A 250,787-nucleotide genomic window follows, 5' to 3' on the forward strand; every position below is an offset into this window, starting at 1 on the left:
TTGATTTATTTGAGATTTCTGCCTCCATTCGAGTACATTGTACATTGATGAATAAAACAAACAAACAAATGTTGCATCTAAAATCAACATCAATATGTCTTTCAAGAATTATTGGCGCTTTAGTTATTCCACAGAACAAGTTGACATTAGTGGCTATTTATTTTGTTTAAAGACATGGATAGAGTTCCTCAAGACCCAGAGTCAATGGAAAACAATATGTGGCTACTTTCTTCCTGTAAAAACCTGATTCATTAATGCTATTCACAATAGCTGATTGTGAACATTTTTAGAAAATAAAATTGTGTATACATACCATCAGTGCCTTTTATCAAAGCATCTTCACTTTTTATCCCATTTACATTGTGAAAACATTACAAGTTAGTATAAACATGTTGTATTTTGTGTCTTAATCATCAGGAAGACCTAGTATTTTTACCTAAATTGTACAAAAATGTAGGTAAGGTCACGGAATACACATAAGTATGTCAATATAAATATATATAAATAAGAAAAAAATGACTGGATAATCATACAGGGCATTTGTTCCATTTGAATGTTATTGCTTCAAAAATATCCTATCATAGCACAATAAGTTATAATTGTGTTTGCGCATAAAGACAATTTTATGAGTGGTGTGTCTGATAAACAAAATTTAAATTGTCACTCATTTTCAAGCCAATATTTACAGTGATAAGTATTGTGTTACAATGGGCCAGAATTTGCCTTCAAACAGAGAAATTAGGAAAAGTTCTAGGAAAGATCTTTCAGGATAAATTCATGCAATTGCAAACAACCTTAGATATTAATGTATCAGGTCAATAACTGGAAGTTCTTTCCAAGCTTCTTGTCCTGTTGAATTTTTAATGGTAACATTGTCCTTTATCATATCAGTAGTAGAAGTCTTTTTCTAATGATGTTTTACATGGGCATAACCCCTGCACTAGTGCTGGCGTGACAGTAGCCATGAGAGCAGCACCAGGAAGGATGCAGTGATGAGACTGATCTTGTGGCTGACTCCACTTGAAACTTCTGTAAATGTTGAGAAAACAAAACAAGACATTGCTTTAAAACAAAACTGCATTATTTAAAATTTTTGATATAATAATATATATAATATAACTTACGTGTGCCTCCCACAGAAATGGAGGTGGTGTCAATGTTGAAGGCTGTTATGTTTGAAGCTGCATTGATCAAAACTCCTCCAATCTGAGTGGCATTTGGAACAGCTGAGGATTCAAATCCAATGTTACAGTTGTTGATGATTGATCCATTTCTGTAAAAGAAACAATGTTGTTACATTTATGTTAATTGACGACCAATACTCCTTTCTTAGATCCAATCAATTTTGTGTTAAGAAATTACCTGAATGAAATCACAGTGAAGGAGCGGAATGAAGAAAATGCTGCTCTGTAGAATGGTTCACACTGCAGAAGTACAAACAAACACAAGCAAAAGTACATTTATTTTTTAATTATGGTATTTAATCTGGTAAGTAATTATAATGTTCCCATTTTTAGTATATGAAAATAGTTTATTCTTTGAGAAATCAGCTGGAAAAAAATACATTTGAAAGGAAGCGTTGGAGAGATATAGTCTAGCTCGACCACACTTTGATGGAAAATTTACTATGTGACGATGTGTTTATGGCGAAGTTAATTTAAAAAAGTGTTTTAAAAACAGAGGATGAACATACCAATGGAAAGAAAGCATTGCATATTGGAGAAATACTGTGACCTTATAAGTGTTGTATCTTGGTGTTGCTTGGATTTTGTTAGGCTTCACAGTGAGTGACTTACTTCCGACTGTATTAATGAGGCTCGGGCTCTAAAAGCTGCGGATGAGGAATCTGCCAAGTCAGCTGTAAATGTCTCTGCAGATGTGAAAGTCAGTGTTGTGGTAGTGACTGCCTCAACAGTAGTTGTTGTCGTTGTGGTGGTTTTAAGAGTGGTAGTTGTAGGTGCAGCAGTTGTAATTGAGGAAGCTGTAGTTGCAGCCCTTGTAGTTGTAGTTGCAGCCCTTGTAGTTGTAGTTGGAGCAGCAGTAGTGGCAGCCCTTGTAGTTGTAGTTGGAGCAGCTGTAGTTGCAGCCCTTGTAGTTGTAGTTGGAGCAGCTGTAGTGGCAGCCCTTGTAGTTGTAGTTGGAGCAGCTGTAGTTGCAGCCCTTGTAGTTGTAGTTGGAGCAGCGGTAGTGGGAGCCCTTGTAGTTGTAGTTGGAGCAGCTGTAGTTGCAGCCCTTGTAGTTGTAGTTGCAGCCCTTGTAGTTGTAGTTGGAGCAGGGGTAGTTGCAGCCTTTGTAGTTGTAGTTGGAGCAGCTGTAGTTGCAGCCCTCGTAGTTGTAGTTGGAGCATTGGTCGTCATATTTGCAGCAGTAGTTGGAGCATTGGTCGTCATATTTGCAGCAGTAGTTGCAGCATTGGTAGTCATATTTGCAGCAGTAGTTGCAGCAACTGTGGGAGCTGCAGTTGTTGTTATTACTGGAAATAGAAAATATGGAATAATATGAAGAAATATGGAAATATATATTGGTAGCCAGAGGGCCTTCCTTTGAGCAATTGTACACATCACAACATAATGTAAGTTTAAGTAGTATGGCTGGTGTTTGTTACATTAGACTTCATGATAATAATGACTTTGTATGCTTTTTGTTGACCCAGCAAATTATCAAAAATGGATCATGAAAGAAATCCATAATATTGATTGTAAGGTCTGTAATGATATTGGAAGTTAAAAGGGATAATATAAAAACCCCATTCTTAATTTGAGTAGAACATGAAACTAGATCTAGGTTATTACCAGATGAAATTATGGACAATATCAAAATCATCCTTGGGTAATTCATTCATTCCTTACTCTTACAGCCACTTGAGTGAAATGTTGGGCTAGTGTTTACTTACCAACTACTTCGATGGAGGTGACATCAACATTAAGGGTGAAGTTATTGCTAGTGTCGTTGAGACCCTGTACTAGGGTTTGTGCAGCAACTTCAGGCTGTGGGATTGCTTCAGCTGGAGCAGTTTCATTGAACTCAATCCCCATCACTGCTTCAGTATTTGAAGCTCGGTTTCGGGTCGATTCTGGTCTGCATCATAAAAGAACATATCTCGATCAAATGATATATTAACATTTATAGCTTGTCAATATATTTAATTTGATATGTTTTGTCATTAATACATTTAAAAACTATAATGCTGATGCCACAACCTAGAAAGTTAAACAAAGTAAGTTGGACTTGGATGTTACCTAAACTGTATGACAAAACTGCGGATGAAAAGGACGCCATATTGCTTCCTGAAGATGATATCATACTGTGGGAAAGATGCAAAAATAAACATTTCAATTAAATAAAAATACAGTATTCTCTGAATTATATTAAAAACTGCAAATGAGCTATATGCAAAGAAAAATAATGAGAATGAGTACTCACCACGGCTACAACTTCTGTTTCAAGTTCCTTGAATTCCGTACTGTCTTTATCTTCCAGTGCTGGTACAAATACTACAACTACAACTGCTTGGAGAATCACAACAGGTGGGGGAGCTTTAGTAGTAGTCGTAGTGGTAGCAATAGTTGTTATCGTGGTTGCTGTTGTTCCACCAGTTGTTTTTGTTGTTGAACTTCCAGTTGTTGATGTTGTTGCACCTATTGTGGTTGAACCACTAGTTGTTGCAGATCCATCTGATGTTGCAGTTGAACCTAAACTTGTTGTTACTGCACCAGTTGTTGTCGACCCACCATTTGTTGTGGTTCCACCAGTTATCGTCGAACCTCCAGTTGCTGCTGTAGTTGATCCACTGGTTGTTGTTGGTTCACCAGTTGTGGTTAAACCTGTTGTTGTTGAACCTCCAGCTGTAGTTGATCCACCAGTTGTTGTTGAACCTTCTCTTGTAGTCGATGCCCCAGTTGTTGTTGAGCTTCCTGTTGTTGACCCACCAGTTGTAGTGGTTCCACCAGTTATTGTCGAACCTCCAGTTGCTGCTGCAGTTGAACTACTGGTTGTTCTTGGTTCACCAGTTGTGGTTGAATCTGTTGTTGTTGAACCTCCAGCTGTAGTTGATCCACCAGTTGTGGATTCACCACTTGTTGTGGATTCACCACTTGTTGTCGAACCTCCAGTTGTTGACCCACCAGTTGTAGTTGATGCCCCAGTTGTTGTTGACTCACCAGTTGTAGTTAAAACACCAGATGTCGTTGAGCCTCCTGTTGTTGACCCACCAGTTGTAGTTGAAACTCCAGTTGTTGTTGATTCCCCAGTTGTTGTTATTACACCAGTTGTTGTCGACTCACCAGTTGTAGTTAACACACCAGTTGTTGTTGAACCTCCTGTTGCTGCTGCAGTTGTTGCAGTTGGTTCAATTGTTGTTGTTGAATCTCCAGTTGTAGTTGATGCACCATTTGTTGTAGATTCACCAGTTGTTGTCAAATCTCCAGTTGTTGACCCACCAGTTGTAGTTGAATCTCCAGTTGTAGTTGATGCCCCAGTTGTTGTTACTGATGCAGTTGCTGCTGTTGTAGGTGCAGCAGTTGTAGGTGCAACCGTTGTAATTGCATCTGTTGTTGGTGCAACCGTTGTTGGTGTAACAGTTGTAGGTGCTGCTGTTGTTGGTGCTGCTGTTGTAGGCACAACAGTCGTTGGTGCTGCTGTTGTTGGAGCAGCAGTTGTCGGTGCAACTGTTGTGGGTGCAGCTGTTGTAGCTTCTGCTGTTGTGGGTGCAGCTGTTGTAGCTTCTGCTGTTGTCGGTGCTGCTGTTGTAAGTGCTGCAGTTGTAGGTGCTGCTGTTGTAGGTGAAGCAGTCGTTGGTGGATCTGATGTTGGTGCAGCTGATGTTGGTGCAGCTGTTGGAGCTTCTGCTGTTGTCGGTGCTGCTGTTGTAGGTGCTACTGTTGTAGGTACAACAGTCGCTAGTGTTGCTGTCATTGGAGCACCAGTTGTGGGTGCAGCTGTTGTTGGTACAGCAGTTGTAGGTGCAACAGTGGTTGGTGCTGCTGTCGTTGGAGAAGCAGTTGTCGGTGCAACTGTTGAAAGCGCTGCAGTTGTAGGTGCTGCTGTTGTTGGCGCTGCTGTTGTAGGTGCTACTGTTGTAGGTGCAGCAGTCATTGGTGCTACTGTAGTTGGAGCAGCAGTTGTCGGTGCAACTGTTGAAAGCGCTGCAGTTGTAGGTGCTGCTGTTGTTGGCGCTGCTGTTGTAGGTGCTACTGTTGTAGGTGCAGCAGTTGTTGGTGCTACTGTAGTTGGAGCAGCAGTCGTTGGTGGAACTGATGTTGGTGTAGCTGTTGGAGCTTCTGCTGTTGTCAGTGCAACTGTTGTGGGTGCAGCTGATGTTGGTACAGCAGTTGTAGGTACAGCAGTCGTTGGTGCTACTGTAGTTGGAGCAGCAGTCGTTGGTGGAACTGTTGTTGGTGCAGCTGTTGTTGGTGCAGCTGTTGAAGCTTCTGCTGTTGTAGGTGCTGCTGTTGTAGGTGCTACTGTTGTAGGTACAACAGTTGCTGGTGCTGCTGTCGTTGGAGCACCAGTTGTCGGTGCAACTGTTGTGGGTGCAGTTGTTGTTGGTACAGCAGTTGTAGGTGCAACAGTCGTTGGTGCTGCTGTAGTTGGAGCAGCAGTTGTCGGTGCAACTGTTGAAAGCGCTGCAGTTGTAGGTGCTGCTGTTGTTGGCACTGCTGTTGTAGGTGCTACTGTTGTAGGTGCAGCAGTCGTTTCTGCTACTGTAATTGGAGCAGCAGTTGTCGGTGCAACTGTTGAAAGCCCTACAGTTGTAGGTGCTGCTGTTGTTGGTGCTGCTGTTGTAGGTGCTACTGTTGTAGGTGCAGCAGTCGTTGGTGCTACTGTAGTTGGAGCAGCAGTTGTCGGTGCAACTGTTGTAAGTGCTGCTGTTGTTGGCGCTGCTGTTGTAGGTGCTACTGTTGTAGGTACAACAGTCGTTGGAGCAGCAGTTGTAGGTGCTGCTGTTGTAGGTGCTACGGTTGTAGGTGCATCAGTCGTTGGTGCTGCTGTCGTTGGAGCTGCTGTTGTCTGTGCAACTGTTGTAAGTGCTGCAGTTGTTGGTGCTGCTGTTGTAGGTACAATAGTCATTGGTGCTGCTGTCGTTGGAACAGCAGTTGTCGGTGCAACTGCTGTGGTTGCAGCTGTTGTTGGTACAGCAGTTGTAGGTGTATCAGTCGTTGCTGGTGCTGCTGTCGTTGGAGCAGCAGTTGTCGGTGCAACTGTTGAAAGCGCTGCAGTTGTAGGTGCTGCTGTTGTTGGCGCTGCTGTTGTAGGTGCTACTGTTGAAGGTGCAGCAGTCGTTTCTGCTACTGTAATTGGAGCAGCAGTTGTCGGTGCAACTGTTGAAAGCCCTGCAGTTGTAGGTGCTGCTGTTGTAGGTGCTACTGTTGTAGGTGCAGCAGTCGTTGGTGCTACTGTAGTTGGAGCAGCAGTTGTCGGTGCAACTGTTGTAAGTGCTGCTGTTGTTGGCGCTGCTGTTGTCGGTGCAACTGCTATGGTTGCAGCTGGTGTTGGTACAGCAGTTGTAGGTGTATCAGTCGTTGCTGGTGCTGCTGTCATTGGAGCAGCAGTTGTCGGTGCAACTGTTGAAAACGCTGCAGTTGTAGGTGCTGCTGTTGTTGGCGCTGCTGTTGTAGGTGCTACTGTTGTAGGTGCAGCAGTCGTTTCTGCTACTGTAATTGGAGCAGCAGTTGTCGGTGCAACTGTTGAAAGCCCTGCAGTTGTAGGTGCTGCTGTTGTTGGTGCTGCTGTTGTAGGTGCTACTGTTGTAGGTACTACTGTTGTAGGTACAACAGTCATTGGAGCAGCAGTTGTAGGTGCTGCTGTTGTAGGTGCTACGGTTGTAGGTGCATCAGTCGTTGGTGCTGCTGTCGTTGGAACAGCAGTTGTCGGTGCAACTGTTGTGGTTGCAGCTGTTGTTGGTACAGCAGTTGTAGGTGTATCAGTCGTTGCTGGTGCTGCTGTCGTTGGAGCAGCAGTTGTCGGTGCAACTGTTGAAAGCGCTGCAGTTGTAGGTGCTGCTGTTGTTGGCGCTGCTGTTGTAGGTGCTACTGTTGTAGGTGCAGCAGTCGTTTCTGCTACTGTAGTTGGAGCAGCAGTTGTCGGTGCAACTGTTGAAAGCCCTGCAGTTGTAGGTGCTGCTGTTGTTGGTGCTGCTGTTGTAGGTGCTACTGTTGTAGGTGCTACTGTTGTAGGTACAACAGTCGTTGGAGCAGCAGTTGTAGGTGCTGCTGTTGTAGGTGCTACGGTTGTAGGTGCATTAGTCGTTGGTGCTGCTGTCGTTGGAACAGCAGTTGTCGGTGCAACTGTTGTGGTTGCAGCTGTTGTTGGTACAGCAGTTGTAGGTGTATCAGTCGTTGCTGGTGCTGCTGTCGTTGGAGCAGCAGTTGTCGGTGCAACTGTTGTAAGTGCTGCAGTTGTAGCTGCTGCTGTTGTTGGTGCTGCTGTTGTAGGTACAATAGTCGTTGGTGCTGCTGTCGTTGGAGCAGCAGTTGTCGGTGCAACTGTTGTAGTTGGTGCAACTGTTGTAATTGTAACTGTTGTTGAACAGAAAGATAATTTGTTTGAATTGGCATTTATTTTTGTCTTTTTCCAGAGTACTTCGACTTTATATTGCATCATTCACTTACCCATAACTGTCAGCAACATTAACATTGGTCCAATACCCATTGTGTCTGTTTTTGAACCTGCAAAATGACAGATCAGTTAGCTACTCACAGAAGAAGTAGATAAAAAGCTCTATAGTTAGGGCCACGGGGCAATCGCACCGCAATGCTTGGGCACACACAGTCCTCCAGATACACGTTTCACACACACACACACACACACACACACACACACACGCATACACACACACACATCTTGAGGTTAAAGGGCGTAGTTTGAAATCTCTGAAGAATCTCATCGTAGTGTACACACACCGGCAGTAGCCCCCATGGCCCTTTCAGAATTTCCCAAGAGTACATTTTCTAGTTATTGTAACTATCTTAATATGCTTATTGTCATTTATCTGTTCAACTCGGAAAATTTAGAAGGTAAAAGGGCTTAGAACATTCTGATGGAAATATCTGATGGCCATATCCATGCTAAATTACATCTCATAAATTGTTGCAGGTTTTTAAGTGTTGAACCTTTTTTACATCGATACGTGCAAAATATAACAATTTAAGAATAGATCAAAATAAAAACATGACTGTCAATATATCTAGGAAAGCCGTACGTCCTCTGAATGCCCTAGGTCTCTCGTTTGTGGTAAACTAGGTCACAAATGGCTACTAACATCCTTACACATGAAAACAATTAGGCACATTAAATCCACAAAATGCAATTCCATGACTTTTTAGGGACCTGATTGTAAACAATTAATTAAATTGAATATTTAAACATTTTGTTTAAAAGCTGAGTAAAATATTTAAACAAATAATACAGTTGGGTAATATTATGAATATGTTACAAGCTCCAAAAGCTTGAAAATTGTAAGTTAAAGCAGGTAAACTTCATGTCTTTGGCTGAAACAGACCAACATCCATCTGTCAAGTGTTAAGAAAAGCACATTTATCTTAAGGGCAAAGCTATAAAAAATGTATTTTTATGTGAACTGAATAAGGAGACCATCTTTTAACAACCAGTCCATCAGTTCAGTGGTTAAAGCCCTACAGGCCTGCCACTAGCAGATGCTTGCCTCTGACCTCCCTATGAAGAGGGATAAGCTAAATCAAGACACTATTATTACATTTGTTTTTTTCTTTTAATCATAATTGAATGGATTTAAAATAAGAGGAGTCCTGCAATAATCCAATAAAGCAAATCTTCACACAAAAATGCAGAATATGCAAACATAAATACAGTACATTGTGGTGAAGCATATTTAACAATTGCACACTAAAAAACCTCTACACAGAATATAGACATGAAAGTGTACTCACCGTAAGCAATGGTCACAATTTATAAATCCTGTTTTTATTTTTGCATAATTTCAAAGCGTATTGAAATGCTCCTTATGTGCTCTGCCTGGTGTGCATCTCTTGTAATGCTCATGTTTGATCAGGTCTTATATATATCGTTCAACGTTAAAGGAGGTGTTGTGACGTGGGGCGTAAAACAATAGAAACAAAGGAACTGTGTTCACTGTCATGGTTCAGTCAGTCAACAGTACTGAGCATTTTTGTTTATGCATTCCACTGGAGTTAACAGACCGGATATCGTTATCTTTGTCTGTCACAGGTAGGGCTGGAAAACTACCAAATCATGTTCTTTTTATTCATGAGCCATGTATTGATACACATGTTAAAAACAATTTTAACTTGAATTTTGTAAATGTTTTGTTCAGCCACAATCAAAGTGGCTATTGTAAACTAAATGTCTAAATGTATTTGCTTCTTTGACAATACAAAGTGAGTGGGGATTACTCCAACACACATACATTTCTGTGACTTCAACAAAGCGTCATAAAGAATCCCTGAAAGCCAACATCGGACCCGGACCAGGACAATAAAATCATATTGACATATTTAGCAGTGGGATTCATAAGTCATATATAAGGCATTAACCTTAATAAAATAACCATATAAGCTATGTAGGGCTTCTTGGGAATATAAGCCAGAATGAAAGTGAAAAATCATGACACAGCTATAAGCATAAATAATTAGTTTATTCAAATTTCAAATAGCTGTAATGTGCAAAACAAGATTGCTAGAGTAAATCAACAAAACTCAACATAAAGAAACTCAAGTTGTATAAAATTGATTTGTTAAAGAATATAGACAAAGGTCTACCTCTACTATGGCTAGGTACTCTACTATGGCTAGATATAACATATATAATATGGATATAAATTTCAGATGCAGATAGAACATGGGGAAGTTACAGCAATGGAACAAAAAACAGGGACTGGCATAATAAAACTAAATAACTATACATACATATATTGACTTTTACTCTCAATGATGTGTTAGAATTGTTATCAACATGTATAAACATTGCAAATTATTATATATAAAATGCTCAACTTAAGCATTATTTCTGAAAAAGACACACAAAGATATATGGGGATGTAACTGGCCTAACAACTACACCCATGTAGGAAGAAACTCTATAGACATCATTCAGTACCTGGGTTACTTTACAGTCCTTGTTATAACCACCCATGGCACTGGTAGCTGAGTGACATATCTATTTGTGGCTACACATTGTCTACTTCACAGCTACACAGACACTTGACAGCCAGCAGCACTTGATCAAAAGACAGTTGAGCTCAGGACATTAAACCTTTATCAGGCAAAGAACTATATTTGGTAACTTCAGGTAATATTTAGAGAAAAAAGTTGGAAATTTACTAGATTAAAGTGGCAAATCTACAAGAAAAAAAGTCACAGATTTAAGAGAAAAAAGTGGGAAAAAAGCAACTTTTTTCTCCCAGATTCACCACTGTAACCCTTAATAGGGCACTCATTGAAATACTTGCAAATTCCAAATTTCAACCCTAGAGAATATTGGAGGATATTACATGAAGCCAGAATGTGTAAAAAAAAAAAAAAAACATACAAAAATAATATTTTGAGAAAAAAGTTTATTAAAGGGGCAAGTCCACAAGAAAAAAATGCACAGATTTATGAGATTTTAAAAGGTGAATCTGTGAGAAAAAAGTTGCTTTTTCCCACTTTTTTCTCATAAATCTGCAACTTTTTTCGCACAGATTTGCCACTTTAAATCTCTTAAATCTGCAACTTTTTTTCTTGTAGATTTGCCACTCTAATCTAGTAAATTTGCAACTTTTTTCTCGAAATTTTACCTGAAGTTACCAGATATAGTTCTTTGCCTGATAAAGGGTTAAGTGACATAACATACATTACGTCTGATGGAAACTAGCAAAGGTTGGAACATGTGATTTTTAAGTTTCATTAACATGTTTATTGAAAATTGTCTTTTGGATGTGAAATGTGAAAGCATTTCAGGCCAATCCATCATTGCTGACACACTTTCCTCCTAGGCATACATGAACACGGTGTCACTGATGGAAGATCTAGGTGATCATCAAAAAATGAGTTCAAGCCTTCAAGTGTCCAATTTATCCTTCTGCAGGCTATGTGGTAATCTGTGAAAATAAAAAGAAAGATCAGTTACTACAGAGAAGATCTGAATACATTTAGAAACATCAACCTCTCAGCCCAGGCTTTGTGTATATGGCATTAATTCTATATTTTGCTGGAACACATATATTCCAACAGATATACAGTTAAATATATGAATAACATGTCAGCACTTATTATATAAGAACAATTTTACAGCTTTGGAAACATGATTTTAATTTCTTGCCAAGAGTTAAATGAGAAGATTGGGACCACTTTTATGTCAGTTCCATAGACTGTATATAAATATGCACAGTGTGACAGCTTTACAAAATGGATATAACATAACAGACAAGAACATCTCGATTCCCCCTGTTGGCGGGCTGCTGTATAGATCATAAATTCTGATCCATCCATATTAGCAGAAGGGTAATAAACCAAACTAAAAAAATAAATGTAGATGTGAAATAAATTTATCCCCAGGCTGGTTTTGGTCATTTTAGGTCGTTATTTTAGTTCTCATCAAGTGTTTATTTTTCTGACAAATTATGTTTTAATTAGTCATTGACAGCTGTGATTGACTTGTGATTGGTCCAAAGGGTGTAAGGGCGTGACCTTGATATTTTGCAGCTCCATCAGCAGGTCTCTATTGTGCAACCTTGGGCTCAAAATGTCGTCACACGTGTGAAATGGCAGGGCCTGCTTTAAGGAAATTTTGACATAATTTTTGTATAGTGGGCGGAAGTGGACAACCGTGATCCATTTTATGTGCAGTCTATAACCACTACATTAAATATGAAGCTACAGCAAACAAGCAGTTAGCTTGGCAAAGAAGAAAGTCTGGAATTAGGGGGAAAAAACGTTTTCTGCCCAATGGTAACAATTGACTACCAGCACCTCCAAAGCAATGGTCACATCTTGTCACACATCTTGACGCATTTTGTCATGGCCGTCAGCTTGCAATACCTATGTACAAGGCACTTTTTTATGGGCTTAAATTAGTCTCAATAATATCTTCAAACGCACAGAGGGAGATCTACAAATAGTCCTTGATTTACACACGTGTTTTGCTATCCACAAATACAAATTTCTAATTTGTAACTTGTATTTTGGTTTTTACAAATACGTGTGTATTTGTAAATATATTGTGTATTTGTAAATACCCAATTTTCCATTTGAAAAAACAAAAAAGACATTTGTAAAACTGAAAATTCTGTTTGTGAAGTGTGACTCTGCATTTGTGAATCATCAATCACACACACGCATCTCTTTCCTCAAAGATGCATTTTTGAGACGTTCTTGACAAGATCCACACAGATTCAGCTCGTGATTCACAAATGGCCCGCCTTAGGATTTGTAACTTGTGTGTTGGTTTTTACAAATACATGTGTATTTGTTAAAAAAAAAAAAAAGTAATTTGTAAAACTGAAAATTCTGCGTGTGATTCAGCATTTGTGGATCGCCAATCACACACATGCGTCTCTTTCCTCAATATTTTTGAGACATTCTTATCGAGAGAATCCACAAACACACAATGATTCACAAATGGCCCGGCCTCCTCAACAGTAGGGGGCAGTGTAGTTATATGCACAGATGGAGCTATAGTTTGGACTCTGCTTAAGGTGGACTTACACTTAAGTTTAGATTTTGTGATAAAGCCATGGTACATAAGTAAATCTATTTTTCCTTGCCCTACATCACATTAGCACCTATACCGTGAAAATAGAAAATCCACCATACAAGTTACAAATCCTAAGGCGGGCCATTTGTGAATCACGAGCTGTTTGTTTGTGAATCTGTGTGGATCTTGTCTAGCCTGGCTAACAGCAGACTAATCAGAAATGAGATTAGTCTGGAAACCAGCCATTCATTTCTTCGTAGAGGAGGCGTGGTTTACGATCCTCCGCAGCCGTTTATTGGGCGATATAAATGTCTATCAAAAGCGTCTGTAGGTAGCTCTTAGCCAATCGTATCAGTTATACCAAATGACGTATGTAGGGCGACAGAAATTGACGTTGACCTAGCCAGACTAGCCCATCTCTACTTTGAGACTAAAATGCTCAATTCTGCTTCTGCAACGTTTTTCTGCAACATGTTCTGACTCTGGCTGCTCACAGTCTACCGCCAGTGTTGGTGTGTGTGTGTGTGTGTGTGTGTCTGTGAGAGAGTGTTGCTTGCTGCTTTGCTTCTCCAGTTCTCGCTTTCTGCAAGATTCTTTATTTTTACGCCTTATTCCCACCTCATGTCATTCAGCCACACACATCCACTGATTTTATGGGCAATAGACGAGCTGCTGGGGGTCTCTGGGGGCTCCGCTGTCCCTAGTTGGTAGATTAGGCTTTGGCCAAATCCTGTCGGAAGCAAGGCTAAAACATCCTTTTTCGTGGTGAAACAGGAGTGTAAAGTCAAACGTTGTTCTTCTTTTAAAATCAACTTTTGCTCTAAACTATTTAAAACGCCGTCTACAGCTAAAGAGAGCTTCGCGTCTGCTGCAGCCATGTTGGATCCGTAAGAAAACTACAAAACTACAAAACTACAAGCTTCCGTCTGCCGAGTAGTACGCGTCATCGTCTTGCCGTCCCTCACCGCTCTGTGATTGGATCCTAAAACAGGGTTTTAGGGATCCAAAAGGAGGTTCTTAATGAAATTCGAGCGTGCAAGGCAGTATGGGTATACCCAGGCTAGATCTTGTCAAGAACGTCTCAAAAGTGCGTCTTTGAGGAAAGAGATGCGTGTGTGATTGATGATTCACAAATGCAGAGTCACACTTCAACTGAATTTTCAGTTTTACAAATGTCTTTTTTGTTTTTACAAATGGAAAATTGTGTATTTACAAATACACAATATATTTACAAATACACACGTATTTGTAAAAAACAAAATACAAGTTACAAATTAGAAATTTGTATTTGTGGATAGCAAAACACGTGTGTAAATCAAGGACTATTTTTAGATCACCCTCTGTGCGTTTGCAGATATTATTGAGACAAATTTAAGCCCATACTTTTTAGCACGTGTATGAGATGCAACCAGCTTTCCAATGACTGTGTAAAACCATCCATGGCAGAAATATAAGTTACCAACTTGGAACTCTGCTCCAGGATGGGTGTTGTGTCCCTTGTGAAGCAAAGAGTCAACATTGCTATTTGGAATCAACTTGTGTTCAACCTGTAGTTAAATGCAGAAGTAGCTGTTTTTATGCCAAGTCACGTTCTTTTACCCCTACCTTAGCCAAGTGGTGTTATTGCATAAAGTGAACCATTTCCTGTGAACACATAAAATTTATTTTGAAACGCCACAATTCATGTAGCTAGAGGAAAGTGAGACACTGTCCTTGACAACCCAAAACCAAAGCAAAGGGGTTGCATGTTCATCGGTATCACTAGCTGAGAGTGTGTCAGTATCAGACACAGAGAACCGTGACAAAACATCGGTATGTAACTAGTTGGGATGAGAATGCGTTGAACATGTTAGGTTGGATGATTTTGTCACCTTTGGACACAGCCAGCCTAATCTTTGCCTTCAGGCTGTAGCATCGTGTTTACCATACAGACATGAGAGTGCCATCAATCTTCTCATCTAACTCTTGTGTGTTTCCCAAAATGTCAAACTAATCCTTTAAACCATTCGTACCTCACTTGTGTCATTCTGATGTGGCTCTTGTTGCTCCTCAGAATCTGCATCGACGAGGAATGAGGTCCAGATCACAGTTGGGTAATCAAAGACAAGTGGCCTCACAACAGCAGTTTGGGGGCTATGTGTGAAAAACACTGTAGTTCCCAGAGATAAGGAAACAGTATTAGGATCAACCTGCTGCTGTGTTGTGTTGACTTTAGCAGAATGTAGGGTTGTTGCATCAGAGGGAAATGACAGAGGCTGAAGAGAACTCGAGTCTATGGCACCATCTGTCATTGCTGTCGTAGGTTTTTGGGATGTTAGTTGGGGTTTTGGGTTTGAAGATGGAGTGCTGGATGGTGCCTTGCTGGAGACAAATGAGACACTTTGCTGTGAAGTAGAGAGGATGCTTGCTGATTGCGAAGTTTGGGAAGTTGAGATATCAGTTGGCAGTCCGGTGAATGTGTTGGGAGGACCTGATGAATCTCCAGATGTAGTCTGAGTTCCTGGTGGGTCACTTATTGATGGACTGGGTATTAATGGGGAAGTTGAACTCTGCGGAGGGATGGTTATTGCAGATGATTTTGGAGATGTTGTTCTTGGTTGCTTGGTAGTCTTGGTAAAAGGTGTCATGGAAGCTTTAAATTGTGTTGGAGCCACTGTTGTTGATGTTGATGTTGTTTGTGTTGTTGCTGGAGAATATAAACTGTTGGCTGTGTATTCAGTTGTGAGTGTGGTACTTTGTATTGCTTTTGTAACAGAGTCCGTGTTGTGTGTTGGTAAAGTTGTTTCTTCTCTTATAAAAGGTGTGCTGTGCATGGGAGTCGTGTGAATTGATCTTGATGCACTTGTCGATTCAGATGCTGAAGCTTCTACTTGTGTTGTGGCTGGTGTGGTTACAACTGTATTGTCTGTTGGCCTTTGTTGTGTTGAAACCCTAGGTGCTGTCCCTTGTGTTGAAGTTGTTGGTGATTCTGTTGTGCGTGAAAAAGATTGTGTCGGTATGACTGTGGAAACAGTTTGTGTTGTGAAAACTCTTGCCATAGGTGGTGTAGTTTGTGTTGTTGTAGTCATTGATCCACTTTGTGTTGATATGGTGTGGATTGCTGTTGATTCAACAGTTTGTCTTTCAGCTGCGGGTTGCACTGTTGTTAAGGATGCTGCTGCTTCTGAAGTTGCTGACTTCGTGGTTTCAATTGTAATTTGTGTTGGTGTTGATGATTCTGATGTGGGAATAATAGATTGTGTAGGTTCTGTTGTGGCCTCCATTTCCACAGTTTGTATAGTTGCCGTTGTTGTAGTCACCGATCCAGTGTTTTTTGCTGTTGTGCTGTGAAAAACTGTTAATTCAGCAGTTTGTTTTGTAGCTGTGGGTTGTTCTGTTATTACTGATGATGATTTTAATGTTTGTGAAGTCACCGATACGGTTGTTACGGATGGTTCAGCTTCTGCTAAAGTTGATGCTTGAGAAGATAGAGATGGTGCTGCTTCTGATGAAGTTGCTGACTGTGTGGTCACAACTATAATTTGTGTTGGTGTTGTTGATGATTCTGATCTGGGTATAATAGATTGTGTAGGTTCTGTTGTGGCCTCTGTTCCCACAGATTGTGTATTTTGTGTTGTTGAAGCTGTTTCCATAGTTGGTGTGGTTTTTCTTGTTGTAGTGTCAGATCCCGTTTGTGTTGGCATTGTCAATGATTCTATTGTGGCCGATTGTGTTGGTACGGTTGTGGAAACAGTTTGTGTTGATAATGATGTTGCCATAGATGGTGCAGTTTGTGTTGTTGTAGTCACTGATCCACTGTGTGTTGGTATTGTGCTGCGAATTACTGTTGATTCAGCAGTTTGTTTTGCAGCTGTAGTTTGCTCTGTTGTCATTGAAGTTGTTGTGATTGTTACAGATGGTGCTGCTTCTGATGGAGTTGCTGACTGCGTGGTTACAACAGTAATTTGTGTTGGTGTTGTTGATGATTCTGATGTGGGTAAAATAGATTGTGTAGGTTCTGTTGTGGACTCTGTTTCCACAGATTGTGGAGCTTGTGTTGTTGAAGCTGCTTCCATAGTTGTTTTTGTTGTTGTAGTCACAGATTTACTAAGTGTTGGCATTGTGGATGATTCTCTTGTGGGCCAAATAGATTGTGTTGGTACGGTTGTGGAAACAGCTTGTGTTGTTAATGCTGTTACCATAGGTTGTGTAGTTTGTGTTGTTGTAGTCACTGATCCACTGTGTGTTGGCATTGTGCTGAGAATAACTGTTGATTCAACAGATTGTTTAGTAGCTGTTGGTCGTTCTGTTGTGGATGCTGATTTTGATGTTTGTGAACCCACCGGTTCGGTTGTTTCTGATGGTGCAGCTTCTGCTGAAGTTCTTGACTGTGTTGTTACAACTGTAATTTGTGTTGGTATTGTAGATGATTCTAATGTGGGTGAAATGGACTGTGATGGTACTTTTGTGGTCACTGTTTCCACAGATCTTGTAGTTTGTGTTGTTGATGATTCAATTGTGGGTGGAATAGATTGTGATGGTACGATTGTGAACACCGTTTCTACAGATGTGGTAGTTGTAGTTGAGGTTATGGACTCTTTATCCACAGTTCCTGTAGTATGTGTTGTTAGGGCTGTTGGCATAGATGGTGTAGTTTGTGTTGTTGTAGTCAGTGATCTTTGTGTTGATATGCTGTGAATTGCTGTTGATTCAGCAGTTTGTTTTGCAGCTGTGGTTTGCGCTGTTGTCAATGAAGTTGATGTGGTTGTTGCAGATGGTGCAGCTTCTGCTGAAGTTGCTGATTGTGTGGTTACAGTAGTAATTTCTGTTGGCATTGTTGATGATTCTGTTGTGGGTGGAATAGATTGTGTTGGTACAGTTGTGGAAACAGGTTGTGTTGTTAATGGTGTTGCCATGGATGGTGTAGTTTGTGTTGTTGTAGTCACTGATCCACTGTGTGTTGGTGTTGTGCTGTAAATTACTGTTGATTCAGCAGTTTGTTTTGTGGCTGTAGATTGCTCTGTTGTTATTGACGATGATTTTAATGTTTGTGAAGTCACCGATTTCGTTGTTACAGATGGTTCAGCTTCTGATAAAGTTGATGATGGTGAAGATACAGATGGTGCTGCTTCTGATGAAGTTGCTGACTGTGTGGTTACAACAGTAATTTGTGTTGGTGTTGTTGATGATTCTGATCTGGGAATAATAGATTGTGTAGGTTCTGTTGTGGCCTCCATTTCCACAGATTGTGTAGTTTGTGTTGTTGAAGCTGTTTCCATAGTTGGTGTGTTTTTTCTTGTTGTAGTGTCAGATCCCCTTTGTGTTGGCATTGTCAATGATTCTATTGTGACCGATTGTGTTGGTATGGTTGTGGAAACAGTTTGTGGTGATAATGATGTTGCCATAGATGGTGCAGTTTGTGTTGTTGTAGTCACTGATCCACTGTGTGTTGGTATTGTGCTGCGAATTACTGTTGATTCAGCCGTTTGTTTTGTAGCTGTGGGTTGTGCTGTTATTACTGATGATGATTTTAATGTTTGTGAAGTCACTGATACGGTTGTTACAGATGGTGCTGCTTCTGATGAAGTTGCTGACTGTGTGGTTACAACTGTAATTTGTGTTGGTGTTGTTGTTGATTCTGATCTGGGAATAATAGATTGTGTAGGTTCTGTTGTGGCCTCTGTTCCCACAGATTGTGTATTTTGTGTTGTTGAAGCTGTTTCCATAGTTGGTGTGGTTTTTCTTGTTGTAGTGTCAGATCCCCTTTGTGTTGGCATTGTCAATGATTCTATTGTGACCGATTGTGTTGGTACGGTTGTGGAAACAGTTTGTGTTGATAATGATGTTGCCATAGATGGTGCAGTTTGTGTTGTTGTAGTCACTGATCCACTGTGTGTTGGTATTGTGCTGCGAATTACTGTTGATTCAGCAGTTTGTTTTGCAGCTGTAGTTTGCTCTGTTGTCATTGAAGTTGTTGTGATTGTTACAGATGGTGCTGCTTCTGATGGAGTTGCTGACTGTGTGGTTTGTGTTGGTGTTGTTGATGATTCTGATGTGGGTAAAATAGATTGTGTAGGTTCTGTTGTGGACTCTGTTTCCACAGATTGTGGAGCTTGTGTTGTTGAAGCTGCTTCCATAGTTGTTTTTGTTGTTGTAGTCACAGATTTGCTAAGTGTTGGCATTGTGGATGATTCTCTTGTGGGCCAAATAGATTGTGTTGGTACGGTTGTGGAAACAGCTTGTGTTGTTAATGCTGTTACCATAGGTTGTGTAGTTTGTGTTGTTGTAGTCACTGATCCACTGTGTGTTGGCATTGTGCTGAGAATAACTGTTGATTCAACAGATTGTTTAGTAGCTGTTGGTCGTTCTGTTGTGGATGCTGATTTTGATGTTTGTGAACCCACCGGTTCGGTTGTTTCTGATGGTGCAGCTTCTGCTGAAGTTCTTGACTGTGTTGTTACAACTGTAATTTGTGTTGGTATTGTAGATGATTCTAATGTGGGTGAAATGGACTGTGATGGTACTTTTGTGGTCACTGTTTCCACAGATCTTGTAGTTTGTGTTGTTGATGATTCAATTGTGGGTGGAATAGATTGTGATGGTACGATTGTGAACACCGTTTCTACAGATGTGGTAGTTGTAGTTGAGGTTATGGACTCTTTATCCACAGTTCCTGTAGTATGTGTTGTTAGGGCTGTTGGCATAGATGGTGTAGTTTGTGTTGTTGTAGTCAGTGATCTTTGTGTTGATATGCTGTGAATTGCTGTTGATTCAGCAGTTTGTTTTGCAGCTGTGGTTTGCGCTGTTGTCAATGAAGTTGATGTGGTTGTTGCAGATGGTGCAGCTTCTGCTGAAGTTGCTGATTGTGTGGTTACAGTAGTAATTTCTGTTGGCATTGTTGATGATTCTGTTGTGGGTGGAATAGATTGTGTTGGTACAGTTGTGGAAACAGGTTGTGTTGTTAATGGTGTTGCCATGGATGGTGTAGTTTGTGTTGTTGTAGTCACTGATCCACTGTGTGTTGGTGTTGTGCTGTAAATTACTGTTGATTCAGCAGTTTGTTTTGTGGCTGTAGATTGCTCTGTTGTTATTGACGATGATTTTAATGTTTGTGAAGTCACCGATTTCGTTGTTACAGATGGTTCAGCTTCTGATAAAGTTGATGATGGTGAAGATACAGATGGTGCTGCTTCTGATGAAGTTGCTGACTGTGTGGTTACAACAGTAATTTGTGTTGGTGTTGTTGATGATTCTGATCTGGGGATAATAGATTGTGTAGGTTCTGTTGTGGCCTCCATTTCCACAGATTGTGTAGTTTGTGTTGTTGAAGCTGTTTCCATAGTTGGTGTGTTTTTTCTTGTTGTAGTGTCAGATCCCCTTTGTGTTGGCATTGTCAATGATTCTATTGTGACCGATTGTGTTGTTATGGTTGTGGAAACAGTTTGTGGTGATAATGATGTTGCCATAGATGGTGCAGTTTGTGTTGTTGTAGTCACTGATCCACTGTGTGTTGGTATTGTGCTGCGAATTACTGTTGATTCAGCCGTTTGTTCTGTAGCTGTGGGTTGTGCTGTTATTACTGATGATGATTTTAATGTTTGTGAAGTCACTGATACGGTTGTTACAGATGGTGCTGCTTCTGATGAAGTTGCTGACTGTGTGGTTACAACTGTAATTTGTGTTGGTGTTGTTGTTGATTCTGATCTGGGAATAATAGATTGTGTAGGTTCTGTTGTGGCCTCTGTTCCCACAGATTGTGTATTTTGTGTTGTTGAAGCTGTTTCCATAGTTGGTGTGGTTTTTCTTGTTGTAGTGTCAGATCCCGTTTGTGTTGGCATTGTCAATGATTCTATTGTGACCGATTGTGTTGGTACGGTTGTGGAAACAGTTTGTGTTGATAATGATGTTGCCATAGATGGTGCAGTTTGTGTTGTTGTAGTCACTGATCCACTGTGTGTTGGTATTGTGCTGCGAATTACTGTTGATTCAGCAGTTTGTTTTGCAGCTGTGGTTTGCTCTGTTGTCAATGAAGTTGTTGTGATTGTTACAGATGGTGCTGCTTCTGATGGAGTTGCTGACTGTGTGGTTACAACAGTAATTTGTGTCGGTGTTGTTGATGATCCTGATGTGGGTATAATAGATTGTGTAGGTTCTGTTGTGGCCTCCATTTCCACAGTTTGTGTAGTTTGTGTTGTTGAGGCTGTTGCCATAGTTGGTGTGGTTTTTCTTGTTGTAGTTTGGGTTGTGAATGTTGTTACCATGGGTGGTGTAGTTTGTGCTCTTATAGAAACTGATCCACTTTGTGTTGATGTGCTTTGAATTGCTGATGATTCAGCAGTTTGTCTTGATGCTATGGTTGGTTCTGTTGTTAATGAAGTTGCCATCGGTGGTGTAGTTTGTGTTGTTGTGGTCACCGATTTACTTTGTGTCGATGTCCTGTGAATTACTGTTGATTCAGCTGTTTCTTCTCTAGTTATGGGGTTTTCTGTTGTTAATGTTAATGTTTGTGAAGTCAATGATTTTGTTGTAACAGATGGTGCAGCTTCTGCTGTAGTTGTTAAACGTGCTTCTATATCTGTAGTTTGTGTTGGTGTTGTTGAGGATTCTATTGTTGGCGGAAAATGTTCTGATGATACGGGCGTGGACTCTGTATCGACAGATGCTGCCGTTTGTGTTGTAGTCATTGATTCACTGCGTGTTTGTTGTGGAGCTGTGTGTTGTCCAGTTGTTAATGATTCTGATGTTGATGTTCGTGAAGTCATTGACGTAGTTTTTACAGAGGGTGTGGCTTCTGGTGAAGTTGCTGATAGTGTGGTTACAACTGCAACTTGTGTTGGTGTTGTTGACGATTCTCTTGTGTGTGGAATAGATTGTGTTGGTACTTTTGTGGTCACTGTTTCCACAGATCCTGTAGTTTGTGTTGATGATTCAATTGTGAGCAGAATAGATTGCTGTGGTACAATTGTAGACACTGATTCCACAGATGTGGTAGTTTTTGTTTGCCTAGTCACTAATTCACTGTGTGCTGGTGTTGTTGAGGATTCTATTGTGGGCAGAATAGATCGTGTTGGTATGGTTGTGGAAATAGTTTCCACAGATCCTGTATTTTGTGTTGTGGATGCTGTTGCCATAGATGGTTGAGTTTGTGGTAAAGTTGTTTCTTCTCTTATAAAAGGTGTGCTGTGCATGGGAGTCGTGTGAATTGATCTTGATGCACTTGTCGATTCAGATGCTGAAGCTTCTACTTGTGTTGTGGCTGGTGTGGTTATAACTGTATTTTGTGTTGGCCTTTGTTGCGGTGAAACCATAGATGCTGTCCGTTGTGTTGAAGTTGTTGGTGATTCTGTTGTGGAAACAGTTTGTGATGTGAAAACTCTTGCCATAGGTGGTGTAGTTTGTGTTGTTGTAGTCACTGGTCCACTTTGTGTTGATATACTGTGGATTGCTGTTGATTCAGCAGTTTGTTTTGCAGCTGTGGGTTGTTCTGTTGTCATTAACGCTGATGTTGATGTTTGTGAACTTACAGATGGTGCAACTCCTGCTGAAGTTGCTGATTGTACAACTGTAATTTGCGTTGGTTGTTGTGGTGGTGAGACCGTGGATACTGTAACTTGTGCTGGTGTTGGTGATGATTCTATTGTGGGCAGAATAGATTGTGTTGGTATGGTTGTGGACACTGTTTCCACAGATCCTGTATTTTGTGTTGCCGTAGTCACTGATTTACTGTGAGTTGGTGTGAAGCTGTGCATTTCTGTTTCAGGAGTTTGATTTGCAGCTGTGGGTTGTTCTGTTGTTACAGATGTTGTTGATGAGGCTGATGTTGATGGTTGTGATGCCAATGATTGGGCTGTTACAGATGGTTCAACTTCTCCTAAAATTTGTGATTGTGTGGTTTCAACTGTAATTTGTGTTGGTCGTTGTGTTAGTGGACCTACAGACAATACACTTTGTGTTGGTTGTGTTGTTACAGCTGTTTCTTGTGTTGATATTCTCTCAGCTGTTTGAACAGTGATCCCTTGTGGAAGTGTTGTTACAGATTGTCCAGTTTGTGTTACACTATCTGTTAGTGTTGTAAATCCTGTTCCTATAGGCGCTGGTGGTTGCGTTGTTGTTATGGTTGTTTGTGTTTCAGATGCTATAATTTGAATTGGCGTAGTTGTGGATACTGTTGTAACTGATGTTGCTGTGGCTTGTGTTGGGAGAGTTGTTGACTCTCTTGTATATGACACACTTTCTGTTGATGTCGTGTTTTGAGTTGTTGTGACATCTGTGATTTGATTGTTTGATTCTTGAAATGTGGTTTGCATTGTTGTAATTTGTTCTGGTGTTACCACAGTTGCTGACGTTTCGGTGGTTGTCTGTTCTATTGTGGGTGATATGGATTGTGTTGGTATTGTTTGTGTTGATTCTGATGTTGTAGTAACAGATGTTGGAGTGTCTGCTGATGTGTTTTGCAATTGTGTTAATGTTGGCTCTGTGGTGGATGATGTAGTTTGTGTTAAAGTTGAGATTAGTTCAGTTGTTGGAGATTTTGTGAAATTTGCTGACGGTGAATTGAGGTCATTTGTTACAAATACAGTGGTTTGAGTCAGCTTTAAGGTCGATTCAGATGCCACCGATTCACTGATATATTGTGAAGAAGTTGGAGTGGGTGTTGATGATATGTGACTTTGTGGTGATACAGATGTTCCAGTAGTTAATTGTGCCGTGGGTACTCTTACATGAGGTATTGTTTCAGTTGGTGTTGTGTTGGGATTCGTTGACGATGCAATATTGATTTCTGTTGGTGTTGATTGTCTTGTAGACAGTGTATTATGTGTAGGAGAAGTTTGTGGTGCAGTGGTGGTGGTGACTGCAGTAGTATGGGTCGCCGATTCAGGTGTAAAAGATGTACTGTTGTTTGTTGACTGCGTTATTGAAATTACTGTTTGTGTTGATATTTCTTCTGCTGTTGTGGCAAATGTAGTTTCTGTTGTTGGTGTGGATGCTTGTTCCACAGTTGGTGTTGTTGATCCTGCACTCTGTATTTCAGCCGTTGGTGGTTCTACTGTTGAAATTGATTCTGTTACAAATTCGGTAGCAGCTGGAGTTGGTGTTGTAGCTGCAGTATCTATCATTACATTATTTGAATCGTCTGTCAACCATGCTCTGTGTGTTATTGTCATGGGCTGCATTGTGGTTTGTGGTAATGTTGTGGTAGGTAATATTGGTGCAGATTCAGTTATTTGGTTTGGTGATGATGATGATGATGTCAGAACAGATGTTGTTGGCATGGAAACAGTGTTTTGTTTTTGAGATGTGGAGTTTGTAGCTTCCACTGTTGTACTTTGTGTTGCTTCAGTGGTTTCCTGTTGTGTTGAGAGTTCTGTCGTCACAGATGTTTTCGTTGGCTTGGTGGTGTCATATGATGTAGTTTCTGTTGCTACGATTGTTACAGAGGAAGTGTCTTGTTGCGGAGCTGATGTTGCATTCATTGTAGATACATTATTTTCATTTATTGCAGAGGTTGATCCTGGACCTGCCAATGGTGAACTCTGAGTAGTGGATGCAGAAGTTACTACTCTTGTAGATGGGTCCAAAGTTGAGTTTCTGGCTTCAAAGTAATTTAAAGGTGAGGAATTCAGTGACGTAGCTGTCTCAGATATGATGATAGAACTGCCTGAAGTTAAGTTTGGCTCCTCTGTCTCGGGTTCATCTTGGAATCTGCGTGTGGATGTTAACATGGAATCAGTTTGTGATAACTGTGGAATGCTGGTTGCTGTGCTGTTATCAGAGACGTCTGAGGTTTGAGGTATGACTGCCAAGGGAGTCACAAATATGTCTGTGGGTATGTTAACAATGTCTGTATTTTCAGGGGTTGCAGATGTGGGAGTTTCATTCACTGATGGTAAAGGGATTTCACCGGATACGACTGTATCCATCATTGTTGAATTGGGTGATAGTGTGCTCAACTCTTCATCTCCATCCATCGAAGAAATGCTTGGGTGCACCACTGATGATTCTGAAGCTGGTTGGCTAGTGGTTTGGGCAGGTTCATGGGGAGCAGTCACGGGTATAATGTGAGAAACATTAATTCTTTCGTCGCTTACATTTGGAGTTCTTGAGGTCCATGTTTTTGGTGAAGGCGAATTTGAGCTGTTAAACGGTTGAGGTGTTGAAAGTTTACTGACCTCTGGTGCTGTAGTGGTCAACGAATTTGTTGAGTTAATTACAGGACCCTCAGCAGAGGCTGTGACCCAGAACTGAGGTGGGCAGAGAGCTGCGTGAGAGGTCAAGGCAGAAAGTTTCATATCAGTTAATGTTGCACAACAGACTTTACATCATAACAAATTGCAGCAATTCTCATTGAAGCCATACAACTTATAATTTCTTTTTGCAGAGAACTCAGCAGATCTCCTTAGTGTGTGTTTTGACTTGTATACTGATTTGATACATTTAAATTCTGCTTTGCATTTTAATTTTTTGTTCTGACATGAGTCCATCATTACATCTGGACCCATGACATTGATCAGTGGTTGTAGTTATACCTACAAAAAGTAATGAAGTCTTGCTAATCCACATAATTGTGAGCCAGGAGGTGCAGCTTATTACAACCTCTAATGGCCATTTAATTATCTTTGTAACCCAAACTGATCTTTTTTCTAACGTTAACCAAGTATTTTTGGCGCTTTACACCTTAACACCTAGTTCCATTTCACAGTGGAAAATGTTTGAAACATCGACGTCCCATTTAAGAGTGATTCTGCAACTGTTTCATGTTAAATATAATAGCCATATTTAATAGGATCATATGAACCGCTGTACATAAAGGGCCATCCACACCAGGAGCAATACCATAATAATAGTCTTAACTATAGTCATTTGAGCATTTATACTGATGAGCTATAACATTCTGTAAACAGCAGAACCAAGTTTTCTGCTCCAGTTGTGTTGGAGCCCCACATCTCCGGCCCTTTTCTTCATTATCATATTTCCCACATTCCATAAATTAGAATAAGAAAACAGTTGTCAGGTAGCTGCTGTTGAGCCTGGGTGCAGTGTGTTGTTCTGCACTATGGAGGCAAGGAGAGCAAGAGAGATGCTCTTGATTTCAGTAAGTATACTTATAACCATATAGAGTTTGAACATGACTTGATATAAACACGGATGGATTTAGAAAAAAAAGTTTAAAAAAAGTTTACGAGATTAAAGTGGCAAATCTACAAGAAAAAAATGCGTAGATTTATGAGATTTAAAGTGGTGAATTTGGGAGAAAAAAGTTGCTTTTTTCCTACTTTTTTCTCGTAAATCTGCGACTTTTTTCTCACAGATTTGCCACTTTAAATCTCTTAAATCTGCAACATTTTTTCTTGTAGATTTGCCACTTTAATCTAGTAAATTTTTCTTTTTTTTTTTTTTTCTTTTTTCTCGAAATATTACCTGAAGTTGCCAAATATAGTTCTTTGCCTGATAAAGGGTTAATGTGGTCCCAATTATATTATTGGCCATTGTTGTTGTGTTTGGGGTCTGTACTTCACCAACCACCTAGACGACCATATGCAACTACATATATAGGTATCTTTATAGTTATTGCTCTCAGTGCGGACAGCCCTTAAGTCTTGGTTAGATCATACATACCTGTTCATGAGAATAAATAACCCTTCTATAATGTGAACATGAATGAAAACTGCTATTGGAAGCAGTGCTGATTCTAGAAACCTAAGCTAACCAATTACAGATTGGTAGCTAGTTAACCTATCCATCAGCTGCTCCCATGAAAAAAGCCCACCACTCTAAATGTAGATGCTGTTTTCACAAATACACTGTCGCTCATAAAGTTGGAATAAAATATTTTTTTTTTTACCTCTTTCCATGAAATGATTGTGACAATCACTCAAAACTGTATATCTTCTCAAAACTGTATTCATCAATCTCTTCCAAACATATCGCAATGAAAATAAAACCACAATTAACAGGAGGATTGTATCTGAAAACAAAGTTATTCAAACTTTATGAGCGAGCTTGTATATATAAAAACAATTGTTTCTTTTTGGAGAAATAAGAAGTAATGAAAATTTTAATTTCAGTTTGACTTTATGTTGGGGCTGAATTCAAAGCTTGACATTTTAATGTGACAATGTAATCCATGCAAGTTTTTCTTTTTGTCTGCCTTTACTTTTCCTTTAACCCTTGACATTTTAAGCGTGTCTGACATACAGTAAGTTTCACTTTACATATAGAGTTCGTCATGTCATGGAACATTTTATGCAACGTAACTGACTCACCTGCCAGGAGGCTTAGAAAGAATCCACAGTTCATGGTGGCAATTGATGGCTATCCATGTGCAGCAAGCATATCTGATAACAAAGCAGTGACAAAAAGAAACATGTTGAAGGCATCTATCTCCTGCTGTAGTCTGTGAGTAACCAACTTATGCAATGCAAAAAACTAATGAGTTAATGTGTTTTAGAATGCATTCCTCCACCCACTGGTGCATTCTTATTTATTTACAGTATGACTTGAGTAACATTTTTTTGTTTGTGCCTTTTGTGCTTTTTGAAAATTTAATTTGATTTCTGTGTCTAGATAGTTTCTCCCTTTAACAAATAAAATACTACCTACGGTACACTTTAGTTCATTTATCACATGGGGAAGAGGTACATAAATTGCAAGATTCAAAAGCAAAAAGTGTGTATTTTTTTTAAATATTATTTTTTATTACATTTTCCAACATAGACACAAACAACAACACACCGTGGCCACAAAAAACAAATATCCAACTACTTGTTATGTAATTTAGACAGGACAATGGAAATGCTCTGTCTCATTATAATTGACAGCGATGTAGCAAATACATATCCAGAAAGAAAGGAGAGTAATAAAAAAGAAAATTACAATAATCTCAATTTTGAGAGAAAATCCTATATTTTTTAAAGAAAATTATAGTAGATCCAGTCCAGTCTATTACCCAAAATTGTCGGTTAGCCAGTTTTCGTCATTGCATCTGTCTTTTACCAGCGTATTTAAAGAAGGTGCCCAGATCTTTAAAAAATCCTCCATCCTACATTTAAATCTGTGTTGTTAGATATTCCATTGGTAGTAAGTCAAATAATAATAATATCACTTTGTGCCAACCCCCAATTGTTGGTGGTGCATTATCAATCCATCTGAGCAATATATTCTTTATTCAAATGTGAGAATACTGAGCACCCTTTAATATGAGGACTGGGCAAACCGAGAAGCAGAACCTGTGGATCAGCACCAATCTGAACATTAAATTAAATATTTTAATAAATAAAGTTTGTATTTTAAAACAATATGGCATGTGTGGCTACATTCAAAATGGATAGATTATTCAATAACAGTGCAGGCACAGCTACTGGGACTGTCATTCAGATAGCAAGCCAGAAAAACTGGTTACCAGATCTAATTTATGCTTCTGAACACTTATGTTATATTGTTTTGATTCTTTCTGCTTTTAAATCCAACTGCAATGTAGAAATTATATATATATATATATATATATATATATATATATATATATATATACACACACATATATACATACATATACATACATATATAGTAATATTAAGTAATTATAATAATACTGTAAAGAAATCTAAAGTTTATTTTCTTCTGAAAGGGAGATGACATCCCTATGGAAGAGAATTAGGGCCAGGTAGGAAAAAAAAATAAAGAGAGGAGGAGGAAAAAAAGTAATCATACATATGTTGAGACTAAAGTCACATTTTAAGTTCGGTATAGTAGACGGCAAGCTATAACATGATTTTCCTCAATACATCTAATATATGCCTAAAAGATTCACATAAATTACATCAAAGCAGATTTTCCCAAAACAATAGTTGTACAGCCCACTATCAAGAATATCTCATTTATGTGTTGGGGGATTTTAGTACTACTACACCCTTAAATATTGTAGTTATTGCTCATTTTATGACATTGATGTAAATCAGCTTTTAGCTTGCAGTCTTTTTGAGTTCGGTAAAGTAGACTGCAAGCTACAACCTGATTTTCCTCAATATGTCTAATATATGTCTAAAATATTCACATAAATTACATAAAAGCAGAACATACAAGCAAAAACAATAGTTGTAGTGGCCTGCTACCAAGAATATCTCATTTATGTGAAAGGGGTCTATTACACCATTAAATATTGTGCTTATTGCTCATTTTATGACATTGATGAAAATCAGGTTGTAGCTTGCAGTCTACCTGACTGTTGGACAGAAACAATGTTTCCTCTGAAGACTTATTGACACGGGAACAACCAATCTGTGAATATCTTTCCAACTTTAAAGAACTCAAAGAGTTGACTGTCATATACTCAATAAATATGAAATTTTAAACTTTGAAAATCTGATAAAGCACTCAAATGTCTGCTTACTTTTTTAAATTCACAATGCTGCAGCTCCCCCCTTGAAAAAATATATTACACTCTGTTCTGAGAAGTCAACAAGAACAACAAGATCTGTTACAAGGGCTGAGTGTAGTGTAGCCCAACGCTAAACTGGATTTGGGAAATCATCATTTTCTATTTTCTTGCATTGCCATGACTCAATGTGTGTGTGTGTGTGTGTGTGTGTGTGTGTGTGCGTGTGCGTGCGTGCGTGTGTTGGGGGGCAGCCTGTCCTGTCCTGTTGAATCTTGCTTCAATGTTTCTATTTATGTATTTTATATATTGTCTCTTTGCCTTGTTCTGTAATTTTACTGAATCATTTTCTTTTTTTATAATCATTTTCTATGTATTGTTCCAGGGACTACAGGTGGAAAATAGCAATCTGCTAGAACCTGCTAGCACAATGCATATCCTCTAGTTGTACAAGATTAATGTTTTATTGTGCGCTGTCCCTGTTTTGAAATAAATAAATTACAAATAAATAAAATTACTGTATTCTCGTCACTTCGACTTTTTTCTCAAACAGTATAATGAGAAAAAAAAATCCTCCTCTCATTATTTTTTTCTCCTACCTGGCCCCAATCCTCTTCCGTACATCCACATCTGATTTTTTATTTTTAATTTGTTTGATATAAAACATTTTTTTAAAAGTTTAATCCTATCCACTTTTTTATATAGCACAATTTTAGCAAACACAAGGTTTCCAAAATGCAACAAGGCCCCCTTATTCAGTTGAATCCACAACAAGGCTGATATGCATCTTCATGAAACCACAAAACAGGTATTTGCATATGCAAAGCCTGACGCATTACTGTGAGTAGGCTGTGATATTAAAAAAAAAGTTTAGACTTTCAGGAAGTGCAGTGAAATGCTTAGTCATTCAGGATGAAAACAATTCCGGCAACCAATTGATACTGTGTAAATGTACTTAAAAAACAGGAGAATGTAAATACATTTAATGTCATTCCTGTTTGAAAACAGCCACACAGGATTGTACTGTGTATTTCAATGATTCAATGATTAGAGACCATTGTTACAGCCCCCTGCCACACCTGTCTGTTTATCGTTCACAGCACCAACAAAGTAGTGTTCTTCTACTTTGACAGCAACACATCCACATTGTAATATAAAATTGAAATAGTGAACAAATCACTTTCATGCCAGATTGAACTTGTATAACTTGTAAAGTGCATCATTAACCATCTTGCCCAAGCAGACGGAGAACGGAAGAAGCCCTAGAAGTTCAAATGAGGCGAAAGAATCTAAAGTTTGTGAGTCTCAAAATCTTAAAATCACACCCACCTTTCAACACCATTGACCTGACATCATGCGTCAATCCTCAGCACACCGATAACCTGAAACAAAACTAAAAATGGAGAGATCCAAAGTTGTCTGACAAAACCAGTTCCACCTGCTTTAATCACACCTGTCACTGCACCTCGTAGCTGTGACGTACAACAGGTAGCAGCTGGCATCTGCACTTTGTTCAGAGGCAAGCAGGTGACGTTAAATTAAACATTTTAGTAGATTTTAGTTTGTGTAAATAAGTGCTTTCTTGTAATAGCCATCTATAAATCTGAGACCTGGATGAACATGACTTTCCATCAGTAAAAATGATTAAACAGCAACAAGGTGTTGTTCTGGGGAAAGTTTTAACATTCCTCACTAGCAAAAAATAGTTCAGCTGGCATGGTTTGATGGGGGCTGATAGTGAACAGAACGAGATGCATCCTGTTCAGTTACAATCCGTTCTGCATCGGTTTATTTTTACAACACTCGTGAGTGAGCATTAAAGTTCCCTTGAGTTCCAGAATGCCAGACACACTCATCAGACTTTATCTTGATCCAGTGACGGATTGCTGTAGATATACATTTCCTGGTTGTTGTTTGTTTAGTTGGTGAGAATAGAAATAATAAAAATCCCCTTTCACAATGTTATCCACAAGACTTTCAGTGCAACTGAATTCGGGTTGATATAATGTGAAAACATAAAATGACACATCAAATCAAATCCACTTTATTTATAGAGCCCTTTAAGACAGCGTTAGCTGATACAAAGTGCTGTACATGGCAGGACAGACCAACAATAAAAACAGAACAAGCAAAAACAACTAAAACAAAACCAATAAATAAAAGTGGGTTTCAAAATGAATTTCAATTTTAAAATTAGACTTAATTTTAAAATTAAACTTAATTTTAAAAAACCACAAAGAACAAATAAAAACAAATAAAACAGAACAAAGGCTCATGTTGAGTTAAAAGCCAGTGAATAAAAATGGGTTTTAAGATTTCTTTTAAAAGCGTAATAAAAGTAGCATGAATAAATATATTCTTGGGAGACAATTTTCACATCAGTCTTGATCAACTACAAACATTTTTTAAATGTAATTCTCTCAATGCCAGTTTAACCCATAAGAACCTATGGTGACACCCGTGTAACAAACACTTTAAATCATCTATAATCTCCCATATTCAGCTTTATGCTTCACCTTAACTCATTAAATCCCTCAGCGACATATACTCAACACCCTGGTGTGGTGGTCATGTGACAGGAAGTGACTTCTCCGAAATGTGGCTGTGACTGGAAACAGAAATGTGAAAAAGTAGCTCATTTCAAAAAGCTTATTTTTGTTACTAGGCTAAGTTTAAACCCATTTAACAATTCTAATCCATTAATAGTTTGTCCTGTATTGCATTTAACTTGTTCTGATCATATTTCCTGAACAAATTAAAGCCACAATTTTGATATATGTTGTGGAGATGCAAAGAAAAAGGCAAATTTTTGTTTCTGTGAGCAGAAAATGTGTCTAGTTTTTTTTATTTTAAAATAAGAAATATCATAAACATAAATACCATAAACACCCAATGTATCGTATATGACGTATATTTTTTTTTTTAAACATAAATGTGTTCTATGTGATCCACTTGGTCTGTGGTATATCCCCCATAATTTCCCTTTAAGGAATACTGGGTCTGGGTTAAAATTACATAATGCCACTATTGTTTTTATGAATTAAAAAACACATTTAATTGAATTATTTTATGCATACTAATTATGTCATACTTTTTCATACTATTTTTTTTATGTTTTGATAGACTAGGACAGGGGTCACCAACCTTTTTGAAACTGAGAGCTACTTCAAGGTTTCTGAGTAATACGAATGACTTGTTTGGTACAAACTTACAGTGTTTGAAATTATCATCAGTGCTTCTTTCAAGATCCACTGTCCCAAAAAGGCTTTCTTGCTCTATATCAGAAAGTTTGCAGCTCTAAAAGAAGCTTCAGTTGCATTTTGTGACTTTTTCACCAGCCTTGTGAAAACAGACTGCCCAAAGCTGCTTTTAACTCACATGCTTTTTCTGACGTAGTGCCCTTTCATGACACACACTTAAGTGTCTCTCCACATTGTGCAACTTTATCGTTGCCACAGCTACCCTGCAAATGAGACTTACACACTTTTCTTTAACTGTTGTAAAAAAAAACAACAACTCTTCCTTCCAATCATTGTGAAAATGTTAAGTTTTCTTTTGCTTTTCTGCCTTGTTTTTTCATTATTTTGGTGGGTAAAAACTGCATCTAGCACCCCAACATAGCTGCGCCCGCTAACTTGCCTCAGCAGAGTAAGAATGAGGTTGGTCTTGTGCAGGATATTGAACTATGACCCCAGGCAAAGTCAACCAGGGCAACCAGGTACCCGCGCTTGTTGGCTACCCCTGGTCTAGGACATGTCAGTGATGGTTTGGATTTTTTTTGTGGGCTTGTTTGTACACCGTCATATCAACGTCATTCCTGATCATCATTACCAAATATTCATTCATTTTTGGGGAATTTTAACCCTTTAAATATAAGTGGGGAAAACACCATTGAGATTGAAAGTCATAATTGAAAGTAATAATTCAATGGGGACATTGTTGTCCTGAAGTTACCTTGTTATGGCAGCTACATATGAGTAATTGATTAAGAGTTTACTTCTGTGCCAGGTTTACCTGACAATAGGCTGTAAAACCTGTTTCTGTGGTTTTTGAAGATATGTGTGGGCCACACAGAAACAGCCACAGAAGAAAGCACTGAAGAGACGCATGTCTCTGCATGAGGGAATCTTCAAACCTGGCACAGCACAAAGAACTGTCAGCCTGTCATCAGTCTTTAAATCTGAGTCTCTGTTCCACGCCCTACCATTCGACATTGTTGTCCTTCGTGTGTTGACAGTTCTTTATCATTTCATCCACCATTCAGGACACATGTCCCTTACCCCCAATTCCTTACATACTCATGACTGACTCATGACACAGCCACACCTGGGATTAAACTGTTTGTCAGGGACCATTGCCAATTGCACAATGGTAAAGTTATGTCTGTTTGTTGAAAGAACATTTTAGAATTATTTAGGCTAAGTAATGGTAGCAGGCCTATCTGATTATTTTAAATGCGTGCCTTATAATAATACGGGCTAAAATTCTAAAATACATAATATTTTTTAAACATAATAGTAGTATTTTATTATTCAAAGGACCAAAATAAATGAAAAAGATTCATATTTTAACGGGTTTAGCACTGCTGCATGAACCAAATGCATAAATCCAAGTGTTTTACTTAAAACACCATTTCCCATAAACACCATTTCCAGTTAGTATGGAAGCCCGTAAGTCCAAACCACATTTTTTTTTCGCATATCCGCGCTTCTGCTGCTGCTCTTAAAGGAGACGCATCCCAAACAGGCCTATTCTAGGTTAAAGAAATATGTGGTTTGCTATAGCTTTAAGAAGTAAATCATGCTGAATGTTTGTAAAATATGCATTCATCATACAATGTCGTTTTTATTTAATAAAAAGGGGGTTAATGACCTGCTTGCGTAGTGACTAAACATTTACTCTTGACCGAGCTAACAAAACTCCCAGGGCCTTCAACGTTACGTTGCTGTTGCATTTTCTATCTTCATACCTGACTAATTGCAAAGGTCTATACGGGTCATAACAGTTTAATTAGAGCAGCATGGACTCGGAGGAGGACGAGGTTTCACGTACTCGTCCCGGGATAAAGAGAAGCGGAGACTCAACGAAGGCCGCCACACCATCCCCGGACTCAACTGAACCGTCAAGCGGGAGAAGAGGAAGTAAAAGACTGGTGAAACCCCGAGTGACCTCCCCGGACTCCGGTGACTCTCGGGCAAGTGTTCGTGTTTTGCGAGCCAGGCGGGCTGCAGCTGGACATGATGCATCTAAAAATGCTGCCTGCAAGCAAAAACCTTTGAGTGTGCACCGTGGACGAGGGAGAGATACGGGACCACGCTGCAAAAACACACCGGTCATGCAGTAAGTGCTTGCACAAACTCATACTTAGCCGTACACTACTTTTGCAACAAGCTTGTTAACTACATCACACTCACAGTGGCTTGTTAGAAGTACTAGTGAGATTGCACTGCAAGGAGGCTGTAATTCTAGGAAGTGTGCTATATCACTGGGGTTTCTTAAAGCTATAGGTTTACCAGATATTGAAACCAAAACTAAGTTAAATGCATGAGTTGCCCTGTTTGTGCACAATAGTGATCGTGTTCATTGTCAAAGGGCAGCAGAGTTAAAGTATACTGTGTTTTCCAAGGTATACTCAGGATTTATTTTGATTTGCACCTGGCTGTCATTTACTGTAGATTCTCTCGCTCTCACACAGGCCTGCAATAAAGAAATCCACAGCCAAAAAAGGTATAAAGATACATAGTTAACATAATTTGACCAATAAGAAGGAATGAGGAGCATGTCATTTCTTACATCTGTCACTAATACACTGGCACCATAACTCCCTCAGTGTCCACTCTTGGCCCCAAGCTGTCCAAACCTAGAAAGGGCAAAGGGAGACATCAAATCCAAGCATCTCGAACCAAACCAGCACCAGCATGCAAGCCTGAAGCAGAGACGGAGGCTTCATCATGTGGTGAGACACACACATTGCATTCTGTATACTTTGCAATTGAAAGTTTTTCGTGTGAGACCTGTCAGTCAAAACTGAACGATGTGGCTCAGTTCCAATAAGTGTTTCAGTAAGCAGTCCACTTAAAAAAAATCCTAAATTGGAATTCAACCAACCTTTGATACACTTTCTTTCGTATAAACATGTGGGGAGTGATCTCTTTACATTCTCGTCATGGGCGGTGTTAGAAAAATTGCATGAGGAAACCTTGAAAATTGATAATCTGTCACCGACAGAAAAAATCTGTCACCAACAGAAAAAACCTCACCATTTTTCTGCGCATTCTTTGATGGGGAAATGAAGAGCTGGAGACGTCCAAGTTTCTCAGTTTAACAAAAGTTTTATTACAATACGTCAAAAAATGTGCACTTTACAGAGAATCTCCGGGTTCAAAATTAACTCATGTCCCTGAATACAAACAGACGTGTTTCAGTTCGTGAAGTCTGAACCACGACTCCCTCCCTGGAACCCATTAAAATACTAACATTTGTTTACAAAACATGCTGGTTGATTTCTTCCAGGAAGTCCCGCCTTCTTGATCCGCTCATTCGCCAGTTTTAATGCATACAACGGCACGTCATGCCACCTGGTTGCTTGCTGCCGAAACCAGGCCTTGCCTTGGCCTACTAACAAACTTGTTAGCACAAACATTTTCCCTTGTTATGACTTACAGAGATTCTCTCACGGGATTTTCATTTGGCCTTCTGTGGTCTCCCCTCTCCAGACACACATACACACACACACACACACACACTCACAAATGCACATACACACACAGCAAAAACTGTGCACCAATATATCTGGATGTCATTCTTTGTGATTTATAGAATCTTAATCAGTTAAAGCAAATGGAATATATGTAATTAAAGTAATCATAGTTTTCTACATCAATATTAACACACAAACACAATCAATGTATCAAATCATATTGTCTGACTTAAAATGCATAGAGATATTTATTACAGTCAAGGTTTGACCTTTGATAGTGACCTGCGTCACTCACAGAGAACAGAGACAGAAGCAGAAATAAAGCATAAAATAATTTACCAATATAGAAATAATCAATTATTTTAACAGCGGGTAAAAATGAAGACTGGCCTGTTACATAGTTAACCCATCTTTCCCAGTGTGACATGAATGATTCCAGTTTATAATTAAATTTTTTTAAAAGGGCCTTTTTACCTGCTACAAGCAATATATTTAATAAATATTTGTCTCCTTTGGTCTGTCCTTAGATGGACTCTCCACAGGCAGTTGTGTTTGAAATGCAGCCAACCCTAATAATTACACCTGTGCTTTTTCTACTTTGACAAGTCCAAATGTGTGCTATGACAAAGCCTTTTAAACAGTCGTCACAAAAACAAGACTACAAACCAAAGTGGTCATTTGAAACTGAATTCACAGTGGTTATCTCTGTTTTTCAGGTTCTTTGAACAGAAGCATCGACAAGTGAGTGGTTTACAACTTAATGAATGAGCAGCAGAGAAAATGTAAATGTTCCTGTTTGGTTTGCAGATGTGAGTTTAACTGTGGCCAGTGTGGTGTTGATGTCTATATTAGTGTTCCAGATCCAGCTGGAGCTCTCAGCCAAGACCCTCCATTCAAAGATGACCTCAACTATAAACCTGAGACACATATGTATGCTCTGCTTTTGCTCTGCTCCGAGTTTTTATTAATTAATGGCGCTTTATTTAAAGACTTCCAGCATGCTGCATGTTAAAATGTTTCAATAGTAAATTAAACTTTACCTCTTAACTGCTTAGGGAAAAATCAAGGCGGCATACAACGTTTAAAGAAAAGGAGGTCAAAGAAGAGGAGTTAGAAAAGGAGGAGGAAGAAGAAGAAGATGACATTAAAAAGGAAGAAACAACCAAGATTGTTGTGCAGAGAGAAGATATAGTGGGCGATAACACAGAGCCACCACGGAAGTGAGTCAAATATGGGTTGATGATTAGTTAAAGGAATGCACAGACCAACCAGCAGGGAGCTCCTGCTGGTGGCAACTTGGAGGGAAGTTAAACTTTTAAACATTTGCTTTTACTGAACAAAGCTGCTTGAAAACTGAAAAGGTTTCCCTTTAACATTGTTCATATTTGAGTTATTGTTTAGTCAGGCTAAACTTATCCAGGGCCAACTTAAAGCCCAGAACACAGTTTTTTGGGATTTTGGATTTTCTCTTCATCAAATTAAGCCCATGGTTGTCAAACTGATGCTTGAAAGGGCCATATGGCTGCAGTGACAACACTTTTAAACTGACCAGCTCCTTTGTTCTATTTACCAGTAAGTACAGGTGAGGCTTCAGGTTTTTATTTCAGCCAAGCAGGAACACACCTGATGGCAAGTTAATTAATGAGTCACTTGTGCTTTATTGTGGTTGGTTAGACCCAATTACAAAACAACAAAGACAATTATATTTTGTAATCATAAAGAAGTTAATGCAAGAACAGATGAGTCAGTCGGACTGAGGTTTGTGTTAGCATGCTGTTATTAGTGCCGTGTGGTGATGTTTGGTTGTCATCTCGGCTTGGCATCAACTCCAAGAAAGTTGTTTTCAATTTGTTTCCAGGCAGTACCATTTTTATTTTATGGCGTCAATGTTACCGATTGAATGTTTTTCGCATGACAAAACTTTTAAACTGAGCAGCTCCTTTGTTCTCTTGACAAGAAAGTAGGCAAGGCTTCAGGCTTTTCATTCCAACCAAGCAGGAACACAGGTGACCCAATTAATTAAACCGTGTGAACTTGGTTGATGATATGGCATCAGGTGTGCCAAACCGAGATGACAACCAAACATCACCACGCAGTGCTAATAATAACCTGCTGACACAAACCTCATGCTGACTCATTTGATCTTGCATAACTGCTGCATGACTCTAAAATATAATTGTCTTATGTTTTTTTTGGTAATTGGATCAAATCAACCGCAATAAATTAATTAAATCAAATTGCGCAGTACTTAGGGCAGATGATTCCTGACTGTACTTTTTTCAACTTTGGCGAAGAAGGATTAAGGTTTTGGTTGAAATTCTGTTTTCCGATCTGTTTTAATTTTTTAGGAGAGGTAGACAACAAAAAGATGTCCGAGTCCCTCGGCTGCCAAAACAAAGGTAACAGTCTTAGTGGCACTGTTCACTGTAGATGACTCGTACTGTTTGATCAAGTGAGATTTTTATACAATTTCCCTTTTTTTTCTGTCTTATTAGGAAAAAGCCCCCAGTGCAGTACGTCCGCTGTGAAATTGAAGGCTGTGGTACTGTCCTGGCCCACCCACGCTACCTACAGGTCAGGAGTCCTGTCAGTCAACCAGATATTTTTAGAGGCAGCGTCTTAAATTTGGCCCTGTACAGCAGCAATATTTCAGGGTTTGTACAAAGTCTGTAAGGTTTGGAAAGTGTTTAACTTTGACTTAGGTTGGAAGCTGCTTGAATTCAAATATAGTCTTTGAAAAACACTTGATTTTAAATATGATCTGGTGTTTTTTTTATTTTTTTTATTGATTCCACATATCAACATTCCATCGACATTTTACATGTTCTGTACAATTTTCCAACAGTAGTAGAATATTCCCATACTTCTCCACCTCGGAGCAGAGACATAGTTTGACACAAATTATCAAGTAAAGTTACAGTAGAATAAATGTGAAGTAAAATGAAACCTTTTTCCACTACTCTCCTTATTTTCATACCTCTCTTGCATTGTCCCTTTTTCTCCCGTTGGAGGGTAAACATATCAAATAAACATATGAACAATGAACAAGTTTGTAGCCTGAACCAAGTGGGTCAATAATCTACAATACACAGTGTTCTTACTGCACAAAGTCTGCTCTCAATGGAGACACAAAATCAACCCAGTTTTTCCACTAGATTATAAAAGTATCTGTTTTTAGTCTAGTTGAAAGTCAGCTTCTCCATTATATATTTATATATATATATATATATATATATATCAAGCATTACCTCTACCCAATCCACTATTTTTGGTGCATCTGTTTTTAGCCATTATCTGGTGATGGCCTTGATCTGATGTTTTTATCGACGCAATCACTCCAGAGTTTCCCATTAATTACCTAGACTCTGGGGGCCCGCCAGACTCTAATCTGTATCGCCTCATGTCGTCTCCTGTGCTGGGCTAACGTCACATTTTAAGCTACTGAAAGTATTTTTTACAGTATTCATAATATAAAGTTATTTGCCGTTGTGTTGCTGTTGCTCAGCAGAGTGTCTGTCACCCGTCTGTCAGTCAAACCAGCCCACCTCTCCGTCCTCCTCTGAGACAAACTAAATACTATCAACCTGTCCGGGCCGCTCAGAGGTCCAAACGCTCTGCTGCATTATTCCATTCTGTAGCCGCAAGCTAACATTAGCTAACAATTAAAGTTGTTTTAATCACACTAAACTGTGACTGACTAAATGCATGCAGCCTTCAAAATTAGAGCACAGTGTGTTGACAGAATCGACCACAGAATTTACAAGAAGACCGTCAAAGTAAGATGCATTAAGCCATTAAAGCCTGGAAAGCGGATATGTCGTTTTGTAGTATTTGTAGTTTTTTTTCCACCTATTTTCAGTCTCTTGGCCAATGAAATGCATCAGAATACATGTGGGAGTGTTGCAATGCAACATGAGACTTTTCCAGAACTTTGAAATCATAACCAAAAAGAGACACAAAATGACCAAAAAGGACACACAGTTTCCAAAAAAAGACACAAATGATTTAAAAAACACACAGAACTACCCAAAAAACACACAGAATTTCCCAAAAAAGACACAAAATTACCAAAAAAGACACAAAATTACCAAAAAAAAGACACAAAATTATCAAAAAAGACACAGAATTACCAAAAAAGACACAAAATTATCAAAAAAGACACAGAATTACCAAAAAAAGACACAAAATTATCAAAAAAGACACAACATTTCCAAAAAAGACACAGAATTACCAACAAAAGACAGATACAGATACAATTACTAACAAAACTTCAGGTTTAAGGGGCTTATTTATATTGCCAAAGGTTTTGCATGCATTTTTTCCAGGCTTTTTAGGCCTAAATGGGTTAAATAAAATATACAAGAACCTTTATTCTCCTTTTGAAATAATCCTTAAAATATGCAATCATTAAGATCAGTGTATATGATGGAATGGTGGCATTGGAATGTGAGTGGCCACCATATTTGGGCTTTTATAGAAAAAAAGATTCTCCGGGGGAGCCCCTAGCCACACTGGCTGGCTAATCCATGTCATGGTGGAAAGCATGTTGACAGCAATTAAAAATGACCAAGTAGGATAACAGATTTTATGATACGGTATCTCCTGACAGTGAAAAATGTTATATGAGGTGTTTGCTCTCATTTAGCTCTCGAAGTGCACAAGATTGATGCGTTATACTTATAAATGTACAAAAAGTATACATTAAATAGTCATGATCAAAACATACTATCAAAGTTGGTATGAAGAGCTGGTGAAGTGTCATTATAAACCTTCATTGATTTCCGTGGTTATATATGAATAATTTAAAGTAACAATTTAGATGTGATATAAAGGCTTCAAGACTTGTTTTATTTACCTTATAGGTGTTTGAATTTGACCCGTAAATGTTGTGTGAACCCTGGTGTTGGCTTTGCTGCAGAAACCAAACTGACACACTGGATTTTTACATTCTGTTTTTTATCTGTGAGCTTACCTTGAGGTGCAAAGCATCAGACACTGGGTGTGTTTAATTAAATATTTAATCTCTTCTCCCATCTCTTTTTACGGTAGCACCACATCAAATACCAGCATTTGCTCAAAAAGAAGTATGTGTGTGATCACCCATCGTGTGGCCGATTGTTTCGCCTGCAGAAGCAGCTGTTGCGTCATGCTAAACATCATACAGGTGCAGTTAAGACTTAAGTTAAAATAAGAAAGTAATACAGTTCTTACTGCTTGTAATGCCGAGGTTGTGCATCATATCTTTAGCTATCAGGTGACGAGCTGATCATCATGTTTGTTGTCTGTCCTTTAGATCAAAGGGACTACATCTGTGAGTACTGTGCTCGGGCCTTCAAGAGTTCCCATAACCTGGCTGTCCACCGGATGATTCACACAGGAGAGAAGCCCATACAGTGAGTCATGGCACAGTGTTTACTGGGGACAGGGAAGAACTATAATAATATAGAAAGATATGCAGTTCTGGCTTTCCTCCAATAATACAAGGAAACAGCACATCATTCCAGATCTGTGTCTTTAACTGTAGATAGATAGATTACTTTATTCATCCACGAAGGGAAATTCCGTTGTCACAGCAGTCCGGTATTTAAGTACAATAAAATACAATAGAATAAAATACTGAGGTAGCATAAATAAAAACAACAATAGAAAAAAAAAACACAGAATAGAACAAGGACACTTAAGAAGTTAAAAAAAAGCAGATCAGTTGGTAGGTCGGCAAGATGATGGTAATTATAATTATACTGATGATATGATGGCAGCAATGCTATAGTGACTAGACAGTATATAATAATAATAGTACAGTATATAATATTATATATAATATAATATGTAATAATAAATAGTAACAATATAAAATTAAAATAAATAAAATAATTATAAATAAAATAATATGATATATAATAATAATAATAGTAATAATAATAATAAATAAGGCCGGTATAATAATAATAATAGTAGTAGTATATTACAGTATATAGTAATAATAATAGTAATGTCAGCAACAGTATATAATAATAATAATAATAGTAATAATATTAATAACATAGCAAAGTGTCATGCATAGATTTAGTGCATTTCAGTAATGTTGATTCTGGCAGAGGTAGATGAATTATAGAGTCTTATTGCAGAAGGAAGGAACGACTTCCTGTATCGTTCCTGTATGTAGAAATGATCTATTTAAAATAGCCCCATAATACATATTCTCTTTAATTCCTCCTTTAATGTTGAATAAAAGCATTCTTAGTGTTGCTTGCAGAAAATATTCAGTGTTTATGCCCTGTGCTGGCAATAGTGATGGAAAGATTAGATAGATAGTTAACTGAATAACAAATAGCAGCATTAGTAAAAAAACAACAACAACAAAAACGGTGTATATTACATATACACTGTTTGTTTTTTTACAGCCTATATTAAATAGTAGCACTTAATTATTGCACTTAAAGTCAGAGTAAAGTACCAGAGATTTGTAAGAAAACATAATTTACAAGGAACAAAATAACTGAAAACATGTAAAAAGACTTAAAATTATATAACTGAATTTTTGAGTTAGACCATTAAACTGTTTCCATCTCTGAGTGCATCTAAAATCATGGCATCGAATGTCCCCCCAACAGGGACTCACGTTGATAGATTTACTCATAAGGTTTGATGAAGCTAATGTTAACTTGTGTCATCGGTCAAATCAACAGAAGATACCAATGTTTTAAGTAATATCCCACAAAAGAAAACACCGAAACGGAAAAGATTTATTTTCTGATTGTTTGCCATGAGCATTGTTTGGCAGGACAGTAGCAGGAAGTCCCGAAAGTTTCAGAGATCTGGTTTCAGCGTCTTCAGCGGACACGCCCGCCTTTTAAAGCAGAGAATGCTGCTCATTTTTTCATTATTTTAACCAATTTGTTTTACACTTTCTGATTCAAATTTGGCTGGGTGTTCAATAACACTTTTTTCTGTGGTGTGGAAAACTCAGATCACATGTATTTATTTGGCTTCAACTGGACTTTAAGGTGTATTGCACCTGTCCATCAGGTATGTGTATGCATGTTGCAATTTTTTGGTCCACAGTTCTCAGGAAGAAGCTGTCGGCTCACATGGTTCTCAGTCTGCCAGGTGAACAGGGTGTGTCAAAGATGTGAGCTATCTTTAATCCTTTATCAGGCCAAGACCCATATCTGGTAACTTCAGCAGGTATATAAAAGATAAAAACATTTAGAGAAAAAAATTGCAAATTTACTAGATTAAAGTGGCAGATCTACATGAAAAAAAGTCACAGATTTAAGAGAAAGAAGTGGGGAAAAAAGCTTTTTTCTCACAGATTCACCACTTTAAATCTCGTAAATCTGCAACTTTTTTTCGCGCAGATTTGCCACTTTAATCTAGTAAATGTGCAACTTTTTTCTCGACCCCATTTTGATATCCACTGAAGTTACCAAATATAGTTCTTCGCCTGATAAAGGGTTAGATTATGAAGATGTTTGAGGCCCGCTTGTGTAGTTGGCTCAGGTGGATGTTGTTCAGGCGTGGGAGTGACGATCCACTCAGCCGTGGATGCTGCAGCAGTGCTGGAGCAGCAGACTGAGCAGCCAGAAGTTTTATCTAAGGAATGTCTTCAAATGTCGCACAAACGCCCATGTGGACTCATAGATGAACTGATTAGATTTTGGACAGAAAGATCACTGTGACCTCACAAAATGTGGCAATAACTCAATCATTTTACACAGTCATGAAATACAATGAGGAAGTTTAATATCCAAAAGGTCAAAGGTCAAACTCAGAAGATAAAAGATGAACACAACTCACTTTGACCTCGTTGTGAGCCACTGAAGCACTTCCTGTCAGTGTCATTTATTAGTTACTAGGATCCTTTTCAGTTGACAAAGCAATATAATATATACAGTTCATACTCTTTAATGATATATCCAGATTTTAATTTTTTTGATAATTATGTATCAAATCTCTTATGAGCATATAAAATACAATCGATCGATATAGAGTAATCACCTAATGGTGTATATAAGAGCTAGAATTTGCTTCACTTGAGCAACATTACATTATTTATTAATCATAATATGTGATCTAAATGCTTTATTATAATGTATCAACAATAATAATCTTAGAGTATACAGTATATTGATTTAACTCTCTGTGAGCATTAGTGAGTACTTTTACTTTTCTTTTTTATGACTTGCAATTTTTTTTTAAGGATGAACGCATCAGTTTTACGCATATGACACAGAGTATGATGATTTATATCAAAAACTAGCTTAGAAATGTGTGTATAAAGGGTATAGAGTGTATAAGGAGCCAATACAATTCTGTAAGTAAACGAATTAAATGAATAGTGGGCTTCCCAGTTATCATTTCAATTACATTTTTAATTTACTTTTAAACCTAAATGTAGCTTTTTCTTTAGTTGATTGTAAGAAAGTATAGAGATAGTAATGGAGTACATTTTACACTGTGTTATTACTTGCTTTATTTAAGTAAAATATATTTGTAATTCTTCTTCTACCACTGTTTCTGAGTAAAGGCAAGGCAAGTTTATTTGTATAGCACAATTCAACACAAGGTAATTCAAAGTGCTTTACATACACATTAAAACAGCAAGACACAATTGAAAACAGTAAAAACAGTCAATTAAAACAGGGAAATAAAAATAGAAATAAGATACAGCAGGATAAGAAAAGAGATAAAATAATAAAAAGCACAAGTCAAACATTGTGTAGTTAAAAAGTAAGGACAGTAGAGCAGATAAGTGTTAAAGTCAGAGTAAAGTGCTGTAAGTCCGTTCAGAGAGTGACGCGCTCTGTGTCTCCCCCTTGTGGCAGGTGTGAGATCTGCGGCTTCACCTGCCGGCAGAAGGCCTCCTTAAACTGGCACATGAAGAAGCACGATGCAGAAGCCTCCTACACGTTCTCTTGCTCCATTTGTAGCAAAAAGTTTGAGAAAAAGGACTCTGTTGTTGCCCACAAGGCCAAAAGTCACCCTGAGGTGCTCATAGCTGAAGCCCTGGCAGCTAACGGGGGCTCAGTCATAAACACTCCTCTTCCAGCTGCAGAGAGCGTCCCCTCTGCTCCAGCACCGGTCCCCGTGCTCAGCCAGCCCCACCAGCCCTCCGTCAACCACAACCATGCCGTGGTGAACAGCAGGCTCACTCCGCTGCAGCAGGTGGTGCTGCCGCTGGCTCCACAGACTCCGGTAGATGTGTCTCAGGGCCAGCTCCTGCAGCTGCCCACGCATCACGTGGTGCAGGTGGCGCACCAGCAGCACGCCCCGGCTCTGCTCCACCTCACCGCCGCTCCCCCCGCCACCGCTCACCTCTCCAGCATCAGCCACCCCCAGCTCATCCAGTTCTCAACCATTCCCACCAGCACCGTCACATCCATGAGCATGGCGGACCCCCAGAGCACCCTCCTCACCCTCAACTCTGCCCCCACGCTGGCCTCCGCAGCCTCCCTGGCCTCCCAGCAGGCTCTGCAGTGGGGCAGGGAGATCCATGAGGACACACAGCTGCCGGGGGAGGGGGAGCTGTGGGACCGGGTGGTGGTGGGTGGGGGTCCTCAGGATGTTGGGGGAATGATGTGGGAGGGTAACGATGATAGGAGGAAGGAAGATGGGATGGTATGGGAGAGGGACGGAGGGAGACAGATTCTCTTACAGTGTCCAGAGGTTCATGGAGAGAGTTTAATCTAGTGCAGGGGTCCCCAAACTTTTTTCGGTGGGGGCCACATCAGCTTTTCTTTCTGTGATGGGGGGCCGGGGTCAGTCTATAACAGGAAATGATATGGGCCAAAGTGACCACCAGAGTTATTGTGTAAATATAATGATCATTTGTTGGCCTTAGCACCACCTGTTGGTTTGCAAAAAAGTAATAAAAAGTAATCACATGTTTATTTGAAATACCACAGATATTCCTTTTATTTTGTAGAAAATAAAAACACAAGCTGATGCCAGTTAACAATGATTTTGTAACAAGTACAGGTGAAAATAGATTCTGCATTCAGAATCTATTTTCCGTTTCCACATTTTGTTGACCGACTCTATACCATTGTGTGAGGGGGTGAAAATTAGCTACTACTGTAAATAATTCACAACTAAGGTCAATTTTAATTAGAAAGCCTTCCTTAATCATTACATGTGGATATTTTATAAATAAATATATAATAAATGCAATTTTTAAAAAAACAGGCCATGTTTAGGGGGATTGTTTGGGATAGTTAAGTTGGCCACTCCAATTGCTTTGGCGGGCCGGAAGTTGGCCGCGGGCCCTAGTTTGGGGACCCCTGATCTAGACAGTTCTGATGTAAGAACGGAACAAGTGAAGTGAAGGACGTGTTGATAAGCTGACATTATAAATATTTAAAATAATAGACTTCATCCCTATGGAGTGTAAAACAGTAGTAATATAAAGTACATAGCTACAGAGAGACTCAGGGAGTATGATTTTTAATATTTTAGATTCACATACACTTCTTTTACTGAATATTTTGTAACTTTCTGGTTTTGTCACCTTTGTGTTTGTATATACGTGTGTTATATATGTTAAGATATCAGAGATTTTAGAGATCAAAAAGACTGAAAGATGATTTTACATATTGTTTAAGAAAGTCAAATGGCATTTATATATTCCTCATGTTCATATGTGAATGGATGAGTTTCATTGACAAAATTGTCAACACTAGTAGTTTCAGCTACGGTACAAATTAACTATCAACAACACAAGAATCTTTGTTAAAGGATTACAATAAATTACATCTATAGAAAGTAGTTTTTGATATCCTTTCAGGAAGGATCTTTCACAGCAGACAAGTTCATAGAAACTGTAGTTTATGCACACCTGATGGTATAAAGGCAAAGATGCAGTGATCAAAGCTCTGACTGTTAAAATCTAACAGACTTTGTTATTGATAACACAACTAAACTCTGATTCTTCACTTTTTTTTGTAAAATGCATCAAAAAACTTCAATAACATGATTTTGCTTTTATTGGGTATTTTTGACAAATAACTACAATTAAATACTTTGACATAAAATGTTCGATTTGACACATTGAATACTAATTATGTGTTTAGTGTCTGAATACACACCAGTTTATAAATGCATACCGCCACCTACTGTCCCGGAGTGTTTAGATGCAGTAAAAATAATCTGGCTTCATGTTATTGGTGGATAATTTATATGATTCTGATGAATACATAGCAATATACATTTCCCATTATTGTCTAAAAATGTATTTCACCCAAGACGATTACCTCAAAGCTCTAAAAGAACTTCTTGTTTGATTGTATTCACGTCCCTCGACCTGAGTTGTGTCCCTTTCCTTCCTGATTGTATCTAATTGTAAATAATCTAATCCATGTGATTTCATTCCTTACAGATTCTTCCATCAATATTTTGTCACATTTAATACTTTGCAGGCAAGTATTATGACAGAAATACGTTTTGTCTGCAGTTTCCTTTTGAATCTTGGATAATAAACACTGACGCTATTACTGAGCATTTTCTTAATTTATCATAAATGTGTTCAGATAACTATAATAAAAAAATGTTCTGAATTGTTTTTTTATTTGTTTTGTTGACACTTAATTTAAAGAAGGTGAAACAATTCAAGTTGATTAATGTGTTAAGGATACAACAGTCATAACTTTATAATACCAGACAACGGACTACAAAACTATAGTATTAATATTCTAAACCTCACACAAACCTTTAACAATTTTTATTCATAACTGAAACTTACCTAATTAATACACCCAATGGAAAATCATTACAATATACCTAGTTATTCAAACGAGGACTGTACACTGACCACAGTCAGTCTATAAAATAATTAAATCTTTCTTGTCCTTACAAACCATCAAAAACAATCTTTCTTCATTTTTACAGTAAAGATTTATCTAATTATATTACATTCATTAACTACATGTTATGCTCATTTTATCAACATGCTGATCAAATCAAGCAATGCATTAGAGCTACAACAAATAGACGATTGACAGAAAAATAATTGACAATTTTGATAATTGTTAAAGTAATTTTTATGTTTGAAAAAAGCTGTTTTCAGCCTTTCAAGTATTGGACCAACAAATCGAGACATTTAAAGACGTCACCTTGGACCAAAAATTATCGTTTGTTTTCTAGTGTTCTATTTTAACGTAAGTGTTTGTAAGATAAGCTTTTTTTTATTATTTTTTTTTGTTTGTTGTTTCCCCCCAATCCAAACTTATTTTATTCAATAATGAGGAATACAATTGGTAACAACCAAAAATAGAAGAAGAAAAAAAGGAGAGGAAAGGGGTAAATAGTAAATATTCCAAAGTATATTTTAATTTCATCTTATACTGGTGAATATTAGGTATTTTTGCACACTATCCGACTGGATATAATATTTACCAAATAAGTTAGAAGATTTAAAATAAAGATACAACTTCTGTCAAGGTCTCTTTTCTCTTAATTATAAATATTTTTCTCATCTGAAAATTAATTCCATATAACATGCCAAATATACTGTATGTTAACATACATACAGTCATGGAAAAAAATGATTAGACCACCCTTGTTTTCTTCAATTTCTTGTTCATTTTAATGCCTGGTACAACTAAAGGCACATTTGTTTGGACAAATATAATGATAACAAAAAAAATAGCTCATAAGATTTTAATATAAGAGCTGATATCTAGACACTTTCCATGTTTTTCTTGCTAATGATTTTAGTTATTATCAAGAAAACAATGGAAACAAAACAATCCCAAACAAATGTGCCTTTAGTTGTACCAGGCATTAAAATGAACAAGAAATTGAAGAAAACAAGGGTAGTCGAATCATTTTTTCCATGACTGTACATACATATGTTAATAAAATAAATCATTATTTTGCTATATAATATATTTCTTTAGAAAATGGATTGTTGGGTTCATAGTTTTTATTATAATAATTTTTTCAGATCTTTATTAACAATGAAGGAAATACAGGCATTCAGTATATAAACAACACATGTCAGTTAAAGTATATATATATATATATATATATAACATAATAAGGCACATAGGGTATAAGGTGCTTCCCTTTATATTATTCTGGGGTTTCTGAAAATTAGTTTTTATTATTATTATTATTATTATTATTATTATTATTATTAATAACAATGAAGTAAATACAGGCATTCAGTATATAAACAAGACATACTAAGAAAATGTCAGTTAAAGTATCTGTAGAATTTATATATATATATATATATATATATATATATATATATATATAATAACATAATAAGGCACATAGGGTATAAGGTGCTTCCCTTTATATTATTCTGGGGTTTCTGAAAATTAGTTTTTATTATTATTATTATTATTATTATTATTAATAATAACAATGAAGTAAATACAGGCATTCAGTATATAAACAAGACATACAAAGAAAATGTCAGTTAAAGTATCTGTAGAATTTATATATATATATATATAATAACATAATAAGGCACATAGGGTATAAGGTGCTTCCCTTTATATTATTCTGGGGTTTCTGAAAATAAGTTTTTAAAGTGTATGAGAGTGCGTTCACATTTCTTATTTGACATCGACTCTAAACTTTTGATATACAATTTCAATTCTATTGTGAAAACACTAAAGTTAGGGAGGGATTTGGAAAAATTTCCCATCAGAAGCATAAGATCTGTTATAAAGCATACTGTTTTTTTTTATTAGATTCAAATGTTGAGATAATATCTTTAGGTTAAAAAATGATGATGGTCTGTCCAGTCTCATCGAGTATGAAGTTTTCCTTATCCCTCCTTTTTTTTAATTATTTGTGAAGGGAAGGGTGGGCCACATGACGTTTTTGGGGAGAAACAAGGCTCTCCTGTGCGTCCCCCTAAAAACGCCCCTGTGGCTTGCGGAACCAATTAAATCCCCTCTGGTTGCGGGCACGCCAACATGAACACCGACACAAACACGCTCCGCTGACGCTCCGTGGACGCTCTCCGGTCGCCGTTTCAACCCGCTAAACTATCCCAAAACTATTCCGCGTGTAATAAAAATAAAAGAATAAAAGGTTGCTTCGGCGCCAGCTCTGACGTGGTTGGAGAGGGGGCCGCTCGGTCTTCATCCAGCTCGCTGCTGAGCCTCCTTTATAAACAGGGCTGGAGAGCAAATGGCAGAGCAGGAGCAGCAGATAGCCGCGGTGGACGCGCCGGTGCTCGGCTCCACGCAGACGGCCAGAGCGGTGGACCTAGCCCGGCTGCTGCATTACGAGTGTAGCCGTCTGCTCCAGATATACGTGAGTTATCAGCTTACCGCTCCCCGTTACTTGTGGCGTTTGTTTATCTACAGCGAGTGTGTTTTTTTGCAGCTAGCTACCTGTCGTCTATGTTTTACTGTTTATATATTAACAGCCACCAGCATGCACTTATGTATTCCTGAAAGCCATGCTGTGGTGCAGTGTAATTATACTAAAAGACACCCCCGCCCCTCCTCTTCCTCCCTGGGGGGCCTAATGGATAGAGTGTATTGGATTTTTCCTGCTGTCGTGCATCTGTGCCCCATCTTCCTCTTAGGACACCTTTTAATTGATCAATATGGCTGTCACTTACTGGTAAATTAATTATTGAGCTAAAATAAAAATAAAAGGGCACAAGTGCAAGGCCAGGAATCACCTTGTAACTGTCTGCTTGACACTTAAACTCATCCTTTCTTTCAGAAGGAGAAGGAGTCCTCCCTGACGGACCACGCCCCTGATGGAGGACGCATCGTGTCCCTGTCCCACGAGTCGGAGGAGCCGAGCACGGAGCAGCAGGTGCAGTTGTTGCACTCAGCTCTGCGGCAGTGCCTGGGGCTGATCCACTGTGTGATCCAGAAGGAAGAGGAGGAATGGGGCGAGCTGGAAGGCGACTATGAGACCCTGAAGAAGAACGTCAAACTGCGGCTGGAGCACTTGCTTCATAGCACCAAAAGTCTGGTAGAGACGGAGAACAGGACCCTGGAAGTCACCCCGGACCACCAGTGTAATGAGGTACAGTATTTGTTATAGGTAGTTTTTACGACGTCTGCCAAGGAGCTTGTGTTTTCCGCTTGGTTTGTTTGTTTCTCAGCATGATTACAGAAATAATACTGGTCTGATTTTCATGAAAGGGTGGACCGTTGGCCAAGGAAGAAGCCATTACTTTTGGAGCGTAGCTGAGTCACGATGGGGTGGATACACAAACAATCTTTCACTTTTGTTAACATTACGAGATGGGACATGGCTTTGAAGACGTGCCCTTCTTTTTGTGACACACACGCACATAAATACACTAAACAATGATGCATTTTGATATATTTTTAAGTAACATGTTTTTGTGGAAAACACTGCTATGTTTCTTCATCGGAAATGTAGGAGCATTATACATGTTTAAAACATTTTTTTCTTATTAAACAAAGTATTAAACGGCTCCAAGTGTTTTTACTGGGAGAAGAAAAATAATGTTCCTATTTCGCCATCATACAGGTTGCCATGGAACCCTTTTCTTTATCCATTAAATTCAATTTTGTTGCTCATATGAGTTGCATATATGGATTTATTGTGATTTCATGAAAATAATTAGCTCATCCAAACTTAAATCTGTTCAAAACATTCAGCACAATAGAGCCTCTCCAAGGTTGATTCCAAGCTGCCAGCTGTCTTAGTAACACAGCAATTATATGACAAACTTTAATCTTTGGCATGGGTGTGACTAAACCCTGTATTATAAGGATAATTCCTTTTTTAGATATGACTAATGCATTGAGCAAAGATTCAATCCATTAACTTAAGTGCTTAGATATCCACTACGATCTTTTGATTCTGAATATTTAAGCAACTGGGATTCAATTTGGCACTGGAAGCGTTCGGTTTTTCTGCTTGTAGTTTGTGTAGCCCTGACAAATCTTTTGTCTGGAGAACAAAAGAGGCAGAATGCAAACACTGTAAAAGTGTCTCTGGTTGGTAGATTGTAAACACACACTGGAGATGAAGTAAGGTCTCAATACTGGCCTTTATTTTGGTCACAGGTAAAATTATGTAGTTCTGGTTTCTCGCAGGAATTCAGTTAGAGTGAACCACGAACACAATAAAAGTTTCCATGTAATTCTTCTTGGGCTGGCCTGCCCCCGTACAACATATAGACGTACCCACACCCAGTTCTATTGGCCAGTTACTAATAACAACATCTATTCACCATGTTTGTTAAACACAAACTGGGCCCTCGTAAATCTGTGAGAAAAAGATAATGAAATCATTAGCAAAGTGGAAAGTTGCATTTACTCTGCACAGCATTATAATTATCCAAATATAACAGCACCAGCCAAAATGCAACTTGGAAACCCATCCACTGTTGTCTAATTTATCTTTTTATTAGCCTAGCTAGTTTAGCTAAACTGGAAGTCTTGGCCCAGATATCCGTTATCTGGAACCCCAGAAATATCAGCCATTGCTCCAAGTTTCTGCAACTGGTGAAGACCAAAACTGAGCCAAAATAAATAAGTAATGGACTCACGTTTTACGTAAACATAATAAATAATGTTGCCAAGAAATCTGTTAATGCAGGTTTAGAGTTATTTCATTTTGTGAAACTTTGACTTTTGACTGAGTTTGTGGGTTTCTGTATATTTTCTTGCTCCATCTCTTAGACTTTTATTGAAGCACAATGAAACCACACATGTACTCTGAAAGCGTGGCCACAACATCAACAGTGTTTTACTTCAGCCTACCCATCCACTAAACACCTCCTCCTAGTCTTCTAAACTATATCTGGTATCATGAAAGTCAGCGGATGTTAACTTGCCCTCTTCTGCATAGGAAACCGATGGCGCTGGGGGAGTTTTCGGGCTCAAAATGTGGACCTATCGAGTGCTGCAGGAGCTCGTCCACTGGGCTGACCACGCCGCGCAGACCCTCACTGTTCTCCACACGGAGAGGGAAGCAACAGAAGAGATGTGATTTCCTGTGTTTCAATCCAACATCTATGGATGAACTCACTCAACACTAACAGCCAGCTTTCCCTTCAATGTATTCCAGATTGAATATAAAATGGCGTGGAATATACTAGAGAGTGAACACTAGAGGTTGAAATAATCTACTGCTTAACTAAAATCACAACTAAGCTCCTTTAACAAAGCCCTGTAGACAGCGTTTCCCAGACGTTGGTATTTCCACAGTAAGTGCTAAAATGAGTTTGCAGCAGTTGCTATTTCCTTTGACAAAGAAGTGAGTGCAGGCTTAGAACTGTATATCGGTTTGTTTGCTTTGACAGAGTTAGACTAGTTGACAATGTCCTTTTTTGTATACACTTTGTAATTTATTTTATTTAAGTGGATTAACCTAATTATTTACTGTTCGTTACACTCCGAAATGTACTCACTGCTAGAATGTAGCCAAAAATACATGACTGATAAACTGTGACTGATGTGCAGCTCAATCTCTAGCTATTTGCTATTTTAATAGGTCCCTTAGCTTTTAATGTATCACTTTATTAACAAACTAATCCAATAATTCCATATGAAATGTCATGTCGTGATGTAAAGACTGAATGCCTGTATTGTTTATGGTTTGGCACAAGCTGTGATGATCAAGTCATGTTTGCTGCTCTGCTCACCAAGTTCTCTCCTGATGTTATACTTGAATATGCTGCTCAACCGTTCATGTTTGAACTATACGACCAGGGGTTCTCCAATGTTTCCTGTCAAAAAAATGTTTGAGAACTGCTGTGTTAGTAGTAATAGTTTACGGTAGGATTGTACTGTCTGTAGCCAAAAAGTATCAAACACTCTGCACCACAACAACTTCACTGAAGTGTTCGAAGCCGGACACAGCGAGGACTCGCTGAGTTCACCAGCTGTGACTTGCAGACTTGTTGGTATGGTGGGTTTGTTAATGCCATGCTTTTCTTCTATCTGTGATGATTAACTGGATGTGCATTGAAGATTAAAACCCAGTCCTAAGCCTTGTGTTTTGTTCACATTACACTGCAAAAAAGCCAACTTGTGTTTTTTGGCCTAAAACAGTGATTTAAGTTGGTAAAACTTGGAAATATAAATTATTGATATTTAGGTATATGTAGGTTAGCACAGCAAAGGAAGCCAGTTGTCTGCTCAAAAACAAGTTGGTGAGTTGTTACTTATATCTTTAAGTTGGGGTTCACAACAAGGGACAATAGTTCTACTAACACTTTTTTGTTGTGAAATGCGGGAAAGCGGTGAAATTCGGTCATTAGCGAAAGCTAGCGGCTAACTGACACTAGCGGCGCTGCTTGTTACAGCTACAAGAGTAGCCATTAGCGTATCAATGCTAACTCAACATTGTGGTCGCAACATTAGCTGACATTTCATAGCGACGTTACAATCGTGCCAATTCAGCACATTGCAGAAGTTAGCAGAAGTAAGGATTAAAAGTTATTACAATGTAAAATTATAAGTTAGTAGCCTACAACTTACAGTTGAGTTAACAAAAATCTGAATTCAGAGTTGAGCAAACTCAAAAACAAAACTTAAAATATTTTGTTTAATTGTCCAACTTAAAATTTTATCGAAGTTTGTTGCCTTGAAATTTTGAGTTCACCCAACTTTTCTTTTTTTGCAATGTAGCTGTACTGTCTCAAGGTCTTTTTACACCCCACTGCAGTGTGTGTAATGAAAACAAATGCAAAATCCAACATTTTTAGTCTTTGATTGTTAACATTTAACTTTTGATGTCCCTAATTTCCTGATAATCTCCAAGAAGTTCCTGAATATAATTAAATATTATCGAGGAAATGGAGTCAGGGTTGAACTGATAAACTCCTGATTGGGTAGTTCTATTTAATGGTGTGCAAATAGTCAAATGTAGTTGAAGAATAGTTTCCTATAATAAATAACTAAAAAGTGAATCATTTATTTGGTTTAAAATTTAAAAATGTGTCATGGAAATGTCTAGGTTCCCTATTATTAGAAACAAATGAAATAGGTATTTCCAGTAAACTTTCTCGGACATAATTAGAAAATTACAGACATACTTATTTATTTTCTTCTGACATTATCAAAACCCTATGTGTAGAAAAGTATTGAAGCAACAACTATTCCCTTTGTCACAAACCAGCTTGTACATTATCATAAATTATTGACTAGTAGTATTGATGTTGCACATCTTAGAGGTCAAGCTAGACTGAATTAAACTCTTTGTTAAACTTATGGGCACGTACATGTCTATGATAATCACAGATAAGATATAGAGTGTATACATTACATTTACATTACATTTAGTCATTTAGCAGACGCTTTTATCCAAAGCGACTTACAGGAAGAGTAAAAAGCAAACAATCAAGGTATAGTGCAATAAGAGCTACATATCTACTGTATGTAACCATGTTTTACACAGCGGTGTAAAGTAATGCATTTTTTTCAAGAATTATACTCAAGTACATTGTAGATGAGTATTTCCATGTTTGGTTGTATTCGTTCTTAACCCTTTATCAGGCGAAGAACTATATTTGGTAACTTCAGTGGATATCAAAATGGGGTCGAGAAGAAATTAGCAAGTTTACTAGATTAAAGTGGCAAATCTACAAGACAAAAAGTCGCAGATTTAAGAGATTTAAAAAGGCAAATTTGTGCGAAAAAAGTCGCAGATTTATGAGATTTAAAGTGGCAAATCTACAAGAAAAAAAGTTGCATATTTAAAGTGGCAAAAAAAAAGTTGCTTTTTTCCCACTTCTTTCTCTTAAATCTGTGACTTTTTTCCATGCAAATTTGCCACTTTAAATCTCGTAAATCTGCAACTTTTTTTCTTGTAGATCTGCCACTTTAATCTAGTAAATTTGCAACTTTTTTCTGGAAAAATATTTTTATTTTGGATATCCGCTGAAGTTACCAAATACGGTTCTAAGGGATAAAGGGTGAACTACATGTCAGAGGTAGTTTTGTAATTTTTTAAAGCTTTAAGCTTTATATATATATATATATATATATATATATATATATATATATATATATATATATATATATATATATATATATATATATATATATATATATATATATATATATATCTACACAGACTAAAAAAATAGTAATTAATAGTAGATAAAACTAGCTCCACCACAACCAGATTCAACATTAAAATGCTACCTACATTAGTATTAACCATCTTATACACTTATGTGTTAGTCACATAGGATTTATTTCTGCAGAATATGTCCTTTTACATTTGTTACTTTTGTTTCAGTAGGATTTAGAACAGGACTTTTATTTGTGATGAAGAAATGTTATTTGAGGGTGCACTTTTCAAACAAGCCATAGGTTTAAAATCAGAGTCTGCTTTATTGGCCAACTAAAGGTACATTTGTTTGGACAAATATAATGATAACAACAAAAATAGCTTAAGAGTTTAATTTAAGAGCTGATAACTACCCATTTTGCATGCTTTTCTTGTTAATGATTTTGGTTATCATCAAGAAAACCATGGAAAATGTCTAGATATCAGCTCTTAAATTAAACTTTTATGAACTATTTTTTGTTGTTATTATATTTGTCCAAACAAATGTACAGGTGCATCTCAATAATTTAGAATATCATAGAAAGTTTATTCATGTCAGTAATTCAATTCAAAAGGTGGAAATAACACATTATATGTATCCATTACACACAGAATGAAACATGTTGTGTTTTAATTTATTTAATTTTTTCTCATTATAATGATTATGGCTTACATTTAATGAAGAACTAAAATTCAGTGTCTCTAAAAATTTTAATATTACAAAAGACCAATTTTAAAAAGTATGTTCAATATGGAAATGTTGTTGTTGAAAACTACTTGAAATTGACTTTTTCATCATATTCTAATTTATTGAGATGCACCTGTACATGAAAATGAACAGAAGAAAACAAGGGTGGTCTTATATTTCTTTCCATGACTGTATATACAAACAGTGACAAAATAAAATGAAACTAAAAAAAAAAACTAAACTAAGAAGAGTTATTTACTGTCAAAGTGGTAAAACAGTGTTCAGTGTGTTCAGCTGCATGCAGACCACTAATATATGTGCATACAGTCATGGAAAAAGATATTAGACCACCCTTGTTTTCTTCAATTTCTTGTTAATTTTAATGCCTGGTACAAAGGTACATTTATTTGGACAAAGTAAAGTTTCTTGATAACTATTTTGGTTATTATCAAAAAAAACATGGAAAACGGCTAGATACCACCTCTGAAATTAAACTCTTATGAGCTATTTGTGTTGTTATCATTATATTTGTCCAAACAAATGTAGAAGAAATTGAAGAAAACAAGGGTGGCCTAATATTTTTTTTCCATGACTGTATATACAAACAGTGATTCCATAGAACTTTGCAACAAATTCCCTGAAACATCCATACATATATACATATATCCATACATATATACAAGCACTTATAAATACAGAGTACACGCACACTTACACACACACACACATACGCATATATAGCACCTACATAAAATTCCCCCCATTGGTCAGGCTACCTCCTTGATTGTCTGTCTGTCTGTCTGTCTGTCTGTCTGTCTGTCTGTCTGTCTGTTGATTTGCTTATCAGCATATATGTATGGCCACACAATACCCTCCTCCTACTTGTTAACCATCAGAAATCAATTTTAACAACACCTGGTGTTGTAAATATGTACTTTTTTTTATTTTTAAATATATATATATATATATATATATATATATATATATATATATATAATTATTATTATTCATTTTTATTATTGGTGAAATGACGTAACAAACAAGGTGACATGAGGGACAAATACACTACAGCATGTGGACCACAAGTAGAGACAGCAGACATACAGCACAGACAACAACAAAGAAAAACATAAATTATAAACGATTTGCACGGTGGCATCACAGGTGTATGTGTGCGTGTGTGTATGTGGATGAGAGGAAGATGCTACAACATATATATAAATATATATAACATGGCTCACTTATATGTATAACACAATGAAAATAACTAGGCAAACAAAGCAAGAAGCATTAACGCGAGAAGAGAGGGAAGAGGAAAGAAAGAGAGAAAACAAATAAATAAGAATAAATAAAATAACTAAGTAAATACATTTTAAAAAGATAATAATATTTAAAAAATGATAATAATTATATATACATACATATACATACATATACAGACATACATACAAAATAAAAATAAACAATATATAATATAATAACACAGGGGGACGGGAGACATCACCACACAATATAGTTTGATGTGATACAGAACAACATCTTACACAATAACAAGATGTGCAAGATCATACACATAATCAACCCAACATAAACCAACACATCATGACAATGACAACCACAACAACAACTTATGCCGCAGTGAGGGGGCGAGGCCAGACCAGAGCATCAGGAAATTCTGTTCTGTAAATGAAGTTGTCATCCAAAAGTGTGTGTGTGTGTGTGTGGGTCGGGGTGGGGGTAGGCGGTGGGTGGTGGTGGTGGTGGTGGTGATGAAATAAACAATAACAGTGACGAAATAAACAATAAATACAAGTAGTGGGCGATTGTAAAATGATGTTTATAACTAATTGTCATGAAACTAAGAAGAGTTATTTACCGTCAAAGTGGTAAAACAGTGTTCTGTGTGTGGTTCAGCTACAAACGGAACACTAATATCTATCTATATAGATTTGAATCAGGCCTACTTCCTTTCAAAGCACTGATTTGACTGCACATCCACGTGACTGCATGGAAGATGCTCTCCAAAAGTGTATTTCGTCACACTGTTAAAATAATTGCCTAAGTCATTTTTTGTCAAAATTGGGGTTTTTTGTCTAAATCATCTCCTCATGACGCCGACCACCTTTGGTAAAATCACCTCCATCCTCAGTTGATCAGATCATGTGATTTTACCCCTTTAAGATCATCACTTCAACATTAATGCTCATTATACTTATCATGTCATGTTTCTGACAGGCTTGTGTGACTCTTATGTAGACACCTTCAAAATAAGTTACATAATTTACACACAGTGTTATTACTATGCCAGTAGCCATCCTTTGTTACATCCTTTTTGAGTGAAATGATCAATAATGATGAAGTTTTTTGTGTTTCCTGCAAAACTTGAAAGAATGAGTTAGGCAATTATTTCAGGGTGATGACTTGTTTACCATCATAAATCAATGTTAACAAAACCTGGTGTTGTAAATATTTTATTTTGATTATTTACCTTATAAATAAAGTTGTCCTCCAAAAGTGTGTGTGTGTGTGTGTGTGTGAGTGTGAGTGTGTGTTTGGGGGGGGGGGGGGGGGGGTATATATATACAGTGACGAAATAAACAAAAGATACAAGTAGTGGGCGATTTTGAAATGATTTTAATAACGAATTGTCATGAAACTAAGAAGAGTTAATTCCTGTCAAAGTGGTAAAACAGTGTTCTGTGTGTGGTTCAGCTACAAACGGAACACTAATATGTATCTATATAGATTTGAATCAGGCCTACTTCCTTTCAAAACACTGATTTGACTGCACATCCACGTGACTGCATGGAAGATGCTCTCCAAAAGTGCATTTTGAGATGTGGATGTTGAGGCTGGAGGTGTTTATTCTCCTCAGAGGTCGGTGCACCCCATTTTACCATTAGAACCCCAAAGGATGTTGTGCACATGCGCGTTGTGCAATCTACCGGAGCGCGAGAGGAGAGGTAGGGAAGGGAGTCCTAATGGCGGAGAATGTTCGGTCGCCTTTTGACTACCGGGAGCCTCCGACCCTCGACAGCGACGGAGATGGGAGCAAACCGCCGCCGCCACGGGGGTGAGTGAGCCAAGCCGGCCTCCGGTTTGTCGTCGTTCAGCGGGATTTTGTGAGCGAAAAATGCAAGAGCACCGAGACGCACGCGCTTCCGAGCGTGCACGTTTGTTTAGAAGCCTTTATTCGCGTGCAGGATTTCGGCGTTATAAAGGAGAAAACGGAGCAGAGGAGGTGGTTTCTCTTTGGTTTTTGACTGCAGCTGCTGTGTCCTGCTCGGCCGCGTCTTCCCCGCCGTCCCCAGCTCGCCGCTAACCGGCAGCCTTTTTATTTTTGATGTTTTGATGGGGCATAAGTCTCAACATTAGCTGCTGGAAGCTAACAGGCTAGCTGTGGTGTAGCATTCATGTTAGCATGGACACAGCAGGATTCATCAGCCTGCTGTGTGTCTAGCTGGCCACTTATCTGCCCTCCTGGCCATAACCCGGGTCATATCAGCCTTTAAAAGCATGCATATCCCGGGATATAGTATCCAACAATCCCCTCTCGTCACATCGGTGTTATTACGCTGCTTGACTGCTCAGCTGCTGGAGATCATGACTCGTGGCTTCTTTGGCTTTGAGTAAACAAAGTTGCTGACCACGACTAAAATGCATCCGAAAACAGTTGCCTGTCACCAGGTTCAGTGGACTAGGGGCGCTTGGTTGTGCTTATCAATGTTCTGTTAATGCATTTATACAGTCTGACGTGATTGGATAAAGGGGTGGGGCCATTTTCAATATTTAGATTAAAAATCATAATCAAGCGTGCTCTCCAAAAGCGCCAAAGCATGACTTCTTCATCACATCCAGATTAGAAAACAAAGCAGCGTGGAGCCCTTCTGTATATTTATTTACCTCTAAAGTTCTGGCTGTAAACTCCATGAGGCCAGTTTCAGTTTGATGATGATATACCAAGTAAAACTGGAGACAAGCTCAAATATATTTAGTATAAAATGATAGAACCGGATGTAACCCTCTTATGTTATATTTGCAACCTTTGTTCACATTGGCAACATTTAAAATTCTTTATTGAGCATGATAGTGTTTTCAAAGTTAAAAAAAGATGCATAATCACATTTTATGTTGGACTAAAGGACTAAGAAAGACACAAAATGACCAAAAAGAGACACAAAAACACCAAAAAAGACACATAAAAGACGCTAAATGACCATAAAAAGACACAAAATGACCAACAAAAGTCACAAAATTACCAAAAGAGACACAAAATGACAAAAAAAATAAACTAAATGACCAAAATTGTTACGCTAAACAAGACAAATAAAATAGAGTCACTAGAATAAAAACCAGAGTTGGGTGACAGGATTACACACAATCACAGATCAAAGACACATAAAAGACGCTAAATGACCATAAAAAGACACAAAATGACCAACAAAAGTCACAAAATTACCAAAAGAGACACAAAATGACAAAAAAGACACAAAATGACAAAAAAAATAAACTAAATGACCAAAATTGTTACGCTAAACAAGACAAATAAAATAGAGTCACTAGAATAAAAACCAGAGTTGGGTGACAGGATTACACACAATCACAGATCACATTTATGTTGGTTTTTCTTTGTTTCTTTTTGGTTCAAAATGTTGATCCAGTATGTCAGAAAATGTAAACATTTTTTAAGTGGTGTATACAGGCAGGATGAAAAGGATTAAAAATGGACTAAATAGCCCCAGACTCCATAGAGTTAAACACGAGTAGATCTGTGTTTATTAATCATGGTCATTGATGTGTTATTATATATATTATATTATGGGGATATATTATAAAGAAAGATATATTATATGATGGGGGCTGTAGTTATTATAGTGGGGCTGCCTCTCTACCTATTTGGTCATTTTCATCTTACTTTTGTAGATTCATAATTTTTCCAAAATGTATTTATAATGTATTATTTTCAAAAAAAGAAACTGAGAAGCACCTCACTGATAAACAAAAGATCTGAAGTGGTGCTGTTGCATTGTGTTTTGTAAGATTTGTATTTGTTTTGTCATTTTTTGACAGCTGTAATAACTTTGCATTTAAAACAAATTAGAATACACCAGGTTTGGAGGCATTGGGTTTATATTGTCTAGCTGTATATACAGTAGACAAAAAAACAACAAGCTAGCTCCTCTACGACCAGCTTTAACAGTAAAATGCTACTTACAAATTGATGCATTAGTATTAACAATCTAATACACAGTGCTAAAGTCTAAGTCACTTAGTCACATCATACTTACTAGGATTTACTTGCTGCAGTTATTATAGTAGTGCTGCCATAACCTTGTTGGTTGCTCTTGTTGATTTAGTAATTTAAAAAATAATACAAAATTCATGTGAAATGACGATTTATTAAATACTTGTTTGTTTTAGGCAACTCAGAGTTTTTTTAGTCAAGGATGGCCATATATTATTGTGTCAATAAATGCATTTTGTTGATGAAGAATGGCCTGCATGCGGTTTCAGTTAAACAAAAACATATCTAGTAATAAGTGCCGAAGTAGTGAATCATTAGGTTGGTTGACAGATATTGTCAACAATTATCAAGAAAAAATATATGAAGAATTATTTAATTATCAAAAAATAAATTAAAAAGGTTAATATCAAATGGCATGTCTTTGGGTTGGGGCCTCTTTTTTTTTTCTTAGCAAAACATGCTTTTTTAAACACTCAGGAAAAACAAATGGCCCATATGTAGTCAATATTTCTCCTTCTTCCTTTATATTTTTTTCGGTGTTTGCTTTTTTTCCACTTAACTCTCTATACACAATGGGAAATGTGCTGAAATCTAAATTTCCAAACGTGTTTGTTTTGATTCCATGTTGAATCAAAGACATTTACATTTTCTTAAGTGGAAGAACAGCGAGCACAATGTCAACACTGCTGCTGCTAGCATCACTAGTTAGGTAGTTCATGGCCCAGTTGTTGTGGATGAGTCACCCACCTCACAGAAATCTTCCATGAACAGATTCAAGTAGTGCTTTGCTACAGGTATCACATGCTCTGCTCATTTACGGCTGACCTCCATTCGAATATTTACAGCAGGAGCGCCTTGAGAGCTGCTTTGTCTGAACGTATCATTATGCTAAACGAAGCCCTGGTTGTGTTTTTACAGGCGAGTGTGTGGGAGGAAAAGGAAGGGGACACCTGTGAAGGTGTGTGACCGAGCGTATGTAACAGAAGATGAGGAGGAGGAGAGCATGTCGGAACACAGCTACAGCCCTGGTATATATAGAAACACACACACACACCTGCTGTTTGTGTTTTAATCCACTCTTGTGCTTGTGGAAAACAAATGTAGCAAGTTGTAATTAGCAGTGTATTGCCACCTTCCACCTTTCAAGCAGAAGGCCTGTGGTTTAAGATAGAGCGGTTAAGTTGTGCTAAAGTTAATCAGTCCACTGTGTCGCAGGTGAAGGCCAGTACCCAGAGGGAGCAGAGGACCGCCTCCCTCCACCCGGCAGCCCCTACTACCTGCCTGATCCCACTCAGCTCTGGTAAGGAGGAGCTCCGCTCTAATAGTGATGCTGGTTTTAGCTTGGGGATCCATACTGAAAACGTCACTTTATGTCTCCCAGTGTGCCAGAGCTGGGGGAGGAGGGAGCGAGCGGTGTCCGGGGACCGGTCCTCTTCCATCCGCCGCCCAACTGCCGGATCCGAGAAGTCCACTGTGGGACGCAGGTGCGGTTGGTTGTCATAGCGATCCGAGACATCGCCAAAGGAGAGGAGATCACGGTGGACTACAGCCTGACGGACTGGGGCGAGAATGCAATGGTGAGCTACTAATGGTGCAACAAAGGCCTGCACTATTGGGGATGTTTTGTATTTTTCTAATTGTCGACAGATCCCATAAAAAGACCAAAACCAACAAAGTGTGTTCATGTGGCCAAAGCTTGATGTGGCTTATACCTGCCATAGAGCACAGTTGTTGGAGAAACTACTAAAAACAAACCAATGCCACACAGAAACACTTGGTGACATTTTCCTTCATTGCCATGAACAGAGACAATTTAGTTTATTTAGAGTCAGTCCCATAAACGCTGCCCAGCCGCCATAAATCATCACACACAGTCACAGGTGAAAATTGGTGATAAAAAATGCACAGTTCCATGCAACTATACATTTGTTTTTTTTTAATACATATACATTATAAAAAAGTCACATTTTTAATGCTTTTGCACAGACATGTGGGCATCTTGATTTTCTACCAACCCACAAACTGTGAAATAGAACAGCCCAGTCATTTTTTTTGTGGGCTGCCCAGATCAGAAAACACGGATTTAAAAAGCCATTCAGATTTGGCTCCTCTTCTCAACATACTGCCCCCATCTGATGATTGAGAACTACTTTTGCAAAAGTTGCCATATTTTTCTTGCAAGCCAATCAGAGTAGACTAGGCTTTTTGGCTGAAATGGATCATTTAAGACAGAAAGTAAATACAGGTTTGTTCAGACAGACGGTATGAAAAAAAAGAATGTGTCTTTTGAACATTTAAACATGTTCTAGTATCCAAAATACTTGTATGAACCAGAAAATGTAATATTTCCCCTTCAAGTTAGAGACATTTTATGCCTTTATTAGATAACAATGGTTGAGCGTAAAGAAATAAAGAATTGCATCAAAGAATCCCAGTCTAGACTAGAACCGGGGACGTTGTGATCCATAATCAGAGTCTTAATCCCTAAACCAGGGGGATGCCCCTCATTTGTGCCGTTTCTTTTGAGACCTTTGTCCCCTGAAGATATGAATGGGAAGTCAGAACGTATTGTGAAACGCAAAACATTTAAAAAAAAAAAAAAATGTATTTGTTGATAATCCCAGAAAGATTTTAATTTGGACTTAAAGATGTGATAATAATGTAGATCCTGTTGATGGAGCTACATGTTGAACTAAAGTGATGTTATGTGTGTAACCAGGAAGAAGAGGCCGGGCCCCACCCTCTCTCCCTCTCTGTTTCTGATTACCTCACCCCCTCATGGTCACTCTCACCCTCGTCCTCTCCACTCACCCACTCTGAGCCCAGCGACTCGGACCGCGAGGAGGACGAAGAAGAGGAGGACGATGACGATGATGACGACGACGAAGAAGAGGAGATTGAGGAGATAAGGGGCCGAATGCTTCGCCGGCGCAAGAAGCGCAAGCTGCCCGCGGCAGTTAATTCTAAGAAGAAGAGCTCGCCCACCGCCGCCAGAGGCCCCGGGCGCCCCTGCTCCTCCTTCACCCACCCGGCACCTGTCGCCCCCCCGGCCAGGTCCCAGTCCCAGCCTCCAGCCGGCTCCCTGGCCCCCCCCACCACCAACATCAATAACAATATTAACATAAACATTGGCAGCTCCAGCGGGGCCACGGTGAGCCGGAGGCAGCATTGCCCGTACTGCGGGCGCAACTACCGCTCTTTGGCACGCCACCTGGAGAAGCACCACGCCAACCAGCCCGAGGTCAGGACCGCCATGGAGCTGGCTCACATGCACAACACTTCAAACGGCAGCGCGGCACACCCTCACCCCTCCTCGTCCTCCACCCCCGCCACACACACTCATTCCTTCGCCGTCCCTCAGCCCTCGGCCTCCAACCCCGCCCCCCCCTCGCTCTTCTCCAGGGAGAGGGAGTCGCCAGCGACACGATCGAGCACCGGCAACGTCTCCTTCTCCCTCTCGCTTTCGCAGCCTTCTTCCTCTCAGCCTGCCGCTACGAAGAAGGGGCCTGGCTTACCGCCGCCCAGCACAAAACGACCCGCACCTCCGATGGTGGCGCGAGTAAAGAGCCCGTCGCCGCCTCCCCCGTCTGCTCCCAGGAGGGGTCGGAGGATGAAAAGAGAAAAGCTCGAGGAGCAGCAAAAGGTGGAGGTGGAGAGCTCGAGAAGTCAAGAGGAGCTGGTTCCACCTCCGACTCCAGAGCCAGACATCGATCCAGAGGAAGATCTGGGTCTGAGCGGAGAAGGAGAAGAAGATGCACCGGAGGAGAAGAATGGAGAGATTGTCAGGTGTGGTGGGATTATTGTCTTTCTTTATTGCACTGTTGTCTCTGGAACACCTTTTGTTGTCTTATTACCAATTAGATACTTATTGTTTGGGGTTTTGGGTCCTGCTTTGTGGTTTCAGCTGCTATTTTAAAGGCATTTCTCCTCTCTTCATCATTTCCAGCACACAGAGACATCACATGCCTCCTCTGCTCTCCTCCCTCTCCTGTTTGGTCCTCTACCTCCGCCGCCAGCAGCACTCCTCCTTCCTGTCTCTGACCCGTTCTCCTCACTCCGCTGAGGCCTGGCGGCTGCTCTGCCACTCCAGCCTCTCCCTGCTCATCCTCTACAACCGTCACCGGGAATGTGAGGTGGCCAAGCTCACCATCCAGGACTACCGTAGCCGTAGCAACCCCCCAGCCAACAACAACAACAGCTCCCCCTCTGGCATGGAAACCCTGCTGTCCCCGTTTGAGCGCCACGTCCTCTGCAACCTTGCACGGGCTAGCGTTTTGGGCAAGCGTGGTCGCGTCCAGCCGCTTATCCTCCCGCCACACTGCGAGTCCTGCGTGGACCTGCTGCTCCAAACCAGCCCCAACGTGGGCGTGGATCCAGAGAGTCCGTACGTCTTCTCTCGGCCCTACCACTCTCCTGCAACACCGCTCCGGGGCACGGACCTTCTGAGGAACCTGGCGCGCTCCAGCGGAGCTAAGAACCCCAGTGCACTGACGGGGACGCGTGTGCGGCGGCAGGTAGCGATACTTACTCAGCTGCTACTGTTAGAGGAGGGGGAGGGCCAGGGCGGAGCTACCAAACGACTGGAGGACTTCCTGGAACGAGAGTACCACGTGACCCAGAACTGCTCCACCATCGTACGGGACCCAGCGCTGATGGGTCGTGTGGGTCGTGTGGTTCTTTACGGAGAGAGGGAGGGCGTGCTCTTCAGAGGGATGAGCCTGCAGCACATCTGCCTCGAGTTGGATGGTAAGAAGTTACATCATGTATTTTCTGTCTAAATGGGAAAATGCTGAAGCAACTCAGTGCAGGTTCTGCTCCTCAGGACCTTTTTTTTTTTTTTTTTTTTAAACATATATTTATTGTTTTTTTGTGTTAATATAACAACATCCAACAACCAAAACTTCACAAACATATGGCAGCAATGAAAATTATAATTAAAATATCAATAACCAAAACAAATGAATTATTAAATAAATGTAGATAACAAAAAATAAATAACAAAAACAAATAAATAAAATGAAAAAAAAATTAAACTGTGGTGAGTATTCTTACTGTAGGTTACATTCCCAACAACAAATTATATATTTTTCATTATCTTATTGCCCCACTGCCTCCTCCATATCTCCATTCCTCAACCAGAAATATTTTCCAAATGTTATAAAATTCAGAAGCCCTCTTTCTAACAATAAAGTTCAGTTTTTCAAGAGCCAAACTCGACGTTAAGTTATTTAAACAGTGTTTAAAAGAGGGACAACCAACATTCTTCCAACATAATGCAATACTCTCAGGACCTTTTTAAGGTTGAACCCCCACTGTTGTTTTAAACAATGGAAAGTGTAAACATACTTAGTTGTTCATTTTAATGGATGAAATGGTCAAATTGAGAAAATGCACAACATGAAGTTTAATAGAAATTGATTCAATAATCCACAGATCTCCTTTAACACAAATTATATTTATGGTAGGAAATGATTAGGTCCTTACTGCATGATTGGACAACAGGAGATTCAGCACTTTATCCTTAACTGCACCGAAATTGGGTCACAGGGAGCTGGAGCCACTCCCAGCTGACATTAGACGATATTAAACAATTTTTCCTTTTTATGTTTGTATTTATCATCTCGTCTAACTCTTGGCAATAATGCCAAGTGCTACACTTGTGGCTGGAGTATTACAAATACAAGACACCATATAATGACTGCACAATTACATTAAGGAAAATGTCTAGTTTTTGAGTTGAAGAAATTTAATCTCAACAAATTAGTCATAAAGAATCTGCCAAGGAGGCTGAAAGGACAGTGATATTCATCTTAGGCCTTGGCCTGCAATAGGATGCTCAGTGCCCTGCCAACCCCTTTTTTTTTTTTATTTAAAATAAATTAAATCACACTGGGAACTTTTTTTTTGTATGTTCAATGTACTCAAGGCATTGGAGTTCATCAAAAAGCATCAAAAAGTAATGCTAGGGGAGGTCAATCCAATGCTAATTTGGAAAAAATAAATCATTTTTAAAGGAAGGATTCATGCCACGATTTAAGTCTTAATTGATTTTATCTGATATATATTGTCAATGTTTGATTATACCTGACCCCATGGCCTCCTGTTATGTTGCAACAGCAACCCCTGAACGAAGCAAGTATAGCATCCCTGGTTTAGGAGGAAAGGCACAACATTTTACAGCCAGATTTAACTAGTATGAACCAATTTTATTGAGAACCATTTTAAATAAATAACAGCACTGTGGTTGATTCCTTTTTTCTTAAAATGTAAAAATGCATTTTTCTTGATTTGATTTAAATGACCTTCACCTGATCTCTGTCCTACAGTTATGTCTGGCAACTCAGCAGACTCCTTCTCAGAGGACTCAGAAGCAGAGGAAGAAAAGGAAGAAGTAAAGGAGAAAACTGAGGTGATAGTGAAGAAGAAAGGACCAGGGCGACCACCACGGAAGAAGAGAGCACCCAATCCCTCTCCAGTCAGCAGCCCGTCAATAGCCAATGTTAACAAGAGAAGGTGCATTCCACACAAATCAGGTAACCGTCTGTCACTACCAGTCTACTGCCACCCAAGCTCCCATCACTCTCTCAAGAATGTGATCTAGGGGTGGGCAATATGGCCCTAAAAGATTATCACGATATTTCAGAGTATTTTTGCGATAACGATATACTTGATGATATTAAAAAATACTGAAAAATATATAGAAAAGATTTTTTAGTCTGTATAAGTAAATAAAAATCGTACAACAAAATAAAAATCAATCATAAATCTAAATGTAGTGTAAATTGCTAATCTCAACAGTTGTCAAATACAAAAAATTTACTCTTGAGTATTAGCAAATAATAAAAAAAATAACCATCTAGGGGGTCCGGGGAGAAAATCTTGTACATTTTATAGTACAATCAATCTCGTCCATTTTGAGAGCTAAATGTAAGCAAACACATCACGTAACATTTTTCACAGTCAACAGGGCTTTCCACTAGGACATGGAGCAGCCAGACTGTGTGAACTAGAGACATTTTTTTCATAAAAGCCCAAATTTGGTGCCTCTCACACATTCTAATGCCACTCTTCCATCATATACACTGATCTTAATCATTGCCTATTTCAATTAATTATTGTAAAGGAGAATAAGGGTTCTTCTATGATTTATTTAAGGCATCTCATTTTGACAGTCTTCTTGTAAATTCTGAGGTGGATTCTGTGCTTTTATTTTGAAAGCGGCATTGTTTAGCGACAGGAAGTAATAGTAGCTTTTTGTGATTAAAACCAAAACAACTTTAATTGTTAGCTAATGTTAGCCCGTGGCTAACGAACGGCATAATGCAACAGTGTGTTTGGGCCGTTTGGACCTCTGACAAGACCGGACAGGTTGATAGGATTTAGATTGGCGCACACGGACAGTAGGTAGACATGGCCATAGGTATCTATGGGCATGGCAGCTTGCTGTATTCGGCGCATGTTTAAATGTGTGACTGAGCGCGCATGTCTCGGAGGAGGATGGAGAGGTGCGGGTCGGGTGACAGACACTGTTGAGAAGAGACAAAACGCAAAATAACTTGATATTATGAATAGTGTAGATATACTTTCAGTAGCTTGAAATGTGACGTTAGTGCAGCAAATGATACTATAGCGGCCGCCACAGTCTAGGTCATTAATGGGAAATCCTTACACCACTACGTCAAGAAGCAGGAATGTTGCCAATATCACGATATGCATTTTTTTACCCATAAAAAAAATATACGGGTATAATTGTGAACGATACGATATGGCACACCCCTAATGTGATCCTATGCTCTGTCTCACAGGGAAGCGTGGCGTGCTGAAGCGGCCCTGGTCAGAGGCTGAGCGTGTAGCAGTGGAGACTCACCTAAAGAGAAACCTCATGGAGCTGCGAGTCCCAGCCAAGGCGGACTGTGAGCGCTGCCTCGAACTCTGCCCCCTGCTGGTGAGCAACCAGCGAGACTGGAGGGCCATCAAGTTTTACGTCCACAACCGCATCCAGCTGCTGAAGAAGCAGGGGAGGAGGGAAAGCGCCGCCGCGGTCTGCTAGGGCCGAACAGACACGGCAGAGGACACTTACCATAATGTACAAACCACCAGCAATCATAACCAGGAGGAAAAGGTGGAGTGCAGCTTCTCTTTTTCTTTTCTTTTTTGGGTGCAGTACCTGAAGTTAGGTGCATGCCCAGTCTCATCGCCCCGGTCATCAGTGAGTCGTGTAATAAAAGTGACTAAGCTCAGAAAACGGAGGGGTTGCTCCAGTGAAGAATCATTCATACTCGTGTCGGGGATCCCCACTGTCTATTCCAGATGTACTTTTATACAGATGTACGTAAAAAGTGTGTTCAAAGAGTTCAAACACAGTGAATTTTTTTTTAAAGATTCTTTTTTTTCTCTGTCATCCTTTCTTTATTAAATAGTTGACAGTAGAGAGCAGCAGGTGATATAGGAGAGAGAAGGTGATAACAACTGTCCCTGGAGTGACTCCAACCCACCAGGTTGCAGTATGTGCTTTAGACCACAAGGACACTTTACAGCACACGGTTCTCGGTCTAGCATTTGCTTCCACTGAAGGCTGATGACCAAACATGAATGTGTAAAGCTTTGGAGGAAGAAACCAATGGTTCCCATTTTTAAACCCCCCCACAGGTAGACTGTGTGTGTATGTATGAACTTGTGTAGTTTGTGTTTGATATTGACTGACATTGTGTCCCCAACCCATGGCGCCCAACTGATGAGCGCATTAAAAGTATTGTTGGAAATCTTGGACCAAGATGCACCTGTGAATTGGTTCTTGCATACCTCCTCTACCATCGTCATAGTCAGACTATTCTGTATCAAGGCACGCCTACTGAATTTATTGCGTATCAGAACTTTAAAAAAAAATATTTCAGAATAAACTTATGGTCTTATTCACAATGTAAATACTTCCTAATCTATGAAAAATATACAGTAGTGATGGTTAGCATTGTGTTATGGTGTATATACTGTAAATAGTACCTGTACTTATTAAAGTGTATGCCATTTTGCTGTGTTTTCTTAAACTGGATTGTAGAGTGAGTTTTCCATTGTGGATGCAGAGTGAAAACAAAGAAAACAGAAACAAACAAATAAATACAGGATTCCATATTGATTGAGTTTATTCAGAAAGATGACCGACACAAAGACTACACACGTTAACATTTCAACATCACTCATCAGAGATATTTACAGACAGGATGAAAAAGTATTAATGCCATCCTGTAGAACGATATACCAAATGAGAACTGAAACTTGAATACAATAATATATATTGAATACATCAACTCGTAGCTATAAAGTAAAGCTGCCTCAGTTCAGATGTCGAGTATATTGAACATAAAATACATGTATAACTATAATAATAATAATCAGAGCCAGAGTTGTTTTCTAAGTCAGTTTGTCACAGATCCTTCTCAGTTCTTTCTGTCCACCTCCCCTCCTACCTTTCCTACAATATACCTACAGGGAGGAAGAGGAGCAGCAAAGACACAACGCCACTTTTCACAATCATCCAGATTGAGGTTTTGAGTTCTAGCTGAGCCCTTCCTCCTGGTTCAAACCCAAACCATCGGCCTCCACAGGTGATTTGTTCCCTCAGATCAGTACCTCTGCAGACAAGGTAATGTTTTCCTTGCTGTTTGTTTGCTTGTTTTTCTTCAGGTATGTTACCTGTCAAAAAGTTGGATTGTTGTGATACCCCCTTTGGAACCTTAACCCTTTATCAGGCGAAGAACTATATTTGGTAACTTCAGTGGATATCAAAATGGGGTCGAGAAAAAAGTCGCAGATTTACTAGATTAAAGTGGCAAATCTGCAAGAAAAAAATTCGCAGATTTAAAGTGGTGAATCTGAGAAAAAAGTTGCTTTTTTTCCCACTTCTTTCTCGTAAATCGGTGACTTTTTTCCACGCAGATTTGCCACTTTAAATCTCTTAAATCTGTGACTTTTATTCTTGTAGATCTGCCACTTTAATCTAGTGAATTTGCAACTTTTTTCTCGAAATATTTTTATTTTGGATATCCGCTGAAGTTACCAAATACGGTTCTTCGCCTGATAAAGGGTTAATCAGCATATATCATACAAAAGTCACCAAAAGGCAAAAAAAAAAGAAGTGAATCACCTTAATTACTCAATTCTAAAGCAGTGCAATATACATTAGTACAAAAGTATAACAATATAAAGTATTTCAAGGCAGTTTAGCACAACTGAACTTAATGGATTATTGTATTTTGTGTATAAATGACATGTAATGTATATTTAATTATAGAGTATTAATGCACAGTTACATATAAATAAAAAACAATCAAAATCAATTAACTTCACAGTTGGTGGACACACAACTTGTTTAAAAATGTTTACTGTTCAGTTGCAAAACAACAGTATGTTTACCAGATGAAATGTCTGGAAAACTTGAATTGCATTATCACCATTATAACCAGAAACATTACGATCATGATATATGTAATGTTCTCAACCACTAAGCTAGCAGGACAACCAATGAAAGACACTGGACACAATACTTGTTGCTTAGAATTAAATGAGAACAATAGCCCAACTGTCATATAGGCTGAATAAGAAGCTATAAATATAAAGCTACATATAATTATAAGATTAGCTTGGCACAAAGACTGAAAAGTAGTGTGATGGCAGTTAGCCATTTTATGTGCTGGATTACTTCTTGGATTCACTTTGCACTTCAGTTTGTGTACAGGTTAAACAGACAGAGCCATCCTTGCCTTTTCCTTGTTTCCAGTCTTTGTGCCAACCTAAACTAAAACTACATTGATCACACAGATGTAAAAGTATCAATCAGTTTACTAGAGAACACAGACTTGAGGCAACAAACCTATTGGAGGACTAAAGTTTCTAAGGAAGATGCACCTGGTGTTGTATCATTAGTCCTCTAATAAAAATGGTTGCCAAATCTCTAACGTCCCTACTTTGAATCATCTCATGTTATATTTACCTAACAACACACTCACACACAATTGACATTTCCGATTAAAAGGCACAATGAATAGGATTTTCCTAACAACAATGCCTTATTACTTGTTAATTAATGGTTATTAAGGACCTTATTATAAAGCGTTACCAAACTTTTTTACAAATGTCGGGTGGTCACCCAATGTAGTCATGCACCATATTTGGAAAAAAGTACAAGGAACCAGTTGTGGGGAAGCTACATGGAATAATTTTGTTTTCAGACACAATCCTCCCCCACAATGTTTGGAAGAGATTGATTAATAGAGTTTTGAGATGAAATACACTTTTTTTGTTTTGTTTTCTTAAACAGGCAGGTAACAGGCAAGGTTTGGGCTCGTTGGGGATTCGAACCCGGGACCTCTCGCACCCTAAGTGCAACTTGGCAACTTTTGAGATTTGCACTTTGATCTATGCATTTTTTTTGCATTTTTGATTTAGATTTATGGTTGATTTTTATTTTGTTACACGGTTTTTACTTATACAGACTCAAAAAATAATTAGCTTTTTTCTACATATTTGTTAGTGTTTTGTAATATCGTCAAGAATATTGTTCCTGCAGAAATCCCCTGACATTGTGATATTCTTTTAGGGCCATATTGCCCACCCCTAGCTGCTGTCGTAGCAGTAGTTTGTTTCACTACACAAAAAATGCCAAAAAGAAACTTAACTACTTGAATCACTACATAAATATAAATGCAGTTGATTTACATGCAATTTACTGAAAAAGGTAGTTAAAGTACTACTTTAATTAGCTGTAGTTCACGACTCCCAAACACTGCAAACAGCATTTGACTTCCATTTAAATTATTTTTGGATTCCCCTTTTTCCTTTAACACAGAATACAAGTTAAGTGCTTAAACTGATCCCATGGCCCTCATTTATCAAACGAACGTACCACAGAAAGTGGGCATACAGTCATTTCTACGCAAGGCTCGACATTTATCAATGTGAACGTGAGCGGAGGGTACGATCAGATATACATATACCATACATATAGGCTTTTAGGCTTTATATACCACGATGTATAAATGTGTGTTTGATTGTCCACTGCTACTCTGCTGACAGCAGCCCTGATTTCCTTCCTTTTCACTTTTTATGCTGCCAAACAAAACCAGTTTGTTGTGTTGCAGATGTTGGACGTCAGCATTTCACTACCTCTGAGAAATTCATCTTCTTTTGGAATTAAAACTTACTTTAAAACATAGTTTACCTCCTGCAACCAAAAAGCTGTGAAAACTTTCAGTGAATATTTTAAATATGGAGCACAGACTTAACTTGTTTGAAAATATAACTATAAATACTTTTATTTCATAAACCCCCATGTATATATCTGCACCTGCTTTCAATTTGTATTTTGCTCCTCTGTGTTTTTTATTTGTAACGTGCACTTGGCTAATAAAGGTGACTTAAAAAAAAGAAAAGGAAGAAAAATCCTCTTTATGGCCGTATTATTGCAACCTTGGATGTGGTAAACTCTCGGGGCGAGGCCTCTGAACCCAGTCTATAACAGGGCGTGACATTTAAATTGTGCTTGTTTCAAGCCGCCACATTTATCAACAGCCAATCGTTCTTACGCTGTGATTGGCGAGATACGAACGTTTCATGAATCACACGTGAAGCCTGACGTGAGACGATATATACGCTCAGATCTGTGCTGGTTTCTATGTTCGTTTGATGAATGAGGGCCAATGTGTTTTAAACTCTCTGATCAATATTAAGATTAAGCCTCTTCTGCTGGTGAATGCACAGAGTTCCCCGTGTCACTTCCCTGTTCTGGTCTCTGTAATATCTCCATGATTGCTTTGTCGCCTTTACCAGGGTTGAAAAATGGAAAAACCTCACCAGTGAACTTAGCTGTTAAACTGCCAATGAGACGCCCTTTTTCCACATTATAAAAGGAGAGCTCTCCACTGTCATAATTCAAATACACACCAACCGTCTCTGGTCTTGAGTCGAAGGGCAAAGAAACTCTTGGGTGTGTGCTAAACTGAAAGCTATCTGCTCTCTCAGGGGAAGAGGACAGGAACCAGAAACCGTTAGATGAAGTTGGATCAAAACCTTCTTGAGAGATGTCAGTTGCACTTGTAACTCCTACCCACCAGGACTGTTTGAGACCTACATTAGGAGCTGTTAAACGAACCTCCCAGTAGTGTTGCCCAGAACTGAAGCCAGGTGTTCCTTTGATAGCTGTGAGACATGTGACCTTCTCTCCATCAGGAAATTCACACTGGCGGTCTCTGAGTTTATGACCATTCTTGACCGTGAGATACTCATTTTCTTTCTCGTCCAGTGTAACGTTTACTGTTGGAAAGAGAAAACAACATAAGGATGAAATCAGAATGTCTACTTAAAAAAAAAAAGCACAGAATTATTGTTTAAAATAAATTATTAGGGGTGATTACCATAGTGCTTGCTTGCTGTTGACAGATCTGTTGGCTGGATCACTTCTGTAACAGAACAATAAGTACAGTTATCATTACAGCAAGCTATTTTTGTGACTGTTTTTTGCATTGACGTTATTAATCGAGACCAAGCTACTTCTTACCTTTTGGTACAAGCTTTTCATTCTCTGTGGAAGAAAATACAAAAAACTTTTAACCCTTAGATTATGGATTTTTTTTTTTTTAGATTATGCATATGAAGTTAAATTTCCTTGTCTTGATTTAGTACTCTGGAGCCTGCAAAAGAAAAGCTATATGATGTCTACTGAGACACCAAGCTGTTTTATTTTTCATAAATGTAAGATCATGCTGATATCTAGCCATTTTCCATGGTTTTATCAAGAAAACCATGGAAAATGTGTAGATATCAGCTCTCAAATAAACTCTCATGAGCTATTTTTGTTGTTATCATTATATTTGTTATATTTGTCCAAACAAGTGTACCTTTAGTTGTACCAGGCATTAAAATGAACAAGAAATTGAAGAAAAGGGTGGTCTAATATTTTTTTCCATGACTGTATCCTGAACTTTCACTGAAATGTTGAGTTATATATAATGTGTTTAAATCTGTCCTTCTTACCCTGGTCACTTCCTGATTCGGCTTTCTTTCCTGAAACATAGAACATTTTAAGAATTTAAGAGATCATATGTACATACATAAATACATATAAATAAATGTCTCCAAAATCAGCAACCCTCTTGCTGTGAGGCAAGAGTGCTAACCACTACACCACTACATGTGAAGTTACATTTCCTTGTCATGATTTAGTACTCTGCAGCCCATAATAAAAGCTTTATGATGTCTACTGAGACACCAAGCTGTTTTAGTTTTAGTAAATGTGAGATCCACTGTTTCATACACATATCATGAACTTTCACTGAAATGTTGAGTTATATATTATGTGTTTAAATCTGTCCTTCTTACCCTGGTCACTTCCTGATTCGGCTTTCTTCCCTGTAAAAAAGAACATTTTAAGAATTTAAGAGATCGTACATACATAAATACATATAAATAAATGTCTCTAAAATCAAACATTTACCTCTCATTTTGTAGTACAGCGCTCCAAGTATCGCTGCTATGACGACTATAGCGAATGCCACCCATCCAGCTGCCCCTGCTGCTGAGGATCCAGACTCTGAAGGGAAGAGCAACAAATATTGTATTTCTGTTTATTGTTCGAAGTGAAGAAAGAAAACTGCTGCACACTAGGGGTGTGCCATATCATATCGTTCACGATAATATCGGGGGGTTTTTTTATGGTTAAAAAAAATGCATATCAAGATTTTGGCAACGTTCCTACTTCTTGATGTAGTGGTTAAAGTTGTTTTAATCACAAAAAGCTAGTTACTCTCTGTCGCTAAACACATGCAGCTTTCAAAATAACAGCACGGTGTGTTAAGAGAATCCACCACAGAATTTACAAGAAGACTGTCAAAATAAGATGCCTTAAATAAAACATACAAGAACCTTTATTCTCCTTTACAAAATTTCATTAAAATATGCCCCCGGAACCCCTAAATGGTTATTTTTATTATTTTCTCATACTCAAGAGTCAACAGTAAAAAAAAATTGTATTTGGCAACTGTTGAGATTTGCACTTCAAACTACATTTAGATTTTTAATTATTTATACAGACAAAAAAAAATCATATTTTCTATATCTTTTTAAATATTTCCTAATATCATCAAGAATATCGCAAAAATAGCCTGAAATATTGTGATATTCTTTTAGGGCCATATCGCCCAGCCCTACTGCACACATGCAAATAACTCCCTTTACTGTGTTTACCAGGTTGAGGAGGGGTTTCCACGTGCACCCTTGCCTCCTTTGCCTCTTCAGCAGAGAAGCCAACTGAGCAGGACACCTCGGTGGAGCTGGGGACAAGAATCCAGCTGTGGACCGACTGCAGACCAGACGAGTCTTTGCTGAACTTCAGGCTCTTTGGGGTAAGAACCTGCTTCTGATCTGACCAGCGCAGATTAGGCTGTGGATACCAGCCTTCAGACTCACAGCTCATATTCACCATGTTATCTTGTTTCCACACGGCTGACAGAAGAGGAGCATTTCCAATTTCTACGAAGCAGGAGGAGGATGAAAGACATTTTATATACAGGTAAAGGGACTTTTTTTGTCGTGCTTTGTGTGTTTTCTCTACTCACCTGTAACCACGAGTGTGACACTTCCACGGTCATAACCCTGATCACTGCTGACGTAACAGGTGTAATCTCCTGCATCCTCAATTGTGACATTTTCTAGCTTCAGGCTCACATCACCTGCCTTCAGCCCCTCAGACGCTGCATCCTTTAAGCCAAAGGAGACTCGGCCCACGTACGAAGCATCCTGGGATGCAGACTCAAACTTTCTTTCCCGGTAAAACATAACTGGGGTGTCGTAGCGATCGGAACGGTACCAACGTACCTCCAAACCCTCTGCACTTTGTGGTGGATTAAGCCAGCATGGTAATATGGTTGTGTGGCCGCGGTGCACAGAGACAGGGGACCTCACAACCTCCAGGCTGCCTGAAACTGTAAAAACAGGTGATATAAATGGTATATAGTTAGTAAGTATGTTTCTGTAAGTAAATAAGTGCTCTTAAGTACTTAGGAACTCCCTAATGCCCCATCTATGTCTTATCTTTAAAGTATATATATTACTGCATGTTTATGATTGATGATATTCATGTAAATATTAAACAGTCTATAGGTTTACCACACTGAATAACAATAAACTGACTAAACAGTGAGCAGATACTCAAAAAGATAAGAATGAAGAGTATATAGTAAAATACAAGAATAAGGAAAAATTCACTGGTATAAAACAGATGTGGAGATGTAGGCAGGGACTTACTAGGTGCAGCGTCACACAATGAAGCGCCAAGAAGAGCCACGATACACATATGAATCATCAGTGCACCTGTAAAATGTGAGAAATAGAAATTATGACCTACGGCTATGAGCGTTTAATCAACCCTAACATTAGGAAACACAAAGAGCGGGTCTCCACATTTACCCAAGCCTTAAAGGAACACTACCGATTTAAATCGATACAGATTTAATAACAACGACGGAATCAAAGAGTCGAGTTATATTTCGCGATTGATAAAAAGCTCGGCCTACCCATTCTGATGCAACTCGGGGGCGGAATATCCTTCACGCAACTCGAAGCGCAGTCCCCTTAAAATAGAAGTTAGGACCTAATATAAAATGACATATATAGATTTGAAGTCAGCTACGGCTTAAAGTAATTTCTTTGGGATCCTCGAGTAATGGAAAAAAAACCGCGCCCCGACAGCTTTGTCCTTAAACAGATACTTTACTTTTACTTTCGCTTTTGACTGAAAGCATGACGTCTCTCTCTCTCTCTCTCTCTCTCTCTCTCTCTCTCTCTCTCTCTCTCTCTCTCTCTCTCACGCGCGCGCGCACACACACACACACACACACACACACAATTTGTATGCACTATTAGGCGGCTATGAGTTTTGTGTTCAGTAAATGCTTCTCCATAGCCTATATGCAATCAAAAGGAAAATACATACGTGGCCTGTGTAATATGAAATACACGTATTTTACATGCAAATGTATTTAACTCTACGTGTATATACTTATACTTGCAGCTTAACTTAGATTTACCGAAGCAGAGCTTTTCACTTGTAACCTGTTGTCAGTTTGTTTGTTTTTGGGTGTCGTGAAAGGCACTATATAAGTCCAAGATATTATTATTATTATTATTATTATTATTATTATTATTAATAACAACAACAATAATAATAATAATAATAATAATAATAATAAATCACAAATCACATTCATGAAAAAACAGAATATACAATATAAATAAAACAAATTAATAGAAAAAAGAAAATACATTTGTATAATGATAATAATAATAATAATAATAATAATAATAATAATAATAAAATTATTAGAGTGGATGATAGTAATATTCGTTCTAAAAAAAGTTCTGAAATGTCATGTTTCCCTCAGGATGAATAGTAATTTTGATGCTCCTCTGATTGTACCTCTAACGCCATCGTCAGGTCAGAGGTATTTTTATTCTAACAGGTTTATGACTAAATACTATCCTGTTTGGTGCTATTAAGCAAATATAAGCATGCTAGAAAGTAGAAGTTTCGAGTAGCTTCAGTGTCAACATGTCACAAAATGTCCCCAATAACCATTAAAATGACTAAAGGATAAGTACTAATATAGGAAAGTTTTACAGTTTTAATCTGGTTTACCCAGGCTGTATTATAATAATACAATCATGAAATGTCCTTCAAGCAACACAGTTCCCTTAAGACAAAAAATATAGCACATTTGCTATATTCAAGTTTTTATGCATTCAACTGGGGAAACTAGAAACGTAAAACAGGCAAACAAAACAAACAAAAAAGCCCACTAACGGCTTTGCCGATCAAAGTCCGCAAATTTAGTGTGCGGGGGTGGATCAGTGACAACTGCATGTTTTATTTATTGTCCCAACAGGATAAGGTTCAAGAATACAGAAGGCAAATTCATAAATACATGCACACACATCTTTGAAATCAGGGAGACTACTAGGGCATTTTGTCCTTCTTATTCTGTAAAATGTTGTGCTGAATGCAGTTGATTTTCCACCTGTCCAAACTGTTTACTCGGATAATGTTAAACACAGATATTCCAAATGTGGTCAATGTTTATGTGTTTTTTTATTTCTCACGTGACAGCGCTGCGTCAACATAAGGGACCGGATGTTATGAGATATTGACTTCAAAATAAGTGCATACAACCGGCCGCAGTTGAAAATAAATAGTTTGAAGGTCTCAAAACTGCTCAATTTGCATATGAGCAAATATTTTGAATTGTTTGAATAATCTACAAATAGCCATATGTGAATTAAACCTAAATGTCACTTTACTTCAATTCTGATTCACCTTGTTTTGAAATGTTTAACCGGAAGTTGTCATTTTAATTCGGTTTTGAGTAGTGCAGTTGTCAAGTTAGCTGTTTCTATCAGAGTTAGTTAGCGTTTGTGTGTCGTACTCTGGTTTAATCGCTTCACCGTTTGTTGAAAAGTACTCCACTCTACATTATGGCTGGTATTAGTTAGGCTAAGAATGTACATTTTCCGTTCGGGTTGCTAACATCAGCTGACAGAGCAGGCTTTCCAGAGCTTTTCGTAAGAGTTGTATGTAAGTGTTAGCTGTGCAGTTCACTGACCCTCGGCTACATGGCGACTTAGCAACACTGTTTCACATCTCCAAAGGCCGGAGAAGCGTCATCATTTTGCGGGTTTGTGTTTTTTTAAGCAAACATGTCTCAGCTTGCTGACTCTGACGAAAACACCCCGTTGCTCAGGGATGATGCAAGCAGGTGAGTGCAGAGTTCAATGGCTGTGACCTGAAGGTAGCCAGTGTTACCTGAGGTGAGGTGAACGTTCAGCAGGGAGCTCTGCAAGTGCACTAATGTTACTAACCTTATCGTCTCCCTGTTAAAATAATCGCCTAACTCATTTTTTTCAAGTTTTGCAGGAAACACAAAAACCTTCACCAAAAGTGTAACATATGACATTGATTTATTGATCATTTCACTCATAAGGATGCAACAAAGGATGGCTATTGGCATAGTAATAACACTGTGTGAAAATTATGTAACTTAAGAGAAATAAATGACTTAGGCAATTTTTGAACATGCCTTTGTGACTTAAGCAATATTAGTGTCAACAATAAAACACTGATAAACTAAACTGATAATTAAACAATCTCCCTCTAGCTCTTTTTTTTGCTGGGTTCTTATCTGATGCCTATGAATGTGGCAAATTGTCAAAAAGTGATGATCTTAAAGGGGTAAAATCACATGATCTGATCAACTGAGGATGGAGGAGATTTTACCATAGGTGGCTGGCTTCATGAGGAGATGATTTAGGCAACAAAACAAAAAAATCACAAAAAATAACTTAGGCGATTACTTTAACACTGTGACGTTATATTATACGTCAGCCATGCATAACGTAAACCACTTGGGCAAAAATGTTTTATTGTTGTTTTGGGAGGGCTGTCATGTTGAATCTTTCTGGCTAACCTCAAGTCACCTGTGCTGTCTTGTCGTCTTGTGTGCAGTGATGACTCCCAAGATGAAGATTACAAGACTCGGTGGAGGTCTATCCGAGTCATGTACTTCACCATGTTTCTCAGCAGTGTAGGTGAGGATGCCCTCGAGTAACAGGGATTTTGGACTCTTAAACATGTAAAATGTAGAGAGCCAGTTGTAGAGACACTATCTCACCATGCAAAGGTGATTAATAATGAATGAGAACGTCTGACTTGGCTGTTGATCACGGATTGGGTCTGTGCCGATAAGATAAGATAAGATAAACCTTTATTACTCCCATGAGGAAATTGCACATGATAGCAGAAAGAAGGATCTGTATAAACAATATCAGTGTGTAGAATAACCAACAATAAAGATTAAGACACATCCATCCAGGCAGGGATGCAGTCATAAGCACATTTTAATCCTAACCATCTATACAAAGTACCCCAAACAGTGGCATCTTATACGAGTCATTTTAGTAATAAGTACTGTCACTATGAATATGATCCGTGTTTTGTTTCGTATGATATGAATCACATCACAGTGTTTAGGATGTTTAACAGCAGGTGAATCATCTGTGTTTTATGTGCTCTTTAAGGTTTCACTATTGTCATCACATCCCTGTGGCCCTATTTGCAAAAGGTATGTTACTGTATGGCTTCTTCATTTCTTTGTAAAAGATTGTTGACTGATTCTGCAGATGAAGAGAAATTGTTTCAATTTAAAAATGAAAGAGGAAGTGAAAGGAAGCTCCAAAGAACACTTTGGGGACTTCATTTGAGATTTAACAGAAGTAAAAATGAGAAAGAATGCTAATTTGAATGCTAGGTCACATTCTAGTTATGCACTAAATGTTACTGCTTGCATCAATAATGGGACAATTTATCTGTCATCATACCGACATACTTAGTGCAGGGTTTTCTGGAGAACATGCTCATGTTTTCACATATTTTGTTTTTGGTTATGTTCCTTAAAGGTTGATTGTGGTGCCAACGCCAGCTTTTTGGGATGGGTGGTGGCAGCCTACAGTCTGGGCCAGATGTTGGCTTCACCCATTTTTGGCCTTTGGTCCAACCACCGGCCGCGCAGGGAGCCATTGGTGTGTTCCATCCTCATCAACCTGTCGGCCAACATCTACTACGCCTACGCATACCTGCCCGCAAGCAGTAACAAGTTCCACATCCTGGTGTCCAGAGCCTTCGTGGGCTTTGGAGCAGGTGATTTGTGAAGGATATGTTTAATAAATGTCCACATACCTGTCTTTTAATAACTGTCCTGCTCATTTAATGCCATCACATTTGATTTGCTCATAAACTGTACATATGGCTCAGCACTACCACCAGCTAACCCCTAACACTAGTTTTGGTCTGTTTACGGCAGGAAATGTTGCAGTGGTGAGGTCCTATGTGGCTGGAGCTACATCACTGAAGGAGAGGACCAATGCTATGGCAAACATGAGTGCCTGTCAGGCCCTGGGCTTCATCCTGGGACCAGGTAAAGATTGCTATATTTTGTTCATATTATGTAAAACAACAACAAAAGTATTGTTTGTTTGTTTGTTTGTTTGTTTTAACACTTGCATGTCTTTGTTAGCTCTGCAGGCTGGCCTTTCATTCATCGGAGAGAATGGAGTCACAGTAAAGGTGATAGACCTACAGCTCAACATGTACACAGCTCCGGCTTTACTGGCTGCACTGTTTGGCGTCATCAACATCCTGCTGGTTATTTTAGTGCTGAGGTGAGGCTTTCCCTGCATATATATATATATATATATATATATGTATGTATGTATGTATATATATGTATGTATGTATGTATATATATGTATGTATGTATGTATATGTATATATATATATATATATATATGTATGTATGTATATACATATATGTACATATATATACATACATACATACATACATACATATATACATGTATATATATGTGTGTATATATGTATATATGTATATGTGTGTGTGTGTGTATATATGTATATATATATGTATATATATAAGTGTGTGTGTGTGTGTGTGTGTATGGGTGTTTATAAATTTGAACTCACCAAATTAAGAACCCATTACGCTTCTTTCAGTACAATACTGTGTTTCTTCTCATTTAAATTGGCTAAAATGTTTGTTGGGCTTCTTTTCTACAGAGAACACCGTGTTGATGACCATGGAAGATGCATTCGAGCCATCAACTATTCATCAGAAGGTATTTATTGACATATTCCCTTTTATTTTATTACCAAATTTTAATTAATGTTGTGATAGAGTACAAATAAAGGAAAAGGGCTCAACCAAATGTCGTTATTTGGTTTTATGTTTTTGAATGAAGCTTTAAATATCTATTGTCATATTGTATCACATCATCACGCTAAAAAGTAATATTATCTTTGAACAAAATACTACATTTTGAATAAAGTGATTAATCGGATTAAGTAAGTTTGTCTTTTTTTTAATATAAAATCAACTTTCTTTATTAAATATACAGTAGGTGCTGGTATGTGTGTTTCTCTTTGTTTGCAACACATGCAGTGAAAATGTTTTTGAAAGGCTAAATGCCAAAAATATCTATTGAAGTATAGGATTTGTTAGATAAAGAATGGTGTGAATTTTGGAAATGATAACTTCAATCTTTTTCCAATAAATTTAGCTTTTCAGACTTTAAAAGTCTCTGGGGGAGTTGAAACATCTTATGTAGCAACTAAAAATATGAGTGTAGCCTAATCTTTACCTAAAACTGTGGAGAAATTCCAGGTTTAAACAGAATGAATAGTCATGCAAAAAACTATGAAAAAACTTTGGATTCTTCAGTCCAGCTCTAGAAAGAGGAAGCTGTCAGCAGATCCCTGGTGAAGTGATTTACAGAAGTGATAATAAATAAACACTGCGTGATATTACAAGGAAAGAGATCATGTTACAAGGCGTTTGCTACTAGGACCTTGAGAATTACAGAGTCGTGATGAGAAAGTCAATTTTCAATACTTTAAGTTGTCATTGCAGGATAAGAAGAATAAGAAGGATAATAAGAAGAAGATTACTTTATTAATCCCACAATGGGGAAATTCAACCTCTGCATTTAACCCATCCTTTTTTTACACACAAGTGAACACACCATGCAAGGAGCAGTGGGCAGCACATTACTGCGCCAGGATGTTGATTTTTTAAATCATATTCCTCTGTGTCCTGTAGATCAAGATGACATTAGTGAAGAAAGTGAAGAGAGCATTGACCAAGTAGCCGTGCTGACTTCCAACATCCTCTTCTTCATCGTCATGTTCATCTTTGCCGTCTTTGAGACGTATGTATATTATTACAGGTTCCTGAGGCTGAGATAAATGCTTTTTACCCCTTCCTCTCTATACTTGGTTGTGTACAGTTTATATATTTACTTTCCAGAATTGCCACCCCTTTGTCCATGGACATGTTCGCTTGGACAAGGAAAGAAGCTGTGTTATACAACGGCATCATCATCTGCGGTATTGGATTTGAATCCATATTGGTGTTTCTAGTTGTAAAAGTGGCATCACAAAGGTACCCTCCCTCATGCATAATGGATTAGACCAAATATGTTTCAGCGTCAGACATTCTTCTTGATTAACCACATTCATTTTTTCCTTTCAGGTTCGGGGATCGCCCTGTGTTGCTAGCAGGCTTGGCCATTATATTCTGTGGTTTCTTTATTCTGCTTCCATGGGGGAATCATTACCCTAAAATCCAGTGGGCAGGTATGCACTGCTTTAATTTCACATATTAACTTTATTTCCAATTTTGACTAAGTAAAGAGATAGTTTACACACAGTCTAAAACATAAAAAAGTACTTTATTTTTGAAAATGTTCCCTTTTTCCAATGTCAAAAACGAACATACAACAGTACAAAGAGAAAATTAATAATAATAATAAGGATAAAAAAACAAAACAAAAACACCTGCGAGTTAATTAAAAGAGTACATGTACAAATCAGTCTACACAGCAACTATAATGTCAGTGAGTAAGGTAATAAGTCAGAAATAGGATCCCTGGAGCCTCTATGAAGACCCAATACACAAGGTAGAAAACTTTAAAATTGTTATGAATAGAACAAAACTTGTTTTTGAATCAAATACAATAACTTTGGGTGGGCAGCGGACAGGGTATAATGAATTTCTTTCATGTATAGGCAGGAAACCATGTCATTTAACCATTAACTCTTTTTGCTATGACCATGCTAAACATGAGAGCTTGTTGTAAAGTTTAACCCTTTATCAGGCAAAGCGCTATATTTGGTAACTTCAGGTAATATTTCGAGAAAAAAGTTGCAAATTTACTAGATTAAAGTGGCAGATTTTTTGAGATTTAAAGTGGCAAATCTGTGCGAAAAAAGTCGCAGATTTATGAGAAAAAAGTGGGAAAAAAGCAACTTTTTTCTCCCAGATTCACCACTTTAACCCTTAATAGGGCACTCATTGAAATACTTGCAAATTCCAAATTTCAACCCTAGAGAATATTGGAGGATATTACATACAGCCAGAATGTGTAAAAAAAAGTGGCAAATCTACGAGAAAAAAATGTGAAGACTTATGAGATTTAAAGTGGTGAATCTTTTTCTCGTAAATCTGCAACTTTTTTTGCGCAGATTTGCCACTTTAATCTAGTAAATTTGCAACTTTTTTCTTGAAATATTACCTGAAGTTACCAAATATAGTTCTTTGCCTGATAAAGGGTTAAGGGCGAGTCATCCAGTAGGTGGAGCAGCCCAATGTTGCCAAGATGCCATCTGGGATTAGCTTCCTTATATTGAGCTGTACAGATAGATTGCAAAAATGTTTTTAACATTTTTGAAAATTGGAGTTGTAGTATGCACTAGAGATGGGGGGAAAATGGATACAGCATAGTAACACGATATTTTGTGTGGCAGTATTATATCCATTTATGGCCTCCAAGTATCGATATTTAGCGTTCCAGCGGCCGTCACTATTTTCGCCGTGTTTTTTTTTTTTTCCCGGAGGCCGTAGCGGGCTCACTTCTACTGGAGATACTGCTCTCATATGAAACTAGAAGATCTAAGGAATCTATAGGCACCATCCTGCCACCGTGGATCAGGATATCGTGTCGGGAAGTTTGTCGAAATAAGCTACACAGCAGTGAAGCTTAAAGTTGAGAAAAGTTTTATAAAATGCTGCAGTTGTTGTTGTCCATACATGTTTGATATCAGTTCAGTTTGACTGACTTTTGACTTTGTTGGTCAGTCTGTGGGTTTGAAAATTTCTCTTATTTGACAAAACTATTCTTGATTGGATTTCATTTTGAGGACACAAAATGCAATTAAACACTTAAATCGCAATATATTGTATCGCACTACACATCATATCGCAAAATGCTTAAAATCGCAATAATATTGTATCAGGATAAAATCCTACCGTGGGGCCTTTGGTGATTCCCACGTCCCTGATTTCGAGAAGCAGGCAGTAATAATGCTAAAAGCTAAAGCTCTGAAGCAGAATGTATTGTAGCTACATCAAAAAAAATCACAATCAGTTTAAGAGCAGGCCATATTTTGCGTACACTACTTTACGGTCTGCTTTTTTAACAGAATAATACTGTACTTGGCTCTGATTATTTGAGACTTTAAGCAAATTTTGAATGTCCTGGTGTGGGAACATTAGTGTATTTGTGTGGTGTGTAGTGGCTGAGAGTTTATTATACTAAATAAATGCTGAAAAGAAGCATTCTGGCTAAGAATTCAAGCATTCAGATCCTGCTTTTCTTTTCAAAAAAACTTTCAGACCTCAAAAACAACTCCTTGTTGAGTCGGATCTCTGAAGCCGTGGTAGCCTCGAACAGCTCTGTGGAGCCGACTGGCTGCCCGTATGAACAGACATGGTGCCAGTATACTCCTGCCATCCATCTGGCCCAGTACATCTCATCTGACATCCTCATCGGGGTTGGATACCCAGCATGCAACGTGATGTCTTACACACTGTATTCCAAAATCCTGGGACCCAAACCTCAGGTAAGACTCATGTAGTGCAGGGATTCCCAAAGTGTGGTGCGTGGACCCCCGGGGGTGCGTGAGCTGCTGCTAGGGGGTGCGCGAGATGAAAAATGTAATGGCGGTCTGATAATTACACAATTGCATTTTTCCCCCCACACGAAGACAAAGACATGTAAATAAACATTTCCTTTGTAAAATGTAAAATCAAAAACTGTAATATTAATTAATAAATAAATAAATAAAATAAATGCAGGCTATTCAAAATGCACTTCATCTTAAAATGAAGTGTAGAAGAAGTTATCTTCTTCCATTTTTCCAGCCTGTATTTTGATGACGGGTTGTTTAGCTCCACGCTCATTTAAACTTGCCGCATTGTTGTGATGGTGATTATTTTATTATATGTGTGTTCTGGTCATTTGAGCATGATTAAACATGCCGCCTTTAATATGGCTATAAAAAAGCTTATTGCATTTTGTTTTTTTTGAAGGTGTGGGGGATTGGTGGTGCGTCAACACAGTTTGGACATAGAAGGGGGTGTTCGGCTAAAAAAGTTTGGGAACCGCTGCTGTAGGATAATAGAATGAAATGACAATATTAAAATCATGCATCTTTTGAGAGTCCAGAGTGGATGTTTCCGGTTGTTTCCTGCAGGGCGTGTACATGGGCTGGTTGACAGCCTCTGGCAGCGGGGCGCGGACATTGGGCCCAGTCTTTGTTTCTCAGGTCTACACCATCCTGGGACCCCGCTGGGCCTTCAGCCTCATCTGTGTCATGGTGGTGGGAGCCATCGTCCTCCTCAGCAGTGTTTACCAAAGACTCATTGCTTTTTCCGTGCGACATGGAAGGACTGTAGAGTAACAAGTGAAGGTTCCCACTGGAGATTCTTAAAGGTTATTCAGGTTATAATGAAGGCTCTTTGTTGCTTTTGCTTACGTTAAAATGTGGCAACTGAGAGTTTGTGACTCAGGGTTGACCTTTGAACTCGAAGAGATAAGGCCAGGTTATTTCTCATGACTTAACCAAAGATGGCTGCTACGCAAGTTCAAAGGGAGCGAGATGTGCAGCTGAGGTTTCACTCAGTTGTTGTGAAAGAAGCCATGTGATGCCTTTTCATAATCATGTGTGGCATCGCCTTGTGTGAGGTGGGTCCATGATATCAGCCATTTTTGTAGTTTTAAATCGATGAGTTACTGAACGCACAAGTTTTATGTAATTGCATCGTTGGTCTTAAAGGCAAATTCATTTTAACATTTTTAATACCCAGAAAACTTCAGCAAAGCCTTTGTAAGACCAGAAGAGGTTCTCAGAATGTCTTTGCATTCAATTTTAATATTAAATTGTGAAGTGTGCGGTCATAGAGACTTTGCATAGGAAGAAACATAACCTAATCAAGGGTTCTTAAAAAAATAAATGCTATTGTTTGATATTTTGCTTTTAACAACATGAAATGTGCTATCTACTGAATTATGCTTGATTTATTGGATGTGGCATTCCCTATACTTTATGTACTGACTAAACACCTTCAAAATTGTATTTTGCTGTTTTAAATGGAGAAAATGGTTTTACTGTGCAATAATTGTTGTCGTGCAAGAAATGTAGAGAGAACCAAACATCACACAGGGGTTTGAATGAAAAATTGCCAGTGAAGTGTTTCCACATTTAACTATTCTCCTCTAAAGGAATATGTGAATGATATTTTCCTATTTCCGTTAGTGGCTCCACAGTGGTTGTTTATAAACTAAAAGTTGTTGTCCAACTGAAATCATTCACAAAGTGATGTGTGATGAATGTGTGGGTGCTTATGATTTACTGAGTGACGCATTAAAGGATTCGTATGATTTTAAATGGTCAGTGTCACTTTTCTGTTCAATTTAATTGGGACTGGTATAGCAATGTCCACGATGCAAGATGATCTAGTGTTTAGGACCTTACTGATCCTCAGAGTCAAAAATATACCACCATGAGAGAAATGCATAAACACAAGAAAAACAGTGAAGAGCTACTCACATGAAAAATGTTTTAAATTAAATATTTTAAAGGTATATACATGCAAAAGATATTAGCCTAGTGGCTTGTTAGTTTTACCAATGTGGAAGTAATGTGTAATTACTTACACAGGGGGTTACCTGTATCATTACGTTTGGTTTTCAATGCAAAAAATATTTAATAACAATTATATAGTTTATATAATAATTTTACTACATGTTACATTTTGTATTTTGTGAAGATTTCTCTCTAAGTTCTGAAGCATTTAAATTATTCTTAAGAGCTTAGTCATATTGTTTATTGCTGACACAAAGTGAATTTACTTTCATTTTCTTTTATTATTAAAGTATGCTGGTGGTTGAAATTATTGTTAGATGTGTTTAACAACAGTAAAATAAATACTTTTAATTAAAAAATAATATTTGAATAATTATAAGTAAGATTTAATTGTGGTTACATTTTGTATAAACAGTCATGGAAAACATTTTTAGACTATTGTTTTCTTTAGTTTCTTGTTCATTTTAATGCCTGGTACAACTAAAGGAACATTTGTTTGGACAAATATAATGATGACAACAAAAATAGCTTAAAAGATTTGATTTTAAGAGCTGATATCCAGCCACTTTTCATGGTTTACTTGATAATGACCAAAATCATTAACAAGAAAACAATGGAGAATGTCTAGATATCAGCTCTTAAATTAAACTCTTAAGAGCTATTTTTGTTGTTATCATGTTTGTCCAAATAAATGTTCCTTTAGTTGTACCAGGCATTAAAATGAACAAGAAATTGAAGCAAACAAGGGTGGTCTAATATTTTTTTCCATTACTGTACTTAAAGATTTTAAATGTTGATCCATGTTTTGAAGCATTTAAAAATGCCTGTAAAATCTTTGTCTTTAGGCTTGATTAAACCTGATTGAAGTGACTTCAATTAAATGCATTTTATTTTAATATTAAAGTATCCTGGTTGTAATTATTATTTAAAAAATAGAAGAGTAATTAAATGGAAAAGAATAAAGCAAAAACAAATAAATAAATAATAAAATAAATAGACGCAAGATTACATGTTAAAGACATTAAAGGCAGTGCATATGTTGGCGGTCTTCACAGCTTTTTTGTTTTGTAGACAGGAGAGAGTTGAGATATACTGTTCAAACTCTGACTTCAACTAAAAGACATTTGGTTTTTTACTTTAAAATTTACATTTGTGTATGTGGTATTTGGCAAAAGGAAAAATTAAATTTATAAGAAAATATGCATCATCATCCTTTTTTTTTATCAAAACAGCCAAATATGACATATTTATAATGCAAAGTAAAACCAGTGAAAATATTTCTGTTAACAACAAAGGAGGCATTGTCCTTAAAAAACCTTAAAATTTATGTAGCAGTTTGAATGACACTTCCTTAGTTGTATTAGTTAAAATAAACTTTTGGGGTACCGTGAGCTTTATTTATTTATTTTTTATTCACAATAACTATTTACAATATATACAGTATTTGCCAGGGGGTTACAGAAAGAAAAACACACACAAAATCAGACAAACATCAATTCCAAAACAGAGATCCAAAATAAAGACAGGGTAAGAAACAGAGACAAAACAAAATAAAAATAAAAATAAATAAAAAACATGATGTATGATTCATCAATCCATAAAGTATTTGTCCAAAACAAAGTCAGTTTTCAGAGCCTTCTTGCTCTTAAGTACTTTAATAGAAGTGCAGTATTGCTCCAGTTCCTGTAGAAAGTGAACAAAACTGGGTTTGGAGTCAGCCCATTTCTTCTTATGTATGTGAAACTTCCCTAAAAACAGAAGTAGCTGTACAAAAAAACCCAAGTCCTTTTCCCTTGGATTTTCTTCAAAACAAACAATAATGTCTTTTTCCTTAAAGTGGATTGCTTGTCCAGTTTTCCTGTTGACAAAATTTTGCACATCCTTCCGAAATATTCAAGCATATACACAAGGGATGGGCAACTGGAGGCCCGGGGGCCGCATACAGCCCGCACCCTCACTTGAGTGGCCCTGAGTAAATGCATACAATGCATTTGAGCATGAAATCTTAAAAGTGCAGTGTAAAAATGCACAAAATTACTTCTTGCAATTAATGTTGGTCTGCTGTTCTTGCACTGAAAAAGAAAAATCACGGTAAGTGGTTATTTTTGATTTGCTTCAAACCTTCTGTATTCCTATTCATACTGTTATACATGCATTTGAGCATGAAATATGTTAAGTTACTGCACTGTAAACATATTTAAAATTGCAGTTTCATCATATCTGGTTAAGTGCACGGTCCTATTTGTGGCCCTGTGGTAGTGTCCATTAAAAATTGTAGCCCCCTCCAACATTTAAGTTGCCCATCCCTGATATACACAGTCATAAAACAGTGAGCTTTATTTTGGTAAATAAAGTTTTGGAAAAAAATGTGTCTCAGCGCGCATGCGCGTTCAAAGGAACTTCCGCCCGTTCACGCGGCGCATCATGCACTCGATGAGAGCGCGCAAACAACATGCACGCACCAAAAGTTAGAGGCTGCCAAAATTACCATTAAATTAATGCATCTTTTGTGTACTTAGCTTGGGATTTATGAGTGTATGAGGCTGCGGGAGGACCAGCGTTACTAAACATGCCTATTTATGGAGACGACACGGGTAAGGATGAACCCGTTAGCCTCTTATGAGAAGTTTTTGGCTAGTTTAGCTAACAGGCTAGCTCGCTCGTCATAGTTTTGAGTTAGCTACACTGATAAGTCATTGAATAACCCAGTTTGATTTATTTAACGCTGATATTACATGACGTGACATTGTTTGCCTCTTTTTCAGAGTATCCGGAGATCCCAATGTATGTAAGTACAACCTTTAAATTGTTTTCCTAGCTTTTGGGCACTCACATCAAAGACGCCCACATGTTGGATTGTGAGCGGCGATAATGAAGCTAACATGGCTATGATACCGCTCTCTGTGTGGGCATCATGTCCTCCACGCAGCGTCCTGTACATAAAAGATAATAATGGGTGAATCAGGTTAAACTTGATTCGCTGACTGTTTGTTTAGAGACACACTGAGCAGTGCACGCACTCACTTCCTGTTTATAATCTGCGTTCAGAAGTGCGCAGCCATCGCTGTTTAACATTCAAAACAATAAACCAAACAGGACATACAATAGCTTTGTAACGACACAAATTACTTTTGACACTAACCCTTGTTTAAAAACGCTGTCCTATTCATAAATATACACACCTAAACTGACCTGATTTTTTCTTCCGGGAATTTTGTGAAAAAGAAATGGTCATGTGGTGCTCTTAAGTAGATCGATAGACTTGATAATTTCAGGAAGGCAACGTTTAGTGTTACAGCAGCATAAACGGAATAAGATACAGGAACATAGAAAATATAAGAAGAACTGATAACGAAATGGAGTAAAAGGAAAACAAATAAGAAAAGTCTGTACAATATATCGTCACAATGTTAAAATAATCGCCTAAGTCGTTTTTTTTTCTGTGTCTAACATACTGTTAGACATAAACATACTGTCTAACATACTGTTAGACACAGAAGCACTGTTAATGCTGTACTGTTTTATATGAAGTGGGTAGTGTCAAATATTGTTACCTATACTTCTATCAAGGCTTTGGTAACTCTGTGACAAAACATAGCATGCCTATGGTAGGATTTTAAAAACAGAAAGTTTTATGTAAACATTTACAGTGTTAATTTGTCTGAAAATCCCATTTAATTGGTGTATATGCTAGTGTAAAGCATATTTTACCAGGAGCCATAAAGAATACAGCATGACATATTTGCAAGCGTCCTTTTCTCTGTTGAATGCTAGATTGCTTGCATCTTCTCTTTTATTGAGACATTGCTCCCCTTTACAGCTTACCTGTACAGGCTGCTTGTGGCTTGCATGCTGAAATATAGAGACTCACTCATCAATGACCAAAGCAGCCGAAAATATTTTAACTAGATCCCTTATCTCGCTTATGTTCTATGAAAGGGAAAAATTCAAATCGTTTCGCTGGAAAACAAATTTAGAAGCACTGTCAATTTATTATCCTGACTGTACATGCTTTGTTGTTTCACTTCCTGAAACCTTATCTGGTTCTGTAGCAGGGTTTTTCCATTACTGCTGTGTACAGCAAGCTGCTTTAAATGTGTTTCTTGACATAAAGAATACAGTTTCAACCAACTTAGAGGCATTCTTTTTGGCTTCACTTCACAAAGGAAAGTAGCTTGCTAGTGTTGATCCGGTGACTCGGCTCCCCATGGGGAAAGGAAAGCGAAACTGAAGGAGGCAGTGTGTGAGTGTTAACTCGACTCTAGATCATGTTCAGAACTGGCAGGCACAGAGCTTTGGACAGCCTTGGGAGCTAATTTTTTTTCTTTAAAGAGTATAATGCTGCCTAAGTGGAGGACAAATAATGTTTTAAGCCTGAAGGTGCTTCAGAGCTGATCTGATGTTTGTGAGAAACTACACAGAACTAATATTCTCATCTCTTTCCCCTGTCTAGCAACGGGTTATGGGTATGGGTATGTTTGAGGCTCGTCCTGGTTTCCAAAGAGTCGTAAGAATTGGCCTTGTTGGTAAGAAAATATCACATTTTACATCTGCTGCACATATAAGTCTGTTTTCTGTGTTTTTTATGTAAAATAGCCTCAAACTTGGCGAACAATTTACACATTAATTCGGTAATTAACCTTGTTAAATGTTCTCTTTCCTAGCGAATATTGGATACAACGATGATGATGAGGAGGATACAGAAAGGCATAATTATGGCACTGACAACTGGGCACATGGTCATAACAATTTCCATGGATACTCGAGGGTCTCTGACAATAGTAGTGGTAGAGGATTAAGTGGAAACCGTACAAGGCCATCTACCAATATTTATAAGCTTCCACTGCACTACTACGCTTCATCTTGTGAAATTCCTTGCCCGCCCTCTGAAAAAGTTCAGGCAAAGGAGAGCGTAAGTTTACTTTTATTTTGTCTGTCTTGGTTAATGGATGTGAAGTGATTCTGCAGGACACAAGAGTTTGAACGCTATGCAATGTCTTTGCGCAACTCTTTTAGGACTCTGAAAGAAGAGAAAGATTATTAGAAGAAGAGAAAAGGGTCAAGGAAAAGGCTGAGAAGAAGCGAATTAAGAAACAGGTATGTTCTGCAACCCTCAGTCTCAGTTTCACATTAATGGGTTAATTTCACATCGTGATGAGGAAACGTCACTGTGTGTGTTCTTGTCCTGCAGAACCGAAAGGAGAGAAAGCGGCTTGAGAAGTTGGAGAGGGAAAAACAGAACCCCGTAAAACACATAGAGGTAATCATCAATGTGTGCAACTTCATTATTACAAATGGGACCCTCTGACAAAAATTCACCATGTTGCATATTTTCATATTTGAACTGGTTTGTTTGTTTATTTACAGGGAAAAGACAATGCACAAGCAGAATCTAAAAACAACTTTTCCGCTGATAAACAGTCGGCCTCAGCAAAGGATACAGACAGCAGTGACAGCAGTGAAGACGAAGTCAGTGATGAAGATAGCGACACCAAGAATGACTCGGACAACTCTGAGGTACCAAGTTATTGAAAATCATATTCCTATCATTTAAAGAGTTTGTAAAAAAAATAGAGATGTTTGTTTGGAAAATGGAGGTAGCCTTTACCTCAATCATTCAGTGTGATTATATTGGCAGGTTTGTTTGGACACTTAAAATTAAAAAGATTGTCTTCATTAGGGGGGAATTTCTCAGGATATGCAAATATTAAGCACAGAGCATTTTGTTTCATTTAAAACTTAATCCAGGACCATTTCTAATATAATCCACGCATCCACGGTTGTGCAGTATAATACAGGGTTCCTATATGTGAAGGATTGGGTTTTATTGTAGTATTTTCAAGTTCACAAGGTGATATTGATATTGAATAGAGTTGAAATTTAGGTTTTAAAGGATGCCAAGTCTGTTTACAAGCAGGTGACACATTTTGGGGCATTAAACTTTCTTCGGATTTAAATTTTGATTTGCCATCCTTCTGTGGAAAGCTGTCACAAAACATAACTTTGGTTGTTTATAGGACAATAACATAAAATAATGTTGGGGAGAAGTGAATTAATCAGTGTACAATAGATACTGCAAGTGCTGCATATAAATCTGTTATTTACTACAGCTGTTTGAAAATTTGAAAATGAATGATAATAACATGCTTTTATAAGAATTTGACGTGATTGCTGCTTTGTAAGACTTGGGAAAGTGACTAATTGTGTCCCTGTTCCAAATGTTTTTAAGGAACTGGACATGACGAGTACTTTTGTGAGTAAAGCCGCTCTTATTGCCAGGCGCAAATTGGATCAGAAGCCCAGGCCTGAGAAGAAGGACAAGAAGAAGATCTCGGTCAAAGAAGAACCTAAAACCGTCCCTGACAAACCAATTGAAGACCCGGAGGTTGAGAAGAAGGTGAGGTGTCTCGCATTTTAAATCAGATTCTCAACAGAGACGACAGATCATTATTATTAGAACATTACTACCCCAATGACCACAGTTTGTCCCAACTTCTATGAAATATGGTCAATGTGTAAAAACAAAGAGAATGCATCAAACTCAAGTTAATGTTTACAAAACAACAGTTAATCAGTTTGAACATTCACTAATTAAAATCTGCATGTCCTGGTAAGACAAAAAAATTAAATAATTTGAGCCAAATCGTTTACAGAAAAAGTGTTAGGCCAAATACATTCATAAGGCTTCATTTGAAAGCTAACATCCTGTACTTTCTGCAGTTGTGCTTGTTTAGCATGTGCCTAAAAATCAACTGAAACTATATCAGTTAAAAACATTTTGCACAATTTTCAATAAAATGTATCACAAAGGATTTTGTTAATGATCTCATTTTGTTTTATTTACATTTTAAACTGTGTTCCAACTTTTTTAGAATGAAGGTTGTACTTTGGTTTTACCTTTTTATGTATTTTAAAGCTGCTCATTTTCTCTAATTGTCTGAACAGGATTCTGCCGCTCCAAGGAGCCCCACTTTTGAAGATAATGTAAAAATAAGCACTGAACTTGCAGGTAAGTTTCATCTGTCTCATGCACAAACTCTAAGCCAGATGTGCCAATGTGTAGATACATTTTATTCATATTTAAATCATGATGTTAATGAGATATTGATTTTTTTTAACTGTAGTTCCTCTCTTTTTGTTCTATAGTTATTGGAAATAGGTTTGCAAGTGCTGGAGACTTTAATATGGCTGTGAAGTATTTCACTGATGCAATTAGGTACAACCCTACAGAGTTTAAGTAAGTGCATGTTCCTTTACTTTTAAATCAACTCATACGTTGTGACTTCACCAGGGTTGTTTATGCAACATTTTCACTGTTATTTCTGTTGCAGGTTATTTGGCAATCGTTCCTTCTGTTTCGAAAAGATGCTCCAATATGACAAGGCACTGACTGACGCGGAGTTGTCTCTCAGCATGTGTCCAGGCTGGGTTAAAGGCCTGTTTAGGAGGGGCAGAGCTTTGGCAGGTCTAAAGGTAAATGTACACTCATAAAATCTGCACCAGCCAAATGTGCACTGTTATAAATGTCACTGTTGATGTGTGGGACATGTGCTTGTTAGGGGAAGATGAAATAATCTAGATGTGTCCAGCATGCAGACTGCATAGCCATAGCATCACCCATTTCAAGCTGCCTTCAGCTCAGTTATACTTATATTGACCATATACAGAAGAACCAGATATTGGGTATTAATTGTATCAGACAAGCCACTGTCAAGTGTTTATTTTTTCCAATCTACAGTAGTGAAACAAAGTTCATTTTAATGCCTGGTACAACTAAAAGTACAATTATTTGGACAAATATAATAATAACAACAAAAATAGCTTATAAGAGTTTAATTTAAGAGCTGATATCTAGACATTTAACATGGTTTTCTTGATAATGATTTTGGTTATTAAGAAAAACATGTTAAATGTCTAGATATCACCTCTTAAATTAAACTCTTATAAGCTATTTTTGTTGTTATTATTATATTTGTCCAAATAATTGTACCAGGCATTAAATGAACAATAAACTGAAGAAAACAAGGGTGGTCTGATATTTTTTTCCATGGCTGTATATTGAACCCATGGTATGTATCAGAAAATCTGAAACCCCAAATATGATCCACCTCCTAACAGTGTGAGCTGTGTCTCACTTTTCATTCATGTTTACACTGTTTTGTTTGCTTCAAGTATTTGTGGTTGGAATGACTTTGGCCTTGTTGCAACACCATCAAATTAATTCCAAGTGGCATTGAGCTGTGCAGGGTCACATTATTTACCCAGACTTGTTTTGACTAGCTGTTGCTGTAAACATGAATAACTATACTGATTAGTCCAGCAGCATGACATTCAGTGAGCCTGAAGTTGAGTTTAGCGGAGGTAGCTCATCCTTTCTTCTTCTTCCTCCTCCAGAGGTATGTGGAGGCTGCCCAGGCCTTCAGGGAGGTCCTCAAACTGGACAGTTCATGTGCAGAAGCTGCCCAGGAACTGATGAGGGTGCAGATAACACAACTAATGGTGTGTAGTCACCAGTGTTATATAATGTACTGCATGTAATCACAATGAATGAATGAATGAATGCTTTATTTTGGTTACAAAAAAAACAGACAACCAAATAAAATCATGTTTTTACAAAAGAATCCATCAGACAGCAACCGAAAAAGGAACAGGCTGAAGCCACTAAAGGCTTATTTTTGCCTATCCTGTACCATCTACATGTATACATTATATACATTACATTAACTGAATAATTCACATTGTTACAAAGCACATGATACCTTAAACTGAAAAATCAAATTCAATCAAATTTCATTGTAACCCTTGATAATTTTAGACTTTAAAGTCTTCTTGAAAACTAACACATCTTTATTTCATCATTTAGTCCATTCCATAATTTTACACCCAAAACTGACACACATCTGTACTTGAGATTAGTTCTGACTTTTCGAGTTTCAATCACAACATTGTTTCTCAGATCAGTCAATTTATTTAAGATTTATAGTCATCACACAGAAAAGCAATGTGAGAATAACTTAAAAGACGCATTGAAGTGGAGGAGATGTCCTGAAATGTTTTATTCACTGAAGGTGTTTTAATCAGGAATTCTGTTTCATTACAGGAGTGTGGTTTCACTCGGGAGCAGAGCTCAAACGCTTTAATTATTCACGGGACAGTAAAAAAGGCATTAGAGGTGCTGTCCAAATTAAACAATCAACCAGGTGAGCATATAGCCCTCTATGATTCCATTAACAAGGATTTAAACGCTGCCATGAGGAAATGAAAACCTTGTTTTATTGTGGCAAACCTGTCAAGAGTACATTTCCTGCTTCAGCTGAGAGGACACGTCGGCTAGTTTAATAAACCCAAATGTCATTGGTTCCTTAATATAATGTGCATCATTGTTTTTTAGGAGCTATTCAAAACGGCACTCTCCAACCAGCTCAAGTAGCAAATGTCACCGGAGTGTCACCAGTCCTTTCAGCCAACACAATCCCTCCTCATCCTCACTCCCATGATGCACCAAAAACAGCATTTATCAACAAACCTTTGGGCCCAGTCCAAAATATGTCCAATGTCCAGAGTCAACCAAAGCCCCTTCCTAACCCGGCCATGAAGAGCAGCTATAAAGACGCTCCTACACCACAGTGAGTCCACATGCAGGAACCCAGCAGTGTTTGAAATGTTAAGGTGTTTCATTATTAATTACTTGAAACAAAGGCTATTTTGCTAATGTAATAGCTCAACATACTTACTATTAATTGCTGCAGTGTGATATTTCCTTATTACTCTGTTTCATTGGTGATTTGTGAATTTGGTCACATCTCAAACTTTGAATATTTGCCTCAGTTTGCATATAAAAGTACCCATTATAATATCTGAGGTTACATTTGGCAGTAATATAATGACAAAGCTGTCTCTGATATCATTCTCATAGTTGACTGTTAATAATATGAAATTTAATGTGCCAAATGGGCTTGGCAATGCATGGAATCAACTGAAATTTTGAGTAAAAGATCCACACATTGTGAAACTAAGCGACTGTGATGTGAATAATTGTGCCATATGCCAACCTGCCACAGCTTCCAGAGTGTTGTGTCTCTGGCTGTTTGACTTCATGTCACGGTCACATCTGTGATAGACACACTGGAAAAGTGTCTGGCTGTCTGTAGATATCCGGCTCTTATCTTATCAGGAAACAGCAGCAGATTGATTGGTGTGCAGACTTTTCTCTTCTATCTTTGCTGAAACTGATAATTAAGTGGCTGTCGGTTGTTAGTTTAGTCTTTTTTTTTTATTTTATTTTTTACAGTTGACACACATTCAGGAATCATTGTCGGTGCTCTTAGTAGAAACATCTGGAAGGGATAACCTGTGTGTGTTGATTGAATGTGCTTAGTGAAAATATATCTGCAGGTGGTGCTGGTCTTTTTAAATAATTAAATCCAACTGTCTAGATCATGGAGCCGTACACATTACATTTCAACAATCCATTTGAATTTTAGAATAAATGTGTCCCAAGCATTAAAATATACATTGTTACTTTTTGGCCATTATTGACCAGCCCTGGGGAAAACTCTGTCATACATTAATAATTGAAAATGGATCCAGTTCCCAACTTCCTGTATGATGCTTGGGCTCAATGGAGCTGTAACTGCAGATACTTTAATCAGCTCTGATTTGGGGCTGAACAATGTTTTTTGGATTTTGAATGCATCTGCTGTATGAGAAATGAGCTGTTTTCTCTGTCAGCCTCACTTCAACTCTTATATAAAATATGAAATATTTTTTCACTCTACTAGACCGATCAATATGTCAGTGATGTATACAAATGTCAGCTGGTTCAAATGAAGGTTAATTGTGTGATGTGTTCTCCTATTGGACCAGCTTGATGAAGTACTCTACAGAGAGCGCACTTGTGGTTATTGCTTTTCCTCTGATTAGACAGTATATTCTGAAAGAGCAGAAAATCAATGCTGTGTTATGAAGACTGTTTTTACCTGCAAGATTGTGTCACAAATATGTCATCTTAAATATATTTTAATCATGTTCACTTAATAATTTCTTTCAACAGGGAGCTGTTTCCAGTTTGGGTAGGAAACTTGGTCGGCCAACTGAATGAGTCCTTAATAACCAACATGTTTAACAAGTAAGAGTTTGTTTGTTGTACTTAAAATGAGATGCCAAACCTTTGAGACTTTAGTCACATAATAAGTGTTGACTTCTCTTGCAGGGTTGGGGATGTCTATAGTGTGAAACTTCTGATTGCAAAACGATGTGCCTTCGTAAACTTTACAAAACAAGAGGATTGTGATGAAGCAATCCGACGCTTGCATGTAAGTACAACCTCAACTCGGACTAATGGGCATAATATATCAACCTGCTGACTTCAGCTGCACTGTCTAGATATTGTAATTGGGTGGCAAACTATTTATATAATGAAACTGTAAACCAGTTTGAAATTTCTGTCATCACTCCCCTCATTCAGCCCCATAAGGGCCCATACTCCTGACTGGGACTCGTCTAAAAAACACCGCACTAAGTGTCTTCGGTTGTTTTCTTCTTAGAAAGTCAGTTACTAGTTTTTTCTGCCAAACTGGTTTTGTGTTTATTAAGTTTCCAGCCAAGCTACAAATGCCTACGAAGCCTTGCTACCTGTTCCTACATTCAGGAGTAGTAGGTTTGCTCAGGGCAGTGTCAGCATATTCATTTTTTTTTTCGTCATCTTTGTTAACTTCTTCAGGGCTTTGAGCTTAACGGCATGAAGATTGCTGTGAGGTACCCAGACAGGATTCCTTCGGGCATGGGCATCTCCAGAGCGGCCCTCAGAGCTGATGGCCTGCAAGATGAGAATATGTTGTGAGTACTTTTATATTTAAAAAAAATTCTGAGCTGTGCTTATTCACTTTCTTCTCTGGAGTTGGATGTGATGGTAGTTGTCTGTGCATTAACGCCAGAAATTGCTGTTTTTACCCTTCTGCACAAGTTAAATGAACAATATATGCAATGAGTTACACAGTAAGGTTTACGTTATGCTAAGCTAATCACATCGTGGCTCCAGCTCTTTAGTTCATGCACAGATAGACGGATATCAATCTTTTCATTTAACTCCTGACAAGAAAGTGAATGAACCTTTTTCCCAAATTACCCTTTCCTCTAAATTAACTTTTGCTCATTTCAGTTGACTAGTTAAAGTAATGACGGACACTTTTTAATCCGTTCTAGTTGCCAGTTTCTAAGAAAACGAATGCAGTCTAATACAAAAGTCCTGCAATAAAGTTGACTTTAAGTCTAAATACCGACAGGTGTTTATATTATTTTATACCAATGAGATGTGGCTCTTTATAATGCAGTGCTCTACAAACTACATCCTCCAGAATTATCAGCAGACTCAACACCTCCCAAACTGTTTCCACCATAATTGATTTAACCTTCATCAAGGGAGGACTTGTTGCAGGACTTGTATCAGTTTGCTTTAAAAGAGGAACCTGACCGATCGCAGTTTTTGTCTGTAAAAGGGAGACTGGTGGGAACCCATAGAACCCATTTTCATTCAGATCTTTAATTTAACCCATTCATTTTCACAATACTAGTGAGTTTAGAATGTGTAAAAGCTTTCTACAGCCCTGATTCCAAAAACGTTGAGATGCAGTGCAAAAAAAATATACAGGTGCATCTCAAAAAGTTAGAATATCATAGAAAAGTTTATTTATGTTAGTAATTCAATTAAAAAAGTGGAAATAATATATTATATAGATCCATTTCACACAGAATGAAACATTTCAGGTCTTAACTTATTTAATTTCTTATTATAATGATTATGGCTTACATTTAATGAAGACCTAAAATTCATTGTCTCAAAAGAATAAATATTGTCCATCTATATGACTCAATACTTGGTTGGGGCTGTTTGATTTTAACTACTGGAAATGGACTTTTCCATCATATTCTAATGTATTGAGATGCACCTGTACAATGATTTTCAAAACCTTTGCAAGTAACATTCAATTGAATTCAGTAAAAAGACTATATATTCTCATATTAGGAATGTTTTATTGTCCTTTTATGCAGCAAACTAACTTTTTTGGAATCTGGGTACTGCAGAGTGGGCAGATAAAAGCTAAAAGCATGTTTTGTTGTCGGTTTTAGGCAAAATGAGTATGTTGACGGGAGGAATGCAGTTGGAGGTCGGAGACCTTTTCGCCCTTACAGACACATGGCAGACACCAGAGGCAACCACAAGTACTGAAACAGGATGCTTTGACTGTCCTTCACAATAAAAGCAGAATCACTTATACTGTCCAGTACAGACTGTTCACTAGTATCTATAAAGGTTTCATGGCTTTACTTCCTTTTAAAGTATTACCAGTATTTGTTTTTAATGTGCCATTGGAACCAGTGCTAATTTTGTAGATATTTTTAGAATGAATGTAGGTACAAGTCACTGAAAATGATTCCTACTGATTTAAACAAATAATAATCTTCGATATTTTGTATGCAGCTGGTTTTAACTGATATTTTAAATGTCGGCAAATTTGCTTCAAATTTACGAGCAAAATGATGGTAAGGTGTTTAAACTATATTGAACACACTGAAGGAGTGCCAAATACTTACGTTCAATTATTAAATTATGGTATTACATTCCCATCAGCTCTATAAACCGTTAGTTTAGTCATTTTATTTTATTTTACAGTTGACACATGCAGGAATCATTGTTGGTGTACTAAATAATATACTTTACAATATGATAATTTGTGTCCTGTATCTAAATGACCTGTATTCAGAATTATCTTCATTATTTACTACACTTTTAATGCAAGTTTTACCTTTTATCCTGTATTGCTATAAACAACTCATGTAATCCTCTCCAAGTATACAACATAATTGTTATTGTGGTGTTTATTGCTTATATTAATCCATAAGAAGTTACAATTCGTCATTACAGGGGTCGGATATCTTGTTATTCAGGTGCCTTCATAAATTAGTTTGTTCTTCATTCAAGAATAAAGATTTTTTCATATATTCAGATTTCCTGTCTCATTATTTAAACATGGTGCATTTTCAAGGAGTTTTAGTAAACAAAGGTTACACTGCAGCTATATCTTCTGATTATATTTTGCCTGAAATCCTACTTGACATTAAATACAAACTTTCCATTGCTAGACCATTTAAAAAGGGAGCTAGCTGGAAATGTTTGAATTAATTCAATTTGGATAGACTTGTGTTATAAGCACCACTTCAGAACAATATACGGTATATGAATTGATAAGTATTAACACTAGGATGCTCATCTTAATGTATTGAGTAGTACATATTTGCTATTAATTAAATTATGGCAAATCTGGAGCTAATTTGATTTGATTTATTTGGCACAGTTTTCAAAGAAAGGAAATAACATAAAAACAACAACAATAATACAATTTATATATTCCATATGCATATTGAAATAAAATAAAGACATGCCAGGAAAACCCAAAAAACCCTCATGGGGCTTGAATAGTGGGATTCCCTAATATAACAAAAATAAAGAACAAGGGACATAGAATTATACAGAGCAAGAAACTAGAAAAACAAAACAAAGGCACAACATGGCAATGAAACATGAATTGTAATAGCTGATTGAAATAGTAATAGGTTTTTTAAAGATTTTTTAAATGATAAACGAGAAAGGATGAGTAATAATTACATTTTAAAGTCCATTGTCCAATAGATGGCAGCACAGTCTAAGTATTGTATCTGAACTGAACAGACAACTTGAAGACTACACCAGAAATGTATTGCTTTTCAAAGAAAAAAATTCTGAAAAAGCACAATTTTCTCAAATTTAAATGACCCTCGTGGTGCATGAAGATGAAGTCCTGCAGCGCTTGGTTCAGGGTTTCTTCAGATGAACTAATGAACAGACGCGCTGCTAAATGTGTACCTTGTGCTAATGACATTTCCCCTGCAGCTTCATTATATTATCTAACACCAATAAGGCTACCAATGCCCTTATAATTGCTTGACATCACATCAGGTTTTACGTGAATGCACACAAGTAGAACAGGTGTTGCCAAGAGAAAGCGATATAAAGTAAAGTCGAGGCATTTCTGCTTTGAACTTATTGAAAAGTTACCCGTTTCTGAAGCTTTTCATGTAACATTTAACACGAGGCAATCTGAAGTATCAGGACACAAGACTGGTGTATCTGATCAGATTACTGTTTCTGTATGTTGGGATTAAGATTGATTGCTTTGTTTATGTCATAGTGTGAGAAACCAGATGTGTGTTTCTCTCCTGAGTGGAGAGGGACCAAGCCAGTTCCCAGGGTGGTGTAACATAGAAGGAAGGGAAGCCGTTAAATAGAGGATGTTTGGATTGTGGAGAATAAACAAGTACGTTTAAAATAAGTCAGGCGTTACAACCCAGTTGGGGTCTAGGGAAAAGGGAAGGTAACACAACGCCGGTGTACTCGGGCAAATGCAGATAATTATTGATTAACAGCAAAATGAACAAAAGGTAAGGAAAGGAGAACCTTCTTCAGGCTAATAAAGTGGTATAAAGTGAGGCAATGAACAAAGGGCGGAGGGTGGCGCCAACTCATAAAACAAACAAACTTAAACAATCTTCCTACTCGCTTTTCCCCAAAACTATCTTTCTACTTAAAACACAATAAACAAAGAAGCTCTGGCTGACTACGCTGGTTTACACTACACAAACAAAAATACAGAAATGCAAGCACCCATAAACTAGTGAAACTAACAAAGGTAATAATCAGAGTGTGGTGTGAATAAACGTGAAAAAGAAAAACTCTACCTAATGCCCAATACACAGTTAACGATAACAATACGAGTGCCTCAATTTCTCATACACACACTGGGTTCTCAAAATACCTTATAACCAAGAGACACTTAACACAAGGCCCCCTTTAGAAACAGCCTTTACTATTGGACCAATAAAGTCTCCTCCGCTGTATTTAGCCAGTGTATTTGATATCTGAAAATAAAGAAAACTAAAAGGAATTTTTGACTTGATCTTTAATTCATTTCTCCCTCAGAGAGGTAGTAAATGTAAACTACACTGGCATCCTAACCATATGGCTACACTTCAACATCGAGAGTTCTCAATTTCTCATGACATGATCTCTTTCCTTCTTTCCAACTCAGATACATTTCTCACCAATTAATGCTGCAAATGAAATCAAAACAACCTTTATCTTAAAATCAAATCATTATTTTCCTGATGAAGCTGGTCCACATAGAGCATCATGTCAAACTTGAGCCCCAACTCTCAAAACAACTTGAATACATTTTTGGCGCAGCTTTTATTATCCAGGATCAGAATCATCCACATTCATTTTTAAATATTCAAAGAGACAGGAATACAAAACAGCCACAATCTCAGAGGTTTTAAGCATCTGGTGCCTGTTGGAACCACATTAATGTTTCAACACTATCACAAATTAACAAATGGAGGCATTTAGCCAGCAGCAACAACATTCAACTCCCTAATGTGAACTGAATTGGATTTTTGGAAGTCTACTCCACCTTTCACCCTACTCTCTTAATATGGGGCTGGTGTACTGCTGCTGGTGGACTAAATTGTTGCTGCTAGTTTGGAGATTTGATGCTACTTTCTAAAAAGCCCACAAGTAATGCAGCTATTCAGGACTTCATGTTAATTAAGGTGATTTGTCAAGGCAAACAAGTTAGTATTAGACTTTAGGTCCCATCTCAGCATTTATGAATAATATCCGACATGTAAAATACAAGTTTGAAAGCCTGATTCTGAGTGGGCACAGAAACGTCAGCACTAATGTTCCTAACTCTAGTTTAAAGCATAAAGAGCCTTGATGGCAGGATGCACTTCCTACAACACCTGCGAGGTGCCACTTGCTTGTGAGGTGTGCGCAGTTTCATGCAAATGCCAAGTAATGTGTAAAGTGTAAGCTAGTTAGAGACAAAGTACGACAGTGGAGTGGATTAAAATATAATGTATGCATTTCATTATGTTCAAGGTCCGCACAAAACTTGTTTGAAAGCCGCCATTGGCCTGCAAATTATGTTCCACGGCAGTAAAAATTTGAAGACCTTTTTCTGAAATGTTTCACCATACTACAGTATTAATTTTTATGTTTTGAACATCCTAAAATATGGTGTTTTTCTGTCTTTTTTTGGACAAATTATACCATAACATGCATCAACAGAGTATTATAAGGCACCTTTAGGAATTTAGGGAATTAAAAGAAAATTCTGAATTTTTTCATCATACTATAGTCTGACTTTTTAAATTGTTTTATTATATATATATATATATATATATATATATATATTTGTTTTGTTTTTTTAAATATATATATATATATATATTTTTATTTATTTATTTTATTTTTTTTTTAATTTTTGGACATCCCATTTAATGTTTTTTTTGTGTCATTTTTTGACTTGCTGTGCTATAAAATATATTAACAGACTATAATAGGGCAATTTTTAGCATTTAGGGGCCCTTTTAAACTTTTTTGACAGTTTGACATACTATAGGATGACACTTTTTATGACATATATTATGACATCTGCTATGATTTACTACACTATGACTCTATACATGACATTTTTATGACATATGTCAACTTCCTCCAAACACCTGCTAATACGTTACATAGCTCTCTTACATTTCTTCTTGAAAAATAGATTAAAAACACAAAGGAGTAGGTTTTGCACAGGCATTTGGTGTTTTGATGGCAACTTTGGCAGCTTAATTAGAGCCAGAAAACCTGTGGTGTGACTGTACACCAGCAGGCTACAATAATATCTGTTCTCAACCCGCGTCTTAAACTCTGTCCTTTGGTCACTTCTGTTAGGATTACCTGTGGCCAAAGAAAGCCTTAATGAGCTGTAATGAAATATACCAGGTGATAGCATCTGTATGAAGTAGTTCTGATTAATTTTCTCTCCTTTTTCAACATTATACCAAGCATTGTACAGTTTGGTGCTCTCCATTCCTGAGGCCACATTAAAGCTATGCAAGACTTTAAAATGTTGAATAGACACAGTAAAAACCTTTTAAAACCTTTAATCTGAAAATCTCCCCATTTCGTCTTTAAGCTCTCAAAAGTAAATTAAGAATGAATGTTATGTTTAATCTGTTTTCCACAGTAATCTTGTTTAACTCTTACAGTGGCAATACAAGCCTCTACTTTGAGCTGAAATGATTAGCTGACGTAATTGTTTGGAACTATTTACGCATGTTTAGGTAATTTCTTCAGCTACAAATTGTCTGTTTCATATTCTCAGATATAAATAATAATAAGTGAATATAAGTTTCTATGGTATTGAACTAAATACTGAATACTGGTATACTGTCACTTCATGAACCAAACTGTAATCAACAATATAATTAAACAAGCAGTACTGACCAGTCTATACCACCCCTAAGCATTTCATTGCCTTAAGTGTTATAGTGTGGCCACGGTACCAAATATGAAATTAGACTGCCACCAGAGCGCCACCTAGGGGCCGATCAATAAAACCTTAAATGGTTATCCCCAGGAGGGCATTGACAATAATTGTACTAAGTTTGGTGTTAATCCGACCAACCGATTTTGAGATATATAAAATACTTCAATTTAAAGAGCGCCACCTAGTGGTCATCGCCCAAAATTTTGCAGAGAGCCTCAGGGGCTCATAGGGAAGTAGTAACCTGAGTTTCATGTCATTCAGACACACCAATGTGGAGATATGCAACACTGTTGTGTTGATAATAGCGCCACCTGCAGGAAGTTGGGTTATCAAAATTCTTTTAATAACTTTTTGTCATGAGGGTCCATTGATGCTGTGTGCAAAGTTTGGTGCAAAAAGATGAAATTGCCTAGGAGGAGTTCGAAAAAGTAGGTTTACGACATTTCTCGAATTTGCGGGGAAAAAAACTTGAAAATGCGAAATGCGAAAATGGGCGTGGCCTATATCACGAGATTCATCACAACTCAGTGAACGCGTGGATATAAGGTTTTTGAATGTGCGATAAAGTATGTGCGAGTTATTAGCCAAAACGCACTTTCCTTTATTATAGCGACACCTAGTGGTGGAAATTCAGGATGACAATAGATTGCAAATTGAAAAATGCGATCATTTGTGTACGAGAATAATAAAAAAAATAAAATAAATAATCATTCGAAATACAATAGGGACCTCGCAGGTCGTTGCCTGCTCGGGCCCTAATAACAGCAGCAAGCATACTGGTCTGTGGAGTTTGATATGGTGGATTAATCTGTAATATTGGAGTCAGCCAATGAGCCTGAGAGTGATCGCTCCACATACTGTCAGTTCTCTTATTAAAGTTTGACCCTGAATACGTCAATATAGAGGACATGCACATAATTTAGCCATATGGAGAAGCCATGGCGAGAGAAAAGGGCTTTTATGTTCATGAGTTGTGGTACAATGGACAGCATAAATGTATTCAGAAAGAAACACTGTTAGCGAGAAGAATAATTCTGCTGAACTGGAAACAAAAAAATCCTCCAGTCTATCAAACTTTAATGAATGATATAATGAAACATTTGCAGTTAGAAAAAATAAAATTAACCCTGAGAGGTAAGATAGATACCTTTTACACAATATGGCAGCCATTTATGGATTATTATACTAAATATAACCCCATGAAAAATTAACAAATGTAAATTTTGGAAAACTTGACATCCTCCAAGTTGTATTATTAATATATAAATCTATTTTATTTGAAACCTTATTTTTGTTTTGATATTTGATTTGACTCCACCTAGGTTTTTTGTTTGTTTGTTTATGTTTTTTGTTTTATTTTTGTTTTTTTTGTGTTTTTTTTTTATTGCTTTTATTTTTCTACTATCATTCTGTTCTTTCGTGTTGATTTTAAGCATAAATGAACATGTACATTCTTTATTTTTGTATGTGAACGAAAGAAAAAAAACCCAATAAAGAGAAGTTTGAAAAAAAAAATGTATTCAGAAAGAGAAGCTTTGGATCAGTGCAATCTGGTGAGACAACTGGCAGCCTGCTCTCATTTTATTTATTATATGATGCATTTCAAAGTAAAAACACACCATGAGAGGTTTTATGGTCTACTCAAGGATTCAATCTTAACCCATAAGGACCCAGACCCAGTTATCCTTAAAGGAAAGTTATGGGGGATATACCACCATTTCTGATGTGTTTTCAAAAACACTATCCCTAAATGTCAAAGATCTGTGATGTGACATAAACATTACATTGGGCGCTTATAGTATTTATGTTTATAATATTTATGTTTATAATATTTCATATTTTAAAATTTTAAAAAAACTAGACACAAATTTACCTTTTTCTCAGCATCTGCATCTATCAATATTGTGACATTATTAGTTCTGTATAACAACACATTTTTTTTTAGATTTGTTTTAAAGTAGCATAATAATAATAAATCGATAATAAATAAATACAAATAACCATGTGTCTTTTTGTTTATCAAAATTGTGACTTTAATTTGTTCAGGAAATATGGTCAAAACAAGTTAAATGCGATACAGGACAAACTATTAATGGATTAGAATTGTTTAATGGGTTTAAACTTAGCCTAGTAACAAAAAATAGAAGATTTAACGTGTTTGTTACACGGGTGTCACCATGGGGTTCTTATGGGTTAAATGCTTTTCATCTAATCTATGAATGGCTGTTTAGTGTACGATCCCAGTGTCCCTAGAGCCACACACCAAATCTTTCATAGTGCATCTTTCAAGCATGAAAACCAGCACGCTGCCACTTAAGGAACCTTCAGTGAGCGGGGAGCAGACGGGGCGCTAAGCCCTTGTTAGGATGCCATCACAGCTCTTACCAAACCAGCCTGTCTCCACCGCAGCGACATGATGGAGGATGAGGAAGTGGAGCGAAGCTTTGCAGCCCAGCAGCTCTGCTGACACATGGCTGCCTGCCTCAAGGTCAGCCAGCCTCTCCAGTCATCCCACAGTGGAGCGCTGCCTCGGAGGGAAGGGACGGTTATTAGCAGGGAATCAAACCAGAACGGTTTCTTTACATTTAGTTAGTGGACATCAAAACACAACAAAGATGCAAGATAATGAATTTCTCAAATAAAACATATAATATAAATGATATCATGATAATGTTTACAACTGACCATAAGATCCATTTAGTTGCAGTTCTAAAGCTTTTGATCAAATAAGGATACAAGATGTATCCTCCATTTGCACTACTATGTATATATTTCTATATATGTGTGTATGTATGTATATATGTGTGTATATGTATGTATGTATATATATCTACTTGCACTAATGTACAGTTAGATCTGCATTTATTATTTATTTTATTTTTTATACAAGTCATTCCTGTATATATTGCAATATGATTCACAATTACTGCTTAATGCACTTCTGGTTAGATGCTATCTGCATTTCGTTGCTTTGTACTTGTGACATGTGCAATGACAATAAAGTTGAATCTAATCTAATCTAAAAATGATCCTCATTAGCATTTTGAGTAATCCATTGTCATGGAGTTGCAGTTTGAAAGGAAGTCCTTTAAAATGCTCGGAAAATAATGTTAGCGTGATCATCCACAATACCATGACAATTGGGCAAACATCATCTGCTGATGAAGATCATTTGATAAGTAGAAAGCTCCAGGACAGCTTCTAAATGGACATTCTTATGAGGTTGTTTCCTGTGGATTAGTGAGAAAGTAGAATATTTACCTTTAAATTGTCCCGTGACCTTTACCTGAACATTCAAAACAACATGTGTGACTGTTTTCAGCTGGTGTTAATCACAGTAAAAGTTCAAGTACAAGGTATGCCACCAAAAAACATGTTTAATCTCAAATTAAACAGCTGCTAACACAGTGGAAAAAAACTAAAATATCTAGTGAGATTACAAAAAACAAAAAGAAAACTGGATTTTGTGGACGGGGGGCATGACAGAGTTGTGCTTAAGTGTCTTTCTAACATCACGTCTTTAAAAACCTTTAATACCTCTCTCTGATTGAACAGACAGGTTCAAGTCACAATATGAGTTCTTTCAAAGCTGAAGGCACCTGTGTTTTACCTTTTCTCATCTATTATTTCAGAATCTTGAAAAAGTTCAAAAGTTCACTTCCTGTTTAGAATGAGCCTAAAGTAGAAAAATAAAGGGTGTGTCCTCTGACTCTAGTATAGTTTAGTGGTTGAGTTCCTGATTTCAGAGAGCTCCTCTCAACACACTCAGTGGTCCTGGTTGGTTGGTTGGACCTGGGTGCTTCTGTACTTCTCTAGCCTCAGCTCAGAGTTCAGCTGTGGTGGCTCCCACTCTAATGTACCAACAGAGGATTCTCAACCTCAGCAGCTCCAGAGCAGATGTTACAGGTGTCCCCCATGGCCAACGCTGCTGGCAGGTCAGCTCCAGAGGCAGATGTTGCTCATGGCCTGGCAGGTGGAGCTGGTCTCTGCAGGAGAGAGGTAGATCTTGCCGCTGGGGCAGACACACACCTCGTATACGGTCTGCTCCTGGGAGGCCTGGTTGGGTGCTGCGGTATAGATGCCCAGCGGGAGACTACCCAGCTGAATGGTGTTGGCATCTAAAAGTATCTGATAGGAAAAAACCATCAGAAACATGCTGGAAGTCATTCAAATAACATCACCAGAGGTGCCCTGAAGTGATGCATTAACAGCTCAAACTGATAAATGACTCTGGTGCAATCACTGAATACTTTACGAATACGAATACTTTATTTTTGGATAGGGACAGTGCACATTAATGAACATCGATAAACATCTTTGTAAATATGCCGGATTATAGCAAGGCTGCTAGTTTGCATCCATAGTCCCTAAAAATTAAAAAATAAATACAAATATAAAAGACAGCAAGTACATAGGTAAGATACAAATAGAGGAGACAACACACACACAACACACAGCAGACCCAGACAGGATATAACAGCAATAAAAAGTAATGTTCAAGTCCAGTTAGTGGTCACACTTTTGACGTGATTTGAGCCATTATTTCAGATTTCCTTTAAAAGAATACAATGTGACAAGTGGAGGGAAACACAGCAGCACTGATCTGGTAGGACACCAAGTGAAGGAAGAAATCCATCTTTCTACTGAATATTGTTATTATTTGAAACACAAAATTTAGGGATGCACAATATTATCGGTATCGGCCGATATTGGCTTGAAAATGAACTATCGGACATCGGCCAACACGCCGATATCCTCCGATATAATAAACTGATTAAATAAACACGCCGATATCCACCGATATAATAAAGTGATTAAATAATGGGGTGCACATCACCTCTCTGTTCATCTTGTTTGTTGCTCATAGAATTGTGCAGTGTAGTCTGAGTCCACCTATTTATTTATTTATGCTATGATTAGGGGCTGAAGCTGCTTATGTTTTTTGTACTTTTTGTGATTTTGTTTGCACAGTGCAGATTGAGTTGTCACATATTGGGCTCCTGTTTTAAGTTAAATTTGAATTTAAGCAGCTGTCTGTTAGGTACATGTAGTTTTATTCAATTTGGGTTTAATTGCTGTACAGTTGCACTTTCCACATGTTCCCAGTGAACACAGGTTATGTTTACTTATTATGTCAATTGGGAAATTGGCCAAATTTGCCCTGATTGTCAATATTAGTTGTGCAGGAAAAAAATATCTGTATCGGTAATTGGCTAAATGAGTTGAAAAAAAATCGGCATATCAGCAAAAAATCCAATATCGTGCATCCCTAACAAAATTGCTAATTTTTAGCTATGCTAGCAGCGATAATCAGCTGGTAAGACGGCAGTGATTTGAAAGGCATTTTTTCTTAAAAAACAAACAGCAAAATTACATAATTTTTCAGAGCCAGAAACATTTTTGTAAAACTTGGAGAAACTGCAGGGTGTTTCCAATATGCATACACTGTAAAAAAAAAAAAAAAAAAGAAACCTGTTGTTTTTACGGTAAAAAACCGGCAGCTGTGATTGCCAGAACTTTACTTAAATAAATACGGTAGAACTTTTTTAAATATAACGGTAAAAAGATATTGGCACTGTTGATTTCACATTTAACATTGCCATTTTTTTCCCATTTCTTACCGTATAAATAAAACGTTTTTCCATCAAAAGAAGCGCTGTTCTGCCATATAATTGACAAGAAAATACTTTATAAATGCTGCATAAATTAAAGACTTTTAAATATTACAGTGTATTTCTGTTAGAGATATGATGATTAGTACATTTAACAGTGAGAAAAAGTATTTTTAGAAAAAATGAATGCAAAAATTATGGCTTGTATATATATTACAGTATATAGTTTTGTTACAAACACGGTGCCAGTGTGTTTTACAGTGGAGTAATGTATTTTTCAAAAAAAAAAAAAAAATGTAAAAAATACTGTTTTGTCTGGTATAAACATTTACAGTGTTTCATTGTTACTGAAACTGAATTAACCCATTTATCATTTTACGTCTTTTACTGTCATGGTTTAGCAGTTTTTCACCGTAAAATCTACAGACATTTTTTACAGTGTAGCTTGTGGACACCCCATTTTTGGTAACACTTATAGGCATTGTTGTACATATAGAATCCATTATATTATATTATATTATATTATATTTATATGTTTTTTATAAAGTAAATTGTCATCTAATAAGTAGCATTTTTTAAATGTATGGAAAAGATGCACAAAAGATTTGTGTTTTCTAGCCATGATTGAACTGTTTCCACAGAGGTGTAGGACTTATTTTTATATTCCAATTAAAAAATAAAAAAAGCCTCAGTGAATATAATGTGATCGGGGCAGACAAACGCCCTGCAGCTGCCTCAAGTTCAGACGGTTTTATTTGAAACATAAAATTTGTATTTTCACATTTACAAAAACACAATAAGTCCACACAGGAAAAAAACAAACAAATTTTCTGATTCAAACGCCAACAAATAAGGGCAGAAAGGTTGAACATTTCACTGCGAGCATCACTTCTAACCCTGCTCACCTCTCCCTCTGTGGACTCCAGCTGCAGATCTTTGCGCCCGCTGACCTTCAGCGGCCCTTCGGCAGCGCTAACCTCCACCCCCCTGGGAGCCTCCATGGTCAGGGTCCTTGTTGGAGACTCCAGCCTAAAAAAAAAAACAAGCACAAGCTCAGATTTAGTGCATGAACTCATCTATTATTTCTGTTTATACTTTCAGGATCTTTGCGTTACTAAAACTTTGCCTCTCAGTTAGATTTAATAGCTTCAGATACAAGACGTGTTCAAGGTTGAATTGATTGTTTTTCAGCTCATAGTTGAGGAATATCCCTGCGTAATTACTTGTTTGGGGCAGGATGATGGAATTCAATCGTATTATTTGTTTCATAACAAACCCAAGGCAGTGAAGCACTTAAAACTGAGTCAAAATGTTTCACATTTGAAAAAAAACAACAAACCAGCTTATTGATATTTCTGTTAGACTCCGTTTGACCTGCTGCATAAATATAGTTTTTGGTTTTTACTAATGCCAACCTGTGGAATTTTAAAGCAGCTGTTCATGTTTAAGTCGCTCATTATTCTAATCCAGTGTTGCACCTAAACAGCAAATAATTGTACCAGCTGATTTTGACCTTCGGCAACACTGAAGCTAATGCAATTTACATTTTTCTGCCGTGGACTATTTGTTTACACAGCCAAAGATAAGTGCGAGAGCCAATCAATGTGGAATTTGTTTTCATAACTCATAACCGTTTCAAATTGATTTCCCCCCCACCCCATCTTCCCCCAAATCTGTTTTCAATGAATTTTAAATGGAAGACTTAAAGGAGCCGCCTTGAAATCGCTTAAATCTCCATACCCTCTGAAAGTGACACACATTTGGGATTATGCGCTACTGGAATAACGGGGAGAAAAAAAAGGAAAGCAAATGAATTTCATCTGCATTTGAAAAGCCGCTTTGACTTTAAATCAGCTTTCAGTAGATACAGTTTGGAAAGGATCTGTGAAATATGCCTTTGACCTGGAACTATTTATGCCATAGACATGTGGGAATAAACATATCTGCTCTGTAGGTTTTTATTTTTAACTCTTTCACTGCTGATTTTGCTTTTCCACCCCTCTGTTTAAACTACCAGCCGATATGCTTTGAATCAACTTACATTATTACATGTTTGTTTTGTTTTGTATTATCTTATTTTGAGTTTAATTCACAATTTTTATTCTGTTTTATTCAGAATGCATTCAATTATTAATTTGAGAGCTTACCTACCTTACCTTACTAAGTATATTTTACTTTCCAATTATTTAAAAAAAACAAAACCACCTTCAGTCCGTCTACCATAGCAACACAACACACTATTACTCCTCCCGTTCATTAGCGAGCCACAACAGTCTGTGTCTGAGTGCTGCTCAGCTCAGTATGTTTTAATAATTATTTTTTCTCAAGCATCCACTGATAATCTATGGCTTAGACAGACGACTCATTAAAAGAGCCCATTTAAAACTCTTTGCACTGAGCTGTGCAGTGAGAAGTTAGTGATATGTGATGCTTGTGTGATACTTTCACTCTATTCAAAGCAGTTCTGTCATCACCCGCTGCACACACACACACACACACACACACACACACGCACGCACACGCACACACACACACACACACACACACACACACACACACACACACACACACACACACGCACACACACAGCTCAGGCAATTCTGCCAGAAGACAAAGTGCTCAATTTTCAAGAGTGCTTGTTTCAGACACAGTCCATAATAATACATTAAATGAATTAAATTTAATTAAAAATGTCTCTTGGGTTTCATAACCATCTCAGAATACTTCCATTTCCATGTACAGAAACCTTATAGTCTAGTTTGTGAGGCTCCAACAGCAGCATGAGGTTCAATTTCACCGTACTGCTGACTCGTAAACATCACCATTAATGTTTAATTAATGCAATATATTAAATATGAAATGCCTGAAATTAGAACAACAATGTAAACTTCACCTTTTAACTGCTGTTTTAAGGTCAACAGTGAACTTTGAACCTCATATTTTAAGCCAATATTTAAAAGTTCTCAGAAAAATGGAAATCTGAGCATTAGACACCTTGACAAGCGACATCTGCTAGTAATAATAATAATCATAATAAATGTTGTGATGATTGACACCTTCAGAATATTATTAATTAGACGAAGCTCTACAATGAACTTCAATTAAAGGTTTTCCCACTTGAAGAGAGCGATCATAATAATCTTCCTAGTAAAGAAAAATGTTTCCAATTATATTTGTTATGTATATTATACAATGTAATGGGTTCTTCTATGGCCTCGGGAACAACCGTCCACCAAGTTTCATCAAAATTGGGCCAGTAGTTTCAGTCATCCTGCTGAAAACAGACACACAAACTCAGCCAAAATAGGGCTGCGAATATTCAAATTTGGAAACTTTCCATGGGAATTAGCGGGGATTTATGGCAATTAACACGACTAAACCAGAAATTTACAAAATTGAAGGTTGGCCCTTAAATATAGTTGGGAAAATATAGCATTATCTTGACTAAAACTGACTCATTTGACTTGATAAAGTTCTACTTACAAATATATCTGTTGAAATGTCATGGTTTTTGTCTGTCTGCTTATGACAAAATAACATTTTTATATCTTTGTTTGGATATGCTACGAAATTACCCCCAATTTCTAGTTAATTCACCTTAATTCCCATACATTTCTAACCTGGGTATACCCATACTGCCTTGCGTGCTTGAATTTTATTTCGAACCTGCAGAAAGTCTGGAAACCAGGGCCGTTTCTTAGCCCTGTTTTAGGGATCCAATCACAGAACGGGGAGGGACGGCAAGACGATGACGCGTACTACTCGGCAGACGGAAGCTTGTAGTTTTGTAGTTTTCTTACGGATCCAACATGGCTGCAGCAGACATGAAACTCTCTTTAGCTGTAGATGGTGTTTTAAATAGTTTAGAGCGAAATTTGATTTTAAGAGAAGAACAACGTTTGACTTTACACTCCTGTTTCACCACGAAAAATGATGTTTTAGCCTTGCTTCCGACAGGATTTGGGACTACCAACTAGCCCCGCTACCGCTCGCTGCTGTAATGCCGGTGATCTGGCTACGAGCCGGGGGACAGCGGAGCCCCCAGAGACCCGCAGCAGCTTGTTTATTGCCCAAAAAATCAGTGGATGTGTGTGGCTGAATGACATGAGGGGGGATAAAGCGTGAAAATAAATAATATTGCAGAAAGCGAGAACTGGAGAAGAAAAGCAGCAAGCTGCACTCTCTCACAGACACACACACAACAAACATCCATTTCTGTTGCTCTACTACGTCATCTGGTATAACTGATCTGATTGGCTAAGAGCTACCTACAGACGCTTTTGATAGACATTCTAAGCGCCCAATAAACGGCTCCGGAGGATCGTAAACCACACCTCCTCTACGGAGAAATGAACGGCTGGTTTCTGTTAGCCAGGCTAATACATTTCAATAATACCCATGTAAAGTTTTCGATATGAAATATTTCCAAAATTCCCCAGCTTAACTTCCCATGAAAAGTTTCTGGAAATTTACCGGAAAAATGACAGTGACAGTTACTGCTCCTATTCACTTCGGTAAAGCAAATAACTCTAACCGAAAACATGGTAACTATCTAATTTGGCCTGAAATCTAAGGTAAAAGAAAACATTTTAAGAAAGTTATTTCAATGGTGTTAGTTGCTTGATGCTTTAAAATGAATGACTCTAAATGGAATCTCTATATCTTTTCACATACGGTATCTCCTTTGTATTTGTTGAACTGTATGCTTATCTGTAGAGCAACTTTACATTTTTTGTATGTATTACTTTTGTCATGTTTTCTAGAGTAGTTTTTTCTATTCAATGTGTCACCAAGATAGATTTCTTGTATGTGCAAACCTACTTGGCAATAAAACCGTTTCTGATTTGGATTTCTGGGAAATTGTTATAAAACTGTGTGGCCCGTTTATGTGTTACCCATGAAGACATTGAAATGAACTCAGCAGCTCTGAGACTAATAAATGAAGCTATAAATTCAGTTTGTGTACAGAAAGTTTCAGATCATTAGACTGACTGATCAGTTAAAGAGAGCTCCATCCTCTCAGTACCAAAGAGTTACTTTTACTTTAATATTTCACTTCTAATCCAAATCTCTGATATGTAAAACCCTCACTACAGATAACCTATGTGGCATTTTCAGTCCTAATGACGATTTACAACAGAGCAGCTTTTCTTTCTGCGTTCAGGATGACCTTTACATCAACAAAAAGGTCATTGTATTGTTGAGCAATGGAGGAACACAGGACAAAATGTACTGATGACCGAAGCTGAAGTCATAGTGGATGAGGTTGCTTTAAATATTTCACATTTACTCTGTTAGATTAGGGAATTTAAAAGGTGAAAGTCAAGTTTATTTTCATGTCACTATGACACATGGCCTTTGATTGTGATTTATTGTATTGTCTTTTATTTAAATTTTTTTTATTTTTTTTTTTACAATTTTTAACATTAACATGTTGAAGCATTGCATTTTATTTGTTTGCAAGGTGCTATATAAATAAAGTTTTCAATTATATGCCGTATTTTTCATTTTTAGGTTTATTCCATTTTATTCTGCTTTTATTCTTCTATTTTACTCTTAAAATGCTATTTTGTGTTTTTTTGTTGTTGGTTTTTTTTTTTTTTTTTTAGATGTAAAGCACTGTCACTTGTTTTGTTGTAAAAAAATAAATAAATAAACAAGCAGTACTGAACGGGCCCTCGCAGTAAAAACATATTTCTAGCACCGCACTTGCTAGCAAACGTTTTAATTAATGATTGCTATCAAACATTAGCAAAAACTTTATTTTGAAGCCAAAATATATAGGACCAACACCGAGAATCAACGCGAAGTTAAGCTCAGTAGTAATCAAGTCAAATACAAACATGTTAGCATGACTAGTACGTATTTAACCGGCCAGTTAAAAGACACATTTCTCTCGTTTTTAACAAGCTAATTTGCTATTAACGGCTACACAAATCTCTTTGATAGACAATCCATTACCAAGCCATGAAAACATACCTTTATCTTGGCGTTTTTTCTCCTCCTCCTCTTTCTTCCTCTTTCTTTTCTCTGCCACTGAAGGATATGTCCTTTTTGCGACAATATTTTGCCTCCAACTACCTGCGCTTTGGATGAGCAGTGCGCACTGCACGGCAGGACGCCCACGTTACCGGAGCAGCAGCTTTGACATTATAAAGAGAGGCAGGAAAAATCACTAGGCCTACAGCAGCAGCACTCTGTTGACATAAAATTGTGTTTTTGTACAATAATATATATTTGATCAAATATAAATCATCACTCATACATGCAAAAAAAAATTTTATTCTTTTTTTATTAATTTTTAATTTTTTTAATTTTAATTTTAATTTTTTTTTTTATTTTATTTTTTAATTATTATTTTTTTTAATTTTTAATTTTTATTTTTTTAATTATTTTTTTTTCTGCGCTTCTGCGCATGCGCGGCCCCGCGGCGCTTCTGCGCATGCGCGGGTTTTTGGACGCTTCTGCGCATGCGCGAGTTTTTGGACGCTTCTGCGCATGCGCAGGTTTTCAACGCTTCTGCGCATGCGCGGGTTTTCGACGCTTCTGCGCATGCGCGGCCCCACGATGCTTCTGCGCATGCGCGGGGTTTCAACGCATGCGCAGAAGCACCGTAAGGCTGCGCATGCGCAGAAGCGTTGAAACACCGCGCATGCGCAGAAGCATCGCGGGGCCGCGCATGCGCAGAAGCGTCGAAAACCCGCACATGCGCAGAAGCGTCCAAAACCCGCGCATGCGCAGAAGCGCCGCGGGGCCGCGCATGCGCAGAAGCGCAGAAAAAAAAATAATTAAAAAAATAAAAATTAAAAATTAAAAAAAATAATAATTAAAAAATAAAATAAAAAAAAAAATTAAAATTAAAATTAAAAAAATTAAAAATTAATAAAAAAAGAATAAAATTTTTTTTTGCATGTATGAGTGATGATTTATATTTGATCAAATATATATTATTGTACAAAAACACAATTTTATGTCAACAGAGTGCTGCTGCTGTAGGCCTAGTGATTTTTCCTGCCTCTCTTTATAATGTCAAAGCTGCTGCTCCGGTAACGTGGGCCTCCTGCCGTGCAGTGCGCACTGCTCATCCAAAGCGCAGGTAGTTGGAGGCAAAATATTGTCGCAAAAAGGACATATCCTTCAGTGGCAGAGAAAAGAAAGAGGAAGAAAGAGGAGGAGGAGAAAAAACGCCAAGATAAAGGTATGTTTTCATGGCTTGGTAATGGATTGTCTATCAAAGAGATTTGTGTAGCCGTTAATAGCAAATTAGCTTGTTAAAAACGAGAGAAATGTGTCTTTTAACTGGCCGGTTAAATACGTACTAGTCATGCTAACATGTTTGTATTTGACTTGATTACTACTGAGCTTAACTTCGCGTTGATTCTCGGTGTTGGTCCTATATATTTTGGCTTCAAAATAAAGTTTTTGCTAATGTTTGATAGCAATCATTAATTAAAACGTTTGCTAGCAAGTGCGGTGCTAGAAATATGTTTTTGCATCGGGCTACTAGTTATAGTTTGAGATTTGTTGTTTGCACAAATTGTTTGCTGTAGAGCATGGTTATTTTTATGAGTAAAATAAACATATTCTTTATCACATCAACTCATAAGATATGTGAAACTTCCCCAGGAGTTGTTAAACTTTGGAGGATCAGCCCAGTGCCAGTCCACATCCTCAGGCTCCACTGTGGGAAAAGCATCAGGTGAGGGAAAGACTGTCACCATACACTATACATTTAATTTATAAGTGTCAGAATTGCACCTAGATGGAAATTAATTTTGTCAAATATCTCATTAATATGTGTATGTAAGTATGTATTTCATCATAGGTCCATCTCCATCATCTACAGAGCTCAGTCTGTCCCCCATCCTCTGTGTCCCCTGTCCCCTCTGTGTCTGCAACCACTGCTGATCTACCTGGTAAATTAACAGTAAACACTCTTTATAACTGCTCATTGTACTGAAGAACTTTCTGAGATTAATAATTATGTCCAAAACTGTAATTAATGTCCATATTGTTTGTCATTGTCTTTCGTTGGTCACTTCCTCAGCACCACAACGTCCCCTTGGTACCATGGATCATCATCAGAGCTCTCATCAGTTGACCCAGCTGAGTGGCCTTCTTTCCTCCCTGATTTAAACAGGACTGAGCAGGTGATCAGAGGGCCTCTGCCTATTAACGAGAACTATTTCATTCCCCAAACGGCATGCCACTATACCTATAGACAGTTAGTCAATGGGGAAAAGTCAAGCGGAAGTGGTTGACTTATTCATGAAGTAAAGGTGTTATATGATATATATAGATATTTCTAAGTGATTTTATTTTTTGTTGCACTTTATTGTTGTTCTTGCACTACAATTTATTTTCACACAATGCTGTTGCAGTTTTTTGAAGCCAAAAATAATAAACCATATGACACTTTTACTAAAATATATATAATATCATTTTTTTATATAATGTTATACCATTTGGAACGTTGTGTAAATCAACCCTAGCTCGCTCTTCTAGTTGAATGTGCTACATTTTGAGAATAAAAACCATATGTGACACCCTGGACATCATTCATTCATTGGTATTATTTGTATTATTATTGCATTGGTATATGTTATTAACTGGGCCACCCCCATAAATGTGTAAAGACATATCAGGCTGGAAAAAGGATAATGTAAACAACACTGCCAGAGCCGCAATGTTTTGAGTTGTAGCAACATTTAGCAATGAACTTACTTGAGGTCTTTGGCCATACATCTCGTCTCCCATTCATTCGCTGCCGCGCTCCGAATCCTGCTCAAAGTCTCCTTCTTGTGAAAGCATTACCAACATTAGCCTAATTACGCGCTCCCTGGCTTTGACCCCATAAATAGGACGGTGATACACTGCATTACCAATGTTATCCTCAAATCATTATCATCATCATAGCGTATTTTTCATTATACCTTTTTAATCACGTAGCCAAGTCTATTTACCCATCATCTCTTGTTAAACGTTTCAATAAGAGAAGCAGCTGGTTACACGGATTGTATTACTGTTACATTAATTTATCAATTAAAAATGTAAATCATAATAAGACATGCAGCAAGAGTGCAGTGGACGGGATGTGAACCGGCGTCCCATGGTTTAAAATGCAACAGATGGTAGCATCCTTCACCACTGGACTATCGTGACACCACTGTCCAGGTGAAAAATAAAAAACAGGAAATATATATATATAAATAATAATTAAAAAATATATATATATATAATCTAAACTACAATAACTCTTTTTAGGACTACTTGAGATTAATTCTACATAAATATGCTGCGTCTTAAATAGGTGACGATTCAAATAGCTGGCTAATATGGTAAATTGGTGTATTTTAAGAGAGAAGCAGTTTTACAAACAGACCATATACCCGCCCCGACGGAGCGCTCAAAAAGGCGAGGGAACGCACCCAAGACGGGGCCACAATCTAGCTGTCTCCCTATTGGCTGGTGAAACACACTAGTTTAAGCGCAGGGCGGGACATCGTTCAGTCTGAGCAGACACCTCAACCTGAGAGGACGTGCGTGTTCTGGGTGCGAGCACAAAAGTTTTGAGAGCGCAGAGTTGAGATCTGAGCGCGTAGACTTTAGATTTGAGCGCGCACAGGACATATTTGAGTGCGAGCGAAATGTTTGTGTCCAAGAAGAAGAAATGTGAGCACAAGCATGTGATTTTTAAGTGCATGCACACATTTTGAAAGAAAGCAGCAGAAATCTGAGTGCGAGCGCAAAATGTGAGCATGAGGAGAACAAATCTGAGCACGAGAAAGACAAATTATGCTCTCAAACTGAAAATCTACGCTCTTGAATAAAGATAGGATAATTCTTCCATAGATAAAGAGATAAAAAAACATGATAATGATAATTAATTGCATTGCCTTAAGTCTTATGGTCTGGGCAGAGGGCCAAATATTAAATTAGACTGCCACCAGAGCGCCACCTAGGGGCCGATCAATAAAAACCTTCAAGGGTTATCCTCAGGAGGGCATTGACAATAAGTATACCAAGTTTGGTGTTAATCCGACCAACTGATTTGGAGATATAAAATACTTCAATTTAAAGAGCGCCACCTAGTGGAATGCAATTCTTCCGGGAAATATCAACTTAAACACCCAGTTCATAACACTGCAAAAATCTGTTTTTTATTTATTTTTGAGCTATAGGTTCCATCACAATTGTGTTTCCTCATTCAGTGGAAGTCACGAAACAGACATTTATTTAGAATGAAAATCTTCAAGATTATATGTTATTTAACTTGGTATTTGGTGGTCTCAGTGGACACCAAACTGTAGCCTGGCTAATAACACATTTTTAAGGCAGATACATTTCAGAGGTGATATCACTGCAGCCCTCGTAGAGAGGACGCTCTAACATGACTCGCACCTCTGAAATTTGAAAATCGTTACCACCAATGATCTCACTTTTCACACAGTAATTGCATCACATAGTTACAGTATTGACCGAGCCTGAACCATGCATAGAAAATATAGATATTGTTTATTTATATTGACAGATGGAGAAGCGAGTATGATGGCAAATAAGCCTCCCTGCTACACCTTATAGCAGTTATTTCCACCATATCTGTATGTAATGTTCTCTGCTATCCAAACATTTCTCTCACGACCAGACAAGAACCATCACAGTAACAAAGAACAACCATTTTTCTTTGCTGCAGTCAACAACAAAAAAAAAAGAATACACTCCTGCTGCACTACATCTCAATCCCAAGAAATTGGAGGTAGAAAAGTTTGACCAGAGCTAAGTGGGACCAGGAAGAGTTGTTCTGCTCTGCCTTTATCTTCTTAATGAACCTGTCACTCTTGTGTGGACACAGCTACTGCAGTCTGTCCTGAAAGCTGCTCAGATCAACTAGAGAGGGCTCTGTGGCTGGCTGCACTGCAAACAGACTTTAGACCCGAAGAGGATGAGAGCTCTAGTCGCAGAGAGTTGTAGAGAAAATGAAATGAAAGACTGGATTTCCTGCTCTCTGATGCTAGGCCTAGAAAAGTACCATGTGATGTCTGCACTGTAAGGGAGCAGAGAGCCTTCAAATCCTGTCTGGTCTGCCTTTGCTTCTTAATGTCAGACTTGCCTCTTTGCAGATCCCCATGTGCTTTAAAAGCAGCCGCTTACAAAAAAACTGCAGTTTCAAAAGTTAGTGCTTGACACGACTGAGACCTGGAGAGTTTCAGTGCACTGATCAGACGTCCATCTACCAAGCTTCCTCCGTACAGAGAATAGACCAAGTCTCTCTCAATGTGAACAAACTAGATGAGAGAGGCATCACAGTGAAATGTTCAGCGATACTACAAGGAAGATATCAGAGCATTTATCACACAGCTTCCCAGCCTATTCAGATGTATTTAGGACATGTGCATCAGGAATCAGAGCACCATCCTCCAGACGGAGACGCAAAATGATCTGATTATGTAATTGACAGAAATATTTTCATATTTAGGACTGTAATTTCTGGTTGGAAAAGCTGCTGCTATTATCAGACTGAGTGGGCAGCGAGCTGGGGAGTCAAAACATGAATCCTCAGAGCCAAATTGCCTGCAATTGACTATCTTGATTTCTGTCCTCGAACTCGGCACCGGAGGGTATTTTGAGAGTGAAACTAGAGAGGTCGCTGCCAGGTGAATGAGCTGATCAGAGCCTGACAAGAGCTACGACTATCAGTAATGAAGCTGTGAGGCGAGAGCTAGACATGACAAACTGACACATCTCTCCTGCAGGACTTTATCCACTTTATAACCACACTGCCCTTGTTTTAGAGACCTCAACATCAAGGCCTCTATTCTTGATGGCTCCTCAGCCCGAGTGCCATTATTCACCAGTCACCATACACAAACATGTCTCCTAGTTTTTTGGGCATACTGTTGACAAATGGGATGAAAAAAGGGAAGTCACAGAAGACTAAAACAACTATAAATCAATCAAACTACTCAACCGTTAAGTTTCTGCACTACTGCCTCTGCATTTTAAGATGCACACTGCACTAAAGCCTAAACGATTAGTTGAGTAATTGATTAGTCGATGGTAGCCCAGGGATGTTACCACGGCAATGCCCCCTTAGTTTGGCCTTCATGCTCCTAAAAAATGATACGCCCTGTGGCCAGAGTGGCCTTGATGCCCTCTCTGCACAGCTCCAGTGGATTTCTCCGTTTTTCTCCTCTGTTTCTTGTCTGGCAGAACAATTTTTAGACACAGAACAATTTTTAGACAAGTGTCTTTGTTGTGTTTCTGAATTTTTATTTGTTGAAATGAAATATTACGAACATAACCAGTGCTGGGTTTGATTTTGGACCGCTCGAACTTTGGACTGTATACGAGGATAGTAAATGCATTAAACTCTGTGACAGAAATATGCATATGCATTCTTTGCATCAGATTTATAAAGCCACATGTACGAAACTTGTGCAGGCTGTACTGCTCATTAGACATCAGTCATTACGCAAGGTTATGACTATTTGTAAAATTCAAATCACAAATTCATCACATTTCTACACACCTTCATGCAGTAAAGTCTAAATTATTATTATTATTTTTATTATACAGTACAGGCCAAAAGTTTGGACACACACCTTCTCATTCAATGCGTTTTCTTTATTTACATGACTATTTACATTGTAGATTCTCACTGAAGGCATCAAAACTATGAATAAACACATGGAATTATGTACTTAACAAAAAAGTGTGAAGTACATAATCCCACATGTGTTCATTAATAGTTTTGATGAATCTACAATGTAAATAGTCATGAAAATAAAGGAAACGCATTGAATGAGAAGGTGTATCCAAACTTTTGGCCTGTACTGTACATAAGGATCAACAATGATATATTCATGGTGCTCATGCTGAAAAAGACTTAACAAAGCGCTTCATAATCGGGATAAAATGAAACGATCAACAGGAAGATGATACCTGAAATGTAAATAAAAAGACAGGAAATTCAAGGCTCCTCCTTTGAGCCTTTGATTGAATTTAATGCTGTGTAGAGTGAGAAGGTTGTTCGTGCTACTGGTAAATGTAGTACCAATAAATTATTTCGTGAAATAAACATATTTATTTCACTGATAGTCACTGAGTAGTTTTACTATTAAAATAAAATAACCCTTAACCCTTTATCAGGCAAATAACTATATTTGGTAACTTCAGGTAATATTTCGAGGAAAAAGTTGCAAATCTACTAGATTAAAGTGGCAAATCTACAAGAAAAAAAGTTGCAGATTTAAGAGATTTAAAGTGGCAAATATGCGCGAAAAAAGTCAGATTTATGAGAAAAAAGTGGGAAAAAAACAACTTTTTTTCTCCCAGATACACCACTTTAAATCATAGACTGTAAATCTCATAAATCTGCACATTTTTTTCTCATAGATTTGCCACTTTAATCTCGTAAACTTTTTTCTCAAAATATTATTTTCGTATGTTTTTTTTTTACACATTCTGGCTGTATGTAATATCCTCCAATATTCTCTAAGGTTGAAAATTGGAATTTGCAAGTATTTCAATGAGTGCCCTATTAAGGGTTAAAGTGGTGAATGTGGGAGAAAAAAAATGCTTTTTTCCCCACTTTTTCCTTGTAAATCTGCAACTTTTTTCTTGTAGATTTGTCACTTTAATCTAGTAAATTTGCAACTTTTTTCTCGAAATATTACCTGAAGTTACCAAATATCGTTCTTTGCCTGATAAAAGGGTTACGTTAAATTAATTATTCCTGGGACTTCAAAATCATTATTCTATTTGATATCTTGCTGGCCTGGTGTTTGGCCTTTGAGGCCTCAAAACATTGACAACACCAAAGGTCAAGTGGCACAGCCTCTAAAATGCAGAAATTCCAGGCCTGGTCGATAGACAGGAAATTAATTGGCAAACATTTTGATGATAATTAATTATCTTTCAAGAAATTCCCAGGGAGCGTCTGCTGTTTTTCTCCATTTTATCTAATTTTTTTTTTTTTGCAATTTTATGCATTAATTATGAAGACATCACCGGGAGCTCTCAGCAATTAGGATATTCATTATTGACTGTGTAGATCAGGGAGATAATATCATGATTGGATAATTGGTTGCAACCCTAACATTTACATACCTTTGCTGCTACAAGTGAAAGGAAATGCAGTGAAAATATTTTCTATAGAGCGTACACTTAATGCAATGGGGATTTTTTAAACCCTTTTCAGCTGTCCACAGCAGTAAATTGCTTTGTTTCCATGTCGGTTCTCCTGCCAGTTTCTCCAAATGTATCTACTGTTGGTTATATACAGGTGCACCTCAATATATTAGAATATCATGGAAAAGTCCATTTCCAGTAGCTCAAGTCAAATAGCCCCAACCAAGTATTATGTGCATATAGATGGATATACTTTTCAGAGGCCATTTTTAAAATTGGTCTTTTGTAATATTCAAATTTTTTGAGACACTGAATTTTAGATCTTCATTAAATGTAAGCCATAATCATAATAATTAGAAGAAATTAAATTAATTAAGACGTGAAATGTTTCATTCTGTGTATAATGGGTCTATATAATGTGTTATTTCCACTTTTTTTTAAATTGAATTACTGACATAAATAAACTTTCTATGATATCCTAATTTATTGAGATGCACCTGTACTGACTATGGTTTACTCTACAACCCCAGGTCAAAAATCCAACCTCACTTTTTAAGCATAACGTAATATTAAATACCTTTTTATGCACTTATTCCAGAATAGTTATGGCATGCAAATACCCTCCTAACTTTCATTCAGTTGTTCTTGTGCCAAAGAATCCAATGGTGATATAAACCTGAGCATCCCCTTTAAGCCTTTATCAGGAAAAGAACTATATTTGGTATATACATGTGATCTTTGTCATCCTACAAGCCTGGTTCTACTGAGTATTAATGACAACTGGATGTGTTTAAAGAATTGTAAAATCTAAAATGAGTAATGAATAAAATAATATTTTGAGAAAAAAGTTGCAAATTTACTAGATTAACCCTTTATAGGCCACTCCTGGAAATTAAAAATGTCAACCCTGAATTGTTATTGGAGGATATTACAAGACTTTTTGCAAAATGTTTCATTTTTAAATTGCAAATCGAGGTAAATTGAGTCATTATTATTATTATCATATTTATTATAGTCTCTTTCCCACAGCAACCCTAAATAGACAATAACACATCATTTGCATCCATCAGCACTTTATCTTTTACCTTTAAACTATTTATTATCTTTTTAGACTACTTATTACAAACGCGTAATGTCTGAATGTCTTTTTTGAAGCACCTTATATATGAGAAGCACACAGAAATTTAGTTGTATACTTTTTAATACAATGACAATAAAGGAAAGCTTGAATCTTGTGTGATTTACTGATTGGTCAGATACCACAGTGTCACTATCTGTGATGTAGAAACCCACGTGGTTCTATGACTTCAAGTTACCAAATATGGTTCTTTGACTGATAAAGGGTTAACAACATTATAAACATGGATAAAATCCTGCAAATGTAGTGACGATGAAGTGCACCAGGATACCTGAAAGCATGTTGTCATAAAGTGCCCATGGATTTAATATACACAGTATATTCAATTATTCAGAAGCAGCGTGATGATGACAAATGCAGACAAACTTGAGTGCCAGCGTACACAGATGAAGCGCTCAGGGAGAAGAACAGGTGCTTCAAAGAGAAGGATGATCTCAGGTGGATTTCTTTGATTTTGTCTCTGCTCTGTTTTTCTCCCAGATTACTGTTGGCTTGCAGTGAAGTAAAACGCATCACAAAGAGAATGATGTTTTTTTAAAGAGGAAAAGAAGGGCAGCATGGACGCGAGCCAAGCTGCATCTTTATCATGCAGAAAGTTTTACTAACAGGTGGCGAGCGCTTTGGAGACAGCGTTTACCTTTTCTCACTTTCAGGGTGATGGAAGACGGGTAAAATATGACCCAGAGCCACAAATACACAAGGCAAAAAAGATGACTCATATTCCACTTTTTCAAACAGATGATGGAGTTTGTTTTACAATAAGCATAATCTTGAAGTCTTGAATCAGCAAATTGGAAAAATAGGTGGAAAACATGCAAAAGCGTACCTGTTTGTGATGACTTGTGTGTCAGTGTCTAGGAATTTTTATTTTAGAAAGTATTTTCTGATACTGCCACCTAAATTTTGCAGTATGATGTAGTGGTGTGCAATATTGTATTGTTCACGATAATATCGGTATTTTTTTTTTTATGGTTAAAAGAAATGCATATCATGATATTGGCAACATTCCTACTTCTTGATGTAGTGGCGTAAGGTTGACACAACTAAATATACCGAGCTGTCCTCCAAACACACTGCTGCATTATGCCGTTCGTTAGCCACGAGCTAACATGAGCTAACAATTAAAGTTGTTTTAATCACAAAAAGCTACTTACTCTCTCAGCTTTCAAAATAAGAGCACAGTGTGTTAACAGAATCCACCACAGAACTTACAAGAAGACTGTCAAAATAAGATGCCTTAAATAAAACATACAAGAACCTTTATTCTCCTTTACAAAATGTCATTAAAATATGCCCCCGGAACCCCTAAATGGTTATTTTTATTATTTGCTCATACTCAAGAGTCAAGAGTATTTTTTTTTGCATTTGGCAACGGTTGAGATTTGCACTTCACACTACATTTTAGATTTTTATTTATTTATACAGAGTAAAAAAATCATATTTTCTATATCTTTTTAAGTATTTGGTAATATCGTCAAGAATATCGTTATCGCAAAAATAGCCTGAAATATCGTGATATTCTTTTAGGGCCATATCTTCCACCCCTAGTATGATGTCATCATGTCATTATGAGTTACACATGTGAAATCAATCAACATGCTCTTCAGTCTCATAATTTACTGTCTGGTTTGACAATGAAAAAGTGTCTGCTGTGTGACAATGGAAGGAACCAGTGCAGAGACAGAGTTGATTTTCTCACATTATATAATAAAGAGATATAGATTAATCTGCTGGCAGACCTACAGTTGTGTGCTCATTATACATAAATGCATGATTTCTCTATTGTCAACATTTTCCCCCCCCTCCAGTTAGTTTCTGACAGAAGTAGGGTCATGAAAGCACAATTTTCTCTTTTCTTCTCAAAACTTTATTTCTTATTTAGTCAATATTTAATCTCTTATAAAGAAATACTTGAAACTACATTATCGGGGACTTTAAATCACACTTTCCAACTATGATTTCTTACTTTGCCCTAACATGAATTTAATCATTTAATATACATAACACTCTGAAAGAGAAATTGTCTTCTTCACAGCCAGAATAACAATTTGTTGATGTCTAGATTATATATAGGCATAACCTTTGTTTCAACAACATAAAGATGAGTATATATTAAAAGGAAACTTTGGTTGGTTTGGACCAATCACGTAGCTCCTCGCAGATATACATTATATGTGACGACATGGAGAGATGCCTGCTCATTCAAAACAACAATCATAAAGAGGTAAGATGCTGGAATAACATAATGTCAATCAGATCTGTAGAGTACTTTTTCATTAACCCTTTATCAGGCAAAGAACTATATTTGGTAACTTCAGGTGATATTTCGAGAAAAAAGTTGCAAATTTACTAGATTAAAGTGGCAAATCTACCAGAAAAAAAAGGCGCAGATTTTTAGAGATTTAAAGTGGCAAATCTGTGCATAAAAAGACGCAGATTTACGAGAAAAAAGTGGGAAAAAAGCAACTTTTTTCTCCCAGATTCACCACTTTAACCCATAATAGGGCACTCATTGAAATACTTGCAAATTCCAAATTTCAGAATATTGGAGGATATTACATACTGCCAGAATGTGTAAAAAAAAAAACATACGAAATAATATTGTGAGAAATTTTTTTACGAGATTAAATCGGCAAATCTACGAGAAAAAAATGCTCAGATTTATGAGATTTAAAGTGGTGAATCTGGGAGAAAAAAGTTGCTTTTCTCCCACATTTTTCTCGTAAATCTGCAACTTTTTTCGCACAGATTTGCAACTTTTTTCTCTAAATATTACCTGAAGTTACCAAATATAGTTCTTTGCCTGATAAAGGGTTAAGAGCAGAGAACAACACTGACGGTTCTCCTGCCTGGCTTCAGGACGGACGGTGTGTGACGCTGATGGACAGATGGTCCATTTAATCACCTGTCAAGTAGTTTTTGAAATTGTTTGCCCTTTCAGTTTCCAATGACAGCTTCAAACAACCCACCTGACAGTGTTATTAGGTTTTGGTCTCTAAGTGACTAATGGGGACAAACATTGGTTCAGTATTAAAGAAGCGCACCATTCCCAGCATACACTTTTTTTCTGGTCCATTATTTTGGGGGAAATTAACCCTTTATCAGGCAAAGAACTATATTTGGTAACTTCAGGTAATATTTCGAGAAAAAAGTTGCAAATTTACTAGATTAAAGTGGCAAATCTACAAGAAAAAAGGTCGCAGATTTACAAGAAAAGTGGGGAAAAAGCAACTTTTTTCTCCCAGATTCACCACTTTAACCCTTAATAGGGCACTCATTGAAATACTTGCAAATTCCAAATTTCAACCCGAGAGAATATTGGAGGATATTACATACCACTTTTTTGCCACTTTAATCTCGTACAATTTTTTCTCACAATATCATTTCGTCTGTTTTTTTTTTTTACACATTCTGGCAGTATGTAACATCCTCCAATATTCTGAAATTTGGAATTTGCAAGTATTTCAATGAGTGCCCTATTAAGGGTTAACGTGGCTGAATCTGTGAGAAAAAAGTTGCTTTTTTCTCATAAATCTGCGACTTTTTTCGCACAGATTTGCCACTTTAAATCTCTTAAATCTGCAACTTTTTTTCTTGTAGATTTGCCACTTTAATCTAGTAAATTTGCAACTTTTTTCTCGAAAATATTACCTGAAGTTACCAAATATAGTTCTTTGCCTGATAAGGGGTTAATCATTTTGATTCATAATCTAATAATACTAATCGATAAAATATCTGATCGTCTAATCGGTAATGGACCTTTTATCTTTATGTGGTCTGTTTCTTATGTCCCACAGGAGCACCACCAGTTGAACTTCAAGGCCTTCAGCACTACCATCAAATAAATTTAGCTTCCGTCTAAAAATCCATAGCAATGAAAATCTTGTAGACAACCCTACAACACTCTCCTCTGTCCAACTGTCACTCAGGTTTCCACTGTTGTCTTCCAGGAGCAAGTGGCCTCTCAGGAGACTTGGTGAGACACAATAACAAACAGACGGGATCAAGCAAACGGTACAAAGAAAAGATTTTATTTCTCTTGGGGAAAATAGTGTCCACGTTGAAAGCTACCGAAGTTTTCCTTTAACATGTGGTGGTTTCTACAGGAGAGCCTGCATGTGTTAAAAGGAGAAATCCTTCATACACACAATAACCTTAAAGAACAGGTTTGCTGATGTGCTGCTGCAGAATGGTGGCGTTTTTACTTTGCCCACAGCCCAATTAGTTTATGCACAGACGCTAAGAATAAAGAAAGGCAACAACATGACAACAAAATGTTGTTGTGCTTGGATTTAGCTCTTTAATAGCCCACGTGATTCTGTTTTCTCCATTTTGCTTTTATAACACCACTGCATGTCTAAACATATAAAGTCTTTAACACAGTGTTTGGAGAATAAATTGGGTTTAGATAAAAGGAACATTATTTAAAGCCCTGACAGTACAGTTTGTGCAGCTGCTTGTATATGTCAGCAATGTGTTGGTGGAGGAAGCTAGCTGTTTGAAATAATCTGAGGGAATGATGTTTGAAAAATTAACATAGAATCTCTATAAAAAGCCTTAAAGACTCTGGATAAAAAACCCTTCTCCTACCATATCTGCAAGACCCTTAAAAAACATAATTTTTTAAGTTTCCATAATTTTGTTTTGTATACAAGAGTCTCCATGGTCTAGTTCCACCGCCGCTGAATGAATTTATAAAGAAAAGGACTCTGGGAGGTGTGAGCACCAGGGCCTGTGTTAGAGGAGACTGGGAGATTCCCCTCATACACTACGTTTGGGAGGAATGTGTTATCTGTTGTTGGGGGGGAACATCTAGAACAGTCTTCCCTCCACAATAAGGGAATGTCCCACTTTCTCTTCTTTTAAAGGAAATCTGAAACAACGGCTCAAATCACATCAAAGGTGTGACCACTAACTGGACTTGAACATTACTTTTTATTGCTGTTATATCCTGTCTGGGTCTGCTGTGTGTTGTGTTGTGTGTGTGTTGTCTCCTCTATTTGTATCTTACCTATGTACTTGCTGTCTTTTATATTTGTATTTATTTTTAATTTTTTAGGGACTACGGATGCAAACTAGCAGCCTTGCTATAATCCGGCATATTTACAAAGATGTTTATCGATGTTCATTAATGTGCACTGTCCCTATCCAAAAATAAAGTATTCATATTCGTATTCGTAACAGAAAACACACAAACAGGATCAAACTTTGACAATGTGTTAACTGAACATCTTTGGATTTAAATTGAAGAAAATCTGAATCCTATTTGTAGAAACTTTTGTGTCTCGATTGCTCTCGTTCGGTTTCCTCTCGTTAAGATTTTGACCACATTGCAGATGGTCACCCCTGAGCCCAGCCTGTGTGTGAATCTTGTGTGTGTGTGTGTGTGAATCCTGTGTGTGTGTGTGTGTGTGTGTGTGTACGTGTGCTTGCTTTAAAGTGAAACTCATCAGTATTCCTCTCACTCTGGAGGAATTAGATGCCAGAACACTGCTTTTTCTGCCAACTTTGATCCCAGCGCTCCCTTCAGGACCAGTAAGGTGGACAACAAGCGGCGCTCGTTACAGCTCGTTAATGGAGCGACGCGGCGCTCAGAGCCTCGGGCGGAGAGCAGGGAGTCTAATACGCTTCTCAACCTAACCAACTTTCTCCGTGCTCTCTCGCTGCTTTAATCAATTCACGGCCACGATAGAGAATAACCAACTAATTAGCTCACCCCTCGGCTGTGAAATTAAAATAATGGTCAAATCTCGTTTTAAATGTGTGTGATAACGAGCCGACCAGTAGATGCTTGAGTTTACAAGAGGGTGCTTGAGAATAATTATTATGGTGAATAATGGTTCCTGCCAGATTTTCTTCTTCTTTCTTTCTTTTTTTTTTTCTCAGGCATTGACTTTGAAATGCCATGGAACATTTATCATCATTATTTAAAGATCTCCATATTAATTGAACAGGATATGAACATGTGACATTAAGCTTTAATGAATTTCTGTTGAGTCAATGAATATGAACGTACTTCAGGTCTTCAGAAGCCCTCGCCTGGATCAGGGGAGTTTCTACTGAGTGTCCAAACACAGCGCCTTCTGAGCCTAGGAGAATAATAATAAATAAAAAACCCTTATCATTTATAAATAACAGCCAAGTATGTGTTTGCTAAGGCTTGATGCTTGGCACCGACACAGTTTCACAAACTGACTTTCACATCACAGCCCTGGTTTTCTTTGTACTGTGAAAGCAAAAAAGACCCATCACAGGACTTTCTGAGAGTAGATATTAGTAGATATTCATTTCATATTGAATTTATATTCAATCTCAATGAACAGTGTACATGTTAATGGTAATATTCTTTGGAATCCTTAGTACTCTTTGTTTTTATTTTTATACTGGACATAGTATTCTTATTATTACACTGTCTATACTGTAAACCTCTGCTCCTATTCCATAATAATAATGTCCATACTGTATATAACTTAGACTTTCTCATGCTTGGCAAAACATTAACTTCTGAGACAGCAAACTTGGTTTTAGGATATGGGAATGACTGCTTCGATCATCTTAAAATTGTATAGCTGTAAATTGTGAATTATTGTGATAAACTGGGTGGGAAATGGGAATATAGTGTTTATAATATTTATGACCTGTTATTTTTGTACTCCACCTTATTAGTTTGGACCCAGAGGGTGGAATTGCAGAAGAGGAAGTTGAAGCTAGCTTAGTTAGATAAATTAATCTGTAATTCAAAATGAACAGCTGACTCCTTAACCCTTTATCAGGCAAAGAACTATATTTGGTAACTTCAGGTAATATTTCAAGAAAAAAGTTGCAAATTTACTAGATTAAAGTTGCAAATCTACAAGAAAATAAGTTGCAGATTTAAGAGATTTAAAGTGGCAAATCTGTGTGAAAGAAGTCGCAGATTTATGAGAAAAAAGTGGGGAAAAGCAACTTTTTTCTCCCGGATTCACCACTTTAAATCTCATAAATCTACGCAATTTTTTCTCGTAGATTTGCCACTTTAATCTCGTCAACCTTTTTCTCAAAATATTATTTTCGTATGTTTTTTTTACACATTCTGGCTGTATGTAATATCCTCCAATATTCTCTAGGGATGAAATTTGGAATTTGCAAGTATTTCAATGAGTCCTATTAAGGGTTAAAGTGGTGAATCTGGGAGAAAAAAGTTGCTTTTTTCCCCAATTTTTCTTTTCTTTTTTTCTTGTAGATTTGCCACTTTAATCTAGTAAATTTGCCAAATATATATACCAATAATATACCAAATATAGTTCTTTGCCTGATAAAGGGTTAAGAGAGTCTCTTAGTACAACTGAACAAGACGTTCTTTGGGGATTGAAATGTCACAATTTTAACTTTCATGAACTGAAAACACACGGCGAAAGGGTCGAAATTGTAAGACAAAATAACACAGTGAGCCTTGGCTGCAATGTTTCAATCACAACATGGGTTCAGACAACATTTAACATTTGAGTTATTTAAAAAAGAAAATGAAAAAGTATAATTTTGGTTAAGAAACTTTGCTATTGTGGACCTACCAGTATTGGAGCCCCTTCCAGCCCTATAGTGTTTTCTGTTATCAGACTTCAGATGATTATAAATTGAGAGCACATTTACCTGTGACGGTGAACTTCTCTGTTGTCATGATGACCTCCTCCTCATTTGCAGTGAACAGCAGTCTGCTTCCGTCTTTACTGCGTACCTCCAGCCTCTGGCACTGGGCCTCCACAGCCTCGGGCCCTGCAGAGAGACACATCCAGCTTGGAGCTTCTGGCTTTCTACACAAAACTACTACAAACTATTGATTATACCTCAGCAAGGTGATGGGAATACAACTGCAAGACTTTAATGCTGAGGTCTCAACCTATTTGTATCTGTTTGAGTCGACTGCCTTGCTCAATATTTTATGAATGCTTCCAGGACTAAACGTACCCTTAAGTTTGATAATGAAAAAGCATTAAAGAACCTAAAAAGTTTTATAGTCTGCAATGCCAACAATAATGCTCTTTTTGTAAATGGCGCTGTCAAATAAAGGTTGCCTTATGGGTTTGCAAATCAGCTTTGGGAAACTACGTTTGGGCATGTAAGACTATTAGCAATGTGAAATACTATGTAGAGTGCTTGCTCTGCAAATGAAAGGCGCCTAACAAAGCTGGATCAGCCATGCTTTTACAATGGATGGAGACAAATCAGTAATCTGTTCCGCTGGTGAGGAATATTAATTCCTGTTCACTAGACTTTGGTGTTTTTCCAGATGTGCATGCAGAAACTTTTAACGTCTGCCTTTCTCGCTCTCTCCTCCTCTCTCTTCCATTAATCCACGGGCTGCGACGGCTGGGGAATTTAATTATTCTCGCCAAGTTTCATCTCATTTCAAACAAAATGCACTTTCTACAAAAGCAGGCACTAATTCTCTGAGGAAGGTCAAGCGTGACCAAAAAGTGTCATATCACCAGTCTTGTCAAATCAGCATCAACCCTCAACTTATGTTGGCTAAGATCAATAGCTATTAATGTTAATAAGCAGGTCATTTGCTTTCCAGTGGTCATTAATCATGTAAATGACTTTGGTAATTTGGAGTGACTGATGGTTGCACTTGATGATAATAAGAAGAATCCATTGCCCTTTCAATAAGTGCATCAAAGGTTAGGGTCTGGAAGAAACTACAGAGTCTCTTTTGAAGGCACGGAGACGATTAAAGAGAATTTAAAGATGAATTGTTTCGCTAATCTTGATTAAAGTCATTAATAAAATAAGACCGATCAGGCAATTTACAGTCAGGGCTGGATTAATCTAAGATCACTTTTTAATAAGTTGTACACAAAGAAAGAAGTAAGGCCTGTACCCAAGAGTAAATTAACACAGCCCTTATAATTACGTGATTCTTTTACCATTACGTGACATAAAAGGCAAAAAGGGGGCCGTACCCAGACAGTGATGTCACAAGACAGTGATGTCACAGCAGGTGTTTCCCAACAGCGGTCAAAGGCAGGTGGCGATTCATCAACTCTAATAAAATGTCTTTAGAATGGATGTGTACGGTCGCCAGAGCTGGAGACTCACCCACTGAGAGCTGACCGGTCAGCTGGCCAAGATGGTTTCTGGCGTTCAGCGTTACGTTCTTTTCTGAGCCCAAGACCAACAAGCTGTCCTAGGGGAAGCATGAACGGGGAAGGAAAGAGAGATGGACATCACAAGAGGAAGAAAGACAGAAGAGAAAGAGAAATAAGTTGTAACTCCCTCCAAGCACCAGGCAAACGCAAGTCGGTTTCCTTCAACTGATTTATTTTGAGCGTCATTCATCCATCTCAAAATCCACCGTGAAAACTGCACATAAATTAGAATGAAATAAAGGTTAAATCAAATTCATTTAACATTCCATTCCACAAAGTAAAATACAGATAAATGAAACAAAATACCTTGTTGGCTGCATGCTACATAAAGGGAATTATATTTCATCCTTAGTCTTCTTCATATCAATGATCAGTCTCTCTTGACAAACAATTCCATCTGAACCATTGTTCATGCTTCCCGGGAATACTGCTCCACCACACACGCACCCGAGAGCAGCCAAACGAGACTTGGGTGACTTAGTTCACCTTCAAAATTAAAGCATTATAATGTATACCAAATAAAATAACATTTAAAGAAACAAATACAACTTAAATTAATACCTTTATCTGTTGCAATAAATTGGCAACAGTTACATAAGTTATGTTACAATCCTAAATATTATATTGGGATCCCTGAAGCAGGAAGTGAAGTGAATCCTGCCTGTTCATTTTTTTTTAGGCCGATGCAGTTACAGATTTTAGAGAGGAAAAATAACCAATGTGGTGACAAATAAAGTCATTTTTTGAGCTGGAATAAATATATATATTTTTTTAATTTAATACTTTTTTTATGTGGATTGTGCACAGATTTTTTCACCACTCTACAAATGTACCCAGAGAGCTACTTTCTAAAACATTCATTCATTATCCTTAACCCTTTATCAGGCGAAGAACCGTATTTGGTAACTTCAGTGGATATCCAAAATAAAAAATAAAAATATTTCGAGAAAAAAGTTGCAAATTTACTAGATTAAAGTGGCAAATCTGCGTGGAAAAAAGTCACAGATTTACGAGAAAGAAGTGGGGCAAAAGCAACTTTTTTCTTGAAGATTCACCACTTTAAATCTCGTAAATCTGCAACTTTTTATATATATATATATATATATATATATATATATATATATATATAATATAGTTCTTCGCCTGATAAAGGGTTAACCGATTATCCACACTCGGGCCACGGGGGGGCTGGAGCCGATCCCAGCTGTCATTGGGCGAGAGGCGAGGTCCAGCATGGACAGATCACCAGACTATCACAGGGCTGACACATAGAGACAGACAGTTACACTCTCATTCAGCGCGTTTACATGCACAGTTTAATCATGCTAAAAAAATCGATTTTGGCGTCTAACTGTCCTTGTCCCAGTTTCAACCTGGTCTCACAGGAATCCGTGGAATAGCCACGGATTCGCTTAACTCAAATTTCCGTGAAACTGACACGGATTTCGCTACAATGCAAGTTAATGACATCATCACGACGTCATATCCCGTGGCTATTCCAACATACAAAGTGATTATGTACATTCACTGAGTGAATATTTAGAAAATAAAACATATATTCCTCGCTAGAAATGTGATCAAAATCCATTTTTATGCAGAAACTAAGTCAAAATATTGATTTTTTTTCACTAAAAATGAGAGAACTGTCCGCCATGTTTTTTGTTCTGACTGCTGGGACCTTGAAAGTCACGTGACTTGGAACAAACCAATAGCCACGGGATATGACTGTCATTAACTTGCATTGTAGCTAGTTTTGAAAACACTGTACTCACTGAAGACCAGAAGCCAAAGCCATTAATTTTGTCACTTTAGTCAAATTAATTTCAAATAAGATTTTTATCTCATTATTATCTGATGAAAAACAGTTTGAATGATTAAGAGGTAAGAGCTTTGCAGGAAGTGGCTGGTCTCGTGGTTTGAAGTGAACTTTCACTTCTTGCTCTGAATTCTCCTGACTAATATGTGTCTATTATTTGGTAAAGTTTTGTTTAAAACTACATTTTAGTATTTTCCTTTTTCATTAGCAAGGTCACATTTTTAAGTAGTTAGTGTTTAAAGCAGTCTGTGCTGTCTTGTCATCATCTCGTCTTATTCTTCTAAATAATACGTTTCTGTTAACAAAATAACACTATTGTTACTACAACAAGGTCCAACAGAGCAAAAAGTACAAACAGTCAAGACAGGTTGTAGACCATCCAACAGTTGAACAAGATTATCCTCCCCAGTAGCTTTAAAGTAGCTGGTTCCTCTCCTTTAAATCCCCATGCTCTATGAGAGAAGGTCACAGCTGAATCTCCAAAATCTGCAGGGGTGTAACTGTGTAAATACAAAGAAGGCTGCACCATTAAAAGGCCTTCCCAAGTGAATCATGCCTAGATATAAACCACTAAATTAAACTACATGACATAAATTAAATCTAAATTATCCAAAGATGAGTAATGAAGTGTAGGCAGAGTTTGGGGAGATGGCAGAGTGGTTGAGCTGAAGATTTGTGTTTTCCGTCAGTGATGGTGAGTGTAGGTGTATCCTTTCTTCACTGCAGACATTTTAACGTTTTTAACTCTGGTTAAAACTCTGCTCCTGTCCCTACTTTGCAAGTTTATGGCTGTTTGACATTTGAAAGATGGCCCACATGTTGCTGTTTGCATCCTGAGAAGGATTACACTCTACACTGACTGTTTTTAAAATACTCTGTGAAACTGAAAATAGCTGTTGATGCAAGGAATATATAACTTATTTATATAATAAACAAACTAGTCATTAATATGAGTAGTTCCTTTATTTTGAAAAGTTATTTGTCATTCCAGGGGTATATTTTCTTCAGATAACCTGAGATCACATTGTCGATTCTGCAGTATGACAATCATCATTACTTACCAACATAAGGTTCATATGGAAACCTTGCACAACTTGTTTCTGGCCACTTGATCATATTAAATCAAATATTTCCTCTCCTTTTAACTCCGTTTATAGATAATATATAACTTGAACTGCTAAATGCTCCAATATGTTCACAAGCTTGCTGCTGACACTAGTCCTGTTTACATTAAAGTCGAAGAGACATTTTGAAATGTTGCATGAAAGAAAATTAGGGACAGAGCAAATAAACAAAGCTGCATAAAGGTATTTTCATCAGAAGACGGCAGTGTAATGTATTGCTGTAAGCTAATCCATCAGTAAACAGTAGACAAAGTCGAAATTGTGTCCAAGAGAAAAAACAACATCAAAAGAGTTGCAAATCAGACAACTTTGGCCACCCATGAGAGAAAATGTAGAGAAGTGTTCAGGAACTGGATTCAGTTGGGCAACTTATAATTGTTCTTTCACAGAACCGAAACTTCTGGTATTTGGTGCTGAAAAAGGTAGTGTACAGATGATATATCAGTGCTTTTTGATTTTACAACTGAAACACAGCAACGTTCCAGATTGTAAAAGCAGAGCAATGAGCTGAAAGACAAACACACTCCATAATCTCAACCAGTAACACCTTTAACATACAGTCAATAGACCCATTGTTATAATAACAGTATTATTTAGTGCAGCTTTAACCCTTTATCAGGCAAAGAACTATATTTGGTAACTTCAGGTAATATTTTGAGAAAAAAATTGCAAATTTACTAGATTAAAGTGGCAAATCTACAAGAAAAAAAGTCGCTAATTTAAGAGATTTAAAGTGGCAAATCTGTGGGAAAAAAGTTGCAGATTTACGAGAAAAAAGTGGGAAAAAAGCGACTTTTTTCTCCCAGATTCACCACTTTAACCCTTAACAGAACTCATTGAAATACTTGCAAATTCCAAATTTCAACCCTAGAGAATATTGGAGGATATTACATACAGCCAGAATGTGTAAAAAACAACATACGAAAATAATATTTTGAGAAAAAAGTGTACGAGATTAAAGTGGCAAATCTACGAGAAAAAAAATGTGCAGATTTATGAGATTTAAAGTGGTGAATCCAGGAGAAAAAAGTTGCTTTTTCCCCGCTTTTTTCTCATAAATCTGCAACTTTTTTCGCGCAGATTTGCCACTTTAAATCTCTTAAATCTGCAACTTTTTTTGTAGATTTGCCACTTTAATCTAGTAAATTTGCAACTTTTTTCTCGAAATATTACCTGAAGTTACCAAAATAGTTCTTTGCCTGATAAAGGGTTAACACAGTTTATTGAAAGGCACATATTTGTACAGTACGGTCCTGCCCATTACTGACTGGATCTCTTTTGTTGATCTTCCTCCATTTTGTGTCTCTTGTGTCTCTTTTTCCCCTGAAAGGTCAGCCCTGTCAAGACAGTTTGCATTTGTCAGAGTCTAATAAAGTTGACCTCTGCAGAAAAGCACCAAACAACTTTCCTTTACCTCCACATGCAAACCCACTGATGGCTCACTGGGTTGATGATTTGAACTCCTGACCCCCTTGTAGCTCTAAAATGTTTAGTTCTTGTTATTTTGATTGTATAATTCCTTGTCAGCTATTAGTTATAGTTTGACATTCGAGCTAATAGTTATGCCGTGATGCAGTCCAATACACTGCAAAAAAGCCAACTTGTATTTTTTGGCCTAAAACAGTTATTTAAGTTGGTAATGCTTGGAAATATAAATTATTGACATTTAGGGCAGTAATGTAAGTTAGCACAACAAAGGAAGCCAGTTGTCTGCTCAAAAACAAGTTTGTGAGTTGTTGTTACTTATATCTTTAAGTTGGGGTTCACAACAAGGGACAATAGTTCTGCTAACTCTTATTTCTTTGTTGTGAAATTCGGTCATTAGCGAAAGCTAGTGGCTAACTGATGCTAGTGGCTAACTGATGCTAGCGGCGCTGCTTGTTACAGCTACAAGAGTAGCCATTAGCGTATCAATGCCAACTCAAAATTGTGGTCGCAACATCACAACTAACATTTCATAGCGCAGTTACAAATCGTGCCAATTCAGCACATTGCAGAAGTTAGCAGAAGTAAGGATTAAAAGTTATTACAATGTAAAATTATAAGTTAGTACTTAGTTATAAAAATCTGAATTCAGAGTTGAGCAAACTCAAAAACAAAACTTAAAATATTTAGTTTAATTGTCCAACTTAAAATTTTATCGAAGTTTGTTGCCTTGAAATTTGAGTTCACCCAACTTTTCTTTTTTTGCAGTGTAGGTTTGATTAAAACCCTATGCACTCCCAAAAGAGGCGGCAAACTGTAGCAGATTATCTCAAGCTGGTGCAGTGTGCAACTTTGCAGAGGTCATTCGGATCATTTTCATTCGCTCGATTGCTCCTTCCCGATATAAATGCGCATCATGAATAGAAGTTCTCCAGGAAGCAGAGCATCATGTACAAATTTCAGTTCTTGATTTGAAGCCTCCCTTTAAAGAGTTTATAGGTCCTAGACTGTTTCCTGAGGGGCCATGACTGAGACGCTCTACACTTCTTTGGGATCACATAAAAGGCTTTTTAGTCACCGCGCCCGTTGAGGAAGGTCAAGTGCAGATCAGAGTGAATGCACATAAATGGAGGCTGTTGTTGTAGGTGCAGTGGGCCCCGTCAGACTGAAAAATTACCATGGCTGCTGTAAGGCAGGAGATGCTTCCCTGCATACAATGAATAACATCACAGCAGAAAGCACACAGCTTCGATGAAATGGTTTAAAACAAAGAAACCTCATATAATGGTGCTACCTTCCTGTGTGCAAGTGTATAAAAAATAAATAAATAAAAAAGCAGACATTTAAAGCACAGATAGAGCGCACTGCTCAGGATTTAACTGTAATCCTAACCAAATATTTGCATAAATGTTTGAATTTTAATTATGTTTGATTGTTGTGCTATAACCTAATTTGCATGCCCAAGCTGAACAAGTAAATATAATGAAGAAGAAATTTTCACAACTTGAAAAGGCACGCTTATTTTGTCTTAATTTTCCCCAATCCAAATACCAAATATAGCAGGCGGGCTCTTTTTATACAGCAGACAGGCTGTTTTGGAACATGTTTGCAGGCATGCTTAATATTTTTCATATTAAAAATGCTCTTGTATTTCAATGTAATACTGTTAGCCAAATTAAATTGGTTCTAGCAAGCTTGGTTTGAAGGATGTTCAAATCTCTGAGGCACTGCTGCTGCTGCTGCTGCTGCTGCTGCAGTTTGGTCCAAAAAGCTTTGATTTTTAAACTGTGAGTGAAACATGTAGATGGCTTTAGCCCTCATCCGCAGACTGGAATTGAGATTCGGGTGCTTACAATCTTCTTTGTCGTACATCTCCAGTGAAAGTAGGTGAGACTCGACAAGGGAGAAGTTTCACTCCAATAAATGTACACCTGCATCTGAGGCTATTTTTAGATCAGTCAGGCTCCCCGGAGACGATAAGAAGAGCCAACAGTCTGAACAGCAGGAATCTGATTAACTGTATCTGGGCACTGTGTTGCCTCATACCACATTGTTCCTCAGACTAAAACAGAGAGTTCAACTTAAAGCAAGGGTGCAATTTCAGAATTGTATCCTGATTTCAAATTGCAATAACGATTTCAATTGCATACTATAAAACGTTAAAACATGAACGCAATTCTGTCAGGAGTTACTTGTTAAAACAATTACAAGTGGTCAATTATTTACTTCCTCGCTCCTCTTTTAAAAACAATGCATATATAAAACGTTTGTGTCTATGGCAGGCTTTATAATAAAACTTGTCTTATGTTTTTTTTTAATAAAACAGATCGTAACTGTTCATATGTCAGACTAGGGCTGGCAAACTCCTTTACAATTATCAATACATCCTGATGCATGATGTGAAACAAATTCACTTATATCATCTTTTTTTAATGCAATAGTAGTAATGAATGGACAAGGTTACATTTGCCAACATATGTCCATGCACTGAAGAGAAACAACAAGAAAAGAAACAAAAGTGTGCCTGCAGCAGCATCCTTGAAGTAAATTATCACAGACTTCAGCATTTTCTGTAACACTTGCCAACAAAAACGCTGTATATGTTTACTGTATGTTAGCTTTCACCATCCAATTGGTTTAGCTGTAAGGAACATACACTGCAAAAAAGCCAACTTGTATTTTTTGGCCTAAAACAGTGATTTAAGTTGGTAAAACTTGGAAATATAAATTATTGACATTTAGGGCAATAATGTAAGTTAGCACAACAAAGGAAGCCAGTTGTCTGCTCAAAAACAAGTTTGTGAGTTGTTATTACTTATATCTTTAAGTTGGGGTTCAAAACAAGGGACAATAGTTCTGATAACTCTTATTTCTTTGTTGTAAAATGCTGGAAAGCGGTTAAATTTGGTCATTAGCAAAAGCTAGCGGCTAACTGATGCTAGCGGCTAACTGATGCTAGCGGCGCTGCTTGTTACAGCTACAAGAGTAGACATTAGCGTAACAATGCTAACTCAAAATTGTGGTCGCAACATTAGCTGACATTTAATAGCGGCGTTACAATCGTCAAATTGCAGAAGTTAGCAGAAGTAAGGATTAAAAGTTATTAAAATGTTAAATTATAAGTTAGTACAATTTACAGGTGAGTTGACAAAAATCTGAATTCAGGGTTGAGCAGACTCAAAAACAAAACTTAAAATATTTAGTTTAATTGTCCAACTTAAAATTTTATCGAAGTTTGTTGCCTTGAAATTTGGAGTTCACCCAACTTTTCTTTTTTTGCAGTGTACCACCTGGTCTTGCAAAACTGTAAAACACAATCATAATGTCAAGAATCGTGTTTTAAATTTCAGATTATTCAGTTTTCTGCATCCAGAAATTATCATTTAATAGAGAATCGCAATGCATATAACAGATTTTTTACCCCGCTCCTATGTCAGACAATTGTCAAATTTGACCTCTGCAGTGCTGTCACTAATGGGGTGAAAGTCAGCAATATTACAAGAAGCCCAAGCTGGAGGGAGTCGCAGAAATTCAGGCAGGAATATGGAGACCCGACGTGTGCAGAGGTCCCATCTGCTCTACCTTTGTGACCTTCTGCCTCCTCTTATGTCCATCGGCTGTTTGCATCAGTGGCCTTTAACCATGTGCAATGCTGCAGGCTTAACACTACAGCAGCTCTTTTTATTCTCTGAACACTCAAGCAAATAGGAGGATCTATTCATTTAAATCAACTCCTGTCATTCTTAACAAGTCTCAACAGCCCGTGATTGACAATCACTGGAAAACATCAAATTACTGACCACTCTGCTCATTAAATCTAATTTGACCTCTATAGTCCTCAAGTGGCAGCAGACTTTATTACCTTATTGCATGAGCAAAACGGGAGCTATTCCAAGACATATCACTTGATGCACGACTTGTCTCCTTCTGTTTATGCAATTATTTGCAGAAAATCCAGCATAAATCCAAACAGTGAATTAGCTCAATAAGATCTTTGGGAAAATAAATATTGTATACTGACTAATCACTTTCCTTAGCAAAACAGAGGCATAGTCTGTTGATAAATTGATAAACTTGTGGATTTGTTAAAAAATACTCAGATAAAATGTTCTGCAACAATCAGAAGTAAAAAGAAACAGACAACTGAAACGTATCCAGCTGGATAAAACCTAAAATGGGTGTCTGAAGCTAACAATTTTATGGTTAAACCAGTACAGCAGCATTGCCAGAAATCCCCATGTTCTGCCAATGGCTGCATCAGCCACACTAGAGGTTCACTGACAGCATATTTTCTTTGAACGAGCATTACTTGATCCACTCTGCTTGAAATTTCTGTATTGGAAAGTGAAAGGGCTAAGAAATTCCAGCTCAAACGTTTGGTTTCACAAACACTTGGAAATTATAGATGCAATGTTCTCTGGCAGGTGGCAGGAGTGACACAGATTTCATAAAGTATAAAAATTACAGCCACTTTGTTGCTTTCTAAGGGGTGAAATTTTAAATGTCAAACTGATTTTGCATGCTTGAAATTATGGTCGTATTGTGGCTTTCACATATGTAGTCGGAGGCGGATGTGTAGCAATCATAAGCTTTTTAATTTCAGGTGTAAAGTGGATTTCAAACATTTGAAATTAAGGTTGTGTCCTTTCAAATCTCTTTAATGGTTCTCATATTGGCTTCTTTTTGCCATACTGTATGGACACTGCATGGATGGACGGACAGAAACGTCATACATAGGGGATAAAAATAATACTCCATCCATTCATCCATCCATCTTCCTGAGAGATTTGACAGACAGCTCAGCACAGGCATAGCTGAAAGCTGCTGCAAAAGAGGCATTAGTCAAACACATTCAAAGAATCATAATATTGAGTGTCTGCAGTCCATGTTCCACTTGAACCTTCAAGCAGGAGTGTCACACAGTTGCCACAGTTTCAGATGCGAAAGCAACAATAGGGCTATGATTATTAAGTGTTTGAAATCAACTGTGCACTTGAAATTTCACCAAATCCGACGTTTGGAGAGGCAGGAGTGACACACTGCGGAGCACAGCAGGCAGGAAATGTGAAGCACCAACACTAAGGCACTGGAATCTGCACTTTGCCACTATAGTGTGGAAACTACGGAGCAGATAAATTATGTAACATAGTATATAGGGCTTGGCGACATCATTTAAAAGACTATTATCATATAAAAGTAATTTTACAATATCATAATACAGTGTATCTTGAGTATGACCCTGGATCAGATTTGTACTTGTGTTACTTGTGAATAATTAAATCATATAATACACTCATTACATATTGTTTTTTATGCAGTTAAACATCTTGTATGGTAACTTTGTGTTATGGCAACATGGAACACTGATGCTTATTGAAGCTATGTCTACAGAAAAATATGTTCATAATTCTCAGTTAACCCTTTATCGGGCGAAGACCTATATTTGGTAACTTCAGTGGATATCAAAACTGGGTCCCCATGTCTCTCTGTGAGGTCGTAGAACCACATGGATTTCTTCCAGCTAATCAGCAAAGATCAGGCTACGTTACTAGATTAAAGGGGCAAATCAACAAGAAAAAAAATGCGCAGATTTATGAGATTTAAAGTGGCAAATCTGCGCAAAAAAAGTTGCAGATTTGCAAGAAAAAAATTGGGGAAAAAACTTTTTTTTCGCAGATTCACCACTTTTAATCTCATAAATCTGCGCATTTTTTTTCTTGTATATTTGCCAGTTTAATCTCGTCAACTTTTTTACCATTTATTTGACTTTTTTTTTCTTACAAATTTGTAACTTTTTTTTACCGTTAATTTGAGATTTTTTTCTCATAAATTTGTAACTTTTTTACCATTAATTCGAGATCTTTTTGCCATAAATTTGTAACTTTTTTCTCAAAATATTACCCCCCTCCCCCGGGTCCGTATGTTTTTTTTTACACATTCTGACAGTATGTAATATCCTCCGATATTCTCTAGGGTTAAAATTTGGAATTTGCAAGTATATCAAGGTGTGCCCTATTAAGGGTTAAGAGGAGACATGGACTCTTTGACATCTGGGTGTAGCACAACAACTTGTAAACACAATGCAACCTATTATCACCTTATGGAGTGGATCCGTCTATTTGCATATCCAGTAGATACAGACTAACATTAGTATTCATTTGGAGTTGTGTTTCTGGTCACTTGGTGATTGTAAGTCCAATATCGACTTTCTTTTTAAGTTGGTTTTAGTCTCCCACAACTCCCATGGGAAATATCTGGCTCTTTAGCTGCTAAATGCTCAATTATATTCAACAGCTTGTCGAATTTTGTCTGTCTGCTGTTTAGTGCTGGGTATGTAGCATACAGAGGGTTTTTTTGCATGAAAACAGCTGCATGCTGCTGGACACAGAGCTGAAGGGGACGGTGGTGGAGAATCGATGCAGTAAAGTTATGGACCATAAAGTTTGCTATCACTAACAAAACTTAGCTATTTAATTGTCACTAGCATTGAAAAATGTCAAGCAACTCTGATCTTGATGGGACAAAAATGTATGCAATAATAAATAATAAATACAAAATTTACAAAAATCATAATCAAATTTATGTTTAAAGATGCAGCGTGCTGTAATACACTACGAGACAAAACCCTCACACATATAAAACAACTAACATGTAGCAAACAATCAATGCATCGTATCAAAACTGGCTTAGAATCATAGTGAAATTATTAATTTGCAATATTTTATGACATTATCAATACTTTGTTTTTTGTTTATAGTTTGGGATATTTAGTGTATTTGTTCTCTTTGATGGCAAATGGCTGTATAATAGAACTCCTTTATGAAGCTGCAATGAATTAAATATACTAATGTTTGCCAAATATAACTGTAAAACTGGACTGAAATATGAAATAGGAGTGCAAATGGTCTGTAAAAGTGATTTTTGTTTTTTTGTTTTACTTGGCAAGGATTGTAACCAACGTAAATCATTTGTGCAAAGTTACCAACTCTCATTTCACAACATGCTACTGAGAGCGCCGATTCAAGGGGCTGCTTAGCCTGTAATTTGCTGCCAGCCATCAGAGTTCCTGCCAAAAACACAGAGGGAGCCATTTCCGCTCGGTATTCACAGATTATGGCTTCAGTCATTGGTGACGATTCAAAGCACCGATTGATCCAGGAGAAGAAAAACTAAAGCTACTTTGAGTTCAGCCTCAACAGCAGCTTGGACTCTGCGAACATAGAAAAAAATAATGGTACTATATTTAACTTCTGTAGTGCACTACAGTGGGCACTGCTGTTTGTGGTAATGGCTTATTGATCAGTGGTGGTTATCTGACTGAGGAACAGCACTGTGCACTGTGGTGTAAACTCATTGGATAACCATAATCCCCACTCTCGCATTGCTTGACATATTTCCTCAGGTGAGAAATATCGAGTGACCCACAGAGATTTTTGTCCTGCAAATATCTCTGGTGCCAGTAGATAAGGGGGCCACTGCACAGCCTGTCTGTAAAACAAGACAGTAAAAATGTCTGCAGGTGGTATTGCACCGGGGAATGAAATATAGGCTTTGTCCAATGTTCAGCTTGGCCGTCTGCTGTGGCCTTGAGGTGTTTGCTATTGCTTAGCGCACGACTGTTATATTTAAATCAACATTTAAGCTCCAACCAGGAGATCAAAGAGCAAGAGTGGGCAATTCCAAGTTGTTTCTCAATCTGCTGTGGCAAATTGTACCCACTATCGAGCCACTTCCTCCATCGACGTCCCTCAAAAATCAAATTTACATGGAACCCCAGCTTCCAGTGCTTGAAATTGCTTTCTGCACCATGCCTAATCACTGAAAAAGGGGATGATCCAACTGTGCGTCTGTGATTCGTGTGGGAGAAGGAAATTTGGATCAACTTTGCACTGGAGCTGTGTTGGTTAATCTACTAAACATCAAAGAGGAGAAAGAGAAGGGAGGAAGTGGAAGAGGGGAATTTATCGCGTGGGCTTGATTGGAAATCCAGCGGGGGGACTCGGGTCCCTCTGTAATCGTCTGTAATCTCCTGTAGGGTTGTATGTGGCCTGAGAGGAGCTGAGAGGCAGCCTATTACCCATCTCCTGCCGATGGGAGGCCCTGATAGTGCACTGTTGGAGGATGACAGGAAATGAGGAGGAGGAGGAGAAGGAGAGGAGCACAGGATGGAGCGAGAAAGAGCGTAATCTCCCCTATCCAGGCACACATAGAACGTAACAACAGAGTATCATCAAGTCAGAGCTCAGAGGGAAGCTGGCCTTTGTTGCTAATTAATTGATCATAACATTCTCAACATCGATACCAGCTCGTCTGCAGCTTTGCATGCGAGAAATTTTCACATGCATTTCAGTCGATGGTGGTTAACTTCTGGTTTGTCAGTGCTATACAAAGTATTGATCTACAGGCAATGTGAAGTTGCTGAGAGGAGCGCAGGAGGCAACTTACCCTCCTGGACTGGATCTCGCTCACGTAGAGAGGCAGAAGAAACTCGGAGATTCCCTCCAGGCGAATCCCATCCTGCTTCAACTGAAGGTTTCCCATCCCGTCCTGAAACACAATCACCATCATCAGTGATGCTGCGATGAACAGCGCCCACTTTCCTGATTTGATTTAAAGGGATTATGGCTTCTCGAATGCATAAAACATTGATTCCTGCTGTCGCCGAACTGCATTAGGGAGAGCTGGAGCGGCTGCGTGCCAGACGGGCCGGTGGACAGGCAGCAGCAGCGCTGAGTGACAGGGAAGAAGTAGGACATGACATCAGGGTGACAATGCCACAGACACCCGGCGGTGTCAGGGTGACAGACTGCATGCTGTGGGAGGCTGACTGAGGAGAACCAGACTAATGTGGCAGCCATGGATGTGAATGTTGAGAAGACAAAAAAAAAGATTCACATTTATGCTTGTGCAGATTTACATTAGTTGGCTTAGTACTGATGCCTACATTCTTTTAACGCTTTATCAGGCGAAGAACCGTATTTAGTAACTTTGGTAACTAACTAAAAAGTTGCAAATTTGTGCGAAAAGGGTTGCAGATTTACGAGATTTAAAATGGCAAATCTACAAGAAAAAAAGTTGCAGATTTACGAGATTTAAAGTGGCAAATCTGCGTGGAAAAAAGTCACAGATTTACGAGAAAGAAGTGGGAAAAAAAGCAACTTTTTTTCTCGCAGATTCACCACTTTAAATCTCTTAAATCTGCAACTTTTTTTCTTGTAGATTTGCCATTTTAAATCTCGTAAATCTGCGACCCTTTTCGCACAAATTTGCCACTTTAAATCTCTTAAATCTGCAACTTTTTTCTTGTAGATTTGCCACTTTAATCTAGTAAATTAGCACATTTTTCTCGACCCCATTTTGATATCCACGGAAGTTACCAAATATAGTTCTTCGCCAGATAAAGGGCTAAGGATTACCTCAATTAATGCTGTTGGTACTAGTAGTAAAAGTATGTTTTTTAGACTGAAAAAACACTATGGTCATGAAATCACAAGTACACAGGAGCACTCCGAAAGCACTGAGCAACAAAGCACCAGTTTGATCCACCAGGTAGATATCAGGGCCGGTGTTAACCTTATCAAGCTGACAGACATGACCAATCCACAGTGAATACAGTTTTCTTGCCCGTGTAATTATAAAACTCAGTATATCCACAATCAGTTGCAGTCATTCAGCCACAGCAAGCTGCAGACTACATCTTGCGCTGCTAAAACAATTCTCTGGCCTCATGTTACCTCATCACGGTGAGATTTAATTTTGGGAGAAGAGAGTAATCTAAATATCCTTGGTATCAGGAGATAACTGGAGTTGAAAAGTTGAAAAGTTGGAAAAGTAAATCCCCAATTATATGTATTAAAAAAACTGACTAATTAGCCTTTTAGGTTTTAGTTCCTTAAAAATACATTTCCTAATGCAGGCTGAAGATTTTTTAATTTATTTTTCGTTTTATTCATGTTTCTGCAGGGTGGGAATAATCTACGGGGCTCTTGAAAGTTGTGTTTTGACAGTGATGTTGATTTTCAAGAGCCACTGTGTTGATTTTTATTAAAGATTTGTTGCAGCCTGTTAATTGCGGTTTAAGTGCATATTGATTTTAAAAGTCTGCAGTGTATTACCTCAAATAATTACTATATAACTTTGACAAAAGGTTAATGCAGACTTGATGTTTGCTGTGATGACTTTCACAACTCGGGCAAGTTTTAGGAGTGTGAAACTTGATTTTCATTCTTCTGGAGATGTCCTTGCTCGAACCACACCCATCTTCGTGACTACATCTTGCATTGTTGTGACATTAGCGCAGCGAAGAAGTCCTGCCACAGACAGATAGGCACTTGGCAAAGTACTTTGCTACATTTAGCCATGATGGCACACACAGAGAAGGTGAAAAAATACCATTGTGGGAGGAAATAATCTCTTCTATCAGCTCGTCCTATAAGATCAGGATAACTTTCTCTTAATCAATCCCTCACTGTCAACAGGAAATGCATAACTTTTAGAAAAAAAAAGAAACTGTAAAAACTGTAAAACTAAGCATGAGTCTGAGACTTTGCTGCCTATTTTACATCTCACATTTCTATTATTCAGGACCTGATTTGGTTGTAGATAGTTAAGTAGAAATTGGACAAGGTTATGCCTTGCCACACCACAATGAGCAAAGTGAAGTTTGACAGCAGCTTTGTGAGGATGTGAGTGAACAGATGGGCCCTGAGGGACGTGTTGAAAGAGTCCGTAGCGCTAGCAGCACAAATGGATGGAGATAGTGAATTATAGAGGCGGAGTACCGCGAGGAGAGCTCCATCATACATGCTGGAGAGCTGGGATTGGGGACAGACGGGAGGACAAAGTCAGAGGAGGTGGGTGGGGAGAGAGGAGTTATTTGTACTGTATGTCAGCAGCCAGACGTTAAAGTCACCCCTGTGCTGTAGTGGAGATGATGTGACGAGTTCAGAACAAGCTGCAGTCAGTCAGATGAGTAGGTGGGAGCAGGACAAACAGGAGGGCGTTACAGCAAGGCCTGGATTAGTTCCTCGGCACCAGTGAAAAGAAGAAATGAACAGATAAAGGTGATGTTTCTAGGGGTGGAAAAACAACAACAACAAGAAGAAGTGTGGAGCCAAAGACGCTCCAAGGTTACCCTGTTCTACTTAACAAGCAGACAGAAGCCTTTAGTCAGAGACGCGGGTCTGCCTCGTCACAGTGGAGCCTTACAAGTCCACCGTATACGACGTTTGATCCAGTGCAGAGGATATACAGGTCAAGTTTAATAATAATTAATCCAGACAGAATTTAACAGTCCATGTTACTAATTTTTCAGCCGAGGGAAGAAGTCGAGTCACATATCGAGGTGTGCTTGTGAAATGTATTCTGGCCACATAAATGGGAGAGGGGAATGGATGAAATGTGTTTTGGTGCAGAAATTAGCAATGGAGTCTGCATTTAAAGCACATTAATAAGCATTTATCTCTTAGTCCTGGGGACACATTTCCATTCATTTTGGAGGAAACCATTTCGGAATTTGTATTGCGACCTCCAGTTTAGATTTCTTAGCCAAAAAACACGAAAGTAACAGACTTTGAAGCAGAACTCAACTGATTTCAAACATAAAAAGCCAGTTTACTAGTTATGTGGGGTACTACTCAGCCTGTAAAACAGTTGTATAATGTATTTTATGAATCTGGAGGAGCTCTCTAAAGGCTGAGAAAATAATCCTGGAGACTACAGAGAAACTTTTTATTGTGGTCACAAGGTGCATCAGAGCAATGTTGGCAGGATGAGGAAAACAAAAAAATATCCTTTTTCTTACTTAGAATGCCCTTTTACTAACCCCCAAATCACACCAGATAAATATAGCCTAAATTAGCTACTTTTGTCACTAGTAGCAGTTCATATCAAGTAAAACCGGATGCAAACAAAAGTTAAATTTTAAATATTATAGTTTTAATATTGTATTTTATTTTGGTGCAACTGCCAGCGAAGGTGCATTTGCAGCCATTCTGCTAATTATTGACCTGTCTGTAGTTTTTTTCACCAAGTGGCTGACATGAATGGACAATTGCCAATTGTCAGCTATATGATTTTATGTGAACTTAAATGTTAATGTTTGAACCCAACTGTGGATTTGAAGAATTGTTACACACCTAGAGATTAGGGCTGGGCGATAGGCTATTTTTGCGATGACGATATTCTTGACGATATTATGAAATACTTAAAAATATATAGAAAATATGATTTTTAAATAAATAAAAATCTAAAATGTAGTGTGAAGTGCAAATCTCAACCGTTGCCAAATGCAAAAAAAAAATACTCTTGACTCTTGAGTATGAGCAAATAATAAAAATAACCATTTAGGGGTTTCGGGGGCATATTTTAATGACATTTTGTAAAGGAGAATAAAGGTTCTTGTATGTTTTATTTAAGGCATCTTATTTTGACAGTCTTCTTGTAAGTTCTGTGGTAGATTCTGTTATCACACTGTGCTCTTATTTTGAAAGCAACATGTGTTTAGCGACAGAGAGTAAGTAGCTTTTTGTGATTAAAACAACTTTAAATGTTAGCTAATGTTAGCTCGTGGCTAACGAACGGCATAATGCAGCAGTGTGTTTGGAGGACAGCTCGGTATATTTAGTTGTGTCAACCGTACGCCACTACATCAAGAAGTAGGAATGTTGCCAATATCATGATATGCATTTTTTTTAACCATAAAAAAAATATACCGATATTATCGCGAACGATACGATATGGCACACCCCTACTAGAGATGATGACATTTTGTGTTCAATGGCAGCTTTTTTTTGCAACAAAGTAACTACAGTGACAACTTTAAACAGTGCTCTCATGCCACGAGGTACAGCAGCCATTAAAAACACGAGTGTAATAACGATGTAGTAGTTTGGCACGTTTTCTTATTGAGCTGCCTGATTCCTGAGAGATGGGAAACAGCAAAGTACATTTTCTGAAGCGACACCAACAGCACTGATAAGGTCTTTTACTCATGACACAGATTGATTGGAGGCGAAGGAGGAGAGGAGTGATGGCAATAGTCAAGGGACGTATCTGTCAGAGGAGGAGGGAGGATGCTGCCATCGTGAGTTTGTTGAAAAAATGCTAAATTGTTTGCATTGTCCCTGGGCATGTCACAGGAGCTCCCAGCATCCTTCTCGTTTGAGATAAACACATTCTGTGTCAGCCGGTGCTGCTGCCAAGTCTTTTCTAATTCTTTATCGAATCCACACGAGACAAAGCACACAACATGAGAGATGGTGGCTGTAACACCATTCAACACATTGTTCCACTGCCACAAACTCTTCCTCAACCTTCGAGACCGTAAACCATGAAAATAGTGGATTGACATTGATATTGTCATTACTTTAATATGGCCCAGTATTAAAATGAAATGCTGTAAATTATTTTAGATCACTGTGCCTATATTTTGAAATCCATTTTATCCCATAAGAACCCATGGTGACACCCTTGTAACAAATGCTTTAAATCTTCTAGAATCTAAGATTAAACCCATTTAACAACTCTAACCCATTAATAGGGTGTGCTGTATTGCATTTAACTTGTTCTGACTATATTTCCTGTCACAATTTTGATATACGTTATGGAGATGCAAACAAAAAGGCAAATGGTTATTTGTTTTTATTTAATTTGTTACTTAAAAACAAATCTGAAAAATAATTTGTTGTTAAACAGCACTATTAATGTTACATTTTTGATATATGTTGTGGAGATGCAAAGAAAAAGTCAAATTTGTGTTTCTGTAAGCAGAAAATGTGTCTAGTTTATTTTTTTAAAAATAAGAAATATTATGAACACTAATACCATAAACACCCAATGTAACGTTTATTTCAAATCACAGATCTTTGACATTTAGGGGTAATATTTTTTTTAAAAACATCATAAATGTGTTCTATGTGCTCCACTTGGTCTGTGGTATATCCCTCATAATATTCCTGTAAGGATTATTGGGTCTGGGTTCTTAAGGGTTAAATTCTCAGCTTACAAAATATAACACTATTTTTTCTTGGAACATTTAATTTGAAATTAAGTCTTGCTCTGAACTGGATGCAAAACGGCTTAATGTGAAATTTTCAGACCATAAAACACCAAATTGCTATGCTCTTGGTTTTCATTATAATAAAAGTTATGTAAGATATAAGCCTCTTTGTCACAAGTCTGAGACTGGCATCTTTTTTGTTTTGTTTTTGACATTTTTTCTTTTGTGAGAGCATTATAATACAGTGCTTACTTTCAGACAATATACAATAGTATTTCTGCCACTCACAATCAAGGTTTTTTGTTTACAAAACAAGAAACAAGATACAGAAAGTTAAGTGTATTACATTTGAGAATTTTGAACAAACTGGGAAAGGTAGTCATATGTAAAAGAGCAAATACACTGCAAAAAAAGCCAATTTGTATTTTTGGCCTAAAACAGTGATTTAAGTTGGTAAAACTTGGAAATATAAATTATTGACATTTAGGGCAATAATGTAAGTTAGCACAACAAAGGAAGCCAGTTGTCTGCTCAAAAACAAGTTGGTGAGTTGTTGTTACTTATATCTTTAAGTTGGGGTTCACAACAAGGGACAATAGTTCTGCTAACTCTTATTTCTTTGTTGTGAAATACGGGAAAGTGGTGAAATTCGGTCATTAGCGAAAGCTAGTGGCTAACTGATGCTAGTGGCGCTGCTTGTTACAGCTACAAGAGTAGCCATTAGCGCATCAACGCTAACTCAAAACCTTTATTTTAGCTCATTTAAAAATCTCATTTAAGTATATTTGGAAGATACAAATACACTGATTGAAACAATGAGACTTACCAACAATAATTATTTTTGCACGACAATGACATTTATCTTTCTTCTTTTGTGCACAATGAGATATTGTTTGAACAAAAAATAGGTAAGAATTGTTCCATCGTTCATCGTTATAAATTGATCATTTTATTATTAATTTGACACAGGGGCAACAGCAGGGGCCAAAGGCTTCTTCACAGGGGCAGTGGCCCCTGTAGGCCCCTGTGTAGAACCGCCACTGGTTGATACAACTGTAGTGTCACGACAATTTGCAACAAACAGCAGCTACTGTAAAGCTAGTTTACTCATGAATATATTGCATATTATTACGTTAACACTCCACCAGACTCAGCTTTACTATGGCTGATGGCGTGCTGTACTCACCACTGAGAAATTCATGACCTTTATGATCCAGACAGTGAGGGCCAGGTTAACGATCATGGTGACCAGCAGCAGCAGCAGGAAGAAGTAGAGGCATCGTTTCCTCCAGCCGTACAGACCCACCGGGTACACGGCACCACAGCCGGGTCTCTGGAGGTGCAGGGACTGGGACGCGAGGATAAACTGCTCCTGGGTAATCTGGAAAACACACACACACACACACACAGGAGCTTTTATGTTCGCTGGCTGTTGTTAGAATAATTCTACGTTGTTTAAATGAAATGATTACTCTGCTTCTTTCTGTGTCTCTCTTTTTGTATTTGTTGTCTGTCTCCACGGCCATCGAAGGTCACTATGCATGCGTAATTCACTAAACCTTGGTAGTATCTATCTCTATGCATTTATATATTAATCAGGCAATATGATTGTGATACAATGATTATGTTTGTGTGTTAATGTTGGTTTAGAAACTGTGATTACTTTAATTACATATATTCCATTTGCTTAAACTGATTAAGATTCTATAAATCACAAAGAATATTATTGTCTGTTTTATATTTTTTATATTTTAAATGTATATCTCTGTATAGAACATAACAAGGCAGAATGTTTGTCATAACAAGTTTGTTAGCAGGTCAGGACACGGCCTTGTTGTTGTTGTTGACGTGTCCCTGTATTGATTAAGACTGGCGAATCAGCGGACGAAGAAGGCAGAACTTCCTGGAAGAAATCTACCATCATGTTATAATAACCATTGTTAGTTTTTACTGGGGGTTCAGGGGGAGAGACGAGGTTCAGACTTCATGACCTGTAACCCGTCTGTGTGTAACAGGGACATTTAAAAAGTGAACCCAGAGCTCTGTAACTTCACATTTCTTGACGTATTGTAATAAACTTTTGTTAAACTGAGAACTTGGACGCCTCCTTCTCATCCTTTCCCCATCAAACGATCTGCGCAGAGAAAATGAGGTGAGGATTTTGGTGTTGGAGTCAAATAATATAATTCATAATAAGGTTTCCTCATGCAATTTTTTCTAACACTGTCAAGAATATATTCATTCCATAGAAGCAATAACATATTGTTAGTGGGTATTACCTTGCAAGCACCACTAAAGATGACTCCGGGCTGAGGCATGGCTGGATAATCTTACAGTTTTTGAGAAGTGGTGCTACTAGTATAAAGAACAAAAGGTGAGAGCATGACATGAAAGCAAGCTGGGGTATTACTACAGCCTGGAATATCAATGATTGGTCATTAAATGGGGTGAGAGGGGGACATTTCAATTTGTAATACACTGATTTAAATTGGGGAATTTCAGGGAAATTACTATTTTCCATAGTTTGCAGGTTTTGTAATAACATACTTGGTACAGCTGCTCTACACACTTTTAGAAATTGAACCGGTAGCAGGGTAATTTATCAAGGTCTGTAGGTGACTATTTTATAAGAAGAGGTAGCAAATTGGAGTGCACAGTTTTTAAAATAAAGACGGTGTATTTCATTCAGCAGGGAGGGGAATCATCAGTGAAGATTCATCGTTCAGGAGTTGGCGAGGGAATACAATAAAGCTGTTTAAATTGCATGTTTATACTTCTTTGTTAGGTCAAACAGACATCTATATACAAATCTCCATACTTTTAAGTAATAACAGTGATTTACCATCTCAATTCCAAGTAGTTTCAGGACGTACTTTGCTCCTGTCACATTTTACTCATAAATCATAAATAAATTAAAATACGCAAGTTGAATTTCTCATCATTATTTCTTCACCACCTCAAGCAAGCATAAGAACTTTGATGCGCATTTTCAAAAGTTTTTTTCAAATTTTGGTTTTTCTATCAAGCTTTTCTCATGCAAATCTTCAAAATATGCGTAGAAATGTATTGATGGAAACACGGCTACGGACAGTTTGGCATACTGTACACGATTTGTTCAAGAATTGTAGAAACTTTTAAAATCTAACAATAATTTCTGTTTTTACAGTTTCAGAGGGATTACATTTTTTTTTTCTAAAAGATGCCTTCCAAAGAGTTAATGGTAGTTACAGTCCTCGACATTTCTGCTTATATTCATGAAGTTTATTACAAGTTTACAAATGTTTAAAAAAAAAACCAACAGATTAATACCTGTGTTCACAAATAAAATCACCATAAACAACAACAGCTTCCTGCAGCTGACCTGTTCACCACTCCCTCTGGATAAGATATTTATAATGTTACTGCCCATCAACCTTTTACGTCAGGGGTCCCCAAACTTTTTTCGGTGGGGGCCACATCAACTTTTCTTTCTGTGATGGGGGGCCGGGGTCAGTCTATAACAGGAAATGATACGGGCCAAAGTGACCACCAGTGTTATTGTGTAAATATAATGATCATTTGTTGGCCTTGGCACCACCTGTTGGTTTGCAAAAAAGTAATAAAAAGTCTTCACATGTTTATTTGAAGTACCACAGATATTCCTTTTATTTTGTAGAAAATAAAAACACAAGCTGATGCCAGTTAACAATGATTTTGTAACAGGTACAGGTGAAAATAGATTCTGCATTCAGAATCTATTTCCCGTTTCCACATTTTGTTGACCGACTCTCTTCCGTTAGCTTGCCTTGCCCGCAAAAACTTACGGCTTGGCATCACGTACATCAGAATATACCATTGTGTGAGGGGGTGAAAATGAGCTACTACTGTAAATAATTCACAACTAAGGTCAATTTTAATTAGAATGCCTACCTTAATCATTATATGTGGATATTTTATAAATAAATATATAATAAATGTATGTTTAGAGGGATTGTTTGGGATAGTTAAGTTGGCCACTCCAATTGCTTTGGCAGGCCGAAAGTGGCCCGTGGGCCGTAGTTTGGGGACCCCTGTTTTACGTGATTACATTTAAAGTGCACTGAGCAGGCTTAATGGAGCCATGTCCAGCAGAAGATGTTAAACTGATGGAGACAGTTGCCACTGGCAGTCGGTCCACGGTGACTTCAGTAAAGGACATCTCCACAGCCCAGGCTTTACGCTATGAAATTTCACATTATGAGCAAATTACAGGCTGCTTTTCTTCCACTCGGTACGAATGAAAACAGGAGGTGGATTAGGAGAAAAGAGGGTCAATTTGGTGCCAGAGAAATGTTCTCCACTCTGGCTGAGTAACTAAGTGCCTGCCAGCCACAGAGAAGCCGCTACAAGCGAGCTCTGATCTGAGATCAGAGAGGATGATGTCTGTCAAGTGCGGTCGTCCAGGCGAGGGCGAGCGGTAGCTGTTCTCCAGCCGATCGTGACTGCGGGCTGACAGTGTGAAACTCCTCATCACAGGGTGCGAGGCTGGCTGAGCTCTGAACTCTTCTGTTCAGCTGTTGTTGGGATGAATTCTTACTGAGGCTGCCCGCCATCCCACCCTCCTGCATAGATAATGCAAAGAGCAAAGCTAGAAAAAATGTCCAGCAGCAGCAGCAGAATGGTTTATTATGTCCAATTATGTCAAAGATTTTATTTTTAAAGATCCTCATACTTCCAAGGAGAAACTATTAATTCATCATGCCAGTATAAAATGTTTTAGCTGCCTGAAACACTAATCTTTAATAGACACACCTGAGCACAGTTTCCCAGTGGGACCCCAGAAGTGTAATGTATGCATAACTCAAGTCAGAATCCATGCCCCACATGCTTTATTCACACTCAGCATGCCATTAGCATAGGACACTGATGGCAGGTATCATTAGATTGTGTGTTTTCCTGACAGGGTTTCATTAGCTGTGGCAGAGAAGGAAAAGAGTCTTTAGCTCAGCAAGCTAAAGACTTTCTCCAAGAGCAACTAAATGACTTAAAGCAGGTTTAAATAGAGGCAGGAGCTGCATCCTATGTTTCTGCTACCTCAGCTGCAGTTAACTTGCTTACAAAAAGCATCATTTTTAATAACAAGGACACAAAATCTCAGCCTGTGATTGTTGCAGTAAGTCACGGGCTAGTGATAATAAAACTTAGACACTGGATGTGTTTTTGTAAAACAGTGAACATCAGGTCGCATGTGGTAAACAACTAGTGCCACAAATAGTCATACGTCCTTCATATCACCAGGAATTCATAGGAGCACCTGCATTTTCAGATACTCAACAAAAGCAGAAGCTAATGGCAAAAGTGAGTCAATCTCCATAGACTCCTATGTTAAAATGACTTTAAAGCAGAAATAAACATGTTTACAGTCTGTCAAGAACAACCAAAGTTGTTTTTTGCACCAGTGTCCCCACTCATGACAACTGTACAGGGGGTGAAGTTTTATAGAGCCTTCCTCACAAATAAAAAGGACTGAAGTTATGAATAATTAAAGGTGTGGTCGCTTTGAGTGACAGGTGGGTGCTTTCACAGGTGGCAATTCTCAGAAACCAGGCTTTATTCAGCCAGCCCCCAAACCTAAAACATTTCAATATACTCAAATGTTAAGACCAAGAAAGGTAGCAAATTCTCACATTGGAGAAACTGTAACCAACTGCAGTTTAAATTTTTTGCTTGAAAAATAGACACTGTGATTTTCATTCTTTTTTTGCAAATAAATGATGTTTCCCTTCATGTTGTCAGCGAGAGACATGTCACCCAACAGACGGTGAAGCTAAGAGATGTTCACCTGCATATAAAGCCTGTTAAAAATTCTGCAGTTTCTCTTTAAATGATCATTATTACAATAGATGCCAAATTATTTTCTGTTCACTAGTTGATTACACAACTAATTGTTGCAGCTGTACATAGATCCATCGAGAGCTGAAAAGATAAGTTGATTAATATGATTTGACAATCGAATACTTATTGCATTGATTGTGTCCAACAATGTCTTTGGCTTTAGATTGTTGGTTGGACAATATAAGCTATTCCAATACATTGCTTTGGATTCTACGACCACAAATTTACCTTAAGAAATAAAATCAAAACTTCAATAAGATTTGCTAAATATTTTTGCTTAGGTTGAGCTTTGAGTTTACTGGTCTACTATTTTAATAAAAATTGATATAATGTGCGTCTGTGCACTGAAGCCTATATCGACATTCAAGTTGAAACAATTCATTAAGTAATCAGTCGACTGAAAAATAACCAGCAACTATTTTAATAATAGTCATTTGTTAGCGAACAATCCATTGTTCCAACTTCTTAATTTTGAGGATTTATTGATTTTCTTTGATTTATATGATAGAAGGTCTGTATTTTTGTATCTTTTGACCTGCTGATTGGGCATTAAAACAGACAACTAATCAATCAATCAAAAAAAAATTTGACAGTAGTCAATACAATAGACAATAGTTCATTACAGACCTAACGGACACAGTTCCTTTGAAGGGCCTGATTGATTGGACAATCTCTAAACCAAAAGAGAAATAACACTGGGTAATGCACTTCAAACATGGTATCTATGGGTCTTGCACAGCTTCACAACTTAATCCACTCTTTAAATGACTGTTTCCTTGGACGAATAGTTTAGGTCACATCTGCCAGCAGTGGCAGATGTCTCACAAATGGATGTTGCGACTTTGCAGCAAATACAAATGACCCATATCGCTGGCCTAGAAATGTCAGTGATTCCAATTTAACCAGTGATACAGCTGAGGGACAAGAGCATTATGAGAGGTGCTTACACAAAGGCTGAATATAAACTCTCAATGCAGTGTCACAGAAGACTTTCCAAACAATGTTCACTAAAACCATAAACTGCTAATCCTCTTCAAGACATCTCTAACATTACACCCAACTGGAATTGGAGATATTCAAAAGTACACACATTGAAGAAAAAACTGTTTAAAAACCAATCTTTTAGCCTACAGCCATGCCCCTGCTGGACAGATTCAGTCTATTTTCAATCCACTGTTGCTAGGGGAAACTTCTGCACTTGTAATTTCTATGGCAACCCACTGTTCCCAACGCTAGTGGATCCTGTGATTTCTTTGCAAGAGTTTTAATGCATATATTACTCTGGTCGAGTCATGCCTCCTAAAGCTTGGTTATTCACAGAGCAAATGCAGGAGTGCATAGTGGCTGGGCATTTTGTCAATCTGTCATTTCAGCATGCCGGTCACAGCTGACTCTCACAAACACGCCGGACTGGACTGATCGAGATGTCCGACCGCGGCGGCTATGAGAAACAACTTTGACTTTTCAGAAACAAACTATTGATTACAAAGTGAGCTGTGGAGGCATACCACGCTGTGTTGAATCCCATTTATCAGTTCATGACAGCTTTAGGTCTGACATACAACACTTTAGATTGTTGAAAAGCAGAGTGGCATAAAAAACGTCCTTATTGGTATGTATGTCTACTCAATGGATCCCCATTAGCCACTATCAAGGTAGCAACTACTCCTCCTGGCGTCCACAAGTAATCAAAAACGTAATAATTAATAATTTTGCCCTTTAACTGGTGCAACTAAAGAAACAGTCCTGATAATAATTAGAAATTAGAATCAGTTGCCAGTTAAAGGTCACAGCAGCGACAGATGACACTTAGTTGGCAATGGTGATGCAACTGTCTGGGTCCAGACAATAAATAAGTATAAATTTCTTACCAACTTCATTTACCGATATACCCAACCAATAAACTGTTAAAATCCTATATAATTAAACTGAGGATAGTCAGAAAAACTAGCAGTGATACATATGCCAATCATTGGTCTACGGCCATATTCACTTGACTAATTGACCATCAAATAAGATATAATTTTGGCATGGTCAGACTGGGGACCCACAAGCAGTCACAAGACACATTAAAGGGTTCATAAGATGATTAGCTGGGTAGGATATAAGAAAAAAATATTTTACCTACACAAAGTGATTTTAGTCACTTTGTGTGATTTTAAGAAAGTTAGCAATTTTCCCTAATCTTGTTGTGAAATACTAGCCTGGCTAACCAGCCATTCATTCCTCCGTAGAGGATGCGTGGTTTACGATCCTCCAGAGCCGTTTATTGGGCGATATAAATGTCTATCATAAGCGTCTGTAGGTAGCTCTTAGCCAATCAGATCAGTTATACCAGATGACGTATGTAGAGAGACAGAAATTCGAGCAAGAAGATGACTGATGTTTACATAGCCAGACTAGCCCATCTCTACTTTGGGAGTAAAATGCTCAATTCTGCTTCTGCAACGTTTTTCTGCAGCATGTTCTGACTCTGGCTGCTCTGTAGTTTCAGCTCATAGTCTACTGGCAGTGTATCAGTGTGTGTGTGTGTCTGTGAGAGAGTGCTGCTTGCTGCTTTGCTTCTCCAGTTCTCGATTTCTGCAAGATTCTTTATTTTTACGCCTTATTCCCCCCTCATGTCATTCAGTCACACACATCCACTGATTTTATGGTCAATAGACGAGCTGCTGCTGGTCTCTGGGGGCTCCGCTGTCCCCCGGCTCGTAGCCAGATCACCGTGGTTACAGCAGTGAGTGGTAGCGAGGCTAGTAGCGGGGCTAGTTGGTAGATTAGGCTTTTGCTGAAGCAAAGCTAAAACATCCTTTTGGTGGTGATAAAGGAGTGTAAAGTCAAACGTTGTTCTTCTTTTAAAATAAACTTGGGCTCTAAACTATCTAGAACACAATCGAAAGAGAGCTTTGCGTCTGCTGCAGCCATGTTGGATCCGTAAAAAAAATACAAAAGTACAAGCTTCCGTGTGTCTAGTAGTACGCGTCATCGTCTTGCCGTCACTCCCCGTTCTGTGATTGGATCCCTAAAACAGGGCTAAGAATCTGCCAGAGACACCAGACCCTTTCGCAGTTCAAAAAGAAATCAAGCGTGCAAGGCAGTATGGGTATACCCAGGCTAGTGAAATACAGTCATTTTACCTGTTCTTCAGATCCCTAGAAATTACTAAAAGCAAACAATCGAGGGGGAGAAAACATCTTGAGGTCAGAGGTCAAGGACCCCCTTTGAAAATGGCCATGTCAGTTTTTCCCTTGGTAAAATTTAGCCCAAATTTGGAGCATTATTTTTCGTTTTAGCATTAAATCTTATAGATCTACTAGTTTAAATGATAGCAGTATCTTAGCTCTAGATTAGAAATGAGCATCTGAGAGAAAAAAAGTGAGTAAAAAGTTGAGATGGCTCGCCAGCGAGCCTGGGGAACACTAAGGGGTTAATAACGTTAAAGTCAGTTGCTTCCCTTATTAAAATAATGTCTTGTTACATGTTGTAGAATTTAGGACTCTGAGAAGGAATGAAGCTGCTTAACCCTTTATCAGGCGAAGAACCGTATTTGGTAACTTTAGCGGATATCCAAAATAAAAAATAAAAACATTTAGAGAAAAAAGTTGCAAATTTACTAGATTAAAGTGGCAGATCTACAAGAAAAAAAGTCGCAGATTTAAGAGAAAGAAGTGGGGGGAAAAGCAACCTATTTTCGAGCAGATTTGCCACTTTAAATCTCGTAAATCTGCGACTTTTTGTCTTGTAGATTTGTCATTTTAAATCTTGTAAATCTGCGACTTTTTCGAGCAGATTTGCCACTTTAATCTAGTAAATTTACAACTTTTTTCTCGACCCCATTTTGATATCCACTGAAGTTACCAAATATAGTTCTTGGCCTGATAAAGGGTTAAAGCAAAGGGCATTCCACTCCTTATTAAAGTGAAAGAGTTTTTAACCTGGACCATATTTTTTTACTGTTTTTATGTCTAAGTGACTAATGGGAACAACAATCTTGTGTTGTTAACTGTCAACAATTGTGTCACAGCAACCACAGGAATACTGTTAGTCTCCAGAGCTTTGCAGCCTTGCAGCAGCTGGCTCGCCTTTCTCTTTCTCTCTCGACTATCCACGCTTCAATTTCTTAGGAGCTCTTCATCCATATACTCTGGCTCAAATAAATAAGGGCGGTCATCCACATAGCTGAAATCAGCTAAATATTCAGCCTTTTGGATAACACGAAGCTTAGCTTTCTGTACTCTCACACACATTCCCACCATTGTGTTGTGGGAGCAGCAGGTCGCCTCTCATCAGGTTTTAAAACATGACTTCATCTTGAGCGAGACTTGGTGAGACACAATAACAAACAGGCGGGATCAATCGAATGGTAAAATGTTTCATTTTATTATAGTGTCCTAAATGTTGTCAGTCACTTTTAAAATAGAAATCTCAGTATCAGTGCGCAATTGCTCCAAATGATCACATTGCCGACTGTAGATCTCTCACTCAATACTGGACCAATATCATACAATGTTATCCCCATTAGTCAATTAGACAGAAAACCAGTGGCGGTTCTTGACCAGTGTTACTGTGGGGACCAAGGAGGGGCCAGTGTTTAATCAGAGGGGCACATTAAAAAACGGCAAAGATGATATTTAAGCATTCAAAACCTTTATTTTATTTAAACTTATTTAAAAATCTCATTTAAGTATATTTGGAAGATGTAAATACATTGATTGAAACAATGAGACTTACCAAGAATAACAACTATTTTTGTACGACAATGACATTTCTAATTTTTGTGCACAATTACTTTTTTATTTTCAAAGTGCAGTAAAGTGAGAATGATATATATATAGATATATATATATTCCACAGTTAAACTATTGTACAATGTACACATTCTGGGTTCATTTTGAGTACAATGAGATATTGTTTGAGCAAAAAAATAGGGAAGAATTGTTCCGTCTCTCATCTTTACAAATTGACAGTATATGGGTGTCTTCAGACAAGGGAAACTTTAATAATTCTGAGAACCTCCCTTTTTAAAACAGTTCAAAGACAGTGTATGTTATGTTGAATCTGATTGGGGTTTGGGATATTGGATAGGATATCAACTGATAAATTCTTGGCCGATAATGGGACATTTTTATGGCATTATTATGACAACAAAATTATGGCAGATAAATTATATGTCAATTTTGCGACATTGCGACACAGTAAGTGGCAGTATGCACCTTTAAAGTTGCTTTGCAATCGGCCAATAAAAACGCATTGAGTATACATTGACACGTCTGATTTGACAGATTATTTAAAAGCATTTCATTTGAATTTTTAGGCAAAATGCTCAACAAAAGCCAAACAATGGTTGTCAAGTTTTTGAGGTACTTTACTTGAAAATAAATAATTTGAAGAGTCTCTTAGTTTTTGTTGTGTTTGAAATAGTGGCGTTGGTTACGTCTGAGCTATGAAATATTAAATAATCTAACATTGCTCACTACATATTAAGCTCTCTTGCCCTCATGTGTGCATTAACTACCAGTTCTAAACATCTTATAAAAACTCCAATCTACAAAAACGTGAAATTATTGGTTAATCTTATTGGTATCAGCTATGAGAACCAGGTAGTTTCGTATTGGCTGAAAAAAACAAACATATTGTGCATCCCCAAAAATAATGTTAATGATACTTTTGACAACTGTATCACATGAAGAATAATTCACTGCTCAAACTTCCCATTACAAAGTATTTTTTTCTCTCCACTGAGACAGCCCAAATGAGAACACTTTTTTTCCCAGTCCAACAATTAGTGTCTGAAATCCAAAAAAGCTGGTTTAGGGGTTAGGGACAGTTCAGGCAGTTGTGCAGCTCTAAATGTTAAAAATATGCTCAAGTATGCTTGAGACAAACGTCAACAGATTATCACGAACAGATGGTTCTGAAATCTACTCAAAGCTACGGATGGTTTACCTCCTACAGCCCTGATTACATGTAGTTTCTATTAATAGAAACTTAACACCTCCGCAGTAACTTGCTTCACTGAGGTACAATAAGCTATAAAAACTGCTATCTCTGTCGAGCTGCGCTGGAAAGCTCAATTTGGATTTGTAGCACATTTATCTCTGCATATGCTACTTTATCAATTCCCTTTAAGTGAGTGCTGAAATCTGACTGTGTCACTTTGCTTTTTGCTGGGCTGGGGGAGGGGGGGGGGCTGTCTCAGAGCTTTGACTACAGATGTTACAGCTGGATCCAGCCAAAGCCAGCAATTACCCAGCAGTCCCCTACCCGCTGCCAGCACGCCTCATCTTCACCAATTAGCGTAGAGGGTGATATTCTACATGCTGTTTTGATCAAACAGTGACATGCTGCAGAGGCAGCAAAATGCAGCCGAGAATCCCCTAATGAAAGAAAATGAGACGTTATTAATGCTTGATAATGTTAATCAGCAAATCGGCGAGCGTTCTCTCACTCAGCGGTGCCACGGGAGTCCCACAGGGCTGCCTCAGCTGGAGGTAAGAAAACATTTGAGATGCACTAATGACTGTAAAGCCTGTACTCATCCATCCCGCGTATGATCGCTGAGGCAGCAACAGGGAAGAAGGGATGGACACAATCATGCTACAAGTCTGTCATACAGTATCAAAGCACCTATTCATTTCGCTCCTGTGCGCTTTTCAGTTTGACAGAAAGTCCAATCAAAGAGACAGATAAGCCTGAATACACAACCGTAACGGGCAAAACCAATTATACTTCTCAAATGTGCAACTCAGTGCATTGATGTAACCATTTCACATTTTTTAGATGAGACAATCAAACATGTGAGTGAGGTTGCTGCTGTCAATAGTCGCTCCACTTAGATGTGAAATCCAATTTTTGTGGCTCCATCATCTCTGGTGGAGTTACAATAGCAGTGGAGCTCGTCAATGGCTTCACATTCTGCAGAGTGGTTGCCCTTTATGCATGGATGGCCGAGCATTTCCGTCTGCTGAAGGCAACAAAGGTAACCCTACTGTAAGTGTGAGACCTGCGGGATCAAAGATCGCTGATAAATCCGCCACAAGAAAAGGTCACAGCTGTTCAATCAGAGCACACAGACAACAAGGCTGAACTTTACCGACGGGTAAAAGAATTTCCTTTTGCTGCTACATGCAGCTCTGCTTTTGATGACATTTTCCTGAAAAATATTTGTACTTGGCAACACAAAAGTGTGCAACAAAATTCATTGGCACCACTGACCTTTTTCATGATTTATTGACAGGGTTGGGGAGTAACTGGATTTGGGCGATATGGAGAAAATCAAATCATTATTTGAAAGTATTATTTAGCACTGATTTTCATTGTTTGTCTATTTTATTTATTACCTCTTAGTGTTGTTAATCTGCACTGTATTGTTACTGCTGCTGGATACCTGAATTTCTCCATGGGTATGAATAAAGTACCAATCTTACCTCAATATGGTATTGCAGGGTTGACTATTGGAGCTTTCACAAAATATTTACACAATAAGATTTTTTAATAAACAATCATCATTAATGTAAGTCATAATGCAGCCTTTAAAACAAGGAACAGTGACGATATTAATATATATTACAAACTCTAAGACGACACCTAGTCTCATATCACGATACCATTGATATAATATCAATTTATTGCCCCGCCCTAAACTGAATAAAACTCATGGGATTACATTTTTAAAATACAAAACATGAGTAACTGTATTCTGTTACATTTTCAGATTAGATTGGTGGTAACTTTAAAAATAGATTACTTTATAAATGCCAAGAAGGTTATGTTTAGGTTTGTGTGTTGGTCTGCAGGATTATGAAATAACTACTGGCCTGATTTTTTATAAAACTTGGTAGAAGGGTGTAGCATGGGCTGAGGATGAACCTATTCAATTTCAAAATCAAAGGGAGGATGCACAAATTATTTTTAACTTTTGTTAATAATGCGAGATAGGGCATGGCGTTGGCATGGTTCAACGCTGTTTGAGTTTGTTTTATTTGCTCCGGGGCTGAGCCATGTATCGTTTTGTTATGTGGATATCCTGAAGAGAGATTCAATATCGTCAAAGATTTTTGATCATGATGCATCAAGCATGTTGTCTTTTGCTGGTTTTAAAGGCTACATTACAGTTAAATGTTATTTTCTGAAGTTACCAAATAAAAACTGACTCTCTTCTCATAGAATCATGCAAAAGCACGGAGTTAACAGATGTGCTCATACGCATATAAAACAACTAATTGATGAAAGAAATCAAGCCCAAAACAATCAGTTAGTCGTGAAGAGGGGGCAGCCCTAAGTGGAATATGTTTTAAAAGTAACACGAACACTGTTTATTTTAGTCGGCAGCTGGTTTTGTCAAGTCTCTGAATGTTTTCAGCTCTGTCAGGTCCTTCCTCTGTGTTGATGAGGCTCTGGCAAGGGGAGAAGACGACAAACTGCTGATGTAAACAGACAGACACTTCTCCACAGTACACTAGCTTTCCTTGCTAATCCCTAGCAAATCCTTGGAGAGAGCAACGGGGCCATTTTGGACAGCACCCCATAGGCGTCATTTGCATTCATCAGTCGAACGCACAGGGGAAGTGCGAGACTGAACGGAGCACTATCAACAAAAATAATGCCACAAAGCATTCTAGACAAAGCCTCTGTTTTAATTAGGGAAGATACAAAAAACACCTTCTCCAAATTGTTTTAGCTGAGAGACAAAGTTGCAGACTTGTCACTAAGTGGGAAGTGCAGGATCAGCTCAGAACCAGAGTGAGCAGGAGTGATTTCTTGACTGATAAGTGTGACTTAACCACTAAGCCCAGAGCTCTCTCTCTGTGTGTGTGTGTGTGTGTGTGTGTGTGTGTGTGTGTAAGGGGCCAGTGGATGGACTTGAGTGCACAGCCAAACAGTAGCTCTGCTGTGTGGGTTTCTGACTCGGAGCTGCTTCTTGCACTGCAGCACGGAGACAAGATGCACATACTGTACCCAGAGGTTACTGCCTCCCCTGCTAGACTGGAATGATAATGAGAAAGCATGCAGGCAGAATATTCATAGGCTGTCACATTACTGTGATTTTTTGAAGAGGAGAATGCATAGAATATGAGGTATAGTGCAAGAGGGAGATATGTAAAAGAAGTCCAGGAGGTGCTTGATCAGGTGAGTGGTTATTAATCATCATTTTGCTGCCTGGAGAGAGATGCAACCGCAGCAACACCACGGACAGTTGACATTTATTTTCAATTAGCCTGGATTTTAAAATAGCACAATTGAAGCAGTGGGTGCACCTGTTGCACACTGCCAACTTAAGTTTGGACTGCTGAATAAAACAACAGGAGATAAATAATTCATGAGTACATCAAATAACCTCCTGTCCTGTAAAGGAAGGTTAGTAAAACTCACTTCCCTGCTGCATAATGAGACGGACGTGTCAAACTGTTCCCCCAATTCACCAATAAACTTGTCAGTTTCGGTTAAAATTACATTAAAAATGCACTTTTTCAATAGTGTTAGCTTACCTTCAGCGTCTCTATGTCGAGAGTAGCCGACTGCTCCATGTTACAGTCTCATTTGTCACAGTTACATATTTCCACAAAGTTGAAACCAGCTATAGCCGCACGAAATTCAGCGTGCTGCGCTTCCACGCTCCCATTCAGAAAAAAAATACAGTTTTCCAATGGTTGAAACAAGTCGGAAATTGTTTTCACGACATATTAACTGTACTTTTATGATATTTTTTAAGCCGTGTCGTGCACCGTAACTAGTGTTAAATAAATAAGACACGCAGGTTCAGGTGCTTCCTTCCTTCCTTCCGCTGCTCACTTTACGGTCAAGGAGCTGATGAGACGAACCGCTCTCCCTCAAAACTCAAACCGCCATCAAGCCAGACAGGATGAGGAGAGAAACTTCCGGTGATGCATTTCACAATAAAGATCAAAAAGGTGAGTTTAGACCATAGACTGTATATAAATGGTTTACACATCCCAGTGGTCGAAGATGTATTTATTTATTTATTTTTATTACGTGTACATTATTATGGCAAATATCACAAATCAAAAACAGCTTCAAAATATATATATTTTTTTATTTATTAGTTATTCCTGAAAAAGTTATTTATTTTAATAATACATTCCAGTCAATGTTTCTCTTTTTTTAGGCCTATTTATTCAGTACATCGTCACACTGTTAAAATAATAGCCATTCTTCAGTCATTTTTTGCAACCATTTTTTTTTTTGCCTAAATCATCTCCTCATGACGCCGGCCACCTATGGAAAAATCTCCTACATCCTCAGTTGATCAGATCATGTGATTTTACCCCTTTAAGATAATGGCCTATGTCAAGTGTGTGACTTAAGCGGATTTATTATGCTTAAGTCAAAATAAAATGTGAATCAGGCAATTTTTTGAACATGCCTTTGTGACTTAAGCAAGAAACGGTAACACTTTATTTTGAAGGTGTCTACATAAGAGTGACATGAGTGTGTCATAAACATGACATGGGATGTGTCATGAACATTTATGACACTTTGAAGTAACATTAATGCTCATGATACTTGTCATGTCATGTTTCTGACAGGCTTGTGTCACTCTTATGTAGACACCTTCAAAATAAAGTGTTACCATATCTTGCTTAAGTCACAAAGGCATGTTCAAAAAATTGCCTAAGTCATTTATTTCTCTTAAGTTACATCATTTACACACAGTGTTATTACTATGCCAATAGCCATCCTTTGTTACATCCTTTTTGAGTGAAATGATCAATAAATGTCATATGTTACACCTTTGGTGAAGTTTTTTGTGTTTCCTGCAAAACTTGAAAAAAATGAGTTAGGTGATTATTTTAACAGGGTGACGACATCCTAGTGGTTGAAGATGTATCTATTTTTATTATCTGTACATTATGACGGCAAATATCACAAATCAAAAACAGCTTCAAAATATATTCATTTATTTATATTTTTATTGATAATTACTAATACATTTTTCTTCTGCTATAAACATATATTAACAGTATATCTTTTAGAATGTTTCTCTTTTTTAGGTCTATTTATTCAGTACACTCAGTGTCTTCTTGTTATAAAAAAAACAAACATATATTAAACATGCATTTGTCTGCGACCCCCCAAAAAGGGTGATGTAGGCTTTACAAAGTTAACAACACAGCAAACATACAGTTGCAGTGGTCAAGAATTTCATAATAAAATTACAGGTTGTTTTACAGCTCAGTCTTAAACTAAATATCTGACTTAGCTCTCTTCTATCTCCTTAATATCACATAAACTTTCTCTGGTGTTTGGAAATCATGTCTTTGATGCATTTATTTGTTTTATTTTAACGTCATGCACATAAAATGCCCAACCCTCGTGGCTTAACAACACACCAAAAATGCAGTTTTTGTCAAGCATTTCATTACAAAATCAAAGATTGTTTAAGAGCTAATTTTGATTATTTTATATATTGCTGGGTTGCTTAAATTGCAATAATACAACATAATTATATTTTGTATTGATTATCTAAATCTGCTACTGCCCCAACAACTGGGCCCAAGATAAGTGGAAGAAAATGGATGGATGGATGGATGGATGGATGGATGGATTGATATTAAAATTAAAATAAATGTAGTGGAGTATAAAGTACAAAATTTGCCCTATTTGCAGTGCAGCAGAGTAGAAGAATAAAGTAACATGAATGGAAATGCTCAAGTGAAGACCAAGTAATTCTTTATCCTATCCAGCTCTAGTGTCTCTTATTAAACCTTGTGAATTAATAAATTTAATACAAGACTATGCCAACATATAACTTACAAAAGCTCTTTAATAAGCAGTAGGCAAACGGGACTTTCTTTATTGACAAAAAGCGACGTATATATTTTATTCTGAAACACGGTAGTGTTCAATTTCCTGTTTTGTCGTCGTGAACTATGTCTGTCTTGACACAATTCAAATCCCACTAAAATTGTGTTGGTTAAAATAACTGTTTAAAACGAGATCAAGTGGCAACAGACGCCTCTCTTATTAATATCACATAAAGAAAACTTTCTCTGATCTCTTACATAAAGGTCTATGCGTTTGGAAACAACACTTTTTTGTTGTTTTTGATTAGTCAAGCTGCCAACAAGAGACTCAGGTTATGTAGATAAATAATTAAGCAGTAGGATTTTTCTTTCAAAAGCAAATTTGTTCCCATTGATTTGTATTTGACGCACCCTGCAGGCACCATGGTGACACTGCAATAAGATTAAAATATGATATAGTGTATTGAAGGCATTATTTATTTATTTGATTACCATTGAAAAGAGTAAACGTGGATGATTTTTTTTAAAGGGGGAAATTAGCCTACTGTGATTACTGTGATTTTGTAGTTCCAGAATATTAATGATAAAATATAAGTTCTATAGCTAGATAAAATGTAAATTTATTTGTATCTTGTGGATATTGAGGATTTGCATAAATATAATAAATATAGATAAATATAAAACCAGATAGTTTGGGCAGGTATCATATACAGTCTTTAGGCAGGTTAGTTTTTCTTTTTCCTTTCCTTTTTTCTTTTTTTTTTAAACACATTACCTATTTATTGCAGTATCCTTAAAATTACAGTAGACGGCAGCAAAGTCTCAGGCTGACTTTTTTCTTTCAGGCAAACGTAATCAACCATGAGCTCCAACTCTGAACCAGGATTAATAATCAACTATCGACACATTTATTCCTCATCGCAAGGATGTCAGACGCCAAGCAAATCATGGCACAGAAAAGGTATATAACTGCATTTAATTTGGCGTTAGCCTTTAATATTTTAAGTTGATTTTAGCTCTTAGGAAATAAAAAAAACGTCATTTAGTATCATAATACTCCTTAAAAATCACGGATGGCGACACCCTTGTGCTATTTATAGCCCGCATAGACTGTAATTAATGAAATACATGATCAGCTATGTAGCTTACAGTGCATTATTGATGGAGATATTTCATCTTATCTTTGTGTGTGTCCTCGCAGTGCTAAAATTGCAGCTGGAGCTGTTGTGTGTGTTGAAAGCGAAATTAGAGGAGATGTGACCATTGGTGAGAATTTGCTTTTAACTCTACTGTAAACGCCATTTGTCAGCAACAGCCGAGTCCTTCCAGTTTTCCATTTGTATTATTATTATTTTTTTTACAGGTGCTAGAACAGTTGTCCACCCCAAAGCACGGATCATAGCAGAAGCAGGGCCTATTATCATTGGAGAGGGTAATCTGATAGAGGAGCAGGCACTTATTATTAACAGGTACAGTGTGTATCACAACATAATCATTATTATTTGGTCATAACTGTCTCACCTTATCTAACTCATTGTTGTGTATGTGTTGTCTGTAGTTATCCAGAAAATATCATGCCGGACACAGAGGGAGTGGAGCCAAAGACAATGATCATTGGGACCAATAATGTGTTTGAAGTTGGATGTGGTATCCTTTGCAATGCAAATAACTGGATAACAGAAAAAGGCATCTGGCTGCATTCAATCTTAACAAATATTACTTTATTGCAGATAGAGCTGGGCTTATGTCAGCTGAGGAGAAACAAGACATGTATTTACAGAAATACCAAACACAGTAATTTAGAAACAGTGTTGCCAACATGTAGTTTGTCCACCAGAGAGCGCTATACACCTTGGTCACATCAGAAGAGTATTATGCTGCGTTCGATTGCACTCGGAACTCGAAAAGATCCGAGTTGGAAATTCCGACTTCCTAGGTAAATGCGTTTCATTGCTCAACCTCGGAAAACATGGCCGCCACAGCAAAGTGATGTTTGTTTGGATGTCTTTGGAGCATTTAAAAATTATTCTGGGGAAGTACATCAGCTACCTGGTACAACAGACAGTTAAATGGTTGTGTCCTCTCTGGGTGGAGTTGTGGTCTGCAAATACTTAAGAGACAAAAATATAATTAAATCAATTTCCTGGATATAATAAGCAGAAGTGCAGTATAACACTCACACAAACTCTTTAATTAACAGAGTGGGAGTGCAAATACCATCACAAAGTAATCCTACACTTTTAGTCACACAAATGCTAAATTAAACGACACATAACAGACTAAATGTTGAAGATAAAGTGACTGTTTACCTCTCACGATGTGTGGCGCCATTTTGCTGTGACGTCTTTTTATATTGCCGACCTACTCGGGTTGCTTGGATCCTACCCGAATTTCCGAGTCGGAATCCCGATTTCAAGGGCCGTTCTATTGCACTTTTCCGACTCGGATGTCGGATCTTTCCGAGTTCCGAGTGCAATCGAACGCAGCATTAAACCCACAGTTACTGCCAGCTGTTTGAACTTCCCAGGTTTAAATCTTTAATGATTCTGCCACAGTTTCTCAAGCTTTGAAAATTGGAGACAACAATGTGATAGAGTCTAAAGGTAAGTACTGTAATCACCTTTAAGACTTTCTGACATATATCATCATATAGTAGATTTTCTGGACAATCAATAGAGAAACCATTTATTAAAGTTATTACTTGTTAACACAATGACGTTTTGTCATCATTGATGCAACAATTATCTTTAGATATAATGTTTCTTTAAAGCAGTTCTGTTCATTGTTTTTAACAGGAAGTGATCAGTAATCTCAAGCCTTTTTCCTGAAGGGACCCTTTTTCTATCATTGAGTTAACTGACGGCCTCAGATAAAGTGACTGCATTTTTTATCTTATATTCAATGCATAAAAATAACAGCACTGAACAAATGATAAACTGTACAATAAACCTAAATAGTGAATACAATGACTGTAGGAAGTTTGTATAAAATTTGCATATATTTCCTGAGAATATTGTGACAGAAATTAGTTGACTAAAATAAATTTAGTGTTTTTTTCCCTCCCTGACACTTGGTCATTCACCATGCCCTTATCCTGTCAAAATATTTATATGTATGTATTAAAATTATATATTTTAAATAATGATTAAAACATTAAAAATAACAATTTAATTTAGTTTTCTTCACAGAACCAAATGAAAAAAATGTTGATTGGATATAGACCAACTGAAGTAAATGTATACATAAGCCTTAATGCTATATACTCTACCAATGAACACCCCAAGTAGGCCTTTGTATATATATATATATATATATATATATATGTATATATATATATACACAATAAACAGTATGATAAAGACGATCGTTTTAATTTTTGTCTCAGTGAATATCATCGAATCAAATCAAATCAACTTTATTTATAGAGCCCTTTTAAACAGCGTTAGCTGATACAAAGTGCTGTACATGGCAGGACAGACCAACAATAAAAACAGAGAACAAGCAAAAACAACTAAAACAAAACGAGTCTCATGCTGGGTTTAAATTAGTCTTAATTTTAAAATTAATCTTAATTTTAAAAAACCACAAAGAACAAATAAATACAAATAAAACATCATTATATTGTCCAACCCTAACTTCCATATCACTTTTGTGTAAGAAAATCCATCTTTGTCAATATTAAATCCCAGCTGATCTCGGGAGAAACGTGATCCTGAGCAGTGGATGCATCATCGGAGCGTGCTGCCAGGTCAACACGTGTGAGGTCGTCCCGGAGAACACGGTTGTCTACGGTTCAAACTGCATCCGCCGTGTGCAGAGTGAAAAGCCACAGGTCAGCCTCCGCTGGTGCTTGTTTATGTCTGAGAGTCACGAAAGTTTCATTTGGCATGTGTGCAGATTGATGTAAACAGAGATGGGATTATTTATTTATTTAATGAATCTTGCAGCCTCAGACTCTGCAGCTCGACTTCCTCATGAAGATTCTACCCAACTACCACCACCTGAAGAAGACGGTGAAAGGAAACAGCACACCTGTGAGAAACTAAGATGAAGCCGGAGGGGTCCTACTTCCTGTAACCCAAAACATCTGCACACACCGACACAACACTCTCGCTCAGTTCCCTCAACTTGTACTTGCCTTTCACTTTAGTGTTGTTCTTTAAAGTTTAGCAGAATACCTCGAACATTTAAAATCACCATCATACTCTACATTTCCTCCTGCCAACATTCTTCAACACACGTGACAATTTCTGCTGTTGCACTTTTGCTTTCAGCTCCATATTTAGACTGTTTATGACATATTTTGAACCAAATTATAAATCTTTTGTGCCACTTTTATGTTAATCAATTATACTCATATATATATATTTATAATTGTTCCAATGAAAATATTGCAATAAAGATTCTAATAAAATTGAATTTAAGCTTCTCCAAGTGTTGGTTTTAAATTTCCTTTTTTTTTTTTTTTTTTTTTACCACAAGGAGGGACTATTGAGCAGCTGTTCATTCACCGTCTGTAACGTGAAGGCTTTGTTTCATCAGGTGACACAAAATATCCAATTAAAATAGCACATATTAATAAAACATCTAAAAATATCTTCAGTATCATGTTTTTGGTGCCAAAAATAGTCATAAAATCAAGTTTATGGGCTACAAATAGTCACTACAAATGAACTGGTGTCCATGAGCTGATAAAAAAGTGATGCCTGAAGAGACAAGTCTGGGTGTGGTGGACCCCATGTTGGACTGCCAGTCCCGTGTCTTTCCTCCAGGGTTTACCAAATTGGTGGCGCGGGTACGGTGGGAATTCCACACAGAGCCTGGTTTATTGTAATTGACATGGGTGTGGTTGCAACTTGCATTTCTGCTGCAGCATGGGCCTGAATAACGCCCCCCTCCTCGTGTCTGAGCCCCCTGGGTGATGCTCCCATCTGTCTTCTTGCAGATTTGGGTGCTGAAAGATGCCGAGCCAGCAGCACATCACCGTCTGAAACAAAAAGTTCCGACGCTACATCTTGCAGTTGTTTCCTTTAAACTCTTGTAGCTGTAAAACAAGCTGAAGGCAGCTGCTCTTGGTCTTCAGAGTTTAAAGGCTGTGTGGTGCTCAGTGGGCAGGGCGCTGCACCGTGCAGCAGCTCCCCGTAGGAGGCCCACAGCTGGTGTCGCACGCTGCCAATACTCATTTCAACATGTCACGGTGGAGTCCCACGAGGAGTCCACATCAACCAGGGGCTAATTATTTCAGCGGCGGAGTGCAGCCGGGGCCACGTCTAGGCTCCTTTCCGTTCTCACTTCTTCTGTTTTTTTTCCCACTACCAGCGTTTTTTATTTTGGGGTGTTGCCAAAGCGTCAGTTTACTTTAATATGACAAGGAAGACAGATGCTGGGCACAGTTGCACGGATGTGCAGAGTGACAAGGGCCTCATGGGGGGGGGGCATGTGTGGCCTTTTAATCTGCGGTGGGTTTTTAGAGAGGCAAAATGGCTATGATGATAGCAACTCATGGCAGGAATGAGAGGAAGTTCAAATGTTGTTCTATATTTGGAGGCAGTTATTTATACCTCTCCCTTACTGTACTGTTGTGAAACTAAATTATCCAGCTTCTACTCCTGAGACTTTTGTACATCGCAGTGGTATTTGCTTTTCTTTTCATAGGATTATCTCAAGTCAATATTTGGCCTTTGCTACAATATGCAGCATTCTCTGAAGAGTCAATAATATCTAATCATAAACAAAGAGAAAAGCATGAGATTTTAGTTTGTAACACAGCACTGGATACTAAGGGAGTGTGAGCGAAACACAAGTAAACTCACAATTCTTCTCCATACAGAGAGATATATCAAACTAGTGCTGCACCCAGAGAGCACAGACCTCCACCAAGGCCATGCCCTATCTCACAAGTAACAAATAATTCCTGAGAATTGGATCCATTCCTAAATGTAATGGGTTCTTCCTTGGCCCATGCTACATCCTTCCACTCAGTTTCATGAAAATCAGGCCGGTCGTTTTTCTGTTATCCGGCTTAAAAACAGACAAACAAACCAAAAGCTCACATCACATCCAGAGGTAACTTTAACTAACGTAAAATGGGGGAAAAGAAGATAAGTTCTTACCATTTGATACAATGTTATGGTCTGTGTTTCCAGCAGCACGTGCGGCTCCAGTGTGGGTGTAGTCCACCACAGTCAGTCATGGTCAAACAGGCCACCAGTTGCTTTGAGAGGATAAAGGCTTTCTGACAGCTGACCTTTGCCTCCAGGTCCACTCCACCTTTAAAAAGTGAAATGTGACCTATAGGCCGCAGTGATTTCCACTGCAATCCCACAGAAATAATTAATTTCATCACAACAGGGACCCTGAAACACTGGATGTCATGCCTTCTTAGCCATGGTAACGGCATGGCTCTGTGGATGGCAATGTCGCCCGGCTGGTGTGCCTCTTTGGTCCAGGCGGAGATATTTCAGTAACTGTTGGATGGATTGCCATGAAAATTGGTCCAGATATGCATATTCCAAAGAGGATGAATCCTAATGACTCTGGTGATCCCCTGCACTGCAAAAAAGCCAACTTGTATGTTTTGGCCTAAAACAGTGATTTAAGTTGGTAAAACTTGGAAATATAAATTATTGACATTTAGGGCAATACTGTAAGTTAGCACAACAAAGGAAGCCAGTTCTCAAAAACAAGTTTGTGAGTTGTTGTTACGTATATCTTTAACAACAAGGGATCTGCTAACTCTTATTTCTTTGTTGTGAAATTCGGTCATTAGTGAAAGCTAGCGGCTAACTGATGCTAGCGGCTAACTGATACTAGCAGCTAACTGATGCTAGTGGCACTGCTTGTTACAGCTACATGAGTAGCCATTAGCGTATAAATGCTAACTCAAAATTGTGGTCGCAACATTAGCTGACATTTCATAGCGGCGTTACAATCGTGCCAATTCAGCACATTGCAGAAGTTAGCAGAAGTAAGGATTAAATGTTATTACAATGTAAAATTATAAGTTAGTACAACTTACAGTTGAGTTGACAAAAATCTGAATTCAGAGTTGAGCAAACTCAAAAACAAAACTTAAAATTTTATCGAAGTTTGTTGCCTTGAAATTTTGAGTTCACCCAACTTTTCTTTTTTTGCAGTGTGACTTTTTCTCTAATACATTTAAACATTTACATTTTTGTTTTTTTAGCAGGGGTTTGAAGAAGTTTTCAGATCTTTAGTATTATCAGCTAAATGTACTTTAAGAATCAAAAATAAAATGACTTGTTATGCCAAAGTAAAGTGGATAAAGCATGCAGCATTAGAAAAAAGTATTCAGATCATAATAGTCATTCTCCATTCAAAACATTACCTACCTAAAAGTACAGACAGCTAAATTTTCTTAAAAGTATGTAAAATAAAAGAACTCACAGTAAAATGCTCCCTGTCTGAGTTTTACTATTATATGTGATGTTTTTGGATGAATATTACTGCTGCTTTAAAGTGTACATTATCTTTCTATATTGTGTGGTAGTTTAATCTACAGCAATGCCTCATATTCAATAAGAATATCCTGTGAGAACCATGCATCTCTAAAAACATTTCATGGTTTAAGAAAAACAACTCTATTTCTGTTTCCGCTTTGTGATGATGCATTTTCCAGCTGATCCAAGATGGTTTATTTAAGCTTAATAAGAAGCAGAATTTTCTCAACACATGAAGGAACACTTTATCCTTTAGTTTATCACAAACATCTCAACACATCTGGACATTTGTGGTTGTCACTGAACAGGAAGGGGATAAAAAATAATAATAATTTGAAAATTGTCGGACAAATATAGTGGATTAAAAAGTACAATATTTGCCTCTGAGACATAGTGGAGTATAAAGCAACTCGCTAGAAATACTATATATAAATAACTTAAAGTGCAAGAACCTCCTTTTTTGTTTGTTTTAAAGCTTACTTTTTTTGTGTGGCATTTTTATGATTTATTGATAGTGACAGAGAGAGAATGGAAAGGGGACAGAATCAGTTTTAGTGAATGCAGTCTGTATGTTTGTGTACATGTACATAGATGTACATGCTGAATGCCAATTACAGTATTTGTAGCTGCTTTACTGCAAGATTACACATGATAAAAACTAATAACATGATACAATAAAGTGGTGTCTTCACAAAAACTTGACATGACAATTATAAGATGGAACAAAAAGGAAAGCCACAAACCATTAAAAAAAAACTGTCGACAGATTATTTAAATTGAATCAAAGTAAAGGCCAATACAAAGTGTTCAAACAAACTGTGCAGAAAGTAAATGAACCATTTTTTTCACACACATGCATTGTTCAATAAAGATTAAGGCGAGGGAAAGACAAAGACAGCAGGGTTTTAGTTTAACCTTTTATTGGTTCCACTGCACAACAAAAGAGGTGATATACTTTTACCTACTTCCCTTTGACCTGCTTTAAGTCATTTTTAGGACCACTCAACAGCATTCAAAGGGAACATTATAGTCCATTACATAGACCTGTGTCAACATTTGGGAATTCAAGCCTAGGAGACATACTTAGTGTGATCTCTACGCTCTGCTCAACCCTTCCCCTGCCCGCTGAACCATTAAAGCTTATAATACAGTCTAATGACACAGACGTTTCTTGTGTCGCTGTACTTTGACACAACTGCAAGTCTTTCCATATATAGTAGGGCAGAAAGGTGGTTTTATGAGTCGAGCTCTTGTCTTTGTTCGGAGCAGGTTTCCTGCAGATTTAACACGGGGCTGCACCTGGCGACTCGAGCCGTGCCCTTGAGGATAAGCGCACGTTCTACCTCACTACTCAGTAATGCAACCAGTTAATCACAAGAGCTCTCCAGTTCTAGTACTCTGAACCAGTCCAACAACAACTCATAAGGAAGATCATTTTTTCTCAAACCGGCAGACACCTGGCTCATCAATTTGTACTTTTGGGCCTTTTTGAAATGTGAGCCTAAGCTTTGTCACTTTTACTTTTCCACTTTTCCAGCTAACAAAGGCCTGCCAAACAGAAAGACACTACAGTTTGTAAGGCGACACGTTGTTGAGGGATTCTTTCCTGGCAGAGTCTTGCATTTCTCTCTGTGGCTGTTTGTTGATTGACAGTAAGCAGAGCATAACAAAATGTGTGCACTGACATAAAGACACCCAGCTCGGGCAATACATCTTATTGAAGGGAAAACTTAGTGAACTAAACCAAATGAAGACATATTGTTTGCTTTAGACGATGTGGCCCTTTAGTGATGGCATTGTTGCTCTGCAGGCTGTTCTCATGAACAGTTAGTAGGTAGTAATGCACTGGATTTAACAGTCATCCCACAGAATATTGTCCGGTGACGTAGCAACGTAATATAAAAGCCACATGGGTCTCCTGTAGGGCAGGTTGGATGAATCAAATAAACCCACGGCTTTCATGCAGGGGACCAGTGTTTGCTCTATAGGTCTATTATTATTGTCCACATCTGATTTATGGACCAAAACTAATGACAGTCCTGTCAGGCTTTGCTGCACTTCAGCACATTATTGTGATCATTGCTAATTCACAAATGTTAGCAAGCTAAAACTAAAATGATAGCCATTATAACTGCTAAACATCTGTATGTTAGCACTGTCTTTGTTAGCATTGCAAGTTAGCGTTGTCTTTGTATGAATGTTAGCATACTGGTCTTAGCATTTAGCTTGAACCACCACATATCCCTTTTGGACCAACGCAAACCTAGATCTCCACTCCCCGTGACTATAAGAACAACAATGGCAGACAACATCGATTTTTTACAAATGTTGCTCCTGGCTTTGCTAGTCTACATTAGCACCCCAACACGACATGTACAACACATTTGTACTGCTCGTCTTGAAAGCTATGGACGGAGGTTACGTTCTTATTAACACTGAACAAAAGATGTTAATGTTAGACTCTGTAGCCCGCTAACGCTAGCCCGCAAACACTTGCCTGTATCAATAACATTGCAGCTAAACAAATAAAATAAACATAAATACATGTTTTAAGTAGGTCTTGTTGGTCAGATAACCCCACCCCCAGACATAAGTAGTTTGTGGTTCAAGACCAGCAAAGAGTTGGTAGCGCCCTGGAACCAGTTTTCCTGGCAGAGAGCCAGTTATTTGGCGGTTTAAAAGCGAGGAACTGGTTAAAGATTAGGTAGCGGCTTTGAACCGGCCCTGGAACTGCCGTGGTCGAAAAGGGATGACAGAGAGAAAGTACAGCCTCACAGAGCTGCTAGTATGGCTCTAAGTCTTGTTCAAATTTATTGGAGCAAATGGCCACGTGAAAGAATAGAAAGGAAATAAGAAACCTAGACAATTAAAAACAGACTTCAAAAAGTATTGGTAACGTCATTTAATGTGATTTTTATGTCACACAGCAGTTGAGTAAACAAGCTTTAGTCGTGAAGAAGCCACTGAAAAGACTGAGGGAACTAAAACAAAGCAGTAAGCCTCTCATGGCCAATTAGAGCGGGTCAGTATGACCACAAATTGCTCATTGGTGATCTTAGAGGAAGATCAAGGGCTACTAAGCATGGGAGGGGGGTGTACGCTGTGTATCAGTAAGTCAAAGGAATGGAATGGCTTGGCTCTTTGCCAAATGAGAGCCACTTACCCCACATCATTCAAAAGGGTGAAGTGTGTTGCTCTGCCAAACCCAGAGCTGCTGTCAGGTCTAGCTTGTTTTTACAGATGACCTCTGGATGGATTGCCACATTGTTCTCCCTCTCTTTTTGTCTTTTTGTTTTGGAGGAAGTTAGTAACTGTGGAAAGCAGTGATGAGGAGTTTGCTTTGATTCTGAGTTGCAGGAATGCAGAGAAAGCGTGAAAGGGGAAGAGGCAAGACATCTTTGAGTCATCTGACTGCCGACCGAGAACCACAGGGGTCCTCCCTCTGGGATCCACCACTGGTCAATACATCGGCATTGTGTCATGATAGATTTTTGTTTTGGTGCTCATATCAAGCTGGCCTTTTAGCTATGAGTCAGTGATCCAGAAGACGATATTGGATAATCTGATTTGTGTCTCAATCTTCCACCCTGCCTTTGTGTCAGCAGAGGTTTTTGCTCTATATCTGAAGTATTTGTTATCTGGACAACAAAAGATCTCTCTTGCTTTTTTGCTTTTCAGCTCTGTAACATTATGCTAATGTAGGATTATAACAGCAGCTGTTTAGTTTACCTGGCTTCATCAGCAAAAAATAATCATATGACCTGTGAGAGTTTCTGATAGCTCCTTTAACAAGCAAAGATGATTTGACATTGTCCTCTAAAATCTTACAAGAGCGTGAGTACAACTGTATGAAACAAACAGAAGAGATTTACGTTCCACTGTAATCAAAGTATTTCATGTTTTACTTTTACGAGAGAAAAGGCCTTAGAGACGAGGACTGTCTTAACTTTGAAATGACATAATCTTGAGCCTCATTCCCGCTAGAAAAAAAGCCCACTAACACCCACTAACATCTGGCTTTTGTCTTGTGGGAAAGGTTACAATCGGCATTCATTCCCAGGACAAATTACTCTGCTGTAATAATGGGCATTTATCTGCATCAATCTCCTTGCAGCTTTCTAACATTGTTCTAAAGTAATGGATATAAAAAAGAGGAAGTAATCAACGTAATATTTTCACTGGCCTCCATGCTGCTTTATACTGTTTACTAACATTGTTTTCTTTCTATTTTTGGTGGGAAAAGTGTATTGGAGAAAATTTGCTAGCAGGACCAATCCCAAAGTATGGAAAACTTGAGGTCATCTAATAACCAGGGTCACCATGTATTTGTGCCAAACAGTAATGTAACACGTAAATTAGAGAGCTTTAGAGGTGCTGATAGGTTGATTTCTTTAACCTTTAGAGAGAGGCTAATATATCTGCTAAGCTAACTTAATCAGTTGCTGGCTGTAACCAAAGATGCCCTTAAACACAAGATCACGCATTACAAGCTGCGCCAATGGTTTGACGTGATACACACTTTTTGTCTCCGAATTAGGAATCAGGCATAAAGTATTTCTTTTCTCTTTTGCTAAAATAGATATTTACAAAGTTAACAGCCATATATAGTAGCATTAACCTCGTATGACCCAAGCTTTTGTTTGGTATTTGTTGTTAGTTTCTCCTAGATATTTTGGATCAGTAGGATCTGATAAGTACAAAAACTAAGCATTGTCTTTGATCAGGAAGTTTTTTTTAATTTTTTTAAAAGGGATAATTTTCCTGTATAACACAATTGATTCGCCAGTGTATAAAACTGTTGTAGCTTGTTGCTATTGCTAAAATAGTCAAATTTGCACAGAATATCAAACTACAAACATTATTAGGCATAAATAAACATGTTTTAACCATAAAATCTGATCAGCTTTTGTACCTGGTCCACTTTTTTTCTGGGGATAAGCTGTTGATTGACTTTACCAAGATGCTGTCATCTGATTCTTACACTGATTGATGTATTGTCCTTTTTCTAGAGTGTGTAATACTGAGGACATAGTTTAGCAGAATTAAGTATAAGGTCCAGAAAACCTAAAAAGAAATGTCCACATATGAGGACGCAGGGTCACAGGAGGTTAAAAAAACTTGTTAGCTAGGGCGCTTGTTAACATTAGTTTACATTAGCTTTAAATTTGGCTAATGTTACTCTAACTTTCCAGTCTGAGCAGTGAAGCAAACCCAAAAGTGCCTTAAGCCTGCATTTAATTCAAAACTCCAGCAGGGTCACCAACAGTGGCTGCAAAAGAACTCCGGTCGTATCTATCTCAATACAAAATGAGACCACTTCTCACTTGATTTATTACCTCAGGAAAAATGTAGTAGTACATTATAGCCCCAATCACTAGTTTCAAGTCGTCTTCAATACAATATGATGTAAATTGCAATACTGACTATTAGCCAACATTTTTTTTCATTTAAAAATGTCTTGTTCTGGGTTCGGTGTTACTAAAAGACACTTGAAAGAGTCTGCTGTGCAATTTTTCTGGTGAGTAACGTATATTTTGTTTTAGCGTTAGAGTTGCTTTTTAGATACATCTATAAATCCAACCCTCGTTCCTCTACAGTCCAAATATGGTCTCTCCTGAAAACAAAGATTGCCAATGGATGTAATGCAAGATCGCGGCAGTCGTAACTGGAGGCTTCCAACGGGCAGTCCACAAACCAATGACGTCACGGTGACTACGTCCACTATTTATATGCAGTCTATGGTTACTCTATCTGCATTGCCAGATCTCGTGAGAGTTTGTTGTTGGGATTGAGAAATAGTAATGTGCTGCCCACTGCTCCTTGCATGGTGTGTTCACTTGTGTGTAAAAAAGGATGGGTTAAATGCAGAGGTTGAATTTCCCCATTGTGGGATTAATAAAGTAATCTTCTTCTTCTTCTTCTTCTTCTTCTTCTTCTTCTTCTCCTTCTTCTTCTTTAGTGACAGAATGTTTCGAAGATATGTGGCTTTTGAAAAATGGGTCCAAGATTTAATTTAATTAAATTTGATTAATTCTTTGACAATGGGGCGAAAGAATCTGCTGTGATAAAATATTAATAGAATCAGGACCAGGTGCTAAGCTCCAAAAGGGGCGGGGCATAGGCAAAACATGCGACACAGATACAGGACATGATGCTTCATATTTAGTGTACTACTGGTAGGCTATAGATGTTCTCATCTCACTCTGGGAAAGGAAACAAAGAGACATATTCCCAAAAATGCTTAACTATTCCTATAGGATGTCAAACTAAAATCAACCTGGTCTCACAGGAATCTGTGAAATAGCCACGGATTCGCTTAACTCAAAATCCGTGGAATAGCCACGGAATAACTCAAATTTCCGTGAAACTGACACGGATTTCGCTACAATGCAAGTTAATGACAGTCATATCCCGTGGCTATTCCAACATACAAAGTGATTATGTACATTCACTGAGTGAATATTTAGAAAATAAAACATATATTTCTCGCTAGAAATGTGATCAAAAATCCATCCAGTCAAAATATTGATTTTTTCACTAAAAATGAGAGAACTGTCCGCCATGTTTTTTGTTCTGACCGCCGGGACCTTGAAAGTCATGTGACTTGGAACAAACCAATAGCCACGGGGTATGACTGTCATTAACTTGCATTGTAGCGAAATCCGTGTCAGTTTCACATAAATTTGAGTTATTCCGTGGCTATTCCACGGATTTTGAGTTAAGCAAATCCGGTTCACTAAAATAATGTCCTGAACCAGTTTAGCCAACATTGTTGCATCTTCTTAAACTAGCTGCCTCTTGATAACACAAAGATATCTTCATGTAAGGCTGGACTGTGTCAAAGCTTGCTGACATGTTACCAGGACACCGTGACCAGACTGTCTCCGAGCCGCTCCTCCCACCCCCCTGTGTGTGTGTGTATGTGAGAGTGTGTGTGTATGTGTGTGTGTGTGTGTGTGTGTGTGTGTGTGTGTGTGTGTATGTGAGTGTGTTTGTGTGCAGGGGGGCCACCCTCCCTCTTTGAGCATCAGACCACACAGCTCAGCCCTGAGACCTGTCAAACACAGCTGGGACATCTCCCCCTCTCTCTCTCTCCCCCCGACTCCTCTCCTCTCCTCCTCCTTCCTACCTCTCCTCCCCCTCCTTGCTCCCCAGACTCTGGCAGGGAGCTTTGATACAGGGGTGTTGAGCAGCAAGGGGAACATTTCCATTTTTATCTGCATCGAAGACTCCAAGACCCTCCTCCCTCTTTCCTCATCTCAAACCGCTTCTCATCAGCATAAAAGACTCTTCCGTGTCCCTTCTTCACTGCGAATGCTTCAGATGCAGTGTAATTGATATAGACATGATCTGGGAGGGGAAAGAGCAGAAATCTCTACGACCGATCCGCAATGACTGTTTTTCCTTCTTTTTGTTGCTTTTGAGGTGCAAGTTCAGCAAAATGACTCGCTCTGTTTTCTGCACTGGCTGTCATAAAATGCGAGCGTCTGTCCTGTGCAATAAATGTCATGCAACATATAGTCAAAGTCTCCACTGCCGAGCTACTGTCAGCTCTTGAACTTTTCATCGCGAAATACAAAGTGAGGCAGTTGCTCAAAATAAATGTTTTGAAATGGGGGGAGCGTTCAAGGCTGTCTTGTCACCTGATCGCTGCTTTTAAGGCTGTTTTGCAGCCTGCACTGTAGACAATAATAGGTGTGCCAGTAAACTTTTGAGTGTTTGCTCATCTCCACTGCTGTTGAGACATCACTTCCATAGCCCTAGGGCCTGGCTGTGTTCCCACTCAGAGGTCATAAATCAAATAGTCTTGGGTGAGCTCACAATGGATTAGTGCAACTTGTTATCATACACTAAATCTTGAGCAATGTGCAGGTGGTGTCTCCATTACATCTTTAAATGCACATTGCACACCCTACTATTGTCTTTGTAAATCGACACAGAAACAGGACGTATCGGTCATGTGTAAGGAGAAATATCTCCCTGAAATCAGAAAACCAAGAGCAAGAGCCACGTGACATGTATTCAACAGTCAGGTTGATAATTGTCTACTGTTCTGTGTGTCTTTACAGATGATGAATTGTGCTGAGGGCTACATTTTGAGGGGGCTGAGACACAGAATACTTCTGAGTGTGCAGGGTAATAAGTAGTCTCATGACACCAGATTTTTAACTGAAAACAATGGTATGTAATGCAGCTTGAAGGTTTAACAGTCAACAAGTTGAGATTAAAGAAAAAATGAACAACTCTTCAAATACATATGTAAGTAAAACGAAGTGGCAAATTATTTTCCCAAACAAAGACAAGTCAGGATTGTTCCCAGGGAAGGGAAGTACCTGGTGTAATACAAACACTTGAACAATGTAAAGATTAAAAAAAAAAAACCTTTTAAATTCCGATATGAGTCATGTGTGCACTGTTTCTAATCAGCTAATTTATCAGCCACATCATCATTCGATTAATACTTTATGAAAGGAAGTGTATAAACCTCACAATATATTTATGTACTGTATATTCCCTCTATGCTTACCGTGTAATAACAAGAATCCAAAGCAAAGAGAAGAGATGTACAGTATGAAATGCAATAAATTAAGAGATGCTACAGTCTATTAGGACCATTACAGCAAAACATATGCAGAGACACAGCTATACAAAGCAATAAATATGTGTCAAAATACCATTTTGAATTAAATATTGCAAAGCTACAGAGACGTCCTGGTGTACAGATTGTATTCTACAGACCTAAAAATGAAATCTTTGTCTGTTTCTGATGTCCAAATAGTTTGCCAAATTTTACATTGGACAAAGATCCCGATTTTCCGAAGAAGCTATTGCTTCAAAGCAACATCTTCTGGATTTTCCCCCTCAATATAGGCTAATAGTGTATTTGGACATACAAGGGACCAGTTTGACCCAAATCTTTCCCTAACTTTAACCATGTGTTATTTGTGCGTAAACCTAACCATTTCTTAATCAAAGCATTATCACACCATAAAAGCGTATTATTTTAGCTATTACTGCCAGCAGTCACAGCCCTACAACAACACCAATCTATATTTTCGGACTGTTGGGTGATCGGAGCCACAGGTTTTTTGTTTTTGTGAGGGTGTTGTGCTGGATTTATGAAATTTTAGTCCAATGGAAAACTTGTTGGACTCGGAAGAATATCGAAACAATGAGCACCCTCCCCTACAATATCATTGTGTTTATCATTGTGCCCTGTGTTTCATTACTGGCTTGAAATGCCATCTTTGTATGTTCGCAGGCAGTCTCATCGGTTAGTTTTTATCTATAAATGTATTCTTGGGCTGCTTCCCTCTTACCTGTGTGCATACATGTGTCGAAACCAAACTAAACATGGTCTACGCTCACAAAATATTGTACAGATGCTGGAACCAAGAGTGAGAACTGAGTTTGGTATGAAAGCTTTTAGTTACGCCGCCCCTTTGTCATGGAACAATCTGCAAAAGGAATTGAAATTGTCTGAGTTGATCACAATCGGTGAATTTAAATCGATTCTAAAGGATAAAGAAATTCTAGACCAATTTTACTGTGGGGGCCAAGGAGGGGCCAGTGTTTAATCAGAGGGGCACATTAAAAATCGTCAAAAATGATATTTAAGCATTCAAAACCTCTATTTTAGCTAAAATTCTCATATTTGGAAGAACTACATTGATTGAAGCAATGGGACTTACCAACATTAACAGTTATTTTTGTACGACAATGACATTTCTCATTTTTGTGCACAATTGCTTTTTTATTTTGAAAGTGCAGTACAGTGAAAATGATCTTTATATTTAGCTTTTATTGCACAATTAAACAAAAATCCAATACCAGCTAAAAAAATTTTTTTTTTTTTTTTTACAAGTCGTTCTGACTATGCAGGAGGATATAAGCCATGACAGACACCCCGCTGGAATAATATTGCAGGAATGTTGCAGTGACTAAAATAACATTCAGCTGGTCTTGAAAGGCGAGTGGTGATTGGCACCGATTTTCCACTGTCGCTCCTAACAGCACTTGATAAAACTTGATAAAGCCCAGCAGCAGCAGACGGTGCATCCCACCCTAGACCCCACCCTAAACCCCTCCCTCATCCCTCCCACCCTCCCTCCCTGCCTGCCTCACGCGGAGATGGGGAGAAGTTTGCCTGCGGCGCAGTCCACTGAACATTTACCGTGTTTCATTTGGGGAACAGCAACAAGAGCCTGCGGAGAAGCTTTCCAGGGAATGCTGAGGAATATCTGACAGCACAGAAACACCATCCACAGCTGACTTTTTCCCTCTTTTAAAATACCAAAAAAAAAAAAAAAAAAAATCTTTACCTATCATTGATGTCGCCAAAGTAGTGGGAAGCTCGGGTCAGTAGGACAGCGGCCGCACGCGGACTGTTGTCTATCTGAGGGTGCTTTTAAAAAAAAAAAAAAATAGGTCCCGAAGAAGAAGAACCACCGAAAGACGCAAAAGAAGAAGAAGACAGTCCACGTGAAAGTGATACAAGAGTCCGACTCAGAATGAATAACAACAAAATCGAGAAGGAAAACGAGCAGAGTGAATTCACCAACCACGAAGAGGAGGTACGTATCTCCCTGGCGAGCACCTACCTGCTGTTTTCCTTTCAATAGGTCTGTCTATGACCCAGAACCACATCTTCATAAAGCGATTCATGCTAATCCTAATAGCGTATTTTTAACCACCGACGCCTTCTTTGTCACCTATACTCTCACTGTATTACTCTAATGATGTTTCTGTGGTGTAAAATACTGTCTCGTGGAGCATTTTCTGCGCTAAAACCGAGTTTTTACCTTGTAAAAGTTGCAAGTGTTGCTGTTATATTATTCGACTCGCTGCATGGTGCACTCCTAACGTTTATTACATGGGTTTTCTTAAGGCAGTGTATCATTCTTTAACCAAAGCGTGCACCTGTCATCTATTTCTACATTCATTTATAGATCTAGAGCATATTTTATCCTCTTCCTGCTCATGTTTGTAACCTACCACATGTGTTCTTTCCTTTCTCCACCAGTCTACCCACAAAAAAGTAAGGAAAAAGGCAGGACTTAATAACTGATGAAATATCTCCTGAATAAATCTGGACTATGTTATAGATAATGATAAGTTACCTGACAAAAGACTAAAGTGTTGCCAGTTATGGCTTACTGTAGCATGAAGCCAGACTTCACACAACACTGAAAAGCAGTAGTAAAGGGAATAGAGAGGCAGGGAGCGAATTAGTTTTCACTGAAGCTGAGGGAGCAATTGAAGTTCAAACAACTGCTGCTGCAACATGTACGCAATAACTCTTTGTAACTCAGACCCTCTGCATTACAGTCAGGCAAAGGCTAGCCTATCTACCAACATGACTTGATTACATCTTAACACACCACAATGATATTGTTCTTGCAAAAAAAAAAAAAAAAAAAGATGTGAGGTAATCCATTTAGTTCCTGGTGAAAATGTATTTTCTCTTTAATGTGCTGGATAATAGCCCAGTTTCCTCCTCTTCTCTTCTGTAAACATTGCACAATGTGGAGCCATAACATCTCCCTTCTCAGTAAATAAGTTTGTAGTGGAGCTCTTTGCATGAGGTGATTTTCTTTGGCAGGGAGGTATCTCTATTCAGACGACAGACTTGTTATTTCAGAGCTCCACGCATCCGCAGCCAAGTGATGTAAGAAAGGTATATCGGATTATATCAGATATTTCTCTTGGAGCAATTTGATTAAGGCTCAGTGTACTGTTCGTCACTTTGTAACCAAATAGCCAAAACATATCCAGCCTGATGTAATACCATATTTGGTTTACTGTGGAGGTAACTATGGATGCGGGGAGTTAGTGCAGCGCCACACAGATGAGGTCGAACTTGTTATAAACATGATGAAGAGTTTAAGTTTATTTACCCTGTGATTAGGGTGGCAACGGTATCATATTTTCACGGTACAGTAACTGTTTTGGAAATATCACGGTATATGGTATTACCCAATTATTGTAATTATTGTTATCAGTTACAATGATCCATAAAAGAACTAAAACAGAAGGGATTTTTTGGGCCGAACAAACTGTTTATTATTATAACTGAAACTTTAAAGCCATTTTTAATAGAGGTATGTGTAAAAGTCTCCTTTTTTGAGGATAAATAAAATATTTTTTTAAATACTGCGGATAAACAAGTGTCCACAGTATGATATCCGTTAATTTTTATGCCACGGTGTACCACAATTTTAAGCTATAGAAGGTTGACAAATATGCTTGTTACAAGTTGTCTGACAAATGCTACAAAATGCAAAGATATTAAATAATATAAATCAGAGAAAATGTCAGAGGCTCCAATCAGATAAATGATAGATTCAGTTGTTTGACTAATCGACAAATCGTTTCAGCGCTACACGGTTCAACATCTCGCTTGAATTGAAAGAGGGATGGTTCTTTAACATTTAAAAGAAGGGGAACAAGAAAATAACTCGATTTATTTTCAAATATTAGCTCATCACGGCATCTGACAACTTTGTGTTCAATATTTTAGAGGTTTTTTTAGATTGTTTAGTCAATCTGTGGGAAAATTCCCTTTCAACCAACCTGTTTTACATTTTATTGATATTTTGTGCCATTGAAGGAATAACCAAGAGTAATCTAAAAGTCGATAATAATTGAGAATCATCAACTGTTGCTCGAGCTTTACCTTATTTGATAAATACATCTCTAAAGCTAGAATCCCATTAACATGAGTTTGAAATTCTGTGATGTCCACATTACATGCAGGAGGACCAGACGAGAGTCGTCTCTTGCATTGTGTAAAAAGCAGACAGAGAGACAGCAGAGAGTAATGGCCAGAGGAATCTAATGGTTGTGGAAATGTTTGGAAGCCGTCCAGACAGGCAGGGACTTAAATTTACTGGGGTGAATTAACGTAAGGTTAGACAGCACCACTTTATCTTCTGTGTAATGATGTGTGTTGCACGCAGGGGGAGCAGCAAGTTTTGGGGATACTGTCCCAAACATACATTCACACTCACAGTCACAGCAGGTGTGGAAAGGTGCAGTCACACACCTTTTTTTCCATGCAGCTGTGCATATTCACACAAAAACGCACATGACTAAGAATAATGTGATTATTTTCTGAGTATGACTTGCACTTTTTCCCACATGATTCATGAACATTAGTCTTTATGGCTACAGAGGAAGAGCTACATTTAAGTAGAATAAAACTATTGTTCGGACGATTAAATGTCTAACTTGACATTTTCTCTCATCCGGATCTTCTCCGCAGAAATATTCACAAAAAGCACTGCATGTAAAATGCCAAACAGCTTAACAACACTAAAGTAACCATAGACTCTGACCTTATGAGAGGCAAAGTTTAACAGTCGCTGGTATGACTCTCACATGCTGAACAACAGCAGCATTCCCCCCTCTCTTGCACAGTGGAGTACGCAACTCAATGGATCACTGATTCGCACCAGTAAAGCGCCGTAGCGAGCTCGGCTTCTCATGCCTGCTTCATTGCTCAACCTCACACGCCATCATCACTGTACACCAAACGCTTGACGATGCTTAATGTTTATCTTCTGTGGACCAGTGCTCACCAAACATGGTCCTGCTGCAGACAAGGTATGCAGCTTTCAGCCCCGGCAGCATCTAATCTTGTGAGCTGGTTTGATAAGCTTTATTATCAGGTGTTCTGGATGCTTTCACGTTCTGTGGCACTCGACGGCTACTGATGTATTTGCGGTGACTAACCGGTTCTTTGCGTGGTGAATGTCAGAGATATGTCTCAACCAGCTGTGGTTTCCAGGCCTTGTATGGACAAGAGGCCCGGAGAGCTCCTCAGAGTGGAGCTGATCTTTTATAAAGTCAGATGGTTTTTATGGAAAAGTTGTTTTTGTGATTGTTTTGTTCTTTCTTAACTGTGAAGAGAGTGAAGGGAAGTACATTCACAATGACTGTGGTGAAGTGACAAATTCGAGACATGTTCTTGTTATCAGAAAGGTAACATATTATGACAGAGTGCAAGCAGGGAAGGAACAAGCCTAGTTTACTAGGACTGGGTATCGTTTAACCCTTTATAGGGCACTCCTGGAAATTAAAAATGTCAACCCTGAAGTGTTATTGGAGGATATTACAAGACTTTTTGCAAAATGTTTCATTTTCATATTGCAAATTGAGGTCAATTGAGTCATTATTATATTATCATTATATTAATAATATTATATTATTATTATATTTATTATAGTCTCTTTCCCACAGCAACCCTACATAGACAATAACACATAGAATAGAATAGAATAGAATAGAATATATCTTTATTGTCTGTTCAACAGAGCAGAAATTTGTCTTTCGACACGGCTATAAAAATTCATGCAAAACACACAACATTTACATGAAGTGAGATAAAACAACAACACTTCAGTAAAAACACAACATCAATAAAAAGAATGACGTGGGGTACAGTGTTACCGGCCACTATTTAGTATAGCGACTGCAAATGGTAGAAATGACTTTGCATCCATCACCACTTTATCTTTTACCTTTAAACTATTTATTATCTTTTTAGATAGATTATCTTTTCTTATTACATATGCGTAATATCTGAATGTCTTTTTCAAAGCACCTTTATATATGTAAATTTAGTTGTATACTTTTTTAATACAATGACAATAAAGGAAAGCTTGAATCTTGTATGATTTACTGAAGCTCAAGTTACCAAATATGGTTCCTTGCCTGATAAAGGGTTAAAAATGACCAGTACCAGCAGCCACAGCACTACCCTTAAAGTGATTTTTTCCCTACATCACCTACGCCACAACCATTCCTCCCCATCCAAATTATTTTCACATGAATACATTACACATTGAACTCTGTCATATACACCACGCTTGACTTGCCCACACCACAGTTTGCATGGGTTGTAGCCAAGCAGCAACCTTGAGGTCTAAAACAGTGAAGCCAATGTGGAAGTGCCTTGAACCTGCAGGAAGACTTTACTGATTGTAAAAAGAAGTCGTAAGAAGTCTATGAGAAAACCACCTTGCTTCTCACTTGATTTATCACCTCAGTAAACATTCTTCTAATGAGTTTATGGTCTCAATTCCTTGTTTCAATTCTTCTTTAATGCACCATGATGTTCACATGGTAAATTATGTTTCCATTAGCATCAAATGCTAGTTGGTAAATTGTAAATTATGCTTTAGCTTATGGATCAGTGGTAGAAAGAAACAAGCTCTGGAGAGTAAACAATGACAGGATATAACTGAGAACATTTACTCAAGTATTATACTTAAGTTTAATTTTGAGGTACTATTTTGAACATGTATTCAGCTACATTTCAGAGGCATATGCTGTACTTTTTTTACTACATTTATTTGAAAGCTTTGGTTAATTTGCAGGTTTAAATGATTAATATAAAGGAGAAATATATCAATACATGCCTGAAGCTACCCAGCAGTATATAAAGTAATAAAATGTCAGCCCCACCTTTACCAGCTGCAAGATTTAAGTGAAGGACACATTAATGCTTCAAAAATTACAATCCAATAATATATTATTTTTTGAATGGGGCATTCCGCACAATGAGTATTTCCAGTATATAAAGTATATTTTTTGCTAATACTTTATAACTTCTACTAAAGTAAAATTTTGATTCCAGGATTTTTAGTGTATTTTTTAATGTAGTATTGGTACTTTTAGTGCAGGTTGTGAGTACGTGGAATTAGGGGTGGGCGATATGGCCCTAAAAGATTATCACGATATTTCAGGCTATTTTTGCAATAACGATATTCTTGACAATATTAGGAAATACTTAAAAAGATATAGAAAATATGTTTTTTTTAGTCTGTATAAATAAATAAAATTCTAACACGTAGTTTGAAGTGCAAATCTCAACAGCTGGCAAATACAAAAAATTTACTCTTGACTCTTGAGTATGAGCAAATAATAAAAAATAGCCATTTAGGGGTTTCGGGGGCATATTTTAATGAAATTTTGTAAAGGAGAATAAAGGTTCTTGTATGTTTTATTTAAGGCATCTTATTTTGACAGTCTTCTTGTAAATTCTATGGTGGATTCTCTTAACACACTGTGCTCTTATTTTGAAAGCTGCATGTGTTAGTGAGAGGAAGTAAATAGCTTTTTGTGATTAAAACAACTTTAACCACTACATCAAGAAGTAGGAACGTTGCCAATATCATGATATGCATTTCTTTCACCATAAAAAAAATAAAATACCGATATTATCGTGAACGATACGATATGGCACACCCCTACATGGAATGCATCATGGCTTACCCGACTAGTCACCCGACTAATGAGTAATTCCAGTATATAAAGTATATTTTTTGCTATTACTTTATAACTTCTACTAAAGTAAGATTTTGATTCCAGGATTTTTAGTGTATTTTTTAATGTAGTATTGGTACTTTTAGTGCAGGTTGTGAGTACGTGGAATGCAGCATGGCTTACCCGACTAGTCACCCGACTAAGCTTGACCTTTAACCTCCTTCCTGTCAGTTTCCCTCCAGCTAAGTGATGTTTGTATAAGACCTTCCCAGCGTCCTCTGCCTCGGAGGTCCACCGTCAGACTGCACCTGATCTTTGACAAATGAGTGAACAAAGAGTATCCAACGCTTTTATTGTTTCCTCAGCAGGATGAAACTGTGTTTTACTTGAAGTCATACCTGCCTGGAAGTAACAGTCCAACACAGCAGGTGTCTCAACCTCGACAGGTATCTGTTGATTCTAGTTCCTTGCAGTCCATAAACATGTAAGTGGATCTTTACAAGCAGCCAAAGAGAAACAGAATATCACTCAAGCAGAGTTCAGCAAATGCTCCGAATCTCCCTGGGGTGTAATTGGATTGTGCTTGGCCTGCTTTGGGTAACCACCAGGTCCTCTTCAAATAGCAGGTCATGTGGCCAGCCTGACCTTTTCCATGAAGAGATGTAGGTGGGGAGCTGTGCTGCTGGAGGAGCACGGTGAAGCGGAGGGAGGCCGCAGCGGTCTGTGGGCCAGCGGTGTGGTCCGTCCGTCCTCGTGCATGTATCTATGAAAAGGGCACACAGATATATTAACGCTCTGTGACATGAAACGCTATCAGAGGGGAGCTCAGAGGGTAAAGTGACCATGATAGGGCAACAGGGAGAGCATACAAAGAATTTCACTGATTGTTTAAGACAATAAAAGCAGAGATTTAGTACACACGGTCGCCCATGAAGTTGGAATAAAATATTCTGTACCTCTTTCTAGGGCTGGGCGATATGGCCCTAAAAGAATATCACGATATTTCAGGCTATTTTTGCGATAACGATGTTCTTGACGATATTACGAAATTCTTAAAAAGATATAGACAATATGATTTTTTTAGTCTGTATAAATGAATAAAAATCTAACATGTAGTGTGAAGTGCAAATCTCAACAGTTGGCAAATATAAAAAAAATTACTCTTGACTCTTGAGTATGAGCAAATAATAAAAATAACTGTTTAGGGGTTTCGGGAGCATATTTTAATGACATTTTGTAAAGGAGAATAAAGGTTCTTGTATGTTTTATTTAAGGCATATTATTTTGACAGTCTTCTTGTAAGTTCTGTGGTGGATTCTGTTAACCCACTGTGCTCTTATTTTGAAAGCTGCATGTGTTTAGCGACAGAGAGTAAGTAGCTTTTTGTGATTAAAACAACTTTAATTGTTAGCTAATGTTAGCTCGTGGCTAACGAACGGCATAATGCAGCAGTGTGTTTGGAGGGCAGCTCGGTATATTTAGTTGTGTCAACCGTATGCCACTACATCAAGAAGTAGGAATGTTGCCAATATCATGATATGCATTTTTTTAACCATAAAAAAAATATACCGATATTATCGTGTATGATACGATATGGTACACACCTACCTCTTTCCATGAAATTATTGTGAAAATGTGATTTTTTGAACATATGAAACTACAATTATTGTACAAACCGAATATGTGAGAAATAAACAGTTAATGACACCAGACAGACAGAGTAATAGACCATGGCAGTATTTTATTTAAAAACAAATCTATATTAAAATACACAAGTGATGCAAACAGCCGTAATATTACGGAGTCTCCGCTCTTTAAACCAACAGGTTTTATTTTTCTTTACAGATTTGTCACATTGTGGAGCACAGCAGGAACCGTTTGTCTCTTTAAAGGATTTCTCTGCAGAATTAAACTAAAAAAAAAACGACTAAAGTAGAAGACAACAGGAGCACGATGTGACAAACAGGTGAAGGAAAATAAAGGACTAAAACCACTCGTCCCTTCTTAATGTTAACGTCACAGAGAAGAATTGTGTCTGAAAACAAAGTGATTCCAACTTCATGAGCGACCATGTACATTAAGACTATGAAGTAAAAATAAAAAATCAGATATACCGTGAGTTTAAGTTAATATATCCAGTAAAAACAGGCTCACACAAGCCCTGCTCCATCTACTCGTCTGATAGGTAGGAGTTTATTTATAAAAGCGCAGGGGGAATTGTCATCTTATCTTAGCCATTTGTCAGCTGTGCGACAAGAGGTATTTGAAAAGACAACAACAAGGCTTAGCGTCAGGAATGGCTGGCAAAGGCTCACGCTAAACTGATGTGAAAAGAAATGGAAAAAGGCACAGAGGGAGAAAGAATTGTACTAGATATTTAAATATATATATATATATAAATATATATCTACAGCTATATATAAACCATTAAAACTGACCTAGAGTGAGCAGTGAAGTCTCTTATACGCTGCTGCTTTCCTTAAAAGGCCTCAGTTGTCAACTTTGAGTTTGCTTTGTAATTAATGATACACTACACCAGCAAAGGAAGTGCGACTTTGTGCCTCGAATGGTCGGCCATCTTGTCTTGCTTTGTCACACTGTATTTATGTTCTTGTTCTGTCACCTCCATTTAATATTGCTTACTCACAAGCTATAATTATCTTCCTTACAGTAAACAGTGTCTCTCTTTGAACCCTTCTTCACATTTTTCCAGTCAATAATTTCCCTAAATCATCTTTTCTCTTACCCCCTTCTAGACTTTTATCTCCCTTCCCCGCTGTTTCCTTCTCTCCTTCCTTCTTTCGTCCGTCCCAGACGATTTCTTCTCTCTCTTATCTTGCTCTCTAGCTGTTTCCTCCCTCCTTCCCTCCACCCTGGCACTTTATAATTTGCCACCGCTCTTCTCCTCTTTCCTACCACTCCCTTCTTTTTCATCCTGCCCTCGCCCAGTTTCGTCCCAGTAGACAAACTCCTTATCCCTTATCGGCCCATACGTTGAAAGCATGACCCTGAGATCTCTGAACAGAAGCACCATTTATGGTCATGGGAAGAGCTCTAAAGACAGGAGCGAGCCAGGCAGAACGGTAACAAGGAGAAACTTGTGTGTCCGACTATCCAACTGTCAGTCCAACAGCCTTTTGGCCAAGGTCAAACTGCTCGAGATTAGCTTGAAAAGATGGGGCAAACTAGAAAAAACGGTGGCTCGTCCTCGGCCTGTAAAAAGCTGTGCTAACTTATTCTTATGTTTTCCATTGTAGGGGAAATTATAATTTGTATTTTCTGACATTTTACAGACTGATTATCAGCAACATAAGATAATGAAAGTAATCATTAATCATAGTCCTGGATTGGCTACCTTTACTATGCAAAACCATCTAGTAATACATCTGTTTTCCTTCAACTGCAGTCAAGTAATTAACCTTTAAAGCAGGACTATCACATTTCTGGCCATTAGCGTTGGGCCAACTGACAATAATTTGTCATATTATCAAGCCAACATTGCTAAACGTTTGCTGGTTTTTGCAAATGTGAGTATTTGCTGATTCTTTTGGGACTTATCTTTTTCATATCATTGCTACTTTTGTGATTTGGACCTCTGGTTGGACATTAAACAATTTTTAAGATATCACCTTGGGCTTTTTGAAAGCCATAAATGTAAATCGAATAAGAAAACAATACAATTCTGCAGTCACTGATAGACACAAAGCAACAGCTGTAGTATCACATAAAGGAAAGACATTAGCAGTGAGCTTACATTTCTTCACGGAGACACAGAGGATGACTCAGTATCTGCTGTTGTTTTTGTCTCCTCTTGCACCGGACACTTTAACCCACGGCCCACCCAACCTCATAACCAAACAGTTGAAGGTGTCCACTTGGGCAGGCGGCAACAAAGGGAGTGAAGGGAAGGCAGACGCGGACTTGGCCGATTAGTTCACGTTAATGAGCTCTTTGGAATGTTAAGTCCATTCATGGAGACGCTTCAGATAAGAGAGAAAGAAGAGAGTATGAAAGGTTTTTGATGAAGTCTAAGCTGACAGCGGAGGAGTCAAAGTGATGTGTAGCTGACAATCTGTGAATGGGTCGCTCTTCTCTTTCACACGTCATCCAAATGACACCTTAAGGCCTTTTACACTGAGGTCAGAAATGGTTGATATGAAGGAAAGAGCACATATGTGTCATTAGGAGAGGAGAGAATTCTTTTCCAGGGTTGATTTAAAACAAAGGGAACTTATGGAGAGGGGAGGAAAAGAGCACAAGGAGGAAAAATGCAGTGAAGTGGGCGCTTGCTTGCTTTTCCTAGGTCATTTGTTTTAAATGTCTTTTAAAGGTTAACCTGTTGGAACATTTACAGGCCTTTACTGAGCTGTAATTGTTGGTCGAAAGTACTTGTGGGAGTAGGGGAGAGAGGGAAAAACAACGAAACTCTCCTCTCAAGAGTTCAGTCGTGACGTTTGGAGTGTGCTCAACCTCACAGTTGACCCCTGACCTGCACAATAACCTGTGACCTCTGACCCCGAATGTGAAACTTGACCCCCTGAACCCTGGCGATTAACAGACAAATGGAGTCATCCATTTATGGTCGTTTGACACCTCTCAGGCCTGCAGTCTCTCACTCTTCACATTCTCCGACATGGAAGATGAAGGGGGGAAGAAAAAAAAACCGTGAGGATGATGGAGAGTGATGTCAACACAGAGCAGTGACAACTCAGATGGCGAACTAGTGTGGGAGTCTGTCAGTTAGACTGTTTTTAATATCACGCCGCTCAACTGATGCAAGAAAACTCAACCTGCCCAGAGCTCACGCAGGCTTATGGGCAGACTTTGATTTTGGATCGGTCACAGAAAACTTGTGTGTGGTTTTGAAATCAACTAGTTTGGGTTTTTAATGAAAGTTTTAATCTGATATGCAGGTAATTGCAGCATTGTTGCATGCACACGCGCCCAACAATAGGTTAGTGTACCCTCGGTTTCAAGGCTTCAAGGTTAGAGCCGTGTCCTGCCACATCTGGCTGGAAGGACCTGTATCTATTACCTAGGCTGTCAAACACACACTCCCACACACACACACACACACACTCACGGGGAAGGAGAAAGAAACACATAGTAATCATCTCACATCGCACCAAGGTCGTGTCCCTCATTTCAGCCAGAATGAACGGTCAAAAAAGCACTCAATTAAAGTCGGAGCAAATATCTGAGAAAGTCACACGGTGCGGCAGAGTGTAATGAGGCATTTCAGGCATTAGGTGTAACACGTTTTATGAATCCACAACGCAAGCTGAATAGAAATGACACATGAATAAGTTGTGAGGCCATTTAATTAGACAAATCAAGCTGCTTTTATAATGGCTGACAAATTGCATTCTGTCCTGGAGAAACTTAGAATACTTGAATGCAAGTTTCTAATGGACTTATTTATTGTTCCAGCTATCAAGCAGGTGTGGTGTCAGTTTTTGGCTTTGTTTTTTAAAGCTTTTTGGCACTTTATAGTGGAAAGATCCTTTTGCAGTTGCACTTCCAAAATTAAGTGGCAAAACCGTTGTTTACAACTTTAATGATCGGCCTGGTGGACTTTTTTTTTGTATAACAATGTCTCTCTAGACATAATTTGTCTATTATTTGATTAGTTGATTGACATGGAATATTTAACAACTATTTTAATGATGATTGATTAATTGCTCCAGTAATTCTCAAGCAATAACGCCAACCATTATCAGGGTCCAGCTTCAAATATTTGCCTCTTTTCATAATAATCTACAATAGTAAATTAAATATTTTAGGGATTTGGACTGTTGGAACAAGGACTTTAGTAATGTCACCTTCGGCTCTGGGAAATAATAATTCATAATTTTCCAAAAAGGATTTATTAAAAAAATAATGAGGATAATAATCAGTAATAAAAATAACTACATAGCTACACCAGAGGCTTATCCTTCAAGATAATACGTCACAGATCCCCGACCCCCACTTCTGCAGCCTTAGGGTGGCACCGGCAAACCTTCAAGTTGCAATGATAGAGTATCAATAAGGTGATGACCTCATCCGGGGCTTGTGTAGTCAAGGATCTCTGATTAGAGGTGCATTGATCCCCTGGGACTTGCTGCAGAAGTGGCCTTAATAGGATGTGATGTTTTTGGCCTGGGGCTCCACACTCTGCTGTACTCCGCTAAGGCGTTGCCAGGGAACTGCACTGGTACGCCGGCTGTGAAGTACTCAGCTGGCTTGTGGTAGGTAGAGGCTGCTGTTTTTGATCGAAGCCTTCCTTCTTGTTGGTGTGTGAGCACGCCATAAATGGTCAATGATTCAAAGGCCTGTACCGGCCACTCAGCACTATGGAGATGTAACTATGTGACTCACGAGGAACCAATAAAACAATACTTCTAAAACACAATAAAACGGTGGCAGAGGGTTTATCTTAGCTTTCTGCAGAATCTGCTCAACCCCTGCCTTGACCTCCGGTTTAGTTTACTACATCATGAAAGTTGGATGTTTCACTTTACCTGGTGGCAGCACATTTACAACGCTCTGCCTCTTCGAGCTCGTCTCAAAGCCACATAAACACCGCCTGATACTGTAATCAACAGCAGATGCCTGCAGGAGAGAGCTGTTGACACATTTGTCTGTGAATCATCCAGGATCCAGCGTGTGCAGTCTGCTCCACAACGGACACACGGCGAAACTATCATATATCACAACAGCTGACGTCAGGAAGTCTTAGGAATGAGGTCCGACACAGCCAAGAATGTCCCATTGTTCTGAATTTGGAGGACTCATTGTTGTGCGTGTTTGTCCCAACTCTCATGTGTCTATTGGCCTCGCGGCCGAAGATAAGAGTTAGAAAATGGGATCTTAGATAAGTTGGCCAATGAATGTTAGATGAAGATGTGTGCCAACCTTCTGTTTAAGGTACAATTTGAGGAAATGCTGCAGTCCACGTGATTATCATGTAAAAATACTCCTTATAATTACTGTAATCTTATGTGAAAAGTCAGAGGGGATCTATTTACCTCATAGTGTTTCTGAAGTTTTGACTTTTGCATCTTTTAGTCATGCAGCCTTAACGATAAAAACAATGAAAACAAAGTCAGCTCCTAGTAGAATTTTTTTTAAACCAGATGCCAGTCTTTTTGACTTCGTGTCAACCCCTAAAACGCCTTTTTGGATTCTTGCACTTTTTTACCACCACACTATTCAGGTTTTTTTTTCAGTGGCTGCCCTTGCACATGTCTGATTGATACCATCCTGTTCTGGCTCTTTGTTCCTATGTACCTCCATATAAGGAGACCCTCCAAAATAGTTTATTTAAACAGAGCTGCCAGAGACAGAGCCCAGTGACGGCCCCTGCAGGGCTCAGCTCAACTCAGATAAGATAAGATAAGATAAGAGCGAAGGTGAGAAAGTCGCCGAGGTGAGATATTTTGGCAGGATGGCCGGTTTGGCACTCGCCAGCCTCTGCTCCCCCAGTTGCTAAGCTCCTTTGTTTGTGTGTTGCTCTGCCTTTGGCATCAGCGGAGCGTATCAGGTTACATGTGGGAATGAGGTGTAGTGTTAGTTCAGCAGTTCCTTTGTCCCCCTAGTTGTGAATCTACTATCTAATGAATGTGGGAGCTTTGAATCTACTCTGTGTAATTGCATACCTACGGTTTTATTCTAACTCCTCCTTAAATAGAATCAGAACATTGAATAAATAATTAAATTACACATCCACCCCTGCAATCACATCACTGACGTGGGTGTGTGGGGTGGAGTTATTGGAAGTCGCTTTGATGCTCAGAGTCTGGTGTTGAATTTTGATGTCTCATGTGCAGTAAAGCAATTATTTTCTCGTACCAAGCCAACTTCAATTAGGTGATAATTCCAGGTATGAGGTGTGATTAGTGTCTGTTTATTTAATAGAATTGCGTAAAAAAAAAAATTTAACATATGCTCCAGTTATCTTAATACCACTTTATTGGAAAAAAGGATCAGTTTTTATTTTTTTTCATTGTTTGGTAAAGCTTAAGAGTGGTTAAAGGCAAAAGCTGTTACGTTTAATAGAAGACAAATGTTGTAGTTTATAGTTAGAAATGCCTGCGTTAACAACTGTTTCCCACACTGACCCATTATTAAGCACAGACACATCTACAGTTACATGTAAGAAGTACAAGTTTGTTTATTTGCTTCCAAAATGTAACCAGATCAGCATTCGTGAGCTCTGACACGACGTCTCCACACCTGTGTCTTGTAGTGCTGCAATGTCTGTTTACTGATTGTTGCCATTGGTGCTAATGTGTCTGCATGCATGTTGAAAGAACTAATGCTGTTCACACAAGCCTCTTTAGACATGGCAGCCGGCTGCTGATCCTGTTACTTTAAGGAGCGACTGCTTTGGTCAGTTTTTTACCCTGCCAAACAGTGTCAGTTAGCACTTGCCTTTATATTTATATCAGTTTTTAAAGGGACAGGAAACCGTTATTTGGGGAAAATCCAAATTTCTGTTATTGATAGTTCGATTGATACCACCACTTTTTTTCATGTTTACAAGCTTTAACCCTTTATCAGGCAAAGAACTATATTTGGTAACTTCAGGTAATATTTCGAGAAAAAAGTTGCAAATTTACTAGATTAAAGTGGCAAATCTACAAGAAAAAAAGTCGCAGATTTAAGAGATTTAAAGTGACAAATCTGCGTGAAAAAAGTTGCAGATTTACGAGAGAAAAAAGTGGGTAAAAAGCAACTTTTTTTCTCACAGATTCACCACTTTAAATCTTATAAATCTGTGCATTTTTTCTCGTATATTTGCCCCTTTAATCTTGTAAACTTTTTTCTCAAAATATTATTTTCGTATGTTTTTTTTACACATTCTGACAGTATGTAATACCCTCCAATATTCTCTAGGGTTAAATTTTGGAATTTGCAAATTAAGTCAATGAGTGCCCTATTAAGGGTTAAAGTGGTGAATCTGGGAGAAGAAAGTTGCTTCTTTCCCACTTTATTCGTGCAGATTTGCCACTTTAAATCTCTTAGATCTGCACCTTTTTTTCTTGTAGATTTGCCACTTTAATCTTGCAAATTTGCAACTTTTTTCTTGAAATATTACCTGAAGTTACCAAATATAGTTCTTTGCCTGATAAAGGGTTAATCTTCAAAACACACACATTATTTTTTGTCATACTGTCTGTCTAAATGCCTCGTTTTAGTACCTGTCTCTTTAAGCTTTCCTCCCAAAAAAGTCCAGTGTACTCTGATTGGTCAGTGTTTCTGGTTCATCAATGTCTCTGTTCTTGGCATCTATGCATCATCATTGCAGCCGGGGAATGACTGTAAAAGCACAGAAGTAGTAATTTTTACCGATACCTATTTAGTGTAGTTGTGACATCACAACCTTACATACACCTGCCTTCTAATCAAAAGAGACATTTCAGTTTTTGCAATATCGGACCTTTAAGTATGAAGCTAGAGCCACCAGCTGGTTAGCTTTGGTTAGCATGACTCACAGTAGCTCCATGAATATCAGTGTTGTTACAATTATGTTTTTTTTTTTTACAGAGTCAATCTCGCTGTTTCCCCATTTTTGAGTCTTTTGCTGAGCTAAGATACCTGAATAGACTGATTGAATGAACATATATTACCTGTGCTGAGTAGGTTATGTTTTTAGGGTTTGTTTGTTTGTTTTCTTTTTGAGCAGGATTACAGGGAAACTTCTGACCATATTTTTGTGATTGTAAAGTTTATAACATGAAACAAGGAAGAACACTTTATATTTTTGAGGGGATCTGAATTACAAGGTGGATGCACAAATTATTCATCACCTACGCTAACATTTCATTAACTGTCAAGCATTATATCTTAAATGTAGTCTGTAACACTTTACAATAACCAACTAAGTGATGTTTATAGATGGTTTATAGACCAATTATTAACCATTTACAAAGTGCTATACATATTTAATCATTAAATGTTTTCAACCAATTTCTTTGAAGGTATATGAATAATTTCAAAATCATTAACATACTTAATATGGTGTTAAAAATGTTATAATGAGTGCAACTAAAACTATTTATTATAATTTAATTGTTTGTTAATGGTAAATTAACTATAAACTTACATTAATATACCATCTATTTGTCATTTATAAATGATTTGGTTAGTTAAACATTCATAAAAATATGTATTTACCATTCTAAATGGCCTGTTTACCATTTATAAATGATGGTTATGGTATAGTGTTACCATGTAGTCTGACTCATCAGATGTAGACGTTGGGAAATGTCTTCCATTGGCACGCTATTTCACACAGATTCACCTGCCTTTCCCGTTAGCTTCACTATCCATTTGTGCAGTGTTCCTGCATCCTGGACCTAGTAAATTGTGTAAATTGTGACTGGTTTGAAAAAAAAAAAAGCCTGAGCATTTCTTCCCTTATCCCAGTATTATAACTCCTGCAGCCTGCCCCTTCTCCAGCAATGACACAGCACTGTGGGGACAGGTCTGTACCTCTGCTGCTCCAACCAGACAGAAGTTCTGTTTCAGTGACAGGCTTTAAGAAATATGTTGCTCAACCGCAACTATTTACATTTGAGTACACGGTAAATTTGTAGTGTGTTTCTTGTACATTCTCCCCATAGCTACCAAAGCAATATTTCAAGTTTATCCCATTTCTCAGCACTTACAGATGAGTTCACCCCCACCCACCCACTGTCAGCTGTCTTTTATCTCTTACTCACAGTCTATCTTTTGTCATCTGCAACTTTTTTAGGGTTCATTTTGAGGCCGTTGGCAACATATGCAGTTTAAAATATTGTCTTCTGATATTTGTTTTATAAATAGAAGTACATTTAGGTGAAATTTTCTTCTGACAAACCTAAAGTGTACCTACAGTGAACCTAGAGGGATCTCACAGCATTCATTTCTTCTCTATAAACACACATAACAATAATAACAACTTTGTTTGCCTGAAAGCTCATTTTGAGTGACTCTCATGTTACTCCCTGTGTGGTTTTCCACCTTCTCTGACTCAGTACGGACCGCAACAATTGAATTATCCTTTAGTTTCTCTTTGCTAACATATACATTGTAATTCCCCAGCAATGCCAGCTCAAGTTGCAAGTTGAAAAGTTCAAATGTAAAACAGAGGCTAGAGCTGCGAGGGAGGATTGCAATAAAACACAGCAGGCCGTAGATTACACAGGAGAGTACAATACACTGACTGTAGAAAGGTGTGTGTGTGTTTGCATAGCTGAAAGACATCCCTATCAGTGTTTGCAAAGTCTATCTTTTAGTTGGAGAACTATTTAACTCATTCATTCAGTGGCCTTTTCCTCATTACCTCATCTGTTAATGTCAGGTATGCAAGGTAGCTATTTATAACCAGTGGAGGTTAATGAAAAATACATGATCTCTTTCTTGTCTTCCTCAGGTCCGAACACTATTTGTCAGTGGACTACCACTGGATATTAAGCCGCGGGAGCTCTATCTCCTGTTCAGACCATTTAAGGTATGTTTGTATGTTTTAAATGGATGGGCTGTAGCTATTCTTAGCAGCTTTTCTTTCCAGCAGTCAATGGGACCTCCATTAATGGTGATGAAATAAACGGCAATGGAAACTCTCCCGCGAGGTTCAAGTGTCTGTGTTCCTAAAGCCGAGGTTCAATCACATCTTGATCCACGGGAAGCTTGTGTGTCTGTGTGTCTGTGTGTCTGTGTGTGTGTGTGTGTGTGTGTGTGTGTGTGTGTGTGTGTGTGTGTGTGTGTGTGTCTCATGGAAAAATGGCTCGCTGCCTGCGATACAAAAACAAAGCTATTTGCTTCACCTCAGAAACTTCACTTTGTAACAGGCACAAAGCGTCCTAGAGTTTAGTTCAGGTGACTGTGTGTAGATGTTGCGAGCTTTTTGGTCCGTCGCACTAGAATAATGCACTTAAATGGCTCAGCAGCAGCACAGTTAAAATGAATAATGGCACAAATGCAATGCATCTAATCTGTCTTAGATAATGCTCATGGTATGTGCTCTGACTAAATTGTTTATATCGTGAGCGTAGAAAGCTGTAAATCATGATTAATCAGGTAAGAAACAACAATCAGTCCATATGGTTTTAATAAGAGCTCTTTAACTCGTGAATCAGTGTAAGTGGTTACACAGCAATGCAAAAATATAGAGCTTGTTACTGAAGTGTTACTATGCAACATTATGCCTCAAAATACTACTGATTTACATCAAATTAACCCTTTATCAGGCAAAGAACTATATTTGGTAACTTCAGGTAATATTTTGAGAAAAAAGTTGCAAATTTACTAGATTAAAGTGGCAAATCTACAAGAAAAAAAGTTGCAGATTTACTAGATTAAAGTGGCAAATCTACAAGAAAAAAAGTTGCAGATTTACAAGAAAAAAGTGGGGAAAAAAGCAACTTTTTTCTCCCAGATTCACCACTTTAACCCTTAATAGGGCATTCATTGAAATACTTGCAAATTCCAAATTTCAACCCTAGAGAATATTGGAGGATATTACATACTGCCAGAATGTGTAAAAATCCACAACAAAAAATGCGTAGATTTATGAGATTTAAAGTGGTGAATCTGTGAGAAAGAAGTAGCTTTTTTCCCCACAGATTTGCCACTTTAAATCTCTTAAATCTGCAATTTTTTTTCTTGTAGATTTGCCACTTTAATCTAGTAAATTTGCAACTTTTTTCTCGAAATATTACCTGAAGTTACCAAATATAGTTCTTTGCCTGATAAAGGGTTAAAGCTTTTGACATTTTGGCATATTTCTGACCTTTTCTTTCTGTTTCAGGGTTATGAAGGCTCCTTGATAAAACTCACTTCCAAACAGGTATGCCATGAAACACGCACTTTCTATAGAAAGACACTAATGTAAACATCAATCAGTCTCATCATGTCTTACCCAATCTCTTTGCTCATCAGCACCTTCAGTTTTTTGTCTCTCCGTCGTCCTATTTTCCCCCTCTGTGTTCTCGTCTCGTTGACTATGACGGATTAGGACTCTTTGTCAGGTACTACCTGGAATCTGAAAAAAAAAGTTTATTGGGGGGGAGGAAAAGGAAAAAGTGTTGCACCAACTTGCCTTTGGCAGTCGGATAGTATGCTTGTAGTCACAGACAGTCAACTCCGGTGGGATGTGCAGGGATGGGAAGGGAGACGGGAAAAGAATTTTGAGGTGTCAAAGCGAGCGTTTTGACAAGAGCAGTACTGACGGTTGAGTTTTGCCTCCAGGGGCGCAGGACTGAAAATGAGCTCAGCTGGCAGGTGTCCACATCCAGAGTTAAGCAATTTAGCTTCATGTCAGTGTACTTATTACCACATTACACTGTTTCCCTTAAAGACATGACATGCTCATTAGAAGGGTTTAGGGCGATTTAGATCCAATCTGCTGAGTATAATACCTCTAAAACTAAGAACAAAGAGAAGCTTTTTTCTGGTGGTGAAATTTCTTCAGAACAAGTAAAATCCTATTGCATGGTTTGGGACTTTTTTCTTTTTTGTTTCAATGTGGTTGCATGCTGTCAAAAACTTTTCAAAAGGCAATTAGCAACTATTCGAACCCTTTGAACCCAACAGCCCCCCCAGCAGATTGGAAAGGCATGTTTTCTTTACACAACGACACCATTAATCACAGCCAGAAACAGTATAAACAGAAAATATTCGTCAGATTTTCAAATCGCTGACAGTGACTAAATGAATCTTGTGTGACGTAACATTTTTTCCAGAAAAGTAACCCAATCTAAGCTTTAAAAAGTGAAAGTTCAGCAAATTCACCTTATTCTACATGTCTTGTTTAAATTTTTCCCAAAATGCCAGATGCTTTAAAAACATTAAATTATTCACTGCTCAGTGAATCTGTGATTGATTTGGCTGCAACCAATAGTTACATGACGAAAATTCTGTGAAACTTCTGAAAACTGCAGGCTGTTTACACAGAGCAGAGAGGAGAGGACAAGAGAGGTTGTAACAGGAACAGAAATTGCCCTGTAACTGCTTGGGGTTCAGTAAACCTTATATAATAAAACAAGTATTTTTGCTTCCAAAATTACTTAAAATGAACCCAAAAATGTTGCTGATCTCCAGTGGTTCATTTTCTCACCTGGCTGCAGCGATTTACAGGTGTACCCCAGCACCTAGTGACATCACTATTAAATGCTGTTTCAGATGCAACAGAGCACACCCAGCATCCCTGATGGGTGGGATGGAAATGATCTTCCAGAGAAAATATTTCTTTTCAATTTGAAGTTAAATTAATGTTTGATTAAGGGACAAATCATTGCAGCTTTATCGTGAAGCTTTACATTTCAATCCAAAGTTTGCACTGGCCTCCATTTAACCTGCAGGATTACGTCATGTAGAAAATGTGGCCTGTGCAGGTTTTGCTCTTTTTGTTTTGCCTGTTTAATGGATAAGTGAGACACTCAGCAACTTTTTGTGCACTTTGGCCTCTCGGTGCACCTCCCTAGCTCGCCTCATTCTTTCATAATGGCCATCTTCTTAATAACAGACGTCTACTGATGTTCAGGTATTGCATAGCGCTGTACAACATTCCTCCGGCTTGTCTTTGTTTTGAGTGACTCTCCTCCTGACTAATGGCAATGACAATGGCGGCTTAAATCAATCGGTCTCCCTTCCAGTCCGAGAACACACAGCCATCTCCATATATAGCAAGAGCCAGATCTCAGACCCTTTCTATTTATATTCCTGTTACGCTTCCTCCTCCTGACGTCTTCACTTAGTCCTTCTTTCTTTTTTCATCTTTTCTTTTTCCCCCTCCTCCTCCTCCTCCTCTTTCTCGACTTGTTCAAAATTCCCATAACCCAAGACTGCTTTTCCAGATCACACGCAGCAGTGCAACCCCGTGGGAGTAACATGTTTAGAGATTTTTCGTTTTCTCCTCACCCCCACCTCCTCCCAACATCCCCATCCGCACACCAGTACACAGCAACAATGTGCATTCTTTGTTCGTATCTGCAACAGCGGTTAGAAATCCTGACAGGCGAACCTGCGTCGCCGTGCTCACTCACCTTTACTGTTGCGGGCACCGGCTCCACAGTGATGTCACCAGAATACAGAACATGCTCCGGTGAAATAGATATATTGCTTTGTTTTCAACTGACAGGCCTGTTCCAGGCGGTCTGGAAAACTATTTCTACCTCTCACTTTCTTTCATTTTTATTCCCACCTTTAACCTCTAAATTCCCATTCTTAAGACTCCCCCATTTATCTTCTTTTTTCTCCCTCTATCTTTTCTCCTTTTTCAGCTCTCACCCCCCCTCTCTGCCTCTCTCACACTCACTCTTACATGCACTTTCTCGCTCTCACATTGCCCGTATTTGGGCATAGGGGAGCTGAATGATGAACTCTCCTTGTACAATGTAAGCGTCCAGCCTTCATTCACTCTCCCCTCTCTCTCTCTCTCTCTCTCTCTCTCTCTCTCTCTCTCTCTCTCTCTCTCTCTCTCTCTCTCTCTCTCTCTCTCTCTCTCTCTCTCTCTCTCTCTGTCGCCACAGTTTTATAAACAGAGACAGAGAAAGAGGTGGTGGTGGGGGGGTTGGGTTGGGTATGATATAAAAAAAATGAAATAATAAAAAAAAAAACATGTCTATGTCACTCAGACAGAAATGCAGACTCAGTTTTCTGCCTTAAACCATGTTTCTTTCTTTTGTTCTGTCTCCTTGTCTCCCCAGCCAGTGGGGTTTGTCAGCTTTGACAGTCGATCAGAGGCGGAGGCTGCTAAGAATGCCTTGAACGTAAGTGTCATGCCCTCTTCGTGCTCCTCTCAAGCACCAGCTCAGCGCTAGTATATCTTGTGATGACTCCGAATCGCATCTCATCTGCTTTCCGTGCAAATGCATGCAACACGAGAGAAAAAAACAGACATTCGTACGTTTTCTATCACATGCAGAAAGACGGGACAAGTAGGAAGACAAACATATAGCTGCTCTAAATAGGCATGTCTCAATGTTTAAGTAAATAAAGCTTTTTTCTTAAAGCTTGGATCCTGCAAGGTCAGGAGGAACATTAGCTCTTCTACATATAAATAGCAGGTATTGATCTAGGGTTTAATTTTAATCTCTCTTATTTCAGAATGTAGCTCAGTAGAAAGCCTTGATAAGGCTGAATATGAAACAGAGCCCATCCTCACAGGGTTTTATTCAACTCTCTTGCAACAAAGTAGAGATAGACAGTAATGAACACCAGCTCTCACCCTGCATCATTTTCCCATTGTTTTTTTTTTTTTAAAGGTGTCTAGATTTACACCACCCCTTCTAATGCTTCTTAAGTTTGTGTTGATGCCTTTGTCACAGAAAAAGATCAGTTTTATCATCGTGCTAAAGTGGGACTGTGACAACGCGAGTGGAGTCTGTCAACTTTCAGATGTTGAGATATTGGTGCGCATCAAAGGCAGAGCAGAGAGTTGAAGAAAGGATAAAAATTATCATTTTATTATGAGCCAACAATAGTCAGACTGTTTCCATAGAATCACTCAGAGGGGCTGAGAATTGAACAGTGCTCTTGTTTTTCGGGGAAAAGCTGCGTCCCGGGGGTCATATGGAGATAAGCCAGATTTTGCAAACATCTATCTGCATATTGAAATATGGGAAAGGCAGAGAAAACTGAGGGAAGGAAGGGGGGGGTTTGTTTCCCGTCATAGAAGAGTGGATATCTTTTTAAAAAGAGCGCTTGATTCTCGAAACAACACCAATACAACAGTTACAATCATGCACCAAAACATTGCATGCAGGGAGGAAAAAAACACATTTTAAGGTAAAGATTCGACACAGTTCAAACTGCGATGTGCTCAGGCCTCATTATATCCATGTACCTTATTATACCTCTGTAGCCTCCACTGGCAGAAGCTGCGAGCGCACTGAGCCAAGGCAATCCTAGTTAATTCCCTCCCCTTCATGAGAAGAGTCATCCCTCGCTTGTTTCAGCTCAGCGTTGCTTGAGCCTGCAGGGACGAGCCAAGAAAACCATCCTTCTTGCTCTTTTTGCTGCAGAGAACTTTACTCCCGACTGCTTTTCTCCTCCATTGATCTGACCTTCTATGTATTCCGACGTGTCTCTCACAGCCAATCAAATGAGGTTAATTAGAAGGTGCTTATAGTGGCTGGTGAAACCTCTCCTGGCCTTGTTGGCTCCTCGGCAGGCAAACAAATAGCCGCTTTGTTTTTTGGGATGAAGAAGACCTTTGTTTATGTCAAATTCCTTATTTTTCCTGAGGCGAAAGTACTTGAGAAGAAAAATGATTTGGACTAGTGCACATGTAGAGATCAAACTGTGAGGGAGGAAAGCAACCTTGACTTGGCTCGTCATGAGCACTGGTATATCAGAAGGCTTTTAGCATTGGCATCTGAAGAATTTGGCAGAATTTTTGGCTCACTTTAAGCGGCGATGCTTGCAATATGTCATGGCGGATGGCGGATTTGATGTCATGATATTAAGTTACAGTCACAGAGTTCAGTAGGGAGCATAGCAAGGGGCCCTCGTGGCTTGCGTGCTCGCCAGGTTTGTGTCATCAGGTTCTGATTTTCAGTTGTGGGTGTCACCCGTCATCACGTGCGTCCAACCAGAATAACACTGAAATCCACAGTGAGCCGCTTACAACAGTAGGCTTCAAAGTCTAAGCGACTGCAAATGTCTCACCACCACTGAGATTCTGGCAGGAAATCTAGTCATAAAATGCTGAAAGATGAAAAGTATACAAAGTGACAATTCCAGATAGCAGCCAAGTCCCAACTGGCATTTAAACAACACACAACAAGGCTGAGAATGAAGTGGAAGATATGTATGATAACAATCTTTTCCAAGGGCTAAATTAGTCTGCTTCATCACTACTTCAAGGCACAAAACAAGTCTATCAGTGGCAGTCTTATTTATAACATTACCGATTTAGCGGTGAGCAAAATAACTCATTCTGTCAGGTTGTTTAAGGCTCGGTTGCTACAGCAAAATCCTACCGTTTCTAGTGTGTAACGTCATTAAGAGTCATTATGTGGTGAACCTGGATCTTGCTCAAGAAAGAAAACTCCCCATGTGTTGACTCTGAGCAACCTTCTAGGAAAACAAGGGAGATCCAAGAACACAATAAACAGCTTGTCTGCATTCATCATATGTTGACTCAACAATATGTTATGACTTCTTGCAGGAAATTAGTTTGTTGAGCTGTACTGAACGCCATTCTTTCTTAAATTGAAAAATACATCAGTAAACCCCCTGAATTTAAGTTTCTCTTTTTCAGCAAAAACATGACATAGCAGCTTGTTTCTTCTGAGGCAGAACATAACATTTGAAAACAAAATGACAAAAATTGGCCAACTCAAAAAACAACAACTTTAATGTACTCATCTTATCCCCTAAAACTGATATGATAGTTCAACCACCCAACCCTAACGCAGCATTCAAATGTTGATTTAGAATTTGAAAGTCAAAATTTGAATTATTCAGTACAGCCCTAAGGTGATGCTCAAATTACATCAGCATATAAAACAATTGGAACATGCAGGAATCTTCAGATATGTCAAATGGAATAACAAATTATGATGAAATTATATATATATATATATATATATATATATATATATATATATAAAAAAGTATAAACTATTAACTATCTATAGTTTATAGTTTGTTTTTTTCACTGAAATTTTCAGAACATACATAGAAAAGCAAGTCAGTTTGTATCCGACTACTAGGACTAAATATAAATGGGCTAAATAATAATAATAATCATAATAATAATAGCAGTTGCAGAAGAAGTAGTAGTAGTAAGAAAAAATAATTATAAAAGTGAAAATAAAAAGATGAAAATATAGGGGAAAAAATGATTTAAGAGATTAAATGTAGGTAAAAAATTATTTATTAAAAAATAAGAAAAATACAGTTAACTTTAAGAAATAATAATAATATATAATAATATAATAATATTACAAGTTTTGGTAACGCTTTATAATAAGGTCCTTAATAACCATTAAATAACAAGTAATAAGGCATTGTTCTCACTCTGGTAGTTGCAAAAAGCATAGTTAACTTATAGTTAACTTATAATAGATGAGCAAAAAAGTATATTTTAATATCAATAAGCAAACAAAATAAGATTAATAAAGGCATGGCAAAGACATAATGGTTGGGTTATGGGTGTTTGTAATGCCATTATTAACACTTATATAAGCTTATAAACGCACAATAATGTTAATAAGCATCTTGTAAGGACTTACAAGGGCCTTATTACTTGTTAATTAATGGTTATTACAAGGACCTTAATATAAGTTTTTGATCAATGAGTTAAACTATGATTTTCTGAGAGCATGGATTAAAACTTTCTTTTTGCTGACACGTCGATGTTGATGATGTTAGGGGGTCCGGTTTGATCCAGAGATCCCCCAGACCCTTCGGCTGGAGTTCGCCAAGGCCAACACCAAGATGGCCAAGAACAAGCTGGTGGGGACCCCCAACCCCCTGCCCTCCCAGCAGAGCCCGGGGCCACAGTTCATCAGCAGAGACCCATGTGAGTACTCCGAGTATTGGTCGTCTTTACTTTCTGTCTGTGTTGCTGCTTCCTTTGGCCATTAGTTGCTCTTGACGTTTGAGGTGACTGGACAGCTGTTTCCCTTTTGGATTATATGTCATCTGCAGAGGAGTTATGCTTCAAATCGACTTGGCTGCAAATCACTGAAAAGTAGATTTTTCTTTTAACCCATAAGAACCCATGGTGACGCCCGTGTAACAAACACTTTAAATCTTCTATAATCTCATTTCATATAGCTCATTTCAAAAAGCTTATTTTTTTGCCAGTTTAAACCCATTTAACATTTCTAATCCGTTAATGTCCTGTATCACATTTAACATGTTCTGACCACATTTCCTGAACAAATTAAAGTCACAATTTTGACATATGTTATGGAGATGAAAACAAAAAGGCTAATGGTTATTTGTTTTTATTTCTTGTTGATTTATTGTTATTTTGTTACTTAAAAACAAATCTGAAAAATATTTCTTATTGTTAAACAGCACTATTAATGTTACAAATTTGATATATGTTGCAGAGATGCAAAGAAAAAGGCAATTTTCTGTTTCTATAAGCTGAAAATGTGTCTATTTTTATTTTAAAATAATAAATATCATAAACATAATTACCATAAATGCCCAATATAAAGTATATGTCAGATCACAGATCTTTGACATTTAGGGGTAATATTTTTTTTTAAAAACATCATAAATTTGTTCTATGTGGTCCACTTGGTCTGTGGTATATCCCCAATAATTTAACTTTAAGGATAAATAGGTCTGTGTTCTTATGGGTTAAGAGTGTTGTGTTTCTTTCTCACTGAAACGTGGTGGAAGCAGGCTAATGCATTTCTCTGAGTAATCTTTAACCAGAATTGGATCCTTCCCCAACTCTTCATGCAAAATGTTCCTTTGAAATCAGATTCTGTGCCATAATTGCTTAACTTAATTAGAGTCCTCCTCCTGAACGGCACATGCCTCCTGCTAGATTAATGATTCATAAACACTTCATGATCACTGTGTGAGTATTACGTGCGTAGAAATTTGCTAATGCAGCTCTTTTACCCTTGTGCCATTGAGTTAAATATTTTTCTAAGAGGTTAAGGGTTCTGTAAGGATCAGCCGTTGATAGTTGAACATAGGCCAGCTGTGGTTGCACATTCTTCCTAAATGACCGAACCGCTCTTATCTGGGATCTTTTTTCTTTTTTTTTTCGCCAGAGAAAGGGTGTGTACTTGAGGGCTTCGGTGGAAAATGGAAGGAAGCGATTAATGAAACCATGACGTAATCAACTGTCATTTCCTGATAAGAGACGTTTAAATCAGCCAGTTTTCTGATCATGCTGTGATTAACAGAGAGCAGGAGACACAGAGAGCAGGCCAAACGCTCATTATGACTGTACGGCTATCTGCTGCTTCTGATTCTGCATTTTAAATGGACACTTACTCTGTACCACTCTGCACTGTCACCTGTTTCTCCACTCATGCACTATACTTTTTTTTTTCACAGTCACTCCATACTCAACTGAGTTAGTTAGTCATGAAATCTGGCATGGTTTCCTCTCATTTTTCCTGAATTAAGTCAGCTTTTCTGACTTTAAGGGAGTATAATTGACTTGTTTGGTAATCCCTGCCTCCTTAGCGATCGTTGCTACGCCTCTTAAGCTTTCCATTCTCACACGGGACATATGCAGTTTGCTATAATAATAGAGACGGAGTCACCACTCAAAATACTTTAAAATTTGTACAATGTGTTCGTTTTTTAATGAGTGGGTTGAAAGTCGTCCCCAGCTGACGTAGGATAGCCTCCAGTTGACTCATTTAACCCCTTTATCAGGCAAAGAACTATAATTGGTAACTTCAGGTAATATTTCGAGAAAAAAGTTGCAAATTTACTAGTTTAAAGTGGCAAATCGACAAGAAAAAAAGTCGCAGATTTAAGAGATTTAAAGTGGCAAATCTGTGCGAAAAAAGTCGCAGATTTAGGAGAAGAAAGTGGGGGGAAAAAAGAATGTGTAAAAAAAAAAAAAAAAAAATACGAAATAATATTTTGAGAAAAAAGTTTACGAGATTAAAGTGGCAAATCTACGAGAAAAAAATGCACAGATTTATGAGATTTAAAGAGGTGAATCTGGGAGAAAAAAGTTGCTTTTTTCCCACTTTTTTCTCATAAATCTGAGACTTTTTTCGCACAGATTTGCCCCTTTAAATCTCTTAAATCTGCAACTTTTTTTCTCGTAGATTTGCCACTTTAATCTAGTAAATTTGCAACTTTTTTCTCAAAATATTACCTGAAGTTACCAAATGTAGTTCTTTGCCTGATAAAGTATTAAACAAATAAAATAAAATGAATGATACAAGTTTTAGTTGGTCTTGTTGGTCACTATAACCCCACCCCAAGCTCCTGACATAATTGGTTTGTGGTTCAAGACCAGCAAAAGAGTTGGTGCCACTCTGGAACCAGTTCAAGGTTCAAGAATAGGCACCGGCTCTGAACCGGCCTTGGAACTGCCTTGGTGGAAAAGGGGTAACAGTGCTCGTATCTTAACTATGATGAGAATGTGGCTCTTCAGAAACCTTTAGGTGAGCAAATAGAGACGACATCCACAGTTTAATGTGCTCCATACTCTTTTTGCTTTGTGTATTTGGTTTTGGAAGTGTTAAAAAAAACCCACCATCCTCCAATACTGGATAATGATCTGCCGAGTATTATCGCTCTCTCCACAGCCCGATGCACACTGCTTTGACATGTTGAGAAATCCAAGGCTTGACAGGCCTGCCATGCCTAGTTACGGTTGCTAGGCAATGATTGGACGTAGCTGTTTGAGGGTTTAGCGAACGGTCAGTTGGTTTAGAGACATAAAACGAGAGGAAGCTACTTCAGATAACTCACCTGTCAGGCACCTCCACGACCACCTCCACTGCCGCCACCTCCACCCTGTCTCTCTCTCTCTCTCTCCACCCGCCCGTCCACTGGCCACTCCTCACTCCACTCCTCCTCTTCTTCTTTCCACAGATGAGCTCACAGTGCCTGCTCTATATCCCAGCAGCCCAGATGTGTGGGCGTCATACCCGCTGTACCCGGCGGAGCTGTCGCCGGCCCTCCCACCCGCTTTCACCTACCCCTCCTCGCTCCACGCTCAGGTAACCTGCAGACCCATCCCCCCCTCCCCCACCAGCACCACCAGCACCACCACCCCTCACCTCCTCCTGAGCACAACGCACAAGCAGCTGCTGACATCACTCTCTGCCACGTCCCATCTCAGAGCACACACCACCTTCATTCTGTCATTGCACATTTACTGATCGACTGAATAGCTCTTATCTCTGTTCCTACTGGCTAAACATGTATTGTTTTTAAATCAAGGGGGTAGTTTGGGTATGGGAAAATTCTCCTGTTTTTTCTTACAGTCAGCCAAACTCATATCGGCTTCTTTAATGTCCAATAACAATCACAATCTAACTTAAAACTGCCTTTTCTGATATACTAATAGTCACATTCATCTGCTGTTAATGTGCTCCATAAAAGCAGGAAGTGGATCGGAAATTTGATGTATCGAGTTTGTTTATTGACAGTGAAACAATTGACTTTATAAATATTTAATCCGCAGGGTGTAGTCCATTTTTGCAGACGCGTAATGCTGCTTTACCCTCCTCTTGAGATGATCCGATCCCATTAACTTCCAGGAATCGAACTAAACTAAACTAATCCTCACCAAGAAAAGCATCTATGACTTTAAAGTGCTCTAAGTAGGAAAAATAGTCCCTGTGAGAAAAGAGCCAGTTATTCAAAGTGCCGCATGTTTATACAGCCAAAGTTGAATGAGCAGTCACTAGCTTTCTCACTCACGCCATGTCACTTTATTTATCCCAATTAGCGGCATCATCCCTACAACTTGAAAGCCTCCGTGGTCGGACAGGTTCGTGTCATCATTTGACCATCACCTACTTCATTAATTAAATCCCTCTTTTTCAACCAACCATGCTCCAGTTTATTGAGGCCGTCTAATCTGCACAGCCCCACTGTGAGTTCACTTAAGAGTTCAGTATTGATCTCTTGAAACTCTTCTCATGGAGTCTGTTTGGTGCTGGCAGACCCTGATAAGGTCTCAGTATTAGACGTGCTGTTTCTGAATTGTTGTTTGTTGACTGGTTTTGAAGCTTGCAATGATTTCCCAGTACAATTGTTACAGTATGTGGGTTTATTCATGTCTTTTTTATCTCTGCTAGAGAGTCTATAGAGTATATTACCATATATGATGCAGATACTAAGGTTATTTCAGTATAAAGGCCCCTAGCAAAGACACTAAAGCTGAAGCTCGGATGATGTCAGAATTTGAAATGAGTGCAAGATGAATCTGCCGAGCTGGCATTTTGCTGGCCACATGCGTAGAATATGTGAGCACACACTGACACACACACACAAAGAGAATCTGGCTTTATGGTTTTCAGGAGGGGGTGGTGGGTAATGTTAGCATCTCACAACCTTTTCTGACCTTGAGTAGATGATGTGAGGCATAGAAATATGTATTTTAACACACACACACACACACACACACACACACACACTAGTGACTAGTGATCAAACCTAATTTATATTAACACAAGCAGCTCCCTGGTTAATAATCTGCTGTCATCTCTTCGAGTGAGAGCGCAGTAATCTTATTGGATTGCTATCAATCAATCAAACTTTATTTTTAAAGCACCTTTTCATACACGTTAGGGCAGATCAAAGAGCTTCACAGATGACTGACAAGAAAGTATAGGCTGTAAAAACAACCTATAAAAACACAGAAACATTTTTAAAAACTTGAGACCAGTGTACCCAAGACAATATAAATGATGAAAATGTAATATAAAAGAGTGAGTAGAATAACTGTTGTTATAGCTTTTAAAATAGAGTGAAATAAAAACTAGATTAAGAAACTAGAATAAAAATGATGACAATAAAATGGGTTTAAAAACTATAAGAATAATAAAATAAAAAATAAAAAGCAAGTCTTAAAAATAAATAAAAAGACAAAAACAAAGACAAAGGAAATCAATGGGAGGGATACAAATATATAACCTTTAAAATAAGGTATTAAATAAAATAGAGTCAAATTTAACAACATAAATACAATAAATAAGGTGAATAAAATGTCTATCAAACCTATAGTTTGAATTTAAAAACTAAATACGTAATACGAAAATCCCTTCTGTTTTAACTGCCTTGCTGTAACTCTATATTGTACTCTGATAAATTGAATATTGCATTAAAGTTTAAATGAATACAAATTGTATTTAATCATATACTTGAATGTATGTATGTGTGATTATGTGTGTTTAGATTCGCTGGCTCCCTCCTGCAGATGGAACTCCTCAGGGATGGAAGTCCAGGCAGTTCTGCTGAAGTATGTGTGAGTAACGGCACACACACACACACACACACACACAGCCCCCTACAATCAAATCAAATCAAATCAAACTTTATTTATATAGCGCTTTTCATACATAAAAATGCAACACAAAGTGCTTTACAAAAAAAAAGAATAAAAACAAACAATAAAAATGACAAAACCCACCCCTCCCTCCCCCACATACACATCTGTAAGTATACATACACAAACATGCACACACACGCATTTAGTCATGCACGCACACAAACACACACTCGGACTCACACACAGCACATATTGATACAATGACCAAGAAGTGTACATTGCGCCGTGCCATGAAAAAAAACTTGAGTAAATGTTATGACACATGGTTTAAACAGGCGCAGAGATATTCCTAAACATATGTCGGGAATATCACAGGGTGTTACTCCGTGCACGTGGCCCGTGTGTCCAATGAGCAACCTCTCCTTGCCCTCAAACATCGCATGAAAAAAAACCTTCATCCAGCTTACTTACCAGCCGAATTTACCGAATAATTAGTCACGTTTCTGCTCGTTGACTTCAAATGCAGACATGAGACACAAAACAAATTAGCCTTTTAGAAGTAAGTGTGGGAGTGTGAAGCCCAGTGGGTCAATAAAACCACAGCCAGTCCTCGCACATCATGAAAGATGCGATTTAAAGGGGGAACTCCATTATTTTCCCCACTCAGGTCACAGGGTACCGAGGGTCGACTTTCCCCATTGATGTGATGCTTGATCTCAGGCATCAAAGGCGGCGAGTCAAACAGAATATACAACGAGCTCCGACGCCGACGTTTTAATAAAACAGACGGGGTAGAGCTCAGCAAATATGACTAAAATGCTAATACGGCCGCTTTGATAGGTGATGTTATTCTAACAAGTGGGGAAAATCACTCAGGCACTGTGCTTTAGTACAGGAGTAGGATACTTGAACTTTACTTCCGTATTTCTATTTTATGCTACTTTTTACTTGAACTCCAGGCAAGGCAAGGCAAGTTTATTTGTATAGCACAATTCAACACAAGGTAATTCAAAGTGCTTTACATACACATTAAAACAGCAAGACACAATTGAAAACAGTAAAAACAGTCAGTTAAAACAGGGAAATAGAAATAAAAATACAAATAAGGTCAAATAAGATACAGCAGGATAAGAAAATAGATAAAATAATAAAAAGCACAAGTCAAACATTGCATAGTTAATAAGTAAGGGCAGTAGAGTAGAGCAGATAAGTGTTAACTCCACTGAAATCTAAGAAATTCTTTTTACTTCACTGCATTTATTTGACAGCTCCAGTTAGCTTCAGGTGACATGAGGTTCATCTTCACTCTCCTTTTAACTCTGTTCTACTCTTAACTCTTTTTTTTTTTGCATTATTACAGAAAATAATAGCAAGATAATCTTTTTAATCTTTTACTTTTAAATAGTAAATACATTTGGTTTATTACTGCCGTATTTCACATTATAAAACAAAACCTAAACCAAATTCTCTTAAGCACATGTTAACCACAGACCTCATTTCAGGCCAAAACCCATTTTAAAAAACCATATTTACTTCCGGGAACCGGAAAAGAAGTTTTCAGACTCATTCCTGCAGTTGGTGATTGTTTTTACCATTTGGTGCTGGACAGGCAATGTGCAGCAGGTCTATTTGAATGTTTTTTGCTGCAAACATCTACTTACCATGTCTGGAAATAACATTGATGAACGTGGGGGGATGAACAGTAATTTTGCAGGCTGCAAAACCAACAAAGTTGCTGAAATGCTCTGCAGAGCTGAGGCGTATTTGTTCTCTGTGTGTTCTTCACTACAGGCAACCCCTTTATCATTATGTTATCCATCATTCATTAGGTGCAGTTTTAACAGAGAATATGAAACATTCTCCCACCACTTCTAATTATCTGATTATGATTCTCTGAGATTTCAAAACCACCTTCAAGAGTCTCCGTGCTGATGGAGGATCAGAGGGAACTTATTGGTTCCACAGAAAGGATGCCTGATATTTATTACACTTGTATGTGAGGGAAAGTGAATCATTGTGCACACGCTCTAACATCGCCATAAAAAGAATGCACTGAATATTGTCCTATAATATTGTTGCTACTGTACAGCGGATATTATGACCTGTTTGTCATTTTGTCAAACCCTGGCAGGGTGAAATATATTTTTTAATTTAAAAACGTTTTTTGGCATTTCCGCATTATGACAAAAGTACACAGTGGAGAATTATAAAGACAGAAAGAGACGAAGGATGTGATGCTCCAAAAGGTCGTAAATGTGGAATATGCACCATGAACTGCTGAGGTACCTGGGTACTGCCGGAAGGGCCGTTTTTATGAATCTTTATTAAAAAATGATTAGCACGGGGCTTTATTTGAAATAAATTGCAGATGAATTAATTTTAGTGGAGCTGCAGACATTACACAGTGGGGATCGACCAAAATGGTTTTCTCAGGGCCAATACTGATTATTAGTAACCGAGGAGAGCAAGAACTACACTGCAAAAAAGCCAACTTTTTTGGCCTAAAACAGTGATTTAATTTGGTAAAACTAAGGGCAATAATGTAAGTTTGCACAACAAAGGAAGCCAGTTGTCTGCTCAAAAACAAGTTTGTGAGTTGTTGTTACTTATATCTTTAAGTTGGGGTTCACAACAAGGGACAATAGTTCTGCTAACTCTTATTTCTTTGTTGTGAAATTCGGTCGTTAGGGAAAGCTAGCAGCTAACTAATGCTAGCGGCTAACTGAAGCTAGCGGCTAACTGATGCTAGCGGCTAACTGATGCTAGCGGCGCTGCTTGTTAAAGCTACAAGAGTAGCCATTAGCGTATCAATGCTAACTCAAAATTGTGGTCACAACATTAGCTGACATTTCATAGCGGCGCTACAATCGTGCCAGAGAGTTGAGCAAACTCAAAAACAAAACTTAAAATATTCAGTTTAATTGTCCAACTTAAAAGTTTGTTGCCTTGAAATTTTTAGTTCACCCAACTTTTCTTTTTTTGCAGTGTAATATGTGCAGCCAGTATAGATGATATAAGAGCTAAACATGGCACAAACTTTACCACAAAACTTGAAATGCCTTTATAGCATTTGTTTAAAGAAATGTTGCAATAAAGAACTTTTAGTGCACTTTTAGACTTTTAGAGGGAGTGAGAGTATGTGGTGGGGTTGAGAGAGAGAAAGAGAAGCCGTGTTGTAATATGACGTCCCAACAATAAGTATCAGGTCCAGACATTGACTGGAGATGCCTTGTCACACATATAGGGTAGAGCATGCAGGAGCACCATAGTCATGTCAATGGTTTCTAATTTGGTTTTTTGCCATTCCTTAATTTTGTTTGATGATTTCTGTGATTTTTTTACATCTTCATGCAAGCAACCCTTCTTCTTCATTCTTAGATATTTGTTTTCGCGCCAGTTCCATGATACAAACCTTATAGCTCGCTGTGAATTCTCCGGATTGTGACTGCTCAATTCACACACAGGCTCAAACAGTCACTACATCCAAGTTGTGCTCAGGAGTTGGCGGAGTAATGTCCGGTCCAAGTGATTCAGACATTTGCGTTCTCACATACAGCTCCTCAGGCTAATGTCCATAGAGATAAGTCCAGGGCTGCAGTGCAGGTGTGAAAGTGTGGAGAAGGAGAGGAGAGGGACTGGAGGGAGATGAAGGAGCGTGTGAGTATGGACTGAAGTGAAGACATGATACAAAAACCTTCTTTGAGATTGTGATGTTAATCGCAACTTTGGTAACATCTCCTGCCTTGTTGAAACACGCTTTGACTTCAGCCTTCAGTTATGTTGATCGGCTATTACTCATGACGTGTAATCAGATAGTGTGTGGATGGGAGAGTGAAGACATAGAGTTTTAAAGAAGTGCTTTTTTTTTTTTTTTTATATTGCATTTTCCAACATAGACAAAAACAACAAACAACACACTGTGGCCACAGAAAACAAATATCCAATTACAATACAATGAAAATGCTCTGTCCCATTATGATTGACAGTGATGTAGCAAATACACACCTGGAAAGAAGTGAAGAGTCGTTAAAAAAATTAAAAAAAAATTCAAAAATCTCAATTTCCATTTTGAGAAAAAAATGCTAAATTTTTTTGATAATTTAAAACAATAATTATAAGTAAATCAATGTCCTGCCTTATAACCCCAAAACATCAGTTAGCCTGTTTCCCTCATTGCCATCTATCATCCCTTTTAATACACTAGTTGTGAGTCGTTTACCAGCGTATTTAAAGACCCAGATCTTTAAAAAGTCATCCATCTCACATTTAAATCTGTGTTGTTAGATATTCCATTGGTATTAGGTCAAATATCACTTTGTGCCAACCCCCTATGGGTGCATTATCAATCAAGAAGTGCTTTTTTAAAATCAACTAAATGTATCATCATAAAATTGTCAATAATCAGCCTGTGTGGTAATCTTAGTGCACACATCAGTGTGATTGTAATAAGTGCTGGACTGTAACCATGTATGAGCTAACAGCACATGTGCCTCGCTCTCTGATTTAGACAAACTGAACGCTGTTGTGCTTGTAGAAAAACAAAACCACAAAGCACAACAAATCCCCCTGCTAGCCTGTGTATCTGTGTTGGCTGACTGTGTCTGGCTGTGTGTGTGCGCGCATGTGTGTGTGTGTGTGTGTGTTTGCACTCGGCGCCAGTCCCACTGTCACCACTAACCTCCCTCAACCGTCTCGGGACAGGAAGAAACATGTTCTCCCGACCCCTTAGGGAGCGCGTGGGGAGTGGGTGGTAGCATGGAGGCTAACATTCATCAAGCTGTTGATTGGTGCTAGTCCCGCACTGTCCTCTGGTAACCCTGCATCATAGCTGACTTATCTATTTCCAAAGGCTGAAACATGCTGCATGAGGAAAAATCTGTTTGAGTAATTTGATGTTTTGGGGATTCGGCCTCTGTCAGGGGGGTAAAGGAGGAAGGGAGTGGAGGAGGGAGGGGCTTTGAGGAAATAATTACTCGTCTATCAAACCAGGAGGAAGTCATTTGGCCGGTCAGGCTGCCCCAGTGGATATTAGCCCCTCAATGAAACAACAACATCCCCACATCCGGCTCTCTGTGGAGGGTGAAGTGAAGCTTAGACATCCAGTCAGAATTTTGTGATAATTACAAGCCGCTGCAGCAGATATACACATATGCAACACACTCAAATTATGTAGTGAGCAGCGTACATGCCCAAACATAAGGCCTCTCACAGGCAAACACATAAACAGAAAAGTTCAGCACAAAAAAGAGATTATTGTTCTCACTTTTCAAGCTGTTTCTGGTTTAGTTATCCAGGTTTTAATATATCTATAATTTCTGACTCCGCTGACTTCCCAGTACAGCTGAGGTGAAAGAATTTTTGTTGGTCATAGTCATAACATCGAACCTTTCACATGGATAAGTCAGCAGCTTCACGTTACTCTGGAAAACCACACCACTCACCGTGAACAGTTATCTCTCAAACTGCTTTTAAAAAAAGAAATAGTCCATTGGAAAATAATCCACGTTGACGTCAGAACCATCCAGAATAATGTGGACACTGTTTCTGGAAAGAGATGTTGCTTTATTTTAATGTTGTGGGAGCAACAAAGTTATTCCAATTATCTTGATTATATTGTTTTGGAGGCAGTTATCTTGTTAGATGTATGGATGTATAAAAAGATGGACCACTTTCCAAAACAGAGACAGTTGCATAATATGTGTAGTTCACTGAAGTATGCTCAAACTCAATCTTACTGAAGAAGGTAAAAAAAAAAAAAAAAAGGTTGCAGTTTGAAGTAGAGTGAGACCTCCTCTTATGTGGAGTTGGCTATTAGTGAACTTGTAGGACAATGTTTTAAATGAAGGATATTTTAGTGTTTGCACTGTCAAGTTGATATACTAACAAATTCTTCACAGTTTCACTGTGGGGGTAAAAAAAAAAAGTAATTTTGGTTGGTTTAGGGTGACAGACCTGGAAGTTTTAATTACACAGTTTGGCTACTGTAGTCGCATTTCCATCAATGAATTTGGATGCACATTTTAAAGATTTGTATGATAAAAGCTTGATGGAAACACCACAAATGATAAAACTTTTGAAAATTGGCATATACATTTTTACGCTCGATTTAGTTTTTTTTTTTGTCTTTTTACGAAAAAAAAGTTAATGCACTTAGTAGGAGATGGAAATGCTGTTTCCGAATGAGTTCTGACATAGCAAACCTTTAACTCACATGACTGATCAGCTGTTTCCACTATGATATGAAAGAACAATTATAACTTGCCCAATTAAATCTAATTCCTGAAGATATATTTTCTCTCATGGTAGGCCAAAGTTGTCCCATTAGCAACAAGTTTATTATTATTTTTTCTCTCTTGCTCAATCTCTTCTTCTTCTACTGTTTACTGACAGATTAGCCTACAGCAACACATTACACTGCCCTCTTCTGACCAAAGTATGTTCATGCAGCTTTGTTTATTTGCTCTAAACCAGTTGATGGAAACGTCCCTAATTCGCATTTTCTTTAATGCAACATTTCAAAATTTCACTTCAGAATTCAATTTGATTGTAATGGAAACACTGCTTATGACTAATTGGCTTCAATGCTCACTGCTGTTCCTGGAGGCTTGGTCGAAACACAAAAGGCCTCCAGAGCCAGAAGAATGGAAGAACAACATAGCACTGTGTGTGACTCTTTGTAAGAGGACCTGCTCCCTGTGTATTTCTGAAAGGCTCATGAAAACACAATGATTGTTCTTCAGGTGATTGTACACTAATGAAAGCATAATCTCACACACTGTTCCTTTAAGAGATTGGTCCACAGTAGATGGTTTTATTTCCAGTTTGCGTCAGCATGACCATTTAATGTAAATTACTTTGCACAAGAGTGTGACATGTAATCTAGTTTAATTGCACTGTGAAACATATCTCCTAAGTATTTGTTTAGTCAAATGTAATGGTACTCATGGTTCACTGTATCTTTATGGAAACCATAATTAAAAAAGAAATGCTGGTCATTTCCTTCACTCAGCTGTCAGTGTTGCGTTAGCCTTGCTGCTCAGTCTGTCCCTGACATTTTGCAGCTTTGCAAACAAACAGCTTGTGTTTTTTGGCCCTTCTTGTCTGTTCAATGGTCACGTTAAAAACACAGTTACTTGATGTCTTGATGTGGGCTGTGATGAGAGTGTTACTTATTTGTGCAATGCAATCTGCTAAGCACAGCTCTTGTGAAACACTTTGAAAACAATTTTAGCTGCAAGACAACAAGAATAAACTTGAACCGAGGGTACAGAGAGAAGCCGTCTGCGTTGCACCACTATTGTACAATCTGTCTGCTATTGATCTGTCATGTGCATTGAAAAAAGAGTTTGTGAATTGTTACTCATGCTGAAGGCGTCTGGTGACAACAAACCTTGACAAAGAGCTCCACAGTCCTGAGAGGCTTGTGGTCGGTCAGTAGTTGTCTCGGCATCTGACAAACGGCTATGTGGCTCGCCTTAGGGAGTCTAATCGTGGGAGACTTGCACGTGTGAACAGCTGAAAGTGAGGAAGTGTCCAGGGGTCTTTAGTCATCACTTGTAATGAATTGTCCTAATCACCTGGCATCCGGCCCGCCAGAGTAAACGCCATTTTGAAATGTTTATTTACAGCAGCGTCACTTCATGCGAGTTGGAACGTGTAGCTTCGCACTGCTGACTCTTTAAAAACATGTTACATTGTACGTTTTTGTTATTGTAATACCTCTGGGGGCTCAGGCTGGTCACTCATCTGAATGTTTGTGAAGCAGAATTATATTTGACATTCATGCCTCGGCACAGAGCTAGATCCAAAGACAACCTAATAGTGGACATTAATGCCTAGTGAACTGGAGGGAAAGGTAATCCGGATTTTCCATCTGACAAGACATGGTGGGGGACTGTAGTGTGTGTGTGTGTGTGTGTGTGTGTGTCATGCATGCTTGTTTATGTGAGCCTGGGAGAGACAAATATGTGTGTGTGTAGTCTGGCTTCATGCCCTGAGGAGCTTTTTGGCCAATAGCCCGACAAAACCAATGGTTCCTGTGCAACGTTGGACTAACTCCCACTGGAGAACTGAGGGCCAGCTGGGGCCCCTTCTAATAAGGAAGTGGGACTTTATTCTTCACCCCCTACTGACACACACAACACACACATATACAGTGTAGCTACAGTGTGGCCTCGTCCCTGCACCGGCTCTCAGGAGCTAGATACATGTCAGCAGCTGCATTCATCACCACCCAGCTCCAGCAGCTATTGCTGGTATGTGAGAAACACAGCCAGGGCCTAAAGGCTTTTCTCCGGATTAAAGGGGCTTCAGACGGGAGATCTTTTTCATGGCCATACTGCACAGGTAGACATCTTAAAGAACCATAAAAGTGTTTGAGAAATTGGCTGATAATATAAATCTGAGCCCGACCGATGTGGGCTGTGTTTTGATAACAGGGAGATTCTCTTATTACAAAAAAGTGATTTTTTAATTTTTCTTTCTTTGCACTGAAATAACTATATAATGCTATTCAGATAGGCTGGTTTCTTAAAGGGACAGTACCCCCAAAATATCAAAAACATACTTTTTTTTCAATTACCTGTGGTGCTATTAATCAATCTTGATTGTTCTGGTGCAAGTTTCAGAATGACTCAAAGTCCCCCAAAAACATGTAAAACATTTAATGTCTCTTAAGAAATCATGACCTGTTTACTCAAGATAATCCACAGAAGTTGTTGTTGGCAGGAACTGTTTCCTTTATACATGAAACTTCTTACACTGTCTGTGGATTATCTTGAGTAATGTGGAGTAATGTCGGTCATGTTTTCAGGAAAGAGTCATTGTTCTTGTGTTTTCATACATGGGTTTTTTTGGGGCATTTTAAACACCACAAGCCGAGTTACATCTTCTGCCATTATATTTGATGACAAACACTCAGCAACTCGCAGCAAAACGTACAAAGTTTGTATTGATATCTGCGTATCAGACAACATATATGCCGATATTCTGTGATAGACCAATATTGGCCAATAAAATTGACATCGGTCGCTCCAATTTCAACCATGCAAGTTTATCAAATGGCCTCCAGTTTTGATGGTAATTAACAGAGGTCGACTGTGGTGGATAACACAGTTCAGGAGTGTGCAAATGGATTCTTAGATCGTATAGAGATGAATGGTAACCAGTGATGCCAGAATGGGAGCAAAAATACATTCAGCTTTCTAAAACACAGCAGTGTTGTTTGCAGAACAGTTAAGTGTGCTATAAGTGGTTTTCAGTCAATGGGTTGAACTAGTTTGTGCTGCTTTAACAGGCGGCGGAGAGAGCTAGAGCAAAGCACTGTCAAATGTTGTTGTGTGAATTTGAACAAGTCTTCTCTCTCTTCATGTGCAGCATGAGATCAATGATCACTGATAACCCAGACAGGAACATTTGCTACATGAAGCCTAGCTGACAAAATTACTAAAAAAGGAAACAGTGCACACATTCATGAGACACCCAGTCACCTCCCACATTCTCCAACACTACTTGTTTACCTATCTCACGTTATGCGCCCGGGCCCAGTTATTGGATGTAACACATTAAGCCCGCAAATCACTAAACCTTTCCCTAATCCACACAGACATGTTCAATGATCAACCCAATCTTTAACCTTGGCGTCTCAGCCAGAACAAATAGGGTGGTCTGGAAGTATGCGTCGCATCAGCTTAGCCAAGCGGCTGTACAGCGCATCGATTCCCTCATCCTTGATTGAACGCGCAACAGGGCATTAGCTAGGCCAGCCGTGGCCCTCCAAAACTCACTGTTCTCTGAACAGGGAGCCGTTCCCAACACAGCTTTCTTCTTTGCCTGCAACAGTCCGCCTCTCTCTTGCTTTCTGTTAAGGTCATGTTTGGTTTTCTAATTGTTTATTGTTCCAAGGAGTCCCTCTTCCCCCCCGAACCAGAGTTACCACGGTCTCCAACACATGTCTATTTCTGGTGGTACATCTGGGGGTGGGTGAGGGGTCGCAGTGTTAACCTTTCTCTTCGGGCTGCTGGTGGGGCGGCTAGTGGGGCTGTGGTGCAAAAGGGATCAAGGGAGATATGGCTGTTAAGCAGAAGTTCAACATAAGTATTTAAGGCTGTTGTCAGCTGACATCCTGTTTGTCACAGCTGGACTTTGAGCTTGAAAGATTTTGCAAAACTGTCTGTTTTTTTTATGGCGTAGTCTGCTGATTTTACTTGTGGTAATCGGTTTACTGGTTAAAGCGTTTGCTACTCATCCTGAGAAAGTAGCTGTGTGTGTTCTGCTCTGGAGGAGCTCTGTTGAGTCTGACTGAATGACTTTGGAGACGGCACTTCATTAAGCTTGGTGTGTGTGCTTGAAGAGTACACTTTTAAAGGCTGCAATACAAACTGGGGATGTGAAGTGAAAACACTTTTACCAGACAGAGAGCATCTAATGAAAGCTGGAGTTGCATTATGGGAAGTGTAGGATCTGCTGTTTATGGAGCTTGACCCATGTGGATGACTAAAAAACATTAAATCACTGCCTCTGCTCCTCCAATCTTTGTTTCTCTCTCTTGGGTCCTCAAATTATAAGGAAGTGCAGTATTAAATTGGAGTATCCCTTTAAAGCTATACTTATCGCAGCTTGACCCCAAACAGTTTCAGGGCGTTTTTTTTGTGTGTGCTCCAGTTACATTTTACTCACCCTGGCCTTGTTTTTCACCGGAAACAGCACAATCATGGCTAGATGCAGGGGGGACTCAATCATCATCTTTTGTGCAATATAATACAGTTATAATGCCATAAATCATGAATAATGTATTTTACCAAAACTGGAATCCTAAACTTGCTATTTACATTTTTAAAACCTCTACTTACAGCCTCTCTTGTCTTCTCCACTCTGCTCTGTGTAAACAGTCTGAGTTCAGCTGAAGATTTAATTAATTTTTCTAACGAGTCCTTCATGGCTTCACAGTTGCACCGAGGAGTGCAGAATTTAATGGGTTTTTTTTTACAGGATCTGTTCATTAAATAAGATTAAATATAAGATTTATTCACTTTTCCTGGCATGAGCATTCATCACACATGATTTGTTTTTGGACTGTCAAAAATTTTCACAATAATTTCAGTTTTTACAGTTTCTCATAAATTGTGTTTTTATTTATGTGGGAAATTTCTTTAAAAAAATAGATGCCTTTCAAATTTGCCGATGGGTTGTCGTGCTCAGAGCTTTAAAGAATTCAAAAACAACACCACATAACAGATAAAAATCTTGAATATATAATGGTTAGTAGGGCTGGGCGATATGGCCCTAAAAGAATATCACAATATTTCAGGCTATTTTTGCGATAACAATATTCTTGACGATATTACGAAATACTTAAAAAGATATTGAAAATATTTTTTTTTTAAGTCTGTATAAATAAATAAAAATCTAAAATGTAGTGTGAAGTGCAAATCTCAACAATTGCCAAATACAAAAAAAATTACTCTTGACTCTTGAGTATGAGCAAATAATAAAAAATAACTATTTAGGGGTTTCGGGGGCATATTTTAATGACATTTTGTAAAGGAGAATAAAGGTTCTTCTGTGTTTTATTTAAGGCATCTTATTTTGACAGTCTTCTTGTAAGTTCTGTGGTGGATTCTGTTAACACACTGTGCTCTTATTTTGAAAGCTGTATGTGTTTAGCGACAGAGAGTAAGTAGCTTTTTGTGATTAAAACAACTTTAATTGTTAGCCTTACGCCGCTACATCAAGAAGTAGGAATGTTGCCAATATCATGATATGCATTTTTTTAACCATAAAAAAATATACCGATATTATCGTGAACGATACGATATGGCACACCCCTAATGGTTAGACACAATAAAAGAAATGTTGATTCAACAGCTGGTCACAGCCTCAGCAGAAAGCTTGTTCACTTGAGTAGTAATTTTCAAAATAATTTCAGTTTTTGCAGTTTCTCATAAATTGTGTTTTTTATTTATGTGGGAAATTTCTTTAAAAAAATAGATGCCTTTCAAATTTGCCGATGGGTTGTCGTGCTCAGAGCTTTATAGAATTCAAAAACAACACCACATAACAGATAAAAATCATGAATATATAATGGTTAGACACAATAAAAGAACTGTGTTGATTCAATAGCTGGTCACAGCCTCAGCAGAAAGCTCGTTCACTAGAGTAAAACTCTTCCTCGTTGGTGTCCTCAGGTTCCTGATGTGTGATGGTGGCCGTGGCCGGCTGTGACGGGCGTTGCTGATTGCCTCTCGTGTCCAATTAGAAAGCAGGAGGACTGACCCGACTCTGGCTCACGGAGCAGCGTACCGTCGGTGAGTTTATGGCTCTGACCATTGATCCCAACAGGCGAGGACAAAAGGTGTAAATCTCACTTCGCCTCTCCCTCCTGGCACACTGTCTGATCTGGAATTGTAGGAAGAGGCTGTGAAAGCCCAGTTTTTTTATTTTTTTGGGGGGAGATGTTATTGCACTGCCAAAGCCATATTGACAGCGTGTCAACTTTCATCTGTGTACGTTTCAGGTTTCACTCAAAAGAAAATGTTTAGGAAACACAGAACCACAGATTGCAGAATTAGATATTTGTGGGATAAAAGTGTGTGTGGTCTTGGCGAAAAATTGCCAAGAAAACAAGAAACATGTTTTGTTGCTGTGTGTGTGTAAGTATCCACCTTTTATGTGTGATTTTATGGCTGTGTGTTTGTGTCATGCAACAGTTCCACTCGATCCCCTGTGTTTTCATTAGTGTACAAGGTTCGTGTGCAGTGACCATGGCAACCCTCACCCCTTTTCCTTGCCTCTCTGTGTCTCAGGCAGCAGCAGCCTCGTGGGCCTCAGGACATACCAGACCCCAGCCTCCATCACACATCGAGCCCCCCCCTCGTCCCCCTCGCCCTCCCCAAAGTCCTTCCAACTCTTTTTTATACTGTTACATACTCGAGATTTACCGGCAGTGCTTTGGCTACACCTCCTCTGACACCTCCATGAAAGGTACCGGGCATGCATGACAAAGGCACACACCCTTTGTTTCCCAGTCGACTGCACCGCCTGTCTAACGCTGGCAAGTCGCTTGCTGTGCATTCTCTATATGCAAGTGTAAAGACGGCCCCATCGAAGGAGTGCAAACACGTTTTATGCAGCCACTTTTTGCAAAGGCCAGACAAAAGGAAGTGTGGCTAAAGCGCTGCCGGGTAACGTTATTATACGACTATAATTATTACTATTCTGTATATCATTCATATTAATGTTATTATGATTATTAAATACATGTTGAAGCATGACTTTGCAAAAAAAAACAAAAAAAACAATGCTGTACATTTTTAGATATTTTAAAGAAATACAAAAAAGTATTTTTGTAATCAAGACTGTTTGAAATGATTCTGTTTGATTGGTTCATGTTGTGCTAAAAAATGTGTGAGGAACTTTCATACCTTTTTATTATCTTTTTTTTTTTTTTTTTGCCCTTCCTGTTTCGTGCCATTATAAAATGGTTAAATGGCCCTGCTAAACCAAAGCAGTCCTGTGGGTTTGCTCTTGTCGTTTTCTACATACTGTGTGGATTTGCTCACGTGTGTCTTTGTGCGGCGTCTTTACCTGATGAGGCAAACATATTAGTCCTTTGTCTGATGTGCTTTGGTTCAACTACGGAAAAAACACACCTGATCCAGCTCATCATTTTTCAGTTAGAGGTAAAAGAGGCGCTTGACAGTAATCAGCCGTCACTGGTGAAGGTAGAGTGACCCCAGAGACGTGGAAACATAGCAAACTGAGCCCTGCTATAATAAGGAATCTGCTCCTTCATTGTGTAGCAGGAGGACAGCAGCACAGTATAGAGAAACAAAAGACCAAAGGCATTTTTTTTTACACTGGAGAGCTTTCTAGGCTAGTGGAATTATTCCGTTTTTGACTGCTTTGTAGTCCTCAGTCTGATTTCTTCTGAAGTATGACTTTATTTTTGCTGCACGTCTCTTTTGGTGTCACTCCAAAGAGCCAATCTGCATCTGAAACGATATTCACTTTAAGCAATTTGTCCCTTTTGTCTATTTTTAGGGGAGCCAACGTGATTCAACCTGCTTTTGTAAATTTTCAATTTACATAGTGATGATTGGAGTGTTAAAAAAAAAATCATCTTTTGTAATCTTGTGTATTCTGGGCCTGCAATAACTTCTTTGCTGTTTGACATATCATCGAGTGATCACATTTTCGGTGACATTTTGACGCCAAAATCCTCATTCATGTCGCATTCTTACAAAAACAAACAGCCGTTCTTGTACTTTTCTGATGAGGCCAAGTCACATTTCCGTGATGTGACGATCAAAAAGTGAAATACTGTAAGAAAAACAATCTTCTGTAATGTTTAGCCATGGTGTGTACAATCGTATCGGAGTGATTGAATCATATAGTCAGTGTTTGTAATGAATTATAATAATAATAATAATAATATGCACATCATGTCAACTGATTTTCTGGAGCAGTTTTTGCTTTTACAGACATTTTTTAAGCCGAGTGTGGCTCCAAATTTATTAGAACAAGTATTTATAAGGCGTGTGTGTGTATGTGTGTGTGTTTTTATGGGTATTATGTTTTTAAAGTTCATAGAAAATGCCCATCATATAATTAATTGTAAGTATTATTGTAAGTTTAATTGTATATTCATTTGGTAATTTTCTAGAGCTTCTTTTTGTGTTTGTATCTGATATATGAATACTGTTTTACCTACATAATTCACTGTGAAATTCAGAGAAAACCTTTGAACGAATGGATCTTTTTTGTGTGTTTCCAGCAGTACGGTACAGAAGTTCCTGAGGAATTAATATGATGATCCCTCCCTTTGTCGATGAGAACTATTCCTTTCTTGTTTCAGTATACCATGTGCGTACCTGTGTGTTCTGTGCATGTTCACGGCATGTGTGTGTTCTTCTTTTCTTTTTCTTAATGCATACAGTACTGTTGATATTTATGTACTTAGCCGCTGTAAGGAGAAACTGTATTTCAGTGAATTGCAGAGGTTTGTTTGTTTGAAACCAAAAAAAGGTGATCAAAATGAGAAGTTTTTATGAAAATGTTAAATGAAGACATTTCAGGCCGTCTGCCATTAAAGATTGACGTCATCCCAGCTGTCAAGATTACATTATTTCATCTTTGTGCCTCATGAGGCGTGCTGCAAGTTCATGTTGTTGTTGTTTTAAACCGAGCACATATTGTAGCATGGAGACCCAAAACTGACAATCAGACAAACATAAAGCCGAAAACATAAATGATTATGTAATCAAATATAATATCTGTTTCATAAATACTTAAAAATGAAGAGTTTGAATAAATACCAGTATAAAGGTGTTTACACAGAGCGGCGTGATGAATAGATGATACCAGCAGCGTTTGCAAATGCAACTGTTGTTGAATAAAAGGTTCAAAGAGGTTTGTGCGCCAGACAATTTTTCAAAGAAAAATTATGGATTCAACATAATTTTCTATTTTATTGAGTGTCTTAAAAGTTTGTAAAAAAAAAAAAAAAGTTTTATTTAAAAAAAATCAATCTTGTTACTGAAAAAAGATGCTTTTTTGCAGCATAATATTTGCATTCTGTGTGAAAATACTTGTGAAAAAAAAAAAATATATATATATATATAGTCCTGTGAAAAAATTAGGACACCCATTAAATATTCAGTTCTTTATTAAGAAGTGTTCACATATGGGTGTCTAATCTTGTTTTAATTCATCCTTGAATAAGAAAATGATTTCATTGCAGGTAAACAACAAAAATGAATCTTGTTTTACTCATTAAACAAAAGATATCAACAAAAATGCGTATTTAAACTGAGGAAAAAGTTGGGACCCCCTACCCTCTAATAGCTACTCCTACCCCCTTTGGCTGAAATAACTTCAGTGAGACGCTGCTTGTAGCCGTCTCCAACATCGGTCTGAGGAAAGTTTGGCCCACTCCTCAAGATGTTTGAGGGGTTTCTTGCATGTACAACCCGTATCAAGTCACCCCACAGCATCTCAGTGGGATTAAGATCTGGGCTTTGACTCAGCCATTCTTAGCTTTCAGCCAGTCCCTGGTGGATTTACTGGTATGTTTTGGGTTGATGTCATGTTGCAGGGTCCAGGTCCGCTTCAGCTTTAATTTTTTCTTACAGCTGGTCTCACATGCTCCTCCAACACCCTCTGATACAGGGCTGCGGGCCAGGTCCTGCTGCAGCAAAGCATCCATGAACCAAGACACTTCCACCTCCATGCTCCACAGCTGGTATGAGGTTCTTAACCTGGGATGCTCTATATGGTTTACACCAAACATGTCCTCTATACCAGTGGTTCCCAACCTTTTTCTTGATGTCCAAATAATTACGTTTTAGATAAATCTGTCCAAAGAACATTTTCCAGAAGTCCTGGTCTTTGTCTTTCATAGGGTGTCCTATTTTTTCACATGACTGTATATTGACCTGTAAATTAATCACACTAAAAAAAGGCCTTAAAGCTTTATACTTTAGAAAAAAAATCAGGAAAATGTGTGTGTTTGTGACATCAACGGCGCAATCAAAATGAATGTGTGGCTAGCTACATAAAGCATTTACTTATATAATTATCATGATACATCGACTGATAAAAAAGAATAAAAAGAACCATTCCTTTTTTTTTTACCATCCAGTTTAAGGGCTTCATATTTGAGGAGAATAACTGCATCATGACATTTTGACAGCACTGAGAAGCTGCCTTTTCTTTTTTTACCCACAAAGAAATCCACCAGCTCAATTTCCTCTTCCTTTCTCTCACACTTGTCATTGGATAACGCTTCCCCCACCATCCCAGGAGGCCATCAAAACATGATGTGGGATCCTATAAAGTGGTTTGTGTACCAGGGGAGCTGGAGACCTCTCACTGCCCTCTATAAGAATAGCCCACCCAACCCAGGGGCTGGCTACTCCTGAGACAGAGGCCACAGCCAATTTAGTTTCTCTCTTCGCTGTCTCCACTCTCTTCTGTCTGCTCACTCACACCAGGCGGCACACACCAGCTTCTCACACGACACACACTCGTCCACGCCTGGAGGGGTTACACAGGGTGTCAGAGTGGAGTAAAGTGGGGATAAAGTGCCTGTGTGCCTGTGTGCATGCGTGCGGGCAAGGGGACATCTTCATCTGGGTGCTTGCATGCATACGCCCAACTGGCAACACTTTGTAATGGTGTTACTCCTTTTGACAAGTCCATTAAAGAGGTGTTTCTGTCCCCTTTCACTCATTCTCTCCCAGCTGCATGCTAGACAAATGTCCTTGATGAAATGTGTCTGTATTTATACGACACTGAACCTTTAAACAACAGTCAACCCTTTATCAGGCGAAGAACTATATTTGGTAACTTCAGTGGATATCAAAATGGAGTCGAGTTGCAAATTTACGAGATTAAAGTGGCAAATCTACAAGAAAAAAAGTTGCAGATTTATGAGATTTAAAGTGGTGTATCTGCAAGAAAAAAGTTTTTTTTTTTCCCCCACTTCTTTCTTGTGAATCTGTGACTTTTTTTCCACACAGATATGCCACTTTAAATCTCGTAAATCTGCAACTTTTTTTGCGAAGATTTGCCACTTTAAATCTCTTAAATCTGCAACTTTTTTTCTTGTAGATTTGCCACTTTAATCTAGTAAATTTGCAACTTTTTTCTCGAAATATTTTTATTTTGGATATATCTGCTGAAGTTACCAAATACGGTTCTTCGCCCGATAAAGGGTTAAATCAAAAATCATATTCTCCACTTACTTTGACATCAAGGTCTGTACTTTGTTTTTATTTCACTATAAACTGTGTAGCTTGGCACACTGTGGTAAAACATTGACCACTGCTTACTGTAACAGGGAACCATGCTGTGCTATCATATACCACTGTTACACACAGTATGCATATTTACAGTGGGTCCATTATCTATTTAATGCTCTACTTCCTAAAGATTTTGACCTTTGCCCACATAAAATAAAGCAATGGCTTCTTGTGACCCTTTGTCACAAGTTTATGCAATATGTTTTGGAATTCAACCAATGACTGATTTCCATTCATTTCTTTTAAGTTCCTTATCTAACTCCTTTGTTTTGGTTTATGGTTAACAGCAGAGTGTATAAAAGAAGTGGATGTAGCCTCTTGGTTCTGAAAAGCCTTAAATCTGCATTCTTTCTAATGGCCAGCAGGGGGCGACTCCAGTGGCTGCAAAAAGAAGTTAAATTGTAAAAATATCTATGAGAAAATGACCCTACTTGTCACTTGATCCTTCACCTCAGTAAACATTTTCCTAAAGAGTTTATGATCTCAATTACTAGTTTAATTATTCTTCAATACAGCAGCATGTTCATTTTGTTAATTATATTCCTATTTAGAGTAAAATAGATGATAAATCAGGGTAGAATTTAGGGGGTGGCTACCTTGTTACCGCAGAGATCCATTAATCTGGATGGGGGCGTACCAATCCATATCCATGTTGTCCCTGTTTTTCCTCTGACCTTTGACCCTTTTACAGTGGTTTTTCAGTTCATAAAAAATACATTTCGGTCACTTAAAAATGTCTTGTTCAGTGTTCAGTTGTACTAAAGTAAAGTGACCCACCGGATGAAAACTGTTGATTTAATAACATCAATGATTGCTGCATTCCACGAGGCACTGGTATTGTGCAGGCTAGCTCACTGGGTTAGCTTACTAGGACACCTAATGGAACAGAGCCATCGTTAATGTTAACAGCTAACCTGTGCTTCTCCTACTGTGACAAATCAAAATATCCGCTGGGAAAAAGGTCATTTTTGGCTCCAGAAAAACAAGATGGCCAAAATGCCAAATTTGAGGCTTCAAAACATAAGTCCACTAACCAATGACTGACCTCACACTGGCGAGATCAACTTCTTTACAGTCTTATTTTAGTTTTTCACGTGAACCATATTGGTTTGGTGAGTTAGCATGCTAGCATTTAGCTAACTGCCGAAAAACAACAAACAGATTTTTGAAGGCATTTGGACAAAAACCAAAGTAGAAGAAGCTGAAAGTATTCCCCGATGGTGACACTACATGAAGAGTTTATTCCGCGGAGAACATGAATATACTAAATTTACCGGTAACGCTTTATAATAAGGTCCTTAATAACCATTAATTAACAAGTAATAAGGCATTGTTCTCGCTTTAGATCCGGTAGTTGCAAAAAGCATAGTTAACTTATAGTTAACATAGACAACATAGATGAGCAATAAAGTATATTTTAATATCAATAAGCAAACAAAATAACATTAATAAAGGCATGGCTAAGACATAATGGGTGGGTCATGGGTGTTTGTAATGCCATTATTAACACTTATATAAGCTTATAAACACACAATAATGTTAATAAGCATCTTGTAAGGACTTACAAGGGCCTTATTACTTGTTAATTAATGGTTATTACAAGGACCTTAATATAAAGCGTTACCAATTTACCTTGTAAATACATCTGTACATCTAAATTACAAAGGAGAAAGTGACCTGAGTGCACAGTCTGCTCACTTTTCTTACTGCAGTGTGTCCATCGTTGTCATTCTTGTGATCACAGTAACACTTCCAGATTCACACGGCTGGTAAAAGTCACATCTGAGCATGTGCAGTGGCATGAATCCTGAATAATTCCATGTCTCGAGGCATTTGAAAAGGCTCAGATACAATATCCAGTATGACTAACTGGTGACTCATCATTCAGCAGCCTGCATATGTCTGCAAAGGTCTGCACAGTCATTGTCTAAACAGTGATTGGCCAAAAGGGGGCTGTGTCTTCTTGGAAAGATTGCCCAACCAAAAGCCCCGACACTCCCCACAGCGCTGCTGGTGTCTTTTGTGATCGTTACTCTTTCAGATAAGCTGACGACTTCAGAGTGACTCAGTGAATTTGATTTCACAGCGGGGGAGAGGAGGGCCAGGAGTGCTTTCTTCCTCTACTGTCCTTCGTCCTCACTCTCAGTCTTTTCTCTGTCCACCTCTCACTATTTTCCCTCCTCCTCACTCATCCACAGCTTCCATCTCCCTTGGGTGGGCCCCTGCTCCCTCAGTCTCACAGCAATCAAAACACTGAAGGCTAACTCTCCCACTACTTTCCTGTTTCTCACTGATTTCATGTTGCTTCAGTCTCCTCTTTGATTCCAGTTAAGTACATAGAGATATTATTTTAATCATTTGAGTTGAGATCCAATTATGTAGGTGTGTGTATGTGTGTGTGTGTGTGTGTGTGTGTGTGTGTGTGTGTGTGTCTGCCTGTGCAAACAGGGTGTGTGTCATAGGATAACTTGACTGAGTATGACATCATAGAACAGCCGAGGCCCTTTCTATCAGGAAATAAAGAGCTCCACAGCGCCACCCAATGCTTTTAAAACCACATTACAGGATGCCTGTACAGTACATGAGCCTGTCCCCATAATCAGTGCTGGGAGTAATCAGATACTAAGTATCAGTACTACAGTAGTAGTGAAAGTTACATTCAAATAAATTACTTAAAAGAAGTACACTGCAAAAAAAGAAAAGTTCAAGGCAACAAACTTCGATAAAATTTTAAGTTGGACAATTAAACTAAATATTTTAAGTTTTGTTTTGAGTTTGCTCAACTCTGAATTCAGATTTTTGTCAACTCAACTGTAAGTTGTACTAACTTATAATTTTACATTGTAATAACTTTTAATCCTTACTTCTGCTAACTTCTACAATGTGCTGAATTGGCACGATTGTAATGCCGCTATGAAATGTCAGCTAATATTGCGACCACAATTTTGAGTTAGCATTGAAGGTAAAAAGTGTAATACATTTTGTGCCAAAATGTAGTGAAATAGCACAAAATGGAAATACACACGAGTGTGGTACCTGAATACATTTACCTGCCCATGATTCATAAAAAAAAATGTTTAAAAAAAATAAAAATAAAATAAAATATATATATATATATATATATATATATATATATATATATATATATATATATATATATATATATTTAGAAGTGTTGTTGGTCAAATTTTGAGAAAAATCTGAGAAAAAAAGCAATATTTATTTGTTGTAAAATGTGTTTTTAATATGCTAAAAAGTTTAGCATGCTGTTTTTAGTTGCCTTTATTTATACACTGAATGTACTGTATCCATGTGGATTGTGCAAAAATGGTGTGAATTGGTGTCTTGCCAAACCACATCTGGTACTGACTGAAAGACTGGACACAGTGTTATTAATAGAATTGCTAATTTAGTAATGGAAAGCATGAACGTCACTTTGGACTGCAGATGCAAGCACAAAGAAATGACGCCCAACAACCATTTCTGCCTGCACTAAGATCTGCAGGCTCACAGCATCTGAGGGGTCTCAGAGGACTTCAGTCCCTGCGGTGGATTCAGGGGCAAAGTGGTGTTCAAAGCAGCCCCGCCTCTGCCAGATTAGCCTCGTGTGCAGCGGGTTTCTAGCACCATGAAAGAAGGTGCCACTCAGGGCTCAGTGGGGGAGCTGCCATCGATTGATGCCAAACGTCATCTGGGCCTGTCCAGGTTTAGATGGCTGACTGCAGGGATCATAATGCCTTCACTTTGTTAGTTATCAGTTGTGCTTGGATGAGATTTTCTGGTCTGTTTCAAATTTTGTAATGGCTTTTTATAAATCCAGCAAAAACATACACAGTCTGAGCTAGGTAGTGATTCAATATTGTCATTCATCATCTTAGACTGGAATCATTTTGTGATGATCATACATTTTTGAAGGTTGTGACTGTGTTTAAAGACATTTTTCTGATGTTGTGCATTACACTGGAACCAGTTCTCAATTGTCTTATATATATTGATAATGGGGATTTTATAATTTACTTAATTTAGTGTAAACAACACCGCCATTACCGCTATGTGACTATGTCTCGGTACAGCACTTATACCATATCAGTGTGTACCCAAAATCAACTGATTTTGCTGTGATTTATTTGCAATAAATGGATCAAAAGTATGCAAAAAAAAAAATAACTACATCATGATGCAGATGTGTAAAAAGTCTGAATGAATTATTTGTCAGGTCTGCATGCAACATGACGAGCAAAAAACTTTTTAAACGTTTGTTTTCTGAGTGGAGTTCAGGATGATCAGAGCTATGCTAACTGCTGCTAAAAGAGCAGTGTGTACCCCAAATTTTGCTGTGACTTAATTGAAATAAATGGATCAAAAGTATGCCAAAAATAACTACAACATGATGCAGATGTGTAAAAGGTCTAAACTGATTATTTGTCAGGTCTGTCTGCAACATGACAAGCAAACAACTTTTAAAATGCTTGTTTTCTGAGTGGAGTTCTGAACATCAGAGCAATGCCAGATCTGCACTCTACTACTATACCATGAGCATTTTATTGCTGACTTCTGCATTTTTTCTCTTTCTAGCAGAAATGGGATTCATAATATTTCCCAACCCCGTGAAAGATATTTGTACATCCCTGATTAACTCTACAATAAACGCTTAACAGTAGTTCTCAACCTTTTTGAGTCGCGACCCCCAATTTAACATGCATGTTGTCCGCGACCCCCGCTCACTGAACAGAATCGCACACGCACAGTTCAGATCATATAAACTCAGTTGATACAACGAATTTTGGACAAATAATGAGGCAGACAACAACAAAAACAAAACATCTCTCTGTCTGTGCATTTATATATTTTTTTATAATTTATTGTTACTTTTAACAAAATGACCAAAAAATTACATAAAATTAAGCAAAAAAGGACTCAAATTGACCAAAAAATGACCACAAAAAGACACAAAATGGCCAAAAGAGACACAAAATGACCAAAAAAAATACACAAAATGACCAAAAAAGGACACAAAATGACCAAAAAAAGACACGAAACGGACCAACAAAGAAACAAAATGACAAAAAAGACACAAAATGACCAAAAAAAGACACGAAACGGACCAACAAAGAAACAAAATGACAAAAAAGAAACAAAATTACCAAAAAAGACACAAAAAGACTAAAAAAAACAAACACAAAATGACAAAAAAAGACATTAAATGACCAAAGACTAAAACACATTAACACATGAACACTTTAACACAGTGGAGACAGAGCTGACTTCCAGAAATCATCTCGCGACCCCAATTGGGGTCGGGACCCCCAGGTTGAGAATAGCTGGTCTAAACCACTGAGTAGCACTCAGTTAAACCAGTTATTAATCCAACCCTGGTCTCTCGGCATGTTTAACCAGCAGCTGTGTCTTTATTTAGTTATTATTTATGTATTTATTGTCCTAAAACTTTGTGGTGCAAATCCAAAAATTGTTATAAACCATTTTGAATTAAAAAATATATATTTCCATTCTGTGAAATAGACTTAGACTTTCTTTATTGTCATTGCACAAAAAAACACAACAGTGAATCTGGCAACGAAATATCGTTGCTTGGCTTTCGCAGTGCACAGAACACAGAACTGGTGAGCAGAACCTGTTAATAAATACATACTGTGGACTGTCACAATAAATATATCTATCTATCTATCCATCCATCTATCTATCTATCTATCTATCTATCTATCTATCTATCTATCTATCTATCTATCTATCTATCTATCTATCTATCTATCTATATATAGATAGATAGATAGATAGATAGATAGATAGATAGATAGATAGATATATATATATATATATATATATATATATATATATATATATATATAGTATTTCCATTCTTTGAAATATCTAAAAGTAGGAACATGTCGCCCTCTTGTGGCTAAAGCGGCTCAGTGCATATGTAGACTCATTTCTTTTTTTCTCTCCTCATTCCAAAGCAAAAACATTTACTTCAGGAGTGTTTTCACAGTGAATGAACTCAATTCAATAACTCCACCATGTGACGAATCCTCATTTCGCTGGTGCGTCTTTGTGTTTATCTGCGGAGAGGAGAGCACATGACTGCACCAGACCCGCTGTCACATGTGAGCAGCTGCAGAGAGTCATGCTCTGTAGCACCAGAGACATTCAGACACTGAAACGCTGAGGTAATGTGACATTTCCTCACAATCCTTCATCATCAACACAGCGGATTATGAATTTATGTTATGCTCATAAAATGTAATCTCCATGATCTTTGAGCTCGTGATGACTTGATAACAGCTCACCCAATTGGCCTGAAAATGTGTCGACTTTTGGAGCAACAGTTAGACAATAATTTATTCATTGCACAAACATTGTTTTAACATGCTCTGGTTAATGTTTAGAATACACGTGTGTTACTTAACTTCTTCTTCTACCTCTATTTAAAGGTTTCTCCCAAATTCACCAAAGGTTATCATTAGATAATGCCTCTTCATGAGCACATTAAAACAATAATAATAATAATAATAATACAACAAATACTTTCCTTAATGTAAGTAATCAACTAGAAAAGTTTCATGGCGATATATATTAGTTAAAAAACGTTTCTCTATTTACCTGTAGTGTGTTTGAGTGAATTTTACGACATATATCTGTTTTCTCAAAAAAAAAATGTTTTTTCTCAAACTGAGCCAGAAGTCTCAATTTTAGTAGCATTTACAAACCAAACTTTACAGTTTTATTCTTATTTATATTCCGAAGGGTTTTTACTGAGGGCTTGATTTTTAAAATAATAAAAACATATTTTAAAAATACAATAATATGATAAAAATTAAATCAGAAATATGTTTGATAATTTAAAAAAAATGGCAAAAATGTATTTGGCTGTTTTTTTCTGATTGATGGAGTGGTTAAAAAAAAGAGTTAACTCCCTCCATAAAGTCTTAGTGTCTTTTGATTCTAATATCAACAAAGTTAAATAAGAATTTTGAATCTGGCAATATCCAACATTCAGATTTCTCTTCCTGGAATTTATGCAAATTGGCACTTTTTAAAATGCCTAATATGCATATGTAAGCATTACATTTTATTAAACCTGTTATCCCAAAAATAGTTGTCTTAATCAACATAATCAACTGGAATTTCTCATGGTATCACCTGTAGTTGCCTTAAAAATAACACCAATATTAGACTTGAGTAACATGAAAATTGCTTTATTGTTACAAACTGTATAACATATAAGAACCATTAGTGCAAATTGACTATTATACTGTATGTCATGTTGTGTGGGGTCATAATTGTGCTGCTTTGCATTACGATGAGTCCAGTGTGGGACTAAATGCTGTTATTTTGATGCATTTAACAGTAAAGTAAAGTTTAAGGCTGTGCTCTCTACTGTTGGAGATATTTAAAGGGTGCATTCTCCAAAATAACAACCAAACAGTGGCTTGCTTGCCTCTAGTTGTGTCTAGACAAGCTGATATTTGTTGCCCAGATTTTTTAGATAGTCATGTCTAAGATTTCTGCCTCAATAATACCATGGAGGTGGAAGCATTCCCATTAACATCGCTCACAGAGTTAAAAATTACATTTAACCCTTTATCAGGCAAAGAACTATATTTGGTAACTTCAGGTAATATTTCAAGAAAAAAGTTGCAAATTTACGAGAAAAAAGGGGGAAAATAGCTACTTTTTTCTCCCAGATTCACTACTTTAACCCTTAATAGGGCACTCATTGAAATACTTGCAAATTTCAACCCTAGAGAATATTGGAGGATATTACATACAGCTAGAATGTGTAAAAAAAACCCCATACAAAATAATATTTTGAGAAAAAAGGTTTACGAGATTAAAGTGGCAAATCTACGAGAAATAAATGCATAGATTTATGAGATTTAAAGTGGTAAATCTGTGAGAAAAAAAGTTGTTTTTTCCCACTTTTCTCTTGTAAATCTGCTACTTTTTTCGAGCAGATTTGCCACTTTAAATCTCTTAAATCTGCAACTTTTTTTCTTGTAGATTTGCCACTTTAATCTAGTAAATTTGTAATTTTTTTCTCAAAAGAATACCTGAAGTTACCAAATATAGTTCTTTGCCTGATAAAGGGTTAAAACAATTCAACAGTCACTTGTATTTCCAGAAACAATGCTCCTGTTACATTGGAACCATAACCATAAACCATAATCCATGAACAGCTTTCAAACTGTTGACAGTATGTTCCTGGAGTATCATGAGTCACTTGGACTTTGTTTCCAAAAAGACAAATTGCAGTCAAACCTTTTTAAATTGTATTTTTCAATGCTGGGAGAAACCAAAACAAAATTCCATCTTCCACTTCAGTAGTCAGGTAGCAATATCAATCTTTGAAACAAACTGTCTGCATGGCTGGATACCACCAGAGTGTGTGGCCATTTCTGGGATACTGGTTGTTAAGTTCCTGTCTAAGGCACATTGGACTGACATGGTGATAGATGTTCTCCCTTTTTCTCTTCCTATTGGCTTCTTGTGTTGTTTTCCCATTATAATGTCCTTTAGGTGTCACCCTACTACACCAAGAACTTATTTTCCAGGACATTTTTATACTGATAATTTACCTGTGCAATGCAACTATTCAAACTCTGGAAAATGTCAACATTTTTGAGGTATATGATGTCCACTTTTAATTGTTAGAAGAAAAAAAAACAGATCTACATTGTGTCATCTATATAAAAATAAAATATGAACTTCAGACTCCAGGTTACTGCTTCTTGAAAGTCCTCTTAGCATCCACTCCCTCGTAGTTATAACTCTGTACGGATAAAAAAAAATCTATTATGGAAACATTTATGGAAACAAATAAAAGTATTGCATATTATTGATAGAATCTGACCTGTACGAGCTCTCCTCCCACCAGAGCTCTGCTGGTGGTCAGGACCTTGTTGTTGTCTTTTCTGGTGAATTTTCCTTTCAGCATGTCACCCTCCATCACCCACGTACCCTGGTGAAAAAATTACCAATTATTATGAGTGTCATTGGCAATATTTGCTTATTTTTAATGAGATTTTCCAACTACATACCAAGGTATAAAGTAGTCTAAGTGTATGAGAAATAAAGTTTAAGCATATTTAGCATATGCTTTTAAAAAGTGTACTTCAAAATATATATTTATAAGTTGAACTGCAGTGTACTTAAATTAAATAAACTAATTCTGCAATACTAAAGTGGCGGTTTAATGTACTGTAAAATTGTGTATTTTATTGTAAATCTGTGCTTTCAACTTACACTTATTAAAGTTATTAAACACTTATAGTAAACTTATTAAAAACTTATAGTTGGAATACAAACACTTACTTTTAAGGAAAATATACTAAAGGTATACTAACTAACGTTTCACTTAATTAGAAGAATTAGAAGTGCAAACAGTATAGCCACAAAAAATTCACTTTGATATTAGTTAATTTTAAGCTGTACTTCAGTGTATTTTTAAAGTATGCCAAATTACAATACTTGGTGGTAATTTAGCATACTTTATTAAAGTGCACCCTAATTTCACTTCACCGTGTATGAGTGTATATATATATACACAAGTGTGTATATATATATATATATATATATATATATATATATATATATATATATGATTGTTACACTATGAGCATGCTTTATTCAAGCCTACATTATATACACTTATTGGAAGTGTTAAGTATTCTTACAGAAAAGTGTACTTTCATATAAGGTCTGTGTATCTTGAAATAGTATATAAATATGCAAACACTTGGTTATTTCGTATACTTATGAAAAGCAAGTGTACTTTAATTTCACTTTGAGAGAAGTATTTTAGTGTACTCCCAAAAAAGGCACATTAATGGAAGCGTATTTAAAGCTGTTTCCCAGTGAATTTAAAAAAAGTTTTTAAAAGTATGCTAAGTTGCAAAAGGATGCTTTGAATGCTTTAAATAAAAAGTCAATTTCACACGTTGTCACACTGAAAACATCCACTGCAGAGTCATTACTTACTGGAACTTTTCCCCTAGCACTAGTTGGCTTGTTCAATCATAACCCTTTATCAGGCAAAGAACTATATTTGGTAATTTCAGGTAATATTTCGAGAAAAAAGTTGCAAATTTACTAGATTAAAGTGGCAAATCTACAAGAAAAAAAGTCGCAGATTTAAGAGACTTAAAGTGGCAAATCTGTGCGAAAAACGTTGCAGATTTACGAGAAAAAAGTGGGGAAAAAGCAACTTTTTTTCTCCCAGATTCACCACTTTAAATCTCATAAATCTAAGCATTTTTTTCTCGTAGATTTGCCACTTTAATCTCGTAAACTTTTTCTCAAAATATTATTTTGTATGTTTTTTTTGTACACATTCTGGCTGTATGTAATATCCTCCAATATTCTCTAGGGTTGAAATTTGGAATTTGCAAGTATTTCAATGAGTGTCCTATTAAGGGTTAAAGTGGTGAATCTGGGAGAAAAAAGTTGCTTTTTTCCCGCTTTTTTCTCACTTTTTTCTCGTAAATCAGTGACTTTTTTCGCACAGATTCACCACTTTAAATCTCTTAAATCTGCAACTTTTTTTCTTGTAGATTTGCCACTTTAATCTAGTAAATTTGCAACTTTTTGAAGTTACCAAATACAGTTCTTTGCCCGATAAAGGGTTAAACAAGTCGTATTTTCCTAAAGCAAACCAATCCTTGTTGCATTAAACTGGTGAGAGTTTAATAATGTTTTAACCACTTGGGGGCT

General features: G+C 37.9%; 11 protein-coding genes across 18 annotated transcripts in view; 7 read left to right on the forward strand and 4 right to left on the reverse strand.

Moving 5' to 3' along the window:
- Nucleotides 1-14,904: 14,904 nt before the first annotated feature.
- On the reverse strand, nucleotides 14,905-18,785 carry LOC131989219 (uncharacterized). The gene is made up of 3 exons (XM_059354410.1): nucleotides 18,604-18,785; nucleotides 17,112-17,325; nucleotides 14,905-15,030 (listed from the first exon to the last, which is right to left on the reverse strand). Exons 1-3 carry the CDS (start codon nucleotides 18,783-18,785, stop codon nucleotides 14,905-14,907), a joined length of 522 nt encoding a protein of 173 aa, XP_059210393.1.
- A 14,987-nt stretch (nucleotides 18,786-33,772) lies between these two features.
- LOC131989838 (E3 ubiquitin-protein ligase ZFP91-like) lies at nucleotides 33,773-46,487 on the forward strand. The gene is made up of 11 exons (XM_059355180.1): nucleotides 33,773-34,360; nucleotides 34,716-34,747; nucleotides 34,851-34,976; nucleotides 36,437-36,461; nucleotides 36,573-36,650; nucleotides 36,776-36,940; nucleotides 38,069-38,119; nucleotides 38,216-38,294; nucleotides 40,770-40,884; nucleotides 41,014-41,113; nucleotides 44,549-46,487. Exons 1-11 carry the CDS (start codon nucleotides 34,041-34,043, stop codon nucleotides 45,411-45,413), a joined length of 1,956 nt encoding a protein of 651 aa, XP_059211163.1. The 5' UTR covers nucleotides 33,773-34,040; the 3' UTR covers nucleotides 45,414-46,487.
- A 3,149-nt stretch (nucleotides 46,488-49,636) lies between these two features.
- LOC131989627 (ciliary neurotrophic factor-like) lies at nucleotides 49,637-53,671 on the forward strand. Of its 3 annotated transcripts, none has more exons than XM_059354910.1 (3): nucleotides 49,637-49,994; nucleotides 50,415-50,726; nucleotides 52,530-53,671. In XM_059354910.1, exons 1-3 carry the CDS (start codon nucleotides 49,869-49,871, stop codon nucleotides 52,668-52,670), a joined length of 579 nt encoding a protein of 192 aa, XP_059210893.1. In that variant the 5' UTR covers nucleotides 49,637-49,868; the 3' UTR covers nucleotides 52,671-53,671. The 3 variants fall into 3 exon arrangements, with proteins under 3 accessions (XP_059210893.1, XP_059210894.1, XP_059210895.1); XM_059354911.1 differs by having other exon boundaries at nucleotides 50,418-50,726; XM_059354912.1 differs by lacking the exon at nucleotides 52,530-53,671 and adding an exon at nucleotides 50,846-51,214.
- Nucleotides 53,672-59,347: 5,676 nt separating this feature from the next.
- On the forward strand, nucleotides 59,348-70,716 carry LOC131989612 (uncharacterized). 2 transcript variants are annotated; one of them, XM_059354893.1, is made up of 9 exons: nucleotides 59,348-59,500; nucleotides 62,591-62,700; nucleotides 62,888-62,972; nucleotides 63,054-63,142; nucleotides 63,215-63,249; nucleotides 64,392-65,458; nucleotides 65,619-66,418; nucleotides 67,999-68,205; nucleotides 69,478-70,716. In XM_059354893.1, the coding sequence occupies exons 1-9, from the start codon at nucleotides 59,409-59,411 to the stop codon at nucleotides 69,720-69,722; spliced, it is 2,730 nt and encodes a 909-aa protein (XP_059210876.1). In that variant the 5' UTR covers nucleotides 59,348-59,408; the 3' UTR covers nucleotides 69,723-70,716. The 2 variants fall into 2 exon arrangements, with proteins under 2 accessions (XP_059210876.1, XP_059210875.1); XM_059354892.1 differs by having other exon boundaries at nucleotides 63,054-63,249.
- Nucleotides 70,717-73,494: 2,778 nt separating this feature from the next.
- Nucleotides 73,495-78,458, reverse strand: LOC131989613 (butyrophilin subfamily 1 member A1-like). The gene is made up of 10 exons (XM_059354894.1): nucleotides 78,235-78,458; nucleotides 77,966-78,031; nucleotides 77,278-77,643; nucleotides 76,907-77,191; nucleotides 76,158-76,253; nucleotides 76,043-76,072; nucleotides 75,698-75,727; nucleotides 75,222-75,245; nucleotides 75,079-75,123; nucleotides 73,495-74,977 (listed from the first exon to the last, which is right to left on the reverse strand). Exons 1-10 carry the CDS (start codon nucleotides 78,236-78,238, stop codon nucleotides 74,397-74,399), a joined length of 1,527 nt encoding a protein of 508 aa, XP_059210877.1. The 5' UTR covers nucleotides 78,239-78,458; the 3' UTR covers nucleotides 73,495-74,396.
- Nucleotides 78,459-80,075: 1,617 nt separating this feature from the next.
- On the forward strand, nucleotides 80,076-89,009 carry mfsd8 (major facilitator superfamily domain containing 8). The gene is made up of 12 exons (XM_059355455.1): nucleotides 80,076-80,469; nucleotides 81,216-81,298; nucleotides 81,788-81,831; nucleotides 82,166-82,406; nucleotides 82,570-82,683; nucleotides 82,783-82,927; nucleotides 83,343-83,401; nucleotides 84,382-84,490; nucleotides 84,589-84,723; nucleotides 84,814-84,917; nucleotides 86,956-87,182; nucleotides 87,816-89,009. Exons 1-12 carry the CDS (start codon nucleotides 80,411-80,413, stop codon nucleotides 88,020-88,022), a joined length of 1,527 nt encoding a protein of 508 aa, XP_059211438.1. The 5' UTR covers nucleotides 80,076-80,410; the 3' UTR covers nucleotides 88,023-89,009.
- Nucleotides 89,010-91,636: 2,627 nt separating this feature from the next.
- On the forward strand, nucleotides 91,637-103,208 carry LOC131989931 (uncharacterized). Of its 2 annotated transcripts, XM_059355309.1 has the most exons (18): nucleotides 91,637-91,801; nucleotides 91,973-91,995; nucleotides 93,661-93,733; nucleotides 93,872-94,119; nucleotides 94,224-94,304; nucleotides 94,399-94,467; nucleotides 94,575-94,724; nucleotides 95,437-95,604; nucleotides 96,153-96,216; nucleotides 96,354-96,444; nucleotides 96,539-96,680; nucleotides 97,602-97,706; nucleotides 98,308-98,407; nucleotides 98,599-98,833; nucleotides 100,261-100,335; nucleotides 100,420-100,522; nucleotides 100,930-101,045; nucleotides 102,336-103,208. In XM_059355309.1, exons 1-18 carry the CDS (start codon nucleotides 91,777-91,779, stop codon nucleotides 102,433-102,435), a joined length of 1,968 nt encoding a protein of 655 aa, XP_059211292.1. In that variant the 5' UTR covers nucleotides 91,637-91,776; the 3' UTR covers nucleotides 102,436-103,208. The 2 variants fall into 2 exon arrangements, with proteins under 2 accessions (XP_059211292.1, XP_059211293.1); XM_059355310.1 differs by lacking the exon at nucleotides 97,602-97,706 and having other exon boundaries at nucleotides 96,539-96,579; nucleotides 98,309-98,407.
- A 7,774-nt stretch (nucleotides 103,209-110,982) lies between these two features.
- Nucleotides 110,983-171,669, reverse strand: LOC131989913 (zeta-sarcoglycan-like). Its single transcript, XM_059355271.1, has 8 exons — nucleotides 171,328-171,669; nucleotides 157,179-157,373; nucleotides 150,439-150,540; nucleotides 137,579-137,666; nucleotides 136,133-136,255; nucleotides 134,520-134,592; nucleotides 114,141-114,264; nucleotides 110,983-111,751 (listed from the first exon to the last, which is right to left on the reverse strand). The coding sequence occupies exons 1-8, from the start codon at nucleotides 171,364-171,366 to the stop codon at nucleotides 111,560-111,562; spliced, it is 936 nt and encodes a 311-aa protein (XP_059211254.1). The 5' UTR covers nucleotides 171,367-171,669; the 3' UTR covers nucleotides 110,983-111,559.
- A 2,768-nt stretch (nucleotides 171,670-174,437) lies between these two features.
- Nucleotides 174,438-178,033, forward strand: dctn6 (dynactin subunit 6). Its single transcript, XM_059354951.1, has 7 exons — nucleotides 174,438-174,565; nucleotides 174,806-174,870; nucleotides 174,968-175,073; nucleotides 175,163-175,251; nucleotides 176,160-176,207; nucleotides 177,294-177,436; nucleotides 177,552-178,033. The coding sequence occupies exons 1-7, from the start codon at nucleotides 174,531-174,533 to the stop codon at nucleotides 177,648-177,650; spliced, it is 585 nt and encodes a 194-aa protein (XP_059210934.1). The 5' UTR covers nucleotides 174,438-174,530; the 3' UTR covers nucleotides 177,651-178,033.
- Nucleotides 178,034-190,880: 12,847 nt separating this feature from the next.
- On the forward strand, nucleotides 190,881-235,257 carry LOC131989119 (RNA-binding protein with multiple splicing-like). Of its 4 annotated transcripts, none has more exons than XR_009395934.1 (8): nucleotides 190,881-191,638; nucleotides 208,735-208,812; nucleotides 210,112-210,150; nucleotides 213,011-213,073; nucleotides 216,684-216,834; nucleotides 222,162-222,225; nucleotides 234,441-234,560; nucleotides 235,059-235,257. XR_009395934.1 is itself a non-coding variant. In XM_059354301.1 (8 exons), exons 1-7 carry the CDS (start codon nucleotides 191,576-191,578, stop codon nucleotides 222,222-222,224), a joined length of 585 nt encoding a protein of 194 aa, XP_059210284.1. In that variant the 5' UTR covers nucleotides 190,887-191,575; the 3' UTR covers nucleotide 222,225; nucleotides 234,441-234,560. The 4 variants fall into 4 exon arrangements, 2 of the variants coding, with proteins under 2 accessions (XP_059210284.1, XP_059210283.1); XR_009395933.1 differs by having other exon boundaries at nucleotides 190,882-191,638; nucleotides 222,162-222,231; XM_059354301.1 differs by lacking the exon at nucleotides 235,059-235,257 and adding an exon at nucleotides 219,849-219,976 and having other exon boundaries at nucleotides 190,887-191,638.
- Nucleotides 235,258-246,724: 11,467 nt separating this feature from the next.
- The window catches only part of LOC131990217 (fatty acid-binding protein, intestinal-like), a 4,786-nt gene continuing 723 nt past the window's right edge, over nucleotides 246,725-250,787 (reverse strand). The window contains exons 3-4 of the mRNA XM_059355624.1: nucleotides 248,929-249,036; nucleotides 246,725-248,847 (exon numbers count right to left, since the gene is read on the reverse strand). Coding sequence (XP_059211607.1) covers nucleotides 248,797-248,847; nucleotides 248,929-249,036 — 159 coding nt within the window. The 3' untranslated portion in view covers nucleotides 246,725-248,796. The remainder of the gene's footprint in view (nucleotides 248,848-248,928; nucleotides 249,037-250,787) is intronic.

This window comes from Centropristis striata, chromosome 17 (assembly GCF_030273125.1).
Source record: "Centropristis striata isolate RG_2023a ecotype Rhode Island chromosome 17, C.striata_1.0, whole genome shotgun sequence".
Taxonomy (NCBI): Eukaryota; Metazoa; Chordata; class Actinopteri; order Perciformes; family Serranidae; genus Centropristis; species Centropristis striata.

Bases quoted from the DNA above. Each gene is read 5' to 3' on its own strand.
- LOC131989838 (XM_059355180.1), top strand. From the start codon at position 34,041: ATGGACTCGGAGGAGGACGAGGTTTCACGTACTCGTCCCGGGATAAAG. The intron at 34,977-36,436 runs GTGAGACACACA...TCTGTTTTTCAG, and splicing joins GACGGAGGCTTCATCATGTG to GTTCTTTGAACAGAAGCATC. The intron at 36,941-38,068 runs GTGAGTCAAATA...TTAATTTTTTAG, and splicing joins AACACAGAGCCACCACGGAA to GAGAGGTAGACAACAAAAAG.
- LOC131989913 (XM_059355271.1), bottom strand. From the start codon at position 171,366: ATGGAGCAGTCGGCTACTCTCGACATAGAGACGCTGAAG. The intron at 150,541-157,178 runs GTGAGTACAGCA...ATTGTGTTTCAG, and splicing joins AGGTCATGAATTTCTCAGTG to GACGGGATGGGAAACCTTCA. The intron at 134,593-136,132 runs GTAAATGTGCTC...TTATTCTCCTAG, and splicing joins AGAGAAGTTCACCGTCACAG to GCTCAGAAGGCGCTGTGTTT.
- LOC131989119 (XM_059354301.1), top strand. From the start codon at position 191,576: ATGAATAACAACAAAATCGAGAAGGAAAACGAGCAGAGTGAATTCACC. The intron at 208,813-210,111 runs GTATGTTTGTAT...TTTCTGTTTCAG, and splicing joins TCCTGTTCAGACCATTTAAG to GGTTATGAAGGCTCCTTGAT. The intron at 213,074-216,683 runs GTAAGTGTCATG...TGATGATGTTAG, and splicing joins CTGCTAAGAATGCCTTGAAC to GGGGTCCGGTTTGATCCAGA.
- dctn6 (XM_059354951.1), top strand. From the start codon at position 174,531: ATGTCAGACGCCAAGCAAATCATGGCACAGAAAAG. The intron at 176,208-177,293 runs GTAAGTACTGTA...ATTAAATCCCAG, and splicing joins CAATGTGATAGAGTCTAAAG to CTGATCTCGGGAGAAACGTG. The intron at 177,437-177,551 runs GTCAGCCTCCGC...TGAATCTTGCAG, and splicing joins TGCAGAGTGAAAAGCCACAG to CCTCAGACTCTGCAGCTCGA.
- LOC131989219 (XM_059354410.1), bottom strand. From the start codon at position 18,785: ATGGAAGCAGCTTCAACAACACAAGCTCCACAATCTGTGGAAACAGAG. The intron at 17,326-18,603 runs GCAAACTACAGC...ATCAACACAAAG, and splicing joins ACAACTTCAATGACAACAGA to ATCACTGACTACAACAACAC. The intron at 15,031-17,111 runs GTACCATCACAG...ATTTGTCTCCAG, and splicing joins TGGAAACAGTGACCACAAAA to CAAGGCACCATCCAGCACTC.
- LOC131989613 (XM_059354894.1), bottom strand. The intron at 77,644-77,965 runs GTAAGTCCCTGC...CTGTTTTTACAG, and splicing joins ATTGTGTGACGCTGCACCTA to TTTCAGGCAGCCTGGAGGTT. The intron at 76,254-76,906 runs GTAAACACAGTA...TCTTCCCTTCAG, and splicing joins GGAAACCCCTCCTCAACCTG to AGTCTGGATCCTCAGCAGCA.
- LOC131989627 (XM_059354910.1), top strand. From the start codon at position 49,869: ATGGCAGAGCAGGAGCAGCAGATAGCCGCGGTGGACGCGCCGGTGCTC. The intron at 49,995-50,414 runs GTGAGTTATCAG...CCTTTCTTTCAG, and splicing joins GCCGTCTGCTCCAGATATAC to AAGGAGAAGGAGTCCTCCCT. The intron at 50,727-52,529 runs GTACAGTATTTG...TCTTCTGCATAG, and splicing joins CGGACCACCAGTGTAATGAG to GAAACCGATGGCGCTGGGGG.
- mfsd8 (XM_059355455.1), top strand. From the start codon at position 80,411: ATGTCTCAGCTTGCTGACTCTGACGAAAACACCCCGTTGCTCAGGGAT. The intron at 80,470-81,215 runs GTGAGTGCAGAG...TCTTGTGTGCAG, and splicing joins CTCAGGGATGATGCAAGCAG to TGATGACTCCCAAGATGAAG. The intron at 87,183-87,815 runs GTAAGACTCATG...TGTTTCCTGCAG, and splicing joins TCCTGGGACCCAAACCTCAG to GGCGTGTACATGGGCTGGTT.
- LOC131989612 (XM_059354892.1), top strand. From the start codon at position 59,409: ATGGCGGAGAATGTTCGGTCGCCTTTTGACTACCGGGAGCCTCCGACC. The intron at 59,501-62,590 runs GTGAGTGAGCCA...GTGTTTTTACAG, and splicing joins AAACCGCCGCCGCCACGGGG to GCGAGTGTGTGGGAGGAAAA. The intron at 66,419-67,998 runs GTAAGAAGTTAC...TCTGTCCTACAG, and splicing joins CATCTGCCTCGAGTTGGATG to TTATGTCTGGCAACTCAGCA.
- LOC131989931 (XM_059355309.1), top strand. From the start codon at position 91,777: ATGCCTATTTATGGAGACGACACGG. The intron at 93,734-93,871 runs GTAAGAAAATAT...TCTCTTTCCTAG, and splicing joins CGTAAGAATTGGCCTTGTTG to CGAATATTGGATACAACGAT. The intron at 94,725-95,436 runs GTACCAAGTTAT...AATGTTTTTAAG, and splicing joins ATGACTCGGACAACTCTGAG to GAACTGGACATGACGAGTAC.